Source organism: Canis lupus, chromosome 26 (genome assembly GCF_048164855.1).
Source record: "Canis lupus baileyi chromosome 26, mCanLup2.hap1, whole genome shotgun sequence".
Lineage (NCBI taxonomy): Eukaryota > Metazoa > Chordata > Mammalia > Carnivora > Canidae > Canis > Canis lupus.
Genome location: NC_132863.1, coordinates 27,582,930 through 27,830,280, shown reverse-complemented (window position 1 = coordinate 27,830,280; position 247,351 = coordinate 27,582,930). Strand labels below are relative to the sequence as shown.

General features: G+C 44.1%; 4 protein-coding genes, 1 long non-coding RNA gene and 1 other non-coding gene across 28 annotated transcripts; 3 read left to right on the top strand and 3 right to left on the bottom strand.

The window, feature by feature from the left end:
• Positions 1-5,073: 5,073 nt before the first annotated feature.
• On the bottom strand, positions 5,074-11,949 carry LOC140618428 (uncharacterized). 5 transcript variants are annotated; one of them, XR_012018555.1, is made up of 5 exons: positions 11,801-11,949; positions 11,042-11,272; positions 10,505-10,612; positions 9,008-9,139; positions 5,074-7,615 (listed from the first exon to the last, which is right to left on the bottom strand). It is a non-coding gene; the product is annotated as an uncharacterized lncRNA (long non-coding RNA). The 5 variants fall into 5 exon arrangements; XR_012018556.1 differs by lacking the exon at positions 11,801-11,949 and adding an exon at positions 11,534-11,687; XR_012018557.1 differs by lacking the exons at positions 10,505-10,612; positions 11,042-11,272; positions 11,801-11,949 and adding exons at positions 9,414-9,466; positions 10,214-10,348.
• On the top strand, positions 10,487-70,155 carry RBL1 (RB transcriptional corepressor like 1). 8 transcript variants are annotated; one of them, XM_072800937.1, is made up of 22 exons: positions 10,498-10,943; positions 15,001-15,134; positions 20,476-20,676; positions 21,033-21,097; positions 21,202-21,330; positions 21,471-21,631; positions 25,449-25,498; positions 28,559-28,745; positions 29,847-30,013; positions 32,382-32,494; positions 32,692-32,795; positions 36,885-37,022; positions 38,014-38,178; positions 39,999-40,131; positions 45,475-45,741; positions 46,550-46,761; positions 52,268-52,444; positions 54,458-54,529; positions 56,779-56,869; positions 63,922-64,070; positions 66,464-66,628; positions 68,653-70,155. In XM_072800937.1, exons 1-22 carry the CDS (start codon positions 10,788-10,790, stop codon positions 68,821-68,823), a joined length of 3,207 nt encoding a protein of 1,068 aa, XP_072657038.1. In that variant the 5' UTR covers positions 10,498-10,787; the 3' UTR covers positions 68,824-70,155. The 8 variants fall into 8 exon arrangements, 7 of the variants coding, with proteins under 7 accessions (XP_072657041.1, XP_072657043.1, XP_072657039.1 ...); XM_072800939.1 differs by lacking the exon at positions 10,498-10,943 and adding an exon at positions 11,151-11,678; XM_072800938.1 differs by lacking the exon at positions 52,268-52,444 and having other exon boundaries at positions 10,496-10,943.
• A 21,633-nt stretch (positions 70,156-91,788) lies between these two features.
• SAMHD1 (SAM and HD domain containing deoxynucleoside triphosphate triphosphohydrolase 1) lies at positions 91,789-148,964 on the top strand. Of its 2 annotated transcripts, none has more exons than XM_072800904.1 (16): positions 91,789-91,872; positions 102,943-103,009; positions 106,758-106,830; positions 115,461-115,621; positions 117,652-117,767; positions 117,954-118,024; positions 126,044-126,199; positions 127,961-128,061; positions 128,234-128,342; positions 129,361-129,452; positions 130,731-130,846; positions 138,082-138,221; positions 139,007-139,102; positions 142,028-142,132; positions 143,754-143,891; positions 146,690-148,964. In XM_072800904.1, exons 1-16 carry the CDS (start codon positions 91,797-91,799, stop codon positions 146,822-146,824), a joined length of 1,752 nt encoding a protein of 583 aa, XP_072657005.1. In that variant the 5' UTR covers positions 91,789-91,796; the 3' UTR covers positions 146,825-148,964. The 2 variants fall into 2 exon arrangements, with proteins under 2 accessions (XP_072657005.1, XP_072657004.1); XM_072800903.1 differs by lacking the exon at positions 91,789-91,872 and adding an exon at positions 95,871-96,218.
• Positions 112,844-112,970, bottom strand: LOC140618917 (small nucleolar RNA SNORA27). Its single transcript, XR_012018910.1, has one exon. It is a non-coding gene; the product is annotated as a small nucleolar RNA SNORA27 (small nucleolar RNA).
• Positions 147,309-171,659, bottom strand: TLDC2 (TBC/LysM-associated domain containing 2). 10 transcript variants are annotated; one of them, XM_072800929.1, is made up of 10 exons: positions 171,644-171,659; positions 169,573-169,637; positions 166,763-166,969; positions 164,387-165,618; positions 161,353-161,456; positions 159,946-160,125; positions 159,278-159,430; positions 156,686-156,781; positions 151,348-151,421; positions 147,309-150,385 (listed from the first exon to the last, which is right to left on the bottom strand). In XM_072800929.1, exons 5-10 carry the CDS (start codon positions 161,383-161,385, stop codon positions 150,250-150,252), a joined length of 672 nt encoding a protein of 223 aa, XP_072657030.1. In that variant the 5' UTR covers positions 161,386-161,456; positions 164,387-165,618; positions 166,763-166,969; positions 169,573-169,637; positions 171,644-171,659; the 3' UTR covers positions 147,309-150,249. The 10 variants fall into 10 exon arrangements, with proteins under 10 accessions (XP_072657030.1, XP_072657029.1, XP_072657028.1 ...); XM_072800928.1 differs by lacking the exon at positions 171,644-171,659 and adding an exon at positions 170,170-170,557; XM_072800927.1 differs by lacking the exon at positions 171,644-171,659 and having other exon boundaries at positions 169,573-169,722.
• On the top strand, positions 170,253-246,677 carry MTCL2 (microtubule crosslinking factor 2). Of its 2 annotated transcripts, none has more exons than XM_072800902.1 (15): positions 170,253-170,277; positions 192,853-193,077; positions 198,802-198,960; positions 211,401-211,463; positions 212,137-213,318; positions 216,147-216,287; positions 218,867-218,992; positions 219,944-220,174; positions 226,735-226,839; positions 227,772-227,939; positions 229,528-229,779; positions 230,988-231,059; positions 231,777-231,847; positions 233,196-234,546; positions 240,067-246,677. In XM_072800902.1, exons 2-15 carry the CDS (start codon positions 192,880-192,882, stop codon positions 240,217-240,219), a joined length of 4,272 nt encoding a protein of 1,423 aa, XP_072657003.1. In that variant the 5' UTR covers positions 170,253-170,277; positions 192,853-192,879; the 3' UTR covers positions 240,220-246,677. The 2 variants fall into 2 exon arrangements, with proteins under 2 accessions (XP_072657003.1, XP_072657002.1); XM_072800901.1 differs by lacking the exon at positions 170,253-170,277 and adding an exon at positions 171,279-171,980.
• The last annotated feature ends 674 nt before the right edge of the window (positions 246,678-247,351 follow it).

Sequence of the window (247,351 nt, the reverse complement as noted above, 5' to 3'; positions counted from 1 at the left end):
CTGGCCTAGGACGTGATTCTGGAGTCCTGGGATCAAGTCCCACATCAGGCTCCCTGCATGGAGCCTGCTTCTCCCTCTGCCTGTTGTCTCTGCCTCTCTCTCTCTCTCTCTGTGTGTGTCTCTCATGAATAAATAAAATCTTAAAAAAAAAACAAAAGTATTTACAAGAGGTCACAGTCCTACTTACTCCATACAAGGGTGTACCTCCCAAACATTTGTCTTTCAACTACCCACCAACCAAATCAAACCTACTAAATCCTGCTAACTTAAACTCTTGGTTATACATCTTAGGAAATCACTTTTGCGACAAAAAAAAAAAAAAAGGGAGGAGGGAGCAGGACACTAAAAAAGGAAAATAATTTGTAGGCAGTTCAAGTATTCTGACCTTAAAATTAAAGAAAATTGATTTTTCTAGGAAACACAAACTTTCCCCTATAAGAGCCTCAGTGATTTCTAAAGAGTTTTTGTGTTCTATTACTGCCTAGTTTATCTTTTCTGTTTAAGAGCCCAAAGAATTAAAAAAAAAAGAGAGACATCCAAAGAATTATAAAATCTGGTAGTTTCATATGAAATAATTTTTGTTTTCAAATAGGCTTTAAGCCAAACACATTTCTACAACTTCCTTTGTGGTATCCTGCTTTAGAGCTTTAAATAATCTTGTCAGAGTATCTTTCATTTTCAGCTTTTTTTTTTAAAAGATTTATTTATTTATTTATGATAGACAGAGAAAGAGATAGAGAGAGGCAGAGACACAGGAGGAGGGAGAAGCAGGCTCCATGCTGGGAGCCCGACGTGGGACTCCTCCGATCCGGGACTCCAGGATTGCGCCCTGGGCCAAAGGCAGGCGCTAAACCACTGAGCCACCCAGGGATCCCCTCTTTTTTCAGATTTCTAAGTCAAAAGTCCTTTGCAAAAAAAAAAAAAAAAAATTATTTTCATCACCTGAATTATTAAAGTAATTGAAAATGGCATTTAAAAAAAAGTGTCTTCTAATTCAGACCTTCAGAACTTTTTGCTGTTAACTTGGGATTTGGGGGTTTTCTGTTAATTAATGAAATTGTTATGGCATTCTGGTTTTTGAAAGAACCTTTTAAAATGTTTGAAATATTAATATCATAACACAACCCAGGCCTCGTCACCACCAAAACTGAAATAAAAACATGAAATAGATTGGGGTCCCTGGCTGGTTCAGTCTGTAGAGTATCTGACTCTTGATCTGAGTGTCATGAGTTCAAGCCCCATGTTGGGCTTGGAGCCTACATCCCCTGCCTCCCACCCCTACATGAAATAGAAATTAGTTAAGTAGTTTTGCCTTGAAACAAAATCAGTAAGTGACCACATTTGAAAATAATCTCAAGAGACTCATTTCTGCATCGGATTCCTTATGTGAAGACCCTGTACATCAACACTTTAATCAGAATATTTAATCAGAATTTATTTGAACTTAAAATACAGTATGTACAAAGAGAGGAGATCAGAAAACAATTTTTTCTTGATTCATTATAGATTTATTATTACTATTTTTTAAAGATTTTATTTATTGGGCAGCCCGGGTGGCTCAGCGGTTTAGCGCTGCCTTCCACCCAGGGCCTGATCTGGAAGACCCGGGATCGAGTCCTGTGTCGGGCTCCCTGCGTGGAGCCTGCCTGTTGTGTCTCTGCCTCTCTCTCTCTCTCTCTCTCTCTGTGTCTCATGAAAAAAATAAAATCTTGAAAAAAAAATATTTTATTTATTTATTCGTCAGAGACACAGAGAGACAGAGACATAGGCAGAGAGAGAAGCAGGTTCCATGCAGGAGCCCGAGGTTTGACTTGATCCCGGGACTCCAGGATCATGGCCTGGGCCAAAGGCAGATGCTCAACCACTGAGCCACCCAGACATCCCTATTATAGATTAAAGTGGTAATGGATATGTGTTCAAAATTCAAGTTATAAAATATTCCTGGCCACCTATCTACTTCACCTCCCTGAGGTACCTGAAGGTACCATGCTACCTGAAGGTACCATGCTACAAGTTTCTTATATCTCCAAGGTACAATTATGCATTTATGAGTAAATATGTGTATTCTCTTCCCCACTTTTTCTCCAAATTATAGTATTCTATACATACTTTTCTGTACCTAGCACTTTCTCTCATTAATAATTGAGATTTTTCTATATTACTCCAAAAAGTTGCCTCATTCTTTATTCCTGCCCAGTATTTCATTGTACTTATTATAATAATGGACACTTAGGTAATTTCCAATCTTTGGCACAAACAATACTACAGTAATTATAGACCTATGTATTTCACACACAGTCAAATGTGTTCTTAGAAGAAAATCCTAAAAGTGGAATTGCCAGGTTGAAGGATATGTCCTTTGTCAATTCAAATTAAAATACCGGGAACAGTTACCCTCCAATGATATAAGAGCATGCTTTTCTCCCCACATCCTTGACAGCACAATATTCTATTTACTCTACAAATTTTTATTTAATTCTTGGTATGGGGGCAGCCCCGGTGGCTCGCTCAGCGGTTTAGCGCCATCTTCAGCCCAGGGCCGGATTCCGGAGACCCAGGATCGAGTCCCACATCAGGCTCCCTGCATGGAGCCTTCAGAATTCTCCCTCTGCCTGTGTCTCTGCCTCTATCTCTGTGTGTCTCTTGTGAATAAATAAAATCTTTAAAAAAAAAAAAAAAGGAACATTTGGGTGGTTCAGTGGTTGAGTGTCTGCCTTTGGCTCAGGGCATAATCCCAGGACTCTGGGATCGAGTCCCACATCAGACTTCCTGCATGAAGTCTGCTTCTCCCTCTGCCTGTGTCTCTGCCTCTCTGTATCTTGTGAATAAATAAAATTAAAAAAAAAAAATTCTTGGTATGGGTTCAGACACTGTTCCAGGTGATCAGAACACATCAATGAATAAAATAGACCAAAATCCCTGCCCTAGTGGGGTTTATATTCTAAGGCCAGGATGACTGGGGGGGTGGGGGCGGTGAGAAAGGAGAGAGTCACAAATGAAGGAAGAGGGAAATGAAGTTATATAAGGGACCAGATCCAAATTCCCAGTAGGCCATGACAAAAAGTTTGGCTTAATTCTGAAATGGATAGTCACTGAAGCATTTTCAAACTTTTGGATTTTTGACAATAGGTTTAAAAAATGTTTTCAGTGGTTTAAGTTTGCATATTCTTATTAGAAGGGTTGAGGGGTACCTGGGTGGCTCAGTGGGTTGAGCACCTGCCTTTGGCTCAGGTCATATTCCCAGGTTCCTGGGATTGAGTCCCACATTGGGCTCCCCACAGGGTGTCTGCTTCTCCCTCTGCCTATGTCTCTGCCTCTGTGTGTCTTGTGAATAAATAAAATCTTTAAAAAAAAAAAAAAAAAGGTTTGAGCACCTTTTCATGTCTTAAATGCTAAATTATTTCCTTTTTTAAGTATTCAAATCCTTTCCTCATTTTAAGGATGTTTGTTAGTCTTTTCATGTTGATCCACAGGAATTTTTGTATGTTGAGGAATAGCCTTTGGTTTGTTACTTTAGTTACAAAGTTAGTTAACATGTGAAATGGTCTAGCTACATGGATTTTTGCTTTTGGCTGTTGCATTTCAAACTTCAGGGCCATAGTAATAAGTGTGCTTTGCTTGTATATGGAAATTAATTCATGATTCTCTATTCCTGCATCTTATGTATATGTTTTAATTTTGAAATCAAATATAGAGAAAAAAATCATTTCTGAAATGACAAAATGCCTAGAAGTTCTTAGGTGCATTTTTTTAATTAACAGCTAATCAATAAAAACAGGTAATAAATATCAAGTATCATAGCATACGTACAGGACAGCCTTTTTCCTTTATTTTATTTTATAGCATACATATTTAATAGGTTAATTTTTGGAGTAAGTACAAAGTTCAAAAGATCCCAAAGACACAGAGTAAAAAGTAAATTTCCTTGTTCCTATCTCACTACTATTGCATTCCTTTTCCCTCAAGCAACTACGGTTCCCAGTTTATTTATCCTTCCAGAGATACCTTATATGGATGCATGTGTATGTATAATCTTCAATATGTTTGCTCTAAGTGGACCCATTCCTAATCTCAATTATTCAATGTAAATTCATGCATTAAAAATCAGCTATACTGGGACGTATGGGTGGCTCAGTAGGTTAAGTGTCTGCCTTTGGCTCAGGTCCTAGGATCAAGCCCCACATCAGGCTCTCCACTCAGTAAGGAGTCTGATTCTTCCTCTGACCCTACCCCCTCTCATGCTCTTTCTCTCTCAAATAAATAAATAAAATCTTTTAAAAAAAAATCAGCTATACTGACAGGGATAACATGTTTTAAGGTGTAGAAATAAAGATTAGCTTCAGTTGTTTCTGGTGCAGTAAGAAACTGGAAAGAAAATAGTTAAGTTATGATTGTCATTTGTATGGAAGTGTCACATAATTTTTTCCTTTGTATTAGTTGTATAATTTAGACATTGTTACTGCCATTTTACAGATGAGGAAATAGGCTCAGAGAGGTTTAAAAATGTGCTAAAGAACACAAAATCAGTTAGGACTTAAACTCATATGTCTTGATTCTAATTCTCTACTTTCTTTAGAGTAGAGGGTACAGCCATGGAGAAAAATCTTAGCTATTTCAAAGGAGGAAAATATCCATCTCTCTATACTGAATGTGGAAATTGAAATGAGGAATAATCAGGAATAATCTAAGACTGCTACTGCCGTCTTTGAGTATTACATGCATACTTCTTATATGGTTTGACTTTTCAACCAGGATCTTCTGCTTAGGGATATCTGGGGTGGTTTTTAGCTAACAAAGTTCAGGTTTCCGGCTCTCCTGGGATTAAGGGGGAGCAGGAGTTTTTTTCAAGAGGTGGATGACAACTTTATTTAGGAATGTTTTGTAGGGTAGCCTGAGTGGCTCAGTGGTTTAGCGCCACCTTCAGCCCAGGGCCTGATCCTGGAATCCCGGGACTGAGTCCACGTCGGGCTCCGTGCATGGAGCCTGCTTCTCCCTCTGCCTGTGTCTCTGCCTCTCTCTTGCTTGCTCATGAATAAATAAAATAAAAAATCTTTAAAAAGAAAAAAAAGAATGTCATTTGTAGACCATTTTAATTTTTTCCTTCTTTTTTTTTTTTAACATACAGTGCAGTATTGGTTTCATATAGTTAACACATAGTGCAATATTGGTCTCTGGAGTAAAATTTAATGATTCATCACTTACATGAAACGCCCAGTGCTCATCACAACAAGTGTCCTCTTTAATACCCATCATCCATCTAGCCCTTGTCCTGCCTATCTCCCTCCATTAACCCTCAGGTTGTTCTCTAACATTAAGAGTCACTTAGGGCTTGTTTCCCGCTCTCGTTTTTTTAAGGGGAAGCAGGATTAATCCAGGTATGTATGGATTCAGGAAACAAAAATGATCATAATTTTTGGTCCTAGGTAGAATTACGTCTGTGCCAGTACAATCTCTTAAAGGAAAACTTAAAAAAAATGCTATCCTTGGGATGCCTGGGTGGCTCAGTGGTGAGCATCTGCCTTCGGCTCAGGGAGTGATCCTGGGTACAAGGATTAAGTCCCGCATCAGGCTCCCTGTGAGGAGCCTGCTTCTCCCTGTGTCTATATCTCGACTCTGTATTCTCATGAATAAATAAATAAAATCTTTAAAAATGCGTTCTTGAAATATCTTCCTTTGACTAAATTGAGTGCAGTAGGCATAGATTTTGATAAAGTCCTTAAAATTACATTTTTAAGTTAAATTGGGCTCTTCAGTTTCTGATTTCCCCAATGTATAAAGGAAGAGGAACAAAAATCACTTAATTGTCCTTGTGGTGGACTGGCACTATTTTCCTGGTAGGCACCGAGTTCAAGGATCACCACTTTAGTTTTTCTTGGAGGACCAAGAGCAGTAAGAATGGTGAGGTCAGGTCTAGCCCCTCCCCCACCACTATCAACTGTTTTTTTTGACAGAAGGTTAGGTGAGTAGTTAGTCTTTCATTATAGGAACATGTGCATGCCAAGTACCTGCTTAGGTATAGTAAAGCTGAGGGATAAAAAAAATTTTTTTGAAATAATTTCAAAATGAAATAGCTAGGAAAAACAATCAGAACTTTGTTTCACTTTCTTACATGTAATCTGTGTTTTAGAATTGCTTATATTTTCAATTACATTTGGGAGGGTATGTACTATAATCATTTTAGTTTTGGAGCCTGGAGCCTCTAAAGACCCTAATCAGGCTCTGAACTTATGCTCTGGGGAACTCTGAAATATTAAACCACAATAGGGAGGCTAATCATAGGGCCTATTACACAATGGAATCAAAATAGAAACAACCTTCATGATGTAGCTGGATCAGAAATGAAAGGCAGAGTAAATGCTTCACTACCCATAGTTCATTTTGTACTCAGAATTCAGTTTAGAAAAAAAAAAAAAAAAGAATTCAGTTTAGTATTAAATGAGCATATTGCTAGATAGTAGGAAAAAAAAAAAACAGCATGAACCCTGATGAAAAGTAGGGAAAGCATACCAATGAAAGACAAAGATAAAGCATGCAGGTGAGGCTGGATTTGACAGATGTGTCTTTGATGGTGAACTGCCTAAATCTGATTCAATTGTAATACTGTGAACCCCTGAAAAGTTTTAAGAGAGTGACATGATGTATATGTTCCTTGAGAAAAATTAGTAACTAAATGTAAGATGGTTTGGAAAACAAAACATAAAATGTTGAGAGATAACTAGAAACCTGGTAGAGAGAGGAATCCACAAGATTTAGTGACTAGGTGTAGGGGATAAAGGAGTTGAGGAGTTAATGATTAAGAGGAAAGCATTGGCTGGTTTTTTAGAGGGGAGGTTGATGACTATGGCAGTATTTATTGAAAAACAAGGACATAGTTTAGTTACAGTCCAAAGGGTGGGGGGAGTACTGTTTAAAAAATGCTTTATTTCATAAGGGAAATAAGGGAACATAAGAGCATTTTCCTTTTATCTTGGCCTCAATACCAAGGCCTGTACTTCCTAATAATTCAATTCAGGAGAATCTGAGAATTACAACATGGCAAAAGAAAAAAGAAAAAAAAAGTCACTGATTTGATGTAAAAGGTTACAGATCAGGTGAATCAAAAGGAGATGAGAGTGGAAGGCCTTACACAGACCAGATATGACTAACTGAAAATCCAAAGTTAGGGCCTGAATCCAGTCCTTAAGAGAAGGAAAAATGTATAATGTTTCTCAGTTTTTGTTTGCTGGATGGCATTTGAGAGGGGCTTCTTTTGTTCTTGGATCATTTTTAAGCCAGCCATCCTCCTTATTAGTTCAAGTCTAGATGATCTGAAAATCACAGCAAAGGAAGAATCCGTATCTTGCACATAGCAAGCATTCATTAAACATTTGTGGAATGAAGAAATGAAGAATTTTCATAGTATGCATGAAGTGTGAAAAGAGGAGAATCAAATCTAGTAGCAAAGAAGAAATGGGCTTGAGTCCATATACTGCAACTCACTGAAAGCCAAACTACTATAGAAATGAAAAATGGGGCATTGAGTCTCTGGTTTGGGTTGGTTTATAATTCCTGAGACCTCTTTCCTTTTATCTTGGTTTCTTTTCAAGGTCAGAATCACCCTCTCTGTAGTTCAGATCTGAATAAAAAAAGAAATCAATTAGTTATGGCAAAGGCAGAAGACTTGAGGATTCTTATCTCTTGTGATCTTGTCCAGGACCAGCTATGAAAGCCAGGATCCCATGGGGCCAACTTAGTTTTACTCCATTTCTCCTCAAAAAATTCTGACCATAATATTTGCATTTGACAGACCAAGTGGTATTTCTCAACAGTTGTTCCAAACCTTTACCACTCTCAACCCCCTACTACATGTTGCTCTATTTTGCACTCAGCAGAGTACCTAGCAGTTCTGTTTAATCTAGATGTAAGGTGATATTCCAGACAGGAGCTACCAAGAGGAAGGCCAGACTCTGGATTCCTAGCTTAGCCACCTTTTCCAGGGCCTAGGTAAATCAGTGATCTCTTTATCTTTAGTCTCTCTCTGTCTGCTCCTGGCCCTAATTATTCACATACGTTTTCTTCTATGCTAGACAATTCCCTTCCTTCTGCCTCTCCACCACCAAACTTCTTAGAAGCTTTAACTTCCTACTTCCAACTTTCTGACTTTACTCCCTCCCATTAGCCCCTCAGCTACAGTAATCTGGCTCTCATTCCCACCATGCTAAAGAAAACTGCTCTGGCAAATGTCATTAAAAACATATGAACGATAATTTACAAGGTCTTTCTTTGAACTCTATTTGGATTCTCTGCAATGTTGGGCTCTATGGAGTACTTCTTTCCTAGCCTTCGAGATACTACTCCTCTATTTTTATACCTGTGTGGACAGATTCATTCATTCCTCAAATTGTGCCCATCTCTGAAATGTAGGTGTTCCTAAAGGTTCTATCCTTGAGTCTCTTCTTATGCTAACACACTCCTTACCCTTAGCCTCAGGTATTGCCTGAATATTCCCAAATCCTGATGTCCAGACTGTCCCTACTCCTGAAGCTCTCTCTCAAATAAGCTCAGGTTAATTAGAAAACAAATGAGCCACTACAAGAGGGACTTCACCCATGGTTTACCTCCACTAATCCTGACCTTTGGTAAGAGGACAAAAGTTAGAAGGATGTTAAATCTTGATATAGATCTCTTGGAACTGAATATAGACCTCCCCTCAATTATCCATACCCATCCTCTAAGTAAATAAAAACTATTGGGAGGAAAGTCTCTGTGCAGACACTATGTGCCAACATTTCTAGACAATAATGAGACGGTCCTAAAGTCAGCTGCAGTAGTAGCTTCTAGAAGGAAGAAGAGTTGGAAGTGCCACATGGGTGTTTCAGTTTGATTTTGAGTTTGGAGGGTGAGAGGAGATCGAGTCTTTACTCATTTGAGATCCAGCTTGCAGCTGGTTCCCAATTCCAACCCTCTGGAAGCGTAGACAATCTAGAATAGACTGGGAAATTGCTAGGAGAGAGGTGAGAGGGGCTACCTTGCAGGATCCATCAGCCTCCTCTTAAACTTCCTGCAGGCATCCCAAACACAGCGGCTTTATAACTGATGTCATCCCTCTGCTTGTACTCCTATTCTAGTTGACAGCAGCATCACCTTTCACCCTCTTGATCTAGATGGAAACTTCTGTTAATGGGGACTCTTCCTTGTTTAGCAGTGCCCCATTCAGTTCTAAGAGACCTCTCTCCAGACTGGCTCCTTTCAATGCTGGACAACCCCCACCATCTCCACACCTCTAGTCTCTACTCCATCTGATCTATGTGTCCCACTGTAGCCAGAGAGACATTCCCAGAATGCTATGGGTCATTTATCACCTCTTTTCATTAAAACCTCCACTGATAACGTCTAGGCTTTTAGTAGGGTATATGAGGTCCTTTGTAACCTACCTTGACCTATCTTCCATTTTCATCTCTGGTGACTCCTTCCCTCATCCGGGCATCTTTGTAATTTTTCAAACACACTTTGTGAAGTACTGAGTGCCAACTATGAGCCAGGCGCTAATCTAAACTTCGTAATACAGTGAACATGAAAAATAGGTCCCTGCTCTCATGCGATTCACATTTTAGTAGGAAGAGCCAGTGAATAAACAAGATAATTTCAGATAGTTATAATGGTGCTATGAAAACCATGAAATGGGATGTTAGGGGGGTGGGTCAGCTAATTTTAGATAGTGCTCTGGAAGGGCCTGGGAAGGTAATACTTAGTTGAACTTGATGACAAGGAGCCGGACAAGCAAAGACCTGCTATAGAGTATTTTGGGACCGACTGATCAGCATGTGAGAAAGGCCTTGAGGCAAGAACTAGCTTGGCTGCTTGGCATTTTCAAGGTTCCAAAACTAAGCAGTGAGGCTGCACCTTGTTATATACTTGGGTGGGGGCAATGAGGTGAGGCCAGATCACAGGGGCCCTGTGGGCCACTGAGTTTGGATACGATTTTAAGGGCAAGAGGAATCTACTGAAAGATTTTGAGCTAAGGAGTGACAAGGTCTGGGCTCTTCCAGTGAAGGGTTTCAGTGGAGCCGAAGTATAAGCTTGGGAGACCAGTTGCATGCCTTCAGCCATGCGCTCAGGCCATTCCCAAGCCTGGAATGACGGCCCTTCGGGGAGCTGATTACTGCAAGTCTCTCAGCCCAGGTCAAGCCTAGTTTGCCTCGCCAGCCCTTCAACCATTCAACAGATCACTCACGGAGCACAGGAAAGCGTCCCGAAGCCTCCCGCCGTCACAGAACCACTTTTTTCTGTTCCTGCCTCCGTCTCCTAACTCAAGGGGCAAGGCTCAGTCAGACTATGTTTGGCGGGACGGTGACAAACCCAGGCCCGAGGGTTAGTGGTACAGAGAAGGCTTCTCGGTAAGACGACGGAGGCCCAAACCAAAGAGCCGGTTAGACCAGGGCGGCGCAGCGGGCGTCAGGACAGGCCACGGACTACAATTCCCAGCAGACTGCGCGCGCCGGCCGATCCCTCCGCACCAACTTACTCCGCCGGCTGGGCTCACCGCTGCCCGCCAAGGACCAAACTCAGGGCTTTTTCTCTGGAACTGAGGTCCATCTTCTTATCACAGTTCCAGAGCGAGACCACCGAGTGCCTTGCAGGAGAAACGGACTTTTTTGAGGAGAACTGCGGATGCAGACTGCCGGAGAGACGTCGCTCTGAAGCCGCCGAGTTTCGCGCGCTTTGGCGCGGGGGGTTGTGGGTAGCGCGCCCAGGAGGGAGAAAGGAGCCGGGGGGCTGTGACCGCGCCGCCCGCGGGGCCGGAGGGGATGTTCGAAGACGACCCGCACGCCGAGGGGGCGGCGGTAGTCGCCGCGGCCGGGGAGGCGCTGCAGGCCCTGTGCCAGGAGCTGAACCTGGACGAGGGGAGCGCGGCCGAAGCCCTGGACGACTTCACCGCCATCCGGGGCAACTACAGTCTAGAGGTGAGCGGCGGCAGGTGGGCGGCCGGACCCGACCCCCGCCAGGCCCCACCCCCGCCCCGCCCCTGCCCCACCCTGTGGGGCGGTGGGAGTTTACCCACCGGGAAGGGTCGCGGCCCCGCCGGGCGCCGCAGAGTGCGGAGGGGGACGGGCGCGCGTAGACACCGACTATCCATTTTCTTTCTGAGGCGGGAAACCGAAGTCCGGAAGAGGAGCGGCTAGTCCGAGGTCGCACGCCCCCTCGGCGGGGGAGGGGTGGGGGTTCCCTAGACTCCGACCAGCTTCGCTTCGCCCAGCCGAGCGCCGCGGACATCACGATAGCGCCTGTAAATCTATTAAAAAAACAAAAAACAAAAAACAAAACAAAAAAAAAACCCAAAGAACCAAATGCGGGAATGCTAAGAGCTGAAGTGAGCTATAGTGCTGACATCACCGCCCAAGCCCTTTAAACACGTCATCTCGGTTCTCGCCACAACCCGGAGAGCCCGACCCGTGACCCCCATCCCACGGGAGCGCCTAAGCTACGTGGCCAGGGGCGCGCGGCTGCTGGTGGAGCCGCGCGGGGAGTCGGAGCCTTCGGACCGCTCCCTCACCCCGCCCCGCGGCCTCGACGGGAGGGCGGAGGTGTGCGGTGCTGGCCTGCCCGAGAGCGTTCAGCAGGTGGGGCCCAGCCCTCAGCCCGCGCCTGGTCCCGCCTCAGGGCCCTGAGGCTTAGCGCAGCGCCTGGCTCTGAATAAGGTTAGCGTGGCCGGTCACTACCGGATTCCTCACCCCACGCCCACGCCCCAGCCCCAGCCCGGTCCTCGCCCTCGCGGGAGTCCTCACAGCCGCCCCGTGAACGTGGTAGCGCAGTATTGTACCTGCTCTCCGGGTAGAGGACTGGCCTGCCTGTCCAGGGCCATTCTGCTGTTTGTTATAGGAAGCCAGTGTAGACGTAGGAATGGGATTTATTTCAGCACTTCACTCTAAAATTCAGAGGCTTTCCCGCACAATTTGACTCACCGGGTAAAATAAGTAATTCCTGGGTTCAGAGGCATGTAGGTGGGTACGTGGAGTTGAGCGTGTACGTGTGTCTGTTACACGAGGCGGGAAAATACCTAAGAGAGACACTCTTACATGTCTCTGGGATAGGACCGGGTAAACTGGATACAGGACAGCGACCATCCATGGGTGGCACGGCTCAAGAAAGAATAAGAAAGTAAGGGGGGGATTATGGATTATGCCTACTCAATGAAAACAAACTAATTTTTAAATGCCTGAGAAGGTGTTTCTGACTTCCCAAGTCCTCTGTCATTGAATAAACATTTACTGAGTGAAAACTGTAGTCCAGGCATTAAACTAGGCACTCTTTCAAATTCTTTTTTTTTTTTTTTTAATATTTATTTTAGAGAGCACGCAATGGGGAGGGATAGAGGGAGGGGGGCAGCCGACTCCGTGCTGAGCGGGAGCCCAATACAGGACTTGATTCTAGGACTCTGAGATCGTGACATCAGCAGAAACCAAGAGTCGGAGGCTCAACCAACTCGAGGCCACCCAGGTGCCCCTCAAATTCTTAAATATACCAAGTTTCTTCCCACCTGTGTGTTTTCTCCATGCCATTTGCTCTGCCTGGAAACTTCCCTCATCCCCTACAACAGGCTATTTGAAGAACTAAGTCTCAAGAAATAAGTCAGCTAGGTGGAGTTGATCAGGACATCTTAAATGTTTGATTTAGAAAACAGACGTGTGAGGGACGCCTGGGTAGCTCAGTGGTTGAGCATCTGCCTTTGGCTCAGGCGGTAATCCCAGAGTCCTGGGATCAAGTCCCACATCAGGCTTCCTGCAGGGAGCCTGCTTCTCCCTCTGCCTGTGTCTCTGCCTCTGTGTCTCTCATGAATGAATGAATAAATAAATAAATAAAATAAATAAAACACAGATGTGTGAATTAAGATTTGGTGACCATTTATTCTATCCTATGTCTTTTGTTCTCCTCCTCCTCTTTTTTTTTTTCCTTTTGATTGTTTTTGGTGAAATGCTCTTGAAGTAGGTATTTTCATGTATCTACTGTTTCTTAAGCCCTCTCCCCAGCTCCTACCCCTTTCAGTATATTAGTATATCCCACTTACCCCCTTGTTTATCCCTCTCACCCTCTTAGATTTTGGTGATTCTCCACTCAACCATTTTAAGTCTCCCTCTGAATCCTCCTCTGACCTCTACTCAAAATCAGTTACTATATTCTCATACTTTATCTTCAATTCTTACAACATATATCTCACCAATTATAGATAACCGTTATCTATTCCTTTTCTTAACTCTAGATTTGGAATTACAGAGGTCAGAAACCATCTTTGTATTCTAAGGTCTAGTATCAAAGAATTAAGATAATATAGTTGTTTTTTTCTAGGACAAAAAGCAAAAATATCAATATTAATTTTTTTTCTATCTTAATGGTGTTTTCATCTAGTAACCTGTACCCAGAAGCTAATACTTGGATGTACTTCCCCAACAATTATTAATCAAGGTATCTAAAAATATGCAACCATAAGCTTACATGTCTCATTTAATACCTTGAGCATGTAAGACTTCTCACTACATTAGGATAGTATCACTGGATTTTAACTATTGGTGGGGCCACCCATTTCTGCCCTTCCCTTTTGGATTATTACAAGTCTTCCAGGGTTTTATTCTTTTGGAGACTGGTCTTAGGATCTGCAGAACAGTGAATAGGAACACAGGTGTGTTATAAAATGTGTGTCTGTAGTTCACATATGTATAGTTCTTTGTGATTATATATATATAGTCCAGTGGTAAAGTCATGAAGTGATTCTAGCTTGGAGATATCTTAAGTCTAAAGCAGACAATTAAAAAAAAATTAAAAAAAAATAATAAAGCAGACAATTGGGACGCCAGGGTGGCTCAGTGGTTGAGCATCTGCCTTCTGCTCAGGGCATGATCCCGGAATCCTGGGATTGAGTCCAGCATGAGGCTCCCTGTATGGAGCCTGCTTCTCCCCCTGCCTATGTCTCTGCCTCTTTCATTCTCTGTGTCTCATGAATAAATAAATAAAATATTTTAAAAATCAATAAAAAAAAATAAAGCAATTAAGTGTTGAATTCCCAAACATCACTTTTTTTTTTTCTTTTTAAAGATTTTATTTATTCATGAAAGACACAGAGAGGCAGAGACACAGGCAGAGGGAGAAGCAGGCCCCATGCAGGGAGCCCGATGTCGGACTTGATCCCCAGACTCCAGGATCATGCCCTGGGCCGAAGGGAGGAGCTCAACCGCTGAGCGACCCAGGTGTCCCCCAAACATCACCTTTTTATAGCATTGTAAATTGAGATATCTGCTATAATAGAGAGACTTACTATTTTAAAGATTGAGTAAATAATTCCCAAATTTTACCTCACAAAAATGACAGCCTTCTCTGTTATACATGAAAGATACGAACCTTTTTTTTTTTTTTTTTTTTAAGATTTTATTTACTTATTTGACAGCACAAACAGGAGGAGCTGTAGGCTCCTCACTGACGAGGAAGCCTGATGCAGGGCTCTATCCTAGGACCTCAGGATCATGACCTGAGCTGAAAGCAGACACTTAACCGACTGAGCCATGCAGGTGTCCCAGATGTGAACTTTTTATGTGTGACTCCCTTGTCCTCTTTATACTCTGTTCTTTCCTTTCTCTGCCAAACTTTCTTCATGTTAAAAAAGAAACATAAAACAAATAGTGGAAAGGAACTTAAGCATCATCAAGGCCATGACTGGTGTTTTCAAAGCAAGAAAGCTAATGCTGAGAAATTTTAAGAGGACTCTCAATAGTATTAGATTTGGTATGTGGGTGAGAGATCTATGTTTAGACTAATGCTGTTGGAGAATCTTATGTGGGACTGAGAATAAGGAGTTTTATATTCATTCCTGCAAAACGAAGCTTTGTGACCTTGGGCAAATATCTTCACCACTCTGGCCTGTTACATACATAATGAAAATGAGACCAGATAGTTCTAAGATCTTTTCTAGTTCTAGAACTCAAGCATTTTAACATAATATATTCATTTTGCTGTTTGTCTTTTGCTTGCCAGGGAGAAGTTATACACTGGTTGGCATGTTCATTATATGTTGCCTGCCGCAAAAGCATTATTCCCACTGTTGGGAAGGGTATCATGGAAGGAAATTGTGTTTCACTTACCAGAATACTGCGTTCAGCTAAACTAAGGTAAAGCACTTTGATTTTTCAAACACTGTTAACCATATAAAAAAATGTCTTAAAGATTTTATTTATTTATTCATGTGAGACACAGAGAGAAACAGAGAGAGAGGCAGAGACACAGGCAGAGGGAGGAGCAGGCTCCATACAGGGAGCCTGATGTGGGACTCGATCCTGGGACTCCAGGATCCTCCCTGAGCCGAAGGCAGGCGCTAAACTGCTGAGCTGCCCAGGGATCCCCACAATTTTTAATTTAATAAAGAAATTGTCTGCATCTCATTGTTTTAAGTATTGAGAAGTAATTTTTCCACATTTTCCACAAGTTTTCCAGTAACTTATGATTTAAATCAAGATGACAGGGCAGCCCCAGTGGCGCAGCGGTTTAGCGCCGCCTGCAGCTCAGGGTGTGATCCTGGAGACTCGGGATCGAGTCCCACATCGGGCTCCCTGCATGGAGCCTGCTTCTCCCTCTGCCTGTGTCTCTGCCTCTGTGTGTGTGTGTGTGTGTCTCTCATAAATAAATAAATAAAATATTTTTATAAATAAATAAATCAAGATGACATTCATTCATTTTTTTCTTTTTTTTAATATTTTATTTATTTATTCATGGGAAACAGAAGAGAGGCAGAGACACAGGCAGAGGGCAAAGCAGGCTCCACGCAGGGAACCCGATGTGGGACTCGATCCCAGGTCTCCAGGATCACGTCCTGGGCTGAAGGCAGACGCTAAACCGCTGAGCCACCCGGGCTGCCCCATTTTTTTTACTTTCATATTATAAAAGAACCTGAATAAATATTTTGTTCATGAAAATTTATTTTTCATACATTTTAATTACAACATTGGTTATATTAAATTTTTACAAAATAATTTTTTCTTTTGAATGCCATTAAAATTCAGTATTATGCTGCTATTGGGACATATGCCCTGTATTTACCATCCTTACTCTATATTTGTTTTAGGAGTGTGTGTATGGTAAAATATACATAAAATAGGGGCATGCAGGTGGCATAGTTGGTTGGGTATCCAACTCTTCATTTTGGCTCAGGTCATGATACCGGAATTATGGGATCTGGCCCTGTGTCAGGCTCCCAGTTCATCAGTGACTCTGCTTCTCTCCTTCTGCCTATGTATATGTGTGTGTGTGTGTGTAATATATATATATATAAATGAATAAGTGAATCCTTTAAAAATACATATGCATAAAAATTTACCATTTAACCAATTTTAAGTGTACAGTTCAGTGGCATTAAATACGTTTACATTGTTGTACAACTATCATACATCTCCAGAATTTTTTCAGCTTCCCAAATTGAAACTTCATAACAATTAAACAGTAGCTTCCTCCTCCCTCCTCCTAGCCCTTGGCATGTATCAGTACTTCATTCCTCTTTATGGTTAAATAATAATACATTGCATGGATATACCACAATTTGTTTATCCACTTATTAGTTGATGGATACTTGAGTTGTTTCCATCTTTTGGCTATTATGAGTAATGCTACTATGAACATTTGTGTACAAGTTTTTGTGTAGACATATATTGTCATTTCTCTTGGTAATATGTACAAATGGAACTGTTGGGTCATATGGGAACTCTGTTTAACCTTCTGAGGCACTGTCAGATTGTTTTCCAAAGTGACTACAGGAGTTTACATTCCTACCACCAGAGTTTGAGGGTTCCATTTACCCATATCATTGCCAATACTTATAATCTTTATTATATGGCTATTCTAGTGAGCATGAAATGGTATTTTGTAAAAAAAAAAAAAAAAAAAAAAAAAAAAAAGAAATGGTATTTTGTATTTCCCCAATGGCCAATGATGTGGAACATCTTTTAGGTACTTACTGGAGTAATGTATTCTTTACAACAATTCCAACAAATGCAATTGTTTTGAAAGCTGTGAAATTTATAAAACTTCTTATTTTACTTTAAAAATCCGTAATCAGGGATCCCTGGGTGGCTCAGTGGTTTAGTGCCTGCCTTCATCCCAGGGTGTGATCCTGGGGCCCTGGGATCGAGTCCCGCGTCAGGCTTCCTGCATGAAGCCTGCTTCTCCCTCTGCCTGTGTCTCTGCCTCTCTCTCTCTCTCTCTCTCTCTCTCTCTCTCTCTGTGTCTCTCATGAATAAATAAATAAAATTTAAATAAATAAATAAATAGTCGTAATCAGGGATGCCTGGATGACTCAATGGTTGAGCGTCTGCCTTTGGCTCAGGTCTTAATCCCGGGGTCCTGGGATTGAGTCCCACATCGGGCTCCCCACAGGGAGCCTGCTTCTCCCTGTGCCTGTGTCTCTGCCTCTCTCTCTGTCTCTCATGAATAAATAAATAAAATATTTTTTAAAAATCATAATCATAGTTTAGGTAATAATAATGCTATAAGTTTTTTTGTTTCCAAACATTCTGATGTACTTTGTTCTTGTTTAGAATAGCCATTTTTGAAATAGCAATAAATACAATGGATTTATATGAGGATGTATTAGTCAAACCTTTTGTTTATAAAAAACAGATACCAATTATGGACTTTGGCTGACTTAAAGAGAAAAGAAATTTACTGAAAGGATATTGAATAGCTGACAGAGTCTTTAGGATGACCTGAGAAAATAGACTTGGAAAACACCCAGGAACAAAAGGAGGCTGGCTAGAACCAAAATGCATTTCACAAGAATTCATCTAACAAGGGCATGACTTGCATGGCCAGCAGTGCCATCCCTGGACATTGCCACTGTATTTGTCCCTAATAGCTGAATATTGCTGTTGATCCTACTATAAGAATTTATCACTCAGTTCTCTGTACTGCCAGCTCCAGATTCAAAATCCCAGACCTGTATCAAGAACCTCAGGTTTTATGCCTTCACCCAAACTTCAGCGAAGCTGATCTATCTAGTAGGCAGCAAGACACAAAATTGGGGAATTCCCCACAAAGGAAAGAATTTCACATGCTTAGCATCCCTGCCTCCAAATCAGTCTCCTATAAGGGACTCTTAATTTGTCAGCCAAATTAAGTATTTAGTAATCTGGCAAAAAAAAATTTTTTTTTGCTGTTATTGATAATCTTTTAAAGAGGGATGCCTGGGTGGCTCAGCGGTTGAGCATCTGCCTTCTGCTCAGGATGTGATCCTAGAGTTTTGAGATCGAGACTTGCATCGGGCTCTTGCGTGGAGCTGCCTTCTCCCTCTGCCTATGTCTCTGCCTCTCTTTCTCTGTGTCATGAATAAATAAATAAGATCTTAAAAAAAAATCTTTTAAAGAGACTCTTAGATTCTCAGATTTTAATCAGCATATTTGGAGTTTGAATACCTGTGGACAATTAGCTGATGATGTCTTCCATCACCTTTTTAAAAAAAGTATTATTGCTGGGCAGCCCTGGTGGCGCAGCGGTTTAACGCCGCCTGCAGCCCGGGGCCTGATCCTGGAGACACGGGATCAAGTCCCACGTCAGGCTCCCTGTGTGGAGCCCGCTTCTCCCTCTGCCTGTGTCTCTGCCTCCCTCTCTCTCTCTGTCTCTATGAATGAATAAATAAAATCTTAAAAATATATATATATTATTCCAGGATGCCTGAGTGGCTCAGTGGTTGAGCATCTGCCTTCCACTCAGGGTGTGTTCCTGGGGTCTGGGGATCAAGTCCCATATCAGGCTCCCTGTGGGGAGCCTGTTTCTCCCTCTGCCTGTGTCTCTGCCTATCTCTCTGTGTCTCTCATGAATAAATAATAAAATCTTTTTAAAGAATAAATAAAAACTATTATTCTGAGGCACCTGGCTGTTTCGGCCAGTAAAGCATGTAACTCTTGATCTCAGGGTTGTAAATTCAAGGCCCAGGTTGGATGTAGAGATTATTTAAAAATAAAATCTTTTTTTTTTTAATTTATTTATGATAGTCACACACACAGAGAGAGAGAGAGGCAGAGACACAGGCAGAGGGAGAAGCAGGCTCCATGCACCGGGAGCCCGACGTGGGATTCGATCCCGGGTCTCCAGGATCGCGCCCTGGGCCAAAGGCAGGCGCTAAACCGCTGCGCCACCCAGGGATCCCCTAAAAATAAAATCTTAACAAAAAATCAAATCAAATCAAATCTTAAAACTATCATTTTGGAGACACCTGGGTAGCTCAGTGGTTGAGCATCTGTGTTTGGCTCAGGTCATGATCCCGGGGTCCTGGGATCAAGTCCTACATCAGGCTCCCCACAGGGAGCCTGCTTTTCCCTCTGCCTATGTCTCTGCCTCTCTCTCTGTCTCATGAATAAATAAATAAAATCTTCTTTTAAAAATCATTCTGTATATAGCATTAAATGTATATCGCACTTAAGTGAACTTTAACACTACAGATTTTCAATCTAAGACCATAGTAACACGGGGACATAAAAAATTGAACAAGCCAGTGATGCCTCGGTGGCTCAGTGGTAGAGTGTCGGCTTTCCACCCAGGGCATGATCCCGAAGTCCTAGGATCAATTCCCACATCGGGCTCCCTGCATGGAGCCTGCTTCTCTCTCTGCTTATGTCTGCCTCTCTCTCTCTGTCTCTCATGAATAAATAAAATTTTTTTAAAAAATTGAATAAGCCAGAAAGGTGGAGTAATAAGTGATTTTCTGGGTATATGCTATCTTCTTCATTTATATTTGATGGTGGAACAACATACTGGAACACAAACACTTGAATTTTATCCCTGAACTGTCTGATGCTTTGTAAGCAACTTCCAGAATCAACCTATTGGGGAGATACTGTCTGTCCTCAAACTAATTTTGTGAACTCAACAATCTATTAACATTTACCTTGTAATGAATATACAAATTATTGTGTAGATGATGTATGGAACAAAAGAAGTAGGTAGGTAGGTACCATCACTTCTTGCATAGGAGAAGACATTTATGAAATGAGCACTAATTCAAAATCTTTATTCCCATAGTGATTCTGAAAGCCAGAGTAATTTCATAGCACTTGGGAGTGAGGTTTTTCGGTTGCCTTTTATTTTTTATTATTATTTTTTTAATTTAGGCTTTTGGGGCACCTGGGTGGCTTAATCAGTTAAGCATCTGCCTTTGGCTCAGGTCATGATCCCCAGGGTCATGAGATCAAGCCTTGCATCAGGCTTCCCACTCGGCAGGGAGTCTCCTCCTTCTGCCCCTCTCCCTGCTCATGTTTGCGCTCGCTGTCTCTCTCTCCCTCTCTCTCTCCCTCTCTCTCTCCCTCTCTCTCTCTCTCTCGGAAATAAATAAAATCTTTAAAAAAGAAATATAGGCTTTAAAGTAAAGATTCTTTAAAAAAAAGATTCTTAAGATTCGTAGGCATAAATAAAATGTTAACTTATCTATTATATATGGACTCACTTTAAAGTTGCTTTTTTTTTTTTTAGCTTAATACAGTTTTTTAGTAAAATGAAGAAGTGGATGGACATGTCAAACCTGCCGCAAGAATTTCGTGAACGTGTAGAAAGGCTAGAAAGAAATTTTGAGGTGTCTACTGTAATTTTCAAAAAATTTGAGCCAATTTTTTTAGATATATTTCAAAATCCATATGAAGAGCAACCAAAGTTCCCACGAAGCAGGAAACAGAGGTAAGACCCCTGAAAAGTTACATAAAAATTATGCTATAAACTTAGGAAATTTGCATTTTTAAAAGTCTGTTTTTTACCAGAATATCCATTTGCAAAAAAATTAAATTTTTAAAAAATCCATTTAGAATTCTCATACCTGGAAATTCAGGGTAGTACTTTCACATCTTTTTATGTTCTAATTATTTTATGCAAACTAGAAAGATTTAAGTCCATTTAATGAACCATAATTTGTCCTTTGTGAATGGAATTTTACGTGTAACTTTACTGTTATTTGTATTTGCTGTTTCAATTAAATAACAATGTTGAGTGATATTTAGCATGTTAGTCAATTAAAACGTATATTTTTTCCTTTCTAGAAGGATTCCTTGCAGCGTTAAGGATCTCTTTAATTTCTGCTGGACGCTCTTTGTTTATACTAAGGGTAAGGTGATACTTTCAGTGGTTTTACATTCTGCTGTAGGAACTTGGTATTATTTGACATGAGAGGTTTCTGGTCTTTGTGTCTTTTTTTATTCCCCTATAAAGGTAATTTTCGTATGATTGGAGATGATTTAGTAAACTCTTACCATTTACTTCTGTGCTGCTTGGATCTGATTTTTGCCAATGCCATTATATGCCCAAATAGACGTGACTTGCTGAATCCAACATTTAAAGGTAAGACCTTATTTATTTTTGAAAAGTGGTCATCAGTATTTAGAAAAAGTTTTAAAAGTTGACCATATTCAAAAAAAAAAAAAAAAAAAGTTGACCATATTCTTCTATTTTCTTTTGCTGTTCATACCCTATCAAACTAGGTTTACCATCTGATTTCCATACTGCTGACTTTAAGGCTTCTGAAGAGCCTCCCTGCATCATTGCTGTACTGTGTGAACTGCATGATGGACTTCTAGTAGAAGCAAAAGGAATAAAGGAGCACTATTTTAAGCCATATATTTCAAAACTCTTTGATAGAAAGGTACTATAACTGTACTTAGAAGTGAATGGCTGGGATCCCTGGGTGGCGCAGTGGTTTAGCGCCTGCCTTTGGCCCAGGGCGCAATCCTGGAGACCCAGGATCAAATCCCACGTCGGGCTCCTGGTGCATGGAGCCTGCTTCTCCCTCTGCCTGTGTCTCTGCCTCTCTCTCTCTCTCTCTCTGTGTGACTATCATAAATAAATAAAAATTTAAAAAAAAAATAAAATAAAATAAAATAAAAAATAAAAAAAAAAAATAAAAAAAAAGAAGTGAATGGCAAAAGAAAAAAAAAGTAAATGGCTAAGGCTTTCAAGGGTCAGCAATAAAATCTCAAAGGAAAAAACAGTGTTTTAAACAAGTTCTCAGAGGTATAGGACCCAGTCAAGATTTCCAGGTTTCAGTCTCTGCTCTGATGCAGAATGCTATATGCAGAATTGGCCTATGATCTTTTGTGATGTGCAAAACTGAGCTGTTAAAGATTGTGACCAACTATATGTACTGCCAATAAATGCACTGGAAGAAATAGCTGTAAGAGGTTTTAATAAAAGAATTATGAAGAACAGGGATCCCTGGGTGGCGCAGCGGTTTAGCGCCTGCCTTTGGCCCAGGGCGCGATCCTGGAGACCCGGGATCGAATCCCACGTCGGGCTCCCGGTGCATGGAGCCTCCTTCTCCCTCTGCCTGTGTCTCTGCCTCTCTCTCTCTGTGTGTGTGTGTGACTATCATAAATAAATTAAAAAAAAAAATTAAAAAAAAATTATGAAGAACAGATTAGAGTAAGCCTAATAAAGAATTATGAAAAGCGGGAAATCAAGGTAAATTAATTTATTGCCACAATTTGAATAACTGCTGACTATTTACTAAAGCTGGGATGATATATAAAAACTATAGCTTTAATTCCATATAAATAGAGCAGAAAATCTGTTACAGTTTTGTAGCCACTTTTACAGGTTACCTGTATGCATTCTGGATTTTTTTCTCAGTAATTAACTATTTCTATATTTATGAAATAGCTTATTCTTCTTGGTCTCAATTTCTAACCTCCCCAATATTGAGCCATTTAATCCAGCTAGTCCTTGAGTATTCTCTTTGGTTAAAAAAAAAAAAAGAAAAAGGAGGGGGGGCTTGGATTAGATCATCACTGTGGTTCTCCTCTTTGTAGATAATATGAGGTTTTTCCTCAAGCATAGAGTCTTCCCTAACTAGATGGTTCTTCTTGTTACATAGACTTTTGTATTTAGTTTTACTTCTTTCTCTGTATGTGTGTGTGTGTGTGAGAGAGAGAGAGAGAGAGAGAGAGAGAGGAAAAAAAGATAGCTCATCTGTACATTAAATATGTCTAGCAAGGTAAACTTTGAAGGGAACTCAAGGATTATCTTTTGTGCTCTGCAGAAGCAGCACACTAGTGGTTCTGGGATATAATGACCATACATCTTGGTTTGCCTAGATTATCTAGTTTTTTATTGTTATCTTGGCATAATTATTATAGCATCTCCTTTAACTCCAAAAGTATCCTAATTTGGACAGTCATCCTCCTACTCATAGGCCACAGATGTTTTATTTGGCCTGTGTAGGGTGTTCTTTTGTTTTATTTCATTCCATTTTAATTTACATGTAAAGACTTTTAATATAAAAATCTCTTTCGGGTAGCCCCGAAAAGAGCCACCGGTGGCTCAGTGGTTTAGCGCCACCTTCAGCCCAGGGTGTGATCCTGGAGACCCAGGATCGAGTACATCAGGCTCTCTGCATGGAGCCTGCTTCTCCCTCTGCCTGTGTCTCTGCCTCTCTCTCTCTGTCTCTGTCTCTCATGAATAAATAAATAAAATCTTAAAAATATGTATATATCTTTCAAGAGCCACCCAGGTGCCTCAGTCAGTTAAGTGTCTGACTCTTGATCTCAGCACAGGTCTTGATCTCGGGGTCATGAGTTCAAGCTCCATATTGTGCTCCCCACTAGGCGTGGAGCCTACTTAAAAAGGCGGGGGGGGATGTTGGAGAAATCACTTTCAAGAATCAGAAGCTGGGCACCTGGGTGGTTTAGTGGTTGCATGTCTGCCTTTGGTTCAGGTTGTGATCCCAGGGTTCTGGGATCAAGTCCTGAATCGGGCTCCCCACAGGGAGCTTGCTTCTCCCTCTGCCTATGTCTCTGCCTCTCTTTCTCTGTGTCTCTCATGAATAAATAAATAAAATCTTTTTAAAAAATCAAAAGCTATGACAATACAGTATTGGAATTTTTTTTTTCTTTTTTAAGATTTTATTTATTTATTCATGATAGAGAGAGAGAGAGGCAGGCAGAGGGAGAAGCAGGCTCCATGCAGGGAGCCCGATGTGGGACTCAATCCCTGGTCTCCAGGATCGCACCCTGGGCCAAAGGCAGGCGCTAAACCACTGCACCACCCAGGGATCCCCCAGTATTGGAATGTCTAAATGGGTAACTGTTGTCAAGCTAAATGATAGCCATCTCTTTTCAGATGGGAAGTATGCTTTCTGTCCTCTTAATTTATGTATGTTGAACCCTGATCCCTGAAGGTATTTGAGTTTGCAAACCTGATGTGTAGTAATCTAAGAATAGTGTGGATGCATAACAAATATCATAAACAGGGACAGTGGGTGGCTCAGTTGTTGGAGCATCCAAATCTTTAATTCTAGTCATGACCTCAGAGTTTAGGCCTAGCGTTGGGCGTGGAGCCTACTTAAAAAATAAAAAAGAAAGAAAATATTTTAAACAGTATAGTTTTCTTCTCTCACCAGCAACAGTATCTGTGTTCCCTTTGAATCTTTTTCTTGCCTGGACATACTATTTATCATTCAATAAATGTTGGTTTCCCTTCTCCATAGACCAATGTGTAAAATTGGACAGCTTTTGTCAGAATCACTTAGGGAATTTATATAAAATGCTGCCTCTGCTCAGGATTTGAGGTCCATTAATCTGTATTTTTTTAACAGTTCCCCTAAGTGAGTGCCTGAGTGACTCAGTTGAGCAACTGACTCAGTTTTGACTCATGATCTCAGGGTCGTGAGATCGAGCCCCACATTGAGTTCCACACTCAGCCTGCTTGAGATTCTCTCTCCCTTTGCCCCTCCCTGCTGTGCACTTGTGCGCGCTCTCTCTCTCTCAAATAAATAACTCTTAAAAAATTTCTCTAAGTGATGCTTTAGTCACTAGAATTTAGAAACTATTGGTATAGACTAATTTAAAAGTGTTTTCATTGACTTCAGATTTTTCAAATAGATATTTGTATGCTAAGTAGGTTTTCCTGGTTTAAAAGAAATTTTCAGTAATTCTGTTTGTCTATATTATTTATAACAACTGCCAGTGTGGGGGGACCTGGGTGGCTCAGTCAATTAAACATCTGTCTTAAGCTTAGGCCATAGTCCCAGGGTCCTGGGATTGAGCACCTCCATTGGGCTCCCTGCTCAGTGGGGAGCCTGCTTCTCCTCCTTTCTCTGCTGCTCCTCTGCTTGTACTCTCTCTCCTTCTGCAAATAAATGAATAAATAAAATCCTTTTTAAAAAATATTTTATTTATTTATTTATTTATGATAGACATGGAGAAAGAGAGAGGCAGAGACACAGGCAGAGGGAGAAGCCGGCTCCATGACGGGAGCCCGATGCGGGACTCGATCCCGGGACTCAAGGATGATGCCCTGGGCCAAAGGCAGGCGCTGAACCGCTGAGCCACCCAGGGATCCCCAGAATAAATAAAATCTTAAAAAAAAAAAACACCCTACCAATGTGAAAACTTAGATAAATGTCATGTTTTTGTATGTATGGTATTGTGCTTAATTACATGTCACAAATGGCTTTTTCTTCCTAGGTTTTAAAAGGAGAATGCCTCCTGGACCTTTCTAGTTTTACTGATAATAGGTAAGTATCTAGCGCTAATGCTATTTGCCACATTATAGGCTGTCAATGATGATTTATTGCAATTTGATAAGTGGAACATTAACGTAACTCCTCCAAACTCAAGTTCCTTCTGCATTAGTGGCAAGACTGATGTTGTCACTAATCCTTCTTGTCTTTAAGTACACTTATTTTAGGAAACCTTTGGTACTTAAAGAAAAGAAACCTTTGGCACTTAAAAGAGCTCCTTCCAGAGAAACCCATAAATAGACCAGTGATTTCTATATTTGAATATATGTTCTTTTATTAATCAAATATTGGCAAATTCAGAATATACTTTAATTTCAAAGCCATTATTGTTTTCTCAGTGATCAGATCTTAATTAGGTTCAGCTAGTTTTCAGATTAAGTTTATACTCTCTTTTTGCTTATCTTTCAAAGTAATTTATTATTGCCATGTACGTGAATGTGAAGCATGTCCATAATCAGATAGGAACATCTGAGATTATTAGCTGGGCAGAGTTAAAAACTGAAAAGTCATCAGCCTTTACAGGCCCTGGAGTTTTTGTTTTTGTTTATGTTTTTTTTCTTTAAGATTTTATTTATCTATTTGAGAGAGCGTGAGAGCCAGAGAGATCACAGAGGGAAAAGCAGACTCGCTGCTGAGCAAAGAGCCTGATGCAAGGCTTGATCCTAGGACCTTGAGATCATGACCTCATGGAAGGCAGACACTTAACCAACTGAGCCACCCAGGTGCCCCACAGGCCCTGGAGTGTAAAATCTATCTTAAGTCCAAATAAATCCATTGTGGAGGTACCTGGCTCATTCATTTTGGTAGTCTGTGCGACTCTTGATTTCGGGGTCATGAGTTTGAGCCCCGAACAGGCTGTAGAGGTTACTTAAATAATTAAAAAAAAAAAAAAGATAAATCCATTGTATAACCTAGTTTTATTCTAGCAGCTTAAAAAAATTCTTGGAGCATCTCGCTGGCCCAGTCAGAAGAGCATGCAGCTCTTGATCTTGGGCTTGTGAGTTAGAGCCCCACGTTGAGTGTAGAGATTACTTAAAAATAAAATCTTCAGACCCACTAAAATCTTTAAAAAAAAAAAAAAAAGACTTTATTTATTCATGACAGACACAGAGAGAGAGGCACAGACACAGTTAGAGAGAGAAGCAGGCTCCATGCAGGGAGCCTGACGTGATACTCAATACCGGGTCTCCAGGATCACGCCCCTGGGCTGAGGGCAGTGCTAAACCGCTGAGCCATCTGGGTTGAGTTCATTGAAGTTTGTCACTGACCTTTGTTCCTGAACAAAAAAAAAAACAAAACAAAAACAAACAAATTTATTGATAAATAACTAACAAAAAGAAAAAAAAGAAATGAGCAGAAGATATGAATAGATACTTTCCTAAAGAAGACATCTGGCTGGCTAACAGACACATGAGAAAATGCTCAGCATCACTCATCAGCAGGGAAATACAAATCAAAACCACAATGAGGAGCACTTGGATGGCTCAGTGATTGAACATCTGCCTTTAGCTCATGTCATGATCCTGGGGTCCTGGGATCGAGTCCTGAATCAGATTCCCTGCAGGGAGCCTGCTTCTCCCTCTGCCTATGTCTCTGCCTCTCTCTCTGTAGCTCTCATGAATAAATAAATAAATGAAATCTTTAAAAAAAACACACAATGAGTAACCACATCACCTGTTACATCACCTGACACCACCTGTCAGGATGGCTAAAATTAACATGGGAAGCAACAGATGTTGATGAGGATGCAGATAAAGGGGAACCCTCTCTGCACTGTTGGTGGGAATGCAAACTAGTTCAGCCACTCTGGGAAAACAGTATGAAGGTTCCTCAAAAAGTTAAAAATAGAACTACGCTTCAGTCCTACAATTACCCTACTAGGTATTTCCCCATATCATGCAAAAATACAGACTCAAGGGCAGCCCCGGTGGCCCAGCTGTTTAGTGCCGCCTTCAGCCTGGGGCGTGATCCCGGAGACCTGGGATCGAGTCCCACATCGGGCTCCCAGCATGGAGCCTGCTTCTCCCTCTGCCTGTGTCTCTGCCTTTCTCTCTCTCTGTCTGTCATGAATAAATAAAATAAAATCTTAAAAAAAAAAAAAAAAACAGACTCAAAGAGGGTACATACACCTCAGTGTTCATAGTAGTGTGATCAACAATAGCCAAACTATGTAGATAGACCAAATGTCCATCAATTGATGAATGGATAAAGAAAATGTGGTGTAGGGGATCCCTGGGTGGCTCAGCGGTTTCGCACCTGCCTTTGGCCCAGGGCGTGATCCTGGAGCCCCGGAATCGAGTCCCGCATCAGGCTCCCGGCCTGGAGCCTGCTTCTCCCTCTGCCTGTGTCTCTGCCTCTCTCTCTCTCTCTCTCTCTCTGTCTATCATAAATAAATAAAAATAAATCTTTAAAAAAAATATGGTGTATATACATATACAATGGAATATTACTTAGGCATCAAAGAGTGAAATCTTATCATTTGCAATGATATGGTTGGAGCTAGCATGTATTATGCTAAGCGAAATAGGCAAAGAAAAATAAATACCATATGATTTCACTTAAGAGTGGAATTTAAGAAACAAAATAGATGAACATATGGGAGGGGGGGTAAAGAGAGGGAAACCATAAGAGACTTAGAAAACAAACTGAGAAGTGATGCAGAGAGGTTGGTGGGAGATAGGCTAGATGGGTGATGTGTATTAAGGAGGGCACTTGTTATGATGAGCACTGAGTATTCTATATAAGTGATGAATCACTGAATTCTGCTCCTGAAACCAACATAGCACTGTATATTAACTAACTCAAATTTAGGGACATCTGGGTGGCTCAGTAGTTGAATATCTGCCTTTGGCTCAGGATGTGATCCCAGAGTCACGGGATCGAGTCCCACATCGGGTTCCCTGCATGTCTGCTTCTGTCTCTGCCTATGTCTCTGCCTGTCTCTCTCTGTGTATTTTAGGTATAAATGAATAAATCTTTAAAAAAAAAACTAACTCGAACTTAAAAATTTGAAAAGTAAAAATAAAATCTTTAAAAAATAAAATCTCTTTTCAGCAAAGCAGTGAACAAGGAGTATGAAGAATATGTTTTAACTGTTGGTGACTTTGATGAGAGGATCTTTTTGGGAGCAGATGCAGAAGAGGAAATTGGAACTCCTCGAAAGTTCACTGGTGAAACCCCATTAGGGAAACTGACAGCACAAGCTAATGTGGACTGTAGTCTTCAACAGCACTTTGAAAAAGTAATATAACTTAGCCTGGCCTCAGTCTAGAATGATCTTTTTCTCTCTGTGTGTGATTCCACTAACAACAGAAGCATCTTTCAAGTTAAATCTTGAGTTTCTTCTACTAATTTATATTTCCCATGAAAGCCTTAAAAGGTAATTTTTAAAACTATGGCATTTAGTATTTTTATCTCATTTCTCTTTTTTTTTTTGTATTTTTTTTTATTGGAGTTCGATTTGCCAATATATAGTATAACACCCAGTGCTCATCCCTGTCATTTACCTCATTTCTTGATGTTTTTCATATTTTTGATATATTTTCCCAGAACACCTGGACTTTTCAGTAGGGTATGTATCTTTTGACATGAAGAAGGATTTATGTGGGGCGCCTGGATGGCTCAGTCAGTTAAGCTTCTGACCTCAACCCAGGTCATGATCTCAGGAGTCCTGGGATCAAGCACCACATCAGGCTCCTGCTCAATGAGGAGTCTACTTGTCTCTCTCCCGCTGCCTCTCCCTCCCCTGTACATGAGCGCTGTCTCTCTCAAAATCTTTATTTAAAAAAAAAAAAATTATGCTTTCCTATCCTTTCTTTATATCACTTTAACCACTGTTCTGTTGTTTTAAAATGTAGTTTTTTCTCCTACCCATGAGAATCTATGTGCTTTCCCTGAACTTCAGCCCTATAACTCTAGATTGTTAATGGCAGCAAAGTCTTAGTTCTGTATTTATGTGTAAAATGGGTTGGAGGATGAAGTCTATTGGAAAATTCACTGGTCTAGAGTAGAAAACGAAGTTTCAATCCAAACTCTGCCATTACCCTTGTCAGTTTAAACAGTATTTTTACCTTCTCTGTGCCTGTTTCATATGTAAAGTCAAAATATGTATATTTCAAATTAATATTATGATAAAATGAGATTATAGATAGTACTTTGAAAAGTGTTACTTAAATGTAAAGATGTTATTAGCATAATGTTGGTAAAAATTTGGTGGTTAACCAGAGGAAGGAAGAAAAAAGTAGTACTAAATGTGAGTAGAGAAGGTGGTATATATACTGAATTAAACACATAATGAGGGCAAGGTAACTTTTTAATCTCACAGATTTTTCTTTTTTGACAGAAAACATCATTTGCACCTTCTACCCCACTGACAGGACGGCGATATTTACGAGAAAAAGAAGCAGTCATTACTCCTGTTGCTTCAGCTACTCAAAGTGTGAGCCGATTACAGAGTATTGTGGCTGGACTGAAAAATGCACCAAGTGAACAACTTATAAATATTTTTGAGTAAGACTTAAATATTTCTGTACAGCTAAGGGAGAAAAAGCTGATGGAAACGAATTAGAATGGTTGCCAGGGTTGCAAGGAGAGGAAATGAGTTCCATGGGTATAGAGTTGCAGTCATATAAGATGAATTCTAGAGATCTATTGTATAACAGTATGCACACGGTAAAAAATACTGTAATGTACTCATAAAAATTAAGGTAAATTGGGCACCTGGGTGGCTCAGTCGGTTAAGTGTCTGCCTTCTCCGTTCGTGATCCAAGGGTCTCAGAATAGAGCCCTGCATAAGGGCTCCCTGCTCATCAGGGAGCCTGCTTCTCTCTCTGTGCTCCTCACTCCACTTGTGGTCTCTCTCACTGGCTCTCAAATGGATAAATAAAATCTTTAACAATAAATAAATAAGAAAACAAGTAAATGAATGTTAAGGTAAATTTATTATGTGGTTTTTGTTATGTTTTTTAGTACATAATTTAAAAAAGAGAACTTAAATAGAAAGAAATAACTCAAAGAGTCACAGCTTGCGTTAGAAGTACTTGATAAGGGATGGTTGGATGGCTCAGCAGTTGAGCATCTGCCTTTACTCAGGACGTGATCCTGTGGTCCAGGGATTGAGTCCCACATGAGGTTCCCTGCATGGAGCCTGCTTCTTCCTCTGCCTCTGTCTCTGCCTCTCTCTGTACCTCATGAATAAATAAATAAATAAGAAAAAGTACTTGATAAGTACCAAAAAAGTATTTTTGCCATATGTGCTGCCTACCTCTTCTTATATATGATTCTGGTCTGTTTGAACATAGAGTTGGGAGTCCTGAACCCTCCACTAATTATCTGGCTTTGTACAAATCACTTTCTTTCTCATAGTCTTGGATTTATTTGTCATTTCTGAATTAAGATTGTTTGAATGACAGAAAAGTAGCACTTAATATAAAGGTAATGAGTATTTCTTGCCAAGTGCCTTCCTTTTTAGTACTATCTTTTTTTATTTGTTATTCTTAGGCTTTCATAAGTATCGTTCCAACACTATATATATATATATATATATATATAGTTGACCCTTGAACAGTATGGGAGTCAGGGTTGCCAACCCCCCCCACACACAGTTGAAAATATATATATATATATAAAACTTTTTTTTTAAAGATTTTATCTATTTATTCATGAGAGACACAGAGAGAGAGGCAGAGACAGAGGAAGAGGGAGGAGAAGCAGGCTATATGCAGAGAGCCTGATGCAAGACTCAATCCCAGGACTCCGGTGTCACGCCCTGAGCCAAAGGCAGATCCCCAACCACTGGGCCACCCCAGCATCCCAACTTTTTTTTTTTTTTAAGTAATCTCATCACCCAACAGGGGCTGGAACTTATGACTTCTCTCAAAAAGATTTTATTTAATCTTAAGAGATTTAAGTAATCTCTACACCTAATGTGGGACTCAGACTTTTAACCCTGAGATCAGGAGTCACATGTTCTACTGACTGAGCCAGCCAGGTACCCCATATATAACTTTTGACTCCCAGTAACATACACAGTTGATAGATATATGTTTTGAATGTTACGTGTATTATGTTCTGTATTCCTAGGATAAATTAAGCTAATGAAAGGAAAAATGTTATTAAAAGTATCATAAAAAAGAAAAAATACACTTATAATACTGTACTGTATTTATCCAAAAAATCCACTTATAAATGGACCTGCACAGTTCAAACCCATCTTGTTCAAGGGTCAGCTGCATCTATATACATGAATACTGCCATATCAACGTGTTTTTTTGTTTGTTTGTTTGTTTGTTTGTTTTTTGAGTAGGTTCCTGTGCACAATGTGGAGTCCCAACACAGGGCTTGAACTCACAACCCTGAGATCAAGACCTGAGCTGATATCAAGAGTCAGACACTTAACCAACTGAGCCACCCAGGTGGCCCCATATTTTCCTTAAATCAGATTTATTAAAGTATAATTTACACAATGAGAGTCATCCTTTTAACTGCACAGTTGTATGAGATTTGACAAGTGCATGAAATTATATAACCAGTACCACCACAATCAAGATGTAGAACAATTCCACTAGCGCCCCAAATTTATGCCCCTTTTAGTCAACCCCTGTGTCATCCTCAGCCTCTGGCAACTACTGATATATTTTCTGTCCCTTTAGTTTTGCCTTTTCAAGAATGTCATATAAATAGAAGCATAAAAGAGATGATATTGACTCTGCTAATGTTGAAATTCCAAAACAGTATGACAAATGATTTTGTTTAAAAGCTGTCCGTTTATTTGAAATATGCTGATTATGTATTGAGGCTTACAGTTGGGACCAGAACTGGAATAAACGTTGGTAGTCTGGAGTTTTTCCCCCGGTAATTAGGTTCTTGTATTTTATAGATCTTGTATTCGTAATCCAATGGAAAACATCATGAAAATAGTGAAAGGAATAGGGGAGACTTTCTGCCAACACTATACTCAATCAACAGATGAACAGCCAGGATCACACATAGGTAAGAAGACAAAACTAAGGTTAACACAGCATTGAAAGTAGACAAATTGCCCCTAAAAAAAGCAGAAATTATTTTTTTTTTCCTTTTCAGCTATTCTTAATGTGTAAGATTTAAGTTTATATAAGTTTGTTCTTTGGTCCTTAACAGCTATGTTTCATTTCATTAACACATATTTTCCCTTTTATTCCCCTCCCTAGATTTTGCTATAAACAGACTAAAGCTTGCAGAAATTTTGTATTATAAAATATTAGAGACTGTAATGGTTCAGGAAACACGAAGACTTCATGGAATGGACATGTCAGTAAGTAAATCCACTCTCCCAGCCCCTAGCAAGGTCCAAAAATCCTAAGCCTGGAACCAGTGTGTTGAGAAGCTCTATAATGTGTCACGGGAATTAGCAGTTACTAGCAAACTTAGCCAGTATGATTTGCTAGTTGGCCTTAATGGTCTTTTGCACATCCAGAGCTAGCCACCTCTAGGTAGAAATATGAAATATTTGAAATTCATCTCTGATAGACCATCAGTATCCTTTCCCTTCAGGTCCTTTTTTTGTCCTTTATTCCCAGCTAGCCAATAATGAGACCCTTCCCAACATTAACCTAATCAATAATTAGGATATTTGCCCATACCTCCCAAGAATTTTGGAGGAATAAAACGCTTGTTAAAAAATTGCTTTGTAGGGATCCCTGGGTGACGCAGTGGTTTGGCACCTGCCTTTGGCCCAGGGCGCAATCCTGGAGACCCAGGATCGAATCCCACATCGGGCTCCCGGTGCATGGAGCCTGCTTCTCCCTCTGCCTGTGTCTCTGCGCCTCTCTCTCTCTGTGACTATCATAAATAAATAAAAATTTAAAAAAAAATTAAAAAGAAGAAAAATTGCTTTGTAGGGTGCCTGAGTGGATCAGTTGGTTAAGCGTCAGACTTGATTTCAGCTCAGGTCATGATTTCAGGGTCATGAAATTGAGCCCCACATCAGGCTTTGTGCTGAGCATGGAGCCTACTTGGGATTCTCTTTCCTTGTTCCCCCATCACCCCATCATTGTTCACCCTCTCTCTGTGTGTCTCTCAAAAATGAAAAAAATTTCTTTTTTTCTTTGAACATTTGATAACTCTAGCCACTCTCTCCAATAGCTTATAAAGGAATTTTTCTAAAAAGTCAATGCAGGGGCACCTGGCTGGATCAGTTGGTAGAGAATGCATCTCTTAATCTCAGGGTTATGAGTTTGAGCCCCACATTTGGTGTAGAGATTACTTAAAAAATAAAATATTTATAAATAAATAATCAGAGCTGTGGGGTATCTACCTCAGTTGATTGAGCATGTGACTCTTGATCTTAAGGTCATGAGTTCAAGCCTGCTGGGAATAGAGCTTACTATAAATAAGTAAATATATATGTACACGCACATACAGTTCATAAAAACTCAAAGATCTTACATGGTTTTTCAGTTTCCTCCTCCTCCTCCTCCTCGTCTTCCTTGTTACCACTCTAGGTGTTATCTGAATTTTTTTTTTTTAAGATTTTATTTATTCATGAGAGACACAGAGCGAGGCAGAGACGTAGGTAGAAGGAGAAGCAGGCTCCACGCAAGGGAGTCTGATGTGGGACTCAATCCTGGGACCGCGGGATCATGACCTGAGCCAAAGGCAGACACTCACCACTGAGCTATCCAGGTGCCCCTCTTTTTGGAGCTCTTATTCCAATGAGGAACCTTCTGGATTTATCCTTTTTTCTTATTTTCCATTTCTTTGTTATTTTATTCTACTTCTAAGGATATTTACTCAACTTTTCATCATCTGGTTCTAGTGAATTTTTTTATTTTAGCTGTATTTTCATTTCTAAGATCTCTTTCTTGTTCTTTGAGGTTATTAATTTAGATTTCTTTGACATTTTCTTGTATATACTGCAATGCCTCTTCCCTCTGAGTTTAAAAAAAAATTTTTTTTAAGATTTTATTTGTTTATTCATGAGAGACACAGAGAGAGAGAGAGAGATAGGCAGAGAGAAAGAGAGAGGCAGAGACACAGGCAGGCTCCATGCAGGAAGCCCAACGTGGGACTCGATCCCAGGTTTCCAGGATCCAGGATCATGCCCTGGGCTGAAGGTGGCACTAAACCTCTGAGCCACCTGGGCTGCCCTAAAATTTTTTTAATTTTTAAGAATTTTTTTTACAATTTTAAGTAGGCTCCATGTCCTGTGTGGGGCTTGAACTCACAACCCTGAAATCAAGAATCACCTGATCTACCAACTGAACCAGCCAAGCACCCCTTTAAGATTTTATTTTTAAATAATCTCTTCTACCCAGCATGGGGCTCGAACTTACAACCCCAAGGTCAAGAGTTGGATGCTCTGCCAACTAAGCCAGCCAAGCGCCCTTTTTTTCTGTTTTAATCTTTGTCTTTTAGTTGGAGGATTTCCTCATTTGTTGGATTATTCTTAGATATACCTTATGGTGACTAAGCAGTTTGCTTCAAAGTTTTATAGGCAAGAGTAGGAATGTAAGTCTTGTGCGACCATGTAATATTAGGGACCCTCAACTATTGGTGTCTTTAAGGTTCTTCTGAAATATTTCAGTTTCTGTAGAGAAGTATCTGCTAATCTCTTACCTAAATGTTGGTGTTGTGGATCAGAGCAAGGAAGGGAAACTTGGTTTCACAATGCAATCTGTAGACTTTCACCTAAAACCAGTCTCTTATGCTTGATGTTCTCAAGCTCTGAGCCTCCCAAGAGTTCAGTCTTAGAATAATTCTCCAGGTCCCTGTTGGGATAGACTAGAAGCCTATCATCTAACTCATTAGAGTGGGGATTAGATAGAGTAATTCTAAATACTACAGACTTTCAGATCATCCATTCATGTCAGCCCCTGCCTAATCCCTACTTTCCATTCCATCTGTTCCCCCAGTTGCTGTGTTTTTCCTAGGTTGCATGGAGCAAATTCGTTAATTCCAAATGTCACTCTTCAGGCCCTTGTTTAACCATCCCACTTTCTACTAAGTAACTTGTCATGTATTGTAGTTTGCAGTTATAGCCGACTTCTCATTTTATCCAAGTTAGTTTCTGTTTCTTATTCTTTTTGTTGATTTGGAATGATACTTGAAAGGATGGCGGGACACTTGAGTGGCTCAGTGGTTGAGCGTCTTCCTTTGGCTCAGAGTGTGATCCAGGGATTGAGTGGGTCCAGGGATTGAGTCCCACATTGGGCCTCCTGCGAGGAGCCTGCTTCTCCCTCTACATATGTCTCTGCCTCTCTCTCTTTGTCTCTCATGAATAAATAAAATCTTAAAAGAAAGAATTATGGTGACACACTTTATAGAACTGAAAACTTATGTTAAATCTTTTCTTTTAAAAAAAATATTTACTTTAAAAAACATGTGCTTATTTATTTATTTATTTATTTGAGAGCGAGAGCGCACACACAGAAGGAGAGGGAGCCTGATGCAGGGCTTAATCCCAGGACCCTGGGATCATGACCTGAAGGCAGACAGTTAACTGACTGAGCCACCCAGGCACCCCAAATCTTTTTTTTTTTTTTTCTTAAGATTTATTTATTTTTAGAGAGCGCCCATGAGCAGGGGGTAAGGATAGGGGGTGGGAGGAGCAGAGGGAGAGGGAAGGAGATGATTGCAAGCCGACTACCGACTGAGCATAGAGCCCAACTCAGGATTTGATCTCAGGACTCTCAGATCATGACCTGAGCCGAAGCCAAAAGTAGTATGCTGAACATACTGAGCCACCCAGGCACCCCAGCTTATGTTAAATCTTAAACTCAGTGGTAAACAGGACTTTTATCTTCTTAATAAAATACTTCTCTGGGGACACCTGGGTGGTTCAGCAGTTAAGCTCCTGCCTTTGGCCCAGGGCGTGATCCTAGAGTCCCAGGATCGAATCCTGCATCGGGCTCCCTGCATGGAGCCTGCTTCTCTCTCTGCCTCTGTCTCTCTCTGTGTGTCTCTCATGAATAAATAAAATCTTTAAACGAAAAGACTTCTCTGAACTTTTTAGTCTTAGCTGTGATATTATAATATCTTTGATTTTAGTGTTTAACAAATCTGTATGTTGATAAGATAGTTGTGATAAAACTGGTATTTAAACAAATGGAACCCAAAAAAAAGGAACTAATCCTAATGCTTCCTCTTGGTGGGAATATTAACTATTTTATTATTTCAAAGCTGATTGTTGTATATGCCTCATTTAATTATAAGATCTACCATTAAGCAAAATTATATATGTTATAAGAAAACTATCAGTTTGAGAACTCAAATTTTTATCTTTGATAATCTGGTGTAATATAATACACAGATTATTTTATCTTGTTTCTATACTCATCTTTATAAAATGGCAAAGGCTGAAATTGCTGAGAAATACTAAACTATGGTTTTTCTGTTCTCCAAGGTTCTTTTAGAGCAGGATATATTTCATCGTTCCTTGATGGCTTGTTGTTTGGAAATTGTGCTCTTTGCCTATAGCTCACCTCGTACTTTCCCCTGGATTATTGAAGTTCTCAATTTACGACCATTTTATTTTTATAAGGTGAGATGAGAGTTACAATAACATTTAATGTTACCTAGTGTCTGAATTTAGACCGATGCCAATATTATACTTATTGGCATGATTTAGTTAATATTTTGTCATCTGTGCTACTTTCAAGGTAGTAATAGAAAAGTTAGTTTGAAGAGTTAAATCTTTATACCTAAAATATGCCTTAAGTTACGAAAAATGTAGATCATTGGAAAGCTTATCCATATGAATTGCTGACTGAGTGGGGTTTGAATTTTTTTTTCATGACTTAAGGAAAATTGCTTCTGTATATTTACTTGAATGTTGCTGTGTGTTTTCAGATTTTCTCTTAAGAAATATAGGTAATTTTATTCAAGGACAGTGTTGTTTTTGGCCTTATCTGATAGCAGTTCATTTTTATTTGTAACATGCTTTTTTCATTCAAGAAGTTAAATGCCTTTGTTTTTTTAGCCACATAAATAATATATTCTCCTTGAAGAAAAACAAGTAATACATATAAATGTAAATATTAAAATTATACATTATAATCCTAATTATAAATAATAATCACTTAATACTTTTGTGCATATACTTTCAGACTTTGTTGTAGGATTTACTCTTATTTAAATGGAATTACGTAATATAAGCAGAATTCCTTTTAAATACATTATTTTTTCTGTTCTTTTTGAGCTACTGGAAAGAATAGTCTGAGAAGGGACAGTAAATTCAAAATAGCTCTGGACTTGGAACCCATGACCTAAGTTTTACCACTGTTGGGCTTCTGGCCAGTTTCCACGTATCATTTCCTCATTTTTCTGTGTATACAAAAACCAGAAATGTATGTGAACGTATTATGAAGATCTTAAAAACTCCTTCATAAAATATATTAATAAGACATTGAAACATGGTTCAAGAATATCATTGGTTCTGTGTCATCATAAGACCAAAGGTAGTCATACATGCAAGCCTAGTACAGAAATGATTATTTGATACTACATAAGCTTTTCAATTTTCTTTTTATCAGGTTATTGAGGTGGTGATCCGCTCAGAGGAAGGGCTTTCCAGGGACATGGTGAAACACCTGAACAGCATTGAAGAACAAATTTTAGAGAGTTTAGCGTGGAGTCACGATTCTGCATTGTGGGAGGCTCTCCAGGCTTCAGCAAACAAAGTTCCTACTTGTGAAGAAGTGAGTATATTTTCTTTGGAGTAATATCTGTATATTTGCTGAACATACTGAGCCACCCAGGCACCCCAGCCTGGAGTAATATTTTCTTTGGAGTAATATCTGTTCTAATCCATTGCCCATTTTTTAATCAGGTTGTTTTTTATTATTGAATTATAGGAGTTCTTTATATATTGTAGATACAACTCTGTTATCCAATATGATTTGCAAAACTTTCCTTCCATTCTTTGGGTTGTCGTTTTACTTTTTTTTTTTTTTTTTAACATTTTATTTTTAAGTAATCTTTACACCCAAGCTGGGGCTCAAACTTAAAATCCTGAGATCAAGAGCAGCATGCTCCCCCAACTGAGCCAGCTAGGTGCCCCCTTGATAAAGTCTTTTGGAACATAGAGTTTTTAATTTTGATGATGTCCTATTTATCTGTTTTTTTCTTTTATTATTTGTCCTTTTGAAGTTTTATCTTAGAAGCCCATTAATTTTATTTATCTTTTTTTAAAGATTTTATTTATTTATTCATGAGAGACAGAGAGAGAGAGGCAGAGACACAGGCAGAGGGAGTAGTAGCAGGCTCCATGCTGGGAGCCCGATGTGGGACTCCATCCCGGGTCTCCAGGATGACGCCCTGGGCTGAAGGTGGCGCTAAACCGCTGAGCCACCCGGGGATCCCCCCCCCCAGAAGCCCATTAATTTTAGCATTTTTAGTTTTCAAATGTCTATGTAAAAAATTAAATATTTTTCGTTAATGGTAGTAAAAATTGAAAAAAATCAGAGAAGTTTGTGCCTAATACAAGTGACACATTTCACAGTTTAGTATCAGGTAAGAAGTTGAGTTTTTTCCCCTTTACCTCTGTATTGTTCTTTTGTAACTCCTGTCTTTTCATCCTTATTTGCTTTTCTCCTTACACTTCATGAAACCTGATGAATTTTTCTGTAATCCCAAACTACTGGAAAGACTATCCAAGACCAGAAAGAACTAAAAAGATGATTTCTTGAAATCTCTCTTCCATGCATCTTTGGACCTTTTTTTTTTTTTAAGATTTTATTTATTTATTCACGATAAGCAGAGACCTAGGCAGAGGGAGAAGCAAGCTTCCTGCAGGGAGCCTAATGTAGGACTCGATCCCAGGATCCTAGGATCACTCAACCACTGAGCCACCCAGGTGCCCCGCATCTTTGGAATTCTGCCGCAAACTGTGATTAACTAGACAATCTTTAGTATTCATCAATATTTCCATTGTAGAATCCCTTGAGAAAGAAAAAAAGCTATGGACTTGAATAAGAGGATTTGGGGGGAAGCCCTTGCTGTATCACTTACTTGTACGTCCTTGGGCAAATTTCATATTTTGAGCCTCTATTTTCTCATCCTTAAGAGGAAATAGATAGTGCCTACCTAATCAGTTTATTTCTAAAAGTAGTCAATAAACTTAAGGAGATAAATTATAAGATTAAGTGAGATATATTTAACAATATTGACTATTGAGCACTTTATACAAGTTTTATTTTGTGAACAAGAAAGAGGGAAAGAGGGCAGCCCGGGTGGCTCAGCGGTTTGGCATCTGCCTTAGATCCTGGAGACCCAGGATCGAGTCCCACGTCGGAGTCCCTGCATGGAGCCTGCTTCTCCCTCTGCCTCTCTCTCTCTCTCTGTGTCTCTCTCATGAATAAATAAAGAAAATCTTAAAAAAAAAAAAAAGAAAGAAAGAAAGAGGGAAAGAGAAAACATTTAAAGTAGTTAAAAAAAAACTTTTTTCTCAATTTTCGGTTACAAGTGTTCATTAGTGGGTTTATCTATATGTAAAGCAAAAGGTTTTTGTATTTTACAGGTTATATTCCCAAATAACTTTGAAACAGGAAATGGGGGAAATGTACAGGGACATCTTCCCATGATGCCGATGTCTCCTCTAATGCATCCAAGGGTCAAAGAAGTTCGGACTGACAGTGGGAGTCTTCGAAGGGGTAGGTTCAACATGGGTAAAACAATGAACAAAATAACAAAGATAATTTTCTCAAAGAAAATACCAACTCTTGCTAATACAGTATTATGAAATCTAATTTCTTCATCAGGATTTAAAAGGGGGCTTATAAAAAATAATAGAAATGTAAAGGGGCAGTTAGTTGGCTCAGTCAGTTGAGCATCCAATTCTTGGTTTCAGCTCAGGTCTTTTTTTTTTTTTTTAAGGTTTTATTTATTCATGAGAGGCACAGAGAGAGGGGCAGAGACACAGGCAGAGAGAGAAGCAGGTTTCCTACAGGGAATCAAATGCGGTACTGGATCTTAGGACTCCAGGATCACACCCTGTGCCAAAGGCAGATACTCAACCACTGAGATACCCAGGCGTCCCTCAGCTCAGGTCTTGATCTTGGGGTCCTGGGATTGAGCCCTGCATTGGGCTCCATGCTCAGGGCACAGTCTGCTTGTTCTTTTCCCTCTGCTCTTCCCCCCCACTCATGCTCTCTCTTCTCTCTCAAATAAATAAAGAAATCCTCAAAAAAAATTTTTTTAATTAAAAAATGAAGAGGGGCTTATACCAATACCTTTATGTAGCCCATTGTATAGTTTCTTTACCAAAGTAATAAGATTTTTGCTCTGATTTTTTTTTCATTTTTTAGAGAAAGAGTGGGGGAGGGGAGAGGAAAAAAATCTTAAGCAGGCTCCACACCCAGTGCAGAGCCAAATTGGGGGGCTCCATCTCACAGACCTGTTGCTCTGATTTTTAATATCTCTTTTTTAAATTGCCATGTCAGTTGTAGAAAGAGTATTTTAGCATTTTAATAAACCCACAACTTTTCTAAGATTTTATTTATTTAAAGAGCACAGGGTGAGGGGCAGAGGGAGAGAGAGAATCTCAAGCAGACTCCACACTAAGCATGGAGCCCAATATGAGACTTGATTTCATGATATTGAGATCATGACCTGAGCTGAAATCAAGAGTGGGATGCTCAACCAACTGAGCTACCTAGGTGCCCCAACATACAGCTTTTCTAAATGCTAATGGAAAACTCTGTGAATAAGCAAAATACCTACTTTTCAGATGTGACAAAAGTTATGTTCTTTTTCCATGTATGTCTCTGTAGAAAGATAAATATTTGAAGCAGAGGGGCACCTGAGTGGCTCAGTTGGTTGAGCATCCACCTCTTTTTTTTTTTAAGATTTTTTTTTTTAAGATTTTATTTACTTATTCATAAGAGACACAGAGAGAGAAAGGCAGAGATAAAAGATATAGGCAGAGAGAGAAGCAGGCTCCATGCAGGGAGCCCAATGTGGGACTCAGTCCCGGGACTCCAGGATCACACCCTGGGCTGAAGGCAGGTGCTAAACTGCTGAGCCACCCTGGCACCCCTAATCTTTTGATCACATATCCCTGAACTAACTTTAGATGAACAAGTATTCATTTTTCACATAGCTCTTGATCCTTTTTTGGACCATAATTGTGTGTGCGTGCAGGCACATGCATAGTCTTTGCTTTACATCTAGTGCTAGATTATAAAAATGTGCAAGCTCTGCATACAAAACAATCTTCATAAGCAATGGAAATGATTAGGATTATTTTATGATCTTTAAGAAATTTTACTGGGTGCCTGGGTGGCTCAAGTTGAGTGTCTGCCTTTGGAGAGGTTCATGATCCCAGGGTCCTAAGATCAAGCCCCACATTGGGCTCCCTGCTCAGCAGGGAGTCTGCTTCTTCTTCTCCCTTTGCGCCTCTGCCCTGTTTTTGCTCTCTCTTGCACACGCTTTCTCTCTCTTCCTCAAATAAATAAGTTAAATCTCAGGGCACCTATGTGGCTTAGTGGTTGAGCTTGTGCCTTTGGCTCAGGTTGTGATCCTGGGGTCCTGGGCTCAAGTCCCACATCTGGCTCCCTGTAGGGAGCCTGCTTTTCCCTCAACTTATGTCTCTGCCTCTTTATGTGTCTCATGAATACATAAAGTCTTTAACAAAAAAATAAGTAAGTAAAAAAAAAAAAAAAAAAAAAAATAAGTAAGTAAATACGTAAATGTAAAGTGTTTTTTTTTTTGTTTGTTTTTTTGTTTTTTAAGATTTTATTTATTCATGAGAGGCAGAGACACAGGGAGAAGCAGGCTCCATGCTGGGAGCCTGACCTGGGACTCAATCTGGTTCTCCAGGATCACGCCCCGGGCTGAAGGTGGCGCTAAACCGCTAAGCCCCTGGGGCTGCCCCTAAAGTCTTTTTTAAAAATGCAACCAAGAGAATCAAATAATGAAAAAATCCTTAGAAAACAATTAATATTGAGCCTTGACTCTGGGCAGAAGAAGACAATTAATTAATTTGTATATTTATTAGTTGTTCACTGTAGCTTTTCCACAACTGGGCTAGGAAAAGATAATTTGAAGGGGTTTACAGCTAACTTCATGGCTATAATGTGAATCCTCTATTGAAATGTCAGCTTTTAACATTTCTAGTCAGATTCAACAGCTGCCTTAGATTTCTTGTGTGTAAGGATCCAGGTTGGGACGCCTGGGTGGCTCAGCCGTTGAGTGTCTGCCTTTGGCTCAGGGCTTGATCCCAGTCCGGGGGTCAAGTCCCACATCGGGCTCCCACTTGGGAGCCTGCTTCTCCCTCTGCCTGTGCCTCTGCCTCTCTCTGTGTGTCTCTCATGAATAAATAAATGAAATCTTTAAAAAGAATAAGAAAAAGGATCCAGATAGACTCCCATTAGTAATGGGAGCTACAATAAAACTTAATACTTTCTACTGAGGTTGGGAAATCAGAGCCGCTTTCATAAGCCCCAGAATTACAGAGAGATTTTTGTTAAACCATGACTATTTGTCCACTTACCTCATTAATACAGAGAGCTGTCAAATCATTGCCAGAAGTAATCTTTATACCTCGTAAGCATGTTTTGAAAATATATTATATGGCTGTCTAGTTATCTAGTGAATGTAAAAATAAATAGTGAAATGTTTTTTATTTTCTTTAACATTTACTTATTTAAGTGATCTCTTCCATTCTGGGGCTCAAACCCAAGACTCCCAAGATCAAGAGGCCCATGTACCACCGACTGAGCCAGCGAGGTGCCCTGAAATGCTTTCACTTAAAAAGCATAGTATATGAGTGCCTGGCTGGCTCAGTCAGTGGTTTGGGGACCTCTTGATCTCGATTGTGAGTTTGAGCCTCATGATGGGTATAAAAATTACTTTTAAAAAGTTTTAAAATAGGGACGCCTGAGTGACTCAGTGGTTGAGCATCTGCCTTCAGCTCGGCGTGATCCTGGGATCCTGGGATTGGGGTCCTGGATTGGACTCCCTGCAAGGAACCTGATTCTCCCTCTGCCTGCCTGTGTGTGTCTCATGAATGAATGAATGAATGAATGAATAAATAAATAAAATCCTTTTAAAAATTAAAAAAATAAAAAGTTTTAAAATAGGGAGGCTCAGTGGCTCATTTGGTTGAGCATCTGCCTTGGGCTCAGGTCATCATCCCGGAGTCCAGGATGGAGCCCAGTGGCATTGGGTTCCCTTCTCAGTGGGGAGTCTGCTTCTCTGTCTGCCCCTCCCCCCACTTGTGTACTCTCTTTTTCTCTCTCAAATAAGTAAAATCTTTTCCAAAATAAAAAGTAGGGGCGCTCAGGTGGCTCAGTGGTTGAGTGTCTGCCTTTGGCTCAGGTCGTGGTCCCAGAGTCCTGGGATGGAGTCCCACATCAGGTACCCCCCGGGGAGCCTGCTTCTTCCTCTGCCAATGTCACTGCCCCTCTCTCTGCGTCTTTCATGAATAAATAAATAATTTTTTTTTTAATAAAAATAAAGAATAAAGGGGCGTCTGGAGGGCTCAGTTGGTTAAGCATCTGACTCTTGATTTTGGCCCAGCTCATGATCTCAGGATCATGAGATTGAGCCCTGCTTCTGCTCTGCACTGGACTTAGAGCCTGCTTAGGGTTCTTATTCTCCCTCTCCTGCTCCTCCTCCTGCCCCACGTGTGCGTGCATGCGCGCTCAAATAAATCAATCAATAAATAAATAAAACTTAAAGAATAAAAAAAAATTTAAAGAATAAAGCATATCATATTCCTGTAAAGAAACAATGGATTGGGGAAGGTAAGGAAGGATTAAAGATGTAGGATTGTAAGGGGCTAGGGGAACCTTTGCATTTGGTAGAGAGGGAAAGCTGCTCCTATGGAAGGATAGCATTGAAAATAGATATAATCTATAACCTAACTTTATTTTTGATCAACACACTGCCAACCCTCAGATTAAGGCAAGTTAATCATATCACCTTTATGTATCTTTATCTTCTAATGGGCTTATAAAAGATGATTCTGTACCTACTAAGTGAGAAAGCCATAGTACCTTAAACTGCTTATGTGTGGGCATATTGGAAGAAGCAAAACTGTGAACCAAATCACTGATTTTCCTTATTTACTAGATAAAATTGAGGGACAGAAGCTAATTGGACTACTTCAATTTAGTGGTCACTTCATTCTACCTCTCAACCTCTACTTTACCCTTAATGTTTTGCTCCTTTTTTCCTTTTTAAAGATTTTATGTGGGCAGCCCCGGTGGCGCAGCAGTTTAGCACTGCCTGCAGCCCGGGGTGTAATCCTGGGGACCCGGGATTGAGTCCCACATTGGGCTCCCTGAGTGGAGCCTGCTTCTCCCTCTGCCTGTGTCTCTGCCTCTCTCTCTCTCTCTGTGTCTCTCATGGATAAATAAATAAAATCTTTAAAAAAAAATAAAGATTTTATATATTTATCCATGAGAGACACAGAGAAAAGGCAGAGACATAGGCAGAGGGAGAAGCAAACTCCTCGCAGGAGCCCAATGTGGGACTCGATCCCGGAACTCCAGGATCATGCCCTGAGCCACCCAGGTGTCCCTTGTTTTGCTCCTTTCGTAGTAGGCAGGAGTTTGGGAAACCAAGAAGATGAGTTATCATAATTTTCACATGTAATGACTTTTCATTCTTTCACTAGATTTTCTTATATTTCATGAAGACAGAAGCCATGTTATTTACTGCTAAATCCCTAGTGCTTAACATAGTAGCTCAATATCTATTTTTTGAATGAATGAGTATGATGCATTATTTGGGAATATGATCAAACTGTTTTAAATTTATTTTTCTGGGATCCCTGGGTGGCACAGCGGTTTGGCGCCTGCCTTTGGCCCAGGGCGCGATCCTGGAGACCCGGGATCAAATCCCACATCGGGCTCCCGGTGCATGGAGCCTGCTTCTCCCTCTGCCTGTGTCTCTGCCTCTCTCTCTCTCTCTCTCTCTCTCTGTGACTATCATAAATAAATAAAAATTAAAAATAAATAAATAAATAAATTTATTTTTCTTTCTATTAGATATGCAACCATTGTCTCCAATTTCTGTCCATGAACGCTACAGTTCTCCTACTGCAGGGAGTGCTAAGAGAAGACTTTTTGGGGAAGACCCCCCAAAGGAAATGCTTGTGGACAGGATCATAACAGAAGGAACAAAATTGAAAATTGCCCCTTCTTCAAGCATTACTGCTGAAAATATATCAATTTCACCTGGGCAGAGTCTTCTAACTATGGCCACAGCCATAGTCACAGGGACAACAGGACATAAAGTTACAATCCCATTGCACGGTAACATTTTAATGCCTTTATCTTATATTTTTTCTGAATTGGTTAATTAAGATTTGTCTTGCTGGATTGGATCACGTGGCCTTTTTAACCCAGTTTCTTTTGAACCTGTACTATTTTTTTTTAATTTATTATTTTAGAGCAGTTTTGGGTTCACAGCAAATTGAGTAGAAGGTACAGGGGTTTCCCATATACCCACTGCCACACATACACAGCTTCCATCACCATCAGCATCCTGCACCAGAATAGCATATTTGTTAACAATGGATGAACCTACATTGACACATCATTATTATCCCAAGTCTATAGTTTACATTAGGGTTCACTCTTGGTATTGTACATTGTATAGATTTTGACTAAAGTTTAATGACACATATCCACCATTATAGTATTATACAGAATAGTGTCATTGCCATAAAAATCCTGTTTCCATCTTTTGTTTTTGTTTTGTTTTGAACTTACACGGTTTTTTGAATTTTCACATTTTAAAAATTTACCATTCTTTTTGTTAAGACTATTTTACTTTTTTATCTGAGCTTTATGAATGAGTTGCAAAAATCTTGTTTCTTGATTAAAAACATCTCCTTTAGAGTTCAAAAGAAAACAGTATTTTTTCAGAGCAGAAATAGAAAACAAGGGTGTTATAACCTAGAATTAAAAAAAAAAATCTAGAATTAATATTTTTGTGGATTTCTTCTCCTTTTCTCACCTATTCCTATGTTTATACATAGATAGTTAAAGATAATTGACAACCTTTCTGGAACACATGCAGCTTATTTCTAAAACTGAAAACTCTTGTTTATATGTTTAGGTATTGCAAATGATGCTGGAGAAATCACACTGATACCAATTTCCATGAACACAGCTCAGGAGTCCAAAGTCGAGAGTCCTATATCACTTACTGCTCAGTCATTAATTGGTGCTTCTCCGAAACAGACTCATCTGACTAAAGCGCAAGAGGCACATCCAACTGGAATAAGCAAACCAAAGAGAACTGGTTCTTTAGCACTGTTTTATAGAAAGGTATGTGATTTTATGGCATCCAAAAGATCTCATTTGGGGTGCCTGGCTGGCTCAGTCAGTAGAGCATGTGACTCTTAATCATAGGGTTGTAAGTTCGAGCCCTATATTGGGTATAGAGATTATTTAAAAATAAAATGATCTCATTTAATCAGTGCATCTATTGAGTAATAGAGCACCTTTAGCATTCTCTTTTGTGTGTATGGTAAAATATACATAATATAAAATTTATCATTTTAACCATTTTTAAGTGTACAGTAAAGTTTCATTAAGTACATTCACATTGATACACAGTTTTCACCATCATCCATCCCAGAACATTGTCATCTTCCTAAACTGAAACTCTGTTCCAATTACAATAATTCCCCATTCCTCTTCCCACCACCAGCTCCCGGCAGCCACCATTCTTCTTTCTGTCTCTATGCATTTAACTATTCCAGGTACCTCATATAAGTACAAATATGCATCCTTTTGTAACAGGGTTTGTTTCACTTAGCATAAGTCTTCAAGATTCATCCATATTATAGCATCATTCAGAATTTCCTTTTTAAGTCTGAATAATATCCCACTGTATTTATATATCACATTTTGTTTTTCAGTTCATCCATACATGAACATTTAGGTTGTTTCTACCATTTGGTTATTGTGAATAATGCTGCTATGAACATTAGTGTACAAATATCTACTCAAGTCTCTGTTTTCAGTTTTCTTGTATATATACCCAGAAGTGGAATAGTAATTCTGAATTTAATTTTTTGAGGAACTGTCATACCATTTTCCACAGTGTCAGCCCCATTTTATATTCCTGCTATAGAGACGCCTGGGTGGCTCAGGGGTTGAGTGTCTCTGCCATCAGCTCAGGGCATGATCCTGGAGTCCCGTGATGGAGTCCTGCATTGGGCTCCCTGCATGGAGTCTGCTTCTGAATCTGCCTGTGTCTTTGCCCCCCTCCTTCTCATGAATAAATAAATTCTTTAAAAAAAACAGTTTTATATTTCTGCTACCATACATGAGGTTCCAAGTTCTCCACATTCTTGTCAACTCTGTTTTCTGTTATTTTTTAAGATTTTATTTATTTATTGATGAGAGACACAGAGAGAGAGGCAGAGACATAAGGCAGAGGGAGAAGCAGGCTCCATGCAGGAAGCCTGATGTAGGACTCCATCCCAGGACCCCAGGATCACACCCTGAATCAAAGGAATACAGATGCTCAACCACTGAGCAACCCACATGTCCCATGTTATTTTTGATAGTAGCCATTTTAATGAGACTGAAGAGTGGGGAGGGCACGTTCGTGGCTCAGTCGGTTAAGTCTCTGCCAGATCATGATGGCAGGGTCCTGGCATTGAGCCCCGCATCAGGCTCCCTGCTTAGCAAGGAGTCTGCTTCTCCCTCTCTCTCTTCCCTCCCTGCTCATGCTCGCTCTCGCTTGCTCTTTCTCAAATAAATAAAATCTTAAAAAAAAAAAAAAGAAAAACAGAATGAAGTGGTATCTCATAGTTTTGATTTGCATTTCCCTAATTATTAGTGGTGTTGAGCATCCATCATGTGTTTATTGGCCATCTGTTTTCCTTGGAGAAATATTTATTAAAGTCTTTTGCCCATTTTGTATTTGAGGTTTGTCATTGAGCTGTAGTTCTTTATATATTCAGGATAAGAATCCTTATCAGGTTTATAATCTGCAAGTATTTTCTCCCATTCCAGGAGTTTCCTTTTCTCTGTGTTGATAGTCATTTTGACTTTGAAGAAGTTCAGTTTGTCTATGTTTTATTTTACTGTCTTTTCCTTTTTGTGTCATATCCAAGAAATCATGGAGCATTCCAATGTCATGAAGCTTTTCCCCCTGTTTTTTTGTAGGAGTTTTATATTTTCAGCAATTGTGTTTAATTCTTTGATTCACTTTGAGTTAATTTTGTATATGGTAGAAGATGAGGATCTATCCTCATTCTTTTGCATCTGTTTTCTCAACACTATTTGTTGAAAAGACTCTTTCCCCTTGAATGGTCTTGGCACCATTTTCCAAAGCCATTGAACCATATGTGTGACAGCTTATTTCTGGGCTCTTTTCTAAGCATTGTCCTCGTAATTTCTTTTTTTTCTTTTTAGGATTTTATTTATTTATCCATGAGAGAGACACGGGGCAGGGGTGGGGTACAGAGACACAGGTGGAGGGAGAAACAGGTTCCATGCAGGGAGCCCAATGTGTGGGACTCAACCCTGGGACCCCAGGGCTCACGCTCTGAGCCAAGGCAGACACTCACCACTGAGCCACCCAGGCATCCCTGTCCTCTTAATCTCTGTGTTTATGGTAGTCCTATACTGTTTTGATTACTAGAACTTTGTAGTGTGTTTTAAAATTGGGAAATGTGAGCCTTCCAACTTTGTTCTTCTTTTTCGAGATTATTTTGGCAATCCAGAGCCCCTTGAGATTCCACATGAGTTTTAGGATGGATTTTTCTTAAGATGGATTTTTCTATTTCTGTAAAAAAACATCATGGGGATTTTGATAGGGATTGCACTGAATCTAAATTGCTTTGACTAGTATTGACATCTTATTACTGTTATTAAGCCTTCAAGTCCACAAATATGGGATATCTTTCCATTTATTTGTGTTTTGGGTATTTTGTTTTTTAGTTAACATACAGTGTTTTATTATTTTAGTTTCTTTCAGCAGCATTTTGCAGTTTTCAGTATATACTCTTTTACCTCCTTGGTTGATTCCTAACTATTATTCATGATATTATAAATGCATTTGCTTTCTTTATTTTATTTTGGGGTTATTCATTATTGGTGGTATAGGAAAAGAGATATTTTATTTTATTTTATTTTAAGATTTTATGTATTTACTCATGAGAGACACAGGCAGAGGGAGAAACAGGCTCCACACAAGGAGCCCAACATGGGACTCGATCCCAGGTCTCCAGGATCACACCCTGGGCTGAAGGCAGTGCTAAACCGCTAAACCACCGGGGCTGCCCTTCATCATTAATTCTTGAAAGACTTGCCCTTTTCTCTACTCCCATTGCCTCCTCTACTCTGACTCCCCAAATCCTACCTCCACTTTGTGCCTTTCTAGGCTTGTTTTATTTATTTTCTTTTATTTTTATTTTTATTTATGATAGTCACACACACACACACACAGAGAGAGAGGCAGAGACACAGGCAGAGGGAGAAGCAGGCTCCATGCACCGGGAGTCTGACGTGGGATTCGATCCCGGGTCTCCAGGATCGCGCCCTGGGCCAAAGGCAGGCACCAAACCGCTGTGCCACCCAGGGATCCCTCTAGGCTTGTTTTAAAAACAGAGATTGAAAATGCAGGTTTTCCCCCATTCCCTATTTTTAATTTTCAAAATGGCAGATTTCTGCCTTTGATAATGAATCTAAGATTGACAGAAATAAAACTTTAGTTTTGAATTTTTAATTCTGAATCTATTTCAGAATCTGGTTTTTTTAGCATATTGATATAGATTAGGAGATAGAAAAATTTATCCTCAAAGAGAATAGTATGTCTTTATCTATAAGGAGCATAAGTGTCCAGGTCTATAGTGAATTCAAAATAACCATTCCTTGAATAAATTACAGCTATTAATTATGTTGAACTCCATGTGATACTGGTGTTCTGTGCCTGAATGGAATTTTCTATGAATTTTTTGTTAAAATCAGAAGACTTTCAGAATATGTTTCTGTAATGCATTGGATCAACTCTGTAAAAGATACTTAACAAGTATTATTTAATTACATATTTCTTGTAATCTTTTAAGTTAGGACTGTATCTTTTATTTTCTATCACAAATACAAAGTTTTAGCATCTTTCCCACTTGTCTGACCGAAATGGATTCCGTTTATCTCTTGGCCATCTCAACCAGAAATAAGGTGATAGGATGCAGAAAATTAGTTTGCTATAAAATGAATCACTTGTGAAAAAAAAAATGAATCACTTGTGGCTTTGGAGTCAACCACCTCTCTTTTTTTCAGATTAGTGTGTTGGATAGGTTACATTTGTTTTTAAACTCTAATTTGTGGATTATTTTCCTGCCAAAGATACTTTTATATAAGGGATATTTGACTCTTTTTCATTATTTTTCCCTGAACATTTAAATTTAAAGGCTTAAAACAGTAAAACATAATGCTTCTTGGATGACTGGAAACCATTTTAGACTCTTGTATGGACCTTCTGGTATATTTGCATTACTATCAGTTCATACAAAGATTATAAAAATGAGGGACACCTGGGTGGCTCAGCAGTTGAGCATCTGCCTTTGGTTCAGGGCGTGATCCTATAGTCCCAGGATCGAGTCCCACATCAGGCTTTCTGCATGGAGCCTGCCTCTCCCTCTGCCTATGTCTCTGCCTCTCTCTCTGTGTGTGTCTCTCATGAATAAATAAATAAATTAAATATTTTTAAAATAATAGTAAATAATTTTAAAAATAAAAAAATTACAAAAATGAAAGGCTTCAAGGCATTGAACTGAATTTAATATTCCATTTATGTGCTTGTGGAAACAATGTAGAACATAGGGGAAGCCTTTTATTTATTTTTTTTATTTTTATTTATTTATTTATTTTTATTTATGATAGAGAGAGAGAGAGAGAGAGAGGCAGAGACATAGGCAGAGGGAGAAGCAGGCTCCATGCACCGGGAGCCCAACATGGGATTCGGTCCCGGGTTTCCAGGATCGTGCCCTGGGCCAAAGGCAGGCGCCAAACCGCTGCGCCAACCAGGGATCCCAGGGGAAGCCTTTTAAATTGTTTAGCTTTCTGACTTATTCTTGAAGTCAAACATTTTAGCTCTTTATTATATGACTTTTCTTTTTGAGATTTTATTTTTAAGTAATCTCTACATGCAACCTGGAGCTTGAACCCACAACCCCGAGATCAAGAATTGTATGCTCCACCAACTCAGTCAGCCAGGCACCCCTACTATCTGACATTTTAGACTTTGTGGCAGTTTTATCTGAACAAAAAAAATGGTGGGAATTTCTGAACACTTGAAAAATTATGTATTCATAATGGTTATGATGCAAGTAAATCCTGCAGTTAGTGTTTCTTTATTTACATAGGTGACAGCACAGAGGACATCTTTTTCAAAATAATTTTTTAAGATATTTATTTACTTATTTGTTTATTAGAGCATATGACAGAGATCACGGGCAGGGGGGAGGAGTAGAGGGAGGAGCAGATTCACCACTAAACAGGGAGCCCAACACGGGGCTGAATCCTTGGAATCTAGATCATGACCTGAGCCCAAGGCAGATGCTCAACCAACTTAGCCACCTAGGTACCTCTTTAAGATGGTTTTCTAAAGAGAATTTTGCTTCAATCTGTGGTCTCCTGCTGTAGGACAGAAATTTTATGTAATTTTACATAATATTTATCAACAGCCTAGGTGTTTGTCAGTCTTGGCCCAAATCCCATGTTCATGGTAAGAGGTAAATTAGAGAAATTACTTGTTTTTTTTGTTGTTGTTTTTTGTTTTGTTTTTGTCTTAATGTACTACCTTCCATCTTAGGTCTATCATTTGGCAAGTGTCCGCTTACGTGATTTATGTTTAAAACTGGATGTTTCAAATGAGTTACGAAGGAAGATATGGACATGTTTTGAATTTACTTTAGTTCACTGCCCTGATCTTATGAAAGACAGACATTTGGATCAGCTGCTCCTTTGTGCCTTTTACATCATGGCAAAGGTAATATATAAACTAGGGGAAGCTCTTGGTCCTAGTTTCCCATTCTTTTATTCTTCACAGGAAGAAAAAGCTCAGATATTTGAAGTTGCTTTTATTTGAAGCACGAAGTGAAGAGAAAAATCTGTTGCACTTACTAGTTTGCCTTAAATGCTATTTGCTGGGCAGCTCAGGTGGCTTAGTGGTTTAGCGCCACCTTCAGCCCAGGGCCTGATCCTGGAGACCCAGGATGGAGTCCCATGTCAGACTTCCTGCATGGAGCCTGCTTCTCCCTCTGCCTGTGTCTCTGCTTCTGTGTGTGTGTGTGTGTGTGTGTGTGTGTGTGTGTGTGTCTCATGAATAAACAAAATCTTTTTTTTTTAATAAACAAAACCTTTAAAAAAAAATGCTGTTTGCCAGCACTGCCCACCACTGTTAATTAAGTTAAATTCCAGCTACTGTATCTATTCTCTAGACTCCATTTCTTTAGCTTTCCCATATCATAAGACTACATTGGTTGTAAAGAAATTGGAATAGATCTTAGAGACCATTTGTAGTATATGGCTCTCCATATTATTAATGTGAACGGCACCATTGCCACCCCCATCCCTGTGACACCTCTCATCTGATACTTCACAGTAAAATGATCATTATGTTGTAGGCTGATAACTAAGGCCCAGAGCTGCAAGTAACTTGTCAAAGTTATACAATTAATAAATGGCAACCTAGGATTTCCTATTTCATAATTTAATGAATTCATAATTCATAAAATAGCTTGTATAACATTGCTCTCTAGTGATTTGTTGCACCACCTTACAAGAGCATTTTATTTTGTAGTTGCTACAACATTGTATGTTTTTATCATAAAATAATATCTTACTTGTTTTTTAAAATTCTGATATATCTGAGACAATCACCTATAACTTTGGTCTGAACCATATGACCACACTGGCAGTCCTAGTAAGTGTACATAGTTATCTAAATTTTAAGCTTTTTGAGACAGAGAACATGTTTTTAGACTTATTTTTGATTATCCTCTCACAGGGCTTTTTTTAAATCTCTGTACAAAATAAATACTAATAAATGTTATTAACTAATCATTTGTGTTTTCCAGAGAACTATCAGAGTTCAGGCTTTGCCATTTCTAGCTCATCATTATAGAGAAAAGGTTTAGTGGTAATGGACTTTGATTGAAGTAGACGGAAGGAGTAAATTAAGTAAACTTTATAATAAATAAGCCAGAAAAGATACCTTTATAGATGAAAATCCATTTTCTTCCTTTTGGCCACCACTGTAAATTTTCTGGCTAAGCATTAGAAACCCTATAATCAAAAAAAAAGAAAGAAAGAAAGAAAGAAAGAAACCCTATAATCTGTCCTAAAATATTAAAAGCTTCATCGTGGGCAGCCCGGTGGCTCAGCGGTTTAGTGCTGCCTTCAGTCCAGGGCGTGATCCTGGAGACTGGGGATTGAGTCCCATGTCGGGCTCCCTGAATAGAGCCTGCTTCTCCTTCTGCCTGTGTCTCTGTCTGTTTCTCTCTCTCTCTCTGTCTCTCTCTCTCTCATGAATAAATAAATAAAATCTTTAAAAATAAATAAAATAAATAAAAGTTTCATTGTATAGTAACTGCTCAATTTTCTTGTGAATCACAAGAAATTTTCTGTCCTTTAGTATGTGGTTAATTTACTTTTAAATAAGTACTTCAAAAGCTAATAAAATCAGAGACTGCAGGGGATGCACAGATCTGAGTTTTCTTGTATCATTCTTTTTATAAAAAAATACATTTTCAGTAGAGTTATACCATAGCAATATCAGTGCTTTTGATTAATGAAACTATTAGCTGAGTTCCCAGAGGCCACAAAGCCTGAACTTTAAAGGTAGTAAATATCATAAATGGTAATGGTTTTTAGTCATGGACTGGCCTGGGGTTAATGGCTTTCTGCAAGACTGCTCTCAATGACAACTTATAATTGAAGTTTTGTTCAGAGCCTTTTTCTTTTAAGAGTAATTGATAAATACAGTTTTTATTTTCCTTAGGTAACAAAAGAAGAAAGAACTTTTCAAGAAATAATGAAAAGTTACAGGAATCAGCCCCAGGCTAATAGTCATGTGAGTTGCATTATTTTTCCTCCTGTCCAAAAATAGGTTTGTACTGTTTCTCTGTTGACAAGTCATATAGAAGGTAAATTTCTTTTACAGTTTTACTCTACTTTAGAGGGTTTTTGTTTGTTTGTTTTTAAGATTTTATTCATTTACTCATGTGAGACACACAGAGAGAGAGAGAGGTAGAGACACAGGCAGAGGGAGGAGCAGGCTCCACGCAGGGAGCCCGATGTGGGACTCAATCCCAGGACTCCAGGATCACACCCTGGGCCAAAGGCAGGTGCTAAACCGCTGAGCCACCCAGGGATCTCCCTAGAGTTTTTGGTTTAATGCATACTATTAAACTTTAAAGACAGTTTCAGAAAAGCCAGGAAGTTGGCTGCTTCTCACTCATCCATATATTTGCATATACTTGTTAACATATTCTCCTATTTCATTTGTTCATTTGTTGAATGGGGACATCTGTCACAAAAAATATGGGGCACCTGGCTAGTTCAATCAGTAGAGCACGTGAGTCACAGGGTCATGAGTTCAAACCCCACCATAGGGCATGGAGCCTACTTTATAAAAAAATCAAATGAAAAATATGTATGATAATAATATTCTTTAACTGTATGAGACTTGATTCTCTAATGATATTTGAATCCAGTGAAATTTGAGGATTTATTAACTTAAGTCAAGCTTCTTTTGCCATCTATTTTCTTTTTTTTTTTTAATATTTTATTTATTTGCTCATGAGAGACACAGAGAGAGAGAGAGAGAGAGAGAGGTAGAGACACAGGCAGAGGGACAAGCAGGCCCCACCCACGCAGGAAACCCGACACGGGGCTCGATCCTGGGTCTCCAGGATCACGCCCTGGGGTAAAGGCAGGCACTAGACGCTGAGCCACCCGGGCTGCCCTGCCATCTATTTTCTATTAAGAATCTTAATGTTTGCATCTTTAAATAGATATCAAGCATTTTTGATAATGTTGTTTTATAGTAGTGATGGTGAGAATCCTACAATCCTATACAACTTTTCAGCTATGGAAATATAAAATATTAACCTAGTGATGGCCTGGCACATAGTAAGTATTTAATGACTGTTGCCGGGATCCCTGGGTGGCGCAGCGGTTTGGCGCCTGCCTTTGGCCCAGGGCGTGATCCTGGAGACCCGGGATCGAATCCCACATCGGGCTCCCGGTGCATGGAGCCTGCTTCTCCCTCGGCCTGTGTCTCTGCCTCTCTTTCTCTCTGTGACTATCATAAATAAATAAAAATTGAAAAAAAATATTAAAAAAAAAAAAAAATGACTGTTGCCTCCATAATATTACTATTACTGTAGCTGAAGAACACAAGATTAAGCTACCTTAAAGCTTTGACCACTAAAGAGCCTGGTTGCTGTGCTCTAGGGAGCATAATAGCCTCCTTTTTGACCTTTGTGATCTGCCATCTCAGGAACAGATAACTGCTCAGATATCCCATGTTCAAGTACTGGTAGTCACACCCCCTTCTAAGAGAGCCCTACATATAATTTTACTTCCTTATCTAAGCTTCAAAACACAGTGATAGTAATACAGACATTAGAAGAGCCAAGTACAGGCATTTGTTATATCCTATGACAGGCTAAGAGTTTCTGGACCCTTCAGAAAAATCCCTCAGGAACAGAGCCTAGAGAGGTCCAGATTATCCCCAAAGATCATTAAGGTGAAGTTAGTGTGGTCTAAAATGGACCAACCCAGAGCTTCCTAAAAATCCTCTCAACACCAATACTCATAGGATGACAGGGAATCAGTCATGCTTTTCAGCTATATTGGAGGTAGGAAAGAATTTAGGGCAAAGAAGGGAAACAGATTTTCCTGTGCCACCTGAAAGGAGGTGGAAGTGAGATGGGAGCAGGAAAACAAGCCTTCATGAGATCAAATAATTCTCATGTAAGGAATTAAAAAAGGAAGAATAATAAGCTCAGATATTTGAAGTTGCTTTTATTTGACAAAACCTGCTCATTACTGTTTAGTTGCTATCTGCTACCTCAAGTCTTCTGTTTTGTAAACTCCTACAATGGTATGGTTTAGGTGATAGGCTCTGCTTCCATATGCCATCTACTAAGATGTTTGCCGTAATCTGCATTTGCCAGGCTAACAACCCCTTGCCCTTGATTATCACCCATACAGACAAATACCCTTTCACTGGTAACCTATTTTGTTCTTATTTTGGTTTTGCTTAACTTGTGCCTCTCTGACATAGCAGTCCTTTTTTTCTACTCTGACCTATAGGTCTATAGAAGTGTACTATTGAAAAGTATTCCAAGAGAAGTTGTGGCATACAATAAAAACATAAATGGTGATTTTGAAATGACAGATTGTGGTAAGTTGCCCAATTTAATAATCTATATATAGCATAACTTTGATTACATTGTACATAACACAGTGGGTGTCAGACAACATGGAGGCAATGATGTAGGTGGGATGGGTAATGCATATGTGAATGCATTAGGGAAAAAACAAGTTTGAGATAAATATGGGTCAGGTGCTTCCCTCCCCAGAGATGGTATAAATTGAAACCATTAACGTGTTCACCTGTTGTGTTTTAGAAGCTATTCCACATTTAAGTTACATATGTTAGTAAAACACATAAAAGGCTTCCCAGAACTTTTAAATAAATAGGTAAATACTCCTAATTTCCCCAACATGTGCCTATTTTAAGCATTAGGCATTTATAATAAATGATTTTCATCAATAAAAACTCATTTCTGATATTGACTATGTTAATTAGCAGAGCATTGGCCTTTGATTGAGATATGCCTAACAGAAACCCTTATAGTAGCCATCTATTGGGAATGAGCTTCCTGATTAAAACAGTGATTTACTCATGGACTATGCATTCTTCATTATTATGTTAATGGACTACGCAGACTGGTATTATTGATTAGAAAATGTCAGGGGCTCCTACGTGGTTCAGTTGATTGAGTGGCCAATTCTTGATTTAGGCTCAGGTCATGATGTCAGGGTCTTGGAGTTGTGGGGTTGAGCCCACATGGGGCTCCTTGATTAGTGTGGAGTCTGCTTATCCTCCCCCTCCCTTTTTGCCCCTCCCCTACATAGTTTGCGCTCGCTCTCTCTGATAAATAAAATCTTAAACCAAGAGAGAAAGAAAATTTAAGAGACCCAGATTATAGGTTAATCTAAGTAACACAAATGTAATACACCAGTGTATTATATCAGCATGTTGAAAACTACAATACTTCTTCCTCAGTGCCTTGTTTTAAGGATTACAAAGAATGATATGTGTGTGCTGTTTAACACAGATCTGTTTAAAGTAAGGCCTTAGTAACAGCTATTATTTATTATTTTTTAAGCAATATAAAATTTATTGTATCTTATTAGTATTTCATTTTAAATGTCTTTTTTCTTTTTTTTTTTCTTCAGAAGCTAATTTCTCTAAGGCCTTTTTTTTTTTTTTTTTTTAAGAATTTATGTATTTACTCATGAGACACAGAGACAGAAGCAGGCTCCATGCAGGAGCCCGACATGGGACTCGACACCCGGTCCTCAGGATCACGCCCTGGGCTGAAGGTGGCGCTAAACCGCTGAGCCACCAGGGCTGCCCCATATTCTTTTTTTAAAAGTACTTTGTAGGGCAGCCCCAGTGGCGCAGCGGTTTAGCGCCGCCTGCAGCCCAGGGCATGATCTTGGAGACCCTGGATCAAGTCCCACGTCAGGCTCTCTGCATGGAGCCTGCTTCTCCCTCTGCCTGTGTCTCTCTCTCTCTCTCTCTCTGTCTCTATGAATAAATAAATAATCTTTTAAAAAAAAATAAAAGTACTTTGTTAAAAAAAAAAAAAAAGTACTTTGTAGGGGGCACCAAAGTGGCCCAGTCAGTTAAGCAGTTAAACATCCAACTCTTGATTTCAGCTCACGTCATGATCTCGGGATTCTGAGATTGAGCCCTACCTCAGGCTCCACACTGAGTATGGAACCTGCTAAAGATTTTCTCTCCCTCTGCCCCTCCCCACCTTTCTCTCTCTCTCTCTCTCTCTACCTCTCTCAAAAATAAATAAATACTTTAGGGGTGCCTCGCTGGCTCAGTTGGAGGAATGTGTGACTCTTAAGGTTGTAAGTTTGAGCTCCATGTTGGGTGTAGAGATTAGTTAAATAAAACTTTCAGGGGTGCCTGGGTGGCTCAGTCAGGCCTGTGCATTCAGCTCAGTTCATGATCCCAGGGTCCTGGGATTGAGCCCCCACATCAGGCTCTCTGCTCAGAAGGGAGACTGCTTCTGCCTCTGCCTGCTACTTTCCCTACATGTGCTGTCTCTGTCAAACAAATAAAATCTTAAAAAATAAAATTGAAAAATAAAATACTTGAAATGTTGAAGACTAGGTCATACATTAAAAAAAAAAAAAAAAAAAAAACCTGAAAAGTAGATTCTCTCATGAGACAAAAATTCTGTTTTCTTTTTTTTTTTAATATTTATTTATTTATTTTATGATAGACATAGAGAGAGAGAAGCAGAGACACAGGAGGAGGGAGAAGCAGGCTCCATGCCGGGAGCCCGACGTGGGGCTCGATCCCAGGACTCCAGGATCAGGCCCTGGGCCAAAGGCAGGCGCCAAACTGCCAAGCCACCCAGGGATCCCCAAAATTCTGTTTTCCTATGAAATATATAACATTGGTAAATGCAAATTGATAATCAGGTGATTTTATTTCACATTATATACCCATTTAACAATCACCAGACAATAAAGATATAAATAGAGCATGTTTTTACTTGTTTTTGGGAGTATATTGATACCTTTTAGAAATCCCAGCAAACTGCCAAAATATCACTGACGTGGATAAAACAACTAAAGTTTTAAATTGGCTCATGATCAGTAGCTTTTGCATAACTGGAGCTAAACAGCAATGCTCTCTCAGTCAGAAAGCCAGTCATAAATATTTATTGCCCACTGTTATTCCTGGCAATAAAAAAGGATGAATGGGGATATGGTAGGAGAAATATAAAACAAATATTAAATGCTTATTCCAGGGAAGTGCTGCTGTGCTGGTCAAGCCCATCATATCACCCTTTGATTTATAAATAAATTCTGATCTTCTTTCTTATTTTTATCTTAAAATAATTTTACTTCTTTCTCCATTTTTAAGTGTTAAGAATCACAATATATGCCTCTTCTCAATCTGAAGACTCATAACAGTATGTGCAAAGAAACCATCATCAGTCAATTGAGCAGCTCCTTTAGGGGTGATGGATGAGGGTTTCATCACTGTGTGCTTCCCAAATAATTTGGATATGTATGCCCAAGCTCTGAAACCAGTTCCCTGAGAAATGAATATCTACTGTTTTCTTAGTGTCGTTTTCCTTAGATGAAATGTGTTATCCTGGGATATAAAACCACATGCATGATGGTTGTAATTGGTGGCCACCTGCAACTCTGGGATAATTACCTTCTTCCATTCTACTTTCACTTTACATCTTTAGAAAATTCTGAAGCCAAAGATCCAGGCTGAACAATTTAGCATGTCTCTCCAGAGCTCTGCAGATAATTACTCTATTCTCCTAAAGATTTGTCTCATTCACTGATAATTTATGTAAATATGGTTATAAAATCACATTTTAATTGCTTTTTAATTACATTTAATTGACAGTGATTATATGATAATCCAAAAGACATTCTTCTTATTCATGAGAGCAGTAGGGAAAATTATAAGACCATAATAGTTCACTGATTCATTTAAAAAATATTTATCAGGGTCAGGGCACCCAGGTGACTCAGTTGGTTGAGCCTCTGACTCTTGGTTTCAGCTCAGGTTGTGATCTCAGGTTGTGAGATCGAGCCCTGTGCCAAGCTCCACGCTTGGTGTAGAGTCTACATGAGATTCTTTTTCTCTCTGCTCCTCCCTCAGCTCACAGGGGAGCTCACTGGCTCTCTCTCACACGCAAAATAAATTTTAAAAATCTTTTAAAATTTATTTATTTATTTATTTATTTATTTATTTATTTATTTATCAGGGTCACCTAGCTGGCTCAGAAGAACATGCAACTCTTGATCTCACAGTCATGAGTTCAAGCCCCATGATGAGTATGGAGATTACTTAAATAAATTTTAAAACTTTTAAAAATTTTTAAAAATACTTATCAAACATGTACCTCAAATTATATCAGATAGAGATCCCTTCTACCCTCTGGAGAAAACATATTTTTAACAGTTATAGCGGCAGGCAAGCAAAACTTTGATCCCCATCTCTCTTGCAGTCTTTCATAAGTTCCATCTCCTAATTAAGACTTTAATTTAAGGGTACCCGGGTGGCTCAGCCATTGAGCATCTGCCTTTGGCTCAGGGCGTGATCCTAGGGTCCTGGGATCGAGTCCTGTATCAGACTCCCTTCAGGGAGCTTGCATCTCTCTCTGTGTCTCTCATAAATAAATAAAATCTTTAAAAAAAATGATTTTAGAGATGCCTGAGTGGCTCAGCGTTTGAGCATCTGACTTTGGCTCAGGGCATAATCCCAGGGTCCAGATCGAGTCCCACATTGGGTTCCTTACAGGGGACCTGCTTCTGTCTCTGCCTATGTCTCTCTGCCTCTCTCTGTGTGTCTCTAATGAAGAAATAAATTTAAAATCTTTAAAAATAAATGGTTTTTCCAGCTGCAAGACTTCTCAGAGCCTTTAATATTCTAACATGGATTCTGAATTTCCAAGAGGAGGATATAATATGCAACATTTCCTGAACTTATTTGACCATATAGCCCTTTCCTAGCTATTGAGATCCTTCAAAATAGCAAGAGGGGCACCTAGCTGGCTTAGTTGGTAGAGCATGTGATTCTTAATCTTGGGGTCATGAGTTCAAGCCCTATGTTGGACATAGAGCTTACTTTAAAAATAATAATAATAAAATTTGAATTTTAAAAAATAGCAAAAGGGCTGCCTGACTGGTTCAGTAGAAGAGCATGTGAGTCTTGGTCTCAGAGTTGTGAGTTCCAGCCCCACACTGGGCATAGAGATTGCTAAAAATAAATAAACTTAAAAAAAAAAGTCAAGGGGTGCCCAGGTGGCTTGGTCAGTTAAGCATCTAATTTCTGATTTCAGCTTAGGTTGTGATCTTAGGTTACAGGATCAAGCCCCATGTTGGGTTCCTCAGCAGAGGGTTTGCTTGAGATTGTCTCCCTCTCCTGTGGCTCGTGCATGTGTCCTCTGTCTCTCAAATAAATCTTTTTAAAAATTAATTTAAAAAAATACAAGAGTGGAAAAGGTATCCAAATTGTGACTGCGATTTCTGATTCCATGGGGCTGCTTGGCCCTTGGACCATGCTTGAGTTTTCTAGTTTTCCTAAGATGCCTTTGGCTCTTTGGCTTTTTTAAAAGTACTTTGTAGTGCTTTTATCTATGTCTGCAGTGTTTGCAGTCTAGTGTATTGAGAATAAAAATTTACTCGCTTCGGCAGCACATATACTAAAATGAGAATGAAAACTTTTCTTCAGGGAATCCTGGGTGGCTCAGGAGTTCAGCATCTGCTTTTGGTTCAGGGCCTGATCCCGGAGTCCCAGGATCAAGTCCAGCATCAGGCTGGGCTCCCTGCATGAAGCCTGCTTCTCCCTCTGCCTATGTCTCTGCGCGCCTCCCTCTCTCTCTCTCTCTCTCTCTGTCTCTCATTAATAAATAAAGTCTTAAAAAAAAAGAAAAAAAAACTTTTCTTCATATACTCAATTATTTTTATTTTTTTAGTCTTTATTTATTTGAGACAGAGCACAAGTAGGGAGGGAGAGGATATAGGGGAGGCAGACTCCCGGCTTAGCAAGGAGCCCTAAGCTGCTGATCCCAGGACTCTGAGATCATGACCTGAGCCAAAGGCGGACACTCAACTGACTGAGCCACCCAGGTGTCCCTTTGCTGAATTATTTTCAATTTTCAGTGGTTTTCTTAGCTCCCATAAGCAGATGATTCTTACATGTTCAAGTAGAATGATTTGTAATTGTCTTGTAATGGTTTGTAATACTCTTGCAAAGAAAGAGTAGGGTAAATTTCTGCATGGTATCATAAGCTGTCCCAGAGTTACACAATAAATAGTAAAGCACCGGGATCCCTGGGTGGCGCAGCGGTTTGGCGCCTGCCTTTGGCCCGGGGCGCGATCCTGGAGACCCGGGATCGAATCCCACATCAGGCTCCCGGTGCATGGAGCCTGCTTCTCCCTCTGCCTGTGTCTCTGCCTCTCTCTCTCTCTCTCTGTGACGATCATAAATAAATAAAGATTAAAAAAAAAAAAATAGTAAAGCACCTCAAGATAAGCTATCATTTTATAACCTAGGAAACTAACTATAAACTGAGCACCAAGGTTCCTGTTGTGCTTGGGGAAAATAAGGCTCTTAGAACACTTCTTACCTGCCATGTATTACAGAAAAATAAATACAGGCAATTCATCTTGCTTCTTTCTTCATCTATAAGGATATGCTTTACCTTTTAGTCTTTCCACCTTTCTCAAAGAGCCATTATGACTATCTGCAGGCCTTTTGTTACCCAGAGCTCATGATTTGCCACTGCCACCCATACGTTGGAGCTCAATTTAGCTAAACCCTCACCCAGGGCTGGTGCCCTCTGGCAACCAGTGACCATGAGCTCAAAAGGTATGGTTGTAAAAACATTCTTGCTGAAGTAATATTTATAGAAAAAGAGTAGTAGCCTAAGTTTACATACTTGCATTTCTCAAGATTCCAATTTAATTTATACATAATTTAGATAGATTTCTGAACCCTTTCTAAAAACATTAATTGGGCAGCCCGGGTGGATAGCAGTATAGCACCGCCTTCAGCCCAGGGCGTGATCCTGGAGACCCGGGATCGAGTCCCACATCGGGCTCCCTACATGGAGCCTGCTTCTCCCTCTGCCTGTCTCTCTGCGCCTCTCTCTCTCTGTGTGTGTGTGTGTGTGTGTGTGTCTTTCATGAATAAATAAATAAAATATTTAAAAAAATAAAAACATGAATTGCTTTACATAGAGATTTGTGTTTACTTTTTTGTTGTAGAGAGAGTTGTAATTCAGATCTATATACATATTAAAGTGCATCTGTTTGAACTGGAGGGTATTATGCTGAGTGAAATAAATCAATCGGAGAAGGACAAACATATGATCTCATTCATTTGGGGAATATAAAAAATAGTGAAAGGAAATAAAGGGGAAAGGAGAAAAAAATGAGTGGGAAATATCAGAGAGGGAGACAGAACATGAGAGACTCCTAACTCTGGGAAACGAACAAGGGATGGTGGAAAGGGAGGTGGGCGGGGGGTGGGGGTGACTGGGTGACAGGCACTGAGGGGGGCACTTGATGGGATGAGCACTGGGTGTTATGCTATATGTTGGCAAATTGAACTCCAACAAAAAAAATAAATAAATAAAGTGCATCTGTTCTAACACTGAATTCTTTTAACAGACTTGGAAGATGCTACAAAAACACCTGACTGTTCCAGTGGACCAGTGAAAGAGGAAAGAGGTGATCTTATCAAATTTTACAATACAATATATGTAGCAAGAGTGAAGTCATTTGCACTGAAATACGATTTGTCAAATCAGGACCATGTGGTACGTTCTATATTTTACTACTATATGAATATTTGTAGTCATAGTTGGATTACTGTGAGTTTACTAGATAAGCATTTCCACTGATATATAGGAGGGAAAAAAATGCTAGTAATTAATCAAAGAGTGATTAAGACAGTGATACAATACAGACCAGAGGAAATCATGGAAATTTTATCCATACTATGATTATGTTGCTGGGAATTACGTTAACATACAGGCAAGTACTAGATGAGAATATGGAAAAATGAAAACAATTCTGGTAATTTTTTTCTCTTGTTTTTGATTTCTGTTGTTATATTTATATACGAGATAACTATTTTGCTCAAGATAAAGAGAAAAGGACATAAATAGGCCTGAATCATTAATAGAGGCAACACTAAGATATTTTTGTGCAGATTTGGAAGTACAAGAATGCCTGTAAAAGTATTACCAATGTTGGGACGCCTGGGTATCTCAGCAGTTGAGCATCTGCCTTGGGCTCAGGGAGTAATCCTAGGGTCCCAGGATCGAGTCCCACATTGGGCTCCCTGCGTGGAGCCTGCTTCTCCCTCTGCCTGTGTCTCTGCCTCTCTCTGTGTCTCTCATGAATAAATAAATCTTTAAAAAACAAAAAAACTTTCTCCCTCTGCCTGTGTCTCTGCCTCTCTCTCTCTCTCTCTGTGACTATCATAAATAAAAATTTAAAAATAAAAATAAAAAATAAAAAACTATTACCAGCATATAAGCTGAGGTTGTTTCCCAAGAGAGTGGACATTAGTTGTAGAGGGACGTAGTCGAAACTGCATCTAGCCAGTAGCCATATATGTGTATTTGTATCTCTCTTTACATTTCTGTCTTTGTCCCTTTTAAGGAATGTGGCCTGTGACTATTCTCAGAGGCTATGACTGTTCATTCAGTTCCATCAGTTTCACCTCCCCCTATCATGAGTATGTCTGTCACTAGTCAATTGAAACTAGTTTTATTAGGGGTGCCTGGGTGGCTCATTTAAGTGTCTGACTCCTAATTTCAACTCAGATCTTGATCTCAGGGTTGTGAGTCCAAGTCCCATGTTGGACTCAACACTGCGCATGGGGCCTACTTTAAAAAAATTAGTTTATTAGCTTCAAGTGAAGATGATGAACGAAATTATTAATTAAGGAGCCATCTCCAGGGTCACCTGGGTGGCTCAGTGATTGAGTGTCTGCCTTTGCTCAGGCTATGATCCCAGGGTCTTGGGATCGAGTCCCACATCAGGCTCAAGGAGCCTGCTTCTCCCTCTGCCTATGTCTTTGCCTCTCTGTGTGTGTCTCATGAATGAATGAATAAAATCTTAAAAAAAAAAAAAAAAAGTGTAGTACCTGCTCCCCTAATTCTATTTCTAAGTCATTCACATTTCAATATAAAATCTTAACCAGGGCAGCCCTGGTGGCCCAGTGGTTTAGCACCGGCCTTCAGCCCGGGGCGTGATCCTGGAGTCCCAGGATCAAGTCCCGCATCGGGCTCCCTGCATGGAGCCTGCTTCTCCCTCGGCCTGTGTCTCTGCCTCTCTCTCTCTCTCTGTGTCTCTCATGAATAAACAAATAAAATTTTAAAAAATAAAATAAAATAAAATCTTAACCGTTTCAGTAACAGATTTGTTCCATGTTGGACTTATCCTGCTGGTTCATAGATTGCTGTCTCTTTTTTTTCCCCCTCTGCTACTGCTTTGGTTATAGGGTGTGTATGTCTGTGTGTATGTGTGTGTATGTGTGTGTAGAGACAGAGGGAGATTGTTATTGTGTTAGGACATTGATTACTTTGCTTCTACTTTCTTTGCATGGACAAGAGGTTCCTATGCTGCTGACTTACCACTTCTGGGTGTCTCAGAATTCTTCAGGAGTTCCTAAAAGAGGGATCCCTGGGTGGCGCAGCGGTTTAGCGCCTGCCTTTGGCCCAGGGCGCGATCCTGGAGACCCGGGATCGAATCCCACGTCGGGCTCCCGGTGCATGGAGCCTGCTTCTCCCTCTCCCTGTGTCTCTGCCTCTCTCTCTCTTTCTCTTGTGACTATCATAAATAAATAAAAATTAAAAAAAAAAAAAGGAGTTCCTAAAAGATACGTGGAAATAAACGTTAGTTTATTTGTTAGTAATTGTTGAAAAACAAAGAAGTAATTGACCATGTCTTTACTTTTTTCAGCCATAAACTCTTATAGTATAGCTGACACCTAACTAAGAAATGTCAATAAGAATAAAACTATGAGAGTGCTTGGCTGGCTCATTTGGTAGAGGATGCAAGTCTTGATTTTGGGTTTGTGAGTTCAAGCCCCATGTTGGGAATGAAGCCTACTTATAAAAAATAAAAAAAAGAATAAAAATATGGTGGGATTCACAAAAAGAAACTTAAACTTACAAAAATTTACTTTTGATTATTTCAGATGGAAGCTCCACCTCTCTCTCCTTTTCCACATATTAAGCAACAACCAGGCTCACCACGCCGCATTTCCCAGCAACACTCCATTTATGTTTCCCCACATAAGAATGGGTCAGGCCTTACACCAAGGAGTGCTCTGCTATATAAGTTCAATGGCAGCCCTTCTAAGGTAAGGTGCACACAAACTTACTCCAAAACAACCTATGTGCATGTGTTAAAAACTGGATTTCAGATTAATAGTTAGTAATCTTTAATCTTGGGCAGCCCCCGTAGCTCAGTGGTTTAGCACCGCCTTCAGTCCAGGGCATGATCTTGGAGACCCAGGATCAAGTCCCAAGTCAGGCTCCCTTCCCTGCATGGAGCCTGCTTCTTCCTCTGCCTGTGTCTCTGCCTCTCTCTGTGTCTCTCATGAATAAATAAATAAAATCTTAAAAAAAAAAAAAAAAAAGTAATCTTTTATCTTGCTCTTTGCCTGCAAAGTTACTACCAATAAATATGAACTGTTACTGTGGCAGGTTTCCTGTGATCAAGAGCAGTATGTTCAATTGAGATAGTTTGATACATTACTATCAATATACTGGAGAAGTCACTGCAAGACTCCAGTGTCTTAAGCATGATCTGCTTAAGCATGATCTTGAGAAAGGACATATAAGGCAGCAGTTGTAACTGGTCAGACACAAGGAATATTAACTTTAAAGAAAGGCTTTGGAAGTAAAAGTTCATTTGATGAATGGGATAGCGAAAAGTCTGAAAATAGAGGCCTTCTCATATTTATACAGACAGTTCTGTGGTTATTCCCATCTTAACTTCCATGCAGTGATGAAGATGTCATAGTTACATGATTGTTGTTTTCAGACATTTGAAAAGCTATCAAGCAGATATGTTTAGTATGTCTCCAGAAGCCAACCTGACTAAAATACAATACTTCACAGACCTGCATTTCCTCTTCATAGAAGTTGGTTTTCCTGAAAGGATTTTTAGAAGAGATTCTTGCATGAAATCAAAGATGGGACCAATTGACTTCTCAGGCAGTGATATCAGTACCATAGATCAGAATCACCAGGGGTGCTTCTTGAACACAGCTGTCTGATAGACCTGCTGAAACCCAAAGCTCTGGCAGGATGGTTCACTTGACAGTTATGATCCACAGCATTCAGGAACCACTTCTCTAAGACCTTGCTCTCAGAATGTAGTTTATAGATCAACAACATCAACATCTCCTGGGAGCATGTTTAAAAAAAAGGCAGGAACCCAGGGGTGCGTAGGTGGCTCATTCGTCCTCTGCCTTTGGCTCTATGATTAAGCCCTGTGTCATACTTCCTGCTAAGCAGGGAACCTGCTTTTCCCTCTCCCTCTGCTGCTCCCTCTGCTTATGCTCTTTATCTCTCTGTCAAATAAATAAATAAAATCTTTAAAAAAAACAAAAACAAAAACAGGATCTCAAGCTTCAAGCCACCCCTACTGATTCTGAATCTGCATTTTAAACAGGATCCACAGATGATTAATAAGCACATTAAAGCTTAAAAAGCATTGCTCTAGGAGGAGGATTTCAAACTTTAAGGGAGTTTAGAATCACCTGAAGGGCTTGATTAAACATAGATTCCTGGAACCTGTCCCCAGAGTATCTGATTCAGTAGGTTTTAGGGTAAGGCTTGAGAGTTGCATTCCTAATAGGGCAAATCCAGTTTTTAAAGCCACTAGATGTGTTCTAATCATCCTTTTTAGGTTGGCCTAGATTAAAAAAAATAATCTCTGGGGAGCCTGCCTGGCTGGCTCAGTCAGTGGAGCATGCAACTCTTATTAATCTCAAGTTGTGAGTTCAAGTTCCATGTTGGGTGTAGAGATTACTTAAAAATTTTTTAAAAATAAATCTCGGGGTACCGGGGTGGCTCAGTCAGTTAAGTGGCTGACTTCGACTCAGGTCATGATCCTGGAGTCCAGGGATCGAGCCCCACATTGGGCTCCCTGCTCAGCGGGAGCCTGCTTTTCCCTTCCCTCTGCTCTTCTCCCTCAGCTCCTCCCCCACTCATGCTCACATGCTCAGTCTCTCTCAAATAAATAAAAATCTTAAAAAAATAAATTCTCTACCCTACTGTTTAGCTTTGGATAAAGTGCAGGAAGAAACAGCTTAGTGCTTTGCTGCTGTTTCCTCTTTTTTCCCCTTTTACTCACATGTGTCCTCTATTTTTGCAGAGTTTGAAAGATATCAACAATATGATACGGCAGGGTGAACAAAGAACCAAGAAGCGAGCAATAACCATCGATGGTGATGCGGAATCACCTGCCAAACGCCTCTGTCAAGAAAATGATGATGTTTTGCTTAAACGACTACAGGATGTTGTCAGTGAAAGAGCAAATCATTGAATGCCCTTCCTGTTTCTATGATAAAAAGCACTTTGAGATGGCAGAAAGTTGGGGCTCTGTCCTTCAAAACTTTCAGCCCTGTAGATGGAAAGTATCACTGAGTTAAAAGAAAAATTGCACCAAAATTATGTGCTTATTTTTTTTTTTTTTACAATTTTCCAAAATGTAGTTGACAGTGTATTTTGAGTTGGATTGGAAAGCAATTATTTCAAGTGCCTTTTAAACATTTTAATAGTTATAGAATTTTTTAAATATCTATTTCTTGGCTTAGTTTTTAAGATGAAGTAAGGAGATACCTCATAATTTTTTAGCTCACTTTTGAAAATAATCACATGTTTCCTCCTGTGCTTTGTAACATGAAGGTAAATCATCTGTTTTTGGTAAACATGCTTTGAGATATCTCTGTTCTCCATTTAATACTGAGTAGGGGAGCACCTGGCTGATAGAATGTGAGACTCTTGATCTCAAAGTCATGAGTTCGAGCCCCGTGTTGGGCATAGAAATTACTTAAAAAATAATATACGTATATTGAATAGGGATTGGCTCCCTTAACACCTGGGCCAAAGGATGATACACTAGCTTGTCTCTGACCCATTTGGGCAACCTCACATACAGGTGCTGTTACCATTCTGGCTTGTCTAGCTCCCTTCTCATGCCCTTTCTCCTTGAGCATAAGCAGATTTGTACCTCAGCCCATGCATTACTAAACTCCTTGCTTTCCAACCATAAGCACTCTTAGCTGATGTCACAATCTAATAAAAGGGGTACTTGGGTGCAGCTTTCCAAAGAATCAGCTGTTCAATATTCACTTTTTCTAATGTGTTTCCAGAATCTGGAAGGACATGGATAAACCATTCTTAATTAATTTTGAGAAAGCTATGAAATGTATGTTTTTTAAACTACAAACCTTATTTTTTTTAATACAAAATGTTTAACTTATGTTTAACATGTTTAACCCTGGCTAATTCGATTTAGTCTAAGATTTGGCTGTAAATTTGTAATTGTCAGGAATTTTATTTTTAAATTTTAAGAAAAGTGATTTTGGTCACATTTTACTTTTCTGAAAATTACATCCTCATTTTTTTGTGTAGTATCTACACATGTTGTAAACCAAATAACATCAAACTTGTCTGAAGTCCTTGTATATATTTTTATGTAGCTCTAACTATTGTGTCATTTTCATCTTCGTTATTAATGTGGAAAACATACATGAGCAGTTATACATTGACTATATAAGAAGCTCTGCATATGTTTTTTCAGCTTTTAAGACATGATATCAGTGTACATAAAATAGCTAATAAAACATTAGAGTTTTTGAGATATTGAAAGAAACTGTATTTGTGCTCTTTTCTGCATTACTATAAGCAATTGTGCAGCCACCTAGAACCTATACCTTCTCAAATACCTGCTTTTTTTATTTTAAGATTTTATTTATTTATTCGTGAGAGACACAGAGAGAGAGGCAGAGACATAGGCAGAGGGAAAAGCAGGTTCCATGCAGGGAGCCTGTTGTGAGAGACTCTATCCAGCACTCCTGGATCATGCCCTGAGCTAAAGGCAGACGCTCAACCACTGAGCCATCCAGGCGTCCCTCAAATACCTGCTTCTTATATTTAAAATACTTAGTGTAACTTAAAAGCTAGGAAGAGAATGGGGAATGACCAACTGCTTGAATAGTGTTTTCTTTTGAGTTGATGAAAACATTTTAGAACTTGATCTAGGGATCCCTGGGTGGCGCAGCGGTTTGGCGCCTGACTCTGGCCCGGGGCGCGATCCTGGAGACCCGGGATCAAATCCCACGTCGGGCTCCCTGCATGGAGCCTGCTTCTCCCTCTGCCTGTGTCTCTGCCTCTCTGTCTCTCTCTGTGTGACTATCATGAATAAATAAATAAAAATCTTTAAAAAAAAAAAAAAGAACTTGATCTAGATGGTGGTTGTAGCGCCTGCCTTTGGCGGGGGGCGTGATCCTGGAGTCCCAGGATTGAGTCTCACATCAGGCTCCCTGCGTGGAGCCTGCCTCTCCCTCTCCCTCTGCCTGTCTCTCTCTCTCTCTCTCTCTCTCTCTGTGTCTTTCATGAATAAATAAATAAAATCTTTAAAAAATTAAAATAAAAAATATTTTTTTTTATATTTGAAGAGTTTCACCTCAATTCAAAAAATGCCTTAGACACATTAAAGACACAGGATGACTTCAAGGTTTTTGAATGAATTTGTGAAGCAAACTATGATACTGAATTAAGGAAAGGGCTTATTTCTCTTAGGGGGCAGCCCGGGTGGCTCAGCGGTTTAGCACCTGCCTTCATCCCAGGGCGTGACCCTGGAGACCCTGGATCGAGTCCCACATCAGGCTCCCTGCATGGAGCCCTGCTTCCCCCTCCTCCTGTGCCTCTGCCTCTCTGTCTCCTCTCTGTGTATTCTCAGGAATAAATAATAAAAATAAATAAATAAAGGAAAGGACTTATTTCTCTCTTAGGAGTGCTTTCAGGCATATTTCTCCAGATGAGACTCACAGCTTAAAGTTCTTTCCTGGGCGGCCCCGGTGGCGCAGCGGTTTAGTGCCGCCTGCAGCCTAGGGCATGATCCTGGAGACCCTGGATTGAGTCCCACATCAGGCTCTCTGTATGATGCCTGCTTCTCCCTGTGCTTCTGTCTCTATGAATAAATAAATAAAATCTTTAAAAAATAAATAAAAATAAAGTTCTTTCCTAATTAAGATTTTTATGTAGGGACACGTGGGTGGCCCAGTTAAGTGTCTGCCTTCGGCTCAGGTTATGATCCCAGCGTCCTGGGATTGAGCCCCACTCAGGCTCCCTGCTCAGTAGGGAGTCTGCTTCTCCCTCTGCCCTTCCCTCTGCTTGTGTGCTGTCTCATATGCTCTCTCTCTCTCTCAAATAAATAAATTCTTAAAAAAAAAAAAAAAAAGGTTTTGGGATGCCTGGGTGGCTCAGTGTTTGAGCATCTGCCTTTGGCACAGGGCATGATCCTGGGGTCCAGGGATCAAGTCCCTGTGAGGAGGCTGCTTCTCTCTCTGCCTCTGTCTCTGCCTCTCTCTCTGTCTATCATGAATAAATCAATCAATCTTTTTTTTAAAAAAAAGGTTATATTAAATCAGATTTTTTTAAGATGGTAATATGCTTGTTTTTTTTTTCTTTTTATTTTCTTCTTTTATAGTACTTTTACTAAGTCAAAAACATTACTAGCTGCCTACTATATTCTCCTGGCCCTTAGCTAAGTGCTAGGGCTATAAAAATAAACCAGCCATAGTTCCTATCCTCAAGATATGATAATTATAGCCCATTACTATAGTTGTTCCTTGAACACCAGGGATTAGGGACACCAGCATCTCCACACACATACCTCACACCCCGCTGTCAAGCCATGTATAATTTTTAACTCCGCCAAAAACTTAATTACTAATAGCCTCCTATTGACTAGAACCCTTACCAATACCCTAAACAGTTAACACATACTTTGTATATGTATTATACACTACGTTCTTACAATTAAGTTAATCTTTTTAAAATGTTAAAATCATGGGCAGCACTGGTGGCCTAGGGGTTTAGTGCCGCCTTCAGCCCAGGGTGTGATTCTGGAGTCCCAGGGTCGAGTCCCACGTCGGGCTCCCTGCATGGGGCCTGCTTCTCCCTCTGCCTGTGTCTCTGCCTCTCTCTCTCTGTGTCTCTCATGAATAAATAAATAAAATCTTAAAAAAAAAAAAACATTTAAATAAAAAATAAATAAATAAAATAAAATGTTAAAATCATAAGGAATATATATTTACAGTTAGTGTACTGTATCAAAAAAAAATCTGCTTTACGTGGACCCACACAGTCCCAAACCTATGTTGTTCAAGAATCAACTGTAGAAAAAAAAAAAAAAAAAAAGAATCAACTGTAGAATACTTATAGAGCTCTACGCAGAAGGATGGTGTTGGGGCACCTGGGTAGCTCATTTGGTTAAGTGTCGGATTCTTCATTTCTGTTCAGGTCATGATCTTGGAGTCATGAGATCCAGTCCCACATAGGGCTCCGTGCTAAGGGGGGAGTCTCCTTGAGAGTTTCCATCCCCCTCTGGCGTGCGCGCACTCTCTCACTCTTTCTCTCAAAGCTTCAAAGAGGAATGATGTTAGCATACAGAAGGGAATGAGCAAGTCAGGGAAATCTAAAATCACTTTTTTTTTTTTTAGGATTTTATTCATTCATGAGATTGAGAAAGGCAGAAACATAGGCGGAGGGAGGATCAGGCTCCATGCAGGGAGCCTGATGCTGGACTCCATCCAGGACTCCAGGATCACAGACCTGAGCCAAAGTCAGATGCTTAACTGCTGAGCCACCCAGGCATCCCTAAAATCACTCTAAAGGGGAAGCTAAGTGGTAATTTAGTCCTTAGGGATGAATAACTATTTGCCATTCAGAGAGCACAGCCTGTAGAAAGGCCCAGAGGCATGAGTGTATCACAGATTTGGGATTTGCAGTGAAGGATTAGTGAGGCTGGAGTATAGTGTACATATGCAAAAATACAACACAAAGTAAGCTTAGGAAGCAGGGCTTTTAATAGTTGGGTTTTCTAGTCCAGGTTAAGATCAGGCTTGATCATTCCCAGATATTAGCCATAACTGGGGAGCTTTGAAAAACTCCAATAGATGGGTCCCTCTCCTAGAGTTTTTAATGGGTTTGGGGAACAGTCTAGCATCAAGATTTCTAAATACTTGCTAGGAAAGCACCTAAGGTTGAGAATCACTACTATAGACCATGAAGAGTCCTCAAAGAGATTTTAATTTTAGGTGGACAATGGCAAAATCTGATGTTTTTGGTTTTTTTTTAAGATTTTATTTATTCATGAGAGTCAGAGAGAGAGAGGCAAAGACACAGGCAGAGGGAGAAGCAGGCTCCACGCAAGAAGCCCGATACGGGACTTGATTCCCGGACCCCAGGATCATGCCCTGGGCCAAAGGCAGGCACTAAACCACTGAGCCACCCAGGGATCCCTGATGTTTATTTCAGAGTTGCAGTTCCCAAGCTTGCCCAAGGATAAGGATTACCCGAGACATACGTTAACAATACAGATTCCTAGGTCCTGCCCTTGACCATGGAATAATAATCTCTCCAGGGGAGAGACCTAGGGATTTTGTTTACCTCTGTTCCAAGTGATATTTACCCTCAAGCAAATTAGAGACCCGGTAGTGCTTCTCAAAAAATTTTTTTTAAGATTTTATTTATGTATTCATGAGAGATACAGAGAGAGAGGCAGAGACACAGGCAGAGGGAGAAGCAGGCTCCATGCAGGGAGCCTAACGTGGAACTCTATCCCGGGTCTCCAAGATCATGCCCTGGGCTGAAGGCGGCGCTAAACCGCTGAGCCACCGGGCTGCCCAGTGCTTTTCAAATTTAATGAGCATAGGAATCACCAAGGATTGTTAATCCTGTTAAAACTCAGATTCTAATTCAGTAAATCTGAGATTGGACCTAACAATTTGCTTTTCTAACAAGCTGCCTTAATGTCAATGTTGCTAGTCCAAGGACTATACTTGGAATAGCAAGGTTCAGAAATTTGGAAGCTGTGCAAAGGATGGATTAGAGGATGGTTAGACTGGTCTGAGAGACAATTAGGTTAGTAGTTTTAAAGTTGGAGTAATTTTGTCACCTTAAGTGACATTTGGCAATGACTGGAGGCATTTTTGTTTTCATTTTTGGTTGTCATAATTTGGGGACAGGCATGCTACCTAGTATGTAGTGAGTAGAATGGGAATGCTACTAAACATCCTGCAGTGCACAGGACAGCTCCCCATAACAATGATCCAGCCCAAAATGTCACTAGTGCCAATCCCTGAATTAAGTAAACACTTAAGAAGAGCTGTACACTTTAAGATACTGGTGGTGGGGATAGAAGAGGAACCACCGAGAGTCACATAACTCGGTATGTATGGGGTCTCAGTCAGGGATGACTTTCCAGAAAGGATTAATGATAATAGATTCAAGGTGGGGTAGCTCATACATCTGTGAGGTTATTTGGCATCAGTGACAGACTCTTAATATATTAAGAAAATGGGGACGCCTGGGTGGCTCAGTGGATGAGCATCTGCCTTTGACTCATGGCGTGATCCTGGAGTCCCGGGATTGAGTCCCACACTGGGCTTCCTCCATGGAGCCTGATTCTCCCTCTGCCTATGTCTCTCTGCCTCTCTGTGTGTGTATCTCTCATGAATAAATAAATAGAATCTTAAAAAAAAAAAAAAAAAAAGAGGAATGCCTGTGTGCCTCCAGAGTTAAGCACTTCTGCTTTCAGCCCGGGGCATGATCCTGGAGACCCAGGATCGGGTCCCATGTTGGCCTCCCTGCATGGAGCCTGCTTCTCCCTCTGCCTGTGCCTCTGCCTTTCTCTCTCTGTGTCTCTCATGAATAAGTAAATAAAATCTTAAAAAAAAAAAAAAAAAAGAATCACTGTTGAGGATTTATTAACTATACAGATTCAATACTGTGGTGCACAGTTTTGTGAAGCTTCCCAGACCGTTCTTAACCAAAGAGGTTCAGGCCCGCAGAAGAGGATAAAGGCCAAGAGTATGGAGTTCCGGGTTCAAATAACTTCCCTGACACTGTGCCACTAAACCAAATTGAACTTCACTGTTTACTGACTTCATCATCACTTCAGGAAATAATTATAGAAAATAACATTGTGCAGAAATTAGAAGATACATAAATGAAACAAAAGCAAAAAGAGGGATCCCTGGGTGGCGCAGCGGTTTGGCGCCTGCCTTTGGCCCAGGGCGCGATCCTGGAGACCCGGGATCGAATCCCACATTGGGCTCCCTGCATGGAGCCTGCTTCTCCCTCTGCCTGTGTCTCTGCCTCTCTCTCTCTCTCTGTGACTATCATAAATAAATTTAAAAAAAATAAAAAATTTAAAAAAAAAGCAAAAAGACAAAAACACTACAGTTCCACCACTCAGAAGTCTTCTTTTTTTTAAAGATTTTATTTGAGAGAGAGAGTGCACACAAGCTGGGGTGGGGGGGTGCGGCAGAGAGAGAGGCAGAGGGAGAAGCAGACTCCCTGCTGAGCAGAGACCCTGACCCTGGACTGGATCCATGACACCAGGATCATGACCTGTGCCAAAGGCAGTCAGATGTCTTTTTAAAGATTTTATTTTTTTCTTTTTAAAGATTTTATTTATTTATTTATGAGAGACACAGAGAGAGAGAGGCAGAGACATAGGCAGAGAGAGAAGCAGGCTCCATGCAGGGAGCCTGACGTGGGACTCAATCACAGGACTCCAGGATCACACCCTAGGCCAAAGGCAGACACTCAACCGCTGAGCCACCCAGGCATCCCTTAAAAGATTTTATTTTATTTTTTTAAATTTATGATAGTCACACACAGAGAGAGAGAGAGAGAGAGAGGCAGAGACATAGGCAGAGGGAGAAGCAGGCTCCATGCACCGGGAGCCTGATGTGGGATTCGATCTCGGGTCTCCAGGATCATGCCCTGGGCCAAAGGCAGGCACTAAACTGCTGCGCCACCCAGGGATCCCAAAAGATTTTATTTTTAAGTAAACTCTATGCCCCACATGGGGCTCAAACTCACAACCCTAAGACCAACAGTTGCACATTCCACCAACTGAGCCAGCTAGTGACTATTGATCTGAAGGTTGTGAGTTCCAGTCCCATGTTGAGTGTAGAGATTATTTAAAAATAAAATCTTTAAAAAAAAATTTATTAGTTATTTTTCACATGAAGGAAAATGTTTAAGTCTTAAGTTATATATGTTATGATGAATTTTTCCAGCTTTACTGAAGTATAACTTACATAGAGTAAGATGTACCCATTTTCAATATACAATTTGATGAATTTTAGTACTTGTATATAGTTGTATAACTACCACTATAATCCATATATAGAACATTTCCACCACTTCAAAACAACTTCTTGTGCTCTCTGATCTCTGCCCTCCCCACATCCTCCCCACCACACACTCTCATCAGTCAGTTTCTGATCTTTTTGTCACTGTACTTTTGCCTTTTCTAGAATTTCATATAAAATGTATGTGTGCACAGTATATAACCTTTAATATTTGAGTTCTGTCAGCATAATGTTTCTGAGATTCATTCATGTTGTGTGTGTAAAGAATTTCTATTGCTGAGCAATTTGTTGTACTATGGATTGTTTTAAAAAAAAGAAAGAAAGAAAAAAAAAAAAGAAAGAAAGAAAGAAAAAGGAAACACAGGCCCCAAATGATGTTACTTAGATTGAGTTCCCAAACCAGTGCTTAATTAATACATAATCTAACTGCAGTTTCAACCTCCCCTAGAAATGTAGTCTTAACTGGTCAGGAGGGACGTCCGGGTGGCTCAGCGGTTGGGCAGCTTACCTTTGGCTCAGGTCGTGATCCTGGGATCCTGGGATCCAGAATCAAGTCCCGCATCAGGCTCCCGCGAGGAGCCTGCTTCTCCTTCTGCCTGTGTCTCTGCCTCTCTCTGGGTCTCTCTTGAATAAATAAATCTTTTTTTTTTTTAAGATTTTATTTATTTATTCATGAGAGACCCAGAAAGAGAGAGAGGCAGAGACACAGGCAGAGGGAGAAGCAGGCTCCATGCAGGGAACCTGACGTGGGACTTGATCCCGGGGCTCCAGGATCACGCCCTGGGCCGAAGGCGGCACTAAACCACTGAGCCACCCGGGCCGCCCTAAATAAATCTTTTAAAAAAGAAAATAACTGGTCAGGAAATTTTCAATTTTTCAATTTCCACCAGTGAGCCTGCCACCTGTGTCCTCTCTGCCCCCAAAGAGAAATAAGGTAATCCGCATAAGACACTTTCCTCTTTCTCCTAAAAAGCAGCCTTGCCAGGAACAATCCTTTTCTTCTACTAATAACTTTCTTCCCCCCACCCTCCTATAAAAACTTTTGATTTTGAAGCAAAAAAAAACCTTTCCATTTTGTACTAATCCTTGGAACACCTCTCTACTTGCTAGATAGAGTATGCCTGATACATGAATCATTTAATAAAGCCAGTTAGATCTTCAAATTTACTTGGTTGATTTTGTCATTTAACAGATTATACCACAATTTGTTTATCTATTCACCTGTTGATGGACATTTGGGTGTTTTCCAGTTTTGTGCTCTTAATAATTATGAATATCTGCACGCAAGTCTTTTTACAGAAATATTTTTATGTCTTTTTTTTTTATTTCTCATTTATTCTTTTATGAGTTGGATTGCTGAGCCAAATGGCAAGTATATGTTTAACTTCATAAGACAATGCCATGTACTTTTTAAAAGGGGACCATTTTGGAATCCCACCAGCAGCATATAGGAGTTCCTTTTGTGGGGTGCTTGGCTGGCTCAGTCTGCAAAGTATGCAACTCTTGATCTTGGGGTTGTGGGTTTGAGCCCACATAGGGTATAGAGATTACTTTGAAGAAGAAAAAGAACCTTAAAAAAAAAGTTACATTTGCCCCACATTGTGGCCACCTCTTGCTGTAAATCTTGCTAGACATTTTCAGTGCATATATCATGTATTTTCAAGTAAAAAAATGGATCATATATATCACTATATCAGATTTATCATTGTAGTGTCTAAATTATACTTCTATGACTATTCTAATGGTTGTGTTCCAATATATGAATGTGTCATTATGTTATTTTATCACCAAAGAAGGAAAGATTAAATAGGGCGTTTTGTGGGTTTTTTTGGTTGAATGTGTTTCAGATATTAGAATTTGGTATAAATTTTGCAGAGTTAGTCTAATGTTTGCAAAATTAATCAAGCATTATTTATAACATTATGATAAAAGGTGGTTAAAAATACTAAAAATACCACAGTACCACATAGTGCCCCTTGTTTCATTTGGGTCTCTTTTCAAGTGTCAGGTCACAGCACTTCCTAGACCAACCAGTCTTTCCTATACTCTTAGTTTGTTTTATTTTTCTTCTCAGAACTTATGATCTACTTGTGTATTATCTGAATCAACAATGAATAATTTACTAAATGTATATATTCAAATATATACTTGAAGTATATATAAGCTCCATATAGGTAGTACTTTTTTTTTCCCTGTGGTTTTTCCCAGAGTGTAGAATGATGCATTAAAGAAGATAGAGGGGGATCTCTGGGTGGCTCAGTGGTTTAGCACCTGCCTTCGGCCCGGGGCGTGATCCTGGAGTCCCAGGATGGAGTCCCACATAGGGGTCCCTGCATGGAGCCTGCTTCTCCCTCTGCCTGTGTCTCTGCCTCTCTCTCTCTTTCTCTCTCTCTCTCTCCCTCTCTCTCTCTGTCTCTCATGAATAAATAAATAAAATATTTTTTTAAAAATATTTTAAAGAAGATAGAAAATTGACATTTGTTAAATTAATGAAGAAAGAGGCTTAGGGATGCTTTTTATAATAATTATACCTCATATGTATAGAGCATTTTCTACGTGCCAGATTCAAGTCTCATGAAACCCTGTAATAAAACTGTTATATATAAAAAATAAAAAATAAAAATAAATAAATAAGTAATAAAAAATAAATAATAAATAAATAAAATAAATAAAATAAAAATTAAAAATTAAAAAATAAAAAATAAAAAATAAAAATAAAATAAAATAAATAATAAATAAATAAATAAATAAATAAAATAAAAATAAAACTGTTATAGAGGGATGCCTGGGTAGCTCAGCAGTTATCTGTCTTTGGCTCAGGTTGTGATCCTTGGTCTTGGGATAGAGTCCTGCATCGGGCTCCCCACGGGGATCCTGCTTCTCAGTCTGTCTCTGCCTCTTTCTCTCTCTGTCTCTCATGAATAAATAAAATCTTAAAAAAAAAAAAACTTATACTAAATTGGAAATTTCTTTTTTTTAAAGTTTTATTTATTCATGAAAGACACAGAGAGAGGCAGAGGGCAAAGCAGGTTCCATGCAGGAAGCCAGATGTGGGAGTCGATTCCAGGACTCCTGGGATCACACCCTGAGCCAAAGGCAGATGCTCAACCGCTGAGCCACCCAGACATCCCTAAATTGGAAATTAAAGAGTGGCTAGTTGGCTCAATCAAGAGAGCTTGTGACTCTTGATCTCTGGGTTATGTGTTTAAGCCCTATGTTGGATGTAGAGTTTACTTTAAAAAAACAGAAATACATTCCCATTGTTGTGCAATCTTCAAAATGTTTTTCATCTTGCAAAACTGAAACTCTCTACCCATTAAATAACTTTCCTTTTCTCCTTCCGCCCTATTCCTGGCAACCACCACTCTAATTTTTGAGTTAGACTACTCTAGACACCTCACATAAATAGAATCATAAAATATTTGTCTTTTTGTGACTGGATTATTTCACTTGACATAATGTCCTCAAGGTTCATTCATGTTGTTTCATGTCAGAATTTACTTTTGTTTTTTTAAACAGGCAGTGGTAAATCAGTTTATTCTTTTTTTTTTTTTAAGATTTTATTTATTGGGGATCCCTGGGTGGCTCAGTGGTTTGGCGCCTGCCCAGGGTGTGATCCTAGAGTCCCGGGATCGGGTCCCGCATCGAGCTCCCTGCATGGAGCCTGCTTCTCCCTCTGCCTGTGTCTCTGCCTCTCTGTGTGTGTGTGTCTCTCATGAATAAATAAATAAAATCTTTTTACAAAATAAAGATTTTATTTATTTAGGGGCGCCTGGGTGATCGGTTTGTTAAGTGTCTGCCTTTGGCTCAGGTCATGATCTCAGGGTCCTGGCTGGGATCATGTCCCACATCAGGCTCCCTGCTTGATCTGCTTGATGGGGAGTCTGATTCCCTCTCTGCCCCTCTCCCCACTCACGCTCTTTCTCTCTCTCAAATAAATAAAAATATTTTATTTCTTTATTTTAGAGAGAGCATAAGCCGAGGCTCAATGCTAGACTGGATCCTAGTGTTGTGCCCAAGATTGCGAATCCGAGAAACCACCAAGGAGACGACACCGATGCAAACACACGAGGGTTTATTTACAAGCTCGAGCTTGGGTCCAAGCGTACCTGACACAGCGGAGCAGGGACTTGGACCCCGAGACTAAGAGGCGTAGCAGCTTTATAGGGGCCAGTGGCCAATGGGATACACAGAATGTTGCACAGTCATGTCGGTCCACACGCAGGTGGCCAGTTAAATTACACCTTACCCTATAGTATCCATTTGAGCTGGCCTATTACTTTGGTCAGAATTGGTGTGCAGTTTTGGTGGGCACAAAGCAGGGTTACATTGTTATGAGCCGATTTCCCATTAGGGTGTGCCCAGTGGCTTGACTAGGGTGGGGCAGCGCCTTAAGCAATAAGCAGGTTATGTGGGGGTCATACAGGAGGTGGCTGGTGTAGCACAAAATGGAGTTAGTTCTGCTCTGCTTGTCCAGGGGTAGGGGATTTTTGTTAAATTTCCTGGGTCCCACACGAGGGCCCTGAGATCATGACCTGAGCCAAAGTCAGCCACTTAATGAACTGAACTACCCAGGCACCCCCAAATTTCCTTCTTTTTAAGGTTCAGTAATATTCCATTCTTTGTGTATACATTTTCTTTATCCATTCATCTGTCCTTGGACTGTAGTCTAATTTTTTAAAAGATTTTATTCATTTATTTGAAAGAGAGAGAGCATGAGCAGGGGGGAGTAGCAGAGAGAGAAGGAGAAGCAGGCTCCACAATGAACGGGGAGCCCAAAGCAGGGCTTGATCCCAGGACCCTGAGATCATACCTGAGCCGAAGACAGATGCTTAACTGACTGAGTCACCCAGGTGCCCCTGCAGCCCAAGTTTTAATCTGTAAAATATACCATATCTTTCGATACTAGTCTTGACACATTTATTTGAATAACCCTGTATTCCGGGAAGTCCCTACCAATAATCCTTCTTAAGTTTTGTTTTCTTTGGTTGCCTCGGGAAAGCATCATTAGTTTCTATTTTGAAGCAGATCCTCCCACCACCATTTCCCACAGAAGGAACTCAGACTGTGGGAAAATTTCCAAACAAATGTGGTGAGGGTGGGGGAGGTGTTAATGTGTTCCAATGACAATCTTCTTTTCTTAATCATCTTCTAAACCTTCCCTCCCAGTTGCCTCCTTCAAACCCCAAATGCCTCCCCTTTACTGTGCCTTCCTTACCTTTGAAGCCTTAGCACCACCACCAGCTTCCACCAACACCCTGAAGCCTCAGTGCCACCCTAACTACTTTCCTAAGGAAAAGGGTCTTTTTCCCAAGGAACACTGCTCTCCTCAGAATCTGGCACCAGTTCTCCTCCCCTGCTCCCCAGACACACACACCAGACTCAGCACTAGGAAAGTTCACTTTCCTGCAGCCACTTGATGGGGGAACAGAGGACTAGCTGAGGACAAAGCTCCAATGTGGGGACAGCACATTGACAAGTCCTTGAAACAGGCAAAGGGACATTCCTCTATAAACCCAACTGCCTCGATGTTCATACTTTGCAAAGGGCAATCTTAGCCTGCCCCCTAGGATCCTGTAAGTCTACTTTAACATATAAAAATTCCTTTAGAAATTTCCCTGTATCTCTAACCGCCCCCCCCCCCCACAAGATACGTGCTGGCAATCATCCCCCAAGCACCTGGCCCACCGATATACATCCAAAAGATCTCATTAACTCCGGGTTTATTAACGGTAACAAGTGACCTTTTCCCAACAATAGCTAGCCCCCTCAAGGTCCTGGGAATCTGCCTTCCAAAATTCCTTACAGAGTATGCTATCCTCAAACCCCTCCAACTCCCAGGTATGGAATCAGCCTCCCCTCACAAGCCCAGGGCAGCAGCTCTTCCAGCCCACAGGTCCTGTCCCCATGCTTTAATAAAACCACCATTTTGCAGCAAAGACGTCTCAAGAATTCTTTGTTGGTCATTGGCTCCGGACCTCACCCCACCAAAACTTATATTCCAAAAGTTCATCAACTTCACTTTTTAAAGTAGGCGCCATGCCCAATATGCAGTTTGAACTCATTACCTGAGATCAAGAGTTGCACACTCTGTCCAGCCAGGTGCCCCTCCCGCAGCTACTTCAAATATAAAGGGTACTTATCTTTCCTAGGGATAGAGGTTTTTCTCGGTCCTGTAAAGAAATGAGTAAGAGCATCTTACACACTGTTTAGTGGTCTACTTTAACTCACAATATAGGTAAATTCGATGTTTGTCATGCAGATGTAACTCCAAAGACAAAACCTCCAATCTCATGCCAGTTACAAGCTTCAGCCCTACCTTAGTAGAGATCCTAAAACTCCTCCTTATTAATAACAGTGGTTAACAAGTTCCAAGCATATGTGCACCTTCTGACACTCTCTTTGAGATAAGGGTCAAGTTTTTGTTTTTTTAAAAGATTTTATTTATTCATGAGAGACAGAGAGGCAGAGACACACGCAGAGAGAGAAGCAGGCTCCATGCAGGGACCCGGGTGTGGGACTCGATCCCTTGATCCTGGGATCATGACCTGAGCCAAAGGCAGACGCTCAACTGCTGAGCCACTCAGGTGTCCCAAAACTGTGGTTTTATTTAAGCATGAGGACAAGACCCCAATGCAGGAAAAGCTGCTGCCCTAGACTTGTGAGAGGAGGCTATTATATACTTGGAGTTGGGGGAGGTAAGAAAAAGGGAGGTTTCAAAAAGATTTTCATATGCTAAAGAGGACTCACAGGATACTGGAGACCTTGCCTTAGTCAAGTTAAGGTTGTTTTTCCCTCTAGGAAGGCATTAACATTAAGACAGATGGGAACTTCCTGGAGGAATGAATGTCCCACTTATCCTACCCACTGAGGGGAAGGGGTTTGCAGCGTGTGAGCTTGTGCTTTGTCCTCAGCTAGCCTTCTGTTCCCTCATCACCAAGCACAATTGGTTTCTGGTAAGACCTCTCCTCCTGGCTTCCAGATAGCCACATTCTTGCTGTGCTCTCATATGGCCTTTCTGCCCTGTGTGCACAGGGAAGGACATGGCCCCTTTTAGGCAGCAGGCTTGAGTCATAGAATGTAGAAAGGGCCCACAGCCACCCTCTGGCTGAATATAGGCAGACCCATTGGGTGACCCACCTCAAAAAATTCGTAGGCTTTAATTAACCAATAAGCCAAGTTACCAAAAAGGGAAAATTTCATACGTTGCCATACCTCTTTATCTTCCCCCTTTAAAAATAGCCCGCACCCACTGTCTCATTACAGACAGTCTCTCCTTTGCTACCCTGCCACCAGATCATTGCCCCAAGTCTGGGGGCCCCCAAACAATGGAGAGAGAGATACCACAGTTTTAAAGCAAAGACAACCTTTATTATCAGAAGAGCAGCCAAACAAATAGTAGGTTCTTCCCAAAGCTGCCTTGCTTAGTTGAGCCTAAGAACAGTGTGTTTATGGGGAAGGAGGCCAATACAAGTGATGAGGTTTTGGAATATAGGTGAGGTTTGGGGGGGATGAGGTCCGGAGCCAATGACCAACAAAGAATTCTTGAGACGTCTTTGCTGCAAAATGGTGGTTTTATTAAAGCATGGGGACAGGACCTGTGGGCTGGAAGAGCTGCTGCCCTGGGCTTGTGAGGGGAGGCTGATTCCATACCTGGGAGTTGGAGGGGTTTGAGGATAGCATACTCTGTAAGGAATTTTGGAAGGCAGATTCCCAGGACCTTGAGGGGGCTAGCTATTGTTGGGAAAAGGTCACTTGTTACCGTTAATAAACCCGGAGTTAATGAGATCTTTTGGATGTATATCGGTGGGCCAGGTGCTTGGGGGATGATTACCAGCACGTATCTTGGCGGGGGGGGGGGGGGGGGGGGGGGGGGGTGTTAAGGGAAATTTCTAAAGGAATTTTTATATGTTAAATATATGTTGTTGTTTTTTTTTTTAATTTTTTTATGATAGTCACAGAGAGAGAGAGGCAGAGACACAGGCAGAGGGAGAAGCAGGCTCCGTGCACCAGGAGCCATCCCGGGTCTCCAGGATCGCGCCCTGGGCCAAAGGCAGGCGCTAAACCGCTGCGCCACCCAGGGATCCCTGTTAAATATATGTTAAAGTAGACTTAGAGGATCCTAGGGGTTAAGCTAAGATTGCCCTTTGCCCTTAGCAAAGTATGAACATCGAGGCAGTTGGGTCTATAGAGGAATGTCCCTTTGCCTATTTCAAGGACTTGTCAATGTGCTTTGTCCTGAGCTAGTCCTGCGTTCCCCCTCAAAAGAACAAGATAGGGGGATCCCTGGGTGGCGCAGCGGTTTAGCACCTGCCTTTGGCCCAGGGCGCGATCCTAGAGACCCGGGATCGAATCCCACGTGGGGCTCCCGGTGCATGGAGCCTGCTTCTCCCTCTGCCTGTGTCTCTGCCTCTCTCTCTCTCTGTGACTATCATAAATTAAAAAAATAAAAAATAAATAAAATAAAATAAAATAAAGAACAAGATAGGGAAATGGAAGGGAGTCCATTTTAGAAAGGCTCCATTTCTGCTGTTTCTCTGCTAATTGCCATTTACTCATGCTCTATATTGTGCATCTGAGTAAACCAAATGTCCAGGGGATCCCTGGGTGGCTCAGTGGTTTAGCGCCGCCTTCAGCCCAGGGCACGATCCTGGAGTCCCGGGATTGAGTCCCACGTCGGGCTCCCTGCATGGAGCCTGCTTCTCCCTCTGCCTCTCTCTGTGTCTCTCATGAATAAATTAAAAAATATATTTTTTAAAAAGAAATAAATAAACCAAATGTCCAACCATAGGCCAAACCAAAGAAGCCACTCGAGAAAAAGAATAGAAAGTTAATCATTCTCTAAGTCTCCTCCTAGGCTTCCAAACATCTGATAAAATTTAAGAAGACTGGATCCCAAATGTGTTCTAGGATGATAGCTTCGAACAAACCTCCATCAACACTGTGATCAGTACCCCTACCTTTGGTGATTTATGGAATAACACATATTGTTTATCTGACACTCACCTTTGATGGGAACCTACCTTGATTTCTGAAGGAACAGGTACTCTAGACCCCTTTCCAATATAAACCTCTAACCCCAAGCAACAGAGAGGCTCACTTTTTCAAGTCTCTCCAACAATGCATATGCTATACCCTATTACTTATACTATTCAATAAACTCTGTTCTCATTTCCTCCTGGCTTGCATTTGGTTTCCATCTTGCACAAAGCCAAGGACCTTCTTGTCTAGTCCTGAAGGGGCCACCTCTGGGTCCTCAGACCAGGCCTGCCTACATCAGTATGTTGATGGGTTTCTTGAAATCTCAGCCAGGAAGTCTTGAAACAATCTGAATTAAAAAAAAAGAAAAGAAACAATCTGAATCTATGCATTCTTCTGGACAGTAAGACACCACCCAGGATGTGGTACAAGGATACATCAGATATTTTCAAAACAAATGTCATCATCTGCTTACCATCAGGTTTCTATAATCAATGTGCAAATAGGGAGCAAGGAGTGAAAAAGGCTCAGTTAATGATTAATTGTCCATGAGAGGAACATAAAACACAATTAAGTGAGGAACAGAACAACAACAAAAACAGAATGTAAAGCTAAATTAATATAACTAATATAATGCTGCTTATGCTTCCAAAATAGGTCCAGAAACCACGCATCCAACCTCAGAGATCTCTGGTACCACTTCCTCTTCTTATAAGGACATTAGTTCTGTTGGATTAGGACCCTACTTATATGACTGCTTTTAACCCTAATTACTTCCTTAAAAAGGACAGGGGTACCTGGCTGTTTCAGTCAGTAGAGCATTCAACGTTTGATTTTGGGTTCAAGCTGCACATTAAGAGTAGAGCTTACTAAAATCAGTCAATCAATCCCTGTCACACTGGGATTGACAGTGTGGGGCGGGGGGGGACAATTCAGTTCTAACAAGTGGGCCCAATTCAATGAGTGACAAGAAATTTCTTTTTTTTTTAAATAATAAATTTATTTTTTATTGGTGTTCAATTTGCCAACATACAGAATGACAAGAAATTTCTTAAAGGCAAAGATCTTTGTGGGTTTTTTGTTTGTTTTTAAAGATTTTATTTATTTATTCATGAGAGACCAGAGAGAGAGACCAGACGTAGGCAGAGGGAGAAGCAAGCCCCTTGGCGGGGAGTCCGATGCAGGACTGGATCCCGGACTTCGGGATCATGACCTGAGCCAAAGGCAAATGCTCAACCTCTGAGCCACCCAGGCATCCCGAGGCAAAGATCTGGGCAGCCTGGTGGCTCAGTGGTTTAGCGCCGCCATCAGCCTGGGGCATGATCCTGGAGACCCGGGTTTGAGTCCCATATCAGGCTCCCTGCATGGAGCCTGCTTCTCCCTCAGCCTGTGTCTCTGCCTCTCTCTCTTCTGTCGCTCATGAATAAATAAATAAAATATATTTTTTTAAAATCTTTGTGAACTTGGCTAACAGACATGATATTCACTGGGGATCATAGGACATGAGTGATGAAGAATCAGACTAAATTAGCCTAGGTACAAATGTCACAACAAAGAAAAACATCAGCCCTGTCAGATGTTAAAGCTATGAAGTATATCATGGATGCGTTCAGCTACAAATGAGAGAACATCCAAAAATTCAAATCACACACACACACACACACACACACACAAAAGAGAAAATCCAACTTACACTTGTCTAAGAACTAAGGAAGTTTAGTGGCTCATGAAGTTGGAAGTACAAAAATAGTGATTAAATGGCTGAGTATTCTTATCAAAGATCCAAGATCTGGGTGGCCTGGCTGACTCATTTGGTAGAGTGTGAAACTCTTGATCTTAGGATTGTGGGTTCAAGCCCTGGGTTGGGTGTGGAGATTATTTTATTATTTTATTTTATTTTTAAACTTTTTTTTTTAAGACTTTATTTATTCATGAGAGGCAGAGAGAGAAAGAGAGAGGCAGAGACACAGGCAGGGGGAGAAGCAGGCTCCATGCAGGGAGCCTGATGTGGGGACTCGATCCTGGGTCTCCAGGATCACGCCCTGGGCCAAAGGCGGGCACTAAACTGCTGGGCCACTGGGGCTGCCCCATGGAGATTATTTTAAAAAATAAAATCTTAAAAAGAGAAAAGAAAAAACTTTAAAAAATAAAAATAAATAAATAAAAGGATACATGAGATGAGTGGGGGCACCTAGCTGTCTCAGTCAATAGAGCATGTGACTCATGATCTTGGAGTCATGAGTTTGAGCCCCACATTAGACATAGAATTTACTTTTATTTTATTTTATTTTAAGATTTTATTTATTTATTCATGAGAGGCACAAAGAGAGAGAGAGAGAGAGGCAGAGACACAGGCAGAGGGAGAAGCAGGCTCCCTACAGGGAGCCTGATGTGGGACTCGATCCCGGGACTCCAGGATCACACCCTGGGCCAAAGGCAGGCACTTAACCACTGAGCCACCCAGGGATCCCCAGAATTTACTTTAAAGAAAAAAAAAAGGATCCATGGGTTGTTTACCCCAGTCCCTGAAGTCTGGCCACTCCTTTAGGTGTTTGAGCATCCCAACCACCACATACATGTTCATATCACCCCAAACATTGAGTTAGTTACAGGGAGTCACAATAAGCTAAACTCTAGAATGGGATGGCCCATTTCTGTCAATGCCTAAAAGCAATAGAACTTGTACCCAGCTCAAGTTACAGAAAAGAACAATATTGTTTTTGTTTTAAGATTTATTTATTTATTTGAGGCAGGGAGAGGCAGATGGAGAGGGAGAGGTAGAGAGAGTCTCAAGCAGACTCCAAGCTGAGTGCAGAACCTGATGCAGGGCTCGATCTCATGACCCTGAAAACCAGACCTGAGCAGAAACCAAGAATTGCCTGATCAACTGACCTTGCCACCCAGGTACCCCAAGAATAATGGTTCTTAAGGCAGAATTGAGTTCAAATCCCAAAGCATTTAATACCTATGCGTGACCCTGGGCAAGTCATTTCACCCCTCTGACCTTCAATTCCTTCCATATTAAATGAGTACAACAACACCTAGGGTCTTTGTTCAGAACCAATTCTCTTCTTCCTAGACCTTGACTTCTCACCCACAGGGTAACATGTGACCTGACTGGGTCAATTATTTTAAAACATAGCAATTGCTCCAGAAATGAACATAATCCAGGCTTGTTGAAGTCATTCTGTTGGAACTGGAGAAGCAGAAGCTTTCTTTCATCATTAGATGTGGAGCTGTAAAGACAGAATCTCAGATCTGCTTACAGCTTGCAGCCCTTCCTATCTTCCCACATGGCTTAATTCATCTTTTAATAATTCCCCGTTTTCACTTTTCCCATCCACACTGGCCTCCTTGCTGTTTCTCAACTCCAGACATGATTTTGCTTCAAAGCTTTTGCAACTATTGCTCTTTTTGTCTGAAATGATTTTACTCAGATGCCTGCATGGCTGACTCCTTCATCTCTTTCAAGTCTCTGCTTAAATGGCATTTTCCAAAATTGTGAATTTGTCCCTCTTCACTCCTCTTAAAATTTTTTCCATATCACTAACTTCTAACATATGTTTACTATTTTTTTTAATTTATTTATTCATGAGAAACACAGAGAGAGAGAGAGAGAGAGAGAGAGAGGCAGAGACACAGGCAGAGGGAGAAGCAGGCTCCATGCAAGGAGCCCAATGTGGGACTCGATCCCCGGTCTCCAGGACCACACCCTGGGCTGCAGGTGGCACCAGACCGCTGCGCCACCGGGGCTGCCCTGTTTACTATTTTTTAACACGATGTATTTATTTATTTAATTGAGAGAGAGAGAGAGAGAGAATGAGCTTGGGGGGAGGGACAGAGGGAGACGGAGAAGAGACTCCCTACTGACCAGGGAGCCCCCTGTGAGACTCCATCCCAGGACCCTGAGATTATGACCTGAGCCAAAGGCAGATACTTAATGACTGAGCCACCCAGGCACCCTTGTTTACTATTGTTAATTATATTATTATTCACTGCCAGTCTCTCCCCAATAGAATATAGGTTTCACTAGGGCAGGGATTTCTGTTTCTTTTGTTCACTGATATGTCTGAGGTGCAAGGCAAATTCGTAAGTACCCAGTAAATATTAATATTTCTTCGAGTAACTGGGTGGCTCAGTTAGTTAGGCATCCAACTCTTGATTTTGGCTCAGGTCATGAACTCAGGGCCCTGGGATGCTCAGTGGGGAATCTGCTTGAGGATTCTCTCTCCCTCTCTCTCTGGCCTCTCCTCTGCTCTCTCACTCTCTCTCTTTCTCAAATAAATAAATCTTAAAAAATATATATTTCTTGAATGAATGGATGAATGTATTTATAACCAAATAAATCTAACTAGTCTAATATGTATCGACTGAGGTTGTTATAAGGATTAGAAGTTATAGAGGGAACCCTGGGTGGCTCAGTGGTTGAACATCTGCTCAGGGCGTGATCCCGGGTCTGGGGATCGAGTCCCATATTGGGCTCCCCATGGGGAGCCTGCTTCTCCCTCTGCCTATGTCTTTGCACCCCCCCCATGAATAAATAAATAAAATCTTTTAAAAAGTAAAAGAAATTATGAATAGAAAGTAAAGCACAAGTAGGATGTCTGACTTATAGCAGGTACTCTAATATGGTGACTATTGACCTTATGCAAGGTCTCTTTTTTCAATGAACTCCCAGATCCGGAGATAAGTTTCTTTAAAAAGAAAGAAAAAAGGGCAGCCTGGGTGGCTCAGTGGTTTAGCGCCTGCCTTCAGCCCAGGGTGTGATCCTGGAGACCCAGGATCGAGTCCCACATCAGCCTCCCTGCATGGAGCCTGCTTCTCTCTCTGCCTGTGTCTCTGCCTCTCTCTCTCTCTCTCTCTTGTGTCTCCCATGAATAAATAAATAAAATCTTTAAAAAAAAAAGAAAGAAAAACGATGTTATTTATTTGAGAGAGAGAGAGAGAGAGGGAGAGAAAGAGAGAGAAAACAAGGTGGGGCAGAGGGAGAAGCAGATTCCCCTGTTTAGCAGGGAACTTGATTCAGAGCTTGATCCCAGGACCCTGGGAGCATAATGTGAGCCAAAGGCAGACACTTATTTTTTTAATATTTTATTCATTTATTCATGAGAGACACACACAGAGAGAGAGAGAGAGAGAAAGAGAGGCAGAGACACAGGCAGAGGGAGAAGTGGGCTCCATGCTAGAAGCCGGATGTGGGACTCGATCCCAGGACTCTGAGATCATGCCCTGAGCCAAAGGCAGATGCTTAACTGCTGAGCCACCCAGGTGTCCCTAAAGGCAGACACTTAATCAACTGAGCCACCCAGGTGCCCCCTGGAGATAAGTTTCTACATTTATGAACAGAAAAAGACTTACGGAGCACCTACTAGTGATCTTAGTATCTGTAGGTGCATATATACACATTTTGCCTCTAAGTTTTCCTCCTTGAGCATCATTTTTATCAGATGAGAAAATCAACTATTATTGTTGTTGTTGTTTTTAAGAATTTTGGCTTGGAGGAGTTTGGCTGGCTGGCTCAGTCAGTAGAGTGATCTTGGGGTTGTGAGTTCAAGCCCCACAGCATGCTTACTGAGAAATAAAAAAATTTTAAAATATTTTATTTATTTATTCATGAGAGACACAAACTGAGAGAGAGAGAGGCAGAGACACAGGCAGAGGGAGAAGCAGGCTCCACGCAGGGAGCCTGATTCGGGACTCGATTCCGGGACTCCAGGATCACACCCTGGATCGAAGGCAGGCACTAAACCGCTGAGCCACCCAGGGATCCCCACTGAGAAATAAAATCTTAAAAAAATTTTTTTTGGCTTGGCTTTGGGACTTGGGGCAGATATTTAAAAAAAAAGAGAAAAGAATGTCTTGAGGAGGCTAGGTTCAGTGAAGGGTGAAGGGGAAGTGAAAGAGAGTGATGACAGCTGGCATTGAGAAGCAGCAGCACTGGTTGAAGAGGAAGCTGTGGAGAGATATAAAACCACAAGGTTAGTGCTGATGGAAATAAAATTGCCGAGCTCAGCTGGGTGGGTGAAAGGGTAGCTAGATAAGGGTAGGTAAAAAAAAAAATTGCTGGGTATATTCAAGATTATTAAGCAATGGGCTTTAAAATAATTGAAATTAGTTTTTTTTTTTTTTTCTAGTCTGAACGATGGCAAGTTTGACATCAAAGGAGAGGCTGAGCAGTCATTTCCCTCAACATGACCAGAGCACAGGGCCAAAGTTAAGTAGGTAACTCTTCCAATGTTGTGGAAAGACTAAATGGAGCAAGATCACCAGGACTATAACTGAACTGGCAAACTGGAAAGCTGGAAGTGGTGGAGTCAGCTTTGAATCTCCATTCTGTCACTTACCAGCCATGTGATCTTGAGCAAGTAACCAACCACCTTGTGCAAGATCTAGGGCCCCTAGAAAGTAGGGGGTTAGGAGGAAAATAATAAATATGGCATTAAGTGACACTCTTTAACACAAACAAATAGAAAATTAAAGTTCTCAAAAGCAACTGCTTCGAACAAACCAATCTGATTAAATTTAAAACCTTGCTTTTATCACCTACTGCCAAAGAAATCTTGCAGCCAGGGCAGCTTTTCCCACAATACTGAAAAATATGTTTTCAAGCCAACTATTTCCAAATTGAAATAAGCTTTCATTCATATGCTATTGATTGTCTCTTTTACCCCTTTGTTTGGGCTTCCTGAGTCTTGGAAACTCTGTTCTTTTCTCAAATTATTCTGAAGCTTAAGGGCATGTTTTGCTGAACCTGGCCCTTCTGTGCAGATGAAAGGCAAGTGGGTCTATGGGACAAGGGAGCAATTGAAAATTTTTAGTAAACTAATATAAAATAATTTTTTTTTAATTTTTTAATTTTTTTATGATAGTCACAGAGAGAGAGAGAGAGGAGAGAGAGGCAGAGACACAGGCAGAGGGAGAAGCAGGCTCCATGCACCGGGAGCCCGATGTGGGACTCGATCCCGGGTCTCCAGGATCGTGCCCTGGGCCAAAGGCAGGCACCAAACCGCTGCGCCACCCAGGGATCCCATATAAAATAATTTTATATCAAAATTTCCATAACAAGCAATAGTTAGAAAGTGATTAAGAGCATGGACTTTGAAGCCATGCTAGATTGTTGTGTTTTGTTTTTTTTTTTTAAGATTTTATTTATTTATTTGAGAGAGAGAGCAGGAGCCAGGGAAGGGCAGAGGAAGAAAGAGAAGCAGTCTCCCTGCTGATCAGGGAGCCCAAAAAGGCGCTCTATCTCAGGATCCCAATACCATGACCTAAGCTGAAGGAAGACACCTTACTGACTGAGCCACTCAGGCACCCCAAGATTGTCTGGGTTTGAATCTAGGCTTCATCATTTACTAGCTGTGTGACCAGGAGAAAATGATTTACTTATTTCTTTGTATCTCAGTTCCTTATATCCTAGGGTTATTGTGATACATTAATTAATATTTGTAAAACCCTTAGAACAGTGCCTGGCATCAGAGTAAAGCTCTAAGTGTATGCTAAGAATATTTTATGGAGGACCCAGCTGCCTTAGCTAGTAGAGCATGCAACTCTTGATCTCGGGGTTTTAAGTTTGAACACCACATTGGGTGGAGAGATTGCTTAAAAAAGAAAAAAAAGGATATTTTGCTCTCCACAAGATCAGTAATGTTCATATGCACAATGATAATCTGCCTTATTCATCCTTTTTTTCAATTACTTATTATTTTGTTTTGCTTTTTAAAGTAATCTCTATGCCCAACGTGGGCCTCAAACTCATGATATCTCCAGGATCAAATGTCACTTCCTCTACTAACTGAGCCAGCTAGGTGCCCCTGTCTTACTCATCCTTTATCCCTAGATGGATCTATGGCTGAGTTGATGGGACAGTGTATTGGCTGTAGTGGTGGTAGCAGTAGTCCTATTACCAGTTAATCGCACACACTAATATCTTTTTTTTTTTTAAGATTTTATTTATTTATTCATGAGAGACACAGAGAGAGAGAGAGGGAGGCAGAGACACAGGCAGAGGGAGAAGCAGGCTCCACACAGGGAGCCCGACGTGGGACTCAATCCCAGGTCTCCAGGATCACACCCTGGGCTGAAGGCAGCGCTAAACCGCTGAGCCACCTGGGCTGCCCCACACACTAACATCTATAGGGAAATTTGGTTCTGCCTCTGAGTGATTAACATGATGGGGGACATGCCTCCCATTTTTAAAGATTTTTTTAAAAATTTATTTATTCATGAGAAACACACACACATACACATGGAGACAGAGAGGCAGAGGGAGAAGCAGGCTCCATGTAGGGAGCCTGACATGGGACTTGATCCTGGGTCTCCAGGATCAGGCCCTAGGCTGAAGGCCGCGCTAAACTGCTGGGCCACTAGGGCTGCCCCTATGCCTCCCATTTTTTTTTTTTAATTTTTTTTATTTATTTATGATAGTCACAGAGAGAGAGAGAGAGAGAGAGAGAGAGAGGCAGAGACACAGGCAGAGGGAGAAGCAGGCTCCATGCACCAGGAGCCTGATGTGGGATTCGATCCTGGGTCTCCAGGATCACGCCCTGGGCCAAAGGCAGGCGCCAAACTGCTGCGCCACCCAGGGATCCCCTGCCTCCCATTTTTATAGGCTGTTACCACCAGGCGGTAAAAGCCCTTGAGGATAAGTTTTTAAGTAATGTTGAAAAAAAAAAAAAAAAAAACAGGCCGCAAATGAAGTCACCTGCTAAGCTCCGCATCAGCAAACCAATACTTAATATCTAATCTAACCGCAATTTCAGCCTTTCCCAGGACTGTGACCTTTAACCACTCAGTCTGGAATATCCTGGCCTGCACTGGCAAGCCAGAAGCCTGGTGACCCCTGTCTTTCAAAGTTGGGTGATGCCTAAAATAATCCTTTCTTTTGCTATGACTTTCTTGTCTTACCTCCTGCCTTTAAAAGCCTTCCATTTTGTACAGCTCCTTTCTCTTCAGTAGATAGGATGCTGCCCTATTCGTGAATCATTGAATAGAGCCAATTAGATCTTTAAATCTACTCAGGTGAGTTTTGGTTAACAGTAATCAGATTGGCTGCTTCCTTTCCTCTGGGTAAAGAGTTAGGATGGGGGGCGGGGGGTTGAGGATTCTTTTTTTTTTTTTTATTTATGATAGTCACACAGAGAGAGAGGCAGAGACACAGGCAGAGGGAGAGGGAGAAGCAGGCTCCATGCACCGGGAGCCCGACGTGGGATTCGATCCCGGGTCTCCAGGATCATGCCCTGGGCCAAAGGCAGGCGAACCCCGCTGCGCCACCCAGGGATCCCGTTGAGGATTCTTTTTGAGAGAAGTTTGAAGTGTACTTCTTCTTTCTTCTTCTTCTTCTTTCTTCTTCTTCTTTCTTCTTCTTCTTTTTTTTTTTTAAGATTTTTATTTATTTATTCATGGGACGCAGAGAGAGAGGTAGAGACAGGCAGAGAAGCAGGCTCCATGCAGGGAGCCTGACATGGGACTCGATCCCTGGTCTCCAGGATCACACCCTGGGCTGCAGGCGGCGCCAAACCGCTGAGTCACCCGGGCTGCCCGAAGTGTGCTTCTGTTTGGAAACCTGAAGATAACAGTTCATGGACAGGCATCCCCAGGGCCCTCTAACTGCCTGGCAACACTGTAGAACTTGAGAAATGCAAGATTACCTTCATATCAGATTTGACATCATTCCAGGGTCTTCCAGATCAGCTTCTTTCCCATTTTTCTCTAATTGGGAAGCTGCTGGCAGCCTGGTGGCCTTTTAGGTTTCTTCTAAGTTTGGGGGGCATCTACGGAGCACCTGGGTGGCTCAGTGGTTGAGTGTCTGCCTTGATCTCCTGTCCTGATCCCGGGGTGCTGGCATGGAGCCTGCCTCTCCCTCTGCCTATGCCTCTGCCTCTCTGTGTCTCTCTCATGAATAAATAAAACCTTTAAAAAAAAAAAAAAAGTTTGGGGCATCTAAAACACAGCCAAAGGTATATCCAGGATGCTCATTTGGAGGAAGGCACTCTCAATTCACCCGAAGAGCCCCTGCTCGGGACTGTGACGGGACTTCTCCGGGTCCTAGGTACAGTCTTGCCACGTCGCGCTTATTAGTACGGCCTTGTCTCGGCTTCTGCTCGCTCGCTCCCAGTAAACTCTCGGGCCGGTGGAGGGCCATTGGGCTGCCATTGCGCCTGCGCACGGGGTCGCGGTGGCTGAAGTGGCTGGGCTGCCGGCCCCAAGGGCTGAGCCGTCAGTGCGCCTGCGCGGGAGGCCAGTAGGCAGGCAGCGCGGAGCGGACTCGTCCTTGCGGCCGGCCGACCGCCTGTGCGCCTGCGCGCGGTCCAAGCGCCGCGGTTCTTGACTGTGCTGTGCCGGGCGCGGGTTGTAGCCATGCAGGGAGCTGACTCGGACCAGCCCTTCAAGCGGCCCCGGTGCGATGGCAGTCCGAGAACCCCGCCAAACACCCGTTCCGCGGCGGCGGGGAGGTCCTCGGGCCGCGAACTCCGCCCCGACCACCAGAGCTGGGGCCCGGAGCAGGTGTGCTGCTTCCTAAAGCGCAGCGGCTTCGGTGATCCCCGACTACTGGAACGCTTCCGAGGTAGCAGGGCTAGAGGGCTGAGGGGCCGGGACGCGGCCACCGAGGCGGGGACCGCGGGCCTGAGGACTGGGCGCCCCGGGGCAGTGACCTGGCGGCCTCCGAGAGGACCCGGAGCGGGGAAGCAAGACCTGCTCGGGGAGGTACCAAAGGTCCGGACCGGAGGCGGAGAGCGCTCCCGAGCCGGGGCCCCGAGGCGGGGAGGGGAGACTCGCGCGGGAGGCACCAGCAGGGGTGGCCTGAGGCGGGGGGCGCCGCGGGCGGAGTGACCTGCGGCGGGGAGGGGAGCGGAGGCACGCGGAGGTGCCAGAAGGGGCGCGGGCGGGAGCGGGGATGGAGAGAGGAGGAACGAGGCGTCTGGGGTGGGGGACATGGGGGACTGTGAGCCTGGGCGGGGCCCTTGGGCTGACGCTGGTGGGTTTCTTCTGGAACTTCCCACAGCAGCGCCGGACTGGTGAGACCCGGTTCCTTTTTTTTTTTTAAAGTTAGAAGAATATTTTTCCCAGACCTGTCATTCAGGCGCACTGGGCTCGGAAACCCTCTGTGCTACTACTGCAGCTGCTTGCACCCTTGTGTTCCTGCTTTTAAGTTTCTGTTATCACCCCCCCCCCCCATCATTGCTCTACTCGGGGTTTTCCTGAGGGAGGAGGAACATGTTTTGTCGACCCCTGAATCCCCATTGCATCCCAGTAGAGCTCAATGTGTTTGTTGACTGCATTTGTAGAGCTTGGTAATGATTATGTTTTGCTTTCTAAAATCAGTTTCCTTAGCTAAATCTGAACCCAGATTGTTCACCTGACCACTGAACTCCCAGCAGTCCACAACTTGGCCACATCACAGGGGGAGATGTGCGGGTCGTGAGTTGTAAGCAACTGGCTCAAGTCCAAGCATCCATCCGCATGAAATCTTCTCAACTTCCCCTAATGGGTGTAAAGCTTACCCTCTCTCTGTCTTATCCTCTGAAGTGTTCTATAGGAAGGTAGTGCCATTTACAAATATAGTAAACTTTTTTGCAATTATGGGTGGACTCTTGTTTGTCTAGGGTGGGAAGAACTTTAACTGTTTCAGGACTTAAAAAATAGCTTGACGGTGTCAGAAACCGTACTTCTCTCTTGTCTCCGCCTGTGGTTTTCCTCCAGGCTGAATGGAAGTTTTCTCTGAATAGCAATAGATGGGGATGAAGTAGTTTTATATTTTCTATCTCCAAAATATGATTGTGTTGTTGGCCCTCTGTTCAGTGGTGTTCTAAAGATTAATTCATCAACCTGCAGAGTTATCTGTTCTCTTGAACCCACAGTCTCATGCTATCAGAACTCACTACATGTGAAGATTTTATTTGGGCAGCCCAGGTGGCTCAGTGGTTTAGCGCCACCTTCAGTCCAGGGCGTGATCCCGGAGAGCCGGGACGAGTCCCATGTCAGGCTCCCTGCATGGAGCCTGCTTCTCCCTCTGCCTGTGTCTCTGCCCCCACCCCCCCCCGCCTCCCCGCCTCTCTCTGTGTCTCTCATAAATAAATAAATAAATAATCTTTTAAAAAAAGATTTTATTTAATGGGACACCTGGGTGGCTCAGTGGTTGAGCATCTGATCCCAGGGCCCTGGGGTTGAGTCTCACATCAGACTCCCCGCAGGAAGCCTGCTTCTCCTCCTCCTGCTTATGTCTCTGCCTCTCTGTGTGTCTCTCATGAATAAATAAATAAAATTTTCTTTAAAAATTTATTTTTATTTTATTTTTAAAAATATTTTATTTATTCATGAGAGACAGAGTGTGTGTGTGTGTGTGTGAGAGAGAGAGAGAGAGAGCGAGCGAGCGCGTGTGCGCAAGTGCATGAGCATGAGCAGGGGGAAAGGGTAGAGGAAGAAGCTGACTCCTTTCTGAACAGAGCCCGATAGGGAACTCCGTCCCAGGACCCAGAGATCTTGACCTGAGCTGAAGGCAGATGCTTAGTGTAGCTGACTGAGTCACCCAGGGGGCTCAGACTTTTTTTTATCTGTCTGTCTGTCTGTCTGTCTGCCTATCTATCTATGAGAGCATGAGTGGGAAAGAGAGAGTATGAGCTGGGGGGTGGGGGGAGGGGATTCCTCTGCTGAGCAGGGACTCAGACCTGGGGCTCCATTCCAGGACCCTGGGATCATGACTTGAGCTGAAGGCAGATGCTTAGACTAGACGACTGAGCCACCCAGGTGCCTCTTACTACATGCTTTTAATTGGTAAAAACTGACCACGTGGTTAGAATTGGTCATTTCTTTCTTCTCTTTTTTTTAAAAAAATTTTTTAATTTATTTATGATAGTCACAGAGAGAGAGAGAGGGGGGGGGGTGCAGAGACACAGGCAGAGGGAGAAGCAGGCTCCATGCACCGGGAGCCCGATGTGGGATTCGATCCCGGGTCTCCAGGATTGCGCCCTGGGCCAAAGGCAGGCGCCAAACCGCTGCACCACCCAGGGATCCCCATTTCTTTCTTCTCTTAAAGATCTTTATTTTTATATTTTAATTTTTAAAAGATGTATTGATTTGTAGAGAGAAAGCACATGAGTGCATGTAGGGCTGGGACAGGAAGAGGGAGAGAATGAATCCCATGCAGACTCCCCATCAAGGTTAGAGCCCAACTTGGGGCTGGATCTCACTATCTTGACCAGAGAAATCAAAAGCTGGACTCTCAACTGACTGTGCCATCTAGGTACCCCAAGATTTTTTATTTTTAAGTCATCTGTGCACCAGCAGGGGGCTCAAAAGTCCCATTTTCCACTGGCTGAGACAGCCAGATACCCCTACAACTGCTCATTTCTTAACTGTTTGGTCTTTTTTTTGTTTTTTTTAAAGATTTTATTTATTTATTCATGAGAGACACAGAGGCAGAGTCATAGATAGAGGGAGAAGCAGGCTTCTCACAGGGAGCCTGATGTGGGACTCCATCTCCGGACCCAGGATCATGCCCTGAGCTGAAGACAGCCACTCAACCGCTGAGCCAAACAAACCGTCCCTGTTTGTTTGGTCTTGACTAAACTTTAGTCAGGCTTCTCTCTCCTAGAGGGTCCTAAACTGGAGCAAGAACTAAAAAGTGGAATGCTCCATGATCAGCTTTTCTTGGAACTGGCTGAGCATAGCAGGATACTGTCCTGTCAGACCCTAGTGGGGTCACTTCCCTCCTAAAGAGTCTGCTAACCCTTCTCTTACCTTATGAAAAACAACTACACCTTTTTGTTTGATTTTGGAGATTTCTGAGATCACAACATTCTCCCTATTGAAATAGTCTTTCTAATCCTTAGTCTGGATTTGTTTTTATTTGACAAAACGAAGTATAAGGTGTTGGAGCCCTTTCCTCATTATGGAACACAATCTCACAAGAACCCTGAAATTTAGAGGCTGTAATTCATAATATATATAATAATTATAATAATATATATAATATATAATTTATTATACATATAATATTTTAATATTATATATAATATATATATTTTTTACAGATGATTTTTTTTGAAGATTTTATTTATTTATTCATGAGAGAGACACAGGCAGAGGGAGAAGCAGGCTTCATGCAGGAAACCCGACATGGGACTCGATTCCCAGTCTCCAGGATCATGCCCTGAGCTGAAGGCAGCACTAAACCGCTGAGCCACCCAGGCTGCCCAAACAAACCAATTTTAAAAAAATCATTGGAGAATATAACCAAAGTTATAAAACTAATAAAGAGCAGGGAGAAAAAGTAGAACAATGAGCAGAACACAAGAATAGATTATTGACAACCAGCCAGCAAACATAGAAAAAGACATTCAATCTCTGCAGTAATTTTTAAAATAATCAAAATTTTATTTAGATAGGAAAATATTTAAAGATCAACAATAGGAGAAATGGCTGATCCAGTAAAGTTGATGGAAGTGTCTATTGGCTCAATCATGGACAGTTTGTTAATTCTTTTTTACTTAGGAAATTTCATTTGTAGGAATTTACAGATAGAATTGTACAGGTGTCCAAAGAAACATATTCAAGATCAATCTTTCAACCGTTGGTTATAAATAGCAAGAAAGTATAGAAATAATCTATCCATTGATAATAGTTGTACCTAACAGTGAGAGCTAATATTAGCATTTACTTTGTGTGAAGTACTATTCTCTGCACTTCTCATACTTTGTCTTGTAAAATCTTCATAATTATCACATCGGTTTAGTATACTCATGTTAAGGCATACTTATTTGGATATAATTTCTTAGCTTAAGGATCAGAAAAAATTAATTAAATAGGGTTGCTGGGTGGCTCAGTCAGTTAAGCATGTGCCTTTGGCTTAAGTCATGATCTCACGTGGGGCTCCCTGCTCAGTGAGGAGACTGCTTCTCACTCTCCTGCTCTTTCTGTCAGATAAATAAATAAAATCTTTTTTTTTTAATTGGTTAAATATACTATGGTGCATCTATATTGTGGAATGTAAGACAGCCATTAAAAATGATGTAGTTTGGGCAGCGTGGGTGGCTCAGTGGTTTAGTGCTGCCTTCAGCCCAGGGCATGATTCTGGAAACCTGGGATCGAGTTTGGCTCCTGCATGGAGCCTGCTTATCCCTCTGCCTGTGTCTCTGCCTCTCTCTGTCTCTCTCTATGTCTCTCATGAGTAAATAAAATCTTTTAAAAAATTAAAAATAAATTTAAAAAATGATGTAGTTTAATAAAATTGACAAAAGTGATATCTTGGGTGTGAAAAATAAATTATAAACAATATAATTCCATTTGTCTAAAATTACATAATAGCATAACTCAGTATCTATTAAAAATGTCAAGTGTACTAGTATTTTTTTATTTTATTTTATTATTATTTTTTAATTATTTTTTATTTTTTTATTTTTTTAAGTTTAAAAATTAAAAAAAAATTTTTGTTTTAAGTAGGCTCCATTTCCATCATGGAACCCACCCAACATGATCTTGAATTCACAACCCCAAGATCAAAACCCGAGCTGAGGGAAGCCTGGATGGCTCAGTGGTTTAGTGCTGCCTTCAGCCCAGGGCCTGATCCTGGAGTTCCAGGATTGAGTCCCACCTCGGGCTCCCTGCGTGGAGCCTGCTTCTCCCTTTGCCTGTGTCTCTGCCTCTCTCTCTCTCTGTGTCACTCATGAATAAATAAATCTTTAAGAAAAAAAAAAAAAGAGTCGTATGTTTTACTGAGTCAGCCAGGCACTTCAGGTATGTCTTAGAGTTTATTGAGAGTATTTTCAGAAAACTAGGTTAACACTAAAGTAAAAGTACAAAATGAAATTTACTGAACTTGAAATTGTTCTTTTTTTGTTTTTCTGTGAGTTTTAAGTAGGCTACTTGCCCAGCACATAGCCCATCACTGGGCTCGAACTCAGGACTATGAGATCAAGACCTGAGCCAAGATCAAGAGTCTGAAGCTCAACCTGCTGAGCCACCCAGGTGCCCCCAGGCTATGGCTTTGACTTGACTGTTCTAAGAACAATAGATTTATACTCCCCCCCCCCCACCTCAAATCTCACCTGTTTTAAATAGTTTTTTTTTTTTTTATATTTATTTATGATAGTCACACACACACACACACACAGAGAGAGAGAGAGAGAGAGAGAGAGAGAGAGAGAGGCAGAGACATAGGCAGAGGGAGAAGCAGGCTCCATGCACCGGGAGCCCGATGTGGGATTCGATCCTGGGTCTCCAGGATCGCGCCCTGGGCCAAAGGCAGGCGCCAAACCGCTGCGCCACCCAGGGATCCCCTCACCTGTTTTAGAAGGAAGTTGTTGATTTTGCAGCTTGGACTGCCTCGCAAATAATTTACTCCTATTTTATTAATTTTTTTTTAGGATTCTATTTATTTGACAGAGAGAGAGAGAGCACGCGAGCACAAGCAGGAGGAATGGCAGGCAGAGGGAGAGGGAGAAGCAGGCTCCTTGCTGAGCAGGAATTCCATAGTGGGGCTTGATCTCCCCAACTGAAAGCAGATGCTTCACTGATTGAGCCACCAAGTTGCCCCTAATCAAATAATTTTTTAAATTTCACTTGAGGGTCACCTGGGTAGCACAGTTCTTTAAGCAGCTGACTCTCAGCTTTAGCTCAGGTCTTGATCTCAGGGTTGTGGCATCATCGAGCCCTATGTCAGGCAGGCTCTGTGCTGAACATGGAGTCAGCTTGACTCTCTTTCTGCCCCTCCCCACTGCACACTTATTTGCACTCTCTCAAATAAATCTTAAAAATTTTTTTCACTTGATTTATCAAAAAAAAGCCTGTGAGTATAGTTATCTAATTAAAATGAAGACTTTCCAAGTGGCAGGGGTGCCTGGCTGGCTCAGTCTATAGAGTATGTGGCTTTTGAACCTGGGGTTTTGAGTTTGAGCCCCATGTTGGGAAAAAAGGACTTTCTATTTTTTTTTAAAAGATTTATTTATTTATTCAGAGAGAGAGAGAGAGAGAGAGAGAGGCAGAGACACAGGCAGAGGAAGAAGCAGGCTCCATGCAGGAAGCCCGATTTGGGACTCGATTCCAGGTCTCCAGGATCACACCCCAGGCTGCAGGCGGCGCTAAACCGCTGCGCCACCAGGGCTGCCCAAAAAAGGACTTTCTAAGTGACAAATGAAAAAGTGCTACTTAGGTACTCAATGCCTGGTGTAGGTGGTTAGTAAATGTTGAGCTGAGTAAATTCTGGCGAATCCAAATTGAAAGAAATTAAAAAAGCATATGCTGTAAATATTGAAACCATTTTATCTTTTTTTTTTCTCCCTTTTCTTCTAAAGAAAATAAAATCACAGGTCTAACATTGCTCCACCTTAATGAGGCTGATCTTGAAAGACTTGGAATAAGGTAAGAATGATGAAATGCACCTTGTATCCAAGCATAGTTCTGACCTTGTTATTCACTTCAGAGGGACAAAGCCCATGATCACTGATATTAACTGTCTTCATTTTAAATCTGCAAAAGTCCTTAAAAACAGAATCCCCTACTTGCTGGTTAACACAGTTGTTTTTGTTTTTGCCATGCAAATCCTGTGTTTAATATTGCTAATGATTCTTCTTTTAAAAAATTTTGCTGACAAGCCTTCATGAAGTTTGTGGTGGCCAAGTTTTTACTCTCAGGTTCAGAATAATTGGATTATACACATCAAAAAATATATAAGAACTGTTAGAGAAATGTTGACAAGAAAAATCAAGGCTACCACCTTATTTTGTACATATTTCTAGATCTTCCTAAAGTCATCTCAAGACTGAAATGCATATTTGGTATTAGGTTTTTTTTTAAAGACACGATCCAAAGTATTTTGGTCCTTTTTTGATTGTATGATTTGAGACGAGTAATTTAACCCTTCAGTTTCTGCATCTGTCAAATGGAAAATAATAATGAGACAATGTACATGAAGTGATTAGCACATTGGCCCTTAATAAAGTTAGAAATTCCTATATAAGGCTGGAGGTTGTAAGGTCTAGGTTAGTGTGGATCCACTTTAAAGATCACGGTTGAGGTGCAAAAATTTAAATATTCCTTAAAATGGAGAGTTTGTATTTTTTTGGGGGGGGGGTTGTGGTTTTTTTTATTTTTTTTTTAAGATTTTATTTATTTATTCATGAGAGACAGAGAGAGAGAGGGAGAGAGAGAGAGGCAGAGACACAGGCAGAGGGAGATGCAGGCTCCATGCAGGAGCCTGATGTGGGACTTGATCCCGGGACTCCAGGATCATGCCTTGGGCCGAAGGCAGGCGCTAAACTACTGAGCCACCCAGGGATCCGCCCCCCCCCCCTTTTTTTTTTTTGGTTTGTATTTTTTTAGAGAATTGGCAACAGTGGTGAAATAAGGTTTTTTCCTTCTGGAAGTCCACTTAGCTAAATGTTTTTGTGGTAACAGTAACCAAAGTATCAAAACAAAGGATTAGTACTTCATGTACTATTGTTTAGTAGTTGATAATAGAAGCAAATTGTGAGGAAAAAAAATCACCTTTAAGACATTTACTTGAGTTTTAGTAAATGTTCTTTAGATCAGAATCTTCAAGACCTTACCTTGCCTCTTTCATAATCACATTTCAGCCCTCTTAGTCCCCTCAAAATTCCCCTTACTACTTATTTCTTAGGTTTAATAGTTGCTTACTATTTTTTTTTTTTTAATTTATTTATGATAGTCACAGAGAGAGAGAGAGAGGCAGAGACACAGGCAGAGGGAGAAGCAGGCTCCATGCACCGGGAGCCTGATGTGGGATTCGATCCCGGGTCTCCAGGATCGCGCCCCGGGCCAAAGGCAGGCGCCAAACCGCTGCGCCACCCAGGGATCCCTAGTTGCTTACTATTTTAATTGAATTTGTTCCAGTAGAGCTTGCTTTCAAAGAGAACCATTTACTTTGTGGACTCAAATACTACTGATTTATTCAACAAATAATTATGGAGGGCCCACTGTGTGTGAGAAATTTTTCTAGGAACTTGGGAGACATGAGTGAACAAAATAGAATTTCATACGAATATTATGTGGCATACCTTGTACCCATCTTATAACTCTGAGGTGGATTCTGCAGGACTTTTCAAGGCTGTGTTTTCTTATACAGAAGCCACTAGCTACATGTTTAAATTAATTAAAATTAAAGTTTCCATTCCTCTCTTAGCCATATTCCACTTATGGCTAGCGGCTACCATGTTGGATAGGGCAGATATAGAACATTTCCATTATGGCAAAATTCTGACTGGAGCTGCCTTTGGAGATCCCATTGAGATCAAAGTTGTTAACAGTAGTACAAATGTAACCAAGTTATTAATATAGCCTTGTGCTGTTTTCCTCTCCTTTCCTGTTTTACCTTTCCTAGGATTTATATCCTAAAATAAATGACCTATATGTAATCTCTTGTCCTAGATTCTGCTTTCTAGGGAAAATGCAATTTAGACAAAGTACTTAAATTTTCTCAAGTTTATAATCAACTGTTGATTTAAAAGAGTTTTCTAAGAAATAAGAAATATTGGTACATTAAATGTACATATCAGTTGTGAGAAATTTTCGATTTCAGAAATGATGAAATACAGAAATAAAATCTTACTGTAGTCTAACAATGACCTATGACTACTTTATTTATTTATTCATGAGAGACACAGAGAAAGGCAGAGACATAGGCAGAGGGAGAAGCAGGCCTCATGCAGGGAGCCTAATGCAGGACTTGATCCTGGACCCCGGGATCATGCCCTGAGACAAAGGCAGACACTCAACCGCCAAGCCATCCAGATGTCCCGAACCAGTTCTGATTTCTTCTCTCTTTTTTTTTTTTTTTTTTTAAGATTTTTATTTATTTATTTGAGGGAGAGTGGGTTAGAGGAATCACAGAGTTAGAGGAAGAAGCAGACCCACCACTGATCAGGGAGCTGGATGCAGGGCTCGATCCCAGGACCCTGAGATCACGACGCAAGACAAAAGCAGACACTCAATGGACTGAGCCACCCAGGCGCCCCCAGTTCTGATTTCAAAGTCCTTTCTTATTCTTACTGTGCTCTACTTCAGAGTGCTACCTTGAGTCATGCAAATTCAGGGTTGTGAGGGAAGATGACAACTTCAGTTAGGTTAACGTAGGTTTGTTAAGGAGGGCATGTAATGTAGTAAGCACTGGGTGTTATATGCTGTGGATGAGTAACTGAACTCTACAGCTAAAGCTAATGATACACTATATGTTAACTAATTGAGTTTAAATGTAGTAAGTTAAACTTTTTAAAAAAACATTTATTTACTTATTATTTATGATAGACATAGAGAGAGAGAGAGAGACAGAGAGGCAGAGACACAGGAGGAGGGAGAAGCAGGCTCCATGCCAGGAGCCTGACGCAGGACTCGATCCCGGGACTCCAGGATCACGCCCTGGGCCAAAGGCAGGTGCTATACCGCTGAGCCACCCAGGGATCCCCCCCCCCCAAAAAAAAAAAAACTTAAGTATCAATTGAGCATTCAGGGGGATCCTGGAGTTCCAGGATCGAGTCCCGCATCGGGCTCCCTGCATGGAGCCTGCTTCTTCCTCTGCCTGTGTCTCTGCCTCTCTCTCTGTGTGTCTCTCATGAATAAATAAATAAAATCTTTTTAAAAAAAATTTGAGCATTCAGTAGAGACATAGGAGATATTGAAGTCTGAGTTACCACGGAAAGAGGACCAAGCCTGGGGAAGAGTTCTTAGCAGGGGTATGTGTTTGAATTATTAATTTCTTTCTTTCTTTCTTTCTTTCTTTCTTTCTTTCTTTCTTTCTTTCTTTCTTTCTTTCTTTCTATTTATTTATTTAAAAGATTTTATTTATTCATTCATGATAGAGAGAGAGAGAGAGAGGCAGAGAGAGGCAGAGACAGAGACAGAGGCAGAGGGAGAAGCAGGCTCCATTCAGGGAGCCTGACGTGGGACTCGATCCTGGGACTCCAGGATCATGCCCTGGGCCGAAGGCAGGCACCCATACCGCCAAGCCACCCAGGCTTCCCCTAATTTTTCCTTTTAATCTGACTTCCTATTATGTTAGTGTAGATAATTTAGCGTTGATTATATACTATTATATACTCTAGGGATTATTATTAAGCAAATAATGATAGATTTGCTTATCCTATTATAATTTTAGTACCTTGGGTGACAGAAAGAAGCTCCAAGCTTGTATCCAACAACTGAGTGAAATTCATGTTGATGCAATGAAGGTAAGAGGAATAGAGTTTATCATGTTTTTTTAAATTTATCATGCTTTTTTTATATAAAGTTCTATAACTTAGAATGAACACATGTAGAATGCATTTTATTTATTATTTTAAAATATTATTTTTAGAGAGAGCACATGTGTGTGCATGCAAGCTGTGGGGAGGGGCAGATGGGAAGAGTAAATCTCAAGCAGACTCCCTGCTGAGGGCAGAGTCAGGCACAAGGGTCTATCCCAGGACCCTTATATCACGACCCTAGCCAAAATCAAGAGTTAAATGCTCAACTGACTGAGCCACCTAGATGCCCCTGTAGAATTCATATTAAAAGGGGAAAAAAATTTTCATTTTAAAAAGAATGGAAGGAAGTCTACTTCTCTGATTGATTTTGATGCTTCTAAACTGCATTTTCTTTTTTTTCTTTTTATTATTATTATTTAAGATTTTACTTATTTCAGAGAGAGCATGAGCCAAGGTGGAGGAGAGGAGCAGAGGGAGAGGGAGGAGCCAACTCCCCGATAAGCAGGGAGCCCCCCAATGCGGGGCTGGATCCCAGGACCTTGGGATCATGACCCAAGCTGAAGGGAGATGCTTAATTAACCTACTTAGCCACCCAGGCACACCACAAACTGCATTTTCTAAATTTTTTATTTATTTTTATTTTTTATTATTTTTTAAAGATTTTATTTATTCATGGGAGACACAGAGAGAGAGAGAGAGAGAGGCAGACACAGGCAGAGGGAGAAGCAGGCTCCACGCAGGGAGCCCGACGTGTGACTTGATCCCGGGTCTTCAAGATCACGCCCTGGGCTGAAGGCGGCGCTAAACCGCTGAGCAATCCGGGCTGCCCTCTAAATTTTTTATTAAAGATTTTATTTATTTATTCATGAAAGAGAGAGAGCGAGAGAGGCAAAGACACAGGCAGAGGAAGAAGCAGGCTCCATGCAGGGAGCCTGATGCAGAACTCAATCCTGGGACTCCAGGATCACGCCCTGGGCCGAAGGCAGGCACTAAACTGCTGAGCCACCCAGGGATTCCTGCATTTTCTAAATTAAGCACAGAATACTTAAATCAAAAGAAAAATTAAAATATATTAAGCATTATAGAAAAGTACAAGTAGAATACTACCCAGCTTGTTAAATCTTAACATTTGGCCTAATTTCTTTAGATCTGTTGTTTGTTTGTTTATTTTTAAGACAGTTTATTTATTTATTCATGAGAGACACAGAGGCAGAGACACAGGCAGAGGGAGAAGCAGGCTCCATGCAGGAAGCCCGACGTGGGACCCGATCCCGGGTCTCCAGGATCACACGCTGGCTGCAGACGGCGCTAAACCGCTGTGCCACCGGGGCTGCCCTGAAAAAATATTTTTTTTTAAGAGCTTATATTAAGTAATGTCTACCCCCAAGGTAGGGCTCAGACTTACAACCCCGAGATCAAAAAGTAACATGCTTGGGGTTTGTGGGTGGCTTAGTCGACTAAGCATCTGACTCATGATTTCAAAGATTTTTATTTATTTATTCATGAGAAACACACAGAGAGAGAGGCAGAGACACAGGCAGAGGGAGAAGGCAGGCTCCACACAGGGAGCCCGTTGTGGGACTCGATCCCGGGACTCCAGGATCACACCCTGGGCCGAAGGCATGCGCTAAACTGCTGAACCATCTAAGTGTCCCTGACTCATGATTTCAGTTCAGGTCATATTCTCAGGGTGGTGCGATTGAGCTCCACTGCTGGGTGTGGAGCCTGCCTAAAATTTTCTCTCTCCCTCTATTCCCCCTGCCCCCACCTCCACACTTGCATATGCTTGAGTATGCACACATACACTCTCTCTCTCTCTCTCAAAAGAAAGTCGCATGCCCTACTGACTCAGTCAGCCAGGTGCGGCCCCCTTTAATTATTTATTTAGGTTTAATTTATTTATTTGAGAAAGGGTAGGGGAGAGAGCACATGAGCTGGAGGGAGAGGGAAAGAGAATCTAAAGCAGACTGCTCTGAGCATAGAGCCTGAGACAGCTTGATCCCATTCCTATGAGATCATGACCTAAGCTGATACCAAGAGTCAGCTGCTCAACTGACTGAACCACCCAGGTGCCCCCCCTACCTTATTTTTTTAAGATTTTGTTTTTAAGTAATCTCTACACCCAAAATGGGGCTCAAATTAAAGAATTCCAAGATCAAGAGTTACATGCTCCACCAACAGAGCCAGCTAGGTGCCCTATGTTTTAAAATATTTAATGAATGTGTTTGGTTCAGTCCTACAATAATTTTTTTTTATAGACCAAGTAGTGGTTCTTACAGCAAGTATTTTATTTGAAAACTAATCATATTTTAGCCCTTTCTGAAAGTTTCCTAATGTTAAAATGCCTCATTCTTTTCATGAAGAATTAAATGGAATGATCATTTATTTAAGATGATCTTTAACAATTTTGTCCTATAGTTAGAAGAAAGTTGCTATCCTGTAATCTATTTTGTCCTTCATGAAAAGGGCAGCATTGAGTGTTCTTCCCATTTTCACAATTAAAATTTACAACAAAATATTTTTTTTAAAGATTTTATTTATTTGTTTGAGACAGAGAGAGAGAGAGGGAGAAGCGGGCTCCATGTAGGGAGCTGATGTGGGACTCGATCCTGGGTCTCCAGGATCAGGCCCTGGGCTGAAGGCGGCGCTAAACCCCTGAGCCACCCGGGCTGCCCACAACAAAATATTTTTGAGATGATATTCAAGACAATCAGCAGTTTCATTTGCTCACTTTTATTCTTTCTGTTTTTCATCAGAAACAGAAAATTGTCTAACTACATGTATGTAAGAGTTATAATTTACAGTTTTTGAGAATAGATTTTAAAGTTACTAAGTACTTTAGTCAGTGAGTCACAGTATAGAAATGAAATTGATAGCTTAGATGATTTTAGTTTCAGCAGCTGTACAGCTGAATGAATGATTGTACCTACTCTAATTTGGTATCCAGCTTTTATTTTCTTTTTGTTGTTTTTTTTTTAAGTATTTATTCATGAGAGACAAGCAGAGACATAGACAGAGGGAGAAGCAGGCTCCCTTTAGGGAGCCTGATGCAGAACTCTATCCCAGGACTCTGGGATCATGACCTGAGCCAAAGGCAGATGCTCAACCACTGAGCCACCCAGGTGTTCCTGTTCTTTTCTTTTAAAGAACAGCTTTAGGGATCCCTGGGTCGCTCAGCGGTTTAGCGCCTGCCTTTGGCCCAGGGTGCGATCCTGGAGTCCCGGGATCGAGTCCCACGTCAGGCTCCCTGCATGGAGCCTGCTTCACCCTCTGCCTGTGTCTCTGCCTCTCTCCCTCTCTGTGTCTTTCATGAATAAATAAATTAAAAATTTAAAAAATAAAATAAAAAAGAACAGCTTTAGTGAGATATAATTCACATAGCTCACAATTCAGTCATTTGAAGTCTACAAGTTGGGGCTCCTGGGTGGCTCAGTCAGTAGAACATGAAGCTCTTGATCTTAGGGTCATGAGTTTGAGCCCCACATTGGGCATAGAGATTACATTAAAAAAAAAAAGATTAAAAAAAAAAAAAAAAGATTATGTATTCTGGATATAAGCCCCATGTCAGATATATGATATTCAAATATTTTCTCCCATTCTCTGGATCATCTTTACTTTCTTAGAGGTGCTGTTCTTTACAGCACAAAAGCTTTTCATTTTGATGTAGTCCAGTTTATTTTTTGTTCTTTTTGCCTCTCGTGCTTTCATCATATCTAATAAACCATTGCTTGCCTAACCCAAGGTCACAACCTTTCATTCTTGATTGTTTTCTTCATGCTAAATTTAGTTGGCCTCTGAAGCTTAGAATTGTGTAACAGTAGGACGAATTAGTGTTCAACCTAACAGGTGCTAATTTGTCCAATGAATCTCGAGTGAAATGCCTTCTTAATGTACTCCTTAATGTACCATCTCTTAATATGTATTATAGAATTACCAGCTCTATTTTTCCCTAGTGGTTCTCTCTCTTCAGGGTAGAACTGACCACTTCTTTTTGTTTCTTATTCTGCATTCTCTTTCGCCACTACTCTGGACATATATTCTGTTACCTCCTGCAGAACGCAGGAATGATACCTTATTCATCTCATCCTCCATGTTTTGTGTATATAGGAGACACTTTGTAGACAATAGGATTGTTTAATCCTTCTTGGCTAGTAACACAATAGAGAATCATATAATCTTGTTTTAATTTAATTTAATTTTTTTTATTTAGTTTTTTTTTTTTTTAATTTTTATTTATTTACGATAGTCACACACAGAGAGAGAGAGAGAGAGGCAGAGACACAGGCAGAGGGAGAAGCAGGCTCCATGCACCGGGAGCCCGACGTGGGATTCGATCCCGGGTCTCCAGGATCGCGCCCTGGGCCAAAGGCAGGCGCCAAACCGCTGCGCCACCCAGGGATCCCTTTTATTTAGTTTTTAAAAAATGTTATTTATTTATTTATTCATGAGAGACTTATAGAGAGGGAGGCAGAGACACAGGCAGATGGAGAAGCAGGCTCCATGCAGGGAGCCTGATGTAGGACTCGATCCCTGATCGCGGAATCACGCCCTGAGCTGAAGGCAGACGTCCAACTGCTGAGCCACCCAGGCGTCCCAGAGAATCATATAATCTTTAAAAGTGACAAGTATAAGGAGTAGTTTATATTAAATAATGGAAGAATAAAAACAACAGATTATAAATATTGATTGAGACACTTTAATATATTCACAATCATTAAGAGTTGGGAAGGAAATATGAAATAATATACCTTGAATTACCAACAGCTAGTTGCCCTACATCAGGGGAATGATTTAAAAATGTTAGTTCTGGGCACTTTGGTGGCTCAGTCCATTAAGTGCCTGCTTTCGGCTCAGGTCATGATCCCAGGGTCCTGGGATTGAGCCCTCCATTGGACTCCCTCTCCCTCTACCTGCCACTCCCCCTGATTGTGCACTCGTGTGTGCTCTCTCTTTCTCTCTCTCTCTGTCAAAAAAAAAAAAAAAAAAAAAAGTTCATCATGAGGCACCTAGGTGGCTCAGCCAGTTAAGTGTCCAACTCTCGATTTTAGCTCAGGTCATGATCTCTGGATCATGAGATTGAGCTCCCTGTGGGTTTCATACTCAGCAGCGTAGAGTCTGGTTGAGATCATCTCTGTCCCTCTGCCCCACTTACTCTCATGCACGCATTTGCACAAGAACTCTCTGTCTGTCAAATAAATTAAAAAATCGTTTTTTTTGTTAAAGATTTTATTTATATATTTGACAGAGAGGGGGGTACAAACAGAGGGACCTGGAGTGGGAAAGGGAGAAGTAGATAACCTGCTGAGCAGGGAGTCTGATGCGGGGCTCTATGCCAGGACTCTGAGATCGGGTTGTGAGTCGAAGGCAGTTGCTTAACCGACTGAGCCACTCAGGCACTCCTTAATAAAAAAAAAGAATCTTAAAAAAAAAAGTTTATCAATGAAATGGAACCGTTATAAGGATAATTATTGAGGTGTCTGGCTCAGTCTATCAGTGTGGAGAGCATGCAACTCTTTTTTTCTTAGCATGCAATTCTTGATCTCAGGTTGTGAGATCAAGCTCCATGTTGGGCGAGCTTACTTTAAAAAAAAAAAAAAAAAAGATAGAGCACCTGGGTGGCTCAGTCAGTTTAGCCTCCAGCTCTTGATTTCATTTTTTTTTTTTTTTTAAATAAATAAACAAAAGATTTATTTATTTACTGGGGGTAGGGACCAAAGGAAGAGTCTTAAGCAGACTCCATGCTAAGCATGGAGCCTGACTCGGGGCTGGATCCCACAACCTGAGGCAAAACCAACTGTCAGACACTTAACCGATTGTGTCACATATATGCCCTCAAAATCCCCAACTTTTAAGCTTTCCTTTGATGAGGTGACAGACCTTGATATATTATTTAACCAAAACCAGATCTAAACTTACTAATTATACTTTTATATTCCGAAAACTCGAACTGCTTATCACCAAACGCTAATCAAACTTTCCCTTACTTAAGTCTAGTTCAATTTGTTTCCTCTGACAGGATACAAGGCAAACACCCAGTTTGCTTGAGTTTTAAAAGGATATTTCATTTGCCCCACTTGAATGACCAATAAAGACATAAGTCCAATTGGCAAAGTGAAAAGGGGGCAGCTCTTGATTTCAGTTCAGGCGGTGATCTCCAGGTTGTGGGATCAAGCCCCTTGTTGGGCTTAGGCTCAGCATGGAGTCTGTTTGAGTTTCTCTCTTTCCCTCTGCCCCTCCCCCTGCTCTTGTTCATACGCTTGCATGCTCTCTGTCTAAAATAAATCTTTTTCTTCTAAATGGATAATTATTAAGATTTGCAAAATATAAAAGTGCTCATGATGCATTTTGACATGAAAAGTATGTATATTATGATACTATGCTAAAATGATTTTCATTGAGTTCTTGATTTTTTTTGTTTTTATTTTTTAAAAAAATTTTATCCATTTGAGAGAGAAAGAGAAAGAGTGCATGGGGGAAGGAGTGGAGGGAGAGAGGGGGAAGGAGAGAGAATCTCAAGCTGAGTATGTGGAACCCTGCACAGAGCTCGATCTCACAACCCTGAGATCATGACCTGAGCCGAAACCAAGAGCTGGTTGCTTAACCGACGGAGCCACCCAGGTGCCCCTCTTTTTTTTTTTTTAATAAAGCTACTTAAATGTTCTTTGTTTTAACCAGTTATTACACCTGAAAAATTGACAGTGAAGACTTTTAGACCCTTAAATGGACTAAAAATAGATTATAGAATTTTTTTTATAACTTTTAATAATGAAATAGATTCTAGGGACACCTGGGTGGCTCAGTTAAACCTATGCCTTCAGCTCAGGTTATGATCTAAGGTCCTGGGATTGAGCCCATGTTCCTGGCTCAGCAGTGAATCTGCTTCTTTCTCTCCCTCTGCTACTCCTCCTGCTTCTGCTCTTTCTCAAATAAATAAAATATTTTTAAAAAATAGATTCTCTTATGGAACTGGAGGGTATTATGCTGAGTGAAATAAGTCAATCGGAGAAAGACAAACATTATATGTTCTCATTCATTTGGGGAATGTAAATAATAGTGAAAAGGAATAGAAGGGAAGGGAGAAGAAATGGGTAGGAAATATCAGAAAGGGAGACAGAACATAAAGACTCCTAACTCTGGGAAACGAACTAGGGGTGGTGGAAGGGGAGGAGGGCGGGGGGTGGGGGTGAATGGGTGACGGGCATTGAGGGGGGCACTTGACGGGATGAACACTGGGTGTTATTCTGTATGTTGGCAAATTGAACACCAATAAAAAATAAATTTATTATTAAAAAAAATAGATTCTTTTAAAAAAATAGATTCTCTTTGTGGTGGTTACATTAATCTTATATATAAGGGGAAAGGAAAAGACCAATATATGATTTTCTTTTATTTTTCTTTTACTTTTTTTTTTTTTGGAAGATTTATTTATTTGAGAGAGAGAGAGAGCATGTGTGAGAGAGCACAAGTGGTGTAGAGGGAGGAGCAGGCTGCCCATTGAGGCAGGAGCCCGATGCAGGGTTCGAACCCAGGACACAGGACAGGGATCATGACCTGAATTGATTTTTTTTTTTTAATTTATTCACAGAGATAGAGAAAGAGAGGCAGAGACACAGGTAGAGGGAGAAGCAGGCATCATACAGAGAGCCTGATGTGGGACTCGATCCAGGGTCTCCAGGATCACGCCCTGGACTGCAGGCGGTGCTAAACCGCTGCGCCACCAGGGCTGCCCTCATGACCTGAATTGAAGGCAGCCACTTAACCAACTGAGCCACCCAAGCACCACTTACTTTATTTTTTTTTAAGATTTTATTTTATTTTATTTTAAGATTTTATTTATTTATTCATGAGAGAGAGAGAGAGAGGCAGAGACACAGGCAGAGGGAGAAGCAGCCTCCGTGCAGACAGCCTGACGTGGGACTCGATCCCGGGTCTCCAGGATCACGCCCTGGGCTGCAGGCGGCGCTAAACCACTGTGCCACTGGGGCTGCCTAGTATGGCTTTTAAGATGTTTTTTTTTTTTAAGATTTTATTTTTTTAGCCTGCGGTAAAAAAATATATATATATATATATTTTTTTTTTTAAATTAATTAATTAATTTATTTATTCATGAGAGACAGAGAGAGAGAGAGAGAGAGAGAGGCAGAGACATAGGCAGAGGGAGAAGCAGGCTTCCAGCAGGGAGCCTGGTATGGGATTCGATCCCAGGACCCTGGGATCACTCCCTGAGACGAAGGCAACGCTTAACCACTGAGCCACCCAGGCATCCCTGGCTTTTATAATCTAAAGGAGTATGTTAAATAACATACTTGTATTTAAGTTGAATACAAGACTAATTTATCAAAGGCTAATCAAATCATAATAAAATGATTGGAATTCTTATCATTCTATTCTTAGCATCCATTAAGAAGAAGTAAAATATACCCAGATCCAACATACTTGATCTATCTGATAGTAAGGTAATATTATATTAATATCTTGTTATTTCCCATAGTCGTGTTCTTACCTGAGAACAATTGAATAGCTTTGACTGTGCACTGTAGATAGGAATGACTGTACAAAAATTTTAGATGGAGTTACATATTGTTACTGATACCAATTTAAACATAATTTTCTAGGTAATTAATGATCCTATCCATGGCCACATTGAACTCCACCCTCTCCTCATCCGAATCATCGACACACCTCAATTTCAGCGGCTTCGATATATCAAACAGTTGGGAGGCAGTTACTACATTTTTCCAGGTGCTTCGCACAATCGATTTGAGCACAGTCTAGGGTAAGAAGTCCATTGATGGGGAATTTACAGTTATTAAATACCTTCTTTATCTTATGAAATGACTGTCTCATCTTACCTTTTAGAGTATTTGACAAAATGGTAATAATATCCATATTTTGTTGATGAGAAAACTGAGGTTTTGATTTACCTTGATATATTTTATTTATTTTATATATTCTTATAAGCCAATTCAGATCCTTGCTGGAAAGATAATCAAAGTGTCTATTGACAGGTAATTTGGATGATGTATTTGTGTTTAAGTACTTCAAACCTAACATGTTTGGTTACTGGTATAACTAATTTTGTAAGTTTGATTATTTAGTTTTCCTGTTTAGTCTTGTACAGAAGTGCCATTTGAAACCAGATGGTTTTATTCACCTATCAGGAAATTTGTAGATCAGAAAAATATTCACAAGCCTTAGAGAAGGTGGCACCTCTGTTACATACAACCAAGTTGAGAATTTGGTCTGCTTTTCCGTTATAAAATTTGGAGCTAGTAGAACATGGGCTGGGTAGAACTGGACAGTTTTCTAGGTTTTGTGAAATACTTATACTGTTTTACTTTGTTTTGAAGTGTTTTTTGGTTTCTATGGGGCTTTTTTTGGAAGCGTTTTTAATAGCCAGAATACAAGTGTCTACTCAAATGTGCATTCATTCATCAACACATTTATTGAATACTTATGAGGCTTTACCAAACCAACAGGGTAGCAATTGTCTCTAACTTCCTGGAGTTCAGAGCTAAATGGGAAAAGAAAGATATTGTATTCATTCAGGAATTACTTTCAGGGAATATGCTAAAAGTGCATTTAACATTTGTCAGGCACTTTATCTTCAATCTATGTTGTAAACGTTACAAAGCCAGAAGTCTTGCTTCTTTGAAAAATACTTGTAGTAAAATACATAGAATATAAAACTTACCATCTTAAAACCATTTTTATTTTTTATTTTTTAAAAAACATTTTTTAAAAAAGATTTTAGTTATTTATTCATGAGAGACACACAGAGGGAGGCAGAGACCTAGGCAGAGGGAGAAACAGGCTCCCTGCGGGGAATGTGATGCAGGATTCCATCCCAAGACCCGGGATCATGCCCTGAGCCAAACGCAGATGCTCAGTCACTGCATGTATGTTCAATAGTGTTAAATATATCCATATTATTGTGCAACCAAACTCTAGAACATTTTCATCTTGCAAAACTAAAATCTATACCCATTAAATAACAATTCCCCATTCTCCTCTCCCTCTAGCTTCTGGTCATCACCATTCTATGTTCTGTTTCTATGAATTTAACTACTCTAGGTACCTCATATAAGTAATATCTTACAGTATTTCTCTTTTTGGACTGGTTCAATTCACTTGGCATAATTTTCCCAAAGTTCATCTATGTTGGAGCATATGTGAGAATGTCCTTTTTTAAGACTAGATATTATTCAATTATATGTTTATACCACATTTTGTTTATTCCTTTATTCATGAGTGGACACTTGGGTTGCTTCCACCTCTGGCTATTGTGAATAGTGTTGCTACGATTCATATATTTCTCTGAGACTCTGCTTTCAGTGTTTTGGGTACATACCCACAGGGCACTGCGGGCTTGTATGGTAATTCTATTTTTAATTTTTTGAGGAAACGTATTGTTTTTCATAGTGGCTGCACAAGTTTATATTCCCAACAACAGTATGTAAGGGGTCTAGTTTCTCTACATCCAAGCCAACATTTGTTACTTTGTTTATTGGGTTTTGTTTTGTTTCATAATAACCTTTCTAATGAGTGTAAGGGTGGTATTTCATTGCGGTTTTAATGTTGCATTTCCCTAATGATTCCTGGTTGTGAGCCAAGAGGTCCTACTTTGGGGATTCTGTTTGTATGTTTGGGCCTGTAGTAGTAGTTCTGAAACAGACTACTCTTTAACTTTTTGTAGAGATATATGAGAACATTTAAGAAACATATTAAAGTTCTTTAGGTCCAGAAGTATCATCTTTCAAAAGGAAGAGTGACTTTATGTTATTTTTTGTTTTGTTTACTCTGCAGTGTAGGGTATCTAGCAGGATGTCTGGTTCGTGCACTGCGTGAGAAGCAACCAGAGCTGCAGATAAGTGGACGAGATGTGCTCTGTGTTCAGATTGCTGGCCTTTGTCATGATCTCGGTATGCTATACAAAGAACCAAAGTTGTTAACATAAAACCATAACATGGAGTTGTGTGTCCCCTTTTTGTGACATAGATTGTTAATATCTGTTCATTTTCAAGTTAAGCTAGAAAGATAAAAAATAGATTCATATTTTGCCAATCTACAAGCAGTTTCCTTGTTCTAAGGCTGCTTTTGTTTTTAAGGTCATGGGCCATTTTCTCATATGTTTGATGGAAGATTTATTCCACTTGCTCGCCCAAATGTGAAATGGACGGTATGTATTCATATATACATAGTTAGTAAAGACTATTAAGCAACCATTGTTGTGTTATAGTATACTTCTCCATTATAGTGTTCAGGATGTTTGTCTGTGTATGTTTCATTTGGTGTCCTAATAGTCTTCTTCTTCTTCTTCTTCTTCTTCTTCTTCTTCTTTTTTTTTTTTTTTTTTTTTAAGATTTTATTTATTTACTCACGGGAGACACACAGAGAGAGGCAGAGACATAGGCAGAGGGAGAAGCAGGCTCCATGCAGGGAGCCGGTTGCGGGACTCAATCCCAGGACCCTGGGATCATGACCTGAGCCAAAGACAGATGCTCAACCACTGAGCCACCCAGTTGCCTTCCTTTAAGGAAGGAATCGTTATCTTCAGTTTTATAAGTGTAATTATATAGAGGTATAGAAGCTCACAGAAGTATGCCTATACACAAAATCACAAAGTTGGCTTAGTTAAGTGACCAGTTCTTGGTTTCAGCTCAGGTCATGATCTCGGGGTTGTGAGATTGAGCCTTGTTTTGCTGAGTGTGGAGTCTGCTTAAGATTCACTGTCTCTTTGCCCCTCTCCCCTGCACACATGTGCACATGCACTCTCTCAAAAAATAAATCTTTTTTTTTTTTTTAATCACAAAGCTGTTAAATGGTAGAGCCAGCACTAGAAAACCAGGTTTTCTAACTGCTAATTTTTTAAAAAGATCTTTTAAAAATTTTTTTGAGAAAGAGCATGAGCTAGGGGGGAGAGGAGGGACAGATGGAGAGGGAGAAGCAGTGTCCTGCTGAGCAAGGAGCCCATCACAGGGCTCAATCCTGGGACCCTGAGATCATGACCCAAGCTGAACAGATGCTTAATTGACTGAGCTACCCAAGTGTCCCTCTATCTGCTAATTTAAAGCTCTTACTATTCTATCATACTATTGAAAAAATAAATAAATAAATAAAAGACCAACTCTATTTTAACTCATTTGTTTTGATCATGAAGTAGCCAATACCAGTCAAGTTTGATCATTTATATTAAATGAACTATTTTATAAATAGGGATATGCAGGTCACTGCCCTCTATTTTTTTTTTTTTTTAATTTTTTATTTATTTATGATAGTCACAGAGAGAGAAAGAGAGGCAGAGACACAGGCAGAGAGAGAAGCAGGCTCCATGCACCGGGAGCCTGATGTGGGAATCAATCCCGGGTCTCCAGGATCGCGCCCTGGGCCAAAGGCAGGCGCCAAACCGCTGCGCCACCCAGGGATCCCCTATTTTTTTTTTTTTTAAGATTTTATTTATTTATTCATGAGAGACACACAGAGAGAGAGGCAGAGACACTGGCAGAGAGAGAAACAGGCTCCATGCAGGGAGCCCGATGTGGGACTCGATCCCGGGTCTCCAGGATCACACCCCAGGCTGAAGGCGGCATTAAACCGCTGAGCCACCCGGGCTGCCCTGACCCCTGTTTTTGGAATCAGTTTTTGAAACAGGAAGTTAGGCTGGCTTCCATTTTTTACCACGTTGTCTTTCTGGAACCTGGAGTTGAAAAGGATATTAGTACCTACCGACGGGTTCTTCTATGTCAACCTCTATTTTCTTTCTTTTTTCTTTTCTTTTCTTTTCTTTTCTTTTCTTTTCTTTTCTTTTCTTTTCTTTTCTTTTCTTTTCTTTTCTTTTCTTTTTTCTTTTCTTTTCTTTTTCTTTTTCTTTTTCTTTCTTTCTTTTTCTCTTTTCTTTTCTTTTCTTTTTCTTTTCTTTCTTTTCTTTCCCCCTCCCCTCCCCTCTCCTCTCCTCTCCTTTCCTTTCTTTTTAAAAAATATTTACTTTTTGAAAGTAACATCTACACCGAGTGTAAGACTCGAACCTATGATGCCGAGATCAAAAGTCACACACCATCAACTGAGCCAGCCAGATGCTGGCTTTTCTTTTTTTTTTTTTTTTTTCCTTGTAAAGGAGTAATTGACATCTAGTAAGTTGTATGGATCTTAAGTGTACAGTTCGGTGAATATTTTTTTTTTTTAAGATTTTATTTTATTTACTCATGAGAGATACAGAGCGGGAGAGAGAGAGGCAGAGACACAGGCAGAGGGAGAAGCAGGCTCCATGCAGGGAGCCCGACGTGGGACTTGATCCCAGATCTCCAGGATCACGCCCTGGGCTGCAGGCGGCGCTAAACCGCTATGCCACCGGGGCTGCCCTCAGTGAATATTTTTTAAATTTATTGTTTATTTTTAGTAATCTCTGTACCCAACATATGGGGCTCACACTCATGACCCCCCAAGATCAAGAGTCACACGCCCCACTGACTGAGCCAGCCTTGGTGCTCCTGGTTCAGTGAATTTTTGATAGTTGTTCATGTCACTGCTACGCAAGTCAGGATATGGTATGTCTTCATCTTCTTGAGAATTCTCTTAGGCCTTTCTCAGTCAATGCCTGCTTCTCTCTCATCACCTTCTGAGTTTTATAAACCTAGGTTTGTTTTTCCTATTCTCAGGTTTAATATGAGTAGAATCCTATCATAGATACTCATTTGTGTCTTGCTTTTATTCACATAACATGATGATTGTGAGACTCATTCATGTTGTGTGCATCACCTGTTGATCCCTGCTTACTGCTTAGGTAGTATTCCATTGCAGGATAAATTGTGATTTGATTATCCTTTTTCCCTTTGATAGAATTTGAGTTGTTTTCGCTTCTTGATTATTACAAATAAGGTTTCTATACACATCACTGTACATGATTTTTGTGGAAAATGTCTTCATTTCTTTTAGTTAAAATGCCTAAGAGTAAAAATGCCAGATCATGTTTACTTTATAAGAAACTCCTAGACCTTTCCCATATTATACCATTTTTCACTTCATCGCCAGTGTGGGAGATTTCCTGTTCCTCAGCCTTGTCAACATTTTTTTTTTTTTTTTTTTTTTTTTTTCATTTGGGTTTTTTTAGATTATCCTTTCTAATGAGTGTCAAGTGGTGTTTTGGATGTGTGTTTGTTTTTTTTTTTGTTTTTTTTTTTAACATTCTTTAATGTTTGTTGAGTACCATTTCCTATATTTTGTTATTGATATATTTTCTTTTGTTTTTATTGTTGTTGTCTTAAAGATTTTTATTAATTCATGAGAGACACAGAGGCAGAGACACAGGCAGAAGGAGAAGCAGGCTCCCTCTAGGGAACCCAATGTGAGACCCGATCCCAGGACCCCAGGATCACGACCCGAACCAAAGGCAGATGCTCAATCCCTGAGCCACCCAGTTGCCCCTGATATATTTTCTTTTGTGAAGAGTTCTTTCAACATTAGCCCATTTTTAAAAAATCTTATTGTTTGGCTTTTAATTTATTTGAGTAATTACATATGATATAACTATATATAAAAAATAGTATATATAGTAACTATATTTATATGATAAATACATGTGTTGTAAAGATTTTTTTTCTCTGACTTGCCAATTCATTTTTTTTAATTTATTTTTTTAAGATTTATTTATTTGTTTATTCATGGAGACAGAGAGAGAGAGAGAGAGAGAGGCAGAGACACAGGCAGAGGGAGAAGCAGGCTCCATGTTGGGAGCCCAACGTGGGATTTGATCCTGGGTCTCCAGGATCATGCCCTGGACCAAAGGCGGCGCTAAACCTCTGAGCCACCCGGGCTGCCCGCCAATTCATTTTTTTAATGGTGCCTTTGAGAAACAAATTTTAAATTCTGATGGAGTATTCTGATTCTTCAACTAAGATGGGTAGTTCTTCTGTAGTTTTGCTGCCTTGGGGCCTCATGCTAACGGCCATAAAAGAACTGGACTATTGCCCAGTGCTTTTTATCTTCCAAGTGTTAACTTCCTTCTAACATCAGCCTGCTTTTGGTGGCCTGCCAGTACCTTTAGGAAGTTGTCCAGACTTAATAGTTGTTTTCTTCAGCAAGGCTGATCTAAATAGGATCTACTCAGCTATTTGCAAGTCTTTGTATTTGTTTTTTTAAAGTAGGCTCCATGCTCAACACAGGGCTTGAACTCGTAACCCTGAGATTCAAAGTCAGATTCTGTACCAACTGGGCCACCAGGTGCCCCAATTTTCAAGTCTTTATATGTAAAATTTTGACCATTTAGGGGTACCTGGTTGGTGTAGTCATTTAGGTTTCTAACTCTTGGTTTCAGGTCGTGATCTCAGGGTCATGGGAACAAGCCTTGAGTGAGTCTCTGTGGGCTGCACTGAGTCAGCTTGAGATTCTCTCTTCCTCTGCCCCTCCTTTCTCTCTCTCTCTCAAGTAAATAAATAAATCTCTGCTCCCCCCCCCCAAATTTGGCCTTTTAGGGGTGCCTGGCTGGCTCAATTGCTAGAGCATGTGGCTCTTGATCTCAAGGTTACAATTTCAAGCCCCACATTGGGTGTGGAGATTACTTAAATGAATAAACTTTTAAAAATAAAAAAAAATTGGCCTTTCACCATCTTTTTTATTTTATTTTATTTATTTTTATTTTTTTCACCATCTTTTTTTAATTTCTTTTTTTTTTAATTTTTATTTATTTATGATAGTCACACAGACAGAGAGAGAAAGAGAGGCAAAGACATAGGCAGAGGGAGAAGCAGGCTCCATGCACCGGGAGTCCGACGTGGGACTCCATCCCTGGTCTCCAGGATCCCGCCCTGGGCCAAAGGCAGGCGCCAAACCGCTGCGCCACCCAGGGATCCCTCACCATCTTTTTTTAAAGATTTTATTTTTATTTCTTTTTTTTAAATCATTCTTTTTTTTTTTTTTTATTCATCCATTCATGAAAGACACACACACACAGAGAGAGAGAGGCAGAGACACAGGCAGAGGGAGAAGCAGGCCCCATGCAGGGAACCTGACGTGGGACCCGATCCTGGGTCTCCAGGATCATGCCCTGGGCCGAAGGCAAACGCTAAACCACTGAGCCACCCGGGCTGCCCTTATTTTTATTTCTTATGGTTTTTTTAAAAAAGATTTATTTATCTATTTTTGAGAGAGAAAGAGAGTGTGCGAGTAGAGGGAGGGGCAGAGGGAGAGAATCCCCAAACAGATCCCCTGCTGAAAGCAGAGCCTGATGCAGGGTTTGATCCCACAACCCATGAGATAATGACCCAAACCAAAACTAAGAGATGTCTGACTGAGCCCCCCAGGAGCCCCTATTTATTTATTTTTATTCTTTTAAAGATTTATTTTTTTGAGAGAGAAGGCATGTAAGTGGGGGGAAGAACAGAGGGAGAGGGAGAGGGAGAGAAGTAGACTTCCTGCTGAGCATAGAGCCCAACATGGGACTTAGGATTTTGAGCCCCATGTTGGGTGTAGAGATTACTTAAAATAAAAATCTTAAAAAAAAAAGAAACCAATAGTTTTTTTTTCTAAACTGTTTGGAAGTGTGCTCACTTCAGCAGCACATATACTAAACTGGAAGTAAGTTGTAGACCTACTTCTTTATTCCTAAATACTTTAATGAGTATTTCCTAAAAATGAAAATACTCTTTTACATAACTTGATACTTATACATAAGTATTAAGTATCAAAATCAGAAAATTAATATTGATGCTGTACTAGTATCTAATTTATACTTTCTTTCAAATTGCACCAAGTGTCCATATAGAAAAGGAGGAAGAAAACTTTTTTCCCTCCCTGACCCATACATACTACTTAGTTGCAGTTTCTCTTTACTCTTCTGTGATCTGGAACAAGTCTTCATCTTTTATGACCTTGTTATTTTTTTTTAAGATTTTATTTATTTATTCATGAAAGATACAGAGAGAGAGAGAAAGAGGCAGGCTCAATGCAGGGAGCCTGACATGGGACTCGATCCTGGGTCTCCAGGATCAGGCCCTGGGCTGAAGGCGGCACTAAACTGCTGAGCCACCTGGGCTGCCCTGACCTTATTTTTGAAGAGTACAGGTGAGTTGTTTCTGGAATGCCCCTCAATTTGTCTGATATTTGCAGTGTTCTGATACACAGTGTCAGACTGTATTTTTGGTAGAACGCCACATTGTATCTTCTTAGTATATCACGTTAGAGGCACATAAAATCTGTTTAACACATTACTGGTGATAATAACTTTGATCACTTGATTGAGGCATTGTTTACCAGATTTCTCCACTATAAACTTTTTTTTTTTTTTTTTTTTTAAGATTTTATTTATTGGGGCAGCCCAGGTGGCTCAGCGGTTTATTGCCTCCTTCGGCCCAGGGCCTGGTCCGGGGGACCCAGGATTGGGTCCCACATCAGGCTCCCTGCATGGTTCCTGCTTCTCCTTCTGCCTGTGTCTGTGCCTCTCTCTTCTCTCTCTCTCTCTCTGTGTCTCTTATGAATAAATAATAATTTTTTAAAAGGATTTTATTTATTCATTGGACAGAGAGCACAAGCACACACTATTTGGGGGAGCCGCAGAGGGAGACTGAGAAGCAACCTCCCCACTGAGTAGGGAGCCTGATGCAGGGCTCCATCCCAGGATCCCGGGATCATGACCTGAGCCAAAAGCAGTCGCCCAATTGACTGAACCACCAAGGTGCCCCTCCACTATAAACGTCAACTGTTTTTCCTCTTTGTAATTTATATGCATCTTGATTCAATTTAAAAAATAGTTATAGGATGACCATCCAGGTTTTATTTTCATTTTCAGTTTTTGGTAAAACCTGTGAGGGCACCGATGTCTTCAGGGGATCATATCGTCTTTACACTTGTGAATGAGCAAACATAGATTAGTAAAAAAAGGCCAATTTACGATTCTTACCTAAATGTTGATCTCAGAGCTCTAAAACACTTTTGTTTTTACTGGCAAATTTGCAGTCACCTCTTTTCACCACTAGATGGAATTGCTTAAGAATTTTTAACCTTACATGTTTCAAGGCTGATGAAACAATAGAACTGATTTTGTTTTTTGAATTTTACAAAAATTTTAAGTAGGCTTCACACTACTTCAAGTGCAGGGCTTGAACTCATGACCCAAGATTAAGAGTCTTGTGCTCTACCAACTGAGTTAGCCAGGCACCCCAATAGAACTGAATTTCATAGTGATATTCATTAAAGCAGGATTGCACCTGTGTAACTGGGTAATATTCTGTACTGTACTGTGTAGTACCTCTGTACTGTAAAGGATTATATCTCATTAAATATGATATAATGATGAACATAACATGTAAAATGTTTATAGGATAGTAAAATACAGATTTGGCAGGAATTTTTTTGTTTTGTTTTTTTAAGATTTATTTATTTATTTATTCATGAGACACAGAGAGATGCCACATTTATCTTCTTAGTATATCACATCAGAGGCACATAAAATCTGTTTAACACATTGCTGGTGATAATAACTTTGATCAATTGATTCAGGTATTGTTTACAGATTTCTCCACTATAAACTTTTTTTTAGGCAGAGACCTAGACAGAGGGAGAAGCAGGCTCCTCACAAGGGAGTCTGATGCAGCACTCGATCCCCGGACCCAGGATCATGCTCTGAGCTGAAGGCAGATGCTCAACTGCTCAGCCACCTAGGCATACCGATTTGGCAGGTTTTTAAAAATATCTGCAAGGGGCACCTGGGTGGCTCAGTCAATTAGACATCTGACTCCTGATCTCAGCTCAGGTCTTGATCTCAGAGTTTTGAGTTCAAGCCCTGTGTTGGGCTTCACGCTGGAGGTAAGTCTACCTTAAAAAAAAAAAAAATACATATATATATATATATATATCTGCAAAGAGTAGTTGGAAACTAGATAATTAACATGCAGTGGAAACTTATCTTTGAATTACCTGTAATCAAGAATAATTTGGGGATGCCTAGGTGGCTCAGCGGTTGAGCATCTGCCTTCAGCTCAGGGTGTGATCCTGGATCCACGTATTGAGTCCCATATCAGGCTCCTTGCATGGAGCCTGCTTCTCCCTCTGCCTCTGCCTCTGTCTCTGCTTCTCTCTCTCTCTCTCTCTCTCTCTGTATGTGTGTGTCTCATGAATAAGTAAATAAAATCTTTAAAAAAAATGTATTATCTGGGGCCCCTAATGAACTAGAGTCTGTAACAGACCACATTGTATTGATTTTTCCTAGCATGAACAGGGCTCAGTGATGATGTTTGAGCACCTGGTTAATTCTAATGGACTAAAAGCGGTCATGGAACAGTATGGTCTCATCCCTGAAGAAGATATTTGCTTTATCAAGGAACAAATTACAGGACCACTTGAAACACCAATCAAAGATTCTTTGGTAAGTTTGTGTATAACTTAATTTGAATTGACTGTTTCCCATCTTCTCTTTTCTACTTTCCTTCAAAGCTATTTGAAGAGAGATATTTGGTTATCTTAAGGAGACTAAATGACAAAAATATGTTGTATGTTTCTATTGTTTAATGCAAAAAAATGAAAGTCTTATCTATTTTTTAATCTCTTGAGTTCTTTAGAAGTTATGCCTCAAAATACATATGTAAATTTTTTTGATAAATATATATGCAGTACATTCTGTATAGAAGCCTGAAGTACTGTTGTCTAGAAAAAAAAGTTGAATAACTTAAAGGAAAATCTGTTTTTTGTTTTTTTTTTTAGTTGAAAAAAAGTTGAGGAGCACCTGGGTAGCTCAGTAGGTTAAGTGTCTGACTTGATTTCAGCTCAGGTCATGATCTCAGGGTTGTGAGATTGAGCCCCATGCTGGGCTTTGCACTGGGCATGGAGCCTGCTTGGGATTCTCTCTCTCCTCCCTCTGCCTCTCCCCCCCATCCCCCAAATAAAGAAGTAAATCTGAATGTCTGTGTGTGTATATACATATATATGGGGCACCTGGGTGGCTTAGTTGGCTAAGTAAGCATCTGCCTTTGGCTCAGGTCATGATCCCACGGTTCTGAGATCAAGCCCTGAGTGGGGTACCCTGCTCAGTGAGGAGTCTCTGCTTCTCCTTCTGCTTCTCGCCCTGCTTGTGCTCACTCTCTATCTTTCTCAAATAAGTAAAATCTTTAAAAATAATCATAATGAAAAAAAAGTTGAAAAATAATTTCCCTCTGAGTTTTTTGGTCTTTTCCTTGAATATATACAAATCTACTTATATAACGAGCTGTATTTTTTTATTTTTCTTTTTAAGATTTTATTTATTTAAGAGAGAGAGTGTGTGAGTAGGGTGAGGGGCAGAGGGAGAAGCAGACTCCCAGCTGAGCAGGGAGCCTGATGTGGGACTCTATCTGGGGGCTCTGGGATCATGACCTGAGGCTGATGCTTAACTGACTGAGCTACTCAGGTGCCCCAAAGAGCTGAGGGGTTTTTTTGTTTTGTTTTAAGATTTTATTTATTTATTTATGAGAGACACAGAGAGAGAGAGGCAGAGATACAGGCAGAGGGGAGAGGAGAGGGCTCCATGAAGAGCCCGATGTGGGACTTGATTCCAGGTCTCCAGGATCAGGCCCTGGGCGAAAGGTGGCGCTAAACCGCTGAGCCACCTGGTCAGCCCCAGAGCTGAGTTTTGAACCAAATATTCTATTTCTAAAATATGGGAGTTTCAAAAATTATGTGAACATTACATTTCATTTAGACTAGATGTATAACTACTTTGAAGGATAATACTATTTTCATGCATGAATTCAAGCATTAGCATACTAGGGACGTTCTTACCAATTCATAATTAGATATTACATCTGAAAGAGACTTTTAAGCCAAGAAAAGAAGACAACTTGTTGATTATGAGAAATGTAACCAGTTAGGATCCTTTTGATGGCACAAGGTTTAGTATTAACAGGATATCACATACCTTAGCATTTCTTTTCCTTTTTCTACTAGTTTAGGAATTAAGTGAAAGAAGGAAAGAGTAGAACCTTCTAAGTTATCTCACATTCCCATTCAAGTATCTGTTTATAATTTTAATTTTAATTTAATTTAATTTAATTTTTTTGTTTATAATTTTTAGATTAACACAGTTGCTTTGCTTTGCTTGTAAATAGGTTTGGTTTGTATCCTAAAACTTTTGGTGAGTTTTCTTGTCTTCCAGTGGCCTTATAAAGGACGTCCCAAAGAGAAAAGCTTCCTTTATGAAATAGTGGCCAATAAAAGAAATGGCATTGATGTGGACAAATGGGATTATTTTGCCAGGTATGCACTGAACACTTCAGAAAAATTGGTTAAAATCCTATATCCTTTAAGTATATATAATTTTTATTTAAATAAATTAAAAAATGAAATCCTAATATATATTTAGTGTTAATATTTAAGGTACAGTTTCCTTGCTGAAAAATTTCATCTCTCTGTTTTGGAATCTTTCTAGGGACTGCCATCATCTTGGAATACAAAATAATTTTGATTACCAGCGCTTTCTTAAATTTGCTCGTGTCTGTGAAGTAGATAATAGGAAGCGTATTTGCACTAGAGATAAGGTGAGCTATGTCAGAGGAACAACACAGAAGGTATAGTTCCTAGTTTGAAGTCTAGAAGTAATCATTTGATAATTTGGAAAACAGAACCTGGTAAATTGTCAATCTTTTTACTTTATGCTTAGCATTTGTAAGTATCTTAAAGTTCTGAAAACTTTTGCTTTGTTAAATAATAAAATTACAACAGACATTTATTGAGTATTGTGTTAGGCATTGTTCTAAGTGTTGTAGAGAGATGAACTCCACCCTCACAACCCTATGAAATAGATACTATTCTTATCCCACTTAACAGGTGAGCAAATAGAAGCACAGAAAAGACATAAATGGCAGAACTGGAGTTTCAGCCCAGAACATTTCACTCAAGTCTCATCCTTAACCATAGTTAGTGATATATCTTAGTGTTTCAAAATAGGTAAAATACTAAACCAGTAGCTGCCTGCTAGATTAGAGTCATTTAACTAAAGAGTAATATGGGACTGTACTATAGAATTCTTTTTTTTGAGACTAAAGAATATAAGAATAATGCCTGATTTCTAGACTTGTTGAGAAAATTAAAAAATACAGTAAAGATGCCTAAAACAGAATACCCTACAGTTAAAACAACAGATTTTGATTTACTGAGAAGAAAACTTGCAAACCAAGAAATGGTTTTTACTAATCTGCCTAGTAGTTTTTTAATGCTTTCAGGGATTTTAATGAGTTAGCTCCTGGATATACTCTTTTTTTTTTTTTTTTTAAGATTTTATTTATTTATTCATGATAGACACAGAGAGAGAGAGGGAGGCAGAGACACAGGCAGAGGGAGAAGCAGGCTCCATACAGGCAGCCCGACGTGGGACTCAATCCAGGGACTCCAGGATCACGCCCTGGGTGCTTAAACCGCTGAGCCACCCAGGCTGCCCAGGACATACTCTTCTTATCTGTCAGTCACCATCCCTTTTCCTTGTCCTATGTACTTGTCTGCTAACAAGGGTAACATAACCTGATCCTACATTAGTATTTATTTCATGTTTTCCTGCAGGAGGTTGGGAATCTGTATGACATGTTCCATACTCGCAACACTTTGCACCGCAGAGCTTATCAACACAAAGTTGGCAACATCATTGATACAATGTAAGAAATTCAACTGCTATTTCCCTATAAATTTTTCATGATGGTTTGTTAGAGTATTATTCTTGGGTCAGCTTGAGATTTCTAGATTAACTGAAGTGAATTTTAAGTGAATCAATTTAAAATGGGTACCATAAACACAACAAAAACTAGAGTAAATTAAACAACTTAGTTGGAGGAAATGAAAGAGAATCGATAGAAGGGATAGATGAAGGGTGGAAGAGTTGGCTTCAGCTAGACATGAAGAGGCAATGCTGGCATGACTTAGACCTTCCTGTAGGTAATTATTTATTGCCAGATATTAGTAGCAAGGTGAGAAATAGGACGTGAATAATTGACATTCTGAAACTAACGACAAAAATTAGTTTTAATAATTAAGATTAATTATAAGGATTAAGATTAATGTCTGTCCTCACCCTGTTAATTGTTTGTCAAAATTAGTAGAAAAGAGTAAAACCAACAGGAATTTCCCTTTTCTCCAACCTGTGAGAACTATAGCAGAAAAGTTTAGCCAAGTACAGATATAAGTATAGCTGTACGTCTGTATGACTCATTGACCCATAAAGGGTTCTCAAAAAAAAAAAAAAGAGTCATTTAATTCCATGTCTCAAAATAGTTGGGTGGTTTTTTTTTTAAGATTTTATTTACTTATTTATTCATGAGAGACACAGAGAGAGAGGCAGAGACATAGGCAGAGGGAGAAACAGGATCCCTGCAGGGAGCCCAGTTTGGGACTCAATCCCCAGACCTCGGGATCGTGACCTTAGCTGAAGGCAGATGCTTAACTGAGGAGCCATTCAGGCATCCCTCAAAATAGTTTTAAATTGAGATGAGCAGACTAGTTAGAATACATTCACCCATTGGTATGAATTCCTTTGATAATAAGTTTTGTTTGTTTTTAATTCAGAGAGCCAGAGACATCTAGGTTCAAAGGCTGGTACTGCTTCTTCCTAACTTGGTTAAATGAAAAGTACTTCATTTCTGCATCTGTAAAATTGAGGCTGATTAGTCTATCTTGTTGGAAAAATTAAATAAGATAATGTATCTAAAGCCCTGCATAATGCCTAGATCACAGTAAACATTGACATGGTAGGTAGCTCACAAATCACCATGCACTTATTTATGCACTTATGTATGTTCCCAAAACAGTTGTTTAGATTATCATGTCTCGGGATTTCGCTTCTCTAATGTAGAAAGAAAGATTTCCTTAACTTTAAGTAAGGCATTAAGCAAATACTCAGATTTTCTCAGAAGCATAAGTTTTTATGAAATTATCTTTAGGATTACAGATGCTTTCCTCAAAGCAGACCCCTACATAGAGATTACAGGGGCTGAAGGAAAGAAGTATCACATTTCTACAGCAATTGATGACATGGAAGCCTTCACAAAGCTAACAGGTAAGAGCTAGAAGATAACATAGATGGTCCCTCTCAGATAAAGTGTAAACTATCCCTGGATTGCAGATGGGTTATTTTCCAAACATTCCAATATATTCAGCTTCTCGAGTGATTATAATATACTTTTGGATTTTAGTTTTATCTCTTCTCTGTATTAACAATATAACCTTGATAAAGTTATATTACCTCTCTGACCCTTCGTTTCCTCATTTGTAAAATGGGAGTATTGATATGTCGCCTATAGTTTTGTTGTAGTATTTTTTTTTTTTTTTAGATTTTTAAAATGTATTTATCCATGAGAGACACAGAGAAAGAGGCAGAGACATAGGTAGAGGGAGAAGCAGGCTCCACGCAGGGAGCCCGATGCAGGACTCGGTCCTGGGTCCCCAGGATCAGGCCCTAGACTGAAGGCGGCACTAAACTGCTGAGCCACCTAGGCTGCCCTTGTTGTAGTATTTAAATGAGACATAACACCTAGTCTAGTACTTGGCACATAAGTAGCCAATATTTACTATTATTTAACTTACAATACAGCTGGACAAATAGGAGACTCGCCCTTTTAACATTTTTGTTGTAAAACACAGGGTACCAGGAACATTTTGTCATACTTCAGCAGAAATGAAACCTGCAGTTTAGGGTAGGAAGGGAGAGATGAAGGTGTTTCTGCTGGTTCTTTCATGTGGGAAAGTGCAGACTGAGCAATAAAGATCGGCAAAGCAAAAGAAGTAGATAAGAAAGTATGTACCAGCTGCAGTTCTTAGTTGCATATCACAAAACTGACTCTGTTTAAAGAAATAGAAAGCAGTCATATAGCTCATAAAATCAGTGGAAAGGTTGGAGATTCTTAAAATGAGCAAAAATAACACAAGCTCAGTGGCTTAATACAGATAAGATCACTTTCCATGAGCTTCCTGTGAAAGGTAGTACTGATGTCCTATCACTGCTTGATTCCGTTGGCAGCACGCTGCCAGAATGAGACCCACAACAGTTCCCTGAAACTGCCTTTGAAGAATCAGTATTTCTCATTTCCAACCATTCGCAAATTGATACTTTTGTAAAACACTAAAAAATGAATTACCAGGAAAATGAAATGAAGTGGGAGAGGGCAGGACATACAAAATACAAGCCCAAATATTTAGTATTGAATTTGATAGACTTAACATATATTTCAACAAATATAATCAAAATAAAAATTTATTTTTTTATTTTTTTATTTTTTTAATTTTTATTTATTTATGATAGGCACACAGTGAGAGAGAGAGAGGCAGAGACATAGGCAGAGGGGAGAAGCAGGCTCCATGCACCGGGAGCCCGACGTGGGATTCGATCCCGGGTCTCCAGGATCGCGCCCTGGGCCAAAGGCAGGCACCAAACCGCTGCGCCACCCAGGGATCCCTCAAAATAAAAATTTAAATAACAAAAACTGTATGTATTATTCTTTAAAAATATACACGTAGGTAATATAGAATCTCTATTATGCTTGTAACTTTTTAGTCATTTTCCAATCACAAGTAAATAAAAAATTAGAAGTGAAATCGTGAGGGCAGCCCCAGTGGCGCAGTGGTTTAGCGCCGCCTGTGGCCCAGGGCGTGATCCTGGAGACCCAGGATCAAATCCCACGTCGGGCTCCCTGCATGGAACCCGCTTCTCCTTCCGCCTGTGTCTCTGCCTCTCTCTCTGTGAATAAATAAATAAATAATATCTTTAAAAAAAATTAAACGTAACAAAATCTCTTCCTTCTTGTTAATTAATCTAGATTGGATTGAGGACACAGTCACTCACAGGGGATAATGTATATCTAAATTGTTTCTGTGTTTTGTTTTAATAACATCATAATACATACTAGTCTTTCATTGTGTTGATAGGAATGGAAGAAGAGGTTAGTAACAATTTGAGCAAACTGGGGCTATTTTAACTTTTGTTAATAATGAAGCAGGTGATGCTGTGTTTAAAAAGTGATCTTAGGGCAGCCCCGGTGGCGCAGCGGTTTGGCGCCACCTGCAGCCTGGGGTGTGATCCTGGAGACCTGGGATCGAGTCCCACATCGGGCTCCCTGCATGGAGTCTGCTTCTCCCTCTCCCTGTGTCTATGAATAAATAAATAAAATCTTAAAAAAAAAATAAAAATAAAAAATAAAAAAATAAAGATTTTTTTAAAAATTAAAAAATAAAAAGTGATCTTAAAAAAAAATCATCCTCAGTCTTCATCAGAAGCCAGTTCTAACGATTTATCCTGTAACATTATATTACATTTCAACTATCTTATGGTGAAAGGAAATGAATTTGGGATCTTATGCACTTTTGGGTTAACTGACAAACCATAAACTATATAGTTTAATATGGTCTTACTAATATGATTACATATAGCTCTTAGTTACCTTGAAGGTTCTATAATGCCCAAACTGGCTTTTACCCTGTTCAATGAGATGAGTCCACTGATAATGCACTTGGATATTAATGTCAAAAATCCCATACAAAATATTAGGTCACATTTTTGTGCTTTATCTGCCAGAGTATGGGAGAACAAGCATATGGACTTTCCAGCTGTCATCATTTGACACAGGGATAATCTTATCTTTCTTGCATACAATTTAGAAAGGTTCTGTGATCCTTACTGGCAGTAACTACATGATCTAGAAGGATTATGGCCATGTGAGCCTTCATTACGTTTGCTGCTTTTCCAAAAGTCAACTTACTTTATCTGAAAGTCTCCAGTTCTTGTATTTTAATTTTTTAGAATGTTTTTTCCACTTACTAGGTGTTGAAAACCTACAATAATGTTGAAAGAATTTTACAGTGAACACTATACTCTTACCACCTAAATTCTAGCATTTATTGAACTTGCTTTATTACTTATCTATCACTTACAATCCTTCTATTTTACTAATCCATCTTAATTTTGATGTGCATGAGCAGGTGAGTGGGGGAGGAAGAGGGAGAGAATCTCCAGCAGATTCCCCACTGGGTGTGGAGCCCATTGTGGGGCTTGGTCCCAGGACCCTGAGATCATGACCTGAGATGAAACCAAGAGTTGGACACTTAACTGAGTGAGTCACCCAGGTGCCCCAATTTTGATGCATTTTAAAGTAAATTGTGGATACCAATACACTTTACCCTAACTCCCTTAGCATGCAGATTAACTAAAGTTCAACAGTTGTTCATAGATATTTTCTTCTGATGTAAAATTCACATACAACTTGTATAGGTGTACAAATTTTATGTAAATTTGCTACCATTTTGACAAATTCAAGACACAACATTATCTTCTCAGAAAGTTCTGTCATGCTTCTTCCCAGTCAACTTCTACCCCCACCTCACCCCTAGAAAGAACCACAATTTGCCGATTCTAGACTTTTTTTTTTTTAAGTTTATTTATTTTGGGATCCCTGGGTGGCGCAGTGGTTTGGCGCCTGCCTTTGGCCCAGGGCGTGATCCCGGAGAGCCGGGATTGAATCCCACATTGGGCTCCCGGTGCATGAAGCCTGCTTCTCCCTCTGCCTATGTCTCTGCCTGCCTCTCTCTCTCTCTTTTTTAAAAATAAATAAATAAAGTTTATTATTTTTTTTAGTAATCTCTACACCCAACATGGGGCTCAAACTCAAACTTGATCTTGAAAGCGCCGAATCCTAGCCACTAGACCACCAGGGAGACGGTGCCAGTTCCCTCTCAAACTTGATCTTGAGATCAAGAGTCATATACTCTTCCAACTGAGCCAACCAGGTGCCTTTGTTCTAGACTTTTATATAAATGGAATCATACAGTGCGTACTCCTCTCTGTAGGGCTCCTTTTTACTCAATGTTATGTATTTGAGATTCATCCAGATTGCATGCATCAGTAGTTTATTCCTTTTTATTGCTAAATAGTAGTTTATCATATGAATATGCCGTGGTTTATCTGTCCTCTCTGCTTCCCAAATTCCTACTTATAAATTTTCCTATAAATATTTCAGCTTATGTGGAAATTGGCTATCTTAAGCATTGCAAATGTTACGACCACTGTCTTAGGTAACCATTTTCTTACATTAGTCTTTATCCCTCAGCGTTCCTAGGCAATAGGTGAAACTTACCCTTTCCTTTCCTTCCTTTTCCAGCCCTCTTATCCCCAAATCCCTTAATTAAATTTGAATCATAGAATGTTAAATTTAAAAGGACCTTAGAGATCACCTACTTAAAACTTCTCAAATGAGGAAACAGAGACCAAGTGAGGAAAAGCAACTTATCCTAATAAATGGCAAAGGTTTTCTGACTCCAAAGTTGAGTGTTGTTTATACTATTTTAGAATGATACATAGTTATTCAATTTAATATATAAACAATTGGCTTAACTTTTATATTTTTTAAAGATTCATTCATTCATTCATTCATTCATTCATTCATTCATGAGAGACACAGAGAGAGACAGGTACAGACATAGGCAGAGGGAGAAGCAGGCTCCACACAGGGAGCCCGACGTGGGACTCGATCCCGGGTACCTAGGACCACACCCTGGGCGAAAGGCGGCACTAAACCGCTGAGCCATCCAGGCTGCCCTTGGCTTAACTTTTATACATAATCCTTTTCTGAACACAAATATATGGAACAAATAGAGCTTTCACACATGGCTGGTGGCAATGCAAATTGTACAGCCACTTTGAAAAAGTTTAGCATTTTCATATAAATATATATCCTATGATCCAATAATGCCTCTTCTACCTACTTACCTAATAGAAATGAAAATAAGTCCACCTAAAAGTCTGTACCTTACAGAATAAAGTAAAAGGCATAAGAAAAGTATCAGTAAGATTCTATGGGGCTCAAAGGAGGGAGGAATTATATCTCTAGTTGGTAGATTAAGGAAGGTTTCATAGTGAGGTGCCTTTTGAGATGAATTTCAGGGTTTAGGTAGGCTTTCAAGAAGTGCCAAGATTTTGGGTCACCTGGCTCGCTTACTCAGTAGAGCATGTGACTCTTGATCTTGGGGTTGTGAGCTCAAGCCCTGAGTCAGGTGCAGAGATCACTTTATTTTTTTATTTAATTTTTAAAGATTATTTATTTATTTATTCATGAGAGGCACACAGAGAGAGGAGGCAGAGACATAGGCAGAGGGAGAAGCAGGCTCCCTGCAAAAAACCTGATGCAGGACTCAATCCCAGACCCTGGGATCACCCCTGAGCCAAAGGCAAACACTCAACCGCTGAGCCACTCAGGTGTCCCTAGAGATTACTTTTAAAAAAATGAAATAAAAAAATGAAGTGAGGGATGCCTGGCTGGCTTGGTTGGTAGACCAGGTGACTCTTGATCATAGGGCTGTGAGTTTGAGCCCCACATTGGGTATAGAGAATACTTTAAAAAATGAGAAGTGAGATCCTATGATGGGAGAAGCATTCTATTAATTCACCTGGGAATAGGGTAGCTAAAGACATGGATTAGAAAAGTGTGATCTTATGTTAAAGTAAAATTGCTATTTTTCGGGATGCCTGGGTGGCTCAGCAGTTGTGTCTGCCTTCGTTGCAGGGCATGATTCTGGGATCTAGGATCAAGTTCCACATCAGGCTCCTTGTGGGAGGCAAGGAGTCATAACTGTGGTTATGTAGAAGAATGTTCTTGTTCTTGGGAGATACATGCAGAAGTATTGAAGAGTAAAGGGGCTTGATGGCTATAATTTTCAAATATTTCATCAAAAATTTGTATGTGTGCAAAAATACTTGTGTACACATACACAGCATATGCATATGTAGAAAAATGTTGATGGATTTAGGTGAAAGGTATTTTATTTTGAATTTTTTTCAAAATAAGAGTTGAAGAGAAAAAGAAAAAGAACTACTTTCTCGGGCACCTGACTGACTCAGTAGGGCATGAGGCTCTTGATCTTGGGGTTGTAAGTTTGAGTCCTACATTAGGTGTTGTAGAGAATACTTTAAAGTAAAAAAAAATTTTTTTAAGACTTATTTTAGAATGAGAGAGTTCGTGTGCGCACGTGCAAGTCGGGGGAAGGACAGAGGGAGAGAAGCAGATTTCCTGCTTCCAGGATCCTGAGATCAAGAGTCAAAGTCAGATATTTAACTGAGCCACCCAGGCATCCCCAAAATAAAATCTTAAAAAATAAAATATAATCTTAAAAGGAAAAAAGAACTATCTCTGCTTTTTTAAAAAAGATTATTTATTCATTTGACAGAGACAGAGAGAGAGAAAGAGAACAAGCAGAGGGAGAGGCAGAGAGAAAAGCAGACTGCTTGGGCAGCCTGGGTGGCTCAGCAGTTTAGTGTTGCCTTCAGTCCAGGGCCTGATCCTGGAGACCCGGGATTGAGTCCCGTGTCAGGCTCCCAGCATGGAGCCTGCTTCTCCCTCTGCCTGTGTCTCTGCCTCTCTCTCTCTTCCTCTGTGTGTCTCTCATGAATGAATGAATGAATGAATCAATCAATCAATTAATTAATTTAAAAAAAAAACAAAGGAAAAATTTAAGAAAAGCAGACTGCTGAGCAGGGAGCCCAAAGTGGTGCTCAATTCCAGGACCTCGGAATCATGACCTGAGCTGAAGGCAGGTGCTTAGCCAAGTGTGTCTGTCACCCAGGCATCCCCATCCTTCTGCTTTTATCATGGAATAGAACTTTATAAAACTTCTTATTATGAAATTTACAAATTCCACATACCCATCACTTAGCTGCAACAATGATCAACATGGCAGTTTTGCTTCATCTACTCCATCCACCCACTTCCATAAGACACTCGGCTATTTTGAAGCAGATCTCAGATGTAATTTTATAATTACTTAAATATCATTCTCTTTAAGAAAACAAAACATAACAAATGTATACGCCCCTATTTACCCGACACCCAGCTATAAGCCATCAACTTCAGTACAGTCTTGCTTCATCTCTACCCTCTCCCATTCTCTAGATTATCTTGAAGCAAATCCAAGACATTGAATGTTCTACTGTGCCTATATTTATAAATGTCCACTTGAAATCCTTTCAGAAGTACAGTAGCATAGGAGTCTTTTTAAATCTCTTTTTCCGGGCAGCCCCGGTGGCACAGCGGTTTGGCGCCCCCTGCAGCCCAGGGCATGATCCTGGAGACCCGGGATGGAGTCCCACATGGGGCTCCCTGCATGGAGCCTGCTTCTCCCTCTGCCTGTGTCTCTGCCTCTCTCTCTCTCTCTCTCTCTCTCTCTCTCTGTGTCGCTCATGAATAAATAAATAAAATCTTTAAAAAAATCTTTTTCCATATTAATATAACTGAAATTTTATCAAATTGGCAGATAACATTTTTCTGGAGATTTTATATTCTTCTGATCCCAACCTGAATGAAGCACGAGAGATTTTAAAAAAAATCGAATACCGTGATCTATACAAGTATGTGGGTGAGACTAAGCCAAAGGGAAAAATAAGAATTGAAAGGGTAAGTTGTGTTGTCAAATGCATTTCCATTAGTAAAAGGTCTCTCTCTCATTTGTCCTCCAAGAGGACTCCATTAACCCACCATAATACCACAACTCTGTTCTAAGCCCTTTACATTCATTTTTACCTAATCTTCTCATCAGTAACGTGTCCTTTGGTCTGTCCTGTAGATAAAGGAACTGAGGCTTAGAAGAGATTACATAACTTCCCTATGGAAACACAGTTAGTGAGCCAGTATTCAAAACCAAGTCTCACTTCATCCAAACCTTTAGTCTCTCATCCCAGAAGTGGGAGGGGGGCCCCAAATTTTGGCTAGATCCAAAGGCAAGAAAATGGAGCTTCAAAATAAGGTATCTGCATGAGCTTCACTGAGACTCTAAGCACCTGCTGTTCACTAATTTCTTCTTTCACACTATATCAGGTTCTCCCAGATGGTGCATGCCAAATATTTGTATGTTTTCCTCTCTTGTATGTAGAAAGTTTTTCTCTTTGGCAGAAAGCCAGTAACAGGAGCCATACTGATAACCACACCCTTCCTTGTAACACTTTCCTCTCATTTTAGTAATGGGTCAATGCCACATTTTCTTTCAATGTGAAAATTTTGTTCAGAGAATCACTCTATTGTGGTTTGTGTGAAGGATGGCATAAACAGAAGCCATGTATTTGTTAGGGATATCTCAACCCACTTTTCCTAGTGAAGTGTCATTTTCAGAGAGGGAACTTTTTGGGGCATAAATGCTTAATGATGAAAAACTGAGGTTCTAACATGACTCTTGTCTTTTCTAGGAAAACTATAAAAGCCTTCCAGAGGAAATTGCCAGGGCTAAACCTAGTGACATACCACTAGAAGCTGAACTGAAGGCTGAAGATTTAATAGTGGATGTAAGTAGTTAGCCTGAAAAGATACTAAGTAAAGAATTTTTTTTAAGATAATGCCATCCTCCTTCCCTTGTAAAAGTGGTACATGTTCATTAAAGAAAATTGGAAAATACAGAAAACTAGAAAGAAGAGAATCACCTGTGACCTCAAAGAATCAACATTAACCAATTTTTAAATTTTTCTTTGACATTGATATTTTTAATGTAATTGTGATCACGTGGTTAGCAGAACATTGCATATATTGATTTTTGAGTGTTTTTTAATCACAAAAGTAATATATGCCAATTATTTTTCTTTAATTGTCTACACAAAGGAAAAAGACTTTTTAACTCCTTCATAGCAGCTATCGTGTCTTGTATCCTATCAAGAATGCCAAATGGCTTTCTCACATTTTCTTTTGTTTATTATAGGAACTGCTTTTCAGAGTTCTACTCCTCTGAAATCTTGGGACAGAGTGTTCCCCATGTATTCTTTTTCCATAAGCCTCTCATTTGCTGTTTTCTTGTTGATGCATTTTTGATAAAGGGTGATCTCTCCATAACTACTCTTTGCCAAGGGATACACAAGTGAATTGTCCTTGGGCTCAGTCTATTCACTTGGCTGAGGGTTGAAGTGTCTCACACTTGCAGATCAGGTTACAGTTTCCTGTCCATTAGATTAAATTATACTAGAATAAAGGGACTTTCTGAAGTTTTGAGTTTCTGAGATTCTGAAAGAACTTACTCTTCAGAATGTTTTCCCTGAGTTGTCCACATGTCTACCCTTGCCCTCAGTACTTTACTGGGGAAGCTTAGGATGAGTGAAGCCTTTTTATATTCTGACAAAGCAATTAAAATCTAATTAAGTATCTTATGTATTAGCCTCTCAATTCTAGTTTGACGGTGGAATATATTTATGTGGTGCATATTACTACATGTGCCTCCTTTTAGGACTGTGTGTAATAACTTTTATGATTACTTAATAGGCTATAAAACTTTTTTTTTTTAAGATTTTATTTATTTACTCATGAGACACAGAGAGAGAGGCAGAGACACAGGCAGAGGGAGAAGCAGGCTTCATGCAGGGAGCCTGATGTGGGACTCGATCCCAGGTCTCCAGGATCACAACCTGGGCCAAAGGTAGTGCTATACCTCAGAGCCACCCAGGCTGCCCAAGGCTATAAAACTTAATATTACTATTTAGAATTAAAAATTCACCATTGTTGATCAGTAGCTACTTTTTTGCTCTTGAGTCCTTAGTTAACAAAAAGGGAACTCCAATAATTATAGTCTTGCCCTTCTGGAAAAATAACTGTTTCATCAAATTTGCTTTAAGAAGGAATTTCTAGTTATATACATTTTGGAGAAACTAGGAATTGCATTTTATTTCTAGTCTAAAACCAAGGAAATAAATACCAAAGAGCTTGTGGCACTTCTGAAAGTTTCTGAAAATTTGATTAGTGTTCATGCCTTACCGTGTATAAAAATGTTGAAGCTACATCGAGTCCCTCCCCCATGAAACAACACCGAGGAGAGAAGCCTATGATAGCTCCAGCCTTGGAATCATGGGGAGAACCCAGCAGTTGCTCTCTCCCAGGTAAATGTAGAACAGGGATCTCCCAGGGATGTAGAACACTCACTGCAGCTCTCAAAGCCAGTAGAACACACACACTGGGAGATACACCCCTGGTCTCACTTCTGGACCATAGCTGAATCTCAGATGTCTCCTTTTCTCTCTCAGGTACAGTGGGGAAATGTCTGTCTTCTTCTCAAAGGCTAAGGATAATCCTTCTATTGTGTTCTAGACCAGGACTGTCCACTAGAACTTTCTGTGATATTGGAAATGCTTTATAATTGTGCTGTCCGTTTTGTTAGCCACCAACCACATGTGGTTGTTGAGCACTTGAAACGTGGCTACTACAACTGGGTAACTAAATTTTTTATTGAATTTTGGGATGCCTGGGTGGCTTAGCGATTAAGCATCTGCCTTTGGCTCTGGGTGTGATCCCGGGGTCCGGGATTAAGTCCCACATCAGGCTCCCTGCATGGAGCCTGCTTCTCCCTCTGCCTGTATCTCTGCCCCTCAATCTCTCGCTCTCTCACTCTTGCTCTCTGTCTCTCATGAATAAATAAAATCTTTAAAAAAAAAAAAAAAAAAAGAACTATTCTTCCAAGTTCACCAGTGACTTCAGTGTTACTTAACCCAGTGGACCATGTCAGTCTTGTCCACTAGAATTCTGCCTAGAATTCTTTTTTTTTTTTTTTTGTTAAGATTTTATTTATTTATTCATGAGAGACACAGAGAGAGGCAGAGACATGGGCAGAGGTGAAGCAGGCTCCAAGCAGGGAGCCTGATATGGGACTCGATCCCGGGACTCCAGGATCATGCCCTGAGCCGAAGGCAGATGCTCAACCATCGAGCCACCCAGGCGTCCCATAGAATTATTTTTCTTCCAGCATAGATAGACCTGGTTAATTCCTACTCGCTTTCCCAGGAAAACATTCTCAGTCATTCCCAGGAGCCCTAGCTCCCTCGTTAAAAGTTTCACAGCACCCTTTGCTTCTTGGTAGCTCTTAGAATAAAAGTAGTTAGATAATTACTTTTATAATTATTTGTTCAACCTCAGTCTAGGCTACACTGTGGGGGTTGGGATTGTATCATGTTTCCTTGTATCTATAGTACCTATCACAGTGGCTGTCACATAGGCATAGACTTTATACCCTACTTATGTTGAAAGCATAAATCCCTCCCTTACCCACCCAGATTTCAAGACCAAATCCCTATGGCACATGCACCACAGTTATTTTTATTCTATTATGAGCTACCTTATTAATGCTCTTACTTCTGAACCTCCAGAGAGCTCTGGTCCATTTCTTGTGATGCTCCTACAACCCTGAATTCAATTCTCACTGTTATGTGAGTGATCACTAATTTATTGCTTTTATTAAGGTTATCAACATGGATTATGGGATGGAAGACAAGAATCCAATTGATCATGTTCGCTTCTATTGTAAGAGTGACCTCAGCAAAGCAGTCATGATTACTAAAGATCAGGTAACTACTTAGGTAAAACAAATATACTGTAATGGCATTTGGCAAACCTATGATAAATCTGCATTTTTATTTTTTATTTATTTATTTTTTAAAGATTATTTATTTATTCTTAGAGACACACAGAGAGAGAGAGAGAGAGAGGCAGAGACACAGGCAGAGGGAGAAGCAGGCTCCATGCAGAGAGCCTGATGTGGGACTCGATCCACGGTCTCCAGGATCACACCCTAGGCTGCAGGTGGCGCTAAACTGCTGCACCACCAGGGCTGCCCTAAATCTGCATTTTTACATGCAAGTTAGGTTCTAAGGTCAATGTGAACAGTGGCGGGGTCGGGGGGAGGTATTATTTTTAAAATTAAAATATATCTGGGGGTACCTGGGTGGCTCAGTCAGGTGGAGCATCTGACTGGGTTTCGGCTCAGTTCATGGTCTCAGGGTAATGAGATTGAGCCCCACATTGGGTTCAGACAGAATCTGCTTGAGTTTCTCTGCCTCTCCCTTTCCCCCTCTCTGGACCCTCTATCTGCTCATGCATGCCCTCTCTCCCTTAAATATTTTTTAAAAATTGAAGTATACCTGATTTTTGTGTAGACCGGACCATCTTTTAACAGCCAGTTTTTCCTGTTTGCTGAACATAGAAGAAAGCACTGTTTTTGGTTTAGAGGCTAGGTTATAAATCTGATGGGAAAGTAATGTTGTAAAGGTGAAGTCATGAAAGTTAAATATTCTTATCTGCATATCTTCTAACGAGAGTCTGGTTTACAAATAATTATATAATACAAACTTTTAGTCTTTTATTAATTGACATAACGTTTTGGGGCATTTTTGTAATATGAGAACTACCTTGAATTCTTTTCCTTGGGTGATAATTGGGATAAAACGGCAAAATAATGTGATGGTTTTTTTTTTTAAAGATTTATTTATTTATTTATTTATTCATTTATTTATTTATTTACTTATGATAGACATAGAGAGAAGCAGAGACACAGGCAGAGGGAGAAGCAGGCTCCATGCGGGGAGCCCGACGTGGGACTCGATCCCGGGACTCCAGGATCGCGCCCTGGGCCAAAGGCAGGTGCTAAACCGCTGAGCCACCCAGGGATCCCCAATAATGTGATGTTTTTAATATAACATCAAGAATGGAACTGGGGCACCTGGGTGGCTCTGTTAAGCATCTGACTTTGCCTCAGATCATGATCTTAGGGTCCTAGGATCAAGCATGTGTTGGACTCTGCACACAGCAGGGAGTCTGCTTGTCCTTACCCCTCCCCCTGCTCCCTTGAGCACGTACTCACTCTCTCAAATAAATAAATAAGATCTTTTTAAAAAAATGGAGGGCAGCCCAGGTGGCTCAGGGGTTTAGCGCCACCTTCAGCCCAGGGTGTGATCCTGGAGACCCGGGATCAAGTCCCACATTGGGCTTCCTGCATGGAGCCTGCTTCTCCCTCTGCCCATGTCTCTGCCTCTCTCTCTCTCTCTGTGTCTCTCATGAATAAATAAATAAAATCTTTAAAGTAAATAAAATAAAAAATAAATAAAATAAAAATAAATGGAGCTTAAGAAAGCTGACCTCTCTTCAATGTATGAATTCAAGATGACAGTAAATCTTTTCTTCTTTGAAAAGGTTTCAGAATTTTTGCCAGAGAGATTTGCAGAGCAGCTAATTCGTGTATACTGTAAGAAGACTGATGCAGACACATTGTTTGCTGTGAAACAACATTTCGTTCATTGGTGCTTAATCAGAGACTTCACCAAGCCTCAGGTAGGTGGTTTATTAATCACTTGCTTTGCACGTTTTTTTATTTTTAAGTAAAACCAAAGGCATCTTTACTTCCCTCTGAAAAGTTCTCAAATTACAGTCATTTGGTTATTTTGGGGAAAAAAAATGTTTTCCACTTTAAGCTTTCCTTTTTTTTTTTTTTTTTTTTTAGCTTTCCTTTTAAAATGCTTGACTCTATGTCAACTAGCAATGTCTTCCTACACCAATTGTGAGTGTGTACCCTGTTTATCATTATTATCCTAATACTAAAAGTTCACAGTGGTGAACATGTGATAGTACTTTATAATGTTCTCACCAGTTGTCTGCACTCTTCCCAGCGAGCTAGGAAATGAGTCATAGTTTCCTTATCTTTCAGAGAAGGTTACCAAAACTGAGTAGTTAAATTGTTTAAGGCCACATACAAGTGATAATAAGTTTTCTAATTTATTTCACACTCAGCATTCCTAAAACTGTAAACTATTTAAATTGTCTAACATAGGGATGTCTGGGTGGCTCAGCAGTTGAGCATCTGCCTTCGTCTCAGGGCATGATCCTGGGTCCAGGGATTGAGTTCCACATCGGACTCCCTGTGAAAAGCCTGCTTCTCCCTCTGTCTGTGTCTCTGCCTCTCTGTGAATAAATAAAATCTTTATAATAAATACATAAATAGCCTAGAATAAGACAATGGAGAGGAAGAGGAGCCAAACTGTAGTTGAGAATCCTATAGTGAATGTTGTTAAAGTTGTCCCTTACTGGCCTAGATATGGCAGGTGCCTAGCACAGAGAAAGTGGCTAGTTGATATTTGTTGACTGTCTGAATAAAATAATTGACAGGCAAGTGGGAAGCTGTGCTCTACTTCCTAGCCCAGTACTCTCTCCCACAACACCATATCTGCCTTCCCCCCCTCCATCCATGCATTGTGTGCTGAAGGAAACAAAAATGAAGGAGCAGCCCAGTAGTTGGTACTTTATCAAGTGCCAGAAAGAATGATCAGATGAGTTGTGTTAGGATTCTAAGAGTTAAGAGAGCTGTCGGAAAGCCTTTCGAAGAAGAAGGGATTCTACTAGATCCATTAGGCTGGATTGTGTTTGGTTGAGCAGCAGGGAAAGAGGTGGACATAATTGGCAATGGGAGTGACCTGGTAGTATGAAACTGGAACAAGTGGAATGTGTTTGGGGGCCATGAAGAGACCTGGTGCATGGACAGAGAATTCTTACTATTGAGTGGGGAGAGGTTAAATGGGAAGAATAGACTAGATTATGGAGAACTTTGGATAATTGGCTAAGAAAGAAGACTTCTTATGAACAGTGGGGAAGGAATACCTTGTGTGCTATAATTACTTCTGTATTCATTATCTCCAACTAGGAAGAAACCCATGGGCACGAGGAAGTGTGTCTTTGTCTTAGGTACTGTAGCACCCAAGGAAACTAAACCACTGATTAAGAAAGAAAACTCTAACTGCAAATGGATTGGAACTTGGAGAGGCTAGAAGTAGAATGACAAGAGGCTGTTGAAGTTCAGCCATCTGGCAGTAACTCCTTTAAAACTAGATACACATAAATAAATAAATAAATAAATAAATAAATAAACAAACAAACAAACAAACAAACAAACAAACTAGATACATTCTCTCATTGAATAAGGATTTTTGCCAGGTCCTATGTTAGGTACCAGAGATGGAACAGTACCTAAGACAGACATAGTTCCCAAGGATCACACTCTGGTTGGGGATAACAGACACATAAGTAAATAACAATTATTGTGGTGTGGTAAGTGCTTTGGGGTAGGGGGCAGTGTGCAGAGTCTTAGAGGAGCCAAAACGGGAAGGATTTAAGCCATACTTGGTTGGTTGGGAAAAGCTTATTTTAAGAAAGACTTAGAAGCTGAGACCTGAAGGATGGTTGAGAAGAAGTCAGCTGGGTAAAGGTGGAGGCAGGAGGCCAGAAGATGAGTGAGAACATGGTGCCTTTAGGGGAGAGGTCCAGGAGATTTTGCATAGTCCTCTAGGCCTAGGGCAATGGAAGCCATTGAAGTGTTTTAAGCAGGAGAGTGACATTCAAGTTTGTATTTATGAAATTCGCTAGAGTTGAAATTAGAATGGGTAGAAATAAGTGTGCTCGATAGAAATAGAGAGGAGTTTAAAGGCAAATGATGTCTTTGAACTAGAAGGGTCTTCCAAATATGAGTCCCTCTCTCTGTGTCTATTATGAATAAATAAATTTGTCAAAAAAATAATTGGTATTTTCAAAAATAGAAAAATAGAGTTGTGTTTTCTGAAAGTGTATGAAGGGAGAGGGTCAGAACTGAGCAGTGAGTGTGCTACTTCTGGCCATCTTTGAAAAGAGTAGGTCTGGGATCCCTGGGTGGCTCAGCGGTTTAGCGCTGGCCTTCAGCCCAGGGCGTGATCCTGGAGTCCCGGGATCGAGTCCTGCATCAGGCTCCCTGCATGGAGCCTGCTTCTCCCTCTGCCTGTGTCTCTGCCTCTCTCTCTCTCTTCCTGTATCTCTCATGAATGAATGAATGAATGAATGAATGAATGAATAAATAAATAAATAAATAAATAAATAAAATCTTAAAAAAAAAAAAAAAAGAGTAGGTCTGATAGCTTTTCCTATGTAGGACTGTGGTGTTCCTAATTTGATCCAAGCACAGAGCATATATATAATTTGGGGTTTCCCAAGAGTCTAGAAGCAATCTAGAAGCAATCTGTCTGCAAGACAAGGATTTGTGCACCTGAGGATTTCATTCAGAATTATGAAAACTGGCTTTTCTTTGTTCCTGGTTTTTCTTTTCTTAACAGGATGGTGATGTGGTGGCCCCACTTATAACACCTCGAAAAGCGGAGTGGAATAACATGGATTCAGCCCAGAGCCCAGATCACTTCCGAGAAAGGTCCAAATTTAAACTCCGGCTTTTTCAGGATGACTCAATGTGAATGTTTGCAACCATTTGTTTACATAAAGCTCTCTTCCCTGTCCCCCAACAGTATTAACTAGTGTAGGGAATTTGGTCGTGGAGTTCTACAAATTTTAGTGATAACTAGTGCTTTTTGTATTTTGAATGTAACACATATGCTCAAGTATTTTTATCCAAAGAAATGAAAGGCATTAGACAAATCTTGCTATACATGCTATGGAAAGTGTTACCCATTTTAACCATAACTAAAGTCTTTCTCTTCTAGTAGTCTTATTTTCTTACAATAACAAAAAAAGTTTTTTTATGTACTCTGAACTCTTATGACATATGATTGTTGTGTTTTTTTTTTTTTAAGTTTGGAAATGAGAGAAGGTGCACATTGGAATTTAAAATTGGGACTATCATAAACAGCTATGGTTAAGAACAAAACATAAAATCTTAGCCTCTTGAGGGACGTAGCCATCACTTCAAATTTGAGGACAATTCTTCCTTTTTTTTTTTAATTTTTTTATTTTATTTTATTTTATTTTTTTTTAGGACAATTCTTCTTAAGTGATCGAAATGTTAGTGAAAGGCCTTTTCTTACCCTTTTAGCTAGTTGGACTAAATGGTAGGAAATGAGGACCTTCAACTCCTGAATGAGAGGCCTAATTAATTTATTGAAAAGATCTGAGGGCTCTGGTCTCCCCTGAAGTGGGACATAAGTCTGCCTCTGAAGGGACCTCTACCCTCTGTGGCAGAGGAATCCCCCAAGCCAGGCTGTTCTCTGGGTCAGTTGCAGCCCCAGACCTGGGCAGTTTCTTTCTCCTGAATACTTGCTTCCCATATCCTGAGGTCTTTGTCACTATCACTGGTTTGGCCTGGAGAAGGCCCCCTTCCAACCTTCTGTCTGAATTTCCCTTGTAAACTGATCAGAGGTTGTCACAGAAGCCATTCTTGGGGCTATTCAGAGCTGGGATTTTGTTTTTGCTTGTTCAGTGTGCATTTTATGGGTTTTAGCGCAAAGATGGAGCTTGCTGAGATGAAATGAGTGATTATCCCTACAATTCTGAGTCACCCTTTGTAGCCCAGTATTCCCCCACGCTTGTTCTTTACCTTGCAGTGGAGTAGGCACCACTGTGGTTGAGCAATTCGGTGCAAAGGGCACCCACCCCCACCTCCATATACCTACAATTAATTGCCTGTTCTATAGAACTTTACCAAGAATAAAGTCTGGAGTTAGAGCCAAAGCTGGTGGCAGCCAAAGGATCCTGTAGATGCAGGGCAGTGGAGAATGGGAGTCATAAGCCCTTTACATCCTAAGCTTTGACACTCCCTTACAAAAGCCTCCATGGCAGGCCAGGATTGGGGACCCAGCCCTGACTCTGGGCAAGAGCAATTGGGAGGAAGGAAGGAACTCAGACCACAGCAGCAGTTATCCAGTCTTAGGAGTGCTGCTACCTTCCACTATGTAACCAGGTTCTGTTCTGTTGATACTAGGCTGAAAAGTATTAGGAGTGTCTGCCATTCTATATTACCACCATCACCCTCCTCCATCCCCCAGTAGATGATCAGGAGTTGACCCTAATTCATAGGAGGATAATTAAAACCCGTCCCACTTCCACTATAATTCTATGTGGGTGAGATGTGTCCACATGTGCTCCTAGAAGCACAAATGAAGTCAGTCATGGTACAGGTCATATCTGTGTTGGCCAAGCTTCCTCTAAAACATTCAGTGGGGGGAGCTAGAGGGCTAAGACTTAGTGTACCCAGACCCAAGGTCAAGAATGTAATGTTTTTCTGCTAATACTGTTTTTATTTCTGTAACTCCTATCTTTAAATCATTGTGGTTTACTCTGGAATTTTATGATTTCAATATTGTGTCATTGTGCTAAGAAATAACTTGAATCTACTTTGTTTGCATCCTTTACATATAAGTCAGCTGCACTTTATGCTCTTTGCAACTGTTTTAATGATCAGAAACATGTACCATTTACAAGGTTAAATTTTTCTTAAGAAACACCTTCGCTATTTGTATAAAAACTGAGATTTTTAACAACTTAACCTCTAGAGTTACTGAACTATTTTCACCTTGAGAATGTAAGTAGAACTGCGAGTTTAAATGGTTGGTTACTTCATTTGGGTGAGGGAAACAGCTGCAATAAAGCTTCATGAATGTATCTCCATCTTGAAACCAAAAGTCTTTTCCTTATTGATGTCCTCTCACACTTGTGTGCCTAATCAGGACCCTTTTGTGCAAAGGAAATGTTTCTAGGAATCTACCAGATGTTTCTGACTATGTCCACGCTATATTCAGTTTGCAGGAGAGGAGATGATATTTAGCAGGACTTACTTGGTTTTCTGGCAGGAGGCAAGCATTGTCACAGGAAGGGATATGGATGTTTATTCATTTCCTGAGCTCTTGTGTCAGGAAACATGTCTTTCCTCCTTTTTAACCTGCCCTGGGTCCGACCCCACCTACAGAGATTCAACTTCTTTATCAAAATAGGCATATTGTTCATTTGCTGCTTTCATATCTTCCTTGTGAAATTAGAAATTTGTAAGCACCCAGCACACTGGTGGCAGACAAGAAGTGTTCAATGTACTAGAAAAGAAAAGATGCTACTGAAGTCTATTAGTTTCACCAGTTGAGTCCAGGTGTCTGTGGTTTGATAGTATTAAGTTAAAATGATTTCTAAAACATACAGAATAGGGATCCCTGGGTGGCGCAGCGGTTTAGCGCCTGCCTTTGGCCCAGGGCGCGATCCTGGAGACCGGGGATCGAATCCCACGTCGGGCTCCTGGTGCATGGAGCCTGCTTCTCCCTCTGCCTATGTCTCTGCCTCTCTCTCTCTCTCTCTCTGTGACTATCATAAATAAATAAAAATTAAAAAAAAATAAATAAAACATACAGAATAGAATCCCATTTTTATAAGATACACACACAGATCTCCGTGGAAAATTATCTGGAAAGGTATATATGAAAATGAAAATGTTAATGTTTTGGGGGTGGTTGAATTTTAGGCAATTTTAATTTTTTTTAAGTCTTTTGTTTTTTCTACAATAAACATGTATTAGTTGTATAATTCCTAAAAAGAAGTTTCAGGGGGTGCCTGGCTTGCTCAGGGAAGCATGTGACTCTTGATCTCAGGGTCCTTTGTTCAAAATCCTATGCTGGCATGAAGCTTACTTTAAAAAATAAATAAATAAAAAGAAATTTCATCAGGGACTTTGTGCTGCTCAGATGAGGTGTGAATACCTTTCACTCCTTCAGAGTCACCTCTCCAGGAGAACATTATTTGCTTCCATGCCCGTCTTGGGTCCCCAGGCCACAGAGAGGTATGGTCACAGCCAGTCTTCTAGATTTTGGAGAAAATGGGCAGCGCTCTCTAAAGAGGGTCTAGATGGCATTCATGAGCAGGTCTGAGCATTTGTTGCTTTAGGAAGCTGCCCACCATGGGGACATCAGCTCAGGATCCAGGCCTCCAGCTCCTTGATGCAGAACTGCTCCTGCCGGGCCAGCACCTCATTGTTGAAAGTTGCACAGGGGTGGCTTCCCCCATGATACAAGTCTTCATCCAACCACAGCCCAAATTGGCCACTAAAGAGAAGAGGAAAATCTTGGCATGACTGAACTCCTGGATGTTGACCTTCCAGGTCTACACCACCAGCCTTTGGCTTCACCATAACCACAGCTCAGTTTTGTCTGTTTAATCTTCCTTTAAACCAATTTATCCAGATTATTGGGAACTCCACATGTTGTTCCCCCATAGGATTTGGAGCACTTTTTTTTATAGTTAAGTGATTTCAATAAATATATACATTGGTGCAACCATCACCACAATCCAGTTTTAGAACATGTGGAACATTTTAAAGATGGCAATGCTTAACCGAAGGAGTGAATCTTCAGGCATGGACTCAGCCCAAAAACTACTTCAGAAAGCATCCACTCTAATCCCCTCATTTGATGGCAAACCAGGCTCGGGCTGGGAAGTGGGTTACTGCAAATCAGCAATGGCTGGTGTGTTCTGTGCCACACTGACTCAGTAGAGGCTCTTCAGACAGCTGGGAGGGCAAGGAACTTGCCTGGTACTGCTTTCATCTTTGCCTTCAAGATAAGATTTATTCTGCCTGAATGTGGAGGTTTCACCAGGAGTAAGGCTAACTTTTTCTTCCTAACACACAGGCGCGCGTGCGTACACACACTTGCACCAGGTTCCTGGGCAGATGCCTGGCCTTCCTCCAGTGAGCGGTTTCCTGATCTAGCCTCCCATCCCTTGACTTGCCTCAGACAACCATGTGGAGGAATGCTGTTCTCCAAATCACATACATTCAGACAAAGCTGTCATCAACCTAAACACTTTGGAGGATAACCCCCCGCCCCCCTCCCTCACCCCCACCCCTCACTCCACCCCCCTCCTGTCGCTGCTGATGTTGAAGGGAGAAGCCTGGAAGTTTACCACCAGCCTCATCTGGGGCAGCCTAGCCCAGCATTTCCGGATGGGAGAGAGACCAGACACAGACTACCCCGACTCCAGACTTGGGGAGGGCGGAGCCACGCACCTGCCACTGCCCATCATCAGTGAATCCAAGTCTCCTTTCACAAAGAAAGAATTGCTTCCTGTCCACTTAAAGACCTGGGATGACAGAAAAAGCTGGGTTACCGGGTGTGTCATGCCCTTGCAGCCTGACTCCACACCACTGGGTGGCAGTGTGGTGGAGGGAAGGAAACATCCAGCTCCAAGCCCCACTATCAGGAAGTACCCTGGCTCCTGATTCTGGAAATTTCTTCTGTCCTCCCCGAGTTTACCTCCTCTTGCTTTCTAGTCTCAATTCCCACAACCCCAAAGACCCCCATGTTCTAGAAGTAGACCAGAACTCTCCGCAGCATCCTGCTTCCAAAGCTGGAGAGCGGAGAAGGTCCAGGTCAGGAGCTGGACCCTGATTCTGCCACAAGCTGTTTCCTCATCTCTCGCTGGAGCATGCCCATTTCCCTGTGCTGCCTCATACTCTGGTCCTTAGCAAATCTTGTGGCTCCACCCCAAAGAGACTCTCAGACTACCTTCATTCCTGCCCTGTCCATCTCCACTTGTGCTCACCCAGTCCCCACCACACTCACTCCTCGCTTGCTCACAGCCTCCTTATGCATTCCTGCTTCCCCTGTCACCTACCTGCCCACAGCCCCTCCTCACACTGCAGTGTGACCTGCTCTGACCCCTGCTTTCCTCTAAAATCTTTAAAAAAAAAAATGCTGTGAGCAACCATGTTTTTTTTTTTTTTAAGATTTTATCCATTTATTCATGAGAGACATACAGAGAGAGGCAGAGACACAGGCAGAGGGAGAAGCAGGCTCCACTCAGGGAGCCCGATGCGGGACTCAATCCCAGGACCCCAGGATCACACCCTGAGCCAAAGGCAGGCGCCAAACCGCTGAGCCACCCAGGCGTCCCAACCATGGGGTTTTAGCAAGAAAATAGACTAATACAAAATTAGTCCTGGGCTCAGAAGAGATGAGATAATATTAACAAGTGACCATGAAAAGACAGAGCCATTCAATTCCTTCTCTACTTTCCTTGAAGAATGTGACCTTCAAACTTGAGGGAGTAAGATAAACGTTGCTGCTACAGAGACTCTGTTCATAGCACTGTTTGGAATCGCCCTCAAGGAGCAATTGGTAATTCCTGAAGAACACAAGACGTGCCAAGAGACCAAAGATAGGCAAAGATCACTCAATTAAAAAAAAAAAAAAAAAAAAAAAAGATTCCATAACAGGAAGTTGGGAAGACAGCCCCTGTAAAAATAATTCATTTCATTCAACTTTTTTTTTTTTTTTTTTTTTTTTTAGCATTTAGTACCAGTCACTGTTTTATGTACTGGGTAGAATGGTGAATTTAACAGACAAAAATTCCTGCCTTCATGGGATTCCCATTCTAGAAGGTGGAGGTGGATAAGTTAAATAGTATGTTAGGAGGTGATAAGTGCTAAGTATAAAAAAGTAGAGAAGGACAAAAAGGATTCCCAAAGAATGGAATGTTGTCAATGTAAATTAGTTGGTCACAGATGGCCTCTCTGAGATGATGACATTTGAATAGAATCGGTGGCCCAGCGGTAGCACCGCCTTTAGCCCAGGGCCTGATCCTGGGGACCCAGAATCAAGTCCCATGTCAGGCTCCCTGCATGGAGCCTGCTTCTCCCTCTGCCTGTGTCTCTGTCTCTGTCTCTCTCTGTGTGTCTCTCATGAATAAATAAATAAAATCTTTAAAAAAGAATCCTAAAGGAGGTGAGACCTGAGCCATGGGATCCAGTGGAAGGCATTTGAGGCAGAACAGTATATGCAAAGGCCCTGAGGCAGACGCAGGCCTGCATGTTTCAGGACTGGCTCAGAGCTCATTGTAGCTAGAGGAGAGTGAGGGAAAGGAAAAATATCAAGAAACAACATAAGAGAGATTCGGAAGATGTAGGGCCTTGTAGATTATTATATTTTTTAAAAGATTTTTTTTTATCAGAGATGGCATCAGCTGGGAGGCGGGGGCGGGCAGGAGTGGGTGAAGAGAGGGTGAAGCAAGCTCCCTTCTGAACTGGGAGCCCGACATGGGGCAGGATCTCAGGACCCCAAGATCATGACTGGAGCCCAAGGCAAATCCTTAACCAACTGAGCCACAGAGGTACCCTGGGCCTTGTAGGTTATTATAAAGACTGCCTGGGGCGGCCTAGGTGGCTCAGCGGTTTAGCACCTGTCTTCGGCTCAGGTCCTGATCCTGGAGTCAAGGGATTGAGTCCCACGTCAGGCTCCCTGCATGGAGCCTGCTTCTCCCTCTGCCTGTGTCTCTGCCTCTCTCTCTCTCTCTCTCTCTCTCTCTCTCATTAATAATAAAATTTTGTTTGATTAAAAAAAAATAAAGACTGGCCTAGTGCCTAGGTGGCTTAGCAGCAGTTGGATATCTGCCTTTGACTCAGGTCATGATATAGGGTCCTGGAATGGAGTCCCATGTGGGGCTCCTTGCTCAGTGGGGTGTCTGCTTCTGTCTCTCCTTGCTTGTGCTCTCTCTCAAATAAATAAAATCTTAAAAAAAAAAAAATACTGGCTTTTCTCCAAGAAAGGAAGCCATTGGCAGCTTGGAGCCAAGAAGTGACATGCTCTGACTTACCTTTAATTTATTTATTTATTTTTAAAGATTTTGTTTATTTACTCATTTATTTATGAGAGACACACACAGAGAGAAAGGCAGAGACACAGGCAGAGGGAGAGGCAGGCTCCATGCAGGGAGCCCGATGCGGGACTGGATCCCAGGACTCCAGGATCATGCCCTGAGCCAAAGGCAGATGCTCAATCGCTGAGCCACCCAGGCATCCCTGACTTACCTTTTAAGAGGAACACCTGCTATTGTGATGACTGAGTGTAAGCAGGGAGACCTATTAGGCGGTTACAGCAGGAACAAGGACAAGTAGCAATGGTGGCTTGAACCAAGTGACAGCAAAGGACATGGTGAGAAGTGGTGACTTCTGGATATAGACAAAGGGCAGAGCCATCGGGGCTCATTGACAACTCAGGTGTGGGGTGTGATGGAGAGGAGTTAAAGACCCCAACATTTTTTGGTCTCAGTGGTAGGAAAGTTGGAGGTGCCATTAACTTCATTGCAGAAAATGGCGGGACGGGCAGATTTTGTGGGGGAAAGTCAGGAGCTCAGGTTGGGACCTGGGAGGCTTAAAATGCCATGCTTGCAGTCCAAGTGGAAACAGGGTAGTAGTTGGATATATGTCTCTTGGGTTCCTGAATGGGCATTGTCTTCTTTTCAATTACTCCACCTTTGCACACGCCCCAAGAAGACTGCTCCCTACGCCCTTCATCACCTGGTGATCTTGTTTGTCCATCAAGACCCAACTCAACAAGCTCCTCCTCTAGGAAGTCTCCTTTGATCATCTCACCCCTTTTCATATAGGTGCTCCTCCTTGGGGTTGCTTCCACAGCACCTATAGCTCTATACTGTGATCATCTCTCTTCTGCGAGCCCAAGAGCATCTCCATCTGTCATTTAGAGAGGTAGTGTAGTGCTGCGGCCAAGTTCAAGCGCCGGGGCCTGTTTCTGCATCTCATCCTCCCCGCTGACTAGCTGTGTGAGGTTAAGCAAGTTACTTAACTTCTCTGTGCTTCCGCCTCCTCAACTGTAAGATGGGGCTGATAATAGTATGTACCTCATAGGAATGTTGTCATGATTAAATGCGCTAATTTGTGGAAGTCTCAGAATAGTGCCTGGCGGGTGGTAAACTAGTACAGTTAGCTGCTACTATTTTTATGAGTCATAAAAGTAGTGTGCTTCGTGCCAAGTGCTCGGTCGTTTTATTCAATAAATAGCTCCGAGATGGAAAAGCTTTAGATGAGAGATGCTGGGGACTGTTCCCCTCCCTCCTTCAAAAGCCCTCCTCTCTGGCAGCAAGCACCATCTGACTCCCCCACTGTCTTGTCTCTGTCACCCACCCATCTCCCTGTCACCAATCACCATGCATTAGAGTGTTGAGCTCTGGCTCACCATCCTTCCCTCCTTCCTAATTCCTGCCACTGTCCTTGGTGAATTTTGCCACCCACACGGACCCATCCCCTGCCTGCCATCATCTTTTCCTTTTCCTTTTCCTTTTTTTTTTTTTTTAAAGATTTTACTTATTTATTTATGAGAGACACACAGAGAGAGGGAGAGACACAGGCAGAGGGAGAAGCAGGCTCCATGCAGGGAGGATGATGAGGAACTCGATCCCAGGACCCTGGGATCATGACCTGAGCAAAAGGCAGATGCTCAACCACTGAGCCACCCAGGTGCCCCCCATCCTTTCCTTTTCCAATCCAGGGGTGTTCTTACCCCCACCCCAGCCACTGTCTCCTGTGTTCACACCCGGGAATCTGTCTTTACCAGTCTGTTTCCAATGTCCCTGTCTCATATCTTATAATCCAACACATTGCTCAATGGGTGTCGTTATTGCAAGTCTCTGACCTCAAAGCCACCTCTCAACTGTTGTTATCATCTTCGTTTCATTGTCCTCCAGCCTCCCCAGCTCCCCTTCCCTACCGATGCAGACGTCAACCTCCGCTCCCCTCTGTCCCTCTGTCCAACCAGCTTGGCAAAAGCCCCAGTCACTCTCTCCCATGCCTGAACTCAAGGAGCCAAATGTAGCTGGAGGGACACGCGTGCCCAGGGGACTGGCTTGCCTTTAGACAGACCTCCAGGTGACCCTGTCCTTCTGTTTCTCTGATAGGCCTACCTCTCCACTCCCATGATGATTTGATACCTTTTCTCTGCTCAACCCTTAACATTGTCTGCTCTGACCTCACTCTTAGCTGATGACCTCAGCCCATACTTCATAAGGCTGAAGTCACTGGATGTGTCTGTCTTTATTTTCCTACCTGTACACCCACAGATCTATTGGCACTTGGACAGACTTCTTGTCTGTACAGCCTGCATCAGGTGAGCCATACCCCTCTTCCTTTACAAGCCAGTCTGTAGTTGCCAGGAACCTACTGAGCATTTTAAGAAATGAAGATGGGGGCGCCGGGGTGGCTCAGTGGTTGAGTGTCTGCTTTTGGCTCAGGTTGTGATCATGGGGTCCTGGGATTGAGTCCCACATCGGGTTCCCCACGAGGAGTCTGCTTCTCCCTCTCCCTATGTCTCTGTCTCTCTCTCTCTGTGTCCCTCATGAATAAATAAATAAAATCCTAAAAAAAAAAAAAATGAAGAGAAGATGGGCCGGCCAACGGGGATGTGCTGCCCACCACTGCCCTGACATATTCCCTCTGTGGAAAGATGGAGGGATATGAGGCACCCCAACATGGGGAATAGAGCTAGGGGCCACTGGGACCTCAGGATCTTTGGTATAGCCCTCCTCCCCCCTCCCTAGAAGGTTGGGAATATCACCTTTAGCTGTGGGGCGAAGGAGAAGAGGAAGGTCTCTCCAGTACCATAGAAGCTTTTGCTGAGTCGAATAGCTGAAGAGGAGAAGGCCCCGAACATCTGGAAATAGAAGAACTTGCTGTTGTAGCTGGAAGGGAGTGGATATCCTCTGGCAAACCTGCTCTCCAGGCTTAGTAATACAGACTCACCTAGAGGGGCACCCCGGGGGGTCTGGGACAGACCTGGGGCATAGGGAGGGCTGCATAGGCCCATCAATGTGTGTCCTTTCCCTTGACACTCCCCAAGGAAGAACTCTTGCTGGTGTCCTCCTACTTTTTCTTAAATATACTTCTTTTGTAAAAGTAATCCTTGTAGAAAGGTATTAGAAGTTATAGACAAGAAGAAAGAAACACTAAACCCTTTGCAATTCCCCCTCTGTTCCCCAGGGTAACTCTTCTTAACATATTTGTGCATTTCTTTCCAGCATCTTTAATGCCAGTGTATATATTCTTACACAGAAAACCAGATCCTATAGTACACCTGGGTTTGTGGGGTTTTTTTTTTCTTCAAGTTTTACTTATTTAAGTAATCTCTACACCCAAGATGGGGCTCAAACTCACGACCCTGAGATCAAGAGTTGCATGCTCTTCCAACTGAGCCAGCCAGGTGCCCTGTACATCTGTTTTGTAAGCTGCTTCCTCCCTTCACTTTTCTTTTTAAAAGTTCAAACATACAGAAAAGTAAAAGCACGGTACAGATAACCTCCGTGTAGACTCAAAACTGTAAATGTGTTCACCATATTTACTTTCTCTCTTCTTCTATTTTTTGCTGTTCTGTTGGAAAATAATTTGCAGATATTACAACCCTTTTACCCCTAAATAGTTCAACTCCTAAGAATGGGGATTTTCTCACGTACTATCACAATTCGACCATCTCACTTCAGAAAATTAACAGCAATTCCATAATATCTAATATCCAGTTCTTTTTTTCTTTAAGATTTTATTTATTTATTTATTTATTCATGACAGACACAGAGAGAGAGAGAGAGGCAGAGACAGGCAGAGGGAGAAGCAGGCTCCATGCAGGGAGCCTGACATGGGACTTGATCCCAGGTTTCTAGGATCGTGCCCTGGGCTGAAGGTGGCATTAAACTGCTGGGCCACCAAGACTGCCCTAATATCCAGTTCTTAAAACATTTTCTCCATTGGCCCAAGAGTACCATTCATATCTTACTCTAAAAACAAGAGCTGGGGCGCCTGGCTCGCTCAATCAGTGGAGCTTGCAACTCTTGATCTTGGGTTGTGAGCTCAAGCCCCAAGCTGGGTATAGAGATTACTTAAGAAAATAAAAATAGGAATCCCTGGGTGGCGCAGCGGTTTGGCGCCTGCCTTTGGCCCAGGGCGCGATCCTGGAGACCCGGGATCGAGTCCCACATCGGGCTCCCGGTGCATGGAGCCTGCTTCTCCCTCTACCTGTGTCTCTGCCTCTCTCTCTCTCTCTGTGTGACTATCATGAATAAATAAATTTAAAAAAAAAAAAGAAAAAAAGAAAAGAAAAATAAAGTCTTAAATAAATAAAAACAAAAACTTAACACTTTTAATAGCTGTGGCTCTACATCATTTTTCTTAGCAGCCTTTGGCAATATTTCACTATGTAGCAGAACCATATTTCCCTCAGCCATTCTCTCGCTGTGGGGTAGTTGGTGGCTGCAGGTTTTCCCTCTTTTACAGAGTGTGGTGGGGCAGAGGCAGGATCACTGGGAGGCAGCCCTGGGGAGTAGGTTTTGGCCTAATATAAAGAGTAACATCCTTATAGTCAGCAACACTCTGCCAAGGAAGGGACTCCATCCTGAAGAAGTGAGCTCCCCGACGTTGAGGAGGACGGTCCTTGATCAGCATCTTGAAGATGGAGGGAGCTCCTGTCCACATGAGGGTCCTCAGGGACCCTTGAGATCTCTCCCAGCTCTAACACATTCCTCTCATGGAAGAGCAGTTGAAGCTAGCTGGCCCCTGTCCAGAGAGCCTGGGCCCCATTGGCGAGACCACATGGATTTGAGACAGCGCTCTCCCAAGGTCCCTGCTGTAAAAGGTGGGCGCTTCCCGGGGCTGCCTCCTCACTGGCTGGCTTTCACTCTTAGTCTCTCAGATCCGTTCTCCCACCAGCAGGGGGATTTCAAAGCACAAATGGATCATTAAGGTGTAGTTGCCCCACATAAATTGTCTTCCCAGTTGACTATTTGCTTCCCCTCAGGCCCCACCTCCCTATTAGGCCTCTAGCTCCCAGAGAGCTGGAACCCCTTCTGTCTGACCTGGCTCTTGTCCACATCGAAGCTGGCACATGGAAGATGCATAGTATGTATACAAGTGTCGAATGGATGAATTAGGGAAGGAAGGAAGGAAGGAAGGAAGGAAGGAAGGAAGGAAGGAAGGAAGGAAGGAAGGAAGGAAGGAAGGAATGACTCTGAGGGGGGATGGTTTCAATGTCATCCTCAGCATCCATTATAAGTGACAGGCTATGGCCTCTGCCACTTGTCCCTGAGGCTGCCCTGGGGCAGGGCCCGCTGCTGCGTGGTCAGGCACCCCCAGAGCCTCAGGTTGGGGCTGTGGCCCAGCTCACCTGACCATCCTGGTCCTTTAGCACCAGCAGCACCGGCCCGCTGCGGCCTTCCATCTGCCTGTACAAGCTCCGCAGGCTGAAGCCATCTCTCGATGTTCGGAAGGCCAGGCTCCAGAGATGTCCAGTGACTCTTGGGGGGAGGTGGAGGCTGAGCTAGGAATAGGGCTGGAGGTGAGCAAATGATCCTTGTCCCCCCACCCCATCCCTTGTTTCTTCCACTCTGACCTCAGGGTGCCACAAAGAATGAGGTTGAATAGGCCGCACTCACCCAGGCATGGTGCTTTATGGGTGGCAGAGGAGTTTACTGTTTCCAAGGGCCAATTAGGAGCCCTCAGAGAGAGGGATTGTTAGTCCCATTTTACAATTGAGGAAAACAAGGCTCAGGGAGGTGAAGCAACTTGTCTAGAGTCCACACCAGGAGTAAGCAGCAGAGCCAGGATTTGAATCAAGGTCAGGTCTCCCTCAGGACTCTTTCCCCTTGATAACCTTGGTCCCTAGAGGCTGGAGAATAGATGAGGTGCTGAATCCCTACCCCTATTCCTCCCTACTTCATCCTTCCACTGCCACCATAGGTTTGGGATGTAGGAGGAATGAGCCTAGGGTGTCCCTGGACCTGGCTGGGGTAGGGAAGGAGCGGGGTACCCTTAGGCTCCTGGCACTGCTCCAACCTGCCTAATCTCCGAGGGTTCGAGAACCTGGCTGGCTTCTGCCAGCTGGGGCTCCACAGGATCTTCAGGAGCAGGAGCTGAGACTGAGGCTGGAGCTGGGGCTGTCTTCTCTTCCTCTTCCTCTTCCTTTTCCTCATCCTCACCCTTCTCTACAGATAAAGCATCTTCCACCTGACTGGGCTATGAAGATACAAAGAGGCCTGGTGAGTCGAGGCTCAAGGAGACACCAGTTCCCATGTCTCCAGAGCACAAGAGCCTGGGCTGCCTCATCACCCCCACTCAGACCCCTGCAACCACCAGCCCAGCCAGGGGAGGCTGGTGCCCTGACCAACAAGACCACCCTGGCCCCTGCCAGCTGGAAGTCACAGGTACCCATGCCCATCAGATGTGGCCATGGACTCTGTGGTTTGTCTGCCTGCCTGCTATAGATCCAGAGTGGGTGCCAAGGATCAAGTTCTAAGCTCAGGGGCAGAAGAGAAGGGCAGGTGGCAGCCTGGCCCAGCCCTGAGAGCTGCAACTGTGTGCATCTGTACTTGAAACAATGATAATAATATCAATAATCATAACAATACCAACACCCATAGTGGCCAATGCTGATCAGCACACTCTTAACCAGGCCTGGCTGAGCGCTTGCTGTGCATGACCTCCCTGAATTTTCCCAAGAATCCTAAGAACATGCTCCTTACTATCCTTATTTTACAAAGAAAGAAAATGAGGGCCAGAGGCTTCTGTCAGTCAAGGGAGACAAGTGTGAAGCAGCTGAGAAGGCACATGCAGGTTTGTGTTAGATGTGTGATCGTCCATGTGAAGGTGTGTGTCAGCTTCAAATAGACTTGTGTTGGCAAAATCAATGTGAGAAGGTGTTGAGTAACTTTGTGTGTTTGCCTGTCAACGTGTTTATGAATGTGATTTGGGATTGTATAAATATGTGTGTGTGTGTGTGTGTGTCAGGTGGATGTGTGTTGGTTTATGCCTTCATTCAGTTGAGCTTCCAGTCTGTACCAGAATGTATGATTGAGGGTGTGTATGTGTGTGTACACGTGCCTGTACACAATGACTTGGAGACTTTTCATAAGGAGAGGCCTCCTAGAGAATGAGAAATGATGAGGACATTTCTTTCCTATTCTCCAGGTTCAAGCCTAAGAAGGGGGTCCTAGCTGAGTGGGGCTTCTGGATGGAGCTCCATCTGGCTGGAGACAGGCATCTGTGCTCCATAGGGTCTCAGGACCAAGGGGTAAGGGGGCAAGGCCCCAGGTTCCTGAACTCTTGAACTCCAGGTCAGCTGGAGAGGGACTTGGAAGGGGAACAAATCACCCATCTATGTCCAATCCTAGCCCCGCCCCCACCAGAGATCTAGCCTACTCCACCTTTGCTGGCTTGTCCCCCAGCCCAAGTTGGGCCCCTTACCAGCCGAGTGTAACGCCAACGGAGACCTTTCATTCTGTCTGAGCCCGGCGGCTGTCAGTGAGAGTCCTCAGCCCTCCCAGGGGAGGAAGCACTGCTGGTGAGGCCTAGAGATGACAGGGAGAGGCCTGGGGCACACCCTGCTAGTGCCAGGCCACCCAGCTGCCCTTTGCTCTCTCTCCTGTCACTCCCAAGACTAATCATCACTGGGTAGGTCTGTGAGGTCAGCTACCCTCAGCATTCAAGGCCTCACCTGGAGTTAGCAACTAACACATATTAATCATACATAGTAAATTCTAGCTGTGATTCCTTTCCATCTCCCTGCCCTTCTGGCAGCTTGGCCTAGGGATTCTGGCCCTTTGGGCAGATGCCTGAGCTCCAGGCTGGGGATCTGGAGCCTCTGGTTCTCTCTCTGACCTTGGATAAGTCCCTTGTACCCTTGGGCTTCAGTTTTTCCACATGAAACATGTTATACCAGATCATCTCAGAGTCTCAGAGGCCCTCACAGTACTCACTGCCGGCAATTCAGTTCCCTCTCAAAGCCAGCAAGTGTATTATAACAGAATTTTGAAAGGAGCCAAGACTAAACCAAAAGAACAACAAATAAACAACAGCTCCATTTAAAAAAATAATCTTCCTTTTTTTAATTTAAAAAGGCATGTGTATGATAGAAATTTTGAGAAATCAAAAAAAATTTTTTGAGAAATCTAGAAAAGAATAAAGATACAAAAATATTCATAATTTCATCCCTCAGAGATAAACTCTCAACCCTTAAGTATATTTTTCCAGTTTTTTTCATTTATCATATATATATACACACATATACTTTTATGTATAGTTTTAAAAAGTACCTTTCCACTTAAAAATGAGAATTCTCCAGTGACATTCAGCACCCTTTGAACATGTGATTTCTAATGGCTACATATTGTTTTCCTCATAGGATGTATCATTTATTCCTCAACTGTTGGACATTTTGTGTGTTCCTAATTCTCTGTGATTATAAGCAAAATTGTAATGAAATTCCCTGTTCGTAAATCTGATTATATCCTTTATGATAAATTTCAAAAGTTGAATGCTGGATCAAATGTCATACACAGGGTGCCTGGGTGGCTCAGCCAGGTAAGTATCTGCCTTCAGCTCAATGAGGAGCCTGTTTCTCTCTCCCTCTGCCCCTCCCCCCAGCTCCTGCTCTCTCTAGCTCTGCCTTTCTTTCAAATAAATAAATAAAATCTTTAAAAAGGTGGGGCCATACACATAGTTCTTTTTTTTTTAAGTAATATTTATACCCAACATGGGGCTCTATCTCATGATTCCAAAATCAAGTGTTGCATGTTCCACTGACTGAGCCAGGCAATCACCCCCTCATAGTTCGTTTTCTTTCTTTCTTTCTTTCTTTTTTTTTTTTTAATTTTTTTTTTTTTTTTAATTTATGATAGTCACACACAGAGAGAGAGAGAGAGGCAGAGACACAGGCAGAGGGAGAAGCAGGCTCCATGCACCGGGAGCCCGACGTGGGATTCGATCCCGGGTCTCCAGGATCACGCCCTGGGCCAAAGGCAGGCGCCAAACCGCTGCGCCACCCAGGGATCCCTCTTTCTTTCTTTCTTTCTTTCTTTCTTTCTTTCTTTCTTTCTTTCTTTCTTTCTTTCTTTCTTTCTTTCTTTCTTTCTTTCTTTCTTTCTTCCTTCCTTCCTTCCTTCCTTCCTTCCTTCCTTCCTTCCTTCCTTCCTTCCTTCCTTTCTCTTTTTTAAGATTTTATCTATTTATTTGAGAGAGAGAGAGAGAGAGAGCACAAGGAGGGGAAGGAGAGAGACAGCAGATTTCCCCGAGTGGGGAGCCTGACATGAGGCTCAATCCCAGGACCCTGAGACCATGACCTGAGCCAAAGTCAGATGCTTAACCGACTGAGCCACACAGGTGCCCCCATAATTCTTGATAATGTTTCCAACAAGGCTTCCCAGGGCTTAAAGCTGACCCATCTCAATTTATCTTTAGGGAATCTTTGGGTAATATATTTCTGAGCACCAAGTTTTATGACCTTAGATTACAGATAAGGAAATTACCATTCTGAGAGTGGAAGAAACTTATCACAGCCACACTAGTATAACACAGTGGTTACAAGCACAGGCTCTGGGTTTCCTAGGTGGCTCAGTTGGTTGTGTGTCTGCCTTCAGCTCAGATCACAATCTGGAGTCCCCGGATCAAGTCCTAAGTCTTGCTTAGCCCAGAATCTGCTTCTCTCTCTGCCCCTGCCCTGCTTGTGTGCATGCCCTCTCTTTCTCTCTCAAATAAATAAATAAAATCTTAAAAATAAAAAATAAGTACAAGCTCTGGAGTCAGGGAGTTCAAATCCTGATTATACCACTTCCTTGCTATGTGACACTGGGCAAGTTACTTAACATCTCTGTGCTTCAGCCTCCTCTTCTGTAAAATACTAACAACCACCTAATAGGGCTGTTGTAAGAGTGAAAGAAGAGAATGCCTGGGATGCCTGGATGGCTCAGTCAGTTAGGCGTCCAGCTCTTGGTTTCAGCTCAGGTCATGATTTCATGGCTCGTGGATGGAACCCCACATTGGGCTCCCCACTCAGCTGGGAATCTGCCTGAAGATTCTTACCCTCTGCCCCTCCCCCTATTTGTGCACATGCTCTCTCTCAAATAAATAAATCTTTTTTTTTAAAAAAAAGGATAATGCCTGAAGAACTAGGATGCTAAGTCCAGCCTCCATTCTTCTGCTATCAATTCGATGAGATAACCCACAGTGCCTGGTGTTCAGTGAGTGTTGGGGAAATGATAGTGCTTATTGCTATTCTCCCAATACCACCTCTGAGAAATTCAGGACTTAAATACCTGACACTTAAATACCCACTCAGTCTCCACCTGGGCTCCTCTGGACAGATGGTCTCTTGGTCACTTAGTAGGGAGAAGAAGTAGCTCAATGGGGAAGAAAAAGGCAGGAATGGGAAAAATGTTCTTGCATTGCACAGCCTTGGCTTCTGGCAACCTCCCCCAGCCTGTCCAGCCAGATGGTTCCTTACCGTATCTCCCAGGCTCTCCAGAGACAGCCACTTCCAGAACCAACTCTTCCACCTGGCAGTCTGTCCGAAGCAGCTTTAGCTTTGCACCCTGGTCCCCTGGCAGTGGCTGGCACCTCTGCCCCAGCCAGGCTCCAGGCGCTCCTCCCCAGCTCTTATACCTGCCCAGAGGGCGTCTGGCCTTGGCCTTATGCCCACTCCCGTTCCAGCTGGGAAGCCTGGCAGGGATTATTGTCCATCAGAAACTCAAATCCCATAAATATACACAAACAAGACCTTGTTACCCTCTGACCTCCAGCTCGGCCCCCACCAGTCCAAAGAGATGGAGGACACTGAACTTCTTGGCTCTTGGACTCCTCTCACCACAGCTACCAGGTACCACCTGGAGCCTGGAGCCCACCATTAGGAACCTTTCTTTATCGGGTACAGATGCTACAGGAAAAGGCAATGCCGTGGGATTCTCCATCAATCACTCCATTCTACAGGGGAAGCCCGAGGCTGGGAGGCAGAGAGAAGACATCCTTTTCTGCCCTGGCTTGTTTCCCCTCTCTCAGATGGGGTGATGACTCTCTCCTCACTGGCCTGTTGTGACAGTATGTGAGATCACGCACGGGAAGTCCAGTGTTTGGCACACAGTAGGCACTTCGTCCACGGGGGTGTGTTGGGAGGATACTTTTCTGTCCCTGACTCAAAACAAAGTAGGATTCAGTGAATGCTGTGTTGTCAAATCACAGATCCTCAAGTTGGAAGGGGCTTCAGCTAATCCCAGAACAAGCAGTCTCCACCTAGGCCAGTGCCCACTGGAGAATACATCCACCAAGTGGTCTCCTGGCCTCTGCTGGGTGGGTGGACCCCTTGTCTCTGGAGGCCTGCCTCATTCTCACACAGCTGAAAGACACCCTCTCTGCTGAGCTTTGTGTTGAGGACCTGAGTCCCAGATATTCTAAGTCCAGGTCTCTTAGGGCGATGCCCCCTCCAGGAAGGGTGGGATGCAGAAAAGCCTTGTATTATGGGGAAAACAGGCAAATAAATGGCCCTGTTGCCACCTCAAACAGGGCTGTTGCAATATGTGTTTGAATTGTAAACGGTTCAGGGGTCATACATACCTGGCCCTTTTTCCAAACTTATTTCCCTCAGGCTCAAGACCTGAACCACTGGGCACTTTGAGAAGCCAGTGAGATTTGCTTTGCTGTCTCATTCTTTGTTCTTGTGTCCAGGAAAACCCAGAATATGACCTGTCAGGAACACCAATCCAATAATAGGGCCCCTAAAAGCTCCCATGATGGGATTCTAGGCGCCAGAGTGCCAGACATCCCAGCTCTGGCTCAAAGCTCGCCTTCTCCTTTCTTTTCCAGACCACACGCCGCCTCTCTCAGAACTCCCAATATTATTGCCAGGAAACAATTTGAATGTCCAATAAAAAGGGGAAAGGTTAAGTGATTCTTGGAACATCCATTCCGTGGATTATTTCTAAGTATTAAAAGTGATGCTTGCAAAGAGTTTATAAATGCATGGGAAATGTTTCTGCCCCTCTGGTAGATGGAAAGAGGACATAAAATCCTAGGCACCTCACAGTTTCAGCTGTATGAAATACACTTGACTAGAGTCCTTTCTAGAAAACACCCCATGCCTACTGGGTGGACTGGCTTCACCTCCCCCCATGTCCTGGGAAATCTAAGTTCTGTTCTCTGAGATTTGAAGTCTTTGCCCTCCTTGGTCTCCTCACTCTCACCTGAGAAAACAGAAGCCATCAGCAGCAGCCCCCTCACCCTCCAGACAGAAGCCCCTACATCTCCTCCATGGCTCCCCCTCTCCCCCACCTTTTTTTTAAAGATTGTATTTATTCATGAGAGACACACAGAGAGAGAGGCAGAGACATAAGCAGAGGGAGGAGCAGGTTCCCTGCAGGGAGCCCGATGTGGGACTTGATCCCAGGACCCCGGGATCATACCCTGAGCTGAAGGCAGAAGCTCAACCACTGAGCCACCCAGGTACCCCCTCCTCCATGCCTTCCATCCTTCCTCCAGGATGATGGAGGTAAGTCCCCTGCTCCCTTCAAAAGCCAAGCCCTCATCTCTTGATCCCTCTTTGTCTCCTTCTCTGTCTCTCTCCCTCTCTCTCCACAGGATGGTCCCCATCCCAACTGCTCCATTTCTCTTTTTTCTGCACTCCACCTCCACAGCCTGCTCACTCTTCAGTGCACTCCCTTTGACTTCTGTCCTCACCACCCCAGTCTCCTAGTGGTGCTAGGCAGGGGGCACTTTTCTGCCCTCCTCTTCCTGCAGCGTCTCCACTGCCAGACCCCTGACCCAGGGATGCCTCCCACTTCATTCAGCCTCCTGACCTCCCTGCAACGCATCGCTGTGTATTCTCTCCAACCTTACTGGGTGCTCTCTCTCAGTCTCCTGTTGGTAGCTTTTCCTCTTTAAGTCACTTTCCAGAATCAGGACTTCTTAACTTCCTGCTTGTGGACCAGTTTCTCTTTTCTCTATAGATGCTCTCCCAATAAGACCTCACCTGGTTGCGAGGATTTAAATATGCTTGAATGCTGATGACTCTTCAGGACTCCAGACCAAATAGAGTGATCTGTTTAAAATACAAATTAAAAAAAAAACCCAAAACCCACTCACAAATTAGATTATGTCATGCCCCTGCTTGGAGGCTCCAATTGCTTGTTGCTGCATCAAGAATAAAGCCCCTGCCCAGGGCATGCCTTGGCTTCACTCCAGCTTTAACTTGTCCTTTAACTTTCCATCACTCATCGAGTCCCAGTCACACCGACCTTCTCACTTCCTTCAACATCTATCAAGCTTATTCTGCCTCAGAGATTTGCCCTCGCTCTTCCCTCTGCCTGAAATTCTCTTACTCTTTTTTTTTTTTAAAGATTTTATTTATATTTATTCATGAGAGATACACAGAAAGAGGCAGAAGGAGAAGCAGGCTCCCCATGGGGAGCCCGATGCGGAACTCGATCCCAGGACCCTGGGACCATGACCTGAGCCAAAGGCAGACGCTCAATCACTGAGCCACGCAGGTATCTCTACTTTGGGTCTTTGAATAACTCAATTTGTATGTATACATATTAAAAAAATATTTAAAACATTTTAATTTTTAAGTGGGCTCCATGCTCAATGTGGGACTTGAACTCACAAAACCCTGAGATTACATGTTGCATGCTTTACTGACTGAGGCAACCGGGTGCCCCTGAATAACTCAGTTTATTTATTTTAATTTTATAGGGCTTTAAAAAAACCCTCAGTTTATTTATTTTTAATAACTCAGTTTAAATGCCACCTCCTCAGTGAGGCCTCCCTGACTATACTATTTAAAGCAGGGTCCCGGGATCCCTGGGTGGCGCAGCGGTTTGGCGCCTGCCTTTGGCCCAGGGCGTGATCCTGGAGACCCGGGATCGAATCCCACGTCGGGCTCCCGGTCCATGGAGCCTGCTTCTCCCTCTGCCTGTGTCTCTGCCTCTCTCTCTCTCTCTCTCTGTGACTATATAAATAAATAAATAAAAAAAAATTAAAAAAAAAATAAAATAAAGCAGGGTCCCCTACTAATTCCTCTAATTCTCCCTCAGCCAGTGGTTTGTTTCTTTCATGATTTGTATAATGAAAAAAGAAAAAACACCCTTTAGTTTAAAAAAAAATCACCTCCTCTTTGAAGCTTTTCAGGATTTAGTCTTCATTCAGTTTTCATCATGGTGGTCAATTTAGCAGCTTGAATGGGAGGAAATTACCTGTTTTTCCACTGAGTAATTGGCATCATTTCTTACAATCTGATATAAAATTCTTATAATCATTGTATGCTTCATTCCTTCTTGAGTAGAGCTTTATATTTTTGTAATTTTTTAAAAAAAGATTTTATTTAATTATTCATGAAAGACACAGAGAGAATGGTAGAGGCATAGGCAGAGGGAGAAGCAGGCTTCTCGCAGGGAGCCCCATGCAGGACTTGATCCCTGATATCACATCCTAAGTGAAAGGCAGATGCTCAATTGCTGAGCCACCCAGGTGTTCCTTGAGTGGAGCTTTAGATAGCATCCACTGCTATACACTGTGTGTGTGAGCTGAACATTGCCCATCAGCACAACAGACTTTGAAACTGGATGTCCCTGGGTTCCAATCAGTCTCAGCTCTGTTGCTTCCAAGCTGTGTGACCTTGGACAAGCATTCCAGTTATCCATTGCTGTGTAACAAACTAACCCAAAACTTAGTGGCTTAAAACAACAATATTTATTTTGCAGTTTGGGACAGCTCATTTCTGCTCTACTTGGCATCATCTGGGACAGTGCCAAAGCTGGGGGCTGAATCATCTGAAGGTCCACTCTCTCACATGTCCGGTGGTTAGCAGGGACCAGAGCTGGAGTTGTTGACTGGAACACCTTTACTAACCTCTCTGTGAGGCCTGGGCTTCCTCCCAACATGGGGCCTGGGTTCCAAGGTGAGTGGATTAAGAGAGAAAGAGAGTGTGAGCTCAGGAGAGCACTGAGTAGCTTTTTATGGGCTAACCTTAGAAGTTACAGCATCACTTTTGCCACTCTCTATTGGTTGAGGCAGTCACAAAGGCCTACTCAGGTTCAAGGGGAGGGGATATAGATCCCCTTGCTCAACTGGAAGAGTGTCAATGCCACACCGTAAAAAGGGTGATTGGGGTGGGCTGTATGTTGCTGTGCCTCTCTTTGGAAAATGCAGTCAGCCACAAGAAACTGAAACACAGAGAAGGCAAACCATTTCTGAGAACTCTATAGCATCTCTGTGCCACAAAAGGACCACCCTACAAGAAATGGAGGCATCAGAGCTGGAAGGACTCTGTCATCTGTTGCATCAGACTAGACCAAATGGGGACTCTGAGGTCCAGGAGCTGGGAAGGCCTGCTCTGGCCCTTGCCCTGTGCTATACACCACCAGCTTGTTTGTGATGAATCTACAGTGGCCCATCTCCCCCCTATACTGCGTGCTCCATGAGGTCAGGAATGCACCAATGACAAGTCCACTTATTGTCCTACCTGGTGCCTATGGACTAGGTGAGGGGACAGTCAGGGCAAACAGGGGAGGTGGTGCCTTGCCCAGGAGTGGTGGGAATGTCTAAAGAAGCCTTTGTGGAGAACTTGCTAAGTGGCCCTGCTCCATGTGGCTCTGTGGAACCACCTGGAGGAAACACCTGAGGGTGGAGGGGGCACTCACACACCTGGACACACCTGGATCAGGGTGAAGCCACGTCTCAGGTGAGAAGGCATACCGCGGTATTCCCCACTGTGAAGGAGGTGGGATAGAAATTAAGAAGCAGACCTGGTGTCAACTGAGTGTCAAGAGCAGGAGGAGGCGGAGAAACAGGATGGGGGGGTGGGTGGGTTGGATGCGGGGGTGGGGGGAAGAGGAAGGAGAAATCGGCTGGTGGAGGAAAAGGAGGGGAGGCAGGAACCGGGAAAAGAAGAGACTGCAGGGGGTAAACATAACCCTGCCCCCTCCCCAGGTGGCAAGGAGGTGCCACCCGGAGAATGGGTGCCCACCCGTGGGGCAGCCCAGGGCTTAAAACGGGCTCTGCCCAGCGGTGGCTCGGTGAGGGAGAGTAGCTTCAAGGAGCAGGGGAGTGGACCGAGGCGGGAAGGGGCGGCAGACACGGGAAAACCCACAACAGAGCCAGAAGCACGGCCCTGGAAGGAAGGAGCGGAAACCACCAGAGCCAGGGCTCGGGGGTTGTCTGGGGCTGCCCCGGGGAGGGAACGTGCGGGGATCAGGACAATTGCCTCAGTCTGCGCCAGCCCCCGCCGGGGCCGGAACCTACTCCCAGAGCATCGCCGGGCTCATAATGGGACGCCTCCATTTTAGCCATGCGGAGCCAGAGACCGGGTCGGGGTTGGAGCAGGAGTGCCCGAGATTCCGGCAGGTTAAGGTGCGCAGAGTTGGGCATGTCCGCAGGCCCGTGGGAGGGAGGCCGAGGCAGAAGAACCAGAGCGCGTCACGGGCCCCATCCGCGCTCGGCCCGACTCTGGGCTAACGGCGCGTGCTCCCTCGCTTCAGTCTACGCATCTGTACTATGGGATGGTCGGTCTCGCCCGGCGAGGTTAAGGGGGGCGGAGTTCGCGCACGCTCCGCACGGCCGCGAGGGGCGAGGCGCCGGCGGTGTATATGGATGCTGGCTCCTGCGGTCTGAGGGCGGCTCGGCCTCCGCCGGGGAGTCCCCTCGCTCGCCGCTCCCGGGGCCCCTGCGCGGGCGCTGGGCGCAGGGGCGCGTCGGCCGGGTTCGTCCCCCGGGCGGGCGGGGGCGGCGGCGGCGGCGGAGCGGCGGCGGCGGCGGCGGCGGCGGCGGGAGCCCGGGCCGCGGCAGCCCCGGCCCGCCTGACCCTCGAGGGGGTCGCTGTTGCCTCGCAGATCCCTCCCTCGCTCGCAGCCTGCGTCCCTCCCTGCCGCTCCCGCCGCGTCCGCCTTTTGTTCGCGGAGCCGCGCGCCCCCGAGCCGAGGCGGCGGGGCGGGGAGCTGGCGGGGCTGCGCGGGGGGCGGGCCGCGTCGGGCGGAGCCGGGGCCGGGGCCGGGGCCGGGGCCGGGGCCGGGGCCCGGGCCGCAGCCGGACTCGGAGCCCGAGGGAGCGAGCGGCGCGCGGGCAGCCGGGGCCCCGGCGCACTCCGGGGGCGCGGCGAGGCCGAGGGGGCGGGCGCCGGGCGGAGCCGGAGCCGCAGCCGGGGCGCCTGGAGGCGGGCGGGCCGCTCTCTCCGAGCGCAGGGCGGCGGGGAGCCGGCGCGGCGGGGGTCGGGGTCGGGGTCGGGGCCGGAGCCCAGCCCCGCGGCGGAGCTGGGCCGAGAGGAGCCGCGGCCCGGGCGGTCGGAGCGGCGCCGGGACCCTCCCCAGGGGCGCGGAGGCCGGGCGGGCCCGGGCCATGCGCGCCGCTCGCTGAGGCCGAGGGAGGCCGCGATGGAGGTGCCGGCGGGGGAGCCCCCGGCCCGGGGCTGCGGCCCCCCGCCCGCGCCCGCGCCCGCGCCCGCCCCGGAGAGGAAGAAGAGCCACCGCGCGCCGTCGCCGGCCCGGCCCAAGGACGTGGCCGGCTGGTCTCTGGCCAAGGGCCGCCGCGGCCCAGGCCCGGGCGCCGCCGCCGCCTGCAGCGCCGCGTCCTCCGCGCGGCCAGACAAGAAGGGGCGCGCAGCGGCGCCCGGGGCGCGGAGCGCGGGGACGCGGGTGGCCGGGGTCCGCTCCGGGGTGCGCGCCAAGGGCCGCCCGCGCCCCGGCACCGGGCCGCGCCCGCCGCCCCCGCCGCCCAGCCTCACCGACAGCAGCTCGGAGGTGTCGGACTGCGCGTCGGAGGAGGCGCGCCTGCTGGGCCTGGAGCTGGCGCTGAGCAGCGACGCCGAGTCGGCGGCCGGGGGCCCGGCGGGGGCTCGCCCCGGGCAGCCGCCCCAGCCCGCGCCGCCCGCACAGCAGCCCCCGCGGCCGCCCGCCTCCCCGGAGGAGCCGTCGGTGGCCGCGTCGTCGGTGGGCAGCAGCCGCCTGCCCCTCAGCGCCTCGCTAGCCTTCTCCGACCTCACCGAGGAGATGCTGGACTGCGGGCCCGGCGGCTTCGTGCGGGAGCTGGAGGAGCTGCGCTCGGAGAACGACTATCTCAAGGTGGGGGCGCCGAGGGCGGTAAGGGAGGCGCCGAGGCGCCCGACTGGAGGAGCGCGGAAAGGGGGCCGCAGCCCCCGGGGACCGCCCGAGGTCGGCGTGGGGCTCCCACACATCCTGCCTCCGTTTTTATTTGGGAAACCGCCTCCCGGGGAGGAACTGGCCAAAGGGCCCTAATTCTGGAGGGAGGGAGTCTTGGGAAGACTGCTTGGGAAGGTGCCAGGATGCATTACTTGGGATGGGGTGGGGGTGGGGGTGGGCAGTGAGGGCTGCACCCCCTGTCCTTCACCTTCCTAGAACCCCCACCCCCAGGCCCGAGGCCAGGCCTCTGGTTGCTGTCTTTTCCCGAACCGGTGTCCGTGTGCACTTGTGCCAGGGAAACCCAGCGGCCCCTGCCCAGGGGAGGCCACGACACTATCCTGAGTGCTTCGCCTGGTGCAGGCCTGTCCCTGCCTGCCTTTCAGGGCGGGTCCTGTTTGAAAGCATGACATCTGGGAACATCCCCTTGGCTAGAGTCCGACTTCCGTCCAGTCTAACGGTCCCACAGCCTGGGAGGATGATGTCGTGGGAGAACTGGTTCAGAGGCAGCTTCCGAAATCCCAGGATGTCGTCTTCTGCCCTGTACACACAGCAGTCCCTCCGGCCCCTCCTGGCCCGTTGCCTTGTCCTTCCCATGTTCCCGGTGAGAGGAGGGAAGCCGTCCGTCTGAAAGGGGCATTGCGTCTGGGCATCTTGGGGCCCTGAGAGCTTCCCAGGAGAGCACACGAGCCTTGCCTTCACCCTCTCAGCGGACATGAGCACCTACTGGGTACCGGCCAGTCTCTGCCCGTGGTCTGTCAGTGTTTGGGTGCTGGCCTTGGCTGGGGACACGGAAAGAAAGCCTCACGGGCTCCACCACCCCTGGCTGGGCATGGTTTTCGAAGAGGCCGAAATGTTACCTACTACTCTTGTCAGTTGATGGCCTGGCACACCCAGAGTACCCTGGCCAGGAGCCACAGAATTCACATCACTGTGCTGATTTATGTATGTCTGCCCGGCAACACTTAGCTTCGCACTGTAGCTCTTCTGGCTAGATAGGTTTCTCTCTCTTTAGACTTTTGGGGTCTTGCTCAACAGTGTCTCTCCCTCCTGATTTTCCCCCCAGGATTTCCCATCCAGCATGTGTTCAGTAAATGCTTCTAGAATAAAAGGACAAAGTCCGTCTGAAATCAGCATAATCCACTCCTTCAGCCTCTAATCTTTCCCCAAGCCAGGTCCCCTGCTTCCTCCTCTGTTAGATGGGTGGGTGAGTCTTCCCAAAGGCCCCTGTTCACTGTTGATAGCTGAAGGCTCCATCAGCGCTCACAGTCTTCAGAAGGCCACGGTGAGGAGAGGACAAGCGAAGGGTGGGTAGAAGGACGGAGACAAACCAGAAAGAGGCCTGGCCCTGCCCCCTGACTGTTTCTGGCCCTGCCCACCTGAGCTGTGCTGAACTCAGACCTCCTGGCCAGCACTGTTTGTGCCATGGGCACATGGAGCTTTGCTTCAAGGTCTCCTCATGCATCAGCAACCCCCGTGGGCTCCTGTCCACTCCAGGAAGTCATCAGGGCCAGCTGTGGCTGTTAAGATGGATAGCAATCCCAGAAGGCAAGGGAGCGAGAGATTGAGCCCAAGGTCTCCCAGGGGCCAAGGCATGTCTGGGTACATCCCACTGCCTGGGCTGGGCCTGGACCACATTTCCACTCTCATTCAGCACCTCAGGCTTCACATGCAGGCCTCTGGATCTGGGTGGATCTGGGGTCTGGCTTCCTGGCTATGTGGCCTTGGGAAAGTGACTTACTGTCTACAGGCCTCAGTTTCCTCTTTATAAAGAGGCACACCACACTTCCTCCAGCCTTATGGGTTAAAGATGATGTGTGTAAACACCACAAGAGTGCCTGGCATAGAGTGTGCCTCAGAAGAGATGAGGATGGTTGCAATCACCGCTGCTTTCCAGCGGTATGGAGAGCATCCATCATGTTCTTTGTGGGTTCTGTGGGCGGCACGATATCCTCCTCCCCCCTGAAGCAGGCCTGACTCTTTCTTCTGGCCTCTCATTCATTCTTTTACCATTTATTTAGTACCTACTGTGTACCAGGCATTAGTGCAGATCCGAGATACAACTGTGGACAAGGATGAAGTGTCTGTTCATGAAGCTCTGAGTCTAGTGGGGGAGACTGGGATTTAACAATAGTGGTATAGTAAATCACAGCACAGATCAGGTTAAGGGTGGAGAAGGATATAGTGTGCCAAGAGTGCATGAAGGTGGGGCAGTGGGTGTTTAGGGAGGCCATGGCCCAAAGGATGAGATGTAGCCAGCTGAATAGAAGCTGGGGTAAGAACATTCCAGGCTGAGGGAAATGGGAAAAAGCTTGTTCATGTAGAGGGACAGCATGGAGACTGGAGAGAGGAAGGAGGTTGGATAGAGAGGTGAGTAGGGCCGGACTGTGCAGTCCTCGCTGTGTACACACAGGTCGCTCCCTGAATTTCTCTAGAGCTTTGTTTGACCCAGCCACCAATCTCCCAGAGGTGAGGTGAAAATCCAGAGATTGGGGATGTGGACTGTAAAGTATAGGGTCTGTTACAGGAGGTGATTTGTCCATTCTACAGATGGGTAAGCTGCGCCCAGAGAGAGGAAGGGACTTGCTCTGGGTCCCTGAGCCGGTTCTCCAGACAGCCAGGGCTTGGAGTAAGAATGTCATACACTCTTGACGTGTTTCCTGCCCCTCTGGGCCTCTTTGCTTCCAAGAAGCAGTAACTGAGTTACCAGGCGAAGGACTCCAGATCCCCAGGGTGTCCCCTGTAGGTTTCGTGCTACCTGGGTGGAGTCTTAAGTGCGGGGGGCCCTGCTTGGGTTCATCTCCCAGTGGTGGGGGCACTGGGAACTGTCAGCTAGGGAAGGAAGACCTCACAGGTGGTGGCAGGTCTCCTGTTGCATGAGGCCTGTCCCGGGGCCCAAGTAGGGAAAGAACACATGGGGCAGCTGCCTCCTAATCAGAGATAGGAGCTGCTACAGAGAAGGGAGTGAGCTCACTGGCATTGAGTTGTTCAGGCAGAGGGAGGCTGGATGACCTTGCATGTTTGGATGAAGACGAAGGGTTTGTGGAAAGCGGTTTATAAACTGTACAAAATGGTGGTGGTTATGATTAGAAGGAAGATTCAGGGAGAGATTTATGTGGTGGCTACAATTGAGCTGTCTGACCTCAGGATCCCTTCCAGGCAAGGAAGCCTGAAGATTATGAATTTTGGAGGTTCCATGGTTCTAAGGTGCAGCTTTAGCCGCAGAGCAGACACTTGACTGCATTTGACCTTCAAAGCCCTGGTGGTCTCAGGTCTTCCAGCTGCCCATCAACATGACCCATGTGCCATGTAGTGGGGACATGCAGGGAACCTATCGGAGTGTAGATGGAAAATCTGAGAGTTGGAGCCCAAAGACCTGACTCTGCCATTTACTGTGTGGCCATGGGCAAGTCACTTGGCCTCTCTGAGCTACTTTTTTCATCTATATAATGAAGATGATGGAACCTACCTGGGCAGCTTCATAAGATTGTTTTCAGGGATCAGGGAGGTATGAATAGACAAGAAGTTTTTTTTTTTTTTTTTTTTTTTAAGATAAAAAAATATTTTACAAGCAGTGAAATCCCACATCTCTGGGGGAATTGTCATTGGTAGCCAATGAGCAGATAGGATGTCTGTGTCTTCATTCTTGGGGGTGCTGGGAGAAGCCAGGGAGGTGGATCCCTGTAGCTTTAGGATGTTAATAAATCAGGAGCTACTTCAGGGAGGACAGGAAGGTGCGATCACATTCCACAGTGTGAGCTCTGAGGAGCAAGGCAGCCCCACACCCTCCTTACAGGGTCTAGGTGTGAGTGTTTGAAGTCCGGCCAATCTAGATGTCAGCTCAGGAGGGCCCAGAGGAAGCATCTAATCCACTCCCAGTTCACTGCACAGTTGGGCACATGGAGGACCCAGGTCACAGCCAGGATTCCAAAGCTGGTTGGACTACCTCTGGGTCCTGTTCTTTTTCTGTGGCATGATTGGAGCAGTGAGCTTTTGGTTGCTAACAGTGTGTCTAGTCTGGGACACAGGTTGGGGAAAGGAATCCTGTCGTGTGCCAGGCTCTAGGCTAAGACTTGTTGGGAACAAGTGAGGGTGACATATGCTGGGGCTGGAGCCTGGAGCCCGCAGGCAGGGGGAGAGGGACATGTGTGTGCATGCAGGTGCGTGAACATGTACCTCACACTGGTGCAGAATGTGATCGGGGGTTGGGGGGGATGTGAGGTACTAGGAGAAACCATGGGGGTTTGGATCCAGCCTTACGGGTTAGTTAATGGCTAGGCTAGAGCCCAGGGTGCTGGAATGTTAGAGCCAGCCTGGGGACCCCACAGACTGCTGGTCCCTGGACTTCTATGGCTCTTGCCTCATGAGCACCATCCCCTGTTAATCACTCCCAGTGTGTTAGAGTCCAGGCTAAATAAACCCTTACTCCTCACAGCAACACTGAGTCGAGGGTTCTGACGTCAGATCTATTTGGCAGATGAGGAAACCAAGAGGCTCTGTAACGTGCTGGCGATTGCACAGCTGATGTACTTGGGAACCTCTAGAAAACCCTAAGGAGCTCCCCTTGCCCCCTTGCTCTTCCATCCTCTCCCATGCTGGCGGTAGGCTGTGCCTCTGAGTTTCACACAGCGGAGTTCTTGCCTGGACTTGCCAGTTACAAGCTGTGTGATGCTGGGTGAGGTGCTCAGCCTTTCTGAGCCTCTGTTTCTTCTTCCGTAAAGTGAGGGAGAAGCGTGCCTGCCTCAGGGTTGTGCCCTTTCCACTTGATGCACGATAAACGTTAGTGCCTGTCCTTACCTGCTTCTCCAGGCACGCATGTATGCATTCATTCAACCAACCCAGTTTCTTTTTTTCCCCTCAACCCATATTTTCGAGAGCCTCCTGGCTACCAGGCTGTGTGCCAGATGTCTGGCCCAGTAGCAAGTTGTGAAGTTCTTCTCAGCTCCCAGGATGTGTCACTGGGTGGGGGAGGGGGTGGTCTTTATGGTCAGCATAGCTCCTGGCTGGTCCCTGCTGGGAGTCCTGGTCCTCCCTGTGGCAGCTGAGAGGCAGCCTGGAAAAAGCTGCTCTGAGACCTGGGTGTTTAAGAATCCTCAGCGGTTTGCTTGTCTTAGGGGGAGGAGGGCAGCTCCAGCGAGATGGAAAATGTGAGGCAGCCGCCGCTGCTGAGGCCTGGGGGGAACCGTGGAGCTCCCAGGGCTCCCAGCATTCCTCGCAGAGGGGCCAGGCCCATGTCCCTGGGCTTGCTTTCTCTCACACTCAAACACACGCATTCACAGCTCATGCACAGAGATCCACAGCCATTCACACACATGTCACATATACATCCCGTTACACTCGTATGTTGTATTCTTCCAGAAGCCCACCTTGAGACATATTAGAGAGGATACTCCCGCAGAAGGGCACAAACCCATGCAGATACAAAATCCCTCTCCCCACACCCACACACTACCAGACACAACAGACTCACAATATCTAGGAGACCCTTGGCTCAGAAGCATACACTTAGATACACACACACACACATCTTACATACCTAGACACACTTGGCTGTGTCCCAGATGGACACACAGCTTTGAGACACCCTCAGACTTATTGGAAGTACACATACATATGCAGGCACACACACAAACCCACGCAGACTCATTACACACAGGCGCTAGCATCCACGGAAATCCATAGATCCACCCCTGCCAGGCAGGCACAGACACAAGCTCATCACCCAGATACTCGCCCTGTTTCTTCCACAAAGAGAGCAGTGGAGGCCCTTGCATGCTTACCTGGGGCTCAGATACACACCCAGAAAGATGCACACACAGACACAAGACATGCAGCCATGTACACTAAAGCAGGGACATGAGCACAGAGCACTTGAATGCCAGGCCTGTAGCATTTGCCAACGGGAACCAGAGACCCACAAACTGGGGTCCCCAGACACGCACACGCGCGCGTGCACACACACACACAGGCTGTTGACATTTTACCCACACAGAAACACAGGAAATCCTGGTCCTTGTCCAGTAGTGTTCAGCTCTTCCACGAGGCTGCTGGGAATAGTGAGGAGTATGGTGGGGGCTTGTATAACCTCCTGGATCTGGCAGGTCGTGAAGTCAGGAGAAGCTGCCCTTAGGCTTCTGATGCCCAGCACTTGGGCCTGGGCCCAGTGGGCTGAGAGAATTGGAGCAATTGTCAGGCCTGCCCACAGGAGAAACATGGCCAGGGGCAGCTCTCTTCTAATCTCCTTGGAATTTCCGGCTTGCCCTCATCTCCCTCCTCCTCCCCTCTCCCTTTGCTGGGGACTGTGAAGGGCCATGCCACTCCCATCTTTGCAGGGTGCCCATTTCTGTCTGGGAAACCATGAAGGAGGCCAGGATAGAGGAGGTTGGAGGAGACATGGTTACTCAGAAGAAGAGGGACCTGGAAGACTTCCTGGAGGAGGAGGCATTAGAGCTGAGGAATTAGCCTTCAATGGCTGCTTCTGTGTCCAGCTGCTGGAATGGTGCTTGGCACATCCTAGGGACTCAGTATTTGTTATGTGATTGAATGAAAGGCAGGTGGCCTATAGGCCCAATACAGAAGAGTTAGAAGGAATAATGGTGTGGGCAGTGGTGAGGGAGAGGCTGGGAAGGAGGTTGGGCCTGCGTGGGAAGCCAAACTGAGCCGAGGCACTGTGAACACCTTGCGGGGAGGGGGCCATACAGCAAGGCTAGAAGCTTCCCCTCCTAGCAGTCCCCAGCAAAGGCAGAAGGGAGGAGGAGGGAGATGAGGGCAAGCCTGAAATTCCAAGGCACAGGAGCCCAGGGTGCCTTGGAATTCCAGGGGAAGGAAGGCTCTGTGGCCTCATGGGCAAATTCCATATTTGGGGTCAGGTCTAGGGCCAAACCTTGCTTTGTTACCTCTGCCGTGTGCATGATCTCCATGTGAAAAATCCCCTCACCAAGCCTCAGTCTTCCTGTCTGTAAAATGGGAATTAATCCTTTTTTTCAGGGCACTTGGGGGATTGGTGTTCAGATAGGTGGCACATCCAGTAGCATCCTGGGGCCCAGAGGAAGGGGAGGAGCCCTATGTCCTGAGTAGCCTCCAGGGGAGAGGGAGCTCCCCAGGGGAGGGGCTCGGCTAAGTTCCAGGCAGGGCCCAGACCAGCAGCCAAGGTTATTACCAAGGTCATTTCCCTTGTAGCCCATACACATGACCTCATCTGCAGTCCTGGCCATGTTTCTCTGCCCTCTGGTGCCAGAAGGAACTTGGAGCTGCGGTGGGGAAAAAGCCAGAAACTCCAGGGTGTTCTGGGATAGGCTGACCCTGGCCTTCCCTGGAGGCCTGCAGGTGGGCTCCGTGTCTGCACTCTGCACAGGTAGCACTGGCCTCCTTGAAGGAAGGCCAGGAATCAGAGAAGGTGGGAGTAGCAGGCCAGCCTTTTCCTTCTCTGGGGCCCAAGGTGCTTAGAGCACTCTGGCCTAGAGCCAAGCTGACATAGGCTTGAATCCTGGTGACTCTGCCTTTTCCTCTCCGAGCTTCCCCTTCCTCAGGCTCCGTCTCCTCATCTGTAAATTGGGGATGCTAACAGTGGTCACCCTAGAGGGTTGCCATGAGCAGTAATAGGAGGAAGCATGTATATAAGGATTCGTGGAGGCCTGGCTCACACTGCAGGGGCTCAACAGCTGTCCACTCTCCTCACTTATTGGCAGGCTTGGGTCTGACTGCCAGGGAGCCCTGGGTCTTTGATGGCAGAGATTGTGCCAGAATTCGGGTGTGAGTCTTGGCATAGAGCGGGGGCTTGGGAGGTGTACGTGGAGTGGAATTGCATTGTGGGGATCCTCAGGCCCATCTCCCTGTGGTGTCCCCCCTCCCCTCCCACCTCGTCAGTCTTCTCTGAACAGCCAGTGCTGCAGACTCTGTAGTTTGGGGATACCCCTTTGCTGGTGGATGGAGCCTTTGGGTCTTTCATTCTTGTTTTGTTTTCTTTTTAAGATTTTATTTATTTTGAGAGAGAGGGCACAAGCAGGGGGACAGTCGGAGGGAAAGGGAGAAGCAGGCTCTACTGAGCAGGGAGCCCGATGCAGGGCTCGATCCCAGGGCCCTGAGATCATGACCGGAGCTGAAGTCAGATGCTTACCTGACTGAGCCACCCAGGCACCCCTCATTCTAAGACCAAGGTGAATAGTCTGTTGCCTGGCCACAAAGAGAAGCGTAGGCTCCAGTGGAAAAATAGTTTGGGAGCCCACAACTAGGCTGGTCCAACCAAACATCTTTATGCTGGTTTGCCCCAGATCTGCTTGGGATCTTCTGGGTCAGTTGCATCAGCCTCTCCCCTCCTTGGCCTTGGCCAAATGCCTGGGCAGCCTGTGTGGTTCTGCCTCCGTCAGGCTTACCTCACCCCTGTTCCGCCCAAGCTCCTTTGTGTTCCTCACCCCCCAGGCCTCTAGTCCTGGTGCTCTTCCCACCTGCAGGGCCTTGGTGCTTGGGGTTCCCTCCCCTGCCCTCCCCCTTTCCTCCTCCACCCTCCTGTATGCAGCCTCAGGCTGGGCTCTGAATTAGACATCCAGGAACTTTCTGTAGGCTCCTTGGGGACCTCTACCTGATGGTAATTAGGTTATTTTTTTTTTTAAGATTTTATTTATTTATTAATGAGAGACACACAGAGACAGAGAGAGAGGCAGAGGGAAAAGCAGGCTCCATGCAGGGATCCCGATGTGGGACTCGATCCCCGGTCTTCAGGATCACATCCTGGGCTGAAGGCAGCACTAAACCACTGAGCCACCAGGGCTGCCCGGTAATTAGGTTATTGATTGGGTAATTGCAGGTTGCACCAGGATGGGACCTAGCCCCTTCCTTTTACACAGGTGTAAACTGAGGTTCAGAGAGGTTAAAGGGCTTGACAAGGGTCCCACAGCCTGGAAATGGCAAGAGTTGGAAGGACAGGCAGTCTGCTGGTGCTCTTTCCAGGGTGCCAGGCAGGGGGATGGCACAGGCAGGGGCTCAGAGCTGTGAGATGCAGGGGTGTGCTGGAGCTTCGGGCCACACAGCCCGGAACCACTCCCTTGTCTCTCCCCAAAGACCTCGAAGCCCTGTTCTCTCCATGCTCAGAGATTTGGCTGCAGCCCAGAGGCTGTTTGAGGAGATGTTTTAAACACATCAAGATCCAAGTGCTGTCTTCCTTCCTGTTCACACAGAAAGGAGGAGAGGGACACCGTCAGGCACTCTCACAGTGAGCCACTCCCTCCACCCATACCCTCACCCCCAGAGGCAGTGGGAGCTCCAGACATGTCCCTGTTCTGTTGGGTGAGGCCTGGAATGGGCCAGTGGCAAACCAGGCCTGGCCTTGGTGGACAGTGCTCTCGTGGTGTTTTCTCACCTCAGACACACACAGATACACACACACACACACACACACACACACATAGAGAGCCGTGTCTGGTCTCATGCACAGAGCTGTGCCAGATTTGGGAGGCATATTCCAGATTGTCTGTGGAGCCTTTATCTCCTTGAGTCTCTGCTTATTGATTGAGGCTAAAATAATAACACCTGCTTCAAAAGGACTGTTGTTGAGCATGAGATAATGGACATTTGCGCAGACCTTAGCCAGGTGTCTGACACACAGTAAGCACCTGTAAATATTAGCTATGGTCCCATTATAGAGACTGTCTAGTTTGCAAGAGTTCCAACTGGACTTGAATCCTGGCTGTGCCACTTAGTGTGTGTGTGTGACCTTGGACAACACTGTTGATCTTTTTGACCTTGGTTCCCCACCAGTGAGTTGGGGATGGCTGGGAATACAATGAGGCAGCATGTGCTGCCCAGCCTGTGCCTGGCAGAGAGAGAGAGAGAGCTCTTGCCTGTTATTATTCTTTTTTTTAAAAAAAGATTTATTTATTTATTTATTTATTTATTTATTTATTTATTTATTTATTTGAGACAGAGAGAGAGAGGCAGAGACACAGGCAGAGGGAGAAGCAGGCTCCATGCAGGGAGCCCGACGTGGGACTCGATCCTGGGACTCCAGGATCAGGCCCTGGCTGAAGGCAGGCGCTAAACCACTGGGCCACTCAGGGATCCCCCTGTTACTATTTTTTTGTGTTGGAGTGGCGAGTCCAAGACCGTCTTTCCTCATGACTCTGTGGGTCACTGGACCGGCAGCCTCCATGCCAGCTGGAGCAGGGGGATTGTGTAGCATGGCCATAGATGGCTGGGCATTCTGACCCTCCTCTAGGACCTTTGACCCTCACTGTCCCCACACTAGAGCCCAGCATTCACCCAAGGAGGCTAAGCTGGGTTGAGATCTGGGCTGGGAGGCAGGACCTCAGAGTCTCTCTCTGCTTGACTGGATCTTCTGGGGGCCCATGTGATTGTCCCTAATCCCTCTCTGTGCCTCAGTGTCCCTGTCTGTTCTGCCCCGCACCATACTCAACCCCTTGCTACTCCTGGAGTCTTTGAGTGGGGAGGGAAGTGGAGGTTTGCAGAGCCTCTTTGGGGTCCAACTGTAATGATCTCATCTGGAACCTGCATAGACCTGGGGGATGGACAGAAGGGAAAGCAGATGGCTGCCCTAGCCTCTCAGGGGGCTGGCATGCCGCCTCTGTGGCCACTGTTGGCCTACACTGCAGGTCAGCCCTTCCGGGCTGAGGGGAGCACCCAAGGCCAGAGCCAGGGTGGCAGATGGGCAGGCAGCCTGGACTTTAGCCCGAGGGAGGGACTGTGGTGGCCAGGGTGGTGTGGAAGAAGGCGGGCCAGGCAAAGCCTCCTGTTCCTCCATAGAATGGTTGCTGTCCCACAGAGGGAAAGTTCTGGGTCCTTCAGCTCAGCTCTGTCATTCTTCCTGGGTCTGTCTGCCTATCCCTGGAACCTGGGGAGGAGGAGACATTTGGGAATGCAGCCTGAGAGTTGATAGGCTGGGATTTGAGGCTTAGGATCGATCCACTAGAATCCAAAGCCTCCATGGGCATTAGCTTTGCAGAATCACAGAATTAAATTTAAACACAGCAGCACTGACTGGAAGTGGTTTTCTGCAGGGGAGTGGAGCAGGATGGAAATCTTCCCCTCTTAGGACCCCTTTATTAATTGACTATTTATTGAACTGTTCTTTTGTGTGCCAGGCACTGTGCTAGGCTCTGTCGTCTTGAGGCTCACATCTTGATGGTAGAGATCGACATTCTGTAAACAAACAGATCAATAAGTAAAATAATTAACATCACAGATAAGCCTGTGACGTGTTCCATGAAAGAAACAGGCTTCAGATGGACATAATGGGCGTAGAGGGATCTGGAAGACTTCTCTGAGGAGTGTCATTGGCTTTGAGCATAAGGGGAGCCAGGAGTGCAGAGATGCAAGGATGGACTGGCAGGGCCAGAGGCTTAGTGGTGGGACAGGCCTGGTGATTTCTGGGATAAGAACCAATGCAAGGACATGAAGATGGGGAGGTGGGCAGGGGTCGGGCTTTTGTCTTGCTTTTAGGTCAGATGATTTATATATAGTAAAGTGGGTTTTGGCAGAGGCGTACAATTCTCTAACCACCACCACCACCAATTGAGAGGTGGGACAGCTCTTCTCTGTGGGTCACTGGACTGGCAGCCTCCATGCCAGCTGGAGCAGGGGCATTGTGTGGCATGGCTGTATGTGGCTGGGCATCCTGACCCTCCTCTAGGACCTTTGACCCTGACTGTCCCCACACTAGAGCCCAGCATTCACCCGCCCCCCTCCGCCAAAAAGCTCCTCCTGGGCCCATTTCTAGTCAATTCCCCTCCCCCAGCTTCTGACAACCACTGATCTGCTTTTTGTCTCTACAGTCTTGCTCTTTCCAGAATGTCATATAAAGGGAGTTCTACAGTGGCCTGCTGAGTCTGGCTTCCGTCACCCAGTGGAATGTGCTTGTGCTTCGGCCACAGTGTTGTGGGGCTCAGCACTTCATTCCTTTTTATTGCTGAGTAGTATTCCCTCATGGGGATTCGCCACTGTTTCTCCATCCACCAGCTGAGGGACATTTGGGTCGTTTGCAAATTTTTTTTTTTTTTGAAGCGGATTTTTTTTTTAAATTTTTATTTATTGATGATAGTCACAGAGAGAGAGAGAGAGAGAGAGGGAGAGGCAGAGACACAGGCAGAGGGAGAAGCAGGCTTCATGCACCGGGAGCCCGATGTGGGATTCGATCCCGGGTCTCCAGGATCGCGCCCTGGGCCAAAGGCAGGCGCCAAACCGCTGCGCCACCCAGGGATCCCATTTGCAAATTTTTTAAAAAAGATTTTATTTATTTATTCATGAGAGAGAGAGAGGCACAGCCACAGGCAGAGGGAGAAAGCAGGTTCCATGCAGGGAGCCTGACTTGAGACTCTATCCCAGGTCTCCAGGATCACACCTTAGGCCGAAGGCGGGGCTAAACCACTGAGCCACCTGGGCTGCCCTCATTTGCAAATTTTGGTGATCATTGGAGAGTTTCAGACGGGAATAACGTGGTTAAAAAAAACAAAGCAAAACAAAACAGTCCGCGTACTAAGTGGAGAACAAATTAGTGGGAAGAAAACTGGCCATCCTGAGGGTTAAATTAAAAGATTTGGTGATGAATCTGGCTCACTATAGCCACTCAGTAATTATTCATACAATAAGGCTGTGCCCTGGGGCAGCCAGGGAGGCTTCTTGGTGGAGGTGGCATTTAAGGTGGAGGGGTAAGGAGGTGGGAGACATACAGAGTGGAAGGAGGCCCAGGCTGTGCAAAGTCCCTCTGGACCCGATTGGGCTGAGACACTGGCTCCCTGTGCCTGACTCAGCCTTGTTTTACTAGGGTGGTCTGCAGGGCCCACAGCAGAGTTCCCTGGCGGTGCTGGGTGAATAGGCCTCCACCCTAGCCTTATGGGGGCTGACTGTCTTGGGTGAGAGGTAGCTGGGGGACCTCTGCTCTGTATCGTTTCTTCCTTGCTGGCTGGTGAGAGGTGACCTCCTCCAGGAAACTTCTATTCCCCTGGTTCCCTCCCTGTTCCCTCAGGCTGGCTGGCAGCTGTTACTGGGGTTCACACCATCCATTGCTACTTGCTGTGTTTCTGTAGAGGGGCCTTGAGTTTGGTCATTTTCATCTCCAGCCCTGCAGGCCAGGAGACCTTCTCACCATCTACTCCTCCAGACCAATTCCATCAGACCTGTGCATCTGGAGTCATTATCACTTGCAAGTGTCCCAGTGGGCTCTAAACCTAAACTCTCCCCTTTCCCCCGTTCTGTCCTCATTGTACAAAGATTCATCATCTTAAATATGTGTAGGTTTCTGGCAGAAAGCATTCTTTCCTGCAACATTTAAAATGTGGTTCTGCTACTCTAGCTTTGTGCCCTGATGGAGAAGAGAGGGTCGGGGGTGGTGACCCAGACCCCACAGAGAAGGCAGCTCCGGAAGGAACATATAGGCTCCCTCTTACTTACTGTTGTAAACATGCTCTTTTTAGAATAAGTCTCGGAATAATGTTTTTATTTTCATTCATTCATTCATTCATTCATTCATTCATTCATGAGAGACACAGAAAAAGAGGTGCAGAGACATAGCCAGAGGGAGAAGCATGCTCCATGCAGGAAGCCTGATGTGTGGGACTTGATCTAAGGACTCCAGGATCATGCCCTGAGGTGAAGGCAGATGCTCAACCACTGAGCCACCCAAGGATCTCTCTCTCTCTTTTTCTTTCTCTCTCTCTCTCTCTTTTTCTTTCTTTCTTTCTTTCTTTCTTTCTTTCTTTCTTTCTTTCTTTCTTTCTTTCCTTCCTTCCTTCCTTCCTTCCTTCCTTCCTTCCTTCCTTCCTTCCTTCTTTCCTTCCTTCCTTCCTTCCTTCCCTCCTTCCTTCCCTCCTTTCTTTCCTTCCTTTCTTTCTTTCCTTTCTTTTTTCTTTTCTTTTCTTTTCTTTTCTTTCTTTCTTTCTTTCTTTCTTTCTTTCTTTCTTTCTTTCTTTCTTTCTCTTTCTTTCTTTCTTTCTTTCTTTCTTTCTTTCTTTCTTTCTCTCTCTCTCTCTCTCTCTCTCTTCCCTTCCTTCCTTCCTTCCTTCCTTCCTTCCTTCCTTCCTTCCTTCCTTCCTTTTTATTTATTCATGAGAGACAGAAAGAGAGGCAGAGAGATAGGCAGAGGAAGAAGCAGGCTCCATGCAGGGATCCTGATGTGGGACTCGATCCCGGGACTCCAGAATCATGCCCTGGGCCAAAAGCCGGCACCAAACCACTGAGCCACCCAGGGATCCCCAATATTTATTTATTTTTAAAGATTTTATTTATTTATTTGAGAGAGAGAGTGCATGAACGAGTAGGGAGAGGGGGAGAGGGAGAGGCAGACTCCCTGCTGAGCAGGGAATCTGATGTGATGTGGGGCTCCAGGCTCTATCCCAGGACCCTGAGATCATGACCCGAGCCAAAGACAGATGCATAACTTCTGAGCCACCCAGGCGCCCGCAGAATAATGTTTTTATTATTTATTTATTTATTTATTGTAGAATAATTTTTTTGAAAGTACTTTGTATCATTTTTAAAAAGACTTTATTTATTTATTCATGGAAGACACAGAGAGAGAGGCAGAGACACAGGCAGAGGGAGAAGCAGGCTCCATGCAGGGAGCCCGACGTGGGACTCGATCCTGGGACTCTAGGATCACGCCCTGGGCCTAAGGTGGTGCTAAACCACTGCGCCACCCAGGCTTCCTAGAATAATGTTTTTAAATGAATAAAATAAAACACAAGGAAAACCAAATATATTGAAATATAGTTATCAAAACATATTTCTAAATTATAATGTAGTAATGTATGTGTTTATTAACTCATCAGATCTGGTGACTAGTATAATTTCAAAGTGCTGGTGAGTGTAAACACTTTGTTGACACTTCTGCAACTGTTACATGGTGTGAGAATATCCGTGGTTTCTCTTAGTGGCAAACTGCTGATACACCTGTGACTTGTCCAGGATAGAAAGAAATGTTAAGGGATCCCTGGGTGGCGCAGCGGTTTGGCGCCTGCCTTTGGCCCAGGGCGCGATCCTGGAGACCCGGGATCGAATCCCACATCAGGCTCCCGGTGCATGGAGCCTGCTTCTCCCTCTGCCTGTGTCTCTGCCTCTCTCTCTCTCTCTCTGTGACTATCATAAATAAATAAAAAAAAAAAAAAGAAAGAAATGTTAATCCTTAGTTAGAGATTAGTGAAAATAAAGGTGTGCTTTTTTTACCATCCTAGTTCATGGGCTCCCTGAATTCTGGTGCGGACAAGAGTCTGAAGTCCTGTGCTACTCTGCAGTTCTTCATCCCTAGAACAGAGGTGGTGATTCTTGTCCTGCCTGTCCATGGGGTTTCTGTGACGACCCATGAGATGATTCAGATGGAATGTCTTTGTAAACTGTGAAGCCCCGTGCTGCCGTGCAAGGTCTCGCTATTATTAGCGGTCGTGTGAACTCATGTTTGGCCCTCTGGCCCAGAATGGACCAAGAGACTCTTCCTGGCCAATTCCTCCAGGATTCCTGAGAACTAATCCGTTTTGGGGAGCAGGTCTGCCTCTGAGAGGCTGCTTCCTGCAGGACCTCATGGATTGTCGGGAGGGTGTGTAGGGGGATGGACAGAGATACACTTTGTGGGCAGGGAGTGGGTGGGTGAGCAGGAGTTCCCTGAGTAGGGAGACCCTGTCCAGGCTCTCCCTGACCCTTTGCAGCTGGCCTAGGGCTGGGATCTGGAGAGCCTGCCCACCCTTGGTCTGTGGAGAGAGAGACTGGATAGGGCAGAAGTCAGCTCATCCTGCTGATCATTAATCCTCCTATAAACAGGGACGAGGGCTGGTCCTGGCAGTGCCGGGGACCAGACATGAGGCTGACCTGTCATCTGCCCTTCTCCCAGCTCTTGGGGAAGACAGACTTGAAAATAGGCAAATGCAACCTAACATTGTCAGCACAGAGAGGAACAGAGTTCAGAGGAGGAGGGGAGGAGAGGGGAGGAGGGAATGCTCTGGAAGGATGACATAAATTAGGAGTTAGTCAAAGGCTATTCCAGCAGAGGGACTAGCCCAAGCAAACCTGATTGTGGAACATGGTTATGGGCCTGTCTGGATTCCAGCTCCACCATTCTCTCTTGCTTGGGCAGCTCTAGGACACTTGTGAGCCTCAGTTTTCTTGTCTGCAAAAAAGGGGACATGGGGCGCCTGAGTGGCTCAGTGGTTGAGCATCTGACTTCGGCTCAGGTCATGATCCCGGGGTCCTTTTTTTTTTTTTTTTTTAATTTTTATTTATTTATGATAGTCACACACACAGAGAGAGAGAGGCAGAGACACAGGCAGAGGGAGAAGCAGCTCCATGCACCGGGAGCCCGACGTGGGATTCGATCCCGGGTCTCCAGGATCGCGCCCTGGGCCAAAGGCAGGTGCTAAACCGCTGTGCCACCCAGGGATCCCCCAGGGTCCTTGATTCAAGTCCTATATCGGGCTCCCCACAGGAAGCCTGCTTCTTCCTCTGCCTATATCTATGCCTCTTTTTCTCTGTGTCTTTTATAAATAAATAAATAAAATCCTTAAAAAAAAAAAAAAGACTACTCTGGTAGCAGGGTGCCCCGTTCCTATTCTCAATCCCTCCCTGCACCCCACTTCTCAGTCCATGTTAAACAATCAGGGTAAGCTTCAAGGGGAAGAGACAGTCAGCTTGAAGAAGCAGCCAGAGGTGATGGATGGCCGTTGGGGGGCTGGCAGGCCGTGCCTGGTCTGAACACCGTTCCCCGGCTTCTTTAGGCTGACCCTTCCAACTGTGAGGCTGAGAATCAGGGCCCCCAGCCTCTGAGGTGGGCACTGTTGGCCTTTCCCTATCTGCAGGGGAGAATAAAGTTTGGGGTCCTCCCACCAGTGTTGGCGGCCAACCACCTTTTGCCCATGGAGTCCAGTGGTTTGTTCCCTTCCCTGCTACATGTACATGGTCGGGGGGTCTGGGAGGGAAAGCACTGAGGCCCGTGAACTGTGAAGGAGCAGGGAAGCCTGGGCTCCCCTCCCTCTCTACCAGCTCTGTTAGTTGGGTGACACTGTCACCTGAGGGCTTTTTAGGGCCAGGGGCTGGGACTGGAGGACTGAGCAGCCATGGAAGGCTCTGTGAGGTCTCAGAATCTCTGGAGTGATGCAGGGTCCTGCCCTCCCAGGTCCCCCCACAATGTCCTAGCAGCCCCTTTCCCCGGCCTCACCCCAGGCCTGAAAGCTTGGTGCCCACCTAAATTCTGCATTCACTGGCTTCTGCTGGCCTTAGCGCAGCCAACCCAGCCCGTGCGGGGCCACAAGCCTGCCTTTGTGGTCTGGTCCTCCTACGTGGGCCGTGCCAGGAGGGGCTGACCCGCATTCTGCCTGCAGCTGGGACAAGCCCCCATGGGCCTGGGCCCCCCTTTGCCCCATGGAGAGATGGAGCTGGCATGAATGCAACATCCTGCATTTTCAGAAACTGACTGTGGTCCAGGGCAGACCCTGGGGAGACAGCTGCTCATGTGAGAAAGATCATTTATTCATTCACTTATTCAATAGACGCTTATTGAGTCTCTGCTCTGAGTCTCTGCCCTGGTCTTGTGGTACTGCCACAGATGGCTCTTGCCCTTTTAGGAAGAAGTTTTCCTTCCGGAAACCCCTCGACTTAGAGTCACTTGGGTAGCCAACCCCCAGAGTTTCTGATTCAGTGGGTATCGATTGAGGCGGCAAAATTTCTGATAAGTTCCCCAGTGATGGTTGGTTATACGCTGCTGGTCCAGGGACCACGCTTCGAGAGCCAGTGTGACTTAGGACCAGGGGGAGGAATTATGACTGATTTAGGTTTTCTGTATTTTTTTTTAAGGTTTTATTTATTCATGACAGACACAGAGAGAGAGGGGGGCAGAGACACAGGCAGAGGGAGAAGCAGGCTCCATGCAGGGAACCTGACGTGGGACTCAATCCCAGGTCTCTAGGATCACGCCCCGGGCTGAAGGTGTCACTAAACCGCTGGGCCACCGGGGCTGCCCGGTTTTCTGTATTTTCAAAACTGTCTCTATGATCATGATTTACTTTTCTAAATAGAAAAATCAGTTATTTAAAACTAAAGATAAATAAATAAATAAATGTGAGTCCAAATTGACTTTAGTGCTCTGGATACAGTCCTCTGTTGAGAGATATCACCTCTCGTGACTTAAATGTCATACATCTATTAATGTAGCCCAACACTAGGAGCTTGTATGTTCCCTGCCTTTCTCCTTGGATCATCCTGAGCTTCAGGTCCACTCAGACCACCATATCCTCCCTGTCACCTGTCAACGAGACTGCAGTGAGAATAAGTGTGATGCTAGTCCATAGCACTGTGGGGATTTGAACACAGGCGCCTCTGGAGGCTGGCTTAATTTGGGTTTAGCCGACTGGCCCATACTTCCTGCGTGCCCTTTCCTTTATGCTTCCTTAATCCACCAGATGAAATGGTATGTGGACTCTTCACTTCCTCATTTCTTTTGACTGGTGTGATCATTGACTGTCTCACTTCTTCTTTTTCCACTTTTAGTTCTGTCCACTTGGCATGGTGGCCATGAGTCTGTGTGTGTATTGGGATGGAGGTGGAGGCGGGGTCCTGGCGAGGTGACTCTTCTTCAGCAGCTGGTGTAGGCAGTGCCATCCACATTGCTGAAGCCATCCCTAGGGGGGAGCCTGTGGTGGCAAGTGGGGATTAAGTCCTAGAGTTGATGGTGGGAACCAGACGGTATCTGTCGTTGGGAGAATCAGATACCTGTTCCTTCCCTCTTCATCTTCTGTCCATGTGAGAAATAGTCCACAGGAATCAAACAGACAGGTGAGCTTTCACACTGAGAACTGGCCTGTTTCCTAACACGGCTCCTGAATTAAACTGACCCACCCAGTCTCTGGGGGGCTCTGGGCAACCCCAGGCCATGCCCCCAGAGGGAGCCACCCACTTTCTTTGGGGAAAGGAAGGTGCAGAGGCTAGTGAACACACTGTCTGGATGGTGGCTTCTCCCTGGGACTTGCAGTTGTTTTTTTGCTTCTCCGACCTACCCCTGCCTTGCGCTCATCAGTACTGCCCTTGGCGGCTTTCTCTGGCTCCTCAGGGATGCCTTTGGCAGATCATTCCTCCCCTGTGACTCAGTTTCTCTTTTTAGTGTACAATCTTACTTAAGAGTAGATATTTCTATTTGTGACTCAGTTTCCACATTTGTTATTAGACATCATAATTATCCTGCTGGGTTCCCTCATTCATCCCTTTACATTCTGTCCAATGATGGTTTCAGGTTGGTGTGTCTTTTTTGTGGTTGTTTGCATAACTGGACGTGCATTCATTCATTCAATTAATGTTTGTTGGGAGCCTGTGGGGTGCTAGGCCTGTGCTGGGTGTGGGAGGATGCAGCAGGGAGCAGGGTAGACGTGGGGCAGCCCCCCCAGATACTCACACTAAAGGGAAGACAAACGATTAGATAGAGAATTCAGACGTGCTCGTGGTGACAAAGGGGAAGTGAGGGACATCTGGGAGCTGATGACGGGTGGTCAGAAGCTGCCTTGAGGAAGTGAGATCATCCCCCCAACACCCTCCGCTTAAAACCCAAACTCTTTACTTGGCCTTCCACGGCCTTAGATGACTGACCCCTGTGTGTTTGCCCAGCCTCAGCCCACCCTCCTCTTGCTACGCGGGCCACCTTGCTGACTTCTGACACATTGAGCTCTGACCTGTCTCTGAGCCTTTGCACACACTTTAGGCAGACCTTCTGCCTAGAGTCACCTCTCCCTTTCTGTCTGCCTGCATGGCTGTTCCTTCTTCCCTCAGCTCTAATGTCCCTTCTATGGAGCTGGCCACCCTGACCATGTCCTTGGACATGGCCTTTTGTCATCAGTCTAGCATATTACCTCAGTGTGGGGTTTTGTTTCTTGACTCTTATTTGGATTTTTATTTATTTATTTATTTTTAAAGATTTTATTTATTTATTTATTCATGAGAGACACAGAAAGAGGCAGAAACACAGGCAGAGAGAGAAGCAGGCTCCCTGCGGGGAGCCCTACAGGATCATGCCTCAGGCTGAAGGCGGCGCTAAACTAAACCACTGAACCACCCAGGCTACCCTTATTTGGATTTTTAATTTGTTGGTTTATCATGTGTCTCACCAGTGTGATCTGGGGTTCCATGCAGAAGGGTCTGTGCTGTCCCTTTCCACCCCTGTGCCTGGCACAGGGTCTGGCACATAGTTGGTACCCATGGATGCTTGTTGAATGAGCCTGTCCTGCTTCCCCAGAGTCGTTAGTTTCCTATTACTGCTGCAACAAATTCCACAGATTGAGTGGCTTAAAACCATCCCAGATTATTATCTGACAGTTCTGGAGGTTGGAAGTCTGAAAATCAAGGTGTTAGCAGAGCTCTGTTGGCCAGGCCACACAGCCAGGCTCCGGGGGAGGATCTAGCCCCTTTTCCAGCAGGCAGCCTGTATTCCCCGCTTTGTGGCCCTTCCTCCATCTCCAGAACGTGTCTCTCTGACCTCTGTCTTTTTTTTTTTTTTTTTTTTTTTTGACCTCTGTCTTTGTCATCATGTCACCTTTCCCACTTTGCTCTCCTTGCCTGCCCTCATGATTACATTGGGCTGCCCAGATATAATTTAGGAAAATCTCCCCACCTCGAGATCCTTAGCTTCATCTCCTTTGCAAAGTCCCTTTTGCCATGTAAGGTAACACATTCACAGGTTCTGAGAATGAGGACCTAGATGTCTTTCGGGGTCCTCCCACACCCAGGCCTCCAAGGGGCCTAGGAGAGTGTTGGGTGTGGTCTGCCGCCAGACCTACAGGCCACTGCCACAGGGCCCAGTGACCTGACCATCCCCTTCCCCCTGCAGGACGAGATCGAGGAGCTGCGGGCTGAGATGCTGGAGATGCGGGACGTCTACATGGAGGAGGATGTGTACCAGTTGCAGGAGCTGCGGCAGCAGCTAGACCAGGCCAGCAAGACATGCCGCATCCTGCAGTACCGGCTGCGCAAGGCTGAGCGCCGCAGCCTCCGTGCTGCGCAGACTGGCCAGGTGGATGGGGAGCTCATCCGTGGACTGGAGCAGGATGTCAAGGTAAGCTCTGGGCCTTCCCCAAGCCCCGGCCGAGCCTGGGTCAGCCCACACCTTGCTTCTTGTGTGTCCTTGAGCAAGTTACCCTATCTCTCTGGGCCTCAGCTTCCTCATCTGTAAAGGGGGGATCCATCGTGAGCTGATGACCCATTTCCCATGGGGGCTCCAAAGGGATATCATAAATGTGAATCCTACTAAAGGCAGCCACTCCGAGTGTCAACCACATGCTGGGCTCTGAGTTGTCCCTGCACTCACTACACTCACTATCTGTGGAGGTTTCTTTGTTTTTTAAATTTTTTTTATAATTTATTAAATTTGGTGATTTTGAGCATGTCACCTAAATTTCAGTTTCCTCATCTGTAAAATGAGTATCATAGCAGCCCTTGCCTCACAGGGTTCTATGAGGGTTAGAAGAGAGTGTTTGTGTAAACACTCAAAACTGTAGCTGTTATTATTAGTCCCATTTTCTGGATGAGGAAAGTGAGGCTTAGAGAAAGGAAGTGCCTATGCAAGGTCACATGACACTTGGTATGTACTTGGTACAGTGCAGGCTTATCAGCCTCCCGTATCTGACCTCCCCTTCCTGCTGATGAGCTGGAGGCTGACAGGAGGGGCCTCTAGAAGAACAGACCTCTTTCTTGTCTGTGTGCCCTGGGCTGAGGGCTGAGATCTTGGTGGGGCCCAGTGTGAGCAGGAGGATGTTGGAGCTGGGGATGGAGGTGCAGCCCTGAGGGCTCTAGGGGGCTCTTCCTGCAGGGGTGACCTGAAGGAGGAGGGGGCCTGAGCCAGGTGTGGAGAGGAGGAATGCAGAGGGAGAGATTGCTCTCTGTAAGGGCCTGGGGGGCGGGGGGTAAACCGGGAGCCATAGGCAGGCTCACATTTCCCATGTCTTTTGTGTGCACCCTGGGATTACGTCTGCTGTGCGGATGAGAACACTGAGCTCAGAAAGAGTGTACCCCCAGGGCCAAAGCTCCCTGACAAGGCAGCCCTCTGGATAAATGGTTATACAGGTATTCAAACCCCAGGCCCTAGATTAGAGGGAGGTGGGGTGAGGAGCCCCGGGAGCTCAGACCGAGCAGAATTGGGGCCTGGGTGGTTGGAGATCTGCGGCCTTCACACCAGAATCAGCCTTAGAGAGATAAGCGGGGGAGGAGGACCGACTGGGCCAGCTCGCCTGCGCCTCCCTGGGAGGAGCGGAGAGCAGCTGGTGTATGGGTGGGAGGGGGGTGGTCTCTTTGCTCCAAGCACAGGGAAGCCGCCCCTTCTGTTGGGATTTGAACTGGCCAATCAGCATCCACCTTGCCCCCTTCTCTCCCTCTTCTCCCTGCCCCTGCAGCTGGAGTGCTGAGCTCATCTCTTCAGGCCCTGGCTGGATGCCTCTGGCCACTGCACTCTGCCCGGCGTGCTAGGCTTGTTCTCAGGCACTTTAGGGGTTCTCAGAGTTGTGGTATTTCCTGGGAGGGCTTGATGGCCCAGCTGGGGAGGGGACCCCAGATCTGGGTATCCCTGGGGACTCTCTGACTTGTTCTGCTAGCTCCTTGGCTCGTGCCCAGACTGACATTGGGCCACTGCTTGGGGCCTCAGTTTCTCCTTTTTTTTTTGTAAAGGATAGCCAATTATTACTATTTTTAAAGATTTTATTTACTTACTCACAAGACACACAGAGAGAGGCAGAGATATAGGCAGAGGGAGAAGCAGGCTTCCTGTGGGGATCCTGATGGACTTGATCCCAGGACCCTGGGATCATGACCTGAGCCAAAGGCAGACCCTCAACCACTGAGCCACCCAGGTTCCCCAGTTTCTTCTTCTGTTAAATATGGGGCTTAGAGCAGCCAAATCTCTAGGGCTTTTGCAGTTCCAGTGGTTTTGTCGAGGAGGTTGGTTATTGGTGGAGGTGCCATAAATGAAACTTTGGTATCCACCCCTCCTCAGGCTGTCTCTGTCTGTGGCCCTCATGGCTCACAGGCCCCACAGAGCCTCAGGGGGAACATTGCCCAGCACAAGGAAGGCAGGGAGACGGCGCTGCAAAGACCTGCTCTCCCACTTGCTTGGTGTGTGGCCTTTGCTAAGCTCCCTCACAGCTCTGAGCCTCAGTAAATGGAGATAAAACTAGTTTTTACCTGTAGAGATTTTTGTGAGGATAAAATGAAATAGTTCAAGTAAAAGTGGGGTGGCCATGAAATCTGGTGTGGAGTGTTCACCCAGCAAAGGAGCAAATGTTGATTGTGGTGTTACTGTTTGGGAGAAGAACTTATAAGGCACTAGTATGGCAAGTGGCTGGGGCAAGACCAGGGCAGGGGGGGCCAGAATCTCAACCCGCTTGTGTGGATAAAAATCCCCTGCAGTGCTTATTCTCAATGCAGATTCCCAGGCCCCACCACCCATTTCCCCCTCCCTGAGGATTCGGAGTGACAGTGACAGGGAGGCCCATGAGCTGAGAAGCCCGATGAGCAGGGGGGCTGTGGCCTGGAGGTTGCTGGTTGCATTTGGCAGGAGACAGGCCTCAGTGCTGTAAACAGTGACCTCATGGCTGAGTGCATTGTTTGTGCTTTGGGGATTTGCCCTGGTGTCCGGAAGCTGCAGCTGCTTCACCTCCCATAGTATCTCAGTCCCCTAGCCCTGGGAGTAGTTGGGAGGACCATAAAAGCATGAAATGAGACAAGCAGGTGGGGCCCTGTGAGCATCTGACGTAGTGAACCCACTGCTAGGCTTATTATTATTATTATTATTATTATTATTATTATTATTATTATTTAAGATTTTACTTATTTATTCTTTTTATTCTTGAGAGACACACAGAGAAAGACAGAGATATAGGCAGAGGGAGAAGCAGGCTTCCTGCAGGGAGCCCGATGCAGAACTCGATCCCAGGACTCTGGGATCATGACCTGAACGGAAGGCAGACACCCAACCACTGAGCCACCCAGGTGCCCCGTTATTAATACTTTTAGTGCTGATAATAATATAATGTCTTCAGGCTTTGGGCCAACAACAGGGTTAGGTGGAGAGCAGAACTCTAGAGTTGACCCACAGGATTTCAACCCTTGGTTCTGTAGCTGCCTAGCCGTGTGACCTTGGGGAAGTGACCTTTCCTCTTCACACCTCAGAATGGCATTAATCAAGCCCTTCCCAAGGGGATGAAAGGCACATGGTGTTAGGAAGTGACAGCTGATTCTATAAATCACCTGTGAGAGGCGAGGGCACGCAGGACCACTGAGGCTCAGAGAGAGGAAAGGACAGGCTGAGGCCACCAGACTCCTGCCTTCCAGGCTACTGTGCTCTTTGCTCCTGTGGGCCTCCACTGGGGGCGCGGGGTTCTGTGGGATCTGAAATTAAGGGCTCTTTTGTTCTCGCTGGAATCCCGTCAGCTGCCTGGGGTTGAGCGTTCTTGACACAGCAACCCTTGGGGGTCGGGGACAGTTGGGGAAGGAGATCCTGTGGAGAATGGGATGGAAGGAGTGTCCAGACTCCTGGAACGGATGAAGTCACAGAGTCATTTATGAACCCAAGAGGATCCGGGAATCCACATGGATCATGATTTCTTGGTGGGGAGTGTCGCCTCCCAAGTTGAGGCCGCGGTAGGTGGAGCAACCCCTCAGATGGAGAGGAGCTGGCCCCAAGGGGAGAAGCCACCTGCTGCTGAGCCCTCACATCAGTCGAGGACACAGCCCTCTGTGGACAGTGGGTGGGCTGGGTGGTTGAGGGGCGCGTCCCTAATCTAGTTAGGGTAGGTGCAGCTCCCCATATTGCAGTCATTCTTTTATCTCCCTCCCTTTTCACTTTTTGGAACCTTGAATTTGTTTGCTCTCCAGCATTTACTCGGCATTAGGGTGTGCTAGAGTGTGTGCTGCTGCTGGGACACAGGGATATGAAGGAACCCAGGCATGGTCCGGGGTCTTCAGCATTCTGGCCCATGACTCCTGCCCCCACGGCTAAGCAGGATGAATGAATGAATGAATGAATGAGTGAATGGAGTATTGATCAGGACAGGGGCTTTCTGGGTGACCTGGTAGCCTCAGACTGGGAACCACAGCCAAGTGCACAGAGGTGAAGCAGTGATCCTGACAGTGCATTAAAAAGTTATATTTCTTAAAAAAAAAAAAAAAGTTCTATTTCTTGATGATCTAGCCACCAGCCCAAGGATTGTGTCATTTAATCCTCACAGCAGCACCTGGGAGTAGGCTGTATCCATTCCATTTACCAATGACCACGCCGACACCGAATCCATAAATAAACTTGCTGTGGGGGTCACACACACATCCAGTGCTAGAATCAGACTCAGTCTGGTTTTCCCCACGTGCCAAGTCCTTGTTCTGATATTGAGGTGTCGCTCATCCCACTTTGTGGACAAGGCACGATTCTGGTTGCCCTTGGGGACCTCCAGGGACAGAGAGCCACGGTGGACAACAGAGGCAGGGGGAGGCAGTGCTGAATTTCCTTTCTGGCTGTTGTTTTTCCTGGCCTGTCTCTCATACTGCCAACGGGTCCGTGCTGAGCTGGGCCTGGGCCCAGGCAGAGGGCAGAGCCAGGGAGGGCCCTCTTCCCTTCCGGAATGGAGGAGGTGCAACGGTTGTTTCCAAGACTGGCAGGCATGGGGCGTTGGGCTTTCTGCCCCTCACATACCTCTTGCTGGCAAAGCCCTCGTGCCCCTCCAGAGCCCTGGCCACACTGGCCCCTCAGGCAAATCCCAGGGGCTTCTCCCAGCTCAACTCATACTGGCTTTGCATGACCCCAAGTCAAGTCACTTATTCTGTAAGCCTCAGACAGAATTGGGGTGAAGATGAATGAATCTGGCACACAGTAGGTATTCAACAACTGATAGTGCCTGGACCACTCAGGGATAGTGGTGATTTACCAGCTCAGAAGGGCCTTCCTCATCCCCGGATGCCCCCTTTCCTGGTGTTGGATCTCCAGGCTGTCCTCGAGGAAATGGGGTGCTTTTGCTGCAGATCCCTGGAACCAGGATTGGTGTTTGCAGCTCTGTTAGTTCCTTTCTGTATGGATGACTTGGACACATGCCCAGCCTTTGTCATTTAGAGCATGTTTTATATCCCAGACAATTGGAAACCAGCCTCGGGGTCACACCACGACCTCTAGCAAGTCCTGCCCCTCTCTGAGCTTCGGCATCACCACTCCCCAGGACTCACTGTGCTGGCCCAGGGCCGAGATTTTTTGTGCAAAGCTGATTCAGTCCTCCTGTTGGGCCCATGAGGCTGCTGCTACCACTGCACCCTTTTTGCAGTTAAGGAGACTGAGGGACAGAGTGAGGAAATGATTTGCCCAGGGTCACGGGCTGGACACTGGCAGCAATGTGATTCAGATGGCCCTAGGGCCACCATCTTGCTCTGGTTTCAACTCCAGCTCACTTCCCTACTTTTAAAATGAGCCTCTCTGGCCCTGCCGCAGGCTCTCGTGAGACTCAAAAGCACAGAATGCCCCAGGTAATTGAAAAAGCCTTGTTAAAAACTGGCAGGGCCTTTCTAGCTTCCTGGGGAGACTGAACTCGGACACAGACATTGGGAGCACTGGGTGTCTGGGTTTGGGTTTTGCTTCTGCCATTTCCTGGCTGTGTGACCACTACCCTTTACTGACTTCTTTGTGCCTCAGTTTCCTCATCTGCTAAGCAGGGGTGAGGAGAGACACAGTCTGCTGGGGGAGGTTGCTCTGTAGCCTAAGTGGATCATCACCCACCCTTGCTTACCAATCTCATCACCCACCCTTGCCCAGGTCTCTAAGGACATCTCTGTGCGGCTGCATAAGGAGCTGGAGACAGTGGAGAAGAAACGGGCACGGCTGGAGGAGGAGAACGAGGAGCTTCGGCAGCGGCTTATCGAGACCGAGCTGGCCAAGCAAGTGCTGCAGACGGAGTTGGAACGGCCGAGAGAGGTGAGGGCCGGTCCATCTCTGCAGGGCCAGGCCAAGGCAGGTGGGTGTGTGCCAGCCCCACCTGGCCAGGGGCTCGGAAGCGCTGTGTTTGCACGGTCATGCCTCCCTGGCAGAGCTGTCTTATTCATGCATTCATTCCTCCTGCACACATTTCCTGAGCGCCCACTGTGTACACTGTGTGCTGGACTCGGAGGGCACAGTGGTGAGTGAAAGACTCCTGTCCACCAAGAGTCTACAAGTTAATGAAGGAGACAGTCATCTGCCAAAGAACTGCAACTGTTGGGGGGATTAACTGAGAAAGCATTCCACAGTGACCCCTGTGGGGCCCTCTGCCTCAGTTTCCTCACTTCCAGAATGGGACAGCGATGCCCTGAGTCACTGAGAAGACTAGCTGGGATAACTTGTGCAGACATGCTTTAGGGGCTGCCATTTGGTATGAAGGCGGTGCTGGGGCCGGGCCTCTGGCCAGTACCTCGACACAGATTTTAAGACATTAGACACTTTCCCAGGCACTGGCCTGTCTGTCTTTGTTCATATGAGCTCTTCCCCTTGTATGTATTGTCTGCCTTCTGCTAAATGTTGGGCATGCAGCATGTTAAGTACCATGCTAGATACTTTATCTCAACAATTTTCATAGAGGCCCAGTGAGGTTGTGATTGTACCCATTTTATGAATGAGGAAATAGCCCCTGAGAGAAGGAGGGATGTCCTCAAGGTTTCACAGAGCCCAGTGGGCTCTGCAGAATGCCTCTTGAAAGCCTTCCCTAGGTGACCCCTAGGGGCTGGAATCCTCTAGAATTCAGGGATCTGTGTTCCTGATGGCCTTGGGTAGCTCCTGATCATAGAGGCACAGCTGGGTCTCAGCTCTCTGGCTGCTCACGAGGGTATCCTAGGATTGTACATTGTTCTAGGGCACTCCTTACCTTCCCCGAGGGCAGGCATGCCAGTGTTCCAGGACTGAGACACCACAGCCCTGAGGCCAGAACAGCCCTTCAGTGTCCTCCCTCCTGGGCGTGTTGCTCTGTTGTGCTAACAGCATCTCATTGCAGAGACTGGGGGCATTTGCTGCTGAGGGCTGCTGTGGGGCCCTGTCAGGCAGCCCCCCCACCCCCACCCCGCCTTGGCCTGGCCGACAACACAGGGAACCATCTTCACACATCTCATTGCTGTCACCCTTGATAGTGAAAAGGGGAGAGTTTCAGAGAGTACCCTGGAGCTTAGTGTCTTTCCTTCCTTCCTTCTTCCCTCCTTCCCTCCCTCCCCTCCTTTTCTTTTTTTTTAAAGATTTTATTTATTTATTCATGAGAGACACAGAGAGAGAGAGAGAGGCAGACACAGGCAGAGGGAGAAGCAGGCTCCATGCAGGAAGCCCAATGTGGGACTTGATCCCAGGACTCAATCCTGGGACTCCAGGATCATGCTCTGAGCCAAAGGCAGATGCTCAACTGCTGAGCCACCCAGGCGTCCCTCTTTCTTTCTTTTTTTTTTTTTCTTTCTTTCTTTTTAAAGATTTATTTATTTGAGAGAGAGCATGTGAGCAGGATTGGGGGCAGAGGAAGAGGGAGAGAGCAGACTTCCTGCTGAGTGCAGAGCCTGACACGCAACTCAGTCTTAGGACCCTGAGATCATGACCTGAGCCAAAATCATGAGTCGGACACTTAACCGACTGAGCCACCTAGGCGCCCCAACTCAGCATGTTTCTATTGTAGAGGAGAGGAAGCTGAGGCTCAGAAAGAGACAGCCTGCTTGAGTTCCCCCACCCTTCCTTGACAGAGATATGGCTGAAGCCCTGAAGCCAAGTCCTCTCTAAGTCTCAGTTTCTCCATCTGTGACATTGGGATAATAACAGTACCCAGCTCATGAGTTTATGACCAGCACGAAAATTGGGTAACCATAGAACACTATGAAGGAGTTACAAAGAATAAAGTAGTATGGCAATTCCTGAACAAATTATACATGCAATTATTATAGGAGCTAGCAAATCCACCTTGGGATGTATGCCCAAAAGAATTGAAAGCAGGGACATGAACAGATATTTGTACCCCTGTGTTCCTAGCAGCAGTATTCACAATAGGCAAAAGGTAGAAGCATACCAAATGTACATCAGTGAATATACATACATACAGTGGACTCTCGGTAAGCCTCAAGAAGGACTGAAATTCTGACACCTGCTACATCATGGGTGAACCTTGAAGCCGTGGTGCAAAGTGAGATAAGCCAGCCATCAATAGACTAGTATTATATGATTCCACTTGTAGGAGCTAGTTAGGGTAGTCAAATTATAGAAACAGAGAGTAGGATAGAGGTAACCAGGTGCTGGACAGAGGAGGGAGTGGGGGATTGGTATTCAGGGGGTAGAGAGTTTCAGTTTAGGATAATAAAAAAGTTCTAGAGATGAATAGTGGTTTCTTGACAAAGTGAATGCACTTAATGCCACTGAAATGTGTACTCGAAAATGACTAGAAATGGTAAATTTCATATGTGTACTTCAGCACAATTTAAAAAAAAGAATAAGGTAGATATATAAGTACTGATGCAGAGAGGTCTTTAACAAAAAAAAAGAGGGCTACATGGGTGCGCATGTGCGCCATGTGCGCGCGCGCACACACACACACACACATATTGTGTGATCCCACTAATTATTTCGAAAGAGCGTCAGAACAGACTTGGTTTGGGGCATTTATGTCTGCAAATGCCTAGCAAAAGTCTGGAGGAAAATCCACTGAACTAAGGAGTGAGGGACGGTGGGAATAGCAAGGGGAAATGACTTTGCTATTTTTTATTTTATTATTTTATTATTTTTTTATTTTATTTTATTTTATTTTATTTTATTTTATTTTATTTTATTTTTTATTTAGATTTTATTTATTTATTCATGAGAGACACACAGAGAGAGGCAGAGACATAGGCAGAGGGAGAAGCAGGCTCCCCATGGGGAACCCAATGGGTTCCCCCTGGGACTCCATCCCAGGACCCCGGGATCATGATCTGAGCCAAAGGCAGACACTCAACCACTGAGCCACCCAGGTGTCCTGCTTTGTATTCTTTTAATTAATGCTGTAGTAAGGTGGGTTTTGGAGAGGGGGTGATTATTTGTGAAATTTGAAATGTAGTCAAGCATGTAAAGAGCCCTGTGTGGTGCCAGGCACACAGTAGGTGCTCCAGAAATACTGGTTCACTTCCCCTTTGAAGGCAATGTCAACAAGGCACATCTGGCCCTCCCTGGCATGCTCTTTGGTGTCTCAGGATCTGGGCAAGGGGGCATGGCCCTGTGTTTATTTGCTGATTGCCTTCTCCCCCCACCCCCACCTCCTTCCTGACATGGTTTCCATGGAGATGAGGGTCCCTTAGCAATTTTGCAAGAGCTGCTGGAGTCTCATCTACATCTGCCTTTGCCATCCTGACAGGTTGCTGTGGCGATACTGTCACCCAGCTGGGAACAGGAGCCCCTGGCCTGAGCTGATGTGGTTGCCATGGAGATCACTCTCCGCCCCCCCCCCCCCCCCCCCCCAGAGAAGGGAGGGTGGCCAGCCCTAGCTGCACTTTGCAGTGGCACTGTTGCCCAGCTGGGTTGCAGCTCAAGAATCGTAACACCAGCCTCCCCCTTGTTCAGTATCATTCCCCCGTTCTTGTATTTTAGGCAGAAAGCCAATACGAGTGTTGATGTGATGTATTAGAATATAGCTGCTGTGTGTGAGTGCTTGCTCTGTACCAGGCACCGCACCAGGCATTTTATGTACCTCCTCCTGTTGTGAAACCAGCAGCTTCCCTACATACCTAGTGTTGTTATCTTCATTTTACAGGTGGCATTCTTTTTGACAATAGTTTAACTGTAAAAAAAAAAAAAAAAAAAAAAAAAATAGTTTAACTGTGATATGATTCACATACTATAAAATTCACCATTTTAAAATGTCAAATTTCATGGTTTTTGATATATTCATAATGTTGTATATCTGTCACTATGATCTAAGTCTAGAATATTTCCATTGTCCCCAAAAGAAACCCCGTACCTGCCAGTGGTCCCTTCCTGTGCCCCCTGCCCTCCAGCTCCCCGCAACTGCTAATCTCCACTCTGTGGATTTGCCTGTTCTGGACATTTCATACAAATGGAATCATGCAATATGTGATTTTTTTGTGACTGGCTTCTTTCACGCAGCATCATGACTTTAAGGTTCATCTGTGATGACATGTATGTGTCAGTACTTCTTTCCTTTTTGTGGTCAAATAATAATCCAGTGTATGGATGTACATTTTGTTTGTCCCCTCATCAGTTGATGGACATTTGGATTGTTTCCACGTTTTGACTAGTGTAATAATGCTGCTATGAACATTTGAGTACAGGTTTTGTATGAAGATATGTTTTCAGTTCTCTTGTGTGTATACCAATGAGTGGCCTGCTTCATATGGATGGGACTGGGGAAAAGACCAAGATGGGATTCTAACCCAGGACTCTATCTCCCAAAGTCACACTGGCTGGTGGGTATTGCCCCACCCTCCATGCCCTATCCAGGTACCTTCCTAGGGCCCTACCTGTTTTCAAAACCTCCAAAGGAGCTGAGTATCTCTGTCTCTGGCACAGGCTTTTTGTCCTGCTTTCTGCTCTGATGGGTACTGACCATGACATTAGATCACCTAGGTTCAAATCTTGATTCTGCTGGTGGTGTCATCTGATGCAGCTGGGTAGTGGTCTATGTGATGCAGGGCAAACTTGAATTTGGGGTCATATGGGCCTGAGTTTGAATTCTGGCTTTGCCACTTACTTACTTGTAATGCTGGACAAATTGTATAACTACTCCAGGGCTCAGTTTGTTCATTTATAAAACAGGAATATGGGACACCTGGGTGGCTCAATGGTTGAGCATCTACCTTCAGCTCAGGGTGTGATCCCGTGGTCTCGGCATCGAGTCCCACATCGGGCTCCCTGCATGGAGCTTGCTTCTCCCTCTGCCTCTGTCTCTGCCTCTCTCTGTGTGTCTTTCATGAATAAATAAATAAAATCTTTAAAAAGGTAGAACAGGAATATGAATCCCTACTTCTCAGAGACAAGCAGGTAAAGTGTGCTCGGTGAATACTGATTATCCTCGTTTCCCTTACAACTCCTACATGGCTGTGGGTCCAGAGTAGCATTTACTTTAAAGAGATTCGTTTCTTTTGCCTACTTAGCAAAGCACTGTCTCTATAAGCTACCCTTGTCCCTGGAAGGAGCAGTTACATTGGAAATCGATGCCTGCAATTGGTGCTGTGTGTCCTGGCAACTTCTGCTTTGGGGCTCACGTCTAAACCAGTTTTTGCTTCCTCCCCCAGAGGGTGTCTCCCCCAGCCTGGAGCCACTCAGCCTCTAGCTGCTTCAGCTGCTCTGGAGGAATAATGCTGCAGTCTTTGAGATGCACCCCAGGTCCCCTCTAGAGTCAATTTTGTACACATAGCACAGTCTGTGTTTTCAGTGAGACCCTTTCAAATATCCCTTCCATATTTGGTGAAAATCTGCCCAGCTGTTTTGGCAGAAGGTTCACTTTATTCCTTGAAGGTTGATCTTTGTTTCCTGGCAGCATGGAAGCAGGCAACGTGTTAGAGAGCTGGGGGCCCCTCCGGAGCTGGTCTCAGGCAGCCTTTCTGTGCATGCTGGACACAATCTACTAGTTTTCTGGAGAAGGACAAAGGACAGAGCTCATGCTCCTACTAGAAGCCGGTAGACCAAGGATGCTTAGAGGCACCACCCTGGCTGCTCAAAGGTAGCCTTGTGAGTTGCTGGTAGGTGGAGAAGCCCCTAATGTGTGCCAAGCCAAAGAATGTGCCCTTGGGGTCCGTCACCTAGCAACCGGCATTCTTGTTGGTGCCTGGGACTGTCCTCCCTTGCCCCTTCCTTCCCACTCTCCAGAGGCCTGGGGCCAGAACATCTGCCCCTGGGGCCTCCACAAAGGGGCTCTGACAGGCCCTGGCTCCCTGGAGGGGCACCATAGCCCCCCAGGCCGCCTGGCCAGCTGCTGCCCTGCAGAGAGGAGGAAGTCTCTGTGCTCTGTGAGCCTGCCTTGTTTTCCCTCCAGAGCCAAAGAGTAGTGTGGGAGCCCACATGGCTTAGATGAGGTGGCAGGAAGGGTCAATTCCCCCCGGAAAAGGCTGGAGTTACTCTGGTCTTGAAAGGGTTTGCGGCTCTGGCCCCTCTTCTCTGTCCACTGCCCTCCCTTCCTAATAAGATTCATGCCACCCAGAGCTTATTCTCTGCCACTTGGAAAGGTGTCCAGTGAGTTTTCTTGGAAAAGCATATTAAAAACATCTCATTATGATTTTCCCCCTCCCCCCAACAGGTTATATATCTTAATAGAGAAAGACTAGTAGAAAGTACAAGTGAGTCATAAGGAGGAAAAATTCATCTGTAATCTACTATTTATTTATAAAGATTTTATTTATTTGAGAGAGAAAGAGAGAGATAGCGAGAAAGAGCATAAGCAGGCGGGGAGAGGGAAAACAAGCTTCCTGTTGAGGAGGGAGCCCAATGTGGGGCTTGATCCCAGGACCCTGTGATCATGACCTGAGCCCAAGGTAGATGCTCAACCAACTGGGCCACCCAGGCACTCCTGTAATCCACTATTTAGAGGGAATTACTCTGAGTAATTACCAAATTATTATTTGGGTGGGAGGGGCATATATTTGCAGTACATTTTCCTATTTTATGCATACACATATTGAAATGCATTTGTATAGGGACATCTGGGTGGCTCAGTGGTTGACTCTCTGCCTTTGGCTCAGGTTGTGATCCTGGGGTCCTGGGATTGAGTCCCACATTGGGCTGTACACAGGGAGCCTGCTTCTCCCTCTGCCTATGTCTCTGCCTCTCTCTCTCTCTCTTTGTGTGTCTCTCATGAATAAATAAACTCTTAAAAAAAAAAGAAATGTATATATGCATTTTTTCCCCTAACATAAGCTCAGTGAAGCAAAAATATTATTACAAAAGCACATAAATAGGGGCACCTGGGTGTCTTAGTGGTTGAGCATCTGCCTTTGGCTCAGGTCGTGATCCCGGGGTCCTGGGATTGAGTCCCAAATCAGGCTCCCTCCTGGAAGCCTGCTTTTCCCTTTGCCTATGTCTCTACCTCTCTATTGTCTCTCATGAATAAATAAATAAAATCTTTAAAAAAAGAAAAAAAGGCACACAAATGTTAGGTCTAGACTACCACTAAGGATGGCTACATCAGACTCTAGTTGTATGGGTTGCCTCTGGCAGGAAAACTGGTGACTTGGATTCATTGTATTCCTTTTGTGATTTTTTTTTTTTTTGAAGTATAGTTGACACACAACATTACATTAGTTTCAGGTGTACAACATGGTGATTCAACAAGTCACAGCACATTATGCTGTGCTCACAAGTGTAGCTACCAGCTGTTACTGTGCAACCCTATTATAATACCATTGACTGTATTCCCCATGCTGTACCTTTCATCCTCGAGATCTATTCATTCCGTAATGGAGGCCTGTGTCTCTCAGTCCCCTTCACCCATTTTGCCTACCTACCATCTTTAGTGGTTTTTTGAAGTTTGAACAATGTGAATGTGTTATCCAAAAAATAATAGAAATAATAAACCTGGGCAGCCCAGGTGGCTCATTGGTTTGGCGCCTGCCTTCAGCCCAGGGCACGATCCTGGAGACCCGGGATCTAGTCCCATGTCGGGCTCCCTGCATGGAGCCTGCTTCTCCCTCTGCCTGTTTCTCTGCCTCTCTCTCTCTCTCTCTCTGTCTCTCTCTCTGTCTCTCTGTGTTTCTCATGAATGAATGAATAAAATCTTAAAAAAAAAAAAAAAAGAAAAGAAATAGTAAACCTATATAAAATAGAAGAAGGAAGCCTCTCTTAACTATCTCTCTCAGTTTTGCTCCTGACTCAGCTTAACCCATGGTTAGCAGGTTGGTTTCTATCTTTTTAGGCCTTCCTCTCTGTTCATACAATGTGTATTTCTCTTTGTATTTTTAGAAAATAAAGATGGGATTATATTGTATCCATGGTTTCTGTAACATGCAGAATAATGTAGGAGGAACACAGACTTCTTAAAAATGCTAGATGTTTGGGGTTTCCTTCTGACTAAGGTGCTTATTATAAAAATCAAAGATCACAGAGTCAAGTAAACATAGGAAGGAAAAAAAGTCTAAAAGAGCACCATCTATTTCAGTATTTTAAACACAGACCCAGAGGTTGAGAAGGAGCTCCAGCTAGCTGTCAGCTGTGGTCATCCTCGGGTTAGGGAAGAAAATGGCTAGGGGGGCTTCTGGTTTGTTAGCGTTATGTAGATTTACAGTGAGAATATTTTTGTATATTTATTTTAAAGAGTTAGGGGTGGTGGGAGGGGAGGAGGGCGGGGGGTGGGGGTGAATGGGTGACGGGCACTGAGGGAGACACTTGATGGGATGAGCACTGGGTGTTATTCTGTATGTTGGTAAAGTGAACACCAATAAAAAATTAATTTATTAAAAAAAAACAATGAAAAAAAATAAAAAAATAAAAAAAATACTTTGTAATAAAAAAAAACTTTAAAGATTTTATTTATTTGACAGAGAGAGAGAACAAGTAAGGGGAGCGGCAGCAGGAGAGGGAGACACAGACTCACCACTGAGTGGGGAGCCCAAATGCAGGGTTCCATCCCAGGACCCTGGGGTCATGACTTGAGCTGAAAGCAAATGCTCAACTGAGCCCCCCAGGAGCCCCCCAAAAAACATTTAAAGAAAAAGCTGGAGGACTATGTCCCTCTCCCGCCCCCAAAAAATGTGGGGGAAGAAGAGGGCCAAGTGTGAGTTTGCTGCATATTCATTGTAAACAGCCTGCTGTATATTCTTCAGGCTTTTCCCATCCTGTGTGTGTGCATGCACACACATCCCTTATTTTTGTAACAATGGTAACATGCTCTAGGTTTTTTTTTTAAATAACAGCTTTATTGAAATATAATTCACCTATGATAATGCTTGTCTTTTTAAAGTATATAGTTCAGTGGTTTTGCAGAATATTCAGAGTTGTACAACCTTCACCACTTTCTTGGCCCTGAACAGTTGCTTCACCCCAACAAGAAACCCCAAACCCATCAGCAGTCACCCACCCGCCCCCCAGTGGCCACTAATCTACTTTCCACCATTATGGATTTGCCTATTATGGACATTTCATGTAAATGATATCATATATTGTGTGGTCTTTTGTGACTGGCTTCTTTCACGTAGCATGATGTTCCCATCATACACACATGTTGTATCAACTATGAGTACTTCATTTTTTTTCTAATATTTATTTATTCATGAGAGACAGAGAGAGAGAGGCAGAGACCATAGGTAGAGGGAGAAGCAGGCTCTCTGCAGGGAGCCCAATGCAGGACTCCATCCCAGGACCCCAGGATCATGACCTGAGCCAAAGGCAGACCCTCACTGAGCCACCCTGGTGCTCCCCCTCCGTGTTTTTTAATAGGGTTAGACTTTATATGATTTCATTCCTTTATAGGTGGTAGCTGGGACCTCTTAGTGCGCTGGCCCCCTTTCCTGTCACCCCATTTCCTCCCTCCAGGGAGTCCGCAGTACTTGAAGAGGCTGTAGTCACCTGAAGAGACTCAATTTAGGGAGAGGAAGGTGTTTGCCCAGGATCCTAAACTCTGTGTTGTGGGGTTGCCAGAGTCAGCTTCCAGCTGAGGCCACAGCCCCTCCCACATAGCTTGTGATAAGCCGACCCAGATCCACAAGCCTCTCCTCAGAACCCCCACCTCACCCCTCACTCCGTGCCCATGCCCAGATGTCCCTCTGAGTACCCGCTTCCCAGGCGCCACTTGTGGGAGGGGCTGTTTGTGGGGGGATCTGTTCTGTGGCATCACCCCATTTCCTACCTCCTCCTTCGCTTTTCAAAGATCCCAGATCAGCCCTTCTCAGATACTGGCTCTCGGCTCTTGGCACCCAGCGTCTGAAATATCAGCCTCTGTCTTCCTGCTACATTTGCATTTCAAAAGGTCTCTTTAGGATTTGATTGGGCTCCAAGATAGACTTCAGACCCCAGCTGGAGTTCATTTCTCTGGTTCTCTGGTGCCAGCCAGGGCCAGGCAATAGAATTAACCTGGGAAGCTATTTAAAAATACTGATGCCTGGGACCCACCCTGGACCAGTTGCAACAATATCTGGGACCCGAAGCATCAGGATTTTTCATTTAACTTCTCCAGGTAATTCTGATGTGCTTCTGGGTAGAAAGCCACTGTGCTACCTCCACTCTGGCCCTCATCAAAGGGCATATTTTTTCCTTCCAAGTCTTGGGAACTGTATCAAGAGCTCTGTCAGGAACTGGTCCCAGGTCACTATGGATTTACTGTGGGACATTTCTCCCACCTTCAGCGAGGTGGGGACTTGGATTAAGTCAGTGGTTCTCACCTTCTGGGATGGGAGTGAGAGGTGGAGGGATGGGGAAGCATGTATTCAAACACCTGGAAGCATCCTCAAAAAATACTCGTTGAGCTTGAAAAGTCAAAAGTAACCTAAGTTATGCACTACTAATATAAATCACCCCTCTCATGGGAGGAGTGTTCAGCAGATTCTTGCATCTAACTGAGTGACTTCTAAAATTTATTTTTTTTTTCATTTAAAAAGGATTTTTTTTCTGAGAGAGAATCTCAAGCAGACTCCCCACTAAGTGCATGGTAGGGGGTGTGGCAGGATCTGATCCCAGACCCTGAGATCATTACCTGAGCTGAAATCAAGAGTGGATCGCTTAACTAACTGAGCCACTCAGGCGTGCCCTGAGTGACTTTTTTAAACATCAAGAAACTTTAGTAAAAATGATTAACCTTAACAAAAATTAGTAACCTTTCCTTAAGTTCCCTTCATAGGACTTGTGCCATTTTGCATTCTTCCCAGTGATATAGGACTTTTCCTGCTTCTCCATAACTTCCGCAATAGAATGCATTGTCAGATGATTGAATTTTTGCCAATCTGATAGGTGAGAAATGGTATCAGGGTGTAGTTTTAATTTGCATTTCTCCATCTTGAATAGGGTTGAACATCTTCCTATGGTTATAAGCCATTTACCTTTCTTTTCCTGTGAACAGTTTTTCATATCTCTAAGACATTTTAATATAGGTTTGTTGGCCTTTTGTTTTCTATTTTATGAAGCTCTTTATGTATTTAGGATATTAACCCTTTGTCAGTGCAATAAACTGCAATTTTTTCCCCGGTATTGTTTATACTTTTACTTTCCTATGGTACGTTTTTTTCATGTAGAATTTGCTTATCAGGGATCCCTGGGTGGCGCAGCGGTTTAGCTCCTGCCTTTGGCCCAGGGCGCGATCCTGGAGACCCGGGATCGAATCCCACATCGGGCTCCCGGTGCATGGAGCCTGCTTCTCCCTCTGCCTGTGTCTCTGCCTCTCTCTCTCTCTCTCTGTGTGACTATTATAAATAAATAAAAGTTAAAAAAAAAATAATTTGCTTATCTAATTAAAAGTATCCATTTCTAAAAAAAAATCAATTTCTTTGCATATCAATTCTGGATTTCTGAATTATGATTATTATTGCGTTATTTTGCATGAAAACTTACAATTTAAATAGTGAAAAATTGAGCAGTCCCTCCTGTGTAATTATGATGTGTTCTACCCATATGCATTTTTAATTTTAATTTTAGTTATTTTTTTTTGCATTTTGTTTATTAGTATGCATTCCAAGTTAAAGTCTATGAGGACAGGATTCCCCCTGAAATGAAGATTTGCCTGCTTATGGAAGAGGCCCCTTGGGAATAATGCCACCAAGGATCTTCAGAGCAATTATACCAGTGGCCTCAGCTAATCCTGTGGGGATCTCTGGAGCTGGGAAAGCTACTTATAGTTGTTTTGAATTGAGGCAGGGAGGCATGGACCAGTCATTGCATGTGGGCACCCCTATGGAGGGCACATGACCTTGAATGAGGTGGCTGTCCTCAGCCAGTGGTATCACTGGGAGGGGACTCATCTTTGAGGTCTTGTTTAGGGGAACACGCACCCCAGTTCTTAGGAGGCAGGGGATCTGGCTGGAGTGGCACAGCATCTTCCCCCGGGTACCCTCTCTGGCTTGATCACTGCTGTGTTCTCTATGCCTAGTTGCACCCGGCACATAATAGGTACTCAGGAAGTCTTTGGTGAGAGAATGAAAGGCACAGAAGAATAGAAACCCAGATTTCTGGGTCTTGGACCAGGCCAACTGGATCTTAATGTAGGGGTGCAGGGGCAGGGGGAGAACCCTGGGCAGGTGTGATCAGGGTCCTTTCTTCACATGCTTCTGTCCCGCTGGGTGTTCTAGAAGGCCCCTTTGGCTCACTGGTTGGTGCTGGTGAAGGCTTGGATGTGGCTGGGCTAGGCTGGGCAAGGAGGGGGCCCTCAGTGCAACTCTAGGCACCTTGACTACTCTATGATGCACATCACCCACATGAGCTTTCTGTTTTGTTTGTATGTTTTAATTTCTTTCTAGCATTCCTTGAAGAAAAGAGGAACCCGCTCCCTGGGGAAGACAGACAAGAAGCCTTCGGTGCAGGTATTTCCTGACGGTCCCCATGGCCCCCAGGGCAGCCCCCACAGGCAGGTTTGAATCTGAAGGGCCAAGGCCTAACTCCAAGTGGCCTGGGGGGTCCCTGGAGGTGCCCACTCTTCCCCAGCCTCAACCCCACCCTCCTCTTTCATTTTCTTAGCTTCGATACTCACCTCACTTCCCAAAACCATGCCCGGAGCCCATGGTTCCCATCCTGACAGATAAAGTGCTATATATAGATGTAGCACAGGTCAGGCATAGAGTACAGTTAGCCTCAAGTGGCCCTGGATTGTCAGGGTGCTAGGCACTTCTTGTGCATTATTTCATTTAATCTTCCCTATGGCTCTATGAGGAAGTGATTTTATTGCACCGTTTTACAAATGAGGACACCCTAGTAGGAATGGAAGTCGTAGTAGCAGCAACAGTTGCCTGGCAGGATATCACCTACTCTAGAAAGCCCGCCTGGACTTCCCAGGCTGTACTATGCTCCATCTTTGCTGCAATGTCAAGGAGGTATCCTTCTCTCCTTCCCCTGCTCCTTGAGAGTCAGAGCCTAGTTGGATTCATTGCCCTACCCCCAGCACATAGTTATTGCTCCCCAAAATGCTGTGGCTGGTACTGAGCCTCGCGATGCTAACCTTCCTGGATCATGTCTGTCTCTGTGCCCATCGGGCCCCAGGAGGACAGTGCAGACCTGAAGTGCCAGCTGCACTTTGCAAAGGAGGAGTCAGCCCTCATGTGCAAGAAGCTCACCAAGCTCGCCAAGGAGAACGACAGCATGAAAGAGGAGCTGCTCAAGTACCGCTCCCTCTACGGTGACCTGGACAGCGCTCTGTCCGCCGAGGAGCTGGCCGATGCGCCTCACTCTCGGGAGACCGAGCTGAAGGTACATCTGAAGCTGGTGGAGGAGGAAGCTAACCTGTTGAGCCGCCGCATCGTGGAGCTGGAGGTAGAAAACCGAGGCCTGCGGGCAGAGATGGACGACATGAAGGATCACGGCGGTGGCTGCGGAGGTGCGGAGGCGCGCCTGGCCTTCTCTACACTGGGTGGCAGTGAGTGCGGCGAGAGCCTGGCGGAGCTTCGGCGACACTTGCAGTTTGTGGAGGAGGAGGCTGAGCTGCTCCGACGCTCCTCGGCAGAGCTGGAGGACCAGAACAAGCTGCTGCTGACCGAGCTGGCCAAGTACCGCTCAGAGCATGAGCTGGACGTGACGCTGTCGGAAGACAGCTGCTCTGTGCTCAGTGAGCCCTCGCAGGAGGAGCTGGCAGCTGCCAAGCTGCAGATTGGGGAGCTCAGTGGTAAGGTCAAGAAGCTGCAGTATGAGAACCGGGTGCTGCTCTCCAACCTCCAGCGCTGTGATCTTGCCTCCTGCCAGAGCACACGGCCGATGCTGGAGACGGACGCCGAGGCTGGGGACTCTGCCCAGTGTGTGCCCGCTGCTCTTGGCGAGGCCCACGGCCCCCACGCTGCCCGGCTCTGCAGAGCCAGGGAGGCCGAAGCGCTGCCTGGGCTGAGGGAGCAGGCCGCCCTGGTGAGCAAGGCCATCGATGTCCTGGTGGCTGATGCCAACGGCTTCTCGGCCGGCCTCCGCCTGTATCTGGACAATGAGTGTGCTGACTTTCGGCTACATGAAGCCCCTGACAACAGCGAGGGTCCCAGGGACACCAAGCTCATCCATGCCATCCTGATGCGGCTGAGCATGCTCCAGCAGGAGCTCAATGCCTTCACACGGAAGGCGGACAGCGTCCTCGGGAGCTCTGCCAAGGAGCAACCGGAGCCCTTCTCAACGCTGCCTGCCTTGGGCTCTCAGGGGCCCTCCAAGGAGATTCTTTTGGCCAAAGACCTTGGCTCAGACTTCCAGGTAAGATGTCCCAGTCACGGGCCCTATTCCTTTTTTTGTTAGAAACTTTGTACTGAAACCTACATAGGACAGAGAGGCATACCACCACAAGTGTACAGCTCAATGAATTTTCCGAAGGGGAACACACTGGTGTAATCATCACCCAGAATGAGAACTAGAACATGACCAGCACCCCAGGAGCCCCTCCTCATGTTTCCTGTAGCCACTAACCCCATCAAGAGAGATCATCAAGAGGGTAACCCCTCTCTTGATGCACTTTTTTCCATCTTCGAACTTTATATAAACTGAATCATACAGCACACACTCTCCTGGGCCCAGCTTCTTTCACTCGCTGTTGTCTCACATAGCCATACTGTGTTCATTCTCATTATTGGATATGATTTAATTAGTAAATATGCCACAATTCACTTAGTAATTTACTATTGTTACATAGAGGGGTGATTTAAAAAAGGGACAAAGGAGGAAAAGGCCTTTTTTTTTTTTTTTTTTTTTTTGCCAGGTTGTTCTTTATTCTTGTTTCTTTTGCAATTTTGATCTTAAAACACGTATTATTGAAAAAAAAAAAAAAGGATCCAGTCAGGTCTTAGGCAAAGGCAAGAAACGTGGCTTCCTAAAGGAATTAACTTCCAGGCTTAATGTCTATAAAATACAACTTAGAAAAACTAAAATAGCAAATGTACTTGTCTTCCCCCTAAAAAAAGCATCCTTGCAATAAGTAATCCATAGCATTCAAGCAGTTTCAGACGTGCCTGATAAAAAGGAGAGCGCCTCCTCCTTGCTGCTTCTTACTGCCTGCTGGTTCCACTATTAGTAGTCTGGAGCAGGGCTGTCCAGTACAGAAGCCAATAGCCAGATGTGGCTACTTACATTTCAATCAGTAAGAATGACATGCAGTTGAAATTTCAGCACTTTGGTTCCAGTAGGCACATGTCAAGTGCTCAGTGGCTGTATGTGTCAAGTGGGTCAGACCCAGACCATATCATCATAGCGTGCCCTTTTAAGTCTTACTGTATGTATCCTCTCATGTACTTGTTTTTCACCCAAGTTATTTTATGTGATAAGTACTGTGGCCACACAACTGATTTTTCTTGTGTAATGTATCTAGTGGTTCATGTGCTTATGCTGCTATCTTTAATGCTCATATACTTTTTGTGTCAGTGCTGGAGGTACCATGGTAGGCAAAAACAGACCTGATTCTTGCCTCACCCCGGCCCCTGTCATCTAGTGGGGAAGAAAGATGTTAATCAAAATATCAGGCCACTTAATGTGAAATGACAGATATGAGGGCTCTCAAGGAAGGGCACTTGGTTCTGGGAACAACGAAAATGATCTAGACTCCAGGCCAGGGAAGGCCTCTGATCTGAGCTGAGAACAGCAGGGTCAATTAGCAGGGAAAGAGTGTTCTAAGCAGAGGGAGTGGTCTGTGTGAAGGCAGCATAACCGGAAGGAGCATGGCTGAGTTGCAGGGAGCATATTCCTCCTGAGAGCAGTGTAAGGGATCTTCCCATGTCTGTAGAGAGAGTTAGCTCTTTCTTTTTGATAGCTACACGGCGTATCGTGCCATAATATCTTTAGTCTGTTGATCTGGCTTGATTTTTCTTGCTTTTTTAAGCAAGCAGACTCCTCCCATGTTAGGTGTCCCCCTTGGTTCTTCTTCTTTTTTTTTTTTTAATAAATTTATTTTTTATTGGTGTTCAATTTACCAACATACAGAATAACACCCAGTGCTCATCCCATCAAGTGCCCCTCAGTGCCCATCACCCATTCACCCCCACCCCCCGCCCTCTTCCCCTTCCACCACCCCTAGTTCATTTCCCAGAGTTAGGAGTCTTTATGTTCTGTCTCCCTTTCTGATATTTCCCACACATTTCTTCTCCCTTCCCTTATATTCCCTTTCACTATTATTTATATTCCCCAAATGAATGAGAACATATAATGTTTGTCCTTCTCCGATTGACTTACTTCACTCAGCATAATACCCTCCAGTTCCATCCACGTTGAAGCAAATGGTGGGTATTTGTCGTTTCTAATGGCTGAGTAATATTCCATTGTATACATAAACCACATCTTCTTTATCCATTCATCTTTCGATGGACACCGAGGCTCCTTCCACAGTTTGGCTATTGTGGACATTGCTGCTAGAAACATCGGGGTGCAGGTGTCCCTGCGTTTCATTGCATCTGTATCTTTGGGGTAAATCCCTAACAGTGCAATTGCTGGGTCATAGGGCAGGTCTATTTTTAACTGTTTGAGGAACCTCCACACAGTTTTCCAGAGTGGCTGCACCAGTTCACATTCCCACCAACAGTGTAAGAGGGTTCCCTTTTCTCTGCATCCTCCCCAACATTTGTGGTTTCCTGCCTTGTTAATTTTCCCCATTCTCACTGGTGTGAGGTGGTATCTCATTGTGGTTTTGATTTGTATTTCTCTGATGGCAAGTGATGCAGAGCATTTTCTCATGTGCATGTTGGCCATGTCTATGTACCCTTGGTTCTTCTTGAGGTAGGAATGAGCTGGGGCTGCACGTGTGGTAGGACAGTTGAGGCTGACTCGGAAGGTTTGTGTGCAAGACAGACATTCACCAGATCAGGATTTGCACTCACCACTTAGCTACTCATTCATCCTTTGGACGGAGACTCACCAAGTAGTTGTAGGGCTGGATCTGGGCTGCAGAGCTGAATCCACTGAGGCCCCAGCCCTCAGGTGGCTGATCAGAGCCTTTTGTAGAGACCAGAGCCCTGGGGCAGGAGGGTTGGCTGCTTCTGGCACCCGTTGAGCCCCTCCTCATTATTACCTTTCATCTCTTCTGCCTATGGCTCTGGGTGCAGCCGCCTGACTTCAGGGATCTGCCGGAATGGGAACCCAGGATACGAGAGCCCTTCCGTGGTGGTGACTTGGACTCCAAGCCTGACCCCAGCCGGAACTTCAGGCCTTACAGAGCTGAAGACAATGATTCCTATGCCTCTGAGGTGGGTTTAGGCTTGATCAAGCAAGGGGGAGGGCAGGAGAGTGGCTGGGGCCTCCCAGAGGCTGGGTGATCCGTGGAGAAGCTTAGCTGATGATGATACGGACTTTGAGTACTCTGTTTCGTTCCCTGCTTCCTGGCAGCAAGGGCTAAAAGGGAGACAAGGACGTTTGAGCCATTCTCTCGGCCTGATAAAAGGAAGCTTATAAACTCATTTGAAGAGATGGATTTTGTTTTGCTATACTAAAATTCACTGGGAGTTGAATAATTTATGTCATTTAATGAAACCATTCATTTCTTTAGCAGGAGGGCAGCAGTCTTTATAGTCAGGCTGACTGGGTTCAGATTATGGATCTGCTATGTACTGGCTGTGAGATTGTAGACAAGTCACTTTACCTCTCTTATCTCAGTTTTCTTACCTTTACAATAAAGGTGATCCCTCAGAGGGCTGTTGAAAGGATTAAATGCATGAAAAGCCTTGTTAAAGCCTGGTCCCCTTTGGGGGAGGAGGAGGAGGAGGAGGAGGAGGAGGAGGAGGAGGAGGAGGATGACGCATCCCAGGGCCTCAGGGCACCCATCACTGTGGCTTTGTGGCCTTGGGCATGTTCCCCTTCTCTGGCTGCATCTTCCCCCATTTGTAACATGGGAGAATTCAAGTGGGTGGTGGCTGTAGAATTTCTCGGATTCCCTGGTCCGAGGAATTCCTGGTGGTTCTGAGTCCCTCCCAAGCCTTCTAAGTCTCTGTTAGCACTTCATAAATGAACCTGAAGTAGGAAAAGGCTCATATGGATTGGGATGGAGCTTCCCTGGGACTCCTGAGCCATGGAGGACCTTGTGTGTGCCCTAACCTAAGCACCACTTTCTTCTGAACATCCATGAGAAGGCAATTTTGTGGTCCCAGGAAGGCAAGTCTGTAAGTATCCAGGGGGAGAAGATCCCTTGATAGATCAAACTCTCTAAGTCCGAGTTTCCTAGCAGCCATGGCATAAAGGGGAAAAAACAAAACAAAACACAACATGAGATACTTAGGTCTCATTTTCCGAGAAAAGGAAATAGGCCAGCTTACCTGCATGCATTCAGTTATTGTTTCATTCAGCCACTCTTTACTGAGCAGTTGCATTTGCCAGGTTCTGTGTTAGGCACTGAGTTCAAGGAGAACACCAGAGACAGCAGGTAGTATCCAGCCCTGCAAGGATCTTTAATATAAAATAAGCATACAAGATAGACCTTAAGTCAGAGTACCTGCCATTGCTAAGTTTCCATGTTATTGGTCAGATAATATGTGGGTTCTTTTTTTTTTTTTTTTTTTCACAGAGGGACATCTTGCCATGCCTGGGAAGGTTTTATGTAGGAGTGGCAGATGACATTTCCTTTTTTTTTTTTCCTGCTTAACATGACAGCATAAAAATTTCTCTGTGTTGCCAGAAATACTTAAAAAAACATTTGTAAATTGAAGTATATAAACACAGAGAAAAGCGCTTGTATTGTAAGTGGACAGTTCAAACAGCCTTCACAAACTGAACACTCCTGTGTCATCAGCGAGCACATTAGTAAACAGAGCATTTGACCTGTCCTTGAAGCTTCCCTTCTGGTCCTCATCTAGTCATCATCCTGACATCTAACAGGATAGATGTCTAACAGAACATTGCCTAAATGTTGTCTAAACAGAACATGTACTTAGCTACACATGCTTATAAATACAATTTCCCCTCAAAATGTAGAGTTTTACTGTCTTTCTCTTAGGATTTTATTATATAGTCATTATAAGCAACACATAAGTACAGCAAAGCCCCCCTAAGCAGCATCAAGTAAAGATATGAAGAGGCAAGTTAAGATCAATTTAACCACCGTTCACATTTAAGTGTATGTGTCCATGTCCTTCCTGTTTTTCTATTGAAGGATATTTTTTTTATTTATTTGTTTGTTTGTTTATTTATTTATTTATTTATTTATTTATTTATTATTTAATTTGTTTATTCATGAGAGACCCAGAGAGAGAGGCAGAGACATAGGCTGAGGGAAAAGCAGGTTCCCTGTGGGGAGTCTGAGGTGGGACTCAATCCTAGGACTCTGGGATCACAACCCGAGTGAAAGGCAGATGTTCAACCACTGAGCTACCCAGGTGTCCCTCTTTTATTTATTTTTTATTGAAGCATAACATAATAAGATACGTGCAATGAGGGACACTACCCTTAAGTGTACAGTTGAATAGACTTTTACATATGTATAGACTTATTAACCACACATATTAATGCCTTTTATTTATCCATGGTGTTTCTAGAATTTTGAAGTGATAAACAACGAGACAAGGAACATCTTTGTGAATCAACCTTAGTTTTCTCTTTCTTACATTTTCTTCAAATGTATTTCAAAGAGAAAGTATCCAGGCGACATTATAATAATAGCTAGATTTGATGTGCACAATTTTAATTGTCATAACAACTTCCTGAAGTAGGGTCAGCCAATGTGCCTGATTTGTACTCCAAGGACAGCTTGGAACCCCCCTCTACTCTTGTCCTCTGACCACGGCTCTGTCCCCCTCCTGTTCTCCCCCTCTGTCTGTGTCCCTCATCCTTATCCCAGATCAAGGAGCTGCAGCTCGTGCTGGCAGAGGCTCATGACAGCCTCCGGGGCCTGCAAGAGCAGCTCTCCCAGGAGCGGCAGCTACGCAAGGAAGAGGCCGACAACTTCAACCAGAAGATGGGCCAGGTGGGTGGTGCCCTGTGTCCCCCCACCCTCACCCTAGCACCGACTCTGTCTTTTCTTCCTTGAACTGAAGGCAGACACCTTAGGGTTCCACGAGGCTCCAGAAGCTAAGGGCATCGGGAAACCTGAGTCTTTTGGCCCTCCCTGTACTTGATTGTGCATTAACTTGGACTGGAATCTTGGGGTGGTCATTGACTGCCTGTTTGACCTCAGGCCAATCCTGTCTCCTCTCTGGGCCTCAGATTCCCAACCATGACATATTGCCCCCATCAGAGCTCAAAACCTGTACCAGAAAGGGCCATAGGTCTGGCCACTAATCAAAGCTGATAGTTCTGCTAATAGAAAGCATGTACGAAGCCCTTCCTGTATGTCAGGGCTGTGCAATGCTCTTTTCACACATTATGTCCTTTAGTTCTCAGGATTTCACCTGTGAGGTGTCCCCATTTCATAGATGGGGAGACTGATGCCTAGGGAGCTGAAGCACTTTTCCCAGGCTGCACATCCAAGTCTCTGCTAAGTCATGACATTGCATTATTTCCTAGGGATTAGCATAGTCTCTCTCCCAGCATGTACTTTGTACTCCATATGGGTCACTCCTTCCTGCCTTCATTGCTCACCATCCCAGGTTCCTTATCAGATGTGAGAGTTGTTGTGAACTCTCTTTGGCAGCCAGTATTTGCTCATTATGTGATGTCATGGTTTTTATAGTGAGGCAGAGCTGGGTTCAAATCCTACTTCTCAACGATCCATAATTGTGATTGCTGCTGCTTTTATGAACTTCTCTTCCCTGGAGTTTATCTCAACAGAATGAGCTGATATTGGTAGAGTCCCTGGCAGGGATCACCAACAGCCACCTCCCAAACTTTCTTGTCTTTTATCTGAGGTCTGGAATGGCAAGGGGTAGTGCTGGGAAGATAGCGGGGGTGCTCACTCACTCTCTTTTCTCCCTCCCAGCTGAAGGAGGACCAGCAGAGGGCGCTCCTGAGGCGAGAGTTTGAGCTGCAGAGTCTGAGCCTCCAGCGGAGGCTGGAGCAGAAATTCTGGAGCCAGGAGAAGAACATGCTGGTGCAGGAGTCCCAACAGTTCAAACACAACTTCCTGCTGCTTTTCATGAAGCTCAGGTGGTTCCTCAAGCGTTGGCGGCAGGGCAAGATTTTGCCCAGCGAGGGGGATGACTTCCTTGAGGTATGGTTCCCCTGGTACCAGGACTAGGGCAGGTGGTAGGGCGGAGAAGATAGAACTAGAGGGACACCTAGCTGGCATTGACATAGCGCTGAGGCTCATCTCCAAGCCATCAGCTTGCAGGCTTCCATCCATGCATTCATTCACTTGTTCAGCATCTACTTGTTGAGAACCAGCTCTTTACTGGGCGCTGTGGCAGGTGCTGGGGATACTATGGTAAAGACAGACTTGGTCCTGCCTCACCAGGAGAAAGTCTCTTTGGGGGCTGATAGGTCTTTAACACCTCTCTAATACTTGCTCATTTCCCTTCGTAATGAACCTCAAAGTTCTCAGCAGGCAATGGTGTCTAGGTAAATTTAATAATCTAGTTTTGTTAATTCTATATTATATGCAGATAGAGTATATACTGCTTGTAACTCTTTTAAGGTATACATTGCATATAATAAAGTGCACACATCCTAAGTGTACAACTGATGAAGTTTTGTCACATACATCTGTATAGTCCCCAACCCAGATCACAACAGAGCACATTTCCAGTGATCCCAAAAGATCCCTACTATTCCAGGCAATATGTCTACCCCAGCTGTCAGCACTATTCTGATTTCTTTTGCCATGGGTTATTTTGCCTAATCTAAAACTTCATATAAGTGCATGTAGTCTTTAGTGCCTGGCTTTGTTTGCTCCATATAATTTTTTGAGATTCACCAAATTTTATAGAAGTAGTTTTTGTTGCTTTTTGGTGGCTCATAGGGGGAACAATCCAGTACATTTTTTATTGCTGCTTATTTTTGACTTATGAATATACTATTTTATTTTACGTAATTCATTAATTTAAGTAGGCTCCACACCCAGCATGGAGCCCAGCATAGAGCCCAAATGTAGGATTAAAACTCACAACCCTGAGATTAAGACCTGAGCTGAGATCAAGAATCAGATGCATAATGTAATGAGTAGCCCAGGTGCCCCCCCCCCCATTTTAACCATTTTTAAGTTTACAGTACATTAGTGTATATTAGGTATATTCACAGTGCTATGCAACCATCACCATTATCCATCTTCAGAACTCTTTTCATTTTGCACAGCTGAAACACTGTACCCCTTAGAAAATTCCCTATGACCACCTCCCCTGGTTCCTGGCAGCCACCATTCTATTTTCTGCCTCTGTGATTTTGTCCACTAAGTACCTAATATGAAAGGAATCATAGTATCTGTCCGTTTGTGGCTGGCTTAAGTTCACGTGTCTTCGAGCATCATGTCCTCAAGGTTCATCTATGTTGTAGCATGTTGCAGAATTTCCTTTCTTTCTAAGGTTGAATAATATTCCATTGTATATATGTATAAGCCACATTTGTTTTTGTTTTTTTTTTTCATCTTTTTTTTTAATTTTTATTTATTTATTTATGATAGTCACACAGTGAGTGAGAGAGAGGCAGAGACATAGGCAGAGGGAGAAGCAGGCTCCATGCACTGGGAGCCCGACGTGGGATTCGATCCTGGGTCTCCAGGATCGCGCCCTGGGCCAAAGGCAGGCGCTAAACCGCTGCGCCACCCAGGGATCCCAAGCCACATTTGTTTTAACACAGAAGTTGTATATACATAAGGGGTACAACTTAACATTTTGATACATGATCACCTCAATCAAGCTAATTAACATGTCCGTATCACTTCACATAGTTACATTTTCTTTCCTTCTTTCTTTTTCTTTGTTTTTGTTTTTTGAAGGAGAGGGGGAGAGAGTGTGTGTTTGGGGGAGGAGGTAGAGGCAGAGGGAGAGAGAAATAGAGAATCTTTTTTTTTTTTTTAAGATTTATTTATTTAGGGACACCTGGATGGCTCAGTGGTTGAGTGTCTGCCTTTGGCTCAGGGCATGATCCCAAGATACTGGGATTGAGTCCTGCGTTGGGGGAGCCTGCTTCTCCCTCTGCCTATGTCTCTGCCTCTTTGTCTGTTGTCTCTCTTTTTAAAAGATTTTATTTATTTATTCATGAGAGAGTACACATGCTCACATTGAGAGAGCGCAAGAGAGCTAATGAGGAGAGAGACAGAGGGGGAGAGAATCTTAAGCCAGACTTCCTGCTAAGCCCAGAGCCTGACACTGGGCTCAATATCATGACCCATGAAATCCTGAGTCAGATGCTGAACCTCCTGAGCCACCCAAGTACCCTGAGAGAGAGAATCGTAAGCATACTCCATGCCCAGCACAGGGTCTGACATGGGGCTAGATCTCATGACCCTAAGATCATGACCTGATCTGAAATCAAGTGTCATATGCTTAACTAACTAAGCCACCCAGGTGCCCCTCTTTTTTTTTTTTCAATAGTACGAGTACTTAGGTCTACTCTCAGCAAATTTCTTTTTTTTGTGTGTGTGTGCAGTTTTTAAATTTTTTTTAAGGTTTAATTTATTCATGAGAGACACAGAAAGAGAGGCAGAGACACAGGTAGAGAAAGAAGCAGGCTCCATGCAGGGAGCCTGATGTGGGACTTGATCCTGGTACTCCAGGATCATGCCCTGGGCTGAAGGAAGGCACTTAGCTGCTGAGCCACCCAGGCATCCCAACTCTCAGCAAATTTCAATTATACAATACAGTATTGTTAACTATAGTCACCATGTTGTACATAGATCTCCAGAACTTATTCATCCTGCATAACTGAAACTTTGTACTCTTTGACCAACATCTCCCTATCACCCCCCACCCCCACCCCCTCCTCCCTGCCCTTGGCAACCACTGTTCTGCTCACTTCTTTTATGAGTTTGGCTTTTTTTCCATTCTACATGTAAATGAGATCTTGCAGTATTTATCTTTCTGTATCTGGCTTATTTCACTTAGCAGAATGTCTACTAGGTCCATCCATGTTATCAAAAATGGCAGGATTTTCTTCTTCTTCTTTTTTTTTTTTTTTAGATTTTATTTATTTATTCATGAGAGATACAAAGAGAGAGGCAGAGACATTGACAGAGGGACAGGCAGGCGCCCTCTGGGGAGCTGAGGCAGGACTTGATCCGAGGACCCTAGGATTAACGCCCAGAGCCAAAGGCAGATACTCAACCACTGAGCTACCCAGATGTCCCAGATTTTCTTCTTTTTTATGACTGATAATATTCTATGGTATTGTATATACATACACCACATTTTTTTTAAAGACTTTATTTATTTATTCATGAGAAACACAGACAGGCAGAGGGAGAAGCAGACTCCCCACGGTGAGCCTGATGTAGGACTCAATCCCAGGACCCCGGGATCATGCCCTGAGCTAAAGACAGACACTCAGCCACTGAGCCATCCAGGCATCCCATACACCACATTTTCTTTATCCATTCATTTGTGAACACTTAGGTCATTTCTATATCTTGGCTTTGTGAATAATGCTGCAGTGAATATGGGCCTGCAGATAGCTCCTTAAGATTCAGATTTCATTTCCTTTGGATATGTACCCAGAAGTGGGATTGCTGGTTCACATGGTAGTTCTATTTTTAATATTTTGGGGAACCACCATATTGATTTTTTTTAACCACCATATTGATTTTCTAGGAAGCCAGTTTTGGCTTCTGAGTTGGATATTCTCCTACCCCCTCCGAAGTGAATTGGAGACCACATAATCTATATTTTAAGTCAGTTTGTCTCAGGCAAATCCTCCATATTTGGTATAAACCTTTCTAGATATTTCCATGTACTTGAGCAACAAAGAGAAAAAGAAACTTACTTTAGAAAAAAAAAAGATAAAGGGATCCCTATGTGGCTCAGTGGTTTAGCGCCTGCCTTCAGCCCAGGGCCTGCTCCTGGAGTCCCGGGATTGAGTCCCACATCAGGCTCCCTGCATGGAGCCTGCTTTTCCCTCTGCCTGTGTCTCTGCCTCTCTCTCTCTCTCTCTCTCATGAATAAATAAATAAAATCTTTATTAAAAAAAAGAGATAAGTGTAGAAAATTAAATAATATATGTGTTTATAATTAATAGAAATATAGATGTTTATTGAAATAGACATAATTAGATATTATGGGGTACCTGGGTGGCTCAGTCAGTAAAGCATCTGCCTTCAGCTCAGGTCATGATCTCAGGGTCCTGGGATTGAGCCCTGCATGGGGTTCCCTGGTCAGTGGGGAATCTGCTTGTCCCTCTCCCTCTGCTCCTTCCCCTAGCCCCCACTTGTGCTCTCCCTCCTTCTCTCTCTCAAATCTTTAAAAAAAGATATAACCACATATATTGTCAAAACAGATACCTACATTTGCATAAATATAATCTAAACACATACATATAGCTATATAAATAATAGACTTAATATATATTCTTACTCTCAAAGAATATATGTGTCCACACATGCAAAATGGTATGTGTGAAATGACACTATACATGTGAATGATAAACCCTAGGCACTGAGTGTAGTGTTCTAGGTACTGTTTTAAATACTTCAGGTGGATTACTCCATTTCATCTTTATAAATATGCTATGATATGCAAATAATTATTATTCCCATTCTACTGCAGATAAAGATCTTTGATTACTTGCCTCAATCCTGAAATCTGGAAGCTCTAAACGAAATCTGTGTTTGGTTGCATCTAACTCAGTTGGAAAAGGTTGGCCTGACATTCATTTGGCGCAAAACCTTTATCCCATCTCATGTTAATATTCATATGTTTATAGGGGAAGCATGAGTGTGCTTGGCTTGAGCATAGAGTGGTACACCAGACCTGTTGGGGCAGTTGTACAATATATAGTGTAGGTACCATGTTGTCTTTCTAAAGCCCTGAGCATTCTGAATTCCAAGCACACCTGGACTCAAGGATTTCGGGGAAAGAATCATGCACCTGTGTATACAGACAACCAAGGTCTGTATGTTTGGATACTCCTGACCAGGGACAGAATTGGGGTGTTAATTCAGGCAGGCCCTGCCCTGCCCCCTCCCCATACTTCCCAGCCTTGGTACCTGCCCTGACACTAGAAGCCCTTCATTTGGTTTCTAGGACATCACACTCTCTTGGGTTTCCTTCCACCTCACTGGTTGCTCCTTCTTGATTCTTTGGCTGGACCCTCCTTTTCTCCCTGACCTCCCTTAACATCAGAGTCTCCCAGGCTCAGCCCTTGGGCCACGTCTCTCCCTTACCTACACCTGCTCCCTCGGGAGCTTATCCGAGGATAAGCTGACTTAAATATGACTTAAATGGCCTTTCTTGCACATTGTGAATCTATCCAGAATCTATCTAGAGTCTGACCTAGCCACTCTGCCATCCCTCCTGGCTGAGCCACCATCACTCATTCCCTGGATTTTCACTGCAGCCTCTTACTGGTCTCTTTTCTCTATCCTTGCACCCTTCCACCAAGCATTTTGCATTTCAGAAGGGTATGGGGAGGTACCCCAGGTGGCATAGGCTCCACGTGGATGGCATCCTCCGAAATTTTCTGATGGAGGTTCTGTTGCTGCCCAGTAGGCTCAGCAGCTGCAGTGATCTCGTGAAACCAAAAGTCAGGTGGGGATCACTTCTCAGCTCACAGTCCTCCCCTGGCTCCCATTTCACCTAGAGCAGAAGCCAGAGTCCCTACAAGTCCTGAGCCTGGTCCACTAGGCTTGTTCCCCGTACCTCTCTCACTTTCTCCTTGGCTCTCTTGCTCAAGACAAGAGACAAACAGACATGTTCCCACCGCAGGACCTTTGCATTTGCTGTGCCCTTTCCCTGGAATTCTCGACCTGCAGTTCACATTACTTAGTCTCTCACCTCTTTCAGGGCTTTGCCCAAATATCAGCATCTCTCTGAGGCCCTCCTTGACTAGCCACATGCAGCACATCCCAGCTCCTTTGCTTGCTTTTCTCCTTGACACTTCACTGTGTGATGTTCCAGATATTTAATGCTGTTTCATACATTTCACTTATTTGTATGTTTTCTCGCTACTGGAATGGAAGCTAAAGGGGACAAGGGTTTTTGTCTGTCTTGCTCCCTGGCTTATCCCCAGCTCTGAACATAGGGCCTGGTGCATGGTAGGTTTTCAGTAAATATTTTTTGAGTGAATGATGGATAGGCACTCCAGTCAGAACCTGGCTTCTTTCTGCTTCATTCTCATCCTGAACTAGTACCCTGGTTTCCTTGGGTGGCTCTGGACTTCTACCCAGAATCCATCAGCAACAAACCCCCTCCCAGGAAGGTTCTCTCTGTCCACCCAAACTTTTGGTTGCCTTTTCTATAATTATGGGGGTCCCTGTGGGCCTTTTATTCCATCCACAGGGCCTACCTGTTGACCTCATCTGGCAACATGGTTATTTCTGAGTAGCTCTCAAGGATGCCTGATGGCCCTTGGGACGGAGGTGGCATTGGAGGAGAGAGGGGCCTGCCTTCCCAGCTCTACTCCTAGGCCTAGATGGTGCCTAGGAGCCCAAGTTAAAATCTGGGAAATCAGTGTCAAACTAGAGTACCGTTGGTCCATCCTGGACCATAAATCCCCCTTTTTTCTTTCTGCCCGGATGTGTCATACCCTTTCCATCTGGGCCACTAGCCTCAATCCCCTCTCCTGATGCTCAGACTCCAGGCATGACACCCTTCCAGTCCCTATTGAATGTGGCTTTTTAAAAAATAGGTAAATAGCATGAAGGAGCTGTACCTGCTAATGGAGGAAGAAGAATTAAATGCCCAGCATTCAGATAACAAGACCTGCACGGGGGACAGCTGGACCCAAAATACGGTGCGTTCCCAGTCCTTTCCCAGTCCTGTCCTGCCCATGCTTCCTTTGTCTGTTTGATGATCACTTCCTTCCATCTTCTCTGACCTGTCTTGCATGGGGCACTGGAGCTGCAGATGGTTATTACCTGGTTACTGGCCCCAGATGCTTAGTGCTGTGGGGCTGATAAGTCATCTGGTGGCAGTGACAGCAGTTGGACTGTGGTCACATGCAAGAGAGCAGTTAATTCTGTGTAGGGGACAGTATCACAGTGAAGGGATAATAGGTGGAGGGTTTTGAAGGATGAATAGGAGCTTGCCTAATAGAGAATGGGGCAAAGGCCCTTTTGGACCAAGGTAGCTGTGTTTGCAGAGGTATGGCAGGGTATTCTGGGATTGGCTATGGGTTGGGATGTACATAGTAGGGGTAATGAAGAGAGGCCTTGTGGTCTGGAGTTAGGAACCCTCAAATCAAGCCATGGGGCAGAAAGTGATGGGGTCAGGCTCCCAGGGTCATACACAGTTAGCTTGGGTAGGTAGGAAATAGGTCATGGGCCAAGGAGAGATGATGGGGCCTGAGTCAGGCTGTTACGGAGGCTGCATAGATAGCTTGGATTCACTCTGTGGCCCACGGTGGGTCAGAGAGACAGATCTTGGGCAAGGATAAAGACCCAGGGCCTAGGCTCTGCAGAAGCTTGAAGAAGTCAGGGCCCATCTCACATTTAGGCTGAATAATAATTGCTGTGACCTCAGGAGGTTTTATGTGAGGCTGGGGTACGTGTCAGCCTAGGAGGTGGCCAGGCCTGGGCTCAGCTGGGTGAGATGATCTGGGGAGGTCATGGGGATTGCTCAAGACCAGATAGAGTACTGGGCTGGGCTCTGGGTAAATGCTCCCAGCCCAGGCTCCCCTTCCCACCCCTCCCAAACTGCTGACCCAGGCCTTGCCCCCATCTGCAGCCCAATGAGTATATCAAGACACTGGCTGACATGAAGGTGACGCTGAAGGAGCTGTGTTGGCTGCTTCGGGATGAGCGCCGTGGTCTGACTGAGCTCCAGCAGCAGTTTGCCAAGGCCAAGGCCACCTGGGAGACAGAACGGGCAGAGTTGAAGAGCCATACTGCCCAGGTGAGTCCCTGACCTGTCAGAGACATTCCCCCCTTTTATTCCTCCCTCATCTAAGCCCTCAGGGGTGTTAGATCTGGGAGCACAATGCCCAAGCCATGCTTCTAAGAGGCATAGGAGCCACCTCTTCACCTCCTCTTGTAGTCCAGAGAGGGCAAGAGATTTACCTTGAGTCACACAGCAAAGGTGCCAGAAACACTGGGGACTGGAAGTCACTGGGCCAAGAAAGGAAGGTGGAGGATTGACAAATGGGCATGGGACGTCATAGGCACTTCTGCTGCACCACCATGGGTTCACAGGTGAGGCCAGATGCTTAACTACCTGTCTGTTCCTGGTCACATCCTTCACACGTGTAGCCAGACTTCTGTTGCCTGCTGTCCTCATTTGCTCCCCAATCTCCTCATAAGGATCCCCTTCATCCCTTGCTACCTGGCTTTGTTTTACTCCCCTCCCCACAATCCAGTGTGACTGCAGGAGCCTTAACCAGGAGCCCAGGAGGTGTGGTCTCTGCTGTGTGCTAGGGGGCAAGTTGCTGCCTTCCTCTGGTCTGAAAAGTGAGAGGGCGGGTTTCTTCCCAAAGAAAACGCCCTGACCTTCTCCACCGCCACCACCTGCCATGACTCTTCAGGTCCCAGCTTCCTCCGAGCCTGCCCCTGTGGCAGGCTGCCTTTCTGGTCATCACGGGCTCCTTGGGGGTGGGTACACTGATAATCTCTGCTGGATGAGTAACAAAACCAGCACAGAATGGTTAAGGTTCTTTACCAGGTTCTTACACTCAGCAAATAAGTGGCAGATTTGACCCTGGCTCCCCAAACTTCTGTCTCTCCTGGCTTCTCTCACTCACTATGATCTCAACCTTCTTCCCAGTGCGCACAGACTTCTGGCTTCCCTGTGCCACCCTTCTTTCCTCTCACCCTCCCTGTAGAGCTCATAGCTCCTGCCCCATCTGCACATTTCTTCCTGACCCCCAAACCGAGCCATTCTAGATGCCTCTACCCACTGGGAAGCTGACTGGCCCGTATGGGGTTCCACATACCAAACCACAGCCTGGGAAGGTACACTGAGGCTTGAGGCTTTGTGTTTACCTCCTGCCACCCCGAGGCTTGGTGCCGTGAAAGCCATCACACTGGATTCATTCCTGCACACATTCATTGTGTGACTGTGGGCACATGTCCCCCACTAACCATAAACCCAGACCACTTGTAAGAGTTGTTAGAATATGAGAAGCGGTAACTAGGAAACTGCCATTTTGTAGCTATGTGACCTGGGACAAATAACCTCTTTGAACCTCTTTCTCTTCCCTAAAATACCGAGAAAAGCAGTTGTCTTGGTGAGATTTCATGAGGATACCGAGATAATGCTTGAGAAGCCCTTAGCATGGAGCTTGGCAAGTGAAACGAGCTCCATGCAACCCCCAATTTGAGGAGGGCTTAGTTTTGCATGGGATGGTCAGCAGGTGGGGGTTCTTCAGAGGAGAGCTCTCCCCCACCGCCCCCTGCTGATGCCTGAGAGTGAAGGAGGGTGGACAGGGAGCCAGAGAGGAAGGGTCTCCTGGTGCCAGCTACCCAGTTTGCTCTTCCTTCTACTGCAGGTGGAGCTAAAGACTGGCAAAGGGGCTGGGGAGCGGGCAGGGCCCGACTGGAAGGCAGCCCTACAGAGGGAGCGTGAGGAGCAGCAGCACCTGCTGGCTGAGTCCTACAGCGCTGTCATGGAGCTGACAAGGCAGCTACAGATCAGCGAGCGCAACTGGAGCCAGGAAAAGCTGCAGCTGGTGGAGCGGCTTCAGGGTGAGAAGCAGCAGGTGGAGCAGCAGGTGAAGGAGCTGCAAAACCGTCTGAGCCAGGTGAGGCCTGCTCCAGCCACAATGGGGACTCATTGTGGGAGAAGTCCGGGGCTGGGATCTCCTTCAGTTATAGCTGGATCCAGGTGCTCAGAGAAGGCAATAGGTGCTACATCTGCCTCTCTGCCAATCTCTCAGGCTTGCTCCCCTCTGTGCTTTATTCATAAGCCAAAGCTATCTTCAAATATGGTCACTATTTTGTGCTCATATCATCCCAGCTTAGCAATGGTAATAGAGAGTTTTCCTTTTCCACAAGGCTGATTGGCCAGTTGTAAGTCATGTGCCTACCCCTAGAGCTAGCAAAGCCTGAAAATTTGGGAAAATTAGAGTCCTTTGAGGACCAAAAGAGGGGGGAATAGGAAAAAAACCATCATTGACCATTATACCCTACTACACATCATGCACCCAGCTGCCATTTACCAAGCTGCTGTATGCCACTCTTTTTGACTTTTTCCTTCATTTCACTTTTTATTTAAATTATATAAATCAGGACTTCATCTTTATATGAGACCCAAATATTGCAAAAACATACTTTAACCCATTCCTCCCTTTCTTGCTGCTTAATTTTATATTCAGAGGTTCATTTTTTTTTAAAGATTTTATTTATTCATGACAGACACAGAGAGAGAGAGAGATAGGCAGAGACACAGGTAGAGGGAGAAGCAGGCTCCATGCAGGGAGCCTGATGTGGGACTCAATCCCAGGTCTTCAGGATCACACCCCAGGGTGAAGGCAGCACTAAACCGCTGGGCCACTGGGGCTGCCCAGATCCCCTTTTTTTAAGTCAATCATGTTATCATAAAATACATATTGTTTATACTTATTTGCCTCTTTCATAGAGAGCTGTTCACGACTAGAGGCCGGTCACATTCCATCTAATATACTCATTCCTAGTACGGAGCCCAGACTTTCATGTGATTCAGCTGCTGCTTAGCTGACCTAGCCCATCCAGGAATTGTAGCATGAAGTAACATAGTTGTGACAGCGGTTGTTTTAGCACATAGAATGGCATCTATAAGGATGCCTGTAAGTGGTTGCTTTTACCAAATCCATCTTTTAGTGGCTCAGAGCTGCTGCCCAAGGGAAAATGGCTCTTAGTCCATGACTGGGTCATCCGGGGTCTGAGCAGAACCTGGGAAGTGGCCTTGCACAGACCAAGGCCCACTCATCAGCCATGCCTGCCGTTGACCATCATCTTTACCCTTGCCCAGCTGCAGAAGGCTGCTGAACCCTGGATCCTGAAGCACTCAGACCTGGAGAAACAGGACAACAGTTGGAAAGAGGTGAGTAGGGTAACAGGCCATCATGTTCTCTTGGCTCCTGGCTGCTCTGCAAAGTCCCTCACTTGCAGGGGTGTGACAGGGAGGAGGCTAACTCTGTCCCACCAATCACACCCTTGCATTTTGGGCTCCTCAATCCTGGGATCTCTACCCCATTGTTTCAGCAGATGGTTGAGGACTTGTGAGGAGCCCTCTGCCAGCCCCATCCTTCCGTGTCTGGAGAGAGGCTGGGTGTCTGTGTTCCTGGCCAGGTGCTTGCCCTCTCTTGGTTTCAACTGTGCCTTTCAGAAAAGCAAGGCCTCTGAGTAGCTGTGTGATCCTGAATGAGTCACTCTCTCCCTCTCTGGGCTCCAGTTACGTCAGTGGTAAAATGAAAATCCCATTCTCTGCCGAATCTTGAGGTCACTGCTGTCACCACCAACAGAACAGTGGCCACTGGGTGCTTGGTTGCTGTCACCACATTCAGAATAACTTCTAAAAAGACTCTTTCCTTGGGGTCCTCTCTTGGAGCTCTGATTGGCCAAGCCTGGATCACATATCTATGTGAGTGTTAGGCCCACTTGTAGCCAGAAACTGACCAATGGGCATTATAGATCTGTGTGGACATCAGTCCTGCTCACAAGAGGCAATCCAGGGTCAGCTCTTGCACTGACCTCCTGTCAACTTCCCTTGGTGTGCTGGTGGCCAGAACTCACCCTTCCTGCTTCTTTTCCTTGACAGACACGGAATGAGAAGATCCTTGACAAGGAGGCAGTTTCTGAAGCTGAACTTGGGGGCACTGCCTTAAAAAGGTACTGGCCTCCTCAGCCCCTGCCCTGCCCTGCAGTCCCTGCCATGGCCTGCCCTTCAGATTCCTCTCCCCACCCCACCCCTTTGCCTGTCTTCTTCCCCTGGCCTCATTATCCCACCATGGCACCTCAGCAGAGCTCGGAGAACCCTGGTATGTGTTTTCTATAGAACTGAAGCCACTCAGGAGCCAGGAAGCATGGAACAATGAGAATTCCAGCCCTTGGTTTTTCTTGTTTGTTTGATTGTGGACATGCATGAAAACCTGGAGCTCCATATATCCTACCTTTGAAAGAAACTGTTCAGCTCCTGAACAGTTAGGGGAATCAGGGAAGGCTTCTGTTCCTGGAATTACTGAGCATCTTCCTCTGGGCCTGGCCCTGTTCTGTGACCCCAGGGCTGTCAGGGCCATGTCTCCACTGTTAGGAAACCCATGAGTAGAAGGAGGGTGGTGACAAGACCCCATCAGAGCCATGAGCTCATCCTCAAACCAGGTGGGCCCGGGGTAGGAGAGTGGGCTCTGGAGTCAGAGTGCGGGGTTTGAACTCCTACTCTGCCATTTCCAGTGATGTGACCTTGGCTGGTACTTCCCATCTCTCTCTAGGGGGGATAGTATAATAGAAGCTGTCTGCGAGAGTCACTAGAGGGCCGAATGATCTGGCCTATGAGGTGCACTTCCATACACCTGGCACTTTTGATCCTCAGGCAACACATGTGCCAGGTCTGTGCCGGTGATTTAACGTCATCTTATTTGAGTTCCCCCGAAAGCAAACACAGGATTTGAGAACTTGTCTCAAAGATCCTACAACAAGGATCTGAGTACAAATGGTTTATTTGGGAAAGGATTTTAGGAAATGCTGGAAGTGACACAAAGGAGGGAAGGCAGCCACTAAAGGGGGATGTTGTCATTTTGTGGACAACCAAAGTGCAGTTTCACTGAGGAACTCTGAGAGCCAGAGTGGAACATGCAACTCAGCGTTCTCCCACCTAAGGAATGAGGAGGCTGGGTACTGAGGTGCCCAATCCACCTGTTGTTTGTGAGGGCTTTGTCTAGGGGCAAAACTCTGATATTTGTAGCTTCCTCTGCATGGAGGCCAAGTGTACTCTTGCAGTCACAAAAAAGCCCTTAGGTGGAGAATGGCAGGTGTTCAGAGTGTGCTGTGTCAGATATGTAGGTGTGAGTGCTGAGGTGACATGGGGCAGGGCTCCAACAGCATCTCCCCCAGGAGGTGAGCAGGGTAGGTCATGGTTCCAGCCCTTGTGCAGTGCGTGGACTGGGGAGAATGACCAGAGTGCCTGTTCCCTCTCTGTTTTTTTCCACTAATACCACTCTTCCTCCTCTACTCCTCCCAGGACCAAATCCGTTTCCTCCATGTCTGAGTTTGAAAGTTTGCTGGACTGTTCCCCCTACCTTGCTAGTGAAGCTGCCCGGGGTAAGAAGCTGCCCAACAACCCTGCCTTTGCCTTTGTGGGCACCCAGCCTGTAGACCCAGAGAAAGATGCCCAGGAGCAGCCCAGCCTCACACCGCGGGACTGCAACCGCCTGGGCACCCTGGGCTGCCAGGAGCCGGCAGGGAGGCAGATGCAGCGTAGCTACACGGCTCCCGACAAGACAGGCATCCGCGTGTACTACAGCCCCCCTGTGGCCCGGCGCCTGGGCGTCCCCGTGGTCCATGACCGGGAGGGCAAGATCATCATCGAGCCTGGCTTCCTCTTTACCACAGCCAAACCCAAGGAGTCGACTGAGGCCGATGGGCTGGCTGAGAGCTCCTACAGCCGGTGGCTCTGCAACTTCTCACGGCAGCGCTTGGATGCAGGCTCAGGGGGCAGCCCCTCTGCACCAGGGCCCAGCTTCCCAGCGGCCCTGCACGACTTTGAGATGTCGGGCAACATGAGCGACGACATGAAGGAGATAACTAACTGCGTACGCCAGGCCATGCGCTCGGGCTCACTGGAGAGGAAGGTGAAGAGCACATCTAGCCAGACGGTGGGCCTGGCCAGTGTGGGCACGCAGACCATCCGCACAGTCAGCGTGGGCCTGCAGACCGACCCACCCCGCAGCAGCCTCCACAGTAAGAGCTGGTCACCCCGCAGCTCCTCACTTGTGTCCGTGCGCAGTAAGCAGATCTCCTCCTCCCTGGACAAGGTGCACTCACGTATTGAGCGGCCCTGCTGCTCACCCAAGTATGGCTCGCCAAAGCTCCAGAGGCGGTCTGTGTCCAAGCTGGACAGCACCAAGGACCGCAGCCTATGGAACCTGCACCAGGGCAAGCAGAATGGCTCGGCCTGGGCCCGTTCCACCACCACGAGGGATAGCCCCGTCCTGAGGAACATCAATGATGGGCTATCCAGCCTCTTCAGTGTGGTGGAGCACTCGGGGAGCACAGAGTCTGTCTGGAAACTGGGCATGTCCGAGGCTCGGGCCAAGCCCGAGCCTCCAAAATACGGCATTGTGCAGGAGTTCTTCCGCAATGTGTGTGGCCGGGCACCAAGCCCCACCTCAGCGGCAGGGGAGGAGAGCACCAAGAAGCCGGAACCCCTGTCCCCAGCCAGCTACCATCAGCCAGAGGGTATGGCCAGGATCCTGAACAAGAAGGCAGCCAAGTCAGGTGGCAATGAGGAGGCCAGACTCTCAGTGCTCCCCCAGGTGGGGAAGGATGGTGTCCCCCGGGATGGAGATGGAGCAACAGCCCTTCCCAATGAGGTAAGTGGATGGGGTCTACTCTTTTTCTTGGGGGTAAGGGTTGACTTATAAGCTCCAAACTCTTTTGGTTTTCAAATTCAGGAATATGGTTGTGTGTTTCAAAAAGTCCTTTTGGGGGCACCTGGTGGCTCAGATGGTTAGGGCATCTGCCTTCAGTTCGGGTTGTGATCCCAGGGTCCTGGATTGAGCCCGGCATCAGTCTCCCTGTTCAGCGGGAAGTCTGCTTCTTCTCCCTCTTCCCCTCCTCCAACTTGTGCTCTCTCACTCTTTCTATCTCACTCTCTGTCAAATAAATAAATAAAATCTTTAAAAAACAAAACCAAAAAACCCCAAAAAGTCCTGCTGGTCTGCAATGAGGGTTGGGGGATTGCTGGCTGGCTCAGTCAGTAGAGCATGTGACTGTTATCCTTGGGGTAAGTCCAAGCCCCATGTTGGGCATAGAGTCCACTTATAAATAAATAGATAGATGGATGGATGGATGGACAGAATGGGGGTTAGAAGGCCCCAGATCTGGAACAACAGACCTGATGGACATCTGGTCTGAATACAAGGAGACTAGTGAACAAGGCTTTAATAGCTGCTTTGCCACCACATACCAGAGATTGCTAGCATCCCCTCCAGTGAAGAGGCATACTTACTGCTCTCCTGCCACCCTTGGTGTGCTGGAGCTAGCATGTTTAGTTGATTAGAGCTAATCGTGTACATCTCTGTTCACTAAAACACCTTGGCACCTTGAGATTGGCCACAGTGGGAGGATTTATACTATGAAGATTGACAAATGCTCTAAATCAGGGCTTCTCCCCTTATTCCTGGAAATCTAGTTACTGAACATTTTCTTTTTTTTTTTTTTATTAAATATTTTATTGGGCAGCCCGGGTGGCTCAGCGGTTTGGCGCCTGCCTTCGGCCCAGGGTGTGATCCTGGAGACCCAGGATCGAGTCCCACGTCAGGCTCCCTGCGTGGAGCCTGCTTCTCCCTCTGCCTGTGTCTCTGCCTCTCTCTCTCTCTCTCTCTCTGTGTCTCTCTCATGAATAAATAAAGAAAATCTTTAAAATAAATAAATAAATAAATATTTTATTTATTAATTTATGAGAGATACAGAGAGAGAGGCAGAGACATGGCAAGGGAGAAGCAGGCTCCCTGGGAGAAGCCTGATGTAGGACTCAATCCCAGGACCCCCGGATCATGACCTGAGCCAAAGGCAGACACTCAACCACTGAGCCACCCAGGCGTCCCTCTAAATATTTTCCAACACACCCCTGCCCAGCCCCCTAAGACTGTGCATAAGTGCTTCCATTTTGTCTGAGAATCTTTTGTAGCACACCACACTCCTGATATCAATTTCAGATTTGGTTAGGGATTATTTGCATGTTAGTAAAAATGCATGTAAGTTAGTTTTCCAGGATGGGAAATGGTGGGGTATCTTATAGATCCCAAGTGCAAGGCCCCGAAGGCTTCAACACCTTCTCTGTCTCCCTCTTTCCCTTGAGCTTTGTTTTCTCTGATGTCCAGTTTCTTCCCCTGTCTCTCTCTATTGCATTTGCATATATGGTCCCAGCTCTGCTTCTTTTTTTTTTTTTTTTAATTTTTTTATTTATTTATGATAGTCACACAGGGAGAGAGAGAGAGGCAGAGACATAGGCAGAGGGAGAAGCAGGCTCCATGCACCGGGAACCTGACCTGGGACTCGATCTTGGGTCTCCAGGATCACGCCCTGGGCCAAAGGCAGGCGCCAAACCGCTGCGCCACCCAGGGATCCCCCAGCTCTGCTTCTATAACATCTTCTAGTTCAAGCACCTAAGAGAGACTGATTCGGATCCATCTATTGCAATTCCACATTTATTTCTTTCTTTCTTCTTTCTTTCTTTCTTTCTTTCTTTCTTTCTTTCTTTCTTTCTTTCTTTCTTTCTTTCTTCTTTCTTTTTCTTTCTTTCTTTCTTTCTTTCTTTCTTTCTTTCTTTCTTTCTCTCTCTCTCTTTCTCTCTTTCTTTCTCTAAGATTTTTATTTATTTTTGGGAGATACAGAGAATGAGCAGGGGTAGGGGCAGAGGAAGAAGAAGACTCCCTGCTGAGCAGAGAGCCTGATTCAGGACTCGATCCCAGGACACTGGAATCATGACCCAAGCCAAAGGCAGACCCTTACCGACTGAGTCACCCAGGCGCCCTCAATTCCCCATTTTTAGAACAAAGAAGAAACTGTGATTGGTCTAATTTGAGTCCAGCATACTCTGTTGGTCTAATCAGCTGTGGTTAGGAGTGGTATCATGTGGCCTGTGGTGCACTCAGTAAAGATGGTGGGGGCACGGATGGGTGGCATGGGCTATGATTGACCCATTTGTTTATTTAAAGATTTTATTTATTTACTCATGAGAGACTCAGTGAGAAAGGCAGAGACCTAGGCAGAGGGAGAAGCAGGCTCCATGCAGGGAGCCTGATGCGGGACTCCATCCTGGAGTTCTAGGATCACGCCTTGAGCCGAAGGCAGATGCTCAACCACCAACCCACCCAGGCATCCTTATGATTGACCCATTTGCATATATTCTATGTTTAGGTGATTTTTAGTTTTTCTCTATCATCCTAATACTGTGGTAGACATCTTGGTGCAAAAACATTTGTCCACATTTTGGATTATTTGCTTAGATTTAAGTTGCAGAAATGGATTTATAGGATAAGAGAATATAAAATTTTAAAGGGATTTGGTAAATATTGTCAAATTGTCTTTTTTTAAAAAGATTTATTAAAAACTTTTTTTATTAGCTTCAGAGGTAGAATTTAGTGATTCATCAGTTGCATATAATACCCAGTGCTCATTACATCCTGTGCCCTCCTTAATGCTCATCACCCAGTCACCCCATCCCTCTATCCACCTCCCTCTAGCAACTCTCAGTTTATTTCCTAGAGTTCAGCATCTTTTATGGTTTGTCTCTCTCTCCCTCTCTCTGTTTTCATCTACAGATACACAGGTACACAGACATACACACAAACACAGCCAATTGGTTCTATTTCTCTAGAGAACCCTAATACAATGAGTGTATTTAGTCTATGAGAATTCAGTGAGGCATATTTTTATGATATATTCAGTGTGTACATTAAACTGAAAATTTTTTTAAGCTTAAAAAACTAGGTTTGAATTAAATTTTTTTTTATTATTTATTTATGATAGAGAGAGAGGCAGAGACACAGGAGGAGGGAGAAGCAGGCTCCATGCTGGGAGCCCAACGTGGGACTCGATCCCAGGACTCCAGGATCGTGCCCTGGGCCAGAGGCAGGCGCTAAACCGCTGAGCCACCCAGGGATCCCCGAATTAAAAATTTTTAAAGTAGAGTCAGCTGGTTGAGCATACAGAGAAAACACTAACCACATACTACTAAAGGCTATAGAATTTGGGCAAACTCTTTAGAAAGACAATTTGGTGGGATACCTGGCTGATTTAGTCGGTGGAGCATGGGACTCTTTTTTTTTTTTAATTTTTTTTTTAAGATTTTGTTTATTTATTCATAGAGACACACACAGAGAGAGGCAGAGACACAGGCAGAGGGAGAAGCAGGCTCCACACAGGGAGCCCGATGTGGGACTCGATCGTGGGTCTCCAGGATCACACCCCAGGCTGCAGGCGGCGCCAAACCGCTGTGCCACTGGGGCTGCCCAAGCATGGGACTCTTGATCTCAGGATTGTGAGTTTGAGCCCCATGGCTATACTTAAAAAAAATTTTTTTAAACCAATAGGCTGTGTGTGTGTGTATACATGTTTGCATATAGAAAGAAACAGATTTTTTGTAAGGATTTGTTTCACACAATTATATAGGCTCACAAGTCCTAAGATCTAAAAGGTAAGGTGGCAAGCTGGAGGCCAGGAGAGCTAATGATTTATTTCCAGTCTGTGTTCAAAAACCTGAGAACCGGGGGATCCCTGGGTGGCTCAGTGGTTTAGTGCCTGCCTTCGTGCCCAGGGCATGATCCTGGAGTCCCGGGATCGAGTCCCACGTCGGGCTCCCTGCATGGAGCCTGCTTCTCCCTCTGCCTGTGTCTCTGCCTCTGTCTCTCATTCTCTCTCTGTGTCTTTCATGAATAAATAAATAAAAATCTTAAAAAAAACAACAAAAACAAAAACCTGAGAACCAGAGGAGCCAGTGATGTTATTCCAGTACAGCACATGTGGCTAATGTAATTCCAGTCGTAAGGGCATCAGGCAGGAAGAATTCTTTCTTATTGAGAGGGGATCAGCCCTTTTGTTCTATTCAGGCCTTCAACTGGTTAGTTGAGGCCCACCCACATTAGAGAGGGCATCTGCTTTACTGATTTAAATGTTAATCTCATCCAAAAGCAACCTCACAGGGCAGCCCCAGGTGGCTCAGCGGTTTAGCGCCACCTTCAGTCCGGGCGTGATCCTGGAGACCCAGGATCGAGTCCCACATCAGGCTCCCTGCATGGAGCCTGCTTCTCCCTCTGCCTGTGTCTCTGCCTCTCTCTCTCTGTGTCTCATGAATAAATAAATAAAATATTTTTAAAAAAAGGCAACCTCACAGAAGCTCTCAGGATAATGTGTGACCAAATATCTGGGCACCCTGTGGCCAGTCAAGTTGACACATAAAATTAATCATCACATCTATATAACTGTATGTACATCAAGAGACAAAGGTACATGCTGGCTGTAGTTTGAATGTTAAAGTTGATCAAAATATTTTTCAGTATGTAAAATGTACATGTTGCCCATTGACCCAGTAGTTCTAGGAATGTAGCCTATGGAAACATTCAGAGAAGTAGAAGAACATACTTGTATAAAAAAACGTATATCATTATTAGTAAAAATTCTAACATTTATTGAGTACTTGATAGGCACTATGCCAAATGCTTTGCATATCATATTTGATTTGATCCTCACAACAATTTTGAGAAAGGTAGCATGTCCTTTATCTTAGAAGGAAATCAAGGTTCAGAGAGGTTAAGTAACTTATGTAAGGTCACACAACTGGCAAATGGCTCGGATTTGAACCAAGCAATCTAGTTCTGTAAGAGCACTTTTAACCATTATTGCTGTGTGTTATAATATAAAAATGAGAAAATACCTAAAATGCATGTAAAAAAATGAATCAGATAAATAAATAAATGTATTTCCATTCAGTAGAGTAGTATATAGCCATTAAAAAGAAGGAAATCTAGATATACATAGTGACAGAAAACTTTATGTTTTGCAGTTACAAAATAGGCTGTAGGAGATGATATCATTTTAATAAATGTATGCTTGTGCAATGTATTGAGAATTTATCTTTGATGGACTGTATCCACTTTCTTCTCTGTATATTCCAGAATTCATACATTCTGGAATATTATTCATTAATATTTATTATTGTTCTAATGGCAGAAAAACAATAAAATATAATTGGTCCAGAAAGGGGCCACAGCCCCTGGGAACTGGTCCCCAGGCACAGCAGAGTTGAAATTCCTTGCCCAGCCGGCCAGGCAGACCCTAGGTGGTCAGTGCCCCTTGGCTCCTCCTGACTTTCTCCTCCCTTCTCCTAGGATGCTGTCTGTGACTGTAGCACCCAGTCTCTCACCTCCTGCTTTGCCCGGTCGTCCCGCTCTGCCATCCGCCACTCTCCTTCCAAATGCAGGCTGCACCCTTCGGAGTCCAGCTGGGGTGGGGAGGAGAGGGCAGCTCCCCCCAGCGAGTGATGGAGCAGCTGTGCTCCCCACCTCAACCAGCCCAGTCCCTGGACAGCCAAAGGGAACCAGCAGAGAGGAGACGAGGTGAGGTGCTCAGGCCCTCAGCTCAGGTCTCGCCGCGGAGGGACAGCAGCTACCACTGCCAGAGAACAGCACTCCCATCCAGGTAAAGCGGGGTCGCCTGCTGACTGCTGGGTGGTGAGCTCTGACTTCCCAGGGGAAGGCAGCGAGTGGGAGAGAGACCACAGCTAGACTTCAGAGGTGGCTCCAGAGGGATCCCTTGGGAGCCAGTTCGTTGGGAGAGGCTTGCCTGGTTCTACCTGCACCCACTTCTCAGAAGAGCCAAGGAAAGGATACACTTCCAGCCGTGCTCCTCAGGGTAAAGGGCTCACAGAGATGTTCCCTGCCAACATGTCCTCCATCACAGGGAGGAAAACACCGATGACCAGAACAGGCTTTGCTGTAGGACTCAACATGGAGTCCCTGGTGGAGTTGAGCTGGGCATCATCCCCATCCCTTCCTTCCCTTCACCACATCCTCCTCCCAGCCCTGGTGCTCTGGATTGCTATGGCTCTAGGGGGTATGATAGAGTAGTAGCCAGGGCCAGGTATCTGCTTGGAATCCTGGAGCTCTGGATCTCCCAGCCCATAGCCTGGATGCAGCAAGGACTGGAAGATGGGGTAGAAATGTGTAGGGCTCTGGATTGGGAGGAGCCCTACCTTCCCAGGACAGAAATAGGTAGAGTCGGTTTTAAGACCTGGTGCACAGATAAATGCCTAAATGCCCACTGCCTTGATCGCTGGGGCCTCTTTCACCGGCATTCTGGAGGGGAGCCACATCTCCACTGTGTTTACATCTTGTGGCTGGTGGAGGGCAAAGATATTCCCAATGAGAGACTCCCAGTTGGCCACCCCAGGCCATGGAGCACTCCAGGAGGCCAGTGCCCCAGGACATGGCGGTGGACAGGTGGCCTGGAAACTCATTTCTTGCATTGGTTGTTTATTTGAATTTTTCTTACTATAAATATTTAAGGTGGTTTTACTTTATTTTAATAATTTAATTTACCCCAAAGTCCCTAAGGTAATTTATTGGAGGTTGAGACATGTATTCTTGCCCTTGGGACAAAGTGAGGACAAAGCCTTGGACAGGCACGGGGTCCCACACACAGACGAGGCAGCTCCGCAGCTGAGCTCGGGACTCCTGATCAAGGTTGGATGGCCCCCCAGTAGAGCTGGAGCCCTGCAGCTTGTTCCCCGTTATTGCTGACCATCTGGCCTCAGAGCACTGCTTTTCACTCACTGCCTGGTACTTGGCCAGCCCCTGGCAATCAGTCTGTAAACCATGACAGGGTAGAGGGCTGGGCCGATGTCCCCACTTCCCAGACATTCTCCGTCTGCCCTCTCATTTTGCTCCCTCCCTCTGAAACTTTTTTTTTATGAGTCAAACACAGATTACTGAGGCTCTCTCAAGAGCATGGAGATCTCTCCAAGTTCCCCAAGTGAGAACTCACAGGAAAACAGGACTGAACTTCGAGAATGTTGTTTATTGCAGCTTTGCACATGGACCTGAGAGTATCTGCCAGCAGCTCTCACCACCTGCCAGCCTTCTCAGCAGCCTCTTTCCTTAGCCTTATGGCCTCTCCTGGCCCCTCTTCCAGACCCAGCTCCATTGCCTGCCCTTCCCACATCCCATATGACCTGCCTGAGCCATTGGACATACTGCAGTGTGGCTCATTGCAGTGTGGCGGGCAAGGCCTCAGATGGCCTCTCCCTTGGTGCCAGCAAACCCATACCGGTTGTACACGTGCCCGCACACACGCAGATGCGTGAACCTCCTACAACTGGCTGGGGGCCCAGAGTGGAAATACCAAAATGAAGCAGCTTGTCTGTGGAATTCAGGAAGACCGAAAGCCAGCAGCTTTGTTAGTTTGCCCCCAGGACTCAGGAGACACTTCTGTACTCCCACCTGTTCCCAGTCCTGCTCATTCAAGGTCACCTGGACAAGTTACCCGAAGTCCTTCATCTCCACTCCCTATGGGCAGAATGCAAGGGTCATGTCAGTTTGACCAGGCCTTTCATCATGCCATCGTGACTTGTGTGGGCAGAGCAGGCAGGCCAATGGAGCCATGGGCCAGTCCGCCTGGGATGCTGCTGCTCCTCCCACTCAAAAGGTCAGGAGGCCCCTCCAAGGTTATCTCCAGGAGGGGATTCACACGAGGCCAAATGTCACCAGAGGCCTTTTGCCACCTCCCCAAGCTATGGAGGGCCAGGGAGGCTGGTTTCCCAGCCTTGGGGAGAAATCCTCATGACACCCGAACCCCAAGGCCTCGGACCACTCAGCCTTACCATCGTCCTCGTCCAACATTGTCCTTGCAATCTTCTTGTCTCAGCACCTGGCCTCCTGGCCCCAGCTGGTATCAGAGGCTCTAGATCTTGGTTTTCGATAAAGTCTGAGTGTCCACTTCCTGCATGCCACTGTGCAAGGTCACTCATCACTGTTCCTGCAGAAGCCTCTGGATGTGGGGCTTGATGGGGTTGAAAATGTTATGTGTAAATATTGGTTTGGTTTGATTTTTTAGCATTTTAATTAGTAACTGGTTGTGTTTTCTTTTTTGGGGGTGGGAGGGTTGGTTTGTAAAAATTCTCTACTCTTTTGGAATGTAATTTCTAAGTTTGTTTGTTTCTTCAAATGCCTTTTAAGTCTTGGTAACATTCCCAAAGCAGAAAACTGCCTGACCCACAGTGGGGATTCCCCTGGAGCACTGGAGTCCCAGGAAGGAACACTGCCCTCTTCCCTTTCTCCCCTTCCTCCTCCTCCTCCACCACTGGACTCTCAGCACCTTCTTCCTCTTCCTTCTCCCCAACGCCGTCTATCTATCTTTCTTGTCTCCACTCTTTCCCACCAAAGTCCCAAGGAACCCTGGGGTCCTAATCCCTTACAGATCACTGGGTTTGGATCTATTGTGTTGGCACCAGTTGGTTAGGGGAAGGATGGGGGGGCAGTTGCCTTGGTGGACCCTAAACTGGACGACCTCACATTCCTTATGTCTGACCTCCTCCCAAAGCCAAACTAGACTCTCCTGGGGGCAATGATGTCTGTATTTGAAATGAAAATCAGACCACTTTGGCCACATCAGTGGCTCCTAGATCTTGTATGCACAAGGCGTCTATATCCAACTCCTCTCTCCCTGTTTCCATCCCAGGCTGTTCCCCACCAAAGGCTGGGAAATTTAAAAATACCTCCAAGAGGTTTTGCTTTCTGTGAACTCAAAACAGGCCCCACCTCTTGGTCTTCCCAGGGACAGTCCTCTCCCAGTTGTTCTCCCAGTGGACAAAGGACCCAAAGACCTCACACTTGAACATGCTGTCACATGGTTCTATCATCCCCACCCCTAGGTGGGGATGAAACCTTTCATGGTTTCATCACCAGCTTCTTCTCCACCTGCCCATCCAACTTTCAGGCTCTTCCTCCCTCTCTCCTCCCCTCCAGAATGTCCCCCACCTTCCAACCTGGCCAGTCCCCCCACTTCACTCATACTAATAATCATCCCCTGCACACCCCACCTACAGTACTACTATCTAGAAATTGCTCCCCTGTCCCCTATCCCACATCTGCTTCAGACCTCTGGGAGAGCTCTGGGAGGCAGCCTTGGCAGGACTGGGGTTAGGGGAGGTCAGGACACCGAGGTGTAGACTCACCCCAGAGTCTCCTGACTGGGCAGTCATCGAGCCTAGACTAGGACCTGGGTCCATCGGATCCCCCAGCCCAACTCTGTCCTGCTTGCTGTGTAAACCTACTGTCCCACTGGAGACTTTTCGGTGTGGGGCCAGGACACCCAGAAGATACCACTACCTAACCGAGACTTGAAACCATGCAACCGTCACTGCTATCCATTTCTAGAACTTTTTAATCACCCAGGCTGAACCTCTGTACCCACTGAAAAATTAATCACCCTCTCCCCAAGTCCCTGGTAACCTCCATTCTATTGTCTCTATGAATTTGCCTCATCAGGGTGGCTCATATAAGTGGAATCGCACAATATCTGTCCTTTTGTGTCAAACCACCTCACCTTTTTAGATGAAAAGCTAAGCCCAGAGAAGAGGGAGGCTTGCCCAAAGTCACAAAGCAAACAAAAGGCAGAGTCAGGACGAGAACCCTAGTTTCCTGACCCCCAGCCAATGCTGTATCCCCAGGGGTGAATGAGACCCCACTCTGCCATTCTGGGCTCTTGGTGGAGCCCCTTCTTTTCTCTGGAGTCTGTTTGCTGCCCTCCTCCCATTCATCCTCTCTGTTACTGTCTTCCTCCAAAGCTTCCCCTCCTCCTGCCTCCTTTTCTCTGCTGGTTCCAACAATAAACCAAGTGGCCCTAGCCTGTGGCTCAGAGAGCATCAGCCTTGCCAGTCCTACTCACTGGGCTTGGCCCCGTCACCTCCCAGCCCAGCAGGACATCCCCTAGGTCCACAAGGTCCATCCTTGAGCCACATTATCTTCTCTGTCCCCAGTCTCAGGACCCCTTCAGTGTCCACTGTTACATGGGGCTGAGGGTGGGGGACTAGAATCCCCCCTTCTGGGCTCCTATACCCTGCCCAGTCCTGCCCAGCCTTGTTAAAAAGATGCAGCCTAGCTTGTGTTCTTCTCTCCCTAGGCCATTTATCCATTAGTCTGTCCATTTGACACCCCATTATCCTCTCTGCTCTTCCCTGGGCCTCACTGTTTCTGGAATAATTTGTCCTGTCTTTACCACTTGCCCCTCCCAACAGTGTTTGAAGTTTGTGAAGTCCACAAACACGAGAACCAAAGGGGACATGATGCTGGGCCTGTATTCCCCTGCCCAGGGCTCCTCCCCACCACCTGCTACTCTTCCCTCACCCTCCTTGGATCCTCATTTATCCTGTCAGGCCGGTTTCCGTCCCTTCCTGCCTTTCACCAGCCTGCAGGACCCCAGGCCCTAAAGAAAGGAGCTCTTGTTTTCTTGAAGCATTCTTGAAGTGTCGAGGCAGTCAGGGCCTGGATGCTTTGTCACAGTCCATTCTGATACTACTCAAACTGCTCTTGTGAGGAAGAACCTCAGCTGGATCTGGAGACGCTGTCCAAGTCTGGGAAGATCTCTGTTTGGCTGGTTCGATGAGCCTCCCCCTTCTATGATTTTATCATGAGCACCAGGATGATCCCCAGGGCCCCAGAACACCCCTTGTGTTTTGGGATCCCACATCACCAACTTCTCTCCACTGGGCCATGGTATCCTGGCTCTTTTCTCTACTCTGCCTCTGATCTCTGTGCCTTAGTTTACTTCTCTGCACAGGAAGCTCACCACAAGACTGTTCCCAGCAGCTTCCCAGGTATTCTGGTGCCCCTAAGGTTGGGCCTTGCCAGCTGTGTCCCAGCTCCCTGTCACTGCCTCAGGACACCAAGTTGCTGAGGATGAGGTGCCAAGAGGTTCTCAAAGTGGCTGGAGCATCACCTGGGAGCTTGACAGAAATGCAAAATACTGGCCCTACTTGAGACTTGCAGAATTAGAAATTCTGGTGTGAGGCCCAACAAGCTGGGGGTTTAACATGCTGTCCAGGTGATTCTCATATAACAGGACTCGGCCAACTGCTGATCTGCACTAGCCATCAGTGTGGCCTAGTGAGGATCTGAAGCCGGCCCAGACCAGGAAGAGGTGGAAAATACCAGCCTCATCTGGACGCCTGAGAGATCAGAACTCTCTCTGCCAAACAAATAACTATGTCCTTTTCCTGGAAGCTGGAGGGCAGCAAGAAGGCTACAATTTTCCTTTCCTTGCCTCAGAACTGGTTCCAGTTCTCACAAAAGGCCATGTAGAGTTGTGTTAGCCAAGCAGTAAGTGGGAGTCCTGGGCAGGGGGTGGGGGTGGCAGAAGACAAAAACCCTGACCATGTATCCCTTGGGAACCTCACCACAGGCTCATGACCTCTCTTCAAGTAGTAAGAAACCTAACCCTCAAGGAAAGAATCCTAAATCCCTAGCTCCTCCTCTTCCTCCCACCTCCAGGGAGACCCAGTAGACAGTGCCAAAAAACAGCTCCAACCTCCAGCAGCTGGGGAAGAGAGCCAGAAGCTGCCCTCTCATCTTGCCCCCTGCCCCCCCAACCCCTGCCAATACTGTGAAGCCCCCTCCCTGCCCAGCCTGGTTTCTTGATGAGGGTCCTGCAGTTGTGGGCCCTAGGGGACCCCCAGGGAAAGGCCCTCAGGAAGGAAGGGACCAAGGGCATCCTTGGGCCAAACTGTCTGCCTCTCCTGTCCACTGTTCTCTCTTCCCCACTTCTGTCTTCAAAAAGCTCCTTCCCAAGATGGATTGGGTGCTAGGACAACTGGTCCAATCCACCAGCTCTCCCTGCCCCGTGTCTTATTTCAGACATGAGAATACCTGTACAGTGTAAACTTACAAAAGGTTTTTAATGGTTGTAGATTGGAAATAAAGTATGTCATATGAACAGTTTCCATGGATTTGGCCTCCTCTCTGATTTTTCTTGCAGGGTGGGTGGGGTCCCCATCAGATTTGAAACCTGACTTTACCAATATCCCAGCTTCTGGGAAAGAGGGAGCCCTGGGGATGCCACAGTCACCTGGCTACTTTGGGGTCACTTGGGAGGGGCTCCCAAGGGTCCTGGATACTGATTCTTTAAACCTCAGAGTCTGCTATGAAGTGTGATATTTTTCATTGAGAAAACTGCAGAGTGTTAAAAAATGTTATTTTCTACAAAAAAAAAAAAAAAAAACTTAAAATGTATCATGGAAAAAAGGAGGAAACTTTAGACATAGGTCAGTTATCTATTACAGTTTAATTGGCTCAAGACATTTATTAGATCACAGGTGCTGTGAATCCGGAATTTGGGCACTGGGTAGTTCTGACTCAGTGTCTCAAAAAGGTTGCAGTCAAAGATCAGTCAGGCTGCGATCATGTATAGGCTTGACTTGGGCCAGAAGATCCATTTGCAACATGGCTCACTCCTGTGCCTGGCAAGTCTGTGTTGGCAGGAGGAGGCCTCAAGTCCTCTCTACATAGATCTTTCCATAGCACTCCTTGAGTATCCTCACAACATGGCAGCTGGCTTGCCCTAGAGCAAGTCATCTATGAGAAATCAGGGTAGAGCAGCCCCGGTGGCGCAGCGGTTTAGCGC

Bases quoted from the DNA above. Each gene is read 5' to 3' on its own strand.
- RBL1 (XM_072800937.1), top strand. From the start codon at position 10,788: ATGTTCGAAGACGACCCGCACGCCGAGGGGGCGGCGGTAGTCGCCGCG. The intron at 20,677-21,032 runs GTAAGACCCCTG...TTTCCTTTCTAG, and splicing joins CCACGAAGCAGGAAACAGAG to AAGGATTCCTTGCAGCGTTA. The intron at 21,098-21,201 runs GTAAGGTGATAC...TCCCCTATAAAG, and splicing joins GCTCTTTGTTTATACTAAGG to GTAATTTTCGTATGATTGGA.
- SAMHD1 (XM_072800903.1), top strand. From the start codon at position 96,011: ATGCAGGGAGCTGACTCGGACCAGCCCTTCAAGCGGCCCCGGTGCGAT. The intron at 117,768-117,953 runs GTATGCTATACA...TTTGTTTTTAAG, and splicing joins TGGCCTTTGTCATGATCTCG to GTCATGGGCCATTTTCTCAT. The intron at 138,222-139,006 runs GTAAGTTGTGTT...TGTCTTTTCTAG, and splicing joins GAAAAATAAGAATTGAAAGG to GAAAACTATAAAAGCCTTCC.
- TLDC2 (XM_072800929.1), bottom strand. From the start codon at position 161,385: ATGAAAGGTCTCCGTTGGCGTTACACTCGGCTG. The intron at 159,431-159,945 runs GTTGGAGCAGTG...CCCTATTCCTAG, and splicing joins AACCCTCGGAGATTAGGCAG to CTCAGCCTCCACCTCCCCCC. The intron at 156,782-159,277 runs GTGAGCTGGGCC...TTCTATTTCCAG, and splicing joins TAAAGGACCAGGATGGTCAG to ATGTTCGGGGCCTTCTCCTC.
- MTCL2 (XM_072800901.1), top strand. From the start codon at position 171,294: ATGGAGGTGCCGGCGGGGGAGCCCCCGGCCCGGGGCTGCGGCCCCCCG. The intron at 220,175-226,734 runs GTATGGTTCCCC...TTTAAAAAATAG, and splicing joins AGGGGGATGACTTCCTTGAG to GTAAATAGCATGAAGGAGCT. The intron at 231,060-231,776 runs GTGAGTAGGGTA...TTTCCTTGACAG, and splicing joins AGGACAACAGTTGGAAAGAG to ACACGGAATGAGAAGATCCT.